The sequence below is a fragment of the Onychomys torridus genome, chromosome 16 (assembly GCF_903995425.1).
Source record: "Onychomys torridus chromosome 16, mOncTor1.1, whole genome shotgun sequence".
Lineage (NCBI taxonomy): Eukaryota > Metazoa > Chordata > Mammalia > Rodentia > Cricetidae > Onychomys > Onychomys torridus.
Genome location: NC_050458.1, coordinates 50,676,958 through 50,891,356, shown reverse-complemented (window position 1 = coordinate 50,891,356; position 214,399 = coordinate 50,676,958). Strand labels below are relative to the sequence as shown.

At 50.7% G+C, this 214,399-nt stretch overlaps 4 protein-coding genes across 5 annotated transcripts in view; 1 reads left to right on the top strand and 3 right to left on the bottom strand.

The window, feature by feature from the left end:
* Positions 1-15,497: 15,497 nt before the first annotated feature.
* On the top strand, positions 15,498-160,119 carry Celsr1 (cadherin EGF LAG seven-pass G-type receptor 1). Its single transcript, XM_036207840.1, has 35 exons — positions 15,498-19,544; positions 75,999-76,637; positions 93,349-93,571; positions 96,841-96,956; positions 97,869-97,957; positions 112,943-113,100; positions 114,458-114,621; positions 119,233-119,358; positions 120,232-120,398; positions 126,084-126,269; positions 127,127-127,240; positions 127,761-127,935; positions 128,676-128,817; positions 129,313-129,433; positions 131,355-131,538; positions 131,862-131,963; positions 132,821-132,915; positions 133,342-133,551; positions 134,416-134,599; positions 136,072-136,215; positions 138,182-138,386; positions 139,420-139,587; positions 141,701-141,827; positions 143,931-144,131; positions 151,558-151,732; positions 153,112-153,224; positions 153,619-153,698; positions 154,913-155,039; positions 155,674-155,799; positions 156,222-156,316; positions 156,571-156,674; positions 156,838-156,987; positions 157,383-157,616; positions 157,859-158,120; positions 158,308-160,119. The coding sequence occupies exons 1-35, from the start codon at positions 15,959-15,961 to the stop codon at positions 158,330-158,332; spliced, it is 9,117 nt and encodes a 3,038-aa protein (XP_036063733.1). The 5' UTR covers positions 15,498-15,958; the 3' UTR covers positions 158,333-160,119.
* Trmu (tRNA mitochondrial 2-thiouridylase) lies at positions 160,043-177,217 on the bottom strand. 2 transcript variants are annotated; one of them, XM_036207838.1, is made up of 11 exons: positions 177,062-177,217; positions 173,500-173,665; positions 171,229-171,335; positions 169,000-169,122; positions 166,594-166,766; positions 165,390-165,443; positions 165,249-165,315; positions 164,285-164,385; positions 162,772-162,916; positions 162,277-162,359; positions 160,043-162,139 (listed from the first exon to the last, which is right to left on the bottom strand). In XM_036207838.1, exons 1-11 carry the CDS (start codon positions 177,141-177,143, stop codon positions 161,987-161,989), a joined length of 1,254 nt encoding a protein of 417 aa, XP_036063731.1. In that variant the 5' UTR covers positions 177,144-177,217; the 3' UTR covers positions 160,043-161,986. The 2 variants fall into 2 exon arrangements, with proteins under 2 accessions (XP_036063731.1, XP_036063732.1); XM_036207839.1 differs by lacking the exons at positions 171,229-171,335; positions 173,500-173,665; positions 177,062-177,217 and having other exon boundaries at positions 166,594-166,707; positions 169,000-169,119.
* Positions 177,218-180,771: 3,554 nt separating this feature from the next.
* Positions 180,772-199,410, bottom strand: Gtse1 (G2 and S-phase expressed 1). Its single transcript, XM_036208984.1, has 11 exons — positions 199,371-199,410; positions 197,415-197,472; positions 196,680-197,307; positions 194,989-195,144; positions 193,139-193,265; positions 191,551-191,928; positions 186,039-186,111; positions 182,957-183,193; positions 181,918-182,140; positions 181,313-181,528; positions 180,772-180,855 (listed from the first exon to the last, which is right to left on the bottom strand). The coding sequence occupies exons 1-11, from the start codon at positions 199,393-199,395 to the stop codon at positions 180,772-180,774; spliced, it is 2,205 nt and encodes a 734-aa protein (XP_036064877.1). The 5' UTR covers positions 199,396-199,410.
* A 3,617-nt stretch (positions 199,411-203,027) lies between these two features.
* LOC118596727 (tetratricopeptide repeat protein 38-like) overlaps positions 203,028-214,399 on the bottom strand; it is a 23,184-nt gene continuing 11,812 nt past the window's right edge. Inside the window, exons 9-15 of the mRNA XM_036207608.1 lie at positions 213,586-213,645; positions 212,170-212,208; positions 208,620-208,701; positions 206,519-206,684; positions 205,752-205,911; positions 205,472-205,545; positions 203,028-203,118 (exon numbers count right to left, since the gene is read on the bottom strand). Of these exons, the coding sequence (XP_036063501.1) occupies positions 203,028-203,118; positions 205,472-205,545; positions 205,752-205,911; positions 206,519-206,684; positions 208,620-208,701; positions 212,170-212,208; positions 213,586-213,645 (672 nt within the window). The remainder of the gene's footprint in view (positions 203,119-205,471; positions 205,546-205,751; positions 205,912-206,518; positions 206,685-208,619; positions 208,702-212,169; positions 212,209-213,585; positions 213,646-214,399) is intronic.

Below are 214,399 nucleotides of genomic sequence, written 5' to 3'. Positions count from 1 at the left end.
AGAACAGGGGCTTTGGCTTGTGTCTCAGGGTCTTAGAGTACTTTGTTCCCACTGCCTTTGCATTCCTTCCTCACCCCTTAGGACATCCATGCTCTCTCACATGACCCTCCCTGCCTCCTTCCTTCACTCTTATCCTCTTTCTATGGTTTACACTAGGCAATTTCTCCAACTCCATCTTCCAAGTCACTAATTCTCTCTTCAGCTGTTTCCACGGTTTCAACACTTATATTAACGCTCAATTCTCAAGACTCTCAGGTTCTCTTTATTTTATTTTGAGCTAAGGATCGAACCCAGGGCCTTGTGCTTGCTAGGCAAGCGCTCTACCACTGAGCTAAATCCCTAACCCCCAGGTTCTCTTTAAAATGTAGTCTTTGTCTAATATTTTCCTTTTAAAATATCTTTTATTTCATCTTTTATAACTTCATCTATTTCAAATATTTGAAGATTCCTATGTGCAAATCTACTATTTCCATTGATTTTTCTACCATAGGTGGCTTGTTCTTGTGATTGGTGTTGATTTTATTATATTTTTGTTTTTTAAACATGATTCATTTTTAAATATTTATTTTAATTTTAATTAGTTAATTTTCTTCAACATAGGATCTTTCTGTGTAGCTCTGACTGGCCTGGAACTCACTCTGTGGACTAGGCTGGTCTCAGACTCACAGAGATCTGCCTGCTTCTGTCTCCTGAGTTCTGGGATTAAAGGTATACATCATATTTAGAACTAGTTTATTTTTTATTTTTTTGGTTTTTTTTTAATTTTTTTTATTTTTTTATTTTTTTTAGTTAGGGTCTTTATATGTAGTCCCAACTGTCTTGGAACTTGCTATATACACCAGGCTGACTTCAAATTTAACAGAGATCACCTGCCTCTGCCTCATGAGTGCTGGGATTAAAGGTGTGCACCACTATGCTTGGCCTACTTTATTTTATTTGTATGCGTGTGCTTGAGTGTTTACAGGTACCTGTAGGGGCTGGAAAAGGATGTTGGATCCCCTGAAATTGGAATTGCAGATGGTTGCATGTTACTACACGGGGGGGGGGGGGCTGGGAACCAAACTCAGGTCTTCTGGAAGAGCAGCGAGCACCCTTAACTACTAAGCCATCTCTGCAGCTGGTTTCCTTGTGTTTGGATTCCTGTGAGAGCAATCTTTGTTGGTAGAAGTCTGAGGCCTCCCTGGGGTCTCTCCAGGAAGGATTCGTGTTCGTGTTTATTTCTGCTGGTTATAAGGGAGTGCTTTCAATCTGGAGTCACTTTAATTTCTTGCGTTGGGAGTTGGGATTTCCCTGTCTCTGAGCAGTGAGTTTTGACTTTCGGGGCGGGGGGGGGGGGGGGGGGGGGACGACAGCGACAGAGAGCTGGCCTGTGATTGCACATTCCTGAGGGAAATTATTGTCCTTTTGAAGTATCTTTACCCAGGGTTTGGAAGCAGAGGCCTACATTTCCTGGAGGGCTCTCTCTATTGACAGGCAGGTTTGGGAACCACCAGGTCCCTAAGAAATGACACCCTCCCATTCCCCCCACACACACACTTTGAAGTTTTTGGGTTGACACAGGGGTTTTGTGTCCTCTCCCTAGCCCCCCACCACTCTGCTTTGCGCAAAGAACTGTTTGTCACTTGTCTCTGGATCTAGCTGTTTCTCTGGTTGTGTCTTCCTAGAAGGCAGGTTTTTGTCTGACAATGCTGCCTGTGTAGACATTTGCCTGTGTCAGGGGAGGGAGTACTCACAGGGGAGGGAGCACTGCGGATTCTCCTCACTGTCAAACGTCAATCAACTCAAGGCTTACTCTGGGCATGGTATCAATGCGTTCTTGGCTGCTGAGACAGCTCTCACCTTGCTTGGAGCAGATTTATCTTATTACATTTGTTTATTTGTTTTGTTTATGAGTGTGTGTGTGTGTGTGTGTGTGTGTGTGTGTGTGTGTGTGTGTGTGTGCGCGCGCACAATGATGCACATGTGAAGTCAGATGCCAGTTTGCTGGAATCAGTTCCCCCTTCACCATGGGTGTCCTGGGAGCTGACTCCTTTCCCTGCTGAGCCATCTTGCCAGCCCTGGAGCAGGTATTTAAAGTGAGCTCAGGATGTGAGTGTTTGTGGGTGGCCTGTGGAAGGGGGCTAGTCTATGCCTGCTTCTTCCTCAGTTCTGGGCTTTGGCCTGCCGGTGCGCTCTTGCTGGTCATCTTGTGGACTCGTCTGAGGGTGCTCAGGACCACAGGAGAAAGAACTGTAGGTGACTCACGATAGGGGGAGAGTCACAGATTCATTCCATCTGGATTGGACAACACCTGAAAACCAATAGCTTCATTCTCTGTTTTAGTGGGTGTGTCTGTGACCAAACGGAGCTCCTTGGAAGAAAGGTCTGTGTCCCACCCTTAGGGACAAGCCCAGGCTCTGCTTCTCCTGAGCACTCTAGCCCCACCCTATACAGTTCTTCCATCTCAGGTACATGCTTTCTCTGTTCATTTGTCTCAGCTTCTCAGAAATGGCTCCCCTAAGGCTTGGCTGCCTGGAGGCTCTGAGTTCCAGGTTGAGCCACGGCAACAAAGAAGTCCACACCAGCTGTGGCGCTCGGCATGTCTCATGTCCATCTTGTCCCCGTGCCTCCTACAGCTCACAGACCAGGTTACCTTGATGCCCTCTGTTTGAATGGCATGCTTCCAGAAGGTTCCAACAGAGGCAGCCTCAACCTATCTTCTGGCCTCTGCCTCACTGCCACAAGCACAGCTTCTCTGCCTTCCACACCTGGCCAGGGTTTGGTTCCATGAAGGTTGTTGTGGCCTGTGAGAGCCCCCATCCCAGGGGCAGACCTGTCTGTGGCCAGGTGTCCTCCACCCTGCTTTGGGTCCTAACTTTGCTCTAGGGAGCTGAGGAGTTCTCCTCAGCACCTCTAGGTGGCGTTTATGCCTTGGTGTCTGAAATCTGAGCTGGAATAGAGCCAAGAGTCCCTCACAGGGGATTCTTGTGTAGGGGATGTTTGGATTGCTCAACAGCTGACCGTGAGACAGAGGAGTACCCTGTGTTGTCTGGCTGGGCCCAGTGTCCAGAAGGATTTTGTCTGGTGAAGGAGGGAGGCAGGGGCCAGCTTAGAAAGACAAAATACAAGATTCAACTTGCCACGGCTGACTTTAAAAATGGAGGAAGGCACAGGGGTTGGTGGTGGTGTGGGGGGAGTAGTGCTGGAGAGATGGCTCAGTGGTTAAGAGCACTGACTGCTCTTCCAAAGGACCCAGGTTCAATTCCCAGCAACCACATGGCAGCTCACAACTGTCTGTAACTCCAGTTCTAGGGGACCCAACACCCTCACGCAGACATACGCACAGGCAAAACACCAATGCACATGAAAATAAAAATAAATAAATTTAAAAAAGGAAAAATGGAGGAAGGGGCCAAGAGCCAAGGAACACAGGTGGTTTCAGAAAGTTGGACAAGAAAAGGTGTTCCCTCTCAGGCTCCAGAAAGGTACATGGCACTCCTGACATCTGATGTCTGCATTGGCCGAGACCCATTGCAGACTACCTAACCCCAGGACTATTAAATAATCCAGGACTGCTGTGTTCAAGTCCCAGGAGTGTGAGATTTTGTTACACAGGATAGAAGAGATGGAGATGGAGGCCCAGAGAGAAGAGAGACTTGCTTGGTCCCACCATGAAAACGGTTTTAAAAATTATTTTTTATTTATATGTTTGTGTGTGTGCTTGTCTGTCTGTCTGTCTGTGTAAAAGGTGCATGCAGAAGGCCAGAAGAGGGTGGTAGATCTCCTAGAGCTAGAGTTAACAGGTGGCTGTGAGTTATCCAGTGTGGGGGTTGGGAACCAAACCCTGGTCCTCCACAAGAGCAAAAGTGCTCTTAACTGTTGAGCCATCTCTTCAGCCCTACACAGCCAAGTCTTTTGACTGCTACCCATGCCACTTTTCCCAGAGGGCAGGGACATCATAGGCTCCACCCACTCTTCCCAGAGGGCAGGGACATAGGCTCCACCCACTCTTCCCAGAGGGCAGGGACATAGGCTCCACAATCGCATTCACTGCTGGCTCTGGGAGGCCAGAGGATGGACTTTGAGTTGATTCTGTGGCCAAGAGAAGCCAATAGCCCCTCAGTCATGTAAAGAAGGCAGTCAAGGGGCTGGAGAGATGGCTCAGTGATTAAGAGCACTGACTACTCTTCTAGAGGACCCAGGTTCAATTCCCAGCAACAACATGGCAGCTCACAACTGTCTGTAATTCCAGTTCCAGGGGACCTGACACCCTCACGCAGACATACGCGCAGGCAAAACACCAATGCACATGAAAATAAAAATAATTTTTTTTTTAAAGCCAATTAAAGCAACTGCAACAGAAGTCAGAATGTAAGGGAACCAATCACTCCAACAGTAGCTTTCTGGGTTGCCCTCTCCCTCGCCATGCCATGATTGTTAGCTTGGATGTGCAGTTCTGGCTCCTCCAGCACTTAGAACATGTACCTTCTGTCCCCCAGAGGCTGGCTGGGGGCTCGAGCCTATTTGTAGTGTCCTAACCATCTTCTTCCCTTTTGATCAGGGCAGGGGCTGAGCGCCTCTTCCAAGCTGCAGATCTCAGCATGCTCAATAGCATTCCATCTCAGCCTGACTCATTGTTTGTGCCCTGCGGGACCATGGCCTCTGCCAGCAGTGCTGCTGGGTCCCCGGGGCTCCCCCCACTGTCAGCAAGCTCTGCAGACTCGGTGAGGCAGTCTTCGTGATAAGAGGGCCTCTTTAGCCTGCCTCTTCTCCCTGGGGAGAGCTGCATCGTGGAGCCCCTAAGCACTGGTGGTTCCTCAGGGCTGGCATTTCTTGCTGGGAAGCCATGCACAGCCAATCCCTGGGCAAGTTCTTTTCAAACTGGGGGGCTCTCTTTTTCAAGGGACTCTATTCATGCTGACAGCCAAGCAGCCTCTTGGACTTGGTCACATGTTCTGTCCCAGCATTTTGGAGAGGTTGGCCCTTGCCTGGACTTGGCAAATGTCCTCTTACCCTCTCCATGTGATCAAAGGCAGGAGGCCTGTGCTCTGTCTCTAACACATCATCCCCGTAGGGCAACTGGACTCTGGCACTAAGAGCTGTGAAAACGGGAGTGGAGAGATATGGGAAGGACATTCCATTGTGACAGACATACAAACAGCCAGACTGTTTTGGTCGCTGTTCGCTGGAGGTGACCTGTCACAAGGACTTGTCCTGCTCTACCATGCCTTAGTCTCCTGGAGGTGGCCATCAAAGTCCCAGGAAGGGACTCAACAGTAGCATCAAGAGAGTGGTCCTCAGCTTTGAGACCAGAGCAGTGTGTGTGTGTGTATGTGTGTGTATGTATGTGTGTGTATGTGTGTATGTGTGTATGTATGTGTGTATGTGTGTGTATGCATATGTGTGTATATATGTGTGTGTATGTGTGTGTATGTATGTGTGTGTATGTATGTGTGTGTATGTGTGTATGCATGTGTGTGTATATATGTGTGTGTATATATATGTGTGTGTGTGTATGTGTGTGTATATATATGTGTGTGTATGTGTGTGTATGTATGTGTGTGTATGTGTGTGTATGTATGTGTATGTATGTGTGTGTATGTGTGTGTGTATGTATGTGTGTGTATGTATGTGTGTGTATGTATGTATGTGTGTGTGTATGTATGTGTGTATGTGTGTGTATGTGTGTGTATGTGTGTGTATGTATGTGTGTATGTATGTGTATGTGTGTGTATGTGTGTGTATGTATGTGTGTGTATGTATGTGTGTGTATGTGTATGTATGTGTATGTATGTGTGTGTATGTATGTGTGTGTATGTGTGTATGCATGTGTGTGTATATATATGTGTGTGTGTGTATGTGTGTGTATATATATGTGTGTGTATGTGTGTGTATGTATGTGTGTGTATGTGTGTGTATGTATGTGCATGTATGTGTGTGTATGTGTGTATTGTTTGTGTATGTGTGTGTATGTGTGTGTGTATGTGTGTGTATGTGTGTGTATGTGTGTGTATGTATGTGTATGTGTGTGTATGTGTGTGTATGTATGTGTGTGTATGTATGTGTGTGTATGTATGTGTGTGTATGTGTATGTATGTGTATGTATGTGTGTGTATGTATGTGTGTGTATGTGTGTATGCATGTGTGTGTATATATGTGTGTGTATATATATGTGTGTGTGTATGTGTGTGTATATATATGTGTGTGTATGTGTGTGTATGTATGTGTGTGTATGTGTGTGTATGTATGTGTATGTATGTGTGTGTATGTGTGTATGTGTGTGTGTATGTGTGTGTATGTGTGTGTATGTATGTGTGTGTATGTATGTGTGTGTATGTGTGTGTATGTGTGTGTGTATGTATGTGTGTGTGTGTGTGTGTGTGTGTATTTTTAATTTTTATTTAGTACAAAGGCCTCTCTCATGCTAGGCAAGTGAACCACTACTGAGCTACATGCCTCAGTCCTCTTTTAAGTTTTATTGTTTTTGAGACAGGGTCTCACTCTCATATAAGCTGGCATTCAGCTCATGATCTTCCTGCCTCGGCCTCTCAAGCAGCTGGGGTCACAGACCTGTGCCACCAGGCGTGTGTTTGTGTTTGTGTCAGGGCAGTCAGTGTCTGAGTAGTCTAGAAGAGGGCGTGGGAGCCCCTGGATTAATAGGCAAGTGTGAGCCTCTGGAACTGAGCTTGGCTCTTCTTGGAAGAGCAGCAATTGCTCTTAACTGCTGAGCTATCTCTGCAACCTTCATTTTAATTTTTTAAGCTGCTGTAATTTCAGGGTTGGGGATGTAACTTGGGCAGTGGAATGCTTGCCTAGCATGCATGGCTATATCTCCAGTATAAACTAAGTGTGGTGGCAAATGGCTGTAGTCCCAGGACTCTTTAAAAGCAGGGGGAATCAAAAGTTTAAGTTTATCCTCAGCTACAGAGTAAGTGTGCAACCAGCCTGGGTTACATGAGACCTACACACACACACACACACACACACACACACACACACACACACACTATAATTCAGATATGGCTGTCAACTTCACCTTCTCCATACTTCCCCCATCCTCTGTAGAACCACTGAGAAAATTATTCCTGCCCATATCACCTATATTCCAGAAGTTTTACCAGTTGGGCCAAAGAAATCAATAAGAAAGGGCCACCACGTGCATGTGCCCAGCCATGTCTTCCCTGCAGAAGCAAGTAGGTATAGTCGAATTTTTTTTTGAACCACCAGTTCCCAAATGACACAGAGACTTCTTATTAATTCTGAAAATTTGACCTTAGATTAGCTTAGGCTTGTTCCCAACTAGTTCTTATAACTTAAATTAACCCCTTTATGTTAATCTATGTTTTGCCACATGGCTCATTACCTCTGCTCAGTACCATGCATCCACTTCCTCTGTGTCTGGCTGGTGAATCCCCACTCTTCTTTCCAGAGTTCCTATCTCTGCCCAGAAGTCCTGCCTAGCTTCTCCTGCCAAGCTATTTGCCATTCAGCTCTTTATTAAGCCAATCAGAAGGTACCTTGGCAGAGACACATCTTCACAGTGTACAAAAAGATTATCCCACATTTTCCCCTTTTTGTCTAAATAAAAAGGAAAGGTTTTAACTCTACATAGTAAAACTATATACAATAAGAACCATTATCAGGTAAGAATTACCTTCACAATGTTCAATCCATTTGTATTTGGCAAATTTGGAGAAAGTACTGTATTATCTACTTTATTTTGGTGAGTTCAAAGTTTTATACCTAAATCACTTTTTTTTTTGGTTTGTTTGTTTTTTGAGACAGGGTTTCTCTGTGTAGCTTTGGAGCCTGTCCTGGAATGGAACTCACTCTGTAGCCCAGGCTGGCCTCAAACTCATAGAGATCTACCTGCCTCTGCCTCCTGAGTGCTGAGATTAAAGGCATGTGCCACCACCATCTGGCTCAGCTAGCAGCTTTGAAGTTGTTCTGGATGCAGATTTTTTTTTTTATATTTTTAAGATTTATTTATTTATTATGTACACAGCATGTATGACTGCAGACCAGAAGAGGGCACCAGATCTCATTACAGATGGTTGTGAGCCACCATGTGGTTGCTGGGAATTGAACTCAGGACCTATGGAAGAACAGCCAGTGCTCTTAACCTCTGAGCCATCTCTCCAGCCCTCTGGATGCAGATTTTTGAAGAAACTGCAACAGAGGCATTCTGAGAGGCTAGATCACCTGGGCTACTTGTATTGTCTTCATTGACATCTGTCCCTTTGTTCTGAAAACACACAAACTTTTAAAGGTGACATAGATATAAGCATTAGCACAAGTACTAAATGTGCAGTGTGCACAAATCTGATAAAGATGATTCTCTGTTCTATGTTTGAGCAGGTAAAAGCCATCTGCCAACTTTTAAGTCCATTTGAACTACATAACCAAATTGTAATATAAATCTCAATCCTTGCCATATGAAAGGATGGCATGTAATAAGTCATGAGGACTCTGTAGCCCACAAGCTTTATAATCATATCTCATCCAGTCTCAGAGGGATCAGCATATACGTCACCTGTCTTGCAGTTTTTCTTGGTTTCTTCTTCTATGTCTGTAGCCAAGAGTTTCAGGAGGTTTCCCCCAGTCAAATCTGATCTTTATTGGTTTTGAAGAAATCCACAGCTTTTCATTTCCTGTCGAAGCAAAGGCATAGTCTCTCCCACAACACAACACATGTCCTGATTTCCATTCTGAAGTTAAGACATCCTTAAAATATATAGGATGATTTAATTTAGTATTTTTTCCTACAATCTAATGTCTCTCAGAAGCTGTTGCTTTTTTGTTCATTAGCATTTTAAAAATTTAAAATTAATAAAGCATATATAAGATGTGTTATAATATTTCTCATCCTTACATGCTCATTATTTTTATAATTACTTTATTCTCTTTACTCTTTATTATTTTTAAACTATTGTTTCTCTATGGCTGTCTTTACCCATTTTATTTTCTTTCTTCAGCACCTAAACACATTTTAAGATGTTTTCTTGGTTTGGATCTGGCTTTTTATGTGGCTTTCTGCCTGTGTGAGCCAAGCCATAAAGTGCCAGGCTACCCTCTGTCGGCTCTGCTTAGCATATGGCACTGGTGGCTGGCTGGCTCCGCCCCCCTCAGGTGGGTCCATCAGGCTACCCCACTGGTTCTGGGCCATAGCCATTGTTTGCCTTTCCAAGTAAGCCTAGCCTCATGCCCATGGGCACCTGCTAGGAGCCATGTTTATCCACCTGGGAAATTGATGGGCTGAACTGTAGGAGGCATTTCTCCCTAATCTCCCCCCACCTCCACCCCCACCCAGAGTATTGAATCAGCTGCTCACAGACCCTATGCTTGGATTTATGGGCCTCCATGTTGGACACCAAATGTAGTCAGATTTTCTTTGGACCACCAGCTCCCAAATAATGACACAGAGGCTTCTTATTAATTATGAAAACTTGGTCTTAGCTTAGGCTTGTTCCCAACTAGCTCTTTATTTATTTATTTATTTGTTTGTTTGTTTGTTTTTCCAGACAGGGTTTCTCTGTGTAGCTTTGGAGCCTGTCTTGGAACTCACTCTGTAGCCCAGGCTGGCCTCGAACTCACAGAGATCTGCCTGCCTCTGCCTCCAGAGTGCTGGGATTAAAGGCATGCACCACCACTGCCCGCCTCAACTAGCTCTTTTAAATCAACCCATTTATATTCATCTATGTTCTGCCATGTGGCTTGTTACCTCTGCTCAGTACTGTGTGTCCCACTTCCTCCATGTCTGGTGGGCGAATCCCCCTCCCTCCCTCCCTCCTTCCCTCCCTCCCTCCCTCCCTCCCAGAGTTCCTATCCTTTCCTGCCTAGTTATTGGCTGTTCATCTCTTTATTAAACCAATCAGGAGTTGCCTTGGCACATCTTCACAGTGAACAGAAAGATTATCTCCCAACAAGTAGGCTATCAGAGAACCCTCAGCAGGAGACCCTTGGGGGCCACTCCACCTCCTCTGCATCAGTGGGTAGGAAGGATGCCCGAGAATTGTCATCTGATACCTGTAGGACTTTTGCAGAGACAAGGCTGCCCCACTGAAGCACCAGTGGGTGCTAGTCACAGGGTTAGAGGGACGGGGGAAGGGCTATAACATCTGACTCAGTTACCTAGACTCTGATTGCCCTGTCCCCACCCAAGATGGTGAGGGACCCTGGATGTCTCACTCCACAAGCAAGGCCCACTGAGTTGTCCTCAAACTCCAGCCCAACTATGAGCATTTTTATGTTCTCCACAGTCCCCTAAGTCCAGCCACAAGTATCAAGGACAGTTGATGGTGTGGAGCTGGAGGCAGCTAACTCCCCCTCAGACCCCACCAGCCTGCCTTGCCTTGGGTCAGCTTTAGCATTCCTCTGTGTGCTTGTAAGGGACAAAGGAAAGTCCCCAGGGAAAGTCCCTGATCGAGTTGTAGTAATAAAGTAAAAAATGGGAAAATAAAGAAATTCAAAGATTTTCGTGTGCAATTTTGCACAGAAAACAGTATCTTGTTCTCTTTATGCCACACTCAAAAGGAAGGGAGAGTCAGGTGTTGTGTAATCCTAGTACTTTAAAACCAGAGGCAGGAAGATAGTGAATTTGAAGCTAGCATGGAAGGAAGAATAGGAAGGGGGAGGGAGGAAAAAAGGGAAGGAGGGAGGAAGAAAAGAGGGAAGGAACAGGAAGCTAAAAGAAAGGGAAAGAAGATTACTCCAAACAGTTAACATTAATTAATTATTAGCTAATTAATTAATTAGGGTAGAATCAATGCCCCAGTCCACTGATGACTGGCTAATTGGACCGTGAACACCCACACCACAGAGACTAAGCCTTCAGGGAAGGATGTAAGAGCGGATGTCGCAGTGAGGGACAAAGGCTTGGCACACAGGCAAGCATCAGGAGCTTACTATGAAGATTCTGGACTAGACGGATCCAGACAGGAGGTGGACCAGCAGGTCTGAGGGTGGAGGGGAATTAGGGTGTGGAAGATTGGACTTGATTTGAGGTTGCCTGGGGTGATGGAAATGTTATGGAATTGATGGTAAAAGTAGCTTAAGCTGGTGAATAAGTTCACACTCACCCAGTCATAAGCTTCGAGAAAGGTGAAGTTCTGCCCACATGAGGTCTTTTCTTTTTAAAATGTTAAGATTTTACTTACAGATCTTCTTGTACAGCGAGCTAAAAAGCGTTAGAATCATCATGTAAGTGGTAGCTGGAGACATCACCTCGCCCATCCTAGCTACCGTGGTATAGCAAGTCTTAAACCTCTCTTCACCCAAACAGGAGATGTGAACACCATCAAGCAAGACAGTGGTACCTCTGCCAGGTCAGCCTCACGGGTGTGTATTTGATGGGGCCAGGAGATAATAACAGCTGTAACACCAGGGACAAGAACACAGGAATGTTCGGTCCCAGGACATAAGCAGGGTGGTTGAGGCTCTGATTGCATACTGCCATCTTCTTTCTGCACTTTCCAATCCATTCCAGATGGCTTTCCTCTGTGTGGTTTCCCTCTGCTAAAGCAGCTGACCCTTCCAGGTGCTCTGGTACACTCCTTCCTCAGGCTAGCGACCGGCTCAGACAGCCTACAATACACTCAGAGCCTCAGTTTGCCACTGTCCACAGTAGAGCTGGGCACCATTGGGCAGCAGGCAGACCTTGAGGGGCTCAAGAATCCCTGGAGCAGGGGCTACATGTTCAGGGGATGCTTGAGGTGCAGGTCTTCGCTCTTTAGAGTGCACACTCCATCTGGAGTGTGGTTCTCAGTGCAGCAGCCTGGAGCCCAGAGGATATGGTCTTTGCCATCTCCATGTGCTCAGGTAGGTGGACACTTGTAGGAAATAGATGACTCCTTGGAATGTTCTGAGAGGTAGAGACATCACTCAGCCACTAGGGGCCAGTGCAGCCTGGAGATCGGTCCTTTGTAGGGTGTACTAACCATGAATATTAGGGAACCTAAGGAGGCAAAAGCTAGGGAAGGTGTGCAATAGGGGTGAGGAATACATTGTCTTCCCTCTCTACTCAGAGGGATTACAAGGAGGTTCTGGACATGAGATGAGTTGCCCTGTATTCACCCCATTTACAGTCAGTGGAGAGACGGCATTTCTGCTTAGGCTGTGATCTGTTTTGAAGCCTGGGCTAGCATCTCGGGGGGACACCTGAGAGACCCAGTCCCATCAGTCCTATGCAGGGACTCAGGGTAGCCACACCTGTGCTGAAGTAGAAATGGTGATGCTGATGTTGGGCTGGTTCTGGTACCCTGCTAGTAGGATTTTTTTTTTTCCCTTTTTTGTTGTGAGTTATCCCAGTCTCTCAGAGAAGCCAGGCCAGAAGACATGGGTGATTAGGATCTAAATTCCTTCCTTCTCCTGCCTCTATGAGCATTCTAATTAATTCAGGGCTCAGTTTTTGTTGCATGTTTCAACTTTCATGGTTTTCCATGAATCGAGCCCCACCAAACCATGAGAGTGCCAGTGCCTGGTGGGTGGTGGATGGACCCAGCTCTGTTCTCCCAAGAACAGAGGATTCTAAAAGCAGAGGAGTGGATCACACCACACCTGGACTCGCCCTGCAGGATGGTCTCTTGGGGAGGGAGGACAGTGTTTGCTGTTCAAAAGCTGGCTCAGAAATGTACCGTGTAAAGAACCGAGGTCAGGGTTCATGTGGGTCTCAATTCAAGCCCCTGACAGAAAGCACTTTGCACACACACTCAACTCTAGAAATTCATAGTTTCTGCTTTTTTTTTTTTTTTAAATTGTTTCTATTTTTTAAAAACACTTGAGTTCATACAAAATACCTTGGAGTGCTTGCAAAATAGAAACATCAGTTACAGCCCCCTGATCCCCTAAGAATGGTGGCAGCAATCTCACACACATCAATCATCACGAACAGGGGGCCTCATGTAGTCATCTCAAGGGGTCAGCTCAAGAATGGCATGGGCCCCTCCAAGGCTTCTCTTCAGCCTCCTGTGACACCAATACAAGGAGGCCCTAAGAGTCAAAGGAGGCCTCAGAGACCAAGGGCTTGTAATGTAAAGGAGATCACCTTGCTCAAAGCCACCTTGAAAACCAAAGACATTTGAGCAAGATAGTGGCCAGCTAGAAACCCAGGCTAGGGGACATCCTCCAGGCTGTCCCTGATGAGGCTACTTCCCACTTTATTCCACGTCCCTCTACAAAGCCCCAGGCATATGCCTTCTTTTCACTAAGTACCTGGTGGACTGGATCATGGCCTAGCACAGACTCAGTGGGAAATGGGATGAAAGCTTAAAGCTACAGCCTCCCTTTCCTTGGTCATGGACACATGATAAAGCGTGTACTCTAGCATGTAGCCATATGCCCAGGCCCTGATAGATGACATTCGTTTTCACAAGGAGTCTGGATATTTTATTAATAGTAGTAGTAGTAGTAGTAGTAGTAGTAGTAGTAGTAGTAATAATAATAATAATAATAATAATAATAATAATAATAATACTATTAGTGCTGGAACTAAAAGCCAAGGCCTAGAGCATGCTAGGCAAGCGCTCTACCTCCACCACTAAACCACACCCCACTTCTGTCCCTAGGATGCTACTGGACCACCCTGCAACCCCATCACAAGCCACAGCCTGTCTGTTTATCCCTCCCCTTTGCACATTTTCCCTGTGCACGCTGTGGACCTGAGTGTGCACAGGGAAAGAGTGGGCAGCACGTGCAGTTGATGGCACCATGAAACCAACTCTGCAGGACCTGCGGGTTCAGAAAAGGGGCACCCGCTGTGGGATGGAGGCTTGCTCCTGACCTGTCTGAGAACAAACTCTTGTCTATTGGCTTCTGCTGACAGCATTTCAATCCAGTTTGCCCTTGTGGTCTGGCCTGGTTGCTGGGACCAGGAAATGTTAACTTGCAGCTTGCAGGTGTCTGATTCCAGGAAAAGCACCCACACCCAACTTACTTGCTACATTTGAATTCCGTTTATTTAAACCCAACCCACCCTATTTAAAGCCCTATTGCAACATGCACTGTGGTGGCGGAGGCGGCGGCGGCGGTGGCGGTGGCGGTAGTGGTAGTGGTGGTGGTGGTGGTGGTGGTGGTGGTGGTGGTGGTGTTGGTGTGTGTGTGTGTGTGTGTGTGTGTGTGTGTATGTGTGTGTTCTCCAGCTTTCTCCCTCCCACATCAGGGAGCTCTTCTTCTTGAGGTTCCAGGACCTTGACTTTATCACCAGTCAAGTGCAAGTGCACACCCAGGAGTCGTCTCGGGTAGAGTGGTCCTGGCCTCTTTCCCGACTCTCCTCACACACATTTCTAGAACAGGGCTCCCAAGCTTTACAAGGGTCCAAAACAACTTTTTTTTTTTTTTTTTTTTTTGGTCAGTATTGTGCCCTCAATTGTTGCCAGTGGGAAAGAAAGGATCGTTTTCAGCACCTGGGGAAACCTGGAGGCACATCTATGATACATGTTATAAATGCTGACCGGAGATCCCTTTACTCATTTCTAAGGCCATTCTGTCCTCTGTTGCCACCATGCTGGGCCCTGACTGCATTGAAACCCCAACTCTGATGGTGACCAGGCAGCCTTCTGAGGCCTTCAACTGCTCCCAGGAGGAATCGTTCAAAGAAGGAGGCCTGCCCCAGTGTGTCCATAACTGGGGCTGATGTAGGCTAGGACCCCATTCAAGGCGGTGGGGAAAATGTTGCAAAGTTCCGCCTCTCCCGTCCCAAGCTCTGAGGCACCGCCTCCAAGGTGTGCTCCTTAGGAGTCGGGGCGTTGTCTAGCCTATCTAAAGCCACGCCCCACCCTTTCACGAAGGGCCTGAGTGATTGTCTCATCTTCTCAGGCTCTCAGGCCCCTTTCTCATGTTTTCCTCAAGCCCTCATAGAGCTAGCACCCCCGACACACACACCCGGTGGTTGCTTGTCCCCTGATGGGCAGTAGTGTGGTGACAGGTGGCGGCCTCCACCAAGGTTTAGCCCCCACAGCATGCGCTGTCACCTCCAAACCAGATTCTTTTTCTTTCCATTTAAAAGTTAAGCTTTAAAGTGGGACCCGAATCCGGTTAGTTGCCCATTAGATTTCAAAATCTAAGGAACTTTGCGCTGGAGTCAAGCTTTTTAGCCACCATGTGTCTCGACTCTAACAGTCCCCAGTCCCCTGCTACCGTCTGTGTCTTGCAACCCTGTGTTTACCCCTCAAGACGCCAGGGACGGCTATCTCGATGATCAGCCCTGCCAGGTGCGGTGAGAGGCTTTGGACCGCACCCGGCCCCGGGAGGAGCTATGCCAGCGCCTCAGTGGCAGACGCGGTCTGGGACCCTAGGGCAGTAGTTGAGCGCCAGTCTCCCAGGGCCCCGCCTCCCGCGGAGGCTGGGTGGGGAGGCCGCAAGGGAGGGGGCCGAACCCCAGCCCCCGCCCGGGCCGCGCCCCCATGTCTCCATGGAGATCATCCGGGCGCGCACCTCCCGGCTGGCTCCCCCCCCCCCTACCCAGCCTAGGGCTGAACAATGAGAGACTGGGAGGGGGCGGGGCGGGGCCGGGGGCGGGGAGAGCGCGGGCGGCGGGGGCGCAGGCGAAACACACCGCCCAGCCAGCAATCCGCCGCTTAGGTCTGCAGGCCGTGCGGTGATCGCAGCCCCCGTCCCGCCCCGGGCCCGCCCAGCTTCCCACGCCCGCCCAGCGGAGTCGGTGCTGGGGCCACCTGGAGCCGCCTGGAGCCAGCGCTGTTGCAGGTTGATGCGCGGCGCCCTCCCGGGACGCGCGGAGGAGCCATCTTGAAACCAACTTGGCAAACTTTCGCAAAGTGCTCTCGAAGTGGAAGCTGCGCGGGAGGCCGGGCGCGCGGCCCCCGGTGTCCTCGCCAGGGCCCCCGGGGAGGCAGAGCGCGGGCCGCCCCGAGGGCCCGGCGCCGGGCGCGCGGGAGCCGCCCCCCGGCTGTGCCGGGTGGATGCGGAGGTGCGCCGGGTGCATGGATTGTGCTCCGGCGCCCGGCTCGGGCTGCGGCTCCGGGCCATGGCGCCGTCACCGCCGCGCGTGCTGCCCGCGCTGGTATTGCTGGCCGCCGCCGCCCTGCCTGCTCTGGGGCTGGGAGCAGCCGCCTGGGAGCTGCGGGTGCCCGGCGGGGCCCGCGCCTTCGCCCTCGGACCGGGCTGGATCTACAGGTTGGATACGGCGCGCACATCTCGGGAGCTGCTGGACGTGAGCCGTGAGGGACTGGCGGCGGGTCGGCGGCGTGGCCCAAGCTTGGGGACTCGGGAATGTGCGCGCTTGTCAGGGAGGCTGCTGCCGCTGCAAGTCCGGTTGGTCACCCGCGACTCCCCGACGGCCCCGAGCCTGGTACTGAGGGCGCGCGCCTACGGTGCCCGCTGTGGGGTCCGGCTGCGGCGCCGCTCGGTCCGCGGTGCGGAGGTGCGCTCTCGAGCGGTCCGCTCCGTGCCCAGGCTCGGTGATGCGCTCTGCTTCCCGGCCCCAGGCGGCGGCGCAGCGTCGCTGTCTTCCGTGCTCGAGGCCATCACCACCTTCCCCGCCTGCAGCTGCCCGCCGCTGGCCGGGACCCGCTGCAGGCGCGGACCCATCTGTCTGCCGCCGGGAGGCTCAGCGGGCTTGCGCTTGGTGTGCGCCCTGGGCCGCGCGGCCGGCGCCGTCTGGGTAGAACTGGTAATAGAGGCGACCTCCGGGACGCCCTCAGAGTCGCCCTCGGTGTCGCCGTCGTCGCCTAGCCTGCCCCAGCCCCGGGCGGGGGCGGTGCGACGGTCCAGGCGGGGCGCGGGCAGCAGCACGAGCCCGCAGTTCCCGCTGCCCAGCTACCAGGTGTCAGTGCCTGAGAACGAGCCCGCGGGCACTGCGGTCATAGAACTGCGCGCGCACGACCCAGATGAAGGCGAAGCCGGACGCCTTAGTTACCAGATGGAGGCGCTGTTCGATGAGCGCTCCAATGGCTACTTCCTCATCGACGCGGCCACGGGCGCAGTGACCACAGCCCGCGCCCTGGACCGCGAGACCAAGGACACTCATGTACTTAAAGTTAGTGCTGTGGACCACGGCTCCCCGCGGCGCTCAGCTGCCACCTACCTCACTGTAACTGTCAGTGACACTAACGACCACAGCCCAGTCTTTGAGCAGTCTGAGTATCGAGAGCGAATTCGAGAGAACCTCGAGGTGGGCTATGAGGTGTTAACCATCCGTGCCACCGATGGGGATGCGCCTTCCAACGCCAATATGCGCTACCGCCTGCTGGAGGGTGCGGGTGGTGTCTTTGAGATAGACGCACGATCCGGTGTGGTGCGCACCCGGGCTGTGGTGGACCGGGAGGAGGCGGCTGAGTACCAGCTGCTGGTGGAGGCCAATGACCAGGGTCGAAATCCAGGCCCACTCAGTGCCTCAGCCACCGTCCACATAGTGGTAGAAGATGAGAATGATAATTACCCCCAGTTCAGTGAGAAGCGCTATGTGGTTCAAGTCCCAGAAGACATAGCTGTCAACACGGCTGTGCTTCGAGTCCAGGCCACTGACCGGGACCAGGGCCAGAATGCAGCTATACACTACAGCATCGTCAGTGGCAACCTGAAGGGTCAGTTCTACCTGCATTCACTTAGTGGAAGCCTGGATGTCATCAACCCCTTGGACTTTGAGGCCATCCGGGAGTATACCCTGCGAATTAAGGCACAGGATGGGGGCCGGCCTCCTCTCATTAATTCCTCAGGGCTGGTCTCAGTGCAGGTGTTAGATGTGAATGACAATGCTCCCATCTTTGTGAGTAGCCCTTTCCAGGCTGCGGTGCTGGAGAATGTGCCCCTGGGCCACTCGGTACTGCACATCCAAGCGGTGGATGCGGATGCAGGGGAGAATGCCAGGCTGCAGTATCGCCTGGTGGACACAGCGCCTATCTTGGGGGGCAGCAGTGTTGACCCTGAGAACCCTGCCTCTGCTCCAGACTTCCCCTTCCAGATCCATAACAGCTCCGGTTGGATTACTGTGTGTGCAGAGTTGGACCGTGAGGAAATAGAACACTATAGCTTTGGGGTAGAAGCTGTGGACCATGGCTCACCACCCATGAGCTCCTCCGCCAGTGTGTCCATCACAGTGCTGGATGTAAACGATAACGACCCAATGTTCACACAGCCTGTGTATGAGCTGCGTTTGAATGAGGACGCAGCAGTGGGGAGCAGTGTGCTGACCCTAAGAGCCCGAGACCGTGATGCCAACAGTGTGATCACCTACCAGCTGACAGGCGGCAACACCCGGAACCGCTTTGCACTCAGCAGCCAGAGTGGTGGTGGCCTCATCACCTTGGCCCTGCCCCTGGACTACAAGCAGGAACGGCAGTATGTGCTGGCTGTGACTGCATCCGATGGCACACGTTCACACACTGCACAGGTCTTTATCAATGTCACTGATGCCAATACCCACAGGCCAGTCTTCCAGAGCTCCCACTACACGGTTAGCGTTAGTGAAGACCGGCCCGTGGGCACCTCCATTGCCACCATCAGTGCCACAGATGAAGATACGGGCGAGAACGCCCGCATCACCTATGTGCTAGAGGATCCAGTACCACAGTTCCGAATTGACCCGGACACTGGCACCATCTATACCATGACAGAGCTTGACTATGAAGACCAGGCTGCCTACACACTGGCCATCACAGCTCAGGACAATGGCATTCCTCAGAAGTCAGACACCACCTCTCTGGAGATCCTTATCCTCGATGCCAACGACAATGTGCCCAGATTCCTGCGGGATTTCTACCAGGGTTCTGTTTTCGAGGACGCCCCCCCATCTACCAGTGTCCTCCAGGTCTCTGCTACTGACAGGGACTCGGGCCCTAATGGCCGCCTCCTATACACTTTCCAGGGTGGGGATGATGGTGATGGAGACTTCTACATCGAGCCTACGTCTGGTGTGATCCGTACCCAGCGCCGGCTGGACCGAGAGAATGTGGCCGTGTACAACCTTCACGCTCTAGCTGTAGATCGGGGGAACCCTAACCCGCTTAGTGCTTCAGTGGAAATCCAGGTGACTGTCTTGGACATCAACGACAACCCCCCAGTGTTTGAGAAGGATGAGTTAGAGCTGTTCGTGGAGGAGAACAGCCCTGTGGGTTCAGTGGTGGCAAGAATAAGGGCCAGCGACCCCGATGAAGGTCCCAACGCCCAGATTATGTATCAGATTGTGGAGGGCAATGTGCCTGAGGTCTTCCAGCTGGACCTACTGAGTGGCGACCTCCGTGCCCTGGTGGAGCTGGATTTTGAGGTCCGGAGGGACTATATGTTGGTGGTGCAGGCCACATCTGCTCCTTTAGTAAGCCGGGCGACTGTGCACATCCGTCTCCTGGACCAGAATGACAATCCACCCGAGCTGCCTGACTTCCAGATCCTCTTTAACAACTATGTCACCAATAAATCCAACAGCTTCCCCAGTGGTGTGATCGGCCGCATCCCAGCCCATGACCCTGACCTGTCCGACAGCCTCAACTACACCTTCCTTCAGGGCAATGAGCTGAGTCTGCTGCTGCTGGATCCTGCCACGGGAGAGCTGCAGCTCAGCAGGGACCTGGACAACAACAGGCCGCTGGAGGCCCTCATGGAGGTGTCCGTGTCAGGTGAGTGGTCTGTGGGGAGGAGCTGCTCCCTGGGGCCTCTTACAGAGCCCCGGGGACCCGCCAATGGCTGCCAGGGCATGCCTAGACTCATTTGGGCAGGGCCTGGGCAACCATCCTGGCATTTGCGGCTATGATTGGTTGCATGCTGGGGGTGTGCTCCCCTCCCAGACCCATGGAGGAGGAGGAGGAGGAGGAGGAGGCCCCTCATTGCTTCCATCAGCAGATTTTTCGGGGAGCAGGCCTGGGCTGCTTCAAGCTCAAGTGCAGGGCTTTCCTGTGCTTTTCCCAAACCATGCTGTTAAAACCCGGCCCCGGGGTTATCCAAGTTGTCTGGTAAGCCTGCTGCATGCATGGCTGTCTGGAAGGATCAAAGGTCACTCCCTGCTCCATGTGCCAATTAGTTCCCCGGGTGGGACCGTCGGAAATTGCTGGATGGTCCCTGAGTCACCCTGTAATATGGCTGGTGTTCCCTTGGTCTAGCTTTTCTGTCTCCTCTAGATAATAACAATCGGCTCATGTGTGCCGGCTGCCTCTGGGGTGGACTCTTTGAAAAGCACAGCCCTGTTTGATCTCGGCTCCTGTCCCTGGGCTCGGGCTTGTAATTTGGGAGTTTGTTCATAGGCTGTTCAACTTAGTGTGAGAACCAGCGAGCCTGCGGGGGAGGGGCGGGAGGAGAGGAAATGTCAGCTCAGCCATCACAGGCTTGGCACCAAAACCTGCTGTGTAACAGGGCCCGGGTGCTGGGAGACCCAGTGGGGGGGTGTTGAACACAGGCTAAGGGACAATGAAAGGGCCCCAGTGACTCTGGGAGGGGTTCGTGGATGTGGATGCTGGCTCAGGTAACTGACCAATCTACCCGGAAGGATGTGGCTCAGGTGTGTGGACCACTGATTCCATGTTTCACGTGGGCACTGAGTTATGGGATATGGTGTCTCCATGGGAACAGGGAAGAACTGAAGGTCAGTTCTCTACTTGTCTCATCTTAGTGTTGGCTGATACTCTTTTCTTCTTTTTTCGAGACAGGGTTTCTCTGTAGTTTTGATGCCTGTCCTGGATCTCGCTCTGTAGACCAGGTTGGCTTTGAACTCACAGAGATCCGTCTGGCTCTGCCTCCCAAGTGCTGGGATTAAAGGCCTGTGCCACCACTGCCCGGCTTGGCTGATGTTCTTATGTCCGAGGGGGCTGGGGGTGATCAGCTTCCCTTCCAATGGTCTCTTAATACTATCTGGGACATCAGGGCTTGGTTTTGAACCAGCATGGCTTGGTCACAGTCTGTCTGTTGGGGAGAAAGTGTAGAGACCACTACGGAATGTACTTATAGGTTATTAACCAGGGTTGTGGCAACTCCTGGCAGATTCTGGTTTCCTATGCAGCTATGTATCTTCTAGATAAAGCAGAGTAGAAAATTTGGCAAAATGGTCAGGCTTAGATTTGGGGAGAGTATAGAATGTTAATGGGGAGCAGGTCCATGCTGGGAACAGAGACATTTGTGTGTCTGTAGTGCCCCCCGTGTGAGCATCTGTGAGCCTCGAGGACAGGCTCCCATGGATCAACTCACAAGAAGCTAGTTCATAGTACACATGTGGGTACATAGTCTGACCACAGCTGTGGCCGTTCAGGGCTCCTACTGTGTGGTGACCATCGGTGATTTTTTTTCTGAGGTTGCTCTCTCCTATGAACCTGTGTGCCTCTCCACATCATGTGTGATAATGATTACATCTGGCTGTGCCTCTCAGCAGCTTACTAAAGTCTCATACCTCTGGCAACTGGAGGTTTACACACAGACACTGAGGCTCAGAGGTGTGAAGGCACACCTTCACAGTGGAGCAGGGGCTCTCATGATCAGCCTGAAGCCACCTCATCCTTCCCCCTTCCCTTTCTCACCTGAGCTGCTGAACTGACTTAATTCCGCTGTCATTCAGGTGCTCTGTTGGGATACGCATACTGCCATGCTGCGGCCCATAGACCATTTGGCTTGTTCCATTCTTCAAAGAAGAGACTCTCTGTGACCGCAAGGCCTGCAGGTCTCAACAGCAGGCCTGTGAAGAGACCTAACCAGGCCTCGGTTCCCCGGAGGCGACTCTTATATTTTATTAAGGAACAGTGTGGGAAAGCTGTTGATTCAGCCTCACTCAGCACTGTTTTCAGTGCCGAGTAATTGGCTCCACAGGATTTACAGCCATGCCCTAAAGCCTTTGAAGCGCTATTACTGCCCTGGAGTGCTAGATGTGAGGCCTGGCAGTGATTGGGTCTTGTGGGAGCCCTTCCTGGAAGGGCTGTGAGCCCTGAGTCAGGAGAGGAGACCCTTGGCTTGGGGAGGTGCCTGTGGGGGCAGGACCTAGAGGATGTGCAGGATGTTTCTGGATGTGCAGGGGAGGGAGACCTGGGTCTTGCATGGTCTTTTTGACTAGAAAATGATTGTTGATGGTTCTGTGGTGCTTCTCAAAGACAAAACAGTTTTTAAAAAATATTTGAGTCTGTATGTGATCATTCAAACAGCGAGCATTTTTGTATGCTGGTCTTTCTAGGTGTTTATTTTCTACGTGGATGCTTGGATGCCATTTTCTATACTGTGATGGGGACTTTTTCTTATGGGCACTAGGGAAACCTATGTTGGCCTTTCTCTAGTAACTAGCCGAGAAGCTCAAATACTGAGGACTTTCCCCTCATTGGTCTTTTAGTGATGCTGACATTCCATTCTATTCCATCATTTAGTTAGTTAGTGTGTGAATGTGTATGGGTGTAGGGTGCCATGGTGCCCATGTGAGTCCCAGGAATTGAACTCTGCTTGTCAGCCTTGGTGGCAAGCGTCTTTACCTGATGAATCTTCTCATAGGCCTCCAGCACTGACATTTCTAACACACCTGGAACGTGTAGGTGCCTGTAAGTTCAGGGACTCAACCTTGCCTTGGAGAACATGGCTATTGGCAGGAAAGCACAGTTCCTACCACTACTATTAATGTGTGTCACGGACTTGTGAATGTGGGAAAAGAAGCATTTGTGGGGTAAAAATGAGTGGCTGATGAGTCATGTCAGACATGTTAGAAAACATCAGAACTCAGCCAAATAATGAGGTTGGGTAACCTCACTATTTGCCCTAATGGGGAGTGCACAGTGCAGAGCCGTCTAGGCTTGATCGGCTTTTGAGAGTGTTTGCCCAGTTAAATACAGGATATCGAAGTGACTTTTCAATAGGAGATTACAAACAAGGAAATGAGCAGATGGTTGTACCAGGCATGGTCTGGACGCGCTGTGCTGTATTTCCCCTAAAACTCAATAGTTAGCAAAGAATCAGAGGAACTTAAACCAACCCGTTGGCAGAGCTGGCCTCACCTGTGGACACAAATCACCGGGAAGAGTTAGACACTTTGGGCAACCAGTTAACTGTTTGAGGGCTCTGATAACTTGGAATATTTATTTATTTGTTTGTTTGTTTGTTTGGGACTGAGTCTCTCTATGTCATCCTGGCTGTCCTGGAACTCATTATGTAGATCAGACTGGCCTTGAACTCACAGAGATCTACCTGCTTCTGCCTCCTGAGTGCTGGGACTAAAGGTTGGTGCCACCACGCCCAGCTAGTGTTTATTATTGAATACCTACTGTGTGCAAAATCTGGATGAGTCAGTGTAGCCCCAGACTGTCTAGAGATGGATGGAGATAGTAGACAGGCACAGAGGGCAGGGAGGACTGGAAGAATAATGGAGGAGAGGGACTGTCCTGTGTGGACCGGGCAGCAGATGCCTGGCAGGGAGACCTGGAATGTCAGGCTTCCTTCTGTCTGGAGAAGACTGACCATAAGGCACCATCAGCCTTTGTCTAGGGCGTTTAGAGCAACGGCTGTGCCATGTCCCACCTGATGCTGCTGGGGATATGACGGAGACTAGAGGGAGGAAGTTGGTCCCCTTGAGGGTGTGCCCATGGAGTGTGATTGACAGGGCAGGGATATGCCAGGCTAGGACATCAGATACCAGAAGACAAGAACGTCAATGGCAGTTGGCTGCTCTGTGTCGGGAACTTTCTCCCAGGCCTGTCAGGGCCTATTCTGTTCTCGAGCTGTGGCTTCATGATGACAATACTGTCATCTTTCCATCCCAGAGATAAGCAAGGGCAAGGCGCACAGGGCGCTTAGCCTGTGGCAGGCAGTAGGGGCTGGTAATACACAAGATGTGTATTCAGGACAGGGCCCAGCCTCTCTTTGGGAACCACAGCCTGAGTGGACTGGCAGCTGGAAAGGGCTGTGTGAGTTGGACCAGGAAGGGACTCACAGAGAAGAATGGAGGGGGTAACCAATGGCACATGGCGTCAGGGAGCTGAGGTTAGGGGTATGACTAAGGTGAGCCCAGTGCAGGTCCTTGTATTTCTGTAAGAGCTGGTGAATAGGTGGCACCATTTCTGGGGGTAAGGTATAGAAGGGGCTAAGTCTTGGGGGTGGGGGGGTGGGGGGTCGATGCCAAGGTGAGGTCAAGAAAGGATGACAGCATGCATAAGCTATCATGTAAATGTTTCCCTGTTGAGGGTCCTTGCTGTACCTTCAGGGGTTTTGGAGTTGGGGTGCCTGTCACTGCTGGGGAGTAGTGCTGTGTCTCTTTGGGTCATTGCATAAGGAGGAGGGGCCTGGAATGTGGCCCATCCACCGGGTACCTGGATCCATCTGGACACTTACCTCAGTACCAGGCAGGCAGATGGAACTCAGTGGAGTGACCTTATGGCCCTTGACAGCAGTCAGAGAAGGATATGGTGACATGCCTCGAAAGTGGTCCATGCTCCTGGTGACACCAGAACTCATTCAGGATCTGCTGTCACCATTGAAAAGACCACTTGGGTTTGGGCTGACACATTTCTATCAGAATCCTGTTGGGGAAGTGGATGGGTGGAAGGTGGGGGCCCCTGGCAACAATGTGTGTGCCTGGGGCGTGGTGTGTGGCCCTGTGCCATGGGCCTCTGTCCCTGCCAGCACTAGGATTCAAACAGGTAGATCTTATCGTGTGAGGCAGAGCATGTGGAAAATACTCATACGTTTGGCATGGTTCTTTCAGCTTGTAGCCTTGGGGGAAATAGTTTACTACGTTTTTTTTTTTCCCCCCTGTAACTTGAATACAGGTTCACATAAATGTCCAGAATTAAATTCTTGATTTAGTGTGGGGAGGGGGTAGAGTGAAAGGCCTTGGCTTCCTGCTGCCTTCCAACATGGTGACCTGTGCTTGAATGGGTAATAAGAGGCCACCCGAGGAGACATGGGGGGCTGGATCCTTCACTGCAAGCCTGAGAGACCAGGTGCTCAGCCAACCTCTGTGGATTGTTCTGGAATGAGCTAGCCATGCATCTGAAGGGGTTCCAGGGCAGAGCTCCTGCTAGGTCGGGGATCTGCAGGCCTCCACACAGGGAATGGAAAGCAAGGGTACCCCCAAATACATCTTCAGTTCTTCCTTGTGCTCAGGGGGACTTGGCCATGAAGGACAGGGCTATGCATCCCCTCCTGCCAGGAAACGGTAGTTAATTCTCACACATATACTTCTGGTAAGAACCTAGGGACACTTTGATCCACTTACCTTTGGGGATGTGACATTCCGAAGGTGCAAAAGTCCATACCATCCCCTTGTCACTGCTATAGGGTCTGATCTCTTGAAGACCCGGAGAAAGGCCAGGGGTCCTTGTGTATACACACACACACACACACACACACACACACACACACACACACACCCCAGGGTCCACTTTAGAACTTTAGATAGGGTCCACTTCAGCCATTCCAACACAGTTTTAATTCCTTCCAGTGGCAATGGGGGCGGGGGGGGGGGGCGCACATCCTACAGAATACAGAGGGTTTCTGGGAGACAGTCTCATTTGGAGGCTTGAATGTGTCTCCAGTACCTCAGAATCCCGTATAAGGGAAAGGAGTCATGCTGACTCAGCTCCTTAGACTGGTCAGCTGACATCAGGCGTCAAATGTGCACAGTATATGACATGTCACATTCCAGAGCTGTTGGAATAGGTGTATTGTCTTTGGGGGCATTGTGCCTGCATTTTCCTGGGGTGTTGCTGCTCATGAAAGTGCACTTTGGGTGAGCAGGTGAGCCCTGAGTGCCTGTGGCTTTTCCATCAGAGTGACGGCTTAGCTCCTTATTTTCTGGACATGGAGATAGCCTCATGCCCCCAGGTCACTATACAGATGGCGAATGTCAGAGGAGAGATAAAGCGTGACTCCCCTACGCCATACCAGCATTTTTCTCTGTCCCTGCATTGGTTTTTACTGGCTTTCTGTCAGCAGTGGGGTTGCTCTTTTAAGGTGTTTGGATGTTGCTGGTCCCCACCAAACACAGGAAGCAATGGATCCTGATTTGGGCATTAGGGAGGTCTCAGGAGAGGGCAGCTCCCTAGGATGGGAATACTGCCTTTCTTGGACCACATCCCTTTCATCTCCAATGTCCCACCATTTTACCTCCAGCCTGGATTCTGGAGCTGGGAGGGTGCAGTTGTGGAGACAGGTAGCATCTGTCATCTCCACCAAGACCTGGGCACAGGGAGCTGCCAGCCATGCGGAGGTGGGTGGAGGACAGGAGTTTAGGAGGTGGCTTAGAGATTGGTGTGTGGCTGCCTCTCCTTTGGGCCTTTGGGTCCACTTTGCCCCCTGGCTCATGTGGCATGTGGAGATCAGGGTCTGTCTTCCTGAGGTAGCTAGATCTCTGTACCTGAGTTTCTTCAGTGGAGCAGGACCGATAGGCACCATCTGTAGGGGTATGGTAAGGGCTGCTAAAGATGCTGTCTAAGATGTGATGGCATCAGGGACTGTGGGTGCCACACTGACTGGACTGGATGGGAAGGGGCTAAATTCCTTCCAGTGGCAATGGGGGGCTGGTGAGCAGTCTGTGGGGACTGCTCTCCCTTGCTGCTCCCCTCCCCCATCTTTGTGTCTGTCTGTCCTTCTTTCTGCTTCCAGCATGCCAGGACATCAGGGCACCACTTATAAGAGGCCTCACTGGCAGCCAGCAGAGACCTTGGGCAACTAGAATGTCCCTTGAGCAGAAGTAGTGGCCACGGAGCAAGGGAAATGGGCTTGGTTGGCACAGTTTTGAAGAAGGGTTGGTTCTGGGACCTCTATACACCTGTGTTAATTTGAACTGAAGAGTGTGGTCCAGCTGAGGATGGCCTTGGGATAGCTTTGCATAGCTGTCTGCTATCAGTGGTCCAGAATGCATGGAGTAAGAAATAAGTAAGACCCTGTGTCTCAGTCCGGGGCTGCACACTGCCAGCTCTCCCTTCACTGAACTGACATGGAGAAGTGTGTGTGTGTGTGTGTGTGTGTGTGTGTGTGTGTGTGTGTGTTTGCCTGTCTGTCTGTCTGTGTCTGTCTCTGTGTCTCATTGTGTGTCTGTGTCTATTTTTGTGTGATGGATGACATTCTATCTATACTGGAATATAACATCCCCTTTCACACTCAGGTATGGCCCCACGTACTGGGTGATCTTGTCTTCTGCTCAGGTGCCTGGTGGCTGCCTCTGCCTTCTTCACTCTGCACCCCTTTGGCTTGGTCTTGTCCTTGGCACAGTGCCACGTTCCTGCCCCCCCCCCCCCCAGCTTGTGAGAACTTTCCCTGCCCCTGGTTCTCTCCCTCCCTTCCCTGAGGCCTCATGGTCATGTGGCCAGTGCCTGTCTTTTGTAGAGGGGGTAGTCTTGGAAAGATCACAATGAGGGAGGCTGCAGAGCTGGGTGGCATGCATAGATGTAGCCCCACGGTATGAAGGGCAGAGCTGAGGGGCTAACACTAGAAAGGGGAGTGTTGGGGAATTGACTCTGTGTCTCTGTGAGGCACCAGGTACAGGGGTGCAAATGTCTTGGTGTGGGGCAGGCTTTCAGCCAGTGATGTTCCTTTTGAGGTTTGAGGAAGCATGCCGGAGTTCATGCTGAGCTGCACAACTGTCCTCTGAGGCTGCCTACCTCCAGACCGTGAGCGCCTCCTTTTTATATTTGTTTATTTATTTATTTGGGGGGTGCGTGTGCATGCTGTGGCATGTGCAGGTCAGTCAGAGGGTAACTTGTGGGAGTCAGTTGTCTCCTACTATGTGGGTCCCAGGAATTAAACTCAGATTTAGAACATCAGATTTGGTGGCAAGTGTCTTTACCTGCTGCTCCAGCCCCTCTTTCCATCTTCCTCCCTCCATTTGAGTTACCTTTCTTCCCTTTCCCTAAATCTCCCTCTCCCTCCCTCCTTCCACTCCTTCCCTCCTTGATTTGTCCAGGCTGGTCCAGAACTGACTATATAGTCCAGGCTGACCTCAAACTCCAAGCCATCCTCCTGCCTCAGCTGCACAAATGCTGGATCAGAGGTGTGAACTATTATGCCCAGCTTATCTTTCTTTCTTTCTTTCTTTTTTTTTTTTTGTTTGTTTGTTTTGTTTTTTGAGACAGGGTTTCTCTGTGTAGCTTTGCTCCTTTCCTGGAACTCACTTGGTAGACCAGGCTGGCCTTGAACTCACAGAGATCCGCCTGGCTCTGCCTCGAGAGTGCTGAGATTAAAGGCGTGCGCCACCACCGCCAGGCTCAGCTTATCTTTCTTTCTTTCTCTTTTTTAATAGTCTTTCCTCTGCCAGTTCTGTGTTTTTATTTAAAGACAGTTTCAGGATGTGGTTCATATCTAATCTAAATGACGCTTGGTTAAGGTAAACTAACAGCTTCTAACTCAAATAAACCCATAAGCGGTGTGATAGCGTTAGGAGATAAGGGTGCCCCTGCAGAGGCAGTGACCAAAAGCAGCGATCTGGTGGGGGCCTACGGTTCCTCTGAAGGAGACTGCTGCACCACTCACTCTGCTCTGGACATTGCTCTGTGAAGCCAGCCCTGTGTGGGGTCAGAAGCCAGACACTGCAGGCTTCTGGAGAAAGTGTCTCCTGGTGGGAGGACATGGAAGTGGGCCTTTAGGAGATGACTTCTGGGCTGTACCCTTCTCTTGGTCCCTTGCTGATACCTCTGGGTCTCCTAGGAGCTGATGGGTCCCCTCCCCCTTCCTGCCTTTCTCTAGGGTAAGAATTAGCAAAACAGAAGCCTTGCAGGTGGCCCACTGTGACTTGGGAGCCTGCCGCCTTCGCCTTCCTCCTGTATAGTATAGGTGCTAAGAATGCATCTCACATGAAAACTGTTATAAGGACTGGAAAGATGGTTCAGTGGTTAGGAATGCCTCCTGCTCTTCCAGAGGACCCCAGGTCACTTCCTGCCACCCTCATTGGGTAGTTCACAGTGCCAGTAACTCCAGCTCTAAGGGTATCCCCTGCCTCTGACCTTCAAGAACACCTGCGCTCATGTGAAAATACCACCACCCCCCTCCATAGACACACACGTACAATTAAAAATAATAAAAACAAATCTTAAAAACTGCTAAGAAACGTTTGCAAACTGGTAGGTGGTGAGGGATTGGCATGAGCACCAACTCAACAAGAAAGTAACTTGATTTTTAAAATGGATGGAAATTGTAATAGACATTTTTCTAGCGGGTATGGATGGTCAGAGACTGCCGGCCCCCCCCCCCCCCCCCGTACAGCCCTACACTATTGCTGGCACTCCCCACCTGAAGACCAAGTCCCAGGTTCCAGAATCCCTGGGAATGCATTCTAGTTGCTATTTAAAATATTTAGCAGTTTGGCTCAGTGTTCCTGGAGCATGAAGACCAAGGGGGCTTCTCGGGACACAGAGGGACCTGTAAGCTAAGCTTGATGCCTGAGTCCTCCTCCACCCTTGTCCTCCCCAGATGAGAATGAGTGTCCCACAGCATGAGCTCCCCATTGATAGTGTCTCCACAGACTTCCCACCCCCTAAATAACTCAGGAAATGATGGTGCTCTGGGTTCTGAGGGAATATTGTGCTTCCAGGTGTCCTTTGGGGCGGGGATGATGCTGGTTACATGGTGGAGAGCATGGGAATGGTGCATTTAGGACAGTAGTGTGCCCTCCCTGTGTCCCGAAGCCAAGTTAACCCTCTCTCCTAAGCATGGAAAATTCTGATGTGTGAGTGAAAGCACCTCCCATCTTCAAAGCACAGAGAATGGAAAAATATGAAAGTTTATTGTTCTCAGAAATTTCCTGTCTCTCTGGCCTGTGGTGACCAGAGGTCAGGGATACACGAATGTGTACAGGGCAGGAAATCCAGGGGGGAAAGTTATGGCCTGCTGCATGTGCTCCCCAGTGTGAACACTTGTGCATGGAAAGGTGACATCAGGAGCCAGGCTAGGGCAGGCAGTGACCAATTCTGTATTCTGGAAAGACCTTGTGCTGAAGGGAAAATGATCAGTGCTGGATGGAGTTGTCGGGGACAGCAAGCCAAGGTGGCCTCTTAGACAGGAAGCTGGTGGCTTTGGGTTGTCATAGCCATCTAGATCCCTGGTTTGGTCTGGGAGATCTATGTGTTTGTAGCAGGAATTTTTTTTGGGGGGGAGGAGGGTTATGGGCCTGGTCTGTTTTGAGCCAGAAGTGCATAGAATAGTGTGAGAATCAGGCTAAACTTTTCCATGGCTAGGCTTGTATCAGGCAGAGCCCTTCTGTCCTCTGCAGCCAGGGAACTGAGGCACCAAGACTGGGAAGGGTATCCCTGGGTGGGAACTGCCTTGGACAGATACCAGGGATCTATAGATGGCATGATGAAGCCTTGGAGGTAAGAATTAAGCTGTGTGTCTTGTCCAGTGGCCCATTGTTTGGGTTAGTACGGTCTGGGGCCACTGATACTGACACCAGCAGTTCCTAAAGGACTGACTGCATTCACTATCTGAATTTCTCTCTCTCTCTCTCTCTCTCTCTCTCTCTCTCTCTCTCTCTCTCAAAATCTCCTCTCTCTCGACTCACTTATTCTTACTTATGTGTCTGTGTGTACACTTACACATTTGTCTGTACACCGCGTGTATGCAGGTGCCCGCAGAGGCCAGAAGAGGGCATCAGATCAGATCCCCTACAGTTAGAGTTAAAGGTGGTTGTAAACAGCCTGATGTGGGTGCTGGGAATGAAACCTGTGTCCTCTAAAAGAGCAGCGAGTAGTCATAACTGCTGAGCTGTCTCTCCAGCCCCACTCCCACTCCCTAGAATTTCTGATTTCCTGAGGCAATCCAGTTTACCTCTAATTAAAAAAAAAAGATTTATTTATTGTGTATAAATGTTTGGCCATATGTACCAAGGGAGGTTCAGAAGAGGGCATCAGATCTCCTGGAACTGGAGTTACAGATGGTTATGAACCACCAGGTAGGTGCTGGGAACAGAAAGTGCCCTTGACCTCGGAACCACCTCTCTGGCCCTACCTCTCTGTATTTAACGGTAGCTCAGCTCAAAGCTCACAGAGCCGTCAAAAGTGGACAGTGTGGAGGCGGTCAGTACGTTCACAGGTTGCGCGGCCCCAGCTCTGATTGAATACCTGCTGTGGAGGCCTGTGTTTTCCCATAGTACATCCCTGAACTCAGGTGCATCTGTGTCCTCCCTTGTCTCTGGGATACATGTTGCCTATGTTACAGAGTGGACTCCTGGACCAGCACATATCCCTGTTACCTCTGTGTGTTTTATGGGCATCCTGCTATATTTCCTCTTTCATCCACCCAATCTTTCCCAGCCAGCCATTTAAGGACATGCCATTTCTGGGACTCCTGGAAGCCATCATCTCCCTGGAGTTGGGCACTCATGGCTGCTGCTCACTGTCTCTGTCCTCTCAGGCCAGACCATGTGAACGTGTGCTTTCCGAGAGCCTCATGCTGAATGCTAGATAGAATGAAAACCCCATTCTGCAATGTTTCCCACACTTCCCTTTTTTTGAAAAAACGAATTTTATCAACTAGATGCATCAGTCAAGGTCCAGTAGTGTGAATCAAAGCCACTGTAGCTACTTACTTCAAGAAGAGAGGGAGGGGTTCAGGACCCTCCTCACCCTTGGGCAGCCGCCCTGCAGGAGGCCTGTGGACTCCCTGTCTAGCTCCCAGCAGGCCCCAGGAATCTGTTGGAGCCACTGGACTATAGCCACAGCCTCAGTAGAATGACCTCGCTCTTCCTGAGGGGAAGCAGCGTCCAGAGGACCTTCAGGTGGACAGCCTGGCGGCTTGCAGATCTTTAGATCCCTGCAGAGAAGCACAAGGCAGGCCTAGCACCCAGGCCCCGTTGGGATCGGCAGTAAAACCCTAACTTTCCCACAACTAATACAGGAACGTAGGAAGGAAGAGCCTCCCATCCTTCTTACTGCCCAGGAGTGATGGTTATGAACACAGTGCATCTGAACAGATTTAGGTACTTGTTCGTATGGGTGTGTGTGTGTGTGTATTTTTTTATGTCATCTTATGTAAACTGTTTTGTGACTGGCTCTTTTCCCTACAAGTCTACCGTGAGATTTCAGTGACTAAGTCTCTGTCATTCCCTTTCAAATGATGAAATGGCATCTCTCCGGGCCAGTTTTTAACTGTTGGCTAGGATCCATGTCCTCTGTGATGGTAACTTCCTAGGGGTAGACCTGGGTGGGGGGCAATACTGATCGTTTTCCATCCCTGCTTTCATTTCTTCATCCTTCCTTCCCTCTCCCCTCCCCATGCCTCTCCTCTTTTTGAGTCAGGGTCTCATGTAGCCCAGGCTGGTGTCAAATTCACTAGGTAACTGAGGATGACTTTGAACTTCTGATCCTCCTGCCTCCACCTTCTGGAGTGCTGGGATTACAGGCCTGTGCCATCATGCCTGGTTTATGTGGTACTGGGGATTGAACCCAGGGCTCTGTGTGTGTTCGGCAAACTATCTGCCAACTGATCCACGTGCCCAGCCCTCTGGTCCTGCTATCTTAACCCATTGACTATGCCATGGAAGGTAGTTGATGTTGGGGACCTTTAGAGAGGGCCGACTCTTCTAGTTGGGCCCGACCCAAGGGCTGGCCCGTCCATACTGGCTGCTATGAGCTTAGAAATTACGTAGATAGTGCCTGCCTTCTGGAGGAGGCCCTGGTAGGATGTACAAAGCCTGGCCAACATCTGTGCCCTGAGTCTTCACTCTCCTTAAGGGCTGTATGTAGATGGAGCCCTGACCCATTCTCCTGCACCCCTCAGCTTCCATCCTGGGCCCGGGGCTCAGCCCTTCCAGACCTCTTGTTACCAGGAACCACAGACTACCTAGCTTTCTTGTGTTCTGTCTAAAGATGTAATGGAGTAATGGAGTTTGTGCTTGAGATGAACCTGTTTCTTATCTTAATGACCCACCCAGGACCATATGATTTGGGACAATCTACCAAGAAGCCATTTGACTCCATAAGCTCTGGGACCAGCAGCACATGGTCCTAGCTGCCCAGCCCCCTCCTGAGGGTCAGGTGAAGGCCAAGAGTGGGTAGGCAGAGACCTGGGGTTTCACTGTCTGGCCAGAGGATTGACTGGCAAGTGGAAAGGTTCTCTGTCCATCCTGTGCACCAGGAACGTGTCCTTGGATCTGTCCTAGGATCAGCCAGGGCTGCAGCTAAGTGGGTGCTGTCTAGAAGGGGCTACCAAGGCTGTTAGCGTGGGGCTTAGGACAGAGCCAGCACCCTGGGCAGATGTGGGGTTTGGAGGAGATGCCATGAGGCTCAGAGTAGGTCTGGATATCCACCCCCGAGTCTGAGGGCAGGATTGCTAGGGTACAGGCAACACCTACCTCCTGGATGAGGGGGAGCCTTGGGGTTTTCTTGCTGTAACTTGCGTGGGGATGACTCAGCGAGGTGGGTGAGGCGGGAAGTTCATTCAGAAACATCTCTTGCTGAGACGCTGAGGTATGAGGTGAGGCCTAGGATTCAGCTGACCTGGAGTAGAGATTCTTCCAGAGGTTTGGATGACCTTTGACATAGGGAGGAGGGATGGAGCCAGTCTGGCCTGAGGAGGAGCTGGGAACACCATTGTTTCTATCTTCCAGCAGGCACTGGGTGATGACCCACAGATACCGTTGTGGTATCATCAGGCCATGTCCACTATCACTCTGCCCCCATCTCCTCCACTCTAGATCAGACTGACAGGCAGCCAGAGAGGCACAGCCTTGGCTTCCCCAAAGGGAGAAGGACCTTGGGCCTCACTACTTATATGTTGGTGGCAGGCAGGCTGTGGTGGAGGTGAAGTCTGGAAGCCCTGGCCTCAGGAGCTTTCTGTGCCTTTGTCCTGAGCCCTGGGGGGACTCCCACCAGATGCCTGCCTACCCCTCCATCTGTCTTGGGTCTGAGGGTGGGCATCTTAGACATTCACTCCTCAAACTAAGCTGAACAGGGCCCATTGGGTAAAGGGAGACCCATGGGTCAAGACCCATTGTGGGTGATCCCAGCCTTGACATTTCCCCACAGGAGTCCAGAGAGGGATGTGAACAAATGAAGGAAAGAGCTGTGGCAGCTTACAAGTTACAAACAGTAGTTCACAGTTTACAGAGTCCTTGTGATCCAACCGCGCATTAATGAGCTTTCCTACAGGGTCACAGTGCAGCCAGGGTTCATTGGGAAGTTCTTTGTGCAGGTGAGGTTTGAATGCTCGTGTGGCACATCTACCATGGGTCTGGCCCCTCAGCAGGGCGGAGAATGATACTAATTACACCGCCCATGGGCAGTATCAGGTTGATCTTGCCTCTCAGATTCTGTGGTAGAGGATATCGTTCACATTCTCCAGCTGTAGCTTGAGGGGTGCTGGCTCACTCTACTTTGCTGTACATGATTTCTGTCACCATGTTTCCTTGGACACCTTGGTGTGGACAAGGATATGTAAGACTTGGGGCCCTAGGTAGGGGTAGGTGGGGATGGTTTTGAACCTGGGTTTATTTATTTATTTGTTTGTTTGTGTTTTTTTTTTAAAGATTTACTTAATTATTATGTATGCAGCATGTATGACTACAGGCCAGAAGAGGGCACCAGACCTCATTACAGATGGTTGTGAGCCACCATGTGGTTGCTGGGAATTGAACTCAGGACCTCTGGAAGAGCAGCCAGTGCTCTTAACCTCTGAGCCATCTCTCCAGCCTTTGTTTGTGTTTTTGAGACAGGGTTTCTCTATGTAACAGCCCTGGCTATCCTGGAACTCACTCTGCAGACCAGGTTGGCCTCGAACTCACAAGAGATCTACCTGCCTCTGCCTCCTGAATGCTGGGATTAAAGGCGTGTGCCACCAAGCCCCGTTGAGCCTGGGTTTTAAATCTCCATGTAGAGTCACAGATGCTCTTTCCGATGGGTGTCTGCTATCTAGGGGACAACTGTTATTCCCCTCAAGGGACTCACTCTTGTATTCTCTGTCCCTGTCACAGTGCTGAGTCCCAGATTACTCCCAGCCTTGTTGGCCTGAGTGGTGTGATTCTGAGACGTAGCTGTGGAGGTGCACAGACCTCAATTTGGATGAAACTCAAGGAGGTCACTCAGCCCCTCCCCCTTTTAAAAGTTTATTTCTTTCTATTTTATGTCTATATGTGTTTGTCTGCATTTATGTATATGCACGATGTGTGTGCAGTGCCCACAGAAGCCAGATGAGGGGCTGGACTGGGAAGTTTGTGGCTTTGAGGACCCTAAGCCCTGGATGAGTTGATGTTCCTCCAACAGTTGGCAGAACACAAGGAGAAAGTCAGAAGTGACTGTCTTAACATTTCTGTGGCCCTGGCAGAGGACACTCCTCTGTGCTGGGCTGGGCTGAACAGTAAACAGAGAGGCCAATAATTGTCTGAGAATTGTGCATGTATTGGGCATGATGCCTCATCTTGGAGCCACCATACCTAGGAGGTTCCCCTGCTGCCCTTGACCCTTCCAACCTGCTCTCAGCACCTCTCCCCATAAGGTCATCATTCCTGAGACCTTCTAAGGAGCCCTGTGTAGCCCAATCCCCTTACTTACCCTGGGCTTCTTGTGGGCTGGCTTCCCATGGTTCTCTATGCCGTAGGTGCCGAGCCCAAGTTTAAGGTGCAAGAAAGACAGCAATAGTGTCATCAGCCCAAGAGGGTGGGTTGCTCACATCATGCTATTTGGGAGAGTTAGGATACCTGGATAACGCTGATGGTTCCAGTTGGTATTTAAGAGCCTTGGGGCTGTGTGGGGTGTGGCAGGTGTCCTGGGCTGCTGGGAAGCAGGCTAGTGGACTGCAAGGCTTGCAGGTTCACTGGCCATTGCTTTGTCCCATGACCTGATTCAGGAGCCCCCAGCTGGGCTTTTCCGGCCCCTCCTTGCTCTAGCCTTCTGCACTGTACACTCTCAGGTGGAAACTGACCGAGGGGTGGGGGGGGGGGGGGGGGGGGGGTGCTGCAGGGCAGGCACAAGGTGGAGAGGCCTGGCACTTCCTGTTTGTCATTTTTTAGGGATCAATTATGACCCTGCAAGTTGTTCTTTGGAATATAAATAGTTTTGGTCTGCTCTGTTCATAAAGATAAGCATGTTCACGTTAGAAAACTCCACCAGCTCTGTAAGCAGGAAGCAAGAAATTCCCCAACTAGGCTCCAGGCCCAGAGACAGCTCTTGTGGCTGTTGATCTGTCTTAGGCATCAACTCCCCAGGCTTTATAGGCCTTGTTCTTGCTCACGGGATGAAGGAGACCTTCCTGGCTTCGGCTTCTGGGGTGGGTGGTATCCAGGGGTGCATATAATGTTGGCAACTCCTCTGTTGCTTTGGAACTCAGCCTCCTCCAAGCCCTGGCAGCAACAGGGGTTGCCATGGTGATGGGCCTCTCTGAGCCCATGGGAGGCACCTGGGGGGGGGGCCTCACATTGAAGAGCTGGTCTTTTGTCCAGGAACAGTGGGGCCCTGAAGGGCCGTTTGTATATCAAGCTCACTTTCATTACCTCCAAAGGGCAGCCCAGGAGAGGGGTGTTCTACCCCTCAGGAATGAGCCTGGTGGGTGTTTTGGAATGTTCGAACTGGGAGCTCTGGTCTTATATCATGACCTCAAGCCGGAAGAGTTTCATGTTTGTAATAGACTCTAGGGAGCTACCTGCAGGGCCCATAGGACAGAGCCAGCCTTCTGTGCCTGGCATCTTCTGTCCCCACCTGCCATGGAAAGGGGCTCATCCTCCTACCTCTGGCTCTCTCCTTGACCTGCGCCATAGTCTTCAGAGCACTGACTGTAGATGGGAAGGTGGCTTTGCCCAGGGAGGTGTGAGCACTCTCAGTCTGTGTACCTGAGTGGGTATCGGGCGAAAGAGTGTCCTTGGTCCCTTACCAAATGAGTCACGTGTGTTCAGTAAATGACCTACGGACTGCAGGTCCCTGGACCAAGCCCTGTCTTGTGGGGCATGCCATGTAGCATCTTCCCTTGTTATGCCTCTCTTCCCAGTTCCCTGAGGATGGTTCCCCATGTGCCCTCAGGACCACTTCCTTTCCCTTGCCCACTCCTCTGTCTGATCCTATAGCAGGTGTCTCCCTCAGAACTGTCGATGCCAGCTTGTTCTCTGGGGCAAGTGTTGTGGGCACTGTAGAATGATGAACAGTATCCCTACTTTGGCCTATGTGCAGTAGATGCCAGTAGCCATGATAACTCGAAATACCTCCATATGTTCCCAAAGGCCCATTTCCCCCCTACCTCTCCACATTGAGATGATTATTGCAGAAGTGAACTGGCACTCTGAAACAGAGCTCGCTCTCTCACCTGGTATAGCTCCTGGCACCTCCAAGGCACCCCAAGACAGATGGCCAGTGGTTTGGGTTGGGGCTGGGGGAATAGCCTGGAGTGATTGGTACCACCAGACAGTGTTGTAACTTGTGAGTCCTGGGCAGAGGGAGGCTGACTCGGTCTGACTCCACCTGGCTGTGTGCTTTAAAATGTCTGTTATATTTTCATCCACAGAAGAATGTGATAAGGGTCACCTTGCAGGTCCATGGACACACAGGGTCATTGGGACATCCACTGCAGGCCTGCACCCCTACCCCTCTGGCCAGCTTGGGTTCTTATCTGGAACTTGACTAGGATGGACAGTGGGGTGTCTTTGTGTACCCAAGCCTTCTCCCATTTATTAGAGTTGGGACAACAGGCATGCAATAGGATAAAAGGAGGTCATTTTTATCACATGCAACAGGGCAAGGAACTACTGAAGGGGCCTGCCCTCAGCCAGAACTATAGAAACTCTAGATCTGGTAGAGGGCACCGCCCTGTTCTTGAGCCTCCCAAGAAAGCGGAGTTCACCATTCACATCCGTCTCTGGCTGGGATGGAGGAAACAGCTGGATCCCACACAGCTGGCCGCCTGTTCTTCCACCTTCTAGTATCATCTCTGTCACCATCTCTGGATGAGAGTATCAGCATCTCAAAGACCTGTTCCACTTGCAGGGGTGCGGCAGTGGGGATGCTGCTACTTACAAACCACTGGACAGACTCATTTCTAAACAGACATTTCTAAGTTCACGCAAACTGAGCATCCTGCAGTCTTAAAGGGAAGCTATGGGAGGCCATGGATAGAGCTCTGATGCTCAGTGAGGTAGCCTCTAAGGATGCCCACATGAGTGGGGATGAAGAGGTGGGGAGCTTACTCGGAAGGGCCCGTGGGAAAGCTGGGGTTTGGCAAGAAGGTAAGGTTATTTCCTTGGGAGAGGGGTAGGGCTTGTGAGAAATGCCACACAGTGAGAAGGCTCCTGCAGGAGGCAGGGTGCTGGGCAGAGGATGTGTGAGCAAAGAGATGTCACAGCCACCAGTGTGGGCTGGTGTCCACTTGCATGGCTCCTCTGATTGATCCTTGGAGCACCCCCTCACAACTGACGTGGCATTTGTGAAAACAGAGCTGGCCTGCTCCCTGAAAGCATTGGTCAATGTCCAAGGTCAGTTTGCTATTCTGACTGTGGGGGCAGTTACAGTTAGGAGCAAGAGCTGGGTGCTAAGGTCTGGTCTGGCTGGTTGGAACCCAAGGCTTCCTGAGGTCAGGACTGCCACTTTCTTAAATGCCCATGGACCTCCTATGAGGTCCTTCCAGACCCTGTGTGTGCTGGCATGTAAGGCAGAGAGGATAGAGGATTCTGTTCCAACCTATGTTCTGCATACTGCCTTTCCTGGGGAGATGGATCCCCAGTGGAAAAAAAATGGGTGTCATCCACCACAGCATCAGGATTCAGGCTGGGTGACTGCACCTCACTTGTTGATGCTTGGTCTGCTAAGGTAGAATGGGGCCATCCAGGCCGGTCATAGACCCTGTACATCCCACACCCAGCAGCTATTTTACAGGCCTCATGAATGCCCAGGACTATTGTGCTGACTAGCATGGCCTCTTCTAATAGCTGGTGGGTCCCACGTGTGATTTTTGTTTGTTTGTTTGTTTGTTGTTTGTTTGTTTGTTTTTTTCTGAGACAGGATTTCTCTGTGTAACAGCCCTGACTGTCCTGGAACTGAGTTGTAGACCAGACTGGCCTTGAACTCACAGAGATCCACCTGCCTTTGCCTCCCCGGTGCTGGGATTAAAGGCGTGTGTTACCATCACCTGGCCCTATATGTGATTTTAAGTGAAGTGTAGAAGGACACCAGGGGGGCACGTCCCAGCAGCCTATGAGAGGCCCTGGTGGCAGCCAGAGCCCCCTGCTACTCAGGTGTTTGGGGGGGATTTGGTTGTAGGGCCTCCGCTTGTCTTCCCAGAGGATGCATTTTGCACACTGACAGGGAGCTGGTGACTGTGGCCTTCTGGGCAGTATAGTGGCCTCCAGTCTCTGTGAACTTCAGCAGACAATGAAGAAAGCTTGTCTGTGGCTTCTCCCCAGTGTTCTCTGTGGCTCCCTCTGAGCTCTCAGTCACAGCTTAGAGAAATCCCACCTTTGTTTTTATGAGTTTGGAAAAAATGTTTCCAGTACACAGGTGGTGCATTGGTATGCAGCAGCAAGGAGCCCTGAGCCTGCAGCCTGTTCTCTGGCAGGCAGTTAACCTTCCCTGGAGCCCTGCCGCACCCATTTCTGCTTGTCTCAGCTGCTGTGCCTCCTTAGGGGAACAGAGCCCTGAGTCAGTTCCAGAAGTTAAACATGGGATGGTCTAGAATCATCCTTCTTCAGATTTGGTATTAGCAGTAAATGGGTGGGGAGCTATGACAGGTGTCTGGAGGCGCTAGGCAAGGGCACAAAAGGAGAGACCTGGGGGCTTGGTAGGTGGGATACTAGGTGATTTCTGTTATGCTTCCGCCTGGTGCCTGGACCAAGGATGAGGTTGAGGAGTGGGTGTGAAAAACCAAGGGAATGAAGAAAAGGAGGAGAAGGGAGGGGCCTCTCAGTGCCATGCTTGGAGGCACCACGTTGGATGCCTGTCAGAGCCACCCAGATCCCGGCAGTTGTCAGTGATGGTTTCCAGGGGAGGGCGAGGATGGGTAGGCTAGTGATTTATGTTTAGAAATCCACAAAGATCTTGTTAATTCAAAAACCAAAGCCACCTTGTAGGCACCCAAACGAGTACAGGCACACAGGAGATAACAGCGTTTGTGGGCATCCTCACATTTTACAAGACATCGTCCAGTCTGATCATGTAAGTTTCATCCCAGGACTCAAGTGGTGGAGGCAGCAAGCCAACTCTTGGAAGTTGTCCTTACACACACACACACACACACACACACACACACACACACAAACACATAAATAAAACTTGAACAAGTGTGGCTGTGTTAGTGTTCTAACACAGCTCCACTTCCTGTCACACAGGTAAGATGTGGTCCTCAGTCAGTGCCCTCCTGCTGTGTGTATGCTTGTTTCCACATAGCGTTTAGTGATCGCGCTTGTGCTGTGGGCACATATGGAGGCCATTCTGAATAACAGATTGCCAGAAGGGAAGTGATAGGTGCAGTTTTGAACACTTCGAAATGAGGTGACGTTGGTCGAGTGGCCTTGGGAAGATTTGCACGGTTTTTTTTCAGAGTCAGCAGTGCACAGAACCCTCCAGATCTTCTTCACGGGAGATGAGAGGCTCCCTTGTCTTTTTCAGCCCTCTGGGGTAAGTGTCCGCTCTGTCTGATTTGCATGTCTCTCTTGAGTGGCTGTAAACAGTTTTTATTGGCTCTCATCCTCTTAACGCTGCTGTGAACTGCTTGTCTCTTTTCAGCCAGACACTTACCTTTTATTAGTTTACATTTCTCTTTGTAAGGTCTTGCTGTGTAACTCACTGCAATTTTTTTTTTTTAAATAATCACAGTTTTCTTTTAAGTAGACAGTATCTTTTGCCGTGTAGATCTAATACTGACTTTACTGTGGGAAGTCTGTCTTGTCTTTTCTATCTCTAACTGGAGCTCCGGGGGATCCCACACCCTCCACAGGCACCTGCACTCATATGCGTACAATTCCCCGTACACATACTGAACAATAAAATAGCAAATCTAATAAAAAAGAAAGAAGGAAGGAAAGAAAGGCAGAAGCACTCAGCAGTGACTGCTGCAAACTGTGTGGCCTCTGCCAAGAAAGGGAAAGCTGGAAGCCGAATCCCCGAATCCCCGGCACCAGCTCTCAGCCCTCAATGGCCGCACAGACAGTGAAAGTGTCTGGTAACTTGACACCCCTGACAGGTTGGATTCCCGAGTGCCTGCTGTTCCCAGGGAGGCAAGCTATAAGCCTGCCAGTTCTTAGATCCCATTTCCCTCCCATGGAATTGCTGTGCTGAGAACTCTCCACCCAAAGCCACCAGAAAAAAAAAAAAAAAAAAAAAAAAGCCCCTCCTTACCACTGAGTGAGAGAGAGGCTCTGGAGCTGACGGGCAGAACTGAGGGCAGCTTGCACGTTGGTAGTGAGACTTCCCAGGACAGTCTTCGAGATGCTGACAGAGTGCAGCAAGACTCAAGTCCCCAGTGGGGACCCACTCCTCAGGTGTAGCCATTTATCGCCAGTGAGTCTGAGGTCCCCTTATTCAACGTGTTTCTGATTTCAGAATTTTCCAGATTGGGGAGTATTCACACAGTTGAACCTCTCAGCATCCGAAATCCAAACTGCTTCACAATCCGTGGGGGTACTGACATCCACAATCTGAGACTTTGGGGGTGTTGACACTACATTCTGATGCTCAGGCTTTGGAACATTCTGGACTTTGGATGTTTGGATTAGGAACGTCCAACTTGTACTGCCTCTTTGGGAGCATACATTCTTTTACACAGTGACTTGTTTGTGACTTAAAGTTAGTGGAGCAAAAGTCAGAAAGGCTGGAGATGATGAAGCTGTGACTGGGGTCTGTCACAAACCTGAGACCCTTGGGTGATAATGAGGTAGTGGGGACTATTCCACAAGGGTTTGCAAAATGCAGTGGAGTTAGGACACTGTCTTTGATGAGGTGGCCTTGCCACCTTGATTCCCTGATTGACTGGTCTGTGTTTGTTTTTTTTTGGGTAGCTGATAAGAATGTAATGGTTGAGTCTGGAGAGATGGCTCAGTGGTTAAGAGCACTGGCTGCTCTTCCAGAGGACCCAGGTTCAATTCCCAGCACCCACATGGCAGCCCACAACTGTTTGTAATTCCAGTTCCAGTGGACCTGACACCTTCACACCGGTGCACATAAAATTAAATAAATTAAGAACGAATTCCTTCAGAATAAAGGAGCCACACAGAGAAGGTGTTGACTGCCCTTCTCTTCAAGCTCAGGAAGTTTAGGAGAAGGAACAGATCACAGAACAGCACAGTTCTTCCTGAGGAGTTAGTCTGTGAGTTGGGCAAGATCTCAACAGTGGTTTCTCCTTGGAGATGCTCAAATGTCAAAAGAAGTGATGTGATTTAAACTAATACTAAACTTATTTAAAGTAATATTAAAACTAATATTTGGGACTGGGGAGATGGCTCAGCAGACAATAGCGACTGCTCTTCCAGAGGACCTGGGTTCTATTCCAAGAGCCCACACGGTGGCAGACATACATGCAAGCCAAACACCCATACATGTAAAATAAAATACATTAAAAAAAAAATCAACCCCAAACTAACATTTGTCAGCACACACCTTTAATTCCACCCCTCAAGAGGCAGAGGCAGGTAGATCTTTATGAGTTCGGGGCCAACCAGGGCTACATAAGACCCTTTCCCAGAAAAAAAAAAAGTAAGTAAATAAAACAAAAAGCTAGCATTTTTAGGCCAGCCATTTGGCTCAGCAGGTAAAGGCACTGACCACCAAGCCTAACAACCTGAGTTTGATCCCTGGGGCCCACATGGTGGAAGGAGAGGACTGACTCCTACAAGTTGTCTACTGACCTCCATATATATGTAGTTGTATACACACACACACACACACACACACACACACACACACACACACACACGATAGATAGATAGATAGATAGATAGATAGATAGATAGATAGATAGACAGACAGACAGATGGAATGGAAACTAACATATTAGTTCCATCACAGGAGGATCTTAAACAATTTGACCGTAACTATGTTGCATGTAGACAAACTGGCCAATTCTCAGTGCCTGCTGGCCAGCATAGTTTGGTGGCCACAGGGCTGGTCCACCTATAGAATGTGAAGCTGTGGATTGCAGTAACTTAGTTTAGTAAATGGCCAGCCATTGGCCACCCGGCTGATTTCTGTTAGAGAGATCCCCGGGCTTTCATTCTGAGCGGCAGCTGAAGGGAGACCAGATAGCTGTTATAAAGTATACTTGCAGAAAAATGGCATCTGACAGAGGCCTGCTGAGTCATTGTTGTGAATGCTCTAGAAGATCAAAAAACACAGGTGTGGGCCAGCAACTGGCCTCTGTTCTTTTGTGACAAGTTATGGGTGTCATTTACGCCCCCTTTGGAAGCTCCTGGAGCCCCTGTCATTTTGCCACTGGCCTTTGTGCTGGCTCCCATTCAGAACTCGGGCCATCTGAATAAGCGCAGAGGCGCTGTCATTGTCCCCGGGGTTACCCATCAACCATTTATCGCCTGCACCCGGCTGCCTGTTTCCATGGTTACTGCCTCTGCTGTCAGTGGAATCTGAGGCTTGGGGGCAGGGGGCCATCGGCAGCTACATGTGAAAGGTCATCTGCAGCGGGGCGGTGGAGCAGCACCAGGCTTTGCTGGGTCCCTGGCCTGTGAGCCCAGCTTTTCAGAGACCACTTGGGTTGCGAAGGTTGTGTGGGCTGCTAGGAGAGATCATTGTGCCCTGACTATGAGTTGAGGGAGATGGATGTTCAGAGGCAAAGAGAGGCCATGGGGTGATTGCAATCACCCCTGAGGCTGGTGCGTTTGGAGGAGAAGATGGGGCATAGTTTGGGAGGTTTTTGTTGGTTGGTTGGTTGGTTGGTTGGTTGGTTGTTTTTAAGGACATTGATTTTTAGGCAATGGAGAGGTTTTAAGTCCTATATGTCTGAAGGATCCAGAGGGAGCTGGCTGAGCCAGCAGCTGCCAAGGTGGTTGGCACCTGATGCTTGCAATCTTAGAGGTGGAATGCTGTGAGTGACATGGAGTTAGTGGGAGTGGGTGAGGGTGGGCATGGGGGCTCCCTTGGTACTGTGCATCAGCAGTCACCACCGGGCACGATGAGGGTTTAGGGTGTGTTCTTTCTCTGGTGTGTTTCTTTGTATCCTAACAAACTGACTGTCCTTGGGACGAAGGCCTCTGTATGTATGCCAAGGTTTCTTGAGGATGCATGTGCAGACATTCACTTGCCGCTCTGTGGGTACATCATGTGTAGATTTGGATCAAATCACCGAACTGCCTTCTGCAAACGCTTCGCTAACTGACATTCTTGTTGCCGTCAGCTAAGCGTATCCATGCGTACCCTCTTCCCGTTTGCTCTTTACCTTGTCTGATGGCGAACAGTGAGTGTATTGCACTTCCCCACGTGTCTCTGCTTGCCTCAGGTGGGGCTGTTTTTCAGCCCTGTTTCCTCTGAGGTCAGCTGGCTCCCACCTGCCTTGCTTTTCCTTGGTGGTTTTGAGAGTTAACTACTGAACTGGGGGTGTCACCCTCCCCAGTGCACTGTGCTGTTCTTGAGATCTGTCTGTTGGCACCATGCCGACCGACTCCTTCCCTTAAGGGGTTAACTGAGAGTGGGGGTGGAGAGTAGCACTCCAGTTCTGTAAGTTCCATGCGAAGCCCCCACCCCCGCCTCTCCCTAAAATGCCACCTTTATCACAGACTGCATTCCACAGGCACTGAAGACATCTCACAGGGGTGTTTGTTTCTAGCCCACAGTGCCGTGATGCCTTAGCTGCCGCTCATACTCCAGTAGATTTGGGGAGCACTGGAACACATTTCCCTGGGCTCACCATGCCCTCTCCCTGCTGTTTTTCTCAGGCTAGTCCTGTGGCTGCTTTCCTATAAGGACTTATAAAGGTCTGTTGGATTCAGAAAGCACCCCCACCTGCTCCTCCCAGAACTTCTGTGAGAATAGCTTTGGATTTAGGAATTACTCAGGGTAGTGGGTTGAAGAGAGAGTGCCCAGCCTGAGACAGGCCCAGAACTTAAAAGAGACTTTTTTTTTTTTGGAAAAGGGATTTTTGCAGATATGTTTAAACTGAAGATCTGGAGGGAGGGAGTGATCATCCCAGAGTAGGGTGGACCCTAAGTCCAGTGGCCTCTGAAAGGAAGAGATGGGTGGGGACAGAGCTCAGTAGTGGAGCACTGGCTGTGCATGCTTGAGGACCTGTGTCTGCCCTGGAGATAGAGGAGAGAAGCCATATGAAAATGGGCTGAGATTAGGAATGCCCGGAAATGCCTTCCCACTAAGCTCTTATTAATTAAGACAATTCCCCAATTGAGTTATTCATGGCAGCTGCCAAATCGATTCGAAATGACATAGGTTTTATTCCTTCCCTTTGGTTATTCTCTTTCAGTTTCATTTTGTGGTCAAATGTTATTTATTTCTTTATTTATTTTTGCCTGTTAGGTCAGGTGTGGCCCATTCTCGTTTGATTATAAGCAGGGGTAGGATTCCCTGGTATAAAGTCCAAGAGTCCAGGCTTGCTCCCTCCCCCTGTCTTCTCCACTTTCTCTGAGACAGGGTCTTACTATGTAGCTCAGGTTAGCCTAGAACTCTGGACCCTTCTGCTATGGCCTTCCTAATGCTGGGACCGTAGACATGTGCTGTGACACAGCCTTGCAGCAGGCTTTCTTGGACTGCCAGCCCCAAATCATGACATGGAGACTTTTAATTATGAATGCTCAGCCTTACCGTAGGCTTGTTTCTAGCTAGCTTTTATAACTTAACCCCTTTCTATTAATCGATGTGCTGTCCCAAGGCTCATTTACCTCATCTATGTACTGTCCATCCTGCTTTCCTGTTTCTTACATGGCTGGCTGGTTGGCTGGCTCCCCTTTTCTCTCTGCCTGCCAGCCCTGCCTATACCTCCTCAGCCTAGCTATTGGCTGTTCAGCTTTCTATTAGACCAATCAGGTGCCTTAGGCAGACAAGGTAAAACAGCAACCCATCTTTACATAGTTAAACAAATATGCTGCAACACAAACAAATGCAACATATCTTTATATAGTTAAATAAATATTCTATTCCACAACACAGCCTGAGAGCTAACTGTTGCCCAGAGACTCTGTTGATAATAGTTGTCAGGAATGAATAAGATCATTTCTGGTACCTCCTGAGAAATTAAGTTATTTACACAGTCAATATTTCTTTAGCTTTTACTATTTGCCAGACTTTTTACTGAATCTCATGTTCGTTGTGGTTCTATTGGAAGCTGGAGCCAATGCAAGAAAAAAAATAGATGTAACTGTTGGAAAGAGGAATGGACAATGCTGTGTTTTGTTTTTGTTTTTTTCCCTTCTAGACAGGGTTTCTTAATGTAGCCCTGGATGTCCTGGAACTTATTCTATAGACCAAGCTGGCCTTGAACTAGATCCACCTGCTTCTGCCTCCCAAGTGCTGGGATTAAAGGCATGCACCACTACATCCAGCTAGAATGGACACTACTCTTATTCACAGATGATGTAATGTGTTACCAGTAGTTGGGGCTGGGCTGGGTGTTTCCAGGTTCTTCATGTCCTCTTCTAGAATAAAATAAGGGCTCATACAGACTGCAAAGTTTTGAGAATTCTAGGAAGCCCCAAGTGAGTGAAGTCCTGAGTGAATGCGTGTTGTTGACATGGGCACAATCCTGTGAAGGACCCCTTAGCCTCAGACCCATGGGAAAATGGCAAGGCCTTGCTTCTATCCCAGAGATTGAGGCTCGGAGGGATGGCAAAGCCTTGCTCTGGTCCATGTGTGGGGTGTTGGATGTGTTTGTAGAATGTACCCACCACGCCTTTATCCCCCCTACAGGTTTATGGCCTGAAGAATGCTCCCCTACAGAGACCCCCTCATACTGAGAGTAGCTAAACCTGTCTCCTTGACCCAGTTGTCTACATAATTTCTGCCTCCTCATTCATCTGTCTGCATTACCTCCCTGTTCAGCTCTATGTAGTGGGCACACTGAGCTGCTTGGGTGCTGCCATTTCTTCATCAGAGCCCAGTCCACTGAGGTCATTTTCTCTGTGTATGGTTGGTTGTCTTCATTCCCATGCTTACTCAGGTCAACTCCCTGGAGTCATGCCGGGACTCGGCAGAGAATCCTTCACAGGGAAAGCAGCAGTACAGGTCAGAAATCCACTGTCAAGATTAACAACACGCTGCGTGATTGAGGGCATTCCAGGGCTTACTTGGTTATTGCCTGGGGCTTCTTATGGGGAGTTTGGTTGCTGGGAATATAGTTTGGGTGGTTATCTATTTGATTGACAGACTAAGTGTCTCATGTCCCTTCCCATAATATATCTGAGTTTAAACATATGCACACCTAGTCATGCATAGCCATCAGATGGTAAATAAGAGCCTCTCTCTAAAAGTTCACTTTGAAGACACTGTTTGTCTGATTGTGCCTCACTCCAAACCATTGTTGGTCAGATCAGCCTTCTAACTCTAATTCCAGAAGTAAGCTGAGTAAGATAGGATAGAATCCAAGTTGGATGGTCGTTAAGAGAGAAGAATTGGGGCTGGAGAAATGGCTCAGCAGTTAAGAACACTGGCTGCTCCTCCAGACCCAGGTTCAATTCCCAGCACCTACATTGCAGCTCACAACTATCTGTAACTCCTGTTCCAGGGAATCTGACACCCTCACACAGACATATATGCAGGAAAAATACCAATGTGCACAAAATAAAGTAAATAATTTATTTTAAAAAGGGAGGGGGAGAACTTACTCCCTTGTTCCGAGTAGAGTGTGCTGTGCATGCAGAGTATGTGCAGGTGAGGGGCAAGAGCCATGTGTGAATGACCCCAAGCAAGCAGAGTCCACTATTCCCCATGCTTGTCTGCCTCTGCTACATACAAAGAAAATCCAAAAGCAAATAGCCAATTCAAGTAGTAAGTGTGTTGAACGGGATCACAGGATGCTTAGCTGCTGTCTAAAATGGGTTGTGGGGCCTGAAGAGATGGCTTGATGCTCCTGAAGAGGACCCATGTTTCGTTTCTCAGCCTCTAGGTCAGGTGGCTCACAACGGCCTGTAACTCTAGCTCCAAGAGATCCAACATCTCTGGCCTCTGAGGGCACTTTACCCTTGTGCATAGACACACAGACATATACACATAAGTAAAAATACATCTTGGGGTTGGGGATTTAGCTCAGTGGTAGAGCGCGTGCCTAGCAAGCTCAAGGCCCTGGGTTCGATCCTCAGCTCTGGCATACACACACACACACACACACACACACACACACACACACACACACACACACACATATATATCTTAAAAACATAAAATGAGATGTTTCCCTAAATGGAAAATGAAACAATGTATAATCACACACAAGAGCAAACATCTAAGAGTAAGTCCAGTAAAAGATTTGTCAAAGATAATGAAACTGTTACTGAGAGAATCAAGGTGGCCTGGGTAAGTGGGAGGGATGGGGAGGAGAGTTTGCTACATTCCTGCATTAGAAGATGCAGTCATGGGAATATGTCATTTCTCCCCAGCTCAGTATATACATTCACTGAAGTGCCAATCAAAACCCACAGCTTTTTAAAAGGACATTGAACAAATTGACAAACTTATCTAAGATTTATCTGTGTTAGTAAACTTGTCTGACAACAGGGAGGGCCACCATGAACAGTGAGGTGGAAATGGTTGGCTGGATGTCATGTTCGTTACGAAAACATTGCAGGTGTTGGAGAGATGGCTCAGCAGTTAAGAACACTCACTGCTCTTCTAGAGGACCTGAGGTTCTGTTCCCAGCACCCACATGAAGCTGGATAGCCATCTGTAACTACAGTTTCAGGGGATCTAACACTCTCTTCTGGCCTCTGTAGGTGTTGCATGCATGTGATACATGCAGACAAAACACTATACACATAAAATAAATTAAAAAAAAAAAATAAAGCTGCCAGGCAGTGGTGGCCCATGCCTTTAATCCCGACACTCCAGAGTCAAAAGCAGGCAGATCTCTATGAGTTTGAGGCCAGCCTGGTCTACAGAGCTAGTTCTAGGACAGCCAGGGATATACAGAGAAACCCTGTCTCAAAAACAAACAACAAACAAATAAACAAAAAGAAAGAGAAGAAAACCATTGTGATTATGAGAGGGGTCAAGGATGGTTAGAGATGAGTGGGATGGAAAAAGGCCCAGAGGCAGGCTTTGCATATTTAATGTAACAAAGTAGCAAAGTAATATAATAAGTAACAAAGAGAAACCCACTGGGTCTACCCTCCAGCGAGTGAGTTCTGAGTCTTTTCCAACCAGCTTCATCATGAATATTCTTTTTTTTGGAGTTTTCCTTCCTTTTCAGTTCACTTCCTGTCACTGAATCTAATTTATTCCTAAATTCTTCCATGGAGTTCTCGATTTTGGTTGTGTTATTCAGTTCTGAATTTCTCTCTTGGTGTGTTTCTCTTTCGGTGTGTTTCTCTCTTGGTGTGTCACCTGGGATTCGCTGTCCCGCCTTTTACTTCTTTGAACTTGTAGACATGACCATTCTTTGGTCTGTTTCCCATTGTCCCAGTGTGTCTATTGATCTGGTAAATTATGTTACCTTTTTTTTTTTTGTGAGCTCCTGTGAGTGCCACATGTTGATGTTGGATGTCTTCCGAAAGCTTTCTTCACCCTATTTTTTGAGACAGGGTCTCTCACTAAACCTGGAGCCCACAGACTTAGCTGGACTGGCTGGCTAGCAAGCTCCAGGGATCCTTGTCTCCACCTAGTGCTGAGATTATGGGATTATGGATGTGTGCTGCCACACTAGGCTTTTTAAAAGTGGGTTTATGGATTTGAACTCGGGTCTTCATGATTGCATGACAAGCATTTACTGACTGAGCCATCTCCCCAGCTCCCCTGGTTATTTTCTATGTGTCATTATATTTTTATAATTGTAGAGATCACATGGGGCCCAGGATGCTATTGTTTTCCACTGGAAAGAGTGCCAGGTATTCTAGTGAGTCAGGGTCATTGACATCTGAAGGAACTGACTGCTTGTCAATTTTCATTTTATGAGCATTGGTGTTTTGCCTGCATGTATGTCTGTGTGGAGGTGTTAGGTATCCCAGAACAGGAGTCCTAGACAGTTATGAGCTGCCTGTGGGTGCTGGGAATTGAACCCAGGTCCTCTGGAAAGCAGCCGGCACTCGTAACTGCTGAGCTGTCTCTCCAGGCCTACTTTGTGTTATCTTGATGAAGACCTAGATACAGCTGGCAAGAGGGACTCTCAGTTGAGGAACTGCCTCCACCAGATTGGCCTGTGGGGCACTGTTGTGATTGCTGAGTGATGTGGGAGGGCACAGCTCAGTGCAGCCAGTACTGTCTCTGGGCAAGTAGTCCTGGGATGTATAAGAAAGGGAGCTGGCTGGACACAGTGATGCACACCTTTAATCCTGGCACGTGGGAGGATCTCTGTGACTTTGAGGCCAGTCTGGCCTGCATAGTGAGTTCTAGGACAATCAGTTACATAGTGAGACCCTGTCTTAAAAAAAAAAGGTAGAAAGAAAGAAAGAAAAGAAGGAAGGAAGGAAGGAAGGAAGGAAGGAAGGAAGGAAGGAAGGAAGAAAGAAAGAAAGAAAGAAAGAAAGAAAGAAAGAAAGAAAGATGATGCATGCCTTTAATCCTAGCACTTGGGAGGCAGAGGCAGGCGGATCTCTGTGAGTTCAAGGCCATCCTGGTCTACAGAGTGAGCTCCAGGACAGTCTAAGAAAGAAAGAAAGAAAGGAAGGAAGGAAGGAAGGAAGGAAGGAAGGAAGGAAGGAAAGAAAGAAAGAAAGAAAGAAAGAAAGAAAGAAAGAAAGAAAGAAAGAACAAAAGAGCTAGAGCCTGGGAGCATGGGGGTTCCTCCAAGGTTTGCGCTTGCATTCTTGACTCGGTTTCTCTTGATGATGTACTGTCTTCTATAAGCCAAAGAAACTCTTTCTTCCTTGAGTTGCATTTGGTCAGTGTTTATCATAGCAACTGAAAGCAAACTAGCACTCTGCTATTCCTAGCAACCACCAACAAATGTAAGTTCCAGCATGGGACCGGAGAGATGGCTCAGCAGTTAGGAGCACTGGCTGCTCCTCCAGAGGCCTGGGTTTCAATCCCAGCAACCACATGACAGCTCACAACTGTCTGTAACTCCAGGATGCAACACCCTCACACAGACATACAGGTAGGCAAAACACCAATGCACATAAAATAAAAATAAATCAATTATTAAAAAAATAAGTTCTAGTGTGGACTCAGGCCAGGACACTTTTCAGTGCATGGCCCCAAGTGTGTACTCTTCTGTGGGTGACCGCCATTATTAAAGTCCCTCTGTCTACCCTCTTCCCTTTCCCCACAAACCATCATGGAGGTCAGCGGCAGATGTAACCGTCACCAGTCATGGCTTCCACAGAAATGTGGTCCTGCTTTTGAATAGAGGCTTCCTACAGACATGTTCTGAGGACAGGAGTGCAGTCGATTTGCCTGAGTCAGTGGAATGGTCAGGGGCCTGAGTACTTCCTCCAGCTCCCTTAGACTTATCTGCTGTGGCCGCTGCTGCAGTTGCTCAGGATTGCTGGGGCTCAGGAAATCGAGCTAGTCACTGGGCTGTGACCCCTCGCTCATTTTTAACAGGCATGAGTTAAAGGTGCCGGGATCCAAAGAGTCAAAGTTACAGCCCTGGTCTTGCCGGGTCTCAGAGAGCTGTGTTGCTGCTAACAGATGCCTGGGCGCTCACCACAGGGCACAAGGCGCCAGGAGAGCCACTGTCTCCTCTGCCTGGGGTTGCTATGGCAGCGAGCATGGCATGGCTGCTTTGCCTAGCGATCTCATGACTTGGCTGCTGGGCTGACGTGTCCCACGTTGAGATTAGTAACTAATTATCCTTCTGCCTGGGAGACCCCTCAGTAGATTGGCCTGCTTCAGGCACACGCTGCGCTGAAGCAAATCTAGATCTTTACTGCAGCGTCCCCAGGTGTCATCTTTGGGAAAGTATGAAAGAACTCCATACCAGAGCATTATTCTAGAGTGATCCCCAGGGCTGAGCCCCCCTCCTGGATGGAGCCTGTGGTCCCCCTGAAATGTCATTGGCAGGCTCAGGAACTGGGGCTGTGCCCACCGCCACCTCTTCCTCCTCATATCTGAGACAGGCTAGGAAAGAGATGAGTCACCCAGAGAAAAGAGTGTGAGCGTGGTCTCAGAGAGTGCAGCCTTTCCTTAGACTGGCAGACCCTGCACCCGCAGTGAAGTCTCTGGTGGTAAATACTTTTGGAGTTTCATATACCTGGGTCCTCATGCCAGAAGATGACTCCTGTTTCCTGCGACCAGTTTGTCATACTGTCCCTGAATGGGTGTCGGTAGGTAGCCCGCAGACTGTTTTATCTGAAGGAGCCACAGCACTTCCCACAGTGTGCATAGGAAAAGAATGAGGGTGGTACCCAGTGACCTTGTCTGCCTGAAAAAGAGATTTTGTTTAGACTGGTGGTTCTCAACCTGTGGGTCTAGACCCCTTCGCCAAACTGCTGTCTCCAAAAATATTTACATTACAGTTCATAACAGTAGCAAAATTACAGCTATGAAGTAGTAATGAAAATAATTTTATGGTTGGAGGTCACCGCAACATGAGGAACTAACTGTATTAAAAAGTCGCAGCATCTGTCTGGCAGTGGTAGCGCACGCCTTTAATCCCACCCAGCACTCGGGAGGCAGAGCCAGCCTGGTCTACAGAGTGAGATCCAGGACAGGCACCAAAAACTACACAGAGAAACCCTGTCTCAAAAAAACCAAACCAAACCAAACCAAACGAAACCAAACCAAATCGCAGCATTAGGAAGGTTGAGAACCACTAGGTTTAGACTGTGTGATGGTCAGTTTTTGTCAACTTGACACAAACTCAGGTCACCTGGGAAGGAGGACCCTCAGCTGAAGAATTACATACATTAAATTTGCCTGTGGGCCTGTCTGTGAGGCATGTTCTTAATTGCTAGTTGATATGGGGGGGCCCAGCCCATTGTGGGCCTGGGCTGTATAGGAAAGCAGGTTGGGCCATGCTGGGGGAGGAAGCCAGTAAGCAGCATACCTCCGTGGTCTCTGCTTCAGTTCCATGCTCTTTTAGAATCCTGCTTGAGTTCCTGTCCTGACTTCCTGTGATGATGGACTGTGCCTTCGAAGTGCCCATGTAAGCCAGATAACGCTTTTTCTCTTCCGAATGGTTTTCGATCGGTGTTTTATAAGAGCAGCAGAAAGCAAACTAAGACAAACTCGGTCTGGGGATTGAACCCACGGCCTTGTGCACACTAGGCAAACACTGCACCCATGAGCTCCCAGCTCTGGACTTCGTTTCCCACCCAGAAAAATGTTGAATGTTTCCAGTGTCCTTCTCATCTGCTTTTCAGTCCTTTGTTCAAGGACCAGGCACCCCTTTCTAATCTGGATAAAGATGCACTCAAGTGGGAACAGCACAGGCTGTTGGTTTAAAACAAAGGGCCACGTTTCTAAGGAAAATAATGCGTGATTTTTGTCCATGGTGGGAGTGAAGGCGGGCGGACCGAGGAGGAAATAGAAGCAGGCCCCTGCTGCTGAGGTAAAGCCACACAGGTTTCTCTCTCGCTTCTTTGTGTAAATGCCGCCCAGGTGCAGCCAAGACCAAGCATGGCTGACCAGGTTCAAAGACTCATTCCCTAATGAGACTGTAACTTCTGTTTTGAAACAGGGTTGGTAGGTGAATATGGGGAGCCACTGCTCTTCTGGGACTGCTAGGAGGGGGGACCTGAGGCCCCATGTGTCTGGAGCCAGGGGAGCTCCCTGAGGTGGCAGCTCGGCTCTGGCCATCGCTGGCCATCGCATCCTTATTGTCCTCTGCTTCCTCTCCACCTCCAAGGTGTCCAGACCACTGTCTTGGCAGCTTGTCCCCATGTGTGTTTGAACTCCGTCTTGGCCACACATTGCCGCACACCTGTCAACAAAGGGGAGGCCCAGAGAGCCTCCTTACCTGCGAATATTAAAAACAGAGGGACTTTCATTTCTTTTCCTTTTTGATAGCTTACAAAAAATTAAAATACATGTTTTTTTTTGTTTATTTTTTTGGCTAGGTATCTATAGCATTCCGGTTTTTTTTTTTTTTTTTTTTAATTTTAAATTTATTTTCAATTAGCGTTCAAAGTGTGACAAGTCTCCTTATGGCACGTTGATACCTACTGTGTTTTGGTTGGTTCAGACCTACTGTGTGTGTGTGTGTGGGGGGGCTGGGCCTCTTTCCCTGCCCACTGCCCCTTCCACCCCAGTAATCCTCTTTCCATTTTCCCATCTTAGCTTGTCTGCCACCCTCCACCCCTCCCTCTCCTTAAAGTGTCCTTTCCCTCTCATGGTTTCTTTTTTATTTTAGGGCCTGTGTCTGCACTTCTGTTGTGGATATGTACCACATTTTACCACATTCTCACTAGCCAGTCATCTGTTGATGGGCATCAAGGCTGGTTCTGTTTCTTTCTGTGGTGGTTTTTAAGTGGGAGTGATTTTGTAGCCAAGTGATAGTTGACAGTGGCTAGAGACATTCTTGTTGTCATCATGGGGAGGGTGTATTACCGGCATTTCATGTGTGGAAGCACGGGACACGGCTCAGCATCCTATGCTGCATAGGACAGATGCATGCATGAAGGGATTGGCCAATCTGAAATGTCCCTGGTGCAGAGGCTGGGAAGATGCCGAGAGTCCTGTGTTGCTGGTGAGTGTGTCCCCTGACTGCAGTGCAGGTGAGTGAGTGTGTCCCCTGACTGCAGTGCTGGTGAGTGAGTGTGTCCCCTGACTGCAGTGCTGGTGAGTGAGTGTGTCCCCTGACTGCAGTGCAGGTGAGTGAGTGTGTGCCCTGACTGCAGTGCAGGTGAGTGTGTCCCCTGACTCAAGTGCAGGTGAGTGAGTGTGTCCCCTGACTGCAGTGCAGGTGAGTGAGTGTGTCCCCTGACTGCAGTGCTGGTGAGTGAGTGTGTCCCCTGACTGCAGTGCTGGTGAGTGAGTGTGTCCCCTGACTGCAGTGCAGGTGAGTGAGTGTGTGCCCTGACTGCAGTGCAGGTGAGTGTGTCCCCTGACTCAAGTGCAGGTGAGTGAGTGTGTCCCCTGACTGCAGTGCTGGTGAGTGAGTGTGTCCCCTGACTGCAGTGTTGCTGGTGAGTGTGTCCCCTGACTGCAGTGCTGGTGAGTGAGTGTGTGCCCTGACTGCAGTGTTGGTGAGTGAGTGTGTCCCCTGACTGCAGTGCTGGTGAGTGAGTGTGTCCCCTGACTGCAGTGTTGCTGGTGAGTGTGTCCCCTGACTGCAGTGCTGGTGAGTGAGTGTGTGCCCTGACTGCAGTGTTGGTGAGTGAGTGTGTCCCCTGACTGCAGTGCTGGTGAGTGAGTGTGTGCCCTGACTGCAGTGCAGGTGAGTGAGTGTGTCCCCTGACTGCAGTGCAGGTGAGTGAGTGTGTCCCCTGACTGCAGTGCAGGTGAGTGAGTGTGTCCCCTGACTACAGTGCTGGTGAGTGAGTGTGTGCCCTGACTGCAGTGTTGGTGAGTGAGTGTGTGCCCTGACTGCAGTGCAGGTGAGTGAGTGTGTCCCCTGACTGCAGTGCAGGTGAGTGAGTGTGTCCCCTGACTTCAGTGCAGGTGAGTGTGTGTGTCCTGACTGCAGTGCAGGTGAGTGAGTATGTGCCCTGACTGCAGTGCAGGTTAGTGAGTGTGTCCCCTGACTTCAGTGCAGGTGAGTGTGTGTGTCCTGACTGCAGTGCAGGTGAGTGAGTGGTATATCCTGATTGCAGTGCTGGTGAGTGAGTGTGTGCCCTGACTGCAGTGCTGGTGAGTGAGTGGTATATCCTGACTGCAGTGCTGGTGATTGAGTGTGTGCCCTGACTGCAGTGCTGGTGAGTGAGTGTGTGCCCTGACTGCAGTGCAGGTTAGTGAGTGTGTCCCCTGACTGCAGTGCTGGTGAGTGTGTGTGCCCTGACTGCAGTGCAGGTTAGTGAGTGTGTCCCCTGACTGCAGTGCTGGTGAGTGAGTGGTATATCCTGACTGCAGTGCTGGTGAGTGAGTGGTATATCCTGACTGCAGTGCTGGTGAGTGAGTGGTATATCCTGACTGCAGTGCTGGTGAGTGAGTGTGTGTCCTGACTGCAGTGCTGGTGAGTGAGTGTGTCCCCTGACTTCAGTGCTGGAGATTAAAATTTACTGGGAGATAAAAATTCTTGGTGTGCAAGAGGCAATGGGTTTGGTAAGTGGTGCAGAGGACCCAGAGTCCTGGCATGTTATTAACCAACCACACGACATTGGACAAATTGCGTGACCTTCTGACCCTCTCGGTCCTAGTCTGTGACCAAAGGGAACTGAAGCCTGTGGTGGAGGGTCAGGACACAGTTCCTAGAGCAGGTGGCTGGCTGCTCCTGAAGCAGCAGTGACCCCAGAAGGCAGTTCTGTGCCTGGTGCAGTGGCTGCTGGAGGCACGTTTGTAGGGCTCTGAAAAGTGCAATAATGTAAGTGTAATATATAGTCTTGGTACTGGAGTACACAGGTGACTCTTTATTTTTTATTTTGTCTTCCATAACACAGAACATTGTGTACAGCCATGTTAGGCAGGAGCCCCAGGTAATGCCCCCAGACCTCTGTTTCCCCAATCTGACTGGAATCTCTCTGTGCTCCATCATGTCAGATCTAGCTGATGCGCAGGACCCAGTGAGTCAAGGCCTATGTTGGTTAGCTTTTTTGCCAACTTGACACAAACCAAAGTTATTAGGGAAGAGAGAACCTCAATTGAGAAAATGCCCCCATCAGATTGGCTTGCAGGCAAGTCCGTGGGGGGCATTTTCATGATTCATGATTGATGTGGGAGGGCCCAGCCCACTATGGGTCATGCCACCCCAAGCAAGTGTCCTGGCTTCTATCAAATGCAGGCTGAGAAAGCGTTGGAGAACAAGCCAGTACGCAGCATTCCTCCATGGCCTCTGCTTCAGTTCCTGTCCTGACTTCCCTCACTGGTGGACTGTGACCTGGGATGTGTACGCCAAATAGACCCTTTCCTCTCCAAGTTGCTTTTGGTAATGGCCTTCACACAGCAATAGGAAGAAAACCAGAACAGTACCCCTGGTGAGAGGCTAAAGCCTTGAATCACGGACTCTGAGGGGCCATGCTGGGGGATCCTGTACTTCTTGGCAGGGTCTTGCACAGGAATGCTCACTTGATTTGTAACCTGTGTGGTGGGTACCATTGCAGGGTGAGGCGGCTCAGACTCTGGGCCAGGGCTAGTTTCCACACGAGCTGGGCTGGGCAGCACTTTGGCTCATGGAGGTTCCCAGTTCTTGCAACGAGGAGTCCACAGAAAGGAATGAAGTGGATTTCCTGGCAGAGTCAAGACTGCCCCAGTATAGGCCCTGTCTCTTCTCAGAGTTGAGGACAGTCACGGGCCCCTGTACTCCTCGGGAGCCAAGCAGTTAGAAGGTGTTTTTGTACAAGTCTGGGTGCTCGAGCCTTGTCCTCTGGCTTATTAGCAAATGCTTGGCACTGCTAAACTAGACTCGCTCCACCTGGAGCAGAGGGTGGGAAAGTCTCGCTTGAGTTAATAGGTAAACATACCGTGGTCAGCAGGCGCGGTGCCCCTCATGCCACTGAGCTGGGAAGAAACGGTCTCAAGGTAATTACCGGCCAGCTTATTTGGCTGTGAAGATTGGAGGAACTGGGGACAGCAGCCATATGTTGGTTTACGATACAGAGCAACGAAAATACACTTATGCAGCCCCGAGATGGCACAAACAGAAAAGCCAAAAGTGCGTGCTCGCTTGGGAAGAACAAAGGGGCTGATGTTGCCCACCCCATCTATGCTTATGATCAGCACTGAGGTGGCCGGCCTGGCCGTTGGTGTGGGTGCTGTGGCCCTGATTAACCTACCCCTTCTTCTTGCCCCTTGGCCCTGGGTGATGGTTGCTAAAGGGCTTCTGGAAGGTTTGCAGAATGGAGCTGGGATGGGATGTTTGTTTCTTCTGTGACCCATGGCCAATCAATCCCATGTGGCATTGCCTGGCTTCTCAGGCCTGGGCAGAATCTTGACTCAGGTGTGAATGATTCAAGCCACCTTCCATGAAACAGTCTCAGGCGTGCACACAGGTACATACATACACCTTTCCAGGCACCCGGGTCTGTGGGTGGGCCATGCACCCGGCGACTCGGAGGCAGAATGCACAGACTTCTGAGTGGGACTGTCATTCCCACATTGTCCCCATGTCCCTGAAAGGCAGAGTAGAGAAGAAGGCATAGGTTTGCTGTGTATCTCTGGGTACCATCTAGAAGACAGCATGTGTTGTCACTAGCTTCTACTATCATCATGGACTTCCAGTCCCATCAGGAATTGGCTACAGATGGTTTTCACTTTCATAAAGCTGCTGCCCACCCCCTGGTGCCCTTTCATGCAACTAAAGGGAAGAGCAGACCTCTTCCACATCTCCCACATCCACACTGGGTATCCTCCCCCACACCCCGTCAGCTTCCCTATCCTCCCCTACCTCCTGCTAGCACACAGCTCTTCTCTCTTTCCTCTCCCCATGGGCACCTCCTACCAGGTGACTCTGTGGCCCATCTGCCCCCGGCAGGCTGAGGCTATCTTGAGGGCACCACTGTTAGGCTTCCTCTTGGCATCCTGACACCTCACCTGGCACACACAGTGTTGCAGATATTTGTTGAATTAATGAGTGACGACATTTTTAATTAGAGTTCCTTTGAGTTTAGGTTGCAGATTAGAATCTTTAAACACTTTATGCCAGATAGTTTTTAATTGTGAATGAGTGTACCTGGAGTCAGCTGCAGCAATTATGGAGGAGCTTCACCCACCGTTTTCAAGACCCTGGAGGGTGGGGGAGGGAGGGTTCTGAGAGGGAAATCCAATTTGTTTCTGCTAAGTCTTCCTTTAACCTCTTAATAAGAGGATATTGGGTATTAATCTCTCCCATCTGTTCAGACTCAGGCTGGAGGTGCCGCTGGAGGGGTTTGCCGCTGACGATGCCCTTGGGCCACCTTAGACTGTGGTGTGAGTGGGTGTATGTCTGGGTGTGAAGGCTAGAGACCATGTGCACAAGAGGCTGACCAAAGGAGCATACAGTAGGAGGGACCAGAGCCCGAAGGTACATGGGAGGGACAGGGAAGACCTCTTGGAAGAGAAGCCAGCAGATAAGGGTGAGAGATGGGAGCCTCTCAGAGACCTCCTCCACAGACCGCTCTGGTATGTGACTGTAGATAGGGTCAGAGCCCTGGAGCAATTAGACTTAATCACAGAGTGCCACTCAACCTTGTTAATGTCATAGCAAAACCCAGCAAATTTGATGCCCAGAGCTGGCTCCCAGAAGCAGCAGATGGCCCCCTCTGTCCCAGCCTGCATGTTCCTCTCCTCCAAGGTTGGTGCTGTAGCCCCAAGCTGCCCATATCTGGGATCACAGAGGGGCCCTAGGGCAGTGCCGCTTGTACCAACCCACATGGGTGAGCGTGGGAGAGGAGCCTTGGTCGCTGTCTTTGAGCCACACACGCTCTCCGTGGCAGGAGCAGCGTAGAGGCACTCAGAGTTAGGGTGAGGGGTGGAAGAGGACGCCCTGGCTGCCAGATTGTGCTTATGGCTTCACTGCAAAGCTCCCCCCACCCCGGCTCCTCAATTCCGGCTAATGAGCTGGGTGAAGCTGCTGAGTGATGTGGGCACTCTGCCCACCCCAGCCGCCAGCCCACACAGGGGGGTCCAAGTCCAAGCTTGGATCTTTGCGCTGGCTGACCTCAAAATAGGCCCATCTCATTAGTTTCATGAGGAAGGAGCCGGGTGGCAACAAAGACCAGAGAGAGGACCCAGAAACCCCTGTGACATGGAGCTTGTCTAGAGGCAGGACCAGTTTGAGGTGGGAAAGGGCTTTTGTTCCCATCTTTGAATACCAGAGACTAATTCCACCATCTGGAGGAGGAAAAAGAGGCCTGGAAGACGTACATTAAAATACTCAGCCATAGAAAGCCGGTCATGCCTCCCTAAAGACATAGTATGTTAGAACTCACATTTTCCCTTTCGCTTGAAGAGCCCTATTCACCAGGGTGGGGGTGGGGGTGGGGCAGCAACCTCTTATTTCTCCTACCGTCTGCCGTTAACAATCTATAACTAACTCATGTACACTCTTCCAATGCCATGCTGAATCAGTCTTTTGAAACTTAGGCCTGGAATTTTGTTAACAAATATTTAACTAGGGAGAAGGAAAAAAAAGAAAACCTGCAGTAGCAGGTTGTGAGTCAGACTCTGGGGCCAGCTTTTGATCTGATTCCCAGAAGAAAAGCCCACACGGACCCCCCCCCCCCTTCACCAGATTGAAGGAGGCTGTCTCTGGGAGTCACAGAGGAGGTGACCTGCATGCATGCCTTTAGTCATGGAGGAGGCTGTGTGGGTCCCCAGCATCTGATGATGTGACTGTGAGTGCCCACTCCTGTACCTCTCTCAGCCATGGTGACTTGGGAGCAGCAGGGAAGGATAGATGAAGGCTTTCAGGTGTGTCTTGGGCTGCTGGCTCTGACTAGGCAGAGGGGGAGTTAGGGCCTAAAAACCAGCCTCTCAGGGGTATTTGCATTTCAAAACAGAGCTCAGTAAAATTATTCTGGAAGTCACCGGAAGGATTCCTAAATGGTTCCTAAAGAGCTTGGAGCCAGGAGGGATGTCCGCTCCCTGTCCCTAGTCCTGTAGGATGATGGGGCCTGCCATGGCTGGGCAGAGCTCTAGGAAATGAGCCTCTCCGCTGCAGGTCTGATGGGAGCTTAGGGGTCTGGGAAGCCGGGCTGCATGCAAGCTGTGGTTGCTAGTACCCCATCCTCACCTTTGAAGCAGGTTCCTGGCAACTTCCTCTTGCCTCTTCCTTGTCTTCTGGGGTGAGGGGTGTGTAGGTGGGTCTAGGAACAAGGGTGCCCTGTGTTGGTATAACTGCTGGTGGTGAGGACTCACCTGGCTGTGGTACCTGATACTGTGGGTGCTGGTCACCTTGGATGTTGCTTTTTTGCTTGTAGATAGGTCCAGCCAAGGTCGGCAGAATCAAGGCTGCAGCTCCCTGCAATTACTATAGTTTACACTGATGTTTTTTTTCTCTAGAAAATGTTAGGGTAAGACAGCTAAAGAGCCACCAGGAGCTGGGCAGTGGTGGTGTACGCCTTTAATCCCAGCATTCAGGAGGCAGCGGCAGGTGGATCACTGTGAATTTGAGGCCAGCCTTGTCTACAGAGTGAGTTCCAGGACAGCCAGGGCTACACAAAGAAACCCTGTCTTGAAAAACCAACCAACCAACCACACACACACACAAATACACACACACACACACACACACACACACACACACACACACACACACACACACACAGAGCCGCCTGGAGCCTGACAGGCCTCACTGCACATGACAGGTGTCTTTTGGACAGCCGTGTTCCTCAAGTTTAGTCCCTGAGCCCCTCTCTGTGTCCCATGTCCCCATCCTCAAGGTAGCAGAACTGCTTTATGCCCTTCATTGGGCTGTTGGAGGATCAAATGTCATCACTGAAACACGGTAGTCCTTCCTCATGGGAGGGCAGAAAAGCCAACTAAGCCTCTAGGTTTGGCTGATGAGAAAACGGAGACAAGATGGCTCCGTTAGCTTGCCTGAGATCCTGGAGGAAGTGGGTGGCGCAGTGGGATTTCGAGCTGAGATCCCTTAGGCCACTGTTGGATACCTCAGGGTTGTTCTGGGCATCCCTGGGTGGTGGATAGCATGGCCTTTTTCCCTCCTCACCCTCATCCTCTCCTCTGGGCAGCTGGTGAGGTCTTGCACTTGCCTGCCCTGGCACTTTTATCTTCTAAACATGAATATAATTGTCCTTGAGCTCCTAAAATTCTTCTATTAATGAGACTAAAGTCCCAAAGAAGGGGGCGTGGCTCCCCTGCCACTTGCTTGTGTCTTCTGTCTTAGTACTGTTGCCATGGTGATGATTTTGATTTTCCTTTGCTGGTGGCCTGTCTGGGCTGGACAGCATTTTTTGCTTTCTGACTTTTGGTGGTCTCTCCCAAGAGGACATTGATCCATCGCTTTGCATCCTTCTCCCTAGACACAGAGCTCTGAAATCCAAAATCAGGTTTCTCAAAAAATTCATTCAGCTGCAAAACATGACCCAGACCACCGGATAAGACCAAATTTCCCGTCTGTGTAACATTCGCTCTTGCTGACTGTACCGCCTGCTGTTGTGGTAGGCAGAGCATGTTTTTGAGGTACTGGTTGCTATAACAGATACCTGAGAGAAAAGGTTTTTTTTCTTTTTAATTTTTTGGATGCATGGTTTCCGAGGCTTCAGTCAGTCATCTGGCTCCGTTGCCCTGAGCCTGAGGTGAAGCAGAAACATGACAGGGGAGCATGCGGCTGGAAAGGCTGCTTACCTTAGAGTGGCCAGGAAACAGAAGAGGAAGCTGGATCATGGTACATTCTTCAAAAACACACCCCAATGACCCTCCAGTCAGGTCCCTCCTCCCGTGGCTTCTCCCCTCCTCCCGTGGCTTCTCCCCTCCTCCCGTGGCTTCCCCCGCCTTCCAGTAGTTCATTCAGTATGAATCCATCAATGAGTTAATGTATTGACGAGGCCAGACCCGTCATGAACGAGTCACCTCATCACCTACTGGGCCTTCAGCACGCAAGCCGTGGACTCCAGAACTCCCCACAGATGTCAGATGAAATATTTGGGGCCTCTCTTGGTAGCTGTGTCCATGGTGGCAGGCTCAGGGGTGGAGAGACAGGTCCACGCTGCTGCCTACAGCAGCTTGAGGAGTTCCCCTAAATTTGGGGGGACCTGAACTCGGGCCATACCAGGATATGTGGTTTGATGTAGAGAAGAGAAGGATTTCAGGACTAGATGGTAGGAGGCAGAATTGGGGGCTTAATAAAGGCCTTTTAATACAGACTTTAAGCAGGAGAGTAAGAAAGAGAGGTGCTTAGAAAATAAGACACATCCAAGAGCGTGGGTGCGGGCTTCTCCAAGAGAGTCAGTTTGCTAAAAGACACTTTTAACACAGAGAGAGAGAGACACTCAGAGCAGCAAGAGTAAGACATACCCAGGTGTGGATATGGACTCCTCAGGAGATGCAATTAAGTGTCTTAGCATTGGCCATCTGTACCATTTGGGTGGCTCTCAAGTTACAGTTCAAAGGTTGCTAAGAACCTCCCCCTCCCCTTTTCTTTTTGATAAGTGATTATAGAGTGGCTCTAGAGAAATTATAATCCGATGAGAGAGAACCAGGAGCCACTAAGGCTGTGCAAGGCTGGGTTTCCGTGAGAAAACTGCAGATTGACAGCTGGGAGTGGGGAAAGGCTTTTAAGCAGTTAATTGTGCTGGCGTTCTTTCTCGCCAGGGTCTCCAGGGTGTGATGGGCTCATCTCTCAGGTCTTTCTATCCTCCATCAATCCGATGAGGAGCCTAGCTGGGTTAGTTAAAAGCCAGGACTGTTCCAAAGTCTCTCAGAGAGCCCTTGGTGAGTGCAAGCTGCTTCTCTGTAGGACAGAACCTGGCAGGGCTGAGGAGGGCGCCCCACAGGGGTGGGGTGGGGTGTTGGTTATAAGCTCTCTCTTTGTTGTTCATTGCCCTCTTGGGCTGGTGGCATGTCTGGGGCTGGAGAACATATGGCTGTCCGTTGGCAAGTGCTCAGGGCACCTTGTTGTGCTGGATGGCGTCATCTGGCTTAGGACCAGGCGCTCACTTAAGCCTTCATTGTTGGTTAATCTTCGCCTGGGGGAGCTTCACCCATTTCACGAGGAGGAGGTAGAAAGGTGGCTTGCTGGCTGTGGCAGGGAAGAGTGAAGCTGGATGGCTCCCCACTGGCTCAGCCAGTGTCACCTTTGGGGCCCAGCTGGCAGAGGGAGCCCCAGACAGTGCTGCCAGGAGATGTGGAGGCCTGGCCTAGCAGTATCCGGGGCGCTGAGCCAGGAGAAGCCCCCTCCAGCCCAGTTGCTTCCTATGCTCTGGGTGCTTGAGAGCCTTAGCTTAGAAGAGTCTAGATTGTGTTTCCCAGAGCAGGGTGGTTGCTGGGGACGATTCTGCCCCCATAGACATTGGACAATGGAGATGGGTTTGGTTGTGACAACGCAGTGGGGAGGCGTGGGTACTATCTACTGGGTAGAAGCCAGGTACACTTCGCAACGCAACATCCCACAGTGAGCCACCACCTACAGTTACCAGATCCCCGGTGTCAGCCCTGCCCTTTGAAGCCACCATTTGATGTCCTCTCAGGAGGCAGATTAGAGGACACAGCCTTTGGGTCCCGTTCAGCAGAAGAGTTGGTACACACTTTTTTCATGAGCACTGAGATCAAACAAGCTGGGGACAATACAAGGTCCCCAACTGAGTCACCATGTGATTCTAAGCGAAGTCCTAAAAGCCTTGGGAACGAGGCTTCTCTGTGGGCACTGAATGCACCTGCTTTTGGCTTTCTTGCACAATGTTTAGCAAGCTACATAAACAGACCGTGGTGGCTTTGGCTCTGTGTGAGCAGTAACTCGACATTCCTACGGCCAGTGCTTTTGGTAACCCCATGGTTAGCAGATGGCCCACCCAGTTCTTGAAAGAGAAGGTGGTTCTGCTGTTTACAATCAGTCTCTTTATCTCCCCTGACTTCATTCTCCATCTGGGTTTTAAGGAAGTCATTTAAGGGTGTTTTCCCCCTTTGGATAATCTCATACTAAAATAAAACAATTTGTATTAAGGATCATAATTGTAACTCCTTTTTTAAAAAAGCTTTTCAAAAATAGGTATGAAAGAGCTGGAGGGGTGACTTATAGCTTGAGTGCACATGGCTCCTGCAGAGGACTCAAGCCACCTATAACTTCAGGTCCAGAGGATCTGATGTCCACTTCTAGCCTCTGTGGGCACCTGCACTGATGCACACATATAATCAGATAACATACACACATAAATAAATAACACACAAGAGACAGGGATCCTCTGTATAGCCATGGCTGTTCTGGAACTTGTTCTGTAGACCAGGCTGGCCTTGGACTCAGAGATCCACCTGCCTCTGCCTCTCAGTACTGGGATTAAAAGCATGCACCACCATGCCCAGGTTTGTGCTGCATTTTTATAATCTAGTTGGAGACAGGAAAATCTGAAGTTTAGTGTCATCCTTAGCTACATAACAAGTTCAGAACCATGTTGGGCTGCATGAGATCCTGCCTCAAAAACAAGCAGGGATTGGAGAGATTGCTCAGTGGTTAAGGGCACTGGCTGCTCTTGCACCAAGACTCAAGGTAGGTTCAGTTTCTAGTAACTCCAGTTTCAGGTGATCCAGTGCCATTTTCTGGCCTCCATAGACACTATGTGCATGTGATACCCAGATATATATGCAGGTAAAAAACCTATACACATAAAATAAAAATAACCTAAACTATAAAACTTTTTAAAACTTAAAAAAAAAAATCCTGAATTGTATAAATTCACATGAGATCAAACAAACCATTTAAAGTGAGGACTGCAACAGCATGTGACATCGCTATGGTGTCCAACCTCTGTCCAGACCCAAAATGTAGACCCGTGGGTTTAACCACTCCCTATCTCCCTTCTCTTGCCTGCGTGGCATTGCCCATTCGGGTATTTCATGTGACCTTTTGTGTCTGGGACCTTCCATTTAGAAGAAGGTTTTGAGCTACTTCTTCCTTGTAGGAGGGTCAAGACCTTGTGCCTTTACACACTAGAGTCCTGCGTCACTGGATGGATCCACTATGTTTTTCCATTCATCTGATGATGGTCATTTTTGTCCATTATGTATGCGAGGTATCTTTGGGATGAGCGTTTGTCCACATGTTGGGTGTCTGAGTATTTTCAGTTTGTCTAAATCACACATTGGAGGGGAACTTGGGGTCCTATGTTAATTCTATGTTTGGCCTTTTGAGGAACCAACCCTCAATGCATTCATGAATGTTTGTTTGTTTGTTTGTTTTTTTTCCTCATTAAGAATGTTCCTTCTGGTATCTAAGCCTACAGCACTTGTAGCTAGGGTCAGGATGGCTACTATGGGGTAGGGAGCCTATGAGGATTTCAGGCATTAAGAATAATCATAACGAATCTGTGTGTGTGTGTGTGTGTGTGTGTGTGTGTACCTGGTATGCAGGTATATATGTGTTCATGTGCATGGGGAAGCCAGAGCATCACATCAGGTGTCTTTCTCAACTGCTCTCCACCTTAGTTTTTGAGGCAAGGTCTCTCACTGAACCTGGAATTCCCCAATTCTGCTAGGCTGATTGGTCACTGAGCCCCAGAAAACCTCTTGTACACTGCCACACCCGGCTTTTTACCCAGCTGCAGGAGATCTGAACTTAGGTCCTCCTGCTTGCACAAATATTTTATAGACTGAACCATCTCCCCTGCCTCAAGCTAAGTTTTTAATGGAATAAGTGATGGTTCAATTTTCCGAATTAGATGCTGCTTCCACCTTGGGATGGAGCCTCATTTTCTGTGTGAAATCAGGAAGAACATTCCTTCCTCCCTCTTCTTCTCTCCTCCCTCTCTTCTTCCTTCCTTCCCTTCCTTTTCCTCCTTTCCTCTTTCCCTTTCTCCATCCTTCTCTCTCTCACTTTTTAATGCGGCATCTCACTCTGTATCCCCAATTGAATTGGTACTCACTGTGAAGGCCAGGATGGCCCTGTATCCCTGATTGAATTGGTACTCACTATGAAGGCCAGGATGGCCCTGTATCCCGGATTGAATTGGTACCCATTGTGAAGGCCAGGATGGTTCTGTACTCACAGCATCCTCCTGCCGCCTCAGCAGGGATGATAGGTACAAGCTTCAAAGAGAGCATTTCTAAATCAGTGTTGTTGAAGGCCTGTGGCTTTACTGAAGATAGTCAGTGTGGGAGCTGAGTGGGGAGCTGTGGGTGTCTTTGTCTCGTTTCTCCTCATTTCCCCCTCCACTTGTTTCTCCATTTGTTTGCTCTTTACCGGTGGTAAACCTAACAATGCTTAAACTTTGCCACTTTAACCGTATTATGTTACATTTATGTGTGTGTGTGTGGAGGGCGGGGTTGGTGCACACATGCATGCACACACAGGAGGTCAGAAGACGACGTCTGGAGGTCAGTTCTCTTCCTCCTTTCACGTGGGTCCTGGGGATCCAACTGGGGTTGTCAGCCTTAGTGACAAGCCCCTTTGTCTGCTGAGTCATCCCTCCAGCCATGCTTCAACTGTTTTTGAAATGGTGGCTTGAGGACGTCAAGTTCACTGTCGCTGCTGTGCGGCTGGTACCATCGTCCGCCTCTAGAACGCTCATCTTCATCTTGTCAGGTAGATAGAAGCTGGCACTGTAAAACCGCCAGGCCACCACCAGCCCAGTGACCTCCATCCACTGCCTGTCTCTGAATTTGCCTCTTTTTTTGTTTGTTTGTTTTTTTTTGTTTTTTGAGACAGGGTTTCTCTGTGTAGCTTTGCGCCTTTCCTGGAACTCACTTGGTAGACCAGGTTGGCCTCAAACTCACAGAGATCCACCTGGCTCTGCCTCCCGAGTGCTGGGATTAAAGGCATGCGCCGCCGCCGCCGCCACCACCACCTGGCCTGAATTTGCCTCTTCAGGAACCTCTTTGCCAGTGGACTTTGGTTTTGACTGCCAAGCCTGACGATGACCCCAACTTCCTCTGGGTTCATGTGGCACAATGATTCTAATGCTGCGACCCTTTAATAACGTTCCTCATGTTGTGGTGACCCCCAACCATAAAATTATTCTCATTGCTACTTCATAACTATAATTTTTGCTGCTGTTAAGAATCATAATGTAAATATCTGATATGCAGGATATCTGATATGTGACCTCTGTGAAAGGGTCGTTCAAAACCCCAGCGGGTCGTGACCCACAGGTTGAGAATTGATGGTGTCAGGCCTCGCCTCTGCAGTCTCTCCATTTCTTGTGCTACCCGAAGTCGTCTTTTCTAGAACATGTAATGTCTTTCTTGAGCCCTCCAATACCAATGGCCTGGGATGTCCTTTCTCCTCGGGGGTCTTGTGAGAGGGTAATTCCTTGGTATTTTCGGTGTTAAGAGTTTCAAGAATAGAGGAAGTGCTAGGTGACTTTGTCTTGGAAACCAAATGAGCACAGAGAGAAGTGGGTGTTTCGTTTGGACGGGTGGATTTGAAACTCAGAAGTTTCAGGCACTCACCACAGTGCTCTTAGCTGACCAATTGATTCCAAGCCTGGCTAAATTCCTCCCAGGAGTGGGAGGAAGGAGCTGCTGCTGGTAGATCACAGGCCACACCCACTGGGGGGAGCCGTGTAGCCGGAGTGCTGGCTGGGGTTCTGGAAGTCATAGGTGGGAAGTCTCCTCACGTGTTGGATGTGGCCTCGTTGATGGCAACAGTGGCAGCAGAGAACACTCCATACACAAACTGGGCTGGAGTCTGCCTTCTATACCTGACTTCTCCAAGCACCAGTGAGCCCAGGTGCCATCATGCTTAACCCCTTGGCAGAGGTGCCAAGGCTTAGACCTGGAACAGCTGACCTGGTTCTCTGTGGAGCGAACCAGAGGTCAGGATGGGTGACGGCTTGTCAGCTCCTGAGCCTGGGCTGTCCCCAACCTGGGACCAGATTGTCTGTACATCATTTAACTTTCCTAAAAATCTTCTCTGGCACTAACATTCAGATGACTGCCCAGTAAAGAATGTGCTAACTAGTATTTTGTTGCCTATGTGTTCCCATTAGAGAGGCTCAGGTGTGTGAGGCCCATGCTGGCTGTCTGGCTGGGGCATGTCGTGTGCTCAGACCTTCCCAGACTTTGGGCTCTGGCTGTCCAGGGTAGGAGGCAGACCCTCGTGATGAAAGACTGAGGGTGCAGGAGATACACTGTGGGTTGGCAGCTGTCAGTCTCGCCTCTTGAACTCCACACCCAGTGCTTTGGGGGAGTGTGTCAACAAGGCTAGGGTTCTCGTGTCTCTGGGTGGATCAACTCATCACTATCCCTGAATTCTCAGGAATGGGACAGCCTACAGGGACTCCTGTCCCTGCCATATCTGCAAAAGGTGCAGAGGACTAGAATCAGACAGGCCATCCTGGATGTTCAGGAGTTGCCTCTGTCCCGTGGCGAGTCATTGTCCTTTCAGACCCTTATTATAAAACCGGTAGTAGAAGTAATCTCGGGACTGCCTTCCCCTGTGACCCAGAGGGTGTGGTCTCCCATTTAAGTAAGACAAAACGTCTCAGTGGATGTTCTGGAGGTGGGAGTTAGGGTTAGGAAGGAGGGGCATGCTGCCATGCTGGGGGGCCCTAGAATCTTGGGCAAGCAGATGTTTGCTGACCAGCTGCCTGGCAGGTGCTGGGGGGTAGGCTATAGGGAGGTCACTCACAGCAGGGAGATGCCAGATGGCCTGAGGGACACTGTGCTGAGGCCTGGCTGCCTCCTCTCAGGGGCACAGGTCGTGGGGGACCCAGGACTAGGGTGGGGGTGGAACCCGAAGACATTTTTTAAGTTAAAAAGAGTGTGTGGAGGGACTCCAATGTTCGAGTGGGGGTGCTTACCATGGCCAGGATTCTAAGGCCGGGATACAGACTTCCCTACAGAAGTGTGACCCAAAATAGATGGAAGGATCTGAGTAAGTGTGTGTGGAGACGGGAGGCGTCAGGCACTAGCAGTGTGTGTGTGTGTGTGTGTGTGTGTGTGTGTGTGTGTAGATTTGCTTCTGGCTGCCTAGGTTTTGGTGCAAATATTCAGTAGGACCAATAGAAGAGAGTGTGTGTGAAGACCTCTCCTCCAGCTCCAGGAGACAGCCATGGAAAAATAGGATGTGGGTTCCAAATAGGAAGAGACCCTAAGTGAGTGAGTGAATGGGGATGTGGGAGAGTCAGGAGAAACCACTGAAGACAGGACCCAGCAGGGGATGGGAAGGACACTGGCTTTGTCCTCTGGAACCCTGGCAACAGAGGTCCTGCAGCGACAGACCCCTGTGGTACCCTGTGCTTTGTCTACAAGGCTAACACTAGTCTTTCCAGAGCCGCCACTACAGGTGGCCTGCTCTGTCATGGCATCAGTGTGTGGAACCATTCCTGCTGGCCTGTGTCTCTATTCTGACGGTGGGGACACAGGGCACTGTTGCTCCTCACAAACAGAACAGAAGCAGTATTCTCACGCCACCGTGACCATGCCTGTCCATGCCCACCACCTAAGCATTGACTCCACCCTGAAAGCTCCTGTCAACTTGTTCTCTGACATTCAGCTTTTGTTTCCCAGGGAGAAGGAAAAAAAAATTTAAAAAAGATGCCCTGAGGGCAGGAGCCAAAAAACACCTGCTGTCTAGTCTCAATCTGGACCTAGATCCCTCCCCTCTTGACTCCTGTTCCCAGGGGCTTTGTGCCTGTGGAGTCCTGGAGAAACAGGAGTTGGGGACAGGAACATAGCGTCTGACTATAATCTGTTGACAGTTGATCAGGCATCAGGCTGTACCCCCTAACTGTGGAGGAGACCTAAAGTTCTTCCAAGCATTGAGAGCCCCTGCGGGCGGACACACCACAGCCTCCTTCCTGTTGTATGGGGCAGTGTAGGGATTCTGAAGTTGCATTGGGCTGCTTGAGGGTGCTGAATCAGCATCAGGCTGCTGCCAGGGTGTGTGTGTGTGTGTGTGTGTGTGTGTGTGTGTGTGTGTGTGTGTGTGTGTCTGCTTGAGGGTGCTGTAAAGCCTTTGGCAGCTGTGGTTGGATCCTGCCCCATTCTCACAGCCGTGGAGGACAGTCCTCAGCACTGGTCTGGAGAGCTGTATAAGCCCAGAGCTTTCCAGTCGAGTATCCTGACCCTGCACACCCGAACTGGCCACAGAAAAGCAAACAGGAGAAGACACGGAGAAGAAAGTTAGCTCTCTGCATCCATGCATTCAAAGGCTCAAGCAATGTCCACTACTCAAACCACCAGGGCCGGGGTCACAGACAACCTGAGACACTGCCACAGCCCAGAGGCTCTGTGCCTGAATGTCATCTGGGGACCTGGACAGGAAAAGAACTGTGGGTAAAAACCAAAGCGAACCTGTGGGCAGTGTGTGCTGTGGTTAGTAGGCATTGATATGGCCCGTGAATGATGACAGTTGGCCCACACTAATGCTGTGATGTGGTTAATGGGGAGAGCGGGCATGTGGTGTTCATGACCTCTGTCTTCAGACATTTTAAGCAAATCTAAAGCTGCTCTAAAATAGTTTATTTAAAGTCAACAGCATAGACAGAACCAGTGTCTGCTTGGCAGAGACTAGCCAGGTTGAGTTCTCTGGGCTCGTGAGCAAATGGGATCTTGTTTGATCTCATGTAAAAGCGGTTGTTTCCTCTCTTCTAATGTCATGTTATCTAGATCTGCCCTGTTGACTGGTATTTGTCCCCATCTTGTTTTCACTGTGTGGTTGGCCTGTCCTTCATTTCAGTGATGCCTTGGTAACAGGCATTTGGGTGTGTGTCCCAAAGGCAAGGTAAGCTACAGGTTGGCCCGGAAACCCAACCCAGACCACCGAAGCCACACACACCCCTGGCTCTGGGCTCTTGGAAGAAGTTAATAACACGGGCCGTGTTTTTAGCACATCAATACCAAAAGCTCTCCAGTTATGTTTGCCTTGTTCCTGAGTAAAGATAGGTATCCCCTAGGCTGTGGCTCCTTGTTCTGGTATGTTCCTCTCTGCTGTGGCTTCCTGGACTGCTCCTGTAAGGGCTGAGGCTTGGAGTCCCCACTGCACCCTGGGTCTGACTAACATAATACATTATGAGGAAGAAGGTCTGGGCTTAGCTTAAAATCATATGACCTTTAACATCCTAGGCCAGGACAAACAAATCCCTGTGTGGTTTAAAGAATGTTTTGTAACAGCTGCCACCAGGAAGTGAGCACTGTCCTACTCAGACTACTGTGACAAAACCAAATCAAACAGCCACAAAAACGTGGCTGGGTGGAAAGCCGTCTCTGGGTGTTTGTGCATATGTCAGGGCTGGGGGGGGTGGTGGAGGAACCAGCAGGTTCCCACTCTCTGCCCTCCCACTTTGTCCACACTTGTTTATCCAGAAGCTTCAGAGTGTGGGGAATGTTCTAGAAGTACCAGTGCACACAGTACTTTATAGAATACAACCTGAAAGTTCTTGGTCTAAGGACTCTCAGAGATAAACAGTGGGGATACGTGAGATTGTGGCCACTCCAGAACAGGAGCAAAAGTGGGGATGTGGAGATTCAGAGAGGTGTTCAGCATGGAGACCCTGGGGGGATGCTTAGCATGGAAGCATCCCAATGAGGGACAGGTGGGGTAGGAGGGCACGGAGAGTGGATGTTCCTCAATGAGGTGGTGAGGGGGCAGCCAGGGGCTGATGAATACAACACTCCAGGTAAAGAAAATCAGGACATATGCCAAGTGCCTGAGCAGACTGAGAGATTGCAAGATGACAGGAGGTGTCACTCTGGTGATGGGGAAGGGCTTCGGGCACAGATTGTGAAGTACCATAGGTGGGGTTTCAGGCATGGATTTTATTCCAGGTGTCATTAGCAGCCACAGGGAAATGGGGTGATGTAGCTGCATTTTAAGACATTCACTGTGACTGACAGGTGTGAGGATGATGGTGGAGAGAAACTGAGGCAGGCAGATCTGGAGATGTGTGAATTCTATATGTAGCCTATGTAATATCCCTGGGTTATAATCAGGCTTTAAATTTTTATAAAAAAATTGTTGAATACACTTAAATCATAATCTTAACCATTTAAAGAATACATCTTGGTGTCATTAATAATGTTCACATTCTATTAAAATGTTATTTTAGGTCTATGGATGTTTTGCCTGCATGCACATATGTGCACCACATGTGTGCCTGGTGTTCACAGGGCAGACAGAGGTGTAGATTCCCCTGGAAGTGTGGCATTATAGAAGCCACTATCGTGAGTCACTATATTGGTGCTGGGAACTGAATCCAGGTCTTCTTCAAGAGCAGTCAGTGCTTTTAAACACAGAGACATCTGTTTAGCCCCATCCCATTCTTCTTCGAGAGAAAATATGAAGGGGACTATGCAAGCATTTAGGCTTACTACAGCTTTTACGTGGAGATCTGGTCAACCTGAGGAGGCAGTGCTCCCTGTCTGCTGTGTGGGTCCCTGGGGATCAAACTCAAGACATCAGGCTTCATGGCTAGTGTCTTCCAGTCTTGTGGGTTGTCCCAAACCTCCAGCTTCAGAATGATTTTCTTCCCTGACTGAACCCCTGTACCTGTCTAATGCTCACTCCCCACTGCAGCCTCGCCCAGCCTGTCCTATGGTCTGTCTGCAGATTTCACTTCTCAGGGACCTCATGGGTGGGGTCACTCTGCAGCTCTGCGGATGTTAGTGTGGAAGGTGGCATGCCCTCCTTGCGTTTCAGCGGCATGAGTGCAACTTGCATGTTCCAGGTTCAGCCTCAGGGTCTCCTGAGGACCCAATGGAGCCTTGGGCCTGGCTGTGACCAACCAAGTAGCTTGTGACTTGTGGTATTGCTGAGAGAAGCTGGCCTCTCCTAGCACAGCTGTGCTCTTGGGCATAAACTTGGCCTCTCTCTATCTTGTTTTCCACATCTGGGAAATGGGGACAGGGCCAATGCAATTAGACCTCAGGCTCGCTGTGGTAACCAAAGTATCAGTTGTGACTTCAGAATGGTGATGCTTCTTCCCTGTAAGGACAAGTGACGTGTCTAATGGTCCCTCTGAGAAATAACTGTGGCTCCTGGTGCCAAGAGGAGCGGCATTAGGACCCTGCAGCTGCCATGGGTATTCCCTGCTGCCTCAGAGGCGCCTTGCTGTTGCTGTGCCTTGTCAGGACAAGGTGGCTTCTGGGCTTTGTCACTTGACAGCCACCTCCCAGTGATCTCCAGGCTGTCTCACCATTTGCCAGAACCAAGTGGAAAGAGGGGTCAGTTCCCTTCCTTCAGGCTTTTCTGCCTTCAGGGTGGGGCTCCTGCCTGAGCTGAGGGCTCTTAGGGAGCAAGAGAGGGTTTTTCACAGAAAGGGGCCTATGCCCAGGAAAACCAAGGCAGGGCTTATGGTGGGGCTACAGGAGGCAATATGGTAGGGTGGGTAAGGATCTCTGTGTTCCAGGCAGCCAAGATTCTAAAATACGCCAGGAAACATTCCACTTTGCAGATGTTTCTCAGGTTGGAGGTGTACCTAGGAGGCAAGGAAGAACCCACCTGGGTAGAGCCCTTCATTGATGTCCTGTGTCTGGGAGCCACCAGTTACCATGGGTGTCCTGGGGACCTGTCATGCTATACCTGTCTCCTGATTCTTGGCTAGAAGTTAATGTGCTTTGGTTCACAGCTAGAGTCTTCTCATTCGGTTCCAGAATCCTGTCAAGTACCTGTCATCAGGGTGTGTTTCTGGCGCTGGCCAAGGTTCAGTGTCTGTCATCTTGTGACCTTCTGTTTCCTGAGTTGGGAGGGGTTTACTGTGGCTCACAGTTTGAGGGGATATCAGTCCATCACAGTGGGGAAAGCCTGTTGGCATGAGGCACCAGTGTTGGCCAGTGAGCAGGAGGTGGCTGGTTACGTAGCATCTGTGGTCAGCAAGCAGAGATGAAAGCTGGTGTTCAGCTTGCTCTTCCCCTTCTATGCCTCCTGTTTTTAGGGTGAACCTTCCCTCTTTAGTTAATATAATCTAGGTAATCCTTCACACACATACCACGACTGACCCCCATGATTCTAGAGACTATCCAGTTGAAGTTAGAACTATCACAAGTTCATCCCTATCAATTTGACACCCAAAACATATCACTTTAAAGCCATAACCTTCAACTCCCGTCCCCCATAGGCTTATGACCATCACATACAAAATGCATTCAGTCCCACTTCAAAAGTCCCCACAGTCTTGGACAGCTCCAACAACAGTTCAAAAGTGGAAGTGCCGAGTCTCTTTTGAGTCCCTTAACTCAGACCTCCTGAACAGTCAAGAAACAAGTGAATGACTTCTAATATACAGTGGCACAGCCTAAACATTCCACTCAAAAGGTTGGGGGAATGGAGGCACAGCAAGAAGTGATCAGACCACAGCAAGACTGAAGCCCAGCAGGGAAAACGCCAAGTCCTGCAACTCCGTAAATAGCTTATAGGGCTTATGATGGAATCTTCTGGGCTTCAAAGGGCTAAGGTGGAGTCTCCAACTCCAGCTCAACATCTGCAACTCTGCTGTCCACAGCACACGTAACTCCCTCTCGGGCCAGCTCCGCTCCATGCCTGTAGCTCTCCTCAGTGGACATCCCACGGTTCTGTCATTTCTGACATCTGATGATGGGTCTCCATTGCTACTTCGGCCACCGTTTTCCTACATGACATCCTTAGAGCCTCCTTGTAGGGATTCCAGCTCTGTCACATGTCCCCTGGCCTCAGCCACTTTCTGGAGCCATGGCTCAAGTCCCTGTGACCTCTTCTGTCTTGCCCCTGTCATACCTGTAAAACCAGTACCTTGTGGACAATGCTGCAAAGTTTTGCTTCCAGTGTGCGGTTGAGTTTGGCTCCCTTGGACCATCGTTGCATTGGCCTTGGTGTGCTGACCAATTCAAAGGGATACAGTCTATTAATGGGGACGGGGGGAGGTATGGCAGTGGTTGGCGGGGGTCAAGTGGTCCTATTGCATTGGCAGTTATGAAGTGAATACAGATGAAGCTCTTAGTACCCTTTTAAGGCATGCTGGCCATGTAAAGATAGAAGTGGATAAGGCTAAGATAAATTAAGCCACAGCATGGCACATTGGGTACAGCAGTTGCCTGGCGGCACCAGTGTTGACTGGTGGTGTTTGAGCTGCCATGTAGGATAATGGGAAGAGTGTGGTGGGTAGAGGGACGGGGGTTAGGACAGGATGAGATGTCCAGGTTGCTGGGGTGGAATAGAGTAGATACAGTCAAGATCCTAGGTCTCACATGGCTGGAGTGAATATGTGAACTGGGGAGTCCTGGGTATTAAGGGGCTGAAGCATCACTGTATCTGGAGTGCCCTGTTCTGTGATTTGGGACCACTGAGGGTTTCTACAAGAAAAAGGCACACTAGGAGCTGTGATTTGGGATGGTGGGTGTGGCCAGTAGTGCCAGCAAGAGAATGGGGCTGAGGAAGGAGGAGGTCAAGATGGGGAGTGAGAATGGGGGTACCCAGGTTGGCGTTTCCTTTGCTGAGTATACCTAAGGCTGTTCTTTGGGTAGGGTTGTAGGAGCCTTTACTGTCTTGGGCATCATAATGACTCCAGGTCTCCTTGTGTCCCATAGATGGCATCCACAGTGTCACGGCTCTCTGCACTTTGCGTGTTACCATCATTACAGATGACATGTTGACCAACAGCATCACTGTCCGCCTGGAGAACATGTCACAGGAGAAGTTCCTGTCCCCACTGCTGTCCCTCTTTGTAGAAGGGGTGGCCACAGTCCTGTCCACCACCAAGGATGACATTTTCGTCTTCAACATCCAGAATGACACAGATGTCAGCTCCAACATCCTGAATGTGACCTTTTCGGCACTGCTCCCTGGTGGTGCCCGTGGCCGCTTCTTCCCATCAGAGGACCTGCAGGAGCAGATCTACCTGAACAGGACGCTGCTGACCACCATCTCTGCCCAGCGCGTGCTACCCTTTGATGACAACATCTGCCTGAGGGAGCCCTGCGAGAACTACATGAAGTGTGTGTCTGTGCTCAGGTTCGACAGCTCGGCACCCTTTATCAGCTCCACCACGGTGCTCTTCCGACCCATCCATCCTATCACTGGCCTGCGCTGCCGCTGCCCACCGGGCTTTACCGGGGACTACTGTGAAACTGAAATTGACCTTTGCTACTCCAGTCCATGTGGAGCCAATGGCCGGTGCCGGAGCCGGGAGGGTGGCTACACTTGTGAGTGTTTTGAGGACTTCACTGGTAAGTGTCTGGAGCATGTAGGGATGGGCTGGCAGGGGCTAACCTCTGCTTTGCACAGAGGCTCACAGTGTGTGTGTGAGGTGTGAGGGTTTCCTGTGGGTTCCAAGAGGCATGATGTTAGAAGACAGGTCCTGGGCACAAGTGTCAGCTCTACACATTAAAAGGTGACCTCAGGTGGCAGTTTCCTTAGCTAGCAAGGCAAGCTGCTTGCTGCCAGGCTCCCGGGCCTCATTCATCTTCCCTGGGGGACTGTACCACCCTCTTCATGAGGACTGTAGGAGGAGGCTCTAAGTGAGACCTGCTTTTGATACCCAAACGCGTCAGATACCATGTATGCAGCTAAGTGGGTTCTGTTGTTTTCAGACATGATCTGGCTCCAAAGCCTAGCCTGGGATGGAAACCATGGCAATCCCCCTGCCTCAGCTAGTTGTGGGTGGATTTAAAGTTAAAGCCCTCTTTAGTCCAGACTTCCAGTTTAACTGAATAGTACCGAACCGTGTAGGGTAGGAATCATGATCCTTTAACCCCCTGGGTCCTGAAAGAAGCTGTAAGTTTATGCATGCCTCACGCTGCAAAGACTGATTCACCTTCCTCCACCTCTGAAGATACTCTTAGCTCAGCATGTCCTGACCAGTCCTGAAGACCAGCCTCTTGGAACTCAGCCAATGGTCACTTTAAAAATAAAGAGGCGGCCACTGAGAGGGGTATAAAATGCCATGTGCACCCACAGATCTCCTTATGGTCTGTGGTCCCCTGTTATGTACAGTTACAGCCAGTTTGGAAAGCCAGGTCCCAGTAGGTTTGGTGGTAAACAGACCATCTTTCTGGAAGGCTTTCTGGGGACCAAGTGGGACTTGATTTGGACTGGAGGTGACTTGGAGTTCCTTCTGTCTGTACTTAAGGACTTTAGTATGATCTTTAGGGATCTTTTTAGGGATCTCTGTCCTATCATGTGGAAATCTTTATCTGCATATAGTACACATTTATTGTGCTTACCTTGAGGCTTGTAGGTATTAGCAGGTGTGTGTGGAGCAGGAAGAGAGAGAAGATGTGGGCAGTGAGCATAGAGAGAGGACAGTGAGTATCTGTGGTTCTGTGCATCTGAAGAGGAGGGGACGTCACTTGGAGAGCTTCACAGCCCATGAGATGAGCTGCCGGGTTGGCCCATCGGCATCTCAAGCTGGTTATTGTCTGGAAATGTGGAGGAGGGAGAAGGACATTTGGCTGCCCACCCCTGTTCTATTCCCCTCCCTGTCTGTGGCTGGCTGCCAACAGGATGCGGGCAGTTCTTCCTGCTGTCTGGCATGTGTTGATCCCAGATTCCTGCCTCTCAGGTGCCTGGTGGTGAGCAGGAAGGAAGGCAGAGGCCTGGGAGAGTCTCTAATTGTCGGTGTGCACTAGAAGTGCTGGGTAAAGTGCACGTGCACGTGCACGTGCACGTGTGTGTGTGTGTGTGTGTGTGTGTGTGTGTATGTATGTATGTGTCTCCCCTCCGCTGCCTCCCTGCTCTGAATTTAGCCAAGTCTATTCTTTGGCACCACCAGGGCATGGGGTGGTCATTCCCTCCCTTCCCTTCCTACCTCCCACCCAGGCTTCAGCGGGCATCTCTTTGGAGACGTTTTATGAAACCCAGCTAGCCACATGGTCAGCTCCCTCCTAACAGAGAAACACCGGGGTGAGCTGGCTCATTCCCCAGTCCCTCCCTGTCACCTGGCCCTGTGTGGAATGATTTGTAGACTCTTGCTTCAGAGCAGCTGAGGCCACCATTGCAGGGAGGCTTGATACCTTCCAGGGAGTGAACAACACCCATCTTCATCATGCTCATTCATGCCGCAGACACCTGCTATGGACATTTACAGAGTGCTTGCTGTATGCCAGACCAATGTTCAGTCTAATTTTACCCTATCTGTGTGGGCCAGTGATTCATCACTTGATGTATTCTCTTTAATATTTAGGACCCTTCCCACCTTTCCTTATCTGTAGGGTGGCATGTAACAGCTTCTCCATCAGGCTTCATCCCTGGGGCTACCATAATTGACCTGTTAGAGTTACTTAGGGTATGATGTTGGGGCAGGTATATAAGGCCACTGTGGATCTGTGGACCCTCAGCTCCTCTGCAATGATGGTTGAGCCATTGGATGCAGCCAACTGACTTCTGAAGCTCTCAGGTTTCCTCTTCATCAGCAAAGTCATTTCTAGAAGGATGATAAAGGGACAGTGGCCGCATCCATCATCTAGTGAGATGTGGTGATTGACATGAGGCTAATTTGATTCTCTTTGGGTACTGGAAAGCATCATGCTATTTCCCTTGAGATAAAACTAATTAAGACCGATTACTTCTCCTCGATTCTCTTCCTTCCCTCTCCTCCGTTTTGGCCTTTGAAGAACTCTCTTTTCTGCGTGGAGGTAATTGTGCTCATTTATTCCCGATGAAAGCCGCGCTGTCGTCACACGGCTTTAATTTCTTGCTCCCTGGTAAGCTGAGCTGGAGCTCTAGACCTCCTCATGGTGAGCTTGGAATTGGCCCAACTGTACTGGGAGCCCCTGGCTTCCTGTGTTGTGGGACAGGAGGTTCAGTGGGAGCCGGCAGAAGGAAGGCATCAATTAATATCAGGAAAAGCTCACCAAAGTCACCAGGGAACGTATTCCAGATAGCTCTCCTGAATTTCTGAATCCATCCTGGTTTCAGAGGTGTGCCTAGCCTAGGGCCCCTGGATCCCATGGTTTTTTATCAGGGGAAAGGTACTCCTGGCCCCTTATGGTGTGCCCCTGCACTGGGACCATGGTTGGGTTAGCAACTATCTCGTAGCTGGAAAGGAATGAGACAGGAAGACTTCAGATGTGGGTACTGGATGCATATTGGCTAGTCTCTAAATTTCTCTGCCCCACTGGTGAGATGGCCCAGTGGGTAAAGGCACTTGCTGCCAAGCCTAAGAACCTGAATCTGATCTCTGGGACCCATGTAGTGGAAGAAATGAACCATCTCCTATGAGTTTTCCTCTGACCTCCACACATACCCCCCAATAAACAGATAAAATTAACTTCTCAAGCCTATAAACAAATACAAACTTGTTTCCCTGCATGTCTGGCCTCTCACTCTTCATTTGGGGGATGATGTTTTGGTTTTTGCTAAATACTTTTGTGTGTGGCCATGAACCCCCCCCCCCCATGTTGCTCCTCTTAATTCAGTCTGTTCACACTCATCTCCCAGCTTCCACATCTGCAGTCTTCCTGTCTGAATGTTCTCCCTCCCTGTCCATCTATATATCCTACGCACCTTCTCATTAGGAACCTTTCAGTTTCTTCCTTGAACGTCCCAGGTGCCCTCTTTAGTGGCTGCTCCACTCTCCCACAGGCAGACCCCCTCATCCTCATGTCTGCCCTCAGCCTGCAGTGACTTGGAGCTTATTCCTGGTGAGCACTTCATGTCCTCTGGTAGAAAGTTGTTTCCCGCCCTGAGGCCTGCAGCCCTAGAACACCAACTGCCCCTTCCTTGCTTTCTACACTCAGGTCGTGCTGGCCTTCCAGTCCATGCTGGCCTCTCTCACCACAGACCCTTGTATCTCAAGTGGAAGTTGCGTTTCCCCCACCCCAGCCAACACCACCGCCAGGTTCCCTAAATTTCCCTTCCCACCCCCATGTGTCTCTCTGCTTAGTGACCTCCCCGCTGCTGCTGCTGCTGCTGCTGCTGCTGCTGCTGCTGCTGCTGCTGCGTATGATCTGTGGGGGCAGAGGCACGTGCAGATGGGACCCTGTAGGGAGAGCTGCTCCTCTACCACACGGCTGGAGACATGTCCTTGCACCTGCCATATGCCATATGCCATGGTTAGAGTAAAACTTTTGCTGTTTATGGTCCTTAGTGGGAAGAGACAGAATCCTATCTGTCCAGTGTCCCTTCCCTGTCACTAAGGTCCTTCCATCTTTGACTTTCAGGCCTGTGGCCAAGCTCCAAATTGAGTTGGGACCTACCTCTGCAGGCTCCTGGGCATTTCTAGGATGGCTCCACCTCTCATATCTCCCCTTCCCCGCCCTCCTCTCCTTTTTAGAGAGACCTGGGAATAACTACCTAGTCATCACAGATCAACATCTCCCCTGGGGTACATTCCTGAATGACAGCTTTGATGTCAGCAGGAGGGATAGTTCAGCTGCATCCAGATCTGGGAGGGGCGGGGTGGTCACTATGGCAGCTAAAGCTAGCCTTGGGTGTCCTTCCCAGAGGTGCTCACGGGTAGAACTTCTTTGTTAGGGTCAAGTTCATTCTTGACCCTAAGTTGATCTCTGTTCTTAGGGTGTCCCCCACCCCCACCTCTGGCTGCGTGTCCTCATTCAGCGTGTTTCAGCAAATCCAAGCAAAGGGTGCTTGCACAGCTGCAGAACACAAAGTCGCAGCCGCAGCCCTGGGCCATGAGCTCTCCTCTGCCCGCAACCATGGAGTAGTGCTGGGTGCTCCCTAGGAGGAGGCAGAGCTTGGGGAACTCTCAGTGGTATTCACTTTGAACTTTGTAACAACTCCCCCAGCACCCTCCCACTTGCTTTAAGAGCCTCCCCAGACTGCAGGATCCTCCAATACCCCCCTGAAGCTGAGGACGTTTTGTGTAGGTTCAGGGCCAGAGAAATACTTAATGCAAAAAACCCAGTCACCTGTCTGCTTGTGGGAACGTTAAATGCTGGCCTCCTCTGCCCCTGTTGTAAATATAGATGTTATCCAGTTCCATTACTGTTTGAGATAGAGTGCTGGTGTCCCGGTCACCATGGAGGAGACTAACATGCCAAGTACCCCTGTCAAATTCCATGCTGTGTGGTGCCTTGCTTCTGAGCTGTGTCCTGGTCCTGCAGAGCCACCTTCTTGGGCGCAGGGAGGAGGGTGCCCAGTGCACTGAAGTCTACAGGGTCTAGCTCATCTGCACTGGGTGTGGTTCCTAGCACTCTGACATTAGTCCTTAATGTGGGGGATAATTATCAGTTAAAGTGAGAATCCTTTCCTTGCCTGTAATTAAAATCTCAGAGCAGTGAACACTTTCAGACATCGGGGAGAAGACATTACGTTTTCTCCTCAACATTGCGCACTTACCTGCTGCTCTGGCTCTTTCCACAGAGTGGGTTGCAACACTCAGCGTTTCTCTCCTGTGCTGTCCCGAAGCTAGGTGTTACTGCATTTCTGGGTGACCTTGTTTTTCACCAAGTCTTGTCCTTAGGGATCCAGGTGTGGGCAGATCCAGCCTGAAAGCTCCTGTGAACTTTAACCCCCAAAGCCAGGGCTAGGACGAAAGGAAAACATGATGTCTCCCTAGGAGTCCGAAAGTGTTCGCTGCTCTAGTTGAGATTTTAAACTGATAATTATCCCACACACATCATGGGCACGTGTCAGGCATAGCTGAGGGGCCACCAGGATGGTCCCCCACTTGCCCCACATCCTCTTGTGGATGGTGTTAATGGAACTCAGGTTGAGCATCCCTAACCCAAATTTTAAAGTCCAGAATGTTCTAAAAATCCAAAACTTTGCATGCACCAACATGACGCCAGAGTGGAAAATTCCGCATCTGACCTCACGTGATGGGCTGCAATCAAAATGCAGGTGTGTTTAAAAATTTGTATAAAATGACCTCGAGGCTACATGTAAAAGATAAATGTGAGCCATAAATGAATTTTGTGTTTAGACTTGGTACCTATCCCCAAGATCTTGTTATGTATATGCAGATGTTCCAAAATTAAAAAAAAAAAAAAAAAAAAGAATATAAGAACTCCAAAATCTGATCCCAGGTATGCTTTTTTTTTTTTTTTTTTTGGAATTAAGGTCTTCTGGGGAGTAGAGGTAGATGCTTGAACTCATGATCCTCCTGCCTCCGTCTCCTGAGTGCTGGGATCATACTTGCCCTTCCAGGTATTTTGGATAAGGGATTAGCACAGGAGAGTTAAGACAGTTGTGCTTTATTCCTTTGTGGTTCTAAGGCCCTGGTCAAGGCGTGCACAAAGAGGTGCACCAGTCGAAGGCTCCAGAGGTCTGCACTTCCTGCCACTTCCCAACTTCTTAGCTCCTCGGTCTGCAGCTGCCTTGATTCAGCGTCTGCCTCCTCACAGTACGTGCTTCCTGCGCCTTGGTCTAAATTTCTTACCCAGGCATTAGCCATAGGACTAAAGCATCCCCAATCCGACATGACCACCTCTGAACTTGGCTTTACCTGCAAGAGCCTATCTCTAAATAAGGTCTTGCTCACTGGTGCCAGACTTAGGCAACACTAGTCTGTCACTGTAAGGACCAGAACTCACTCTGTCCCAGGGTCCCTCATGCTTCTTACTCCTCTGCTCGTCAAGTATCTGTCTGGGTCAGGGGTACTCCTGTTAAGAGGCAATCTCCCGAGCATGGCTTTCCTTGGGGATCCTAACCAGAAGCAAGAGTGGGCTGAGGGCTAGCAGTCAGCTTGCAGATGGCCAAGACATGAGCAAGTGAGAAAGGAGAGTTAATAGGGAAATGACTGGCCAGTCAGTGCTGAGAACTTAGTGGGCCCTGTACTTGGTGTCTCTGCCACTGGTGAGACGGGGCCTAGCTTCCTTCACCTTGGTTGCGGGTGTCTCTGTGTCACCCACTGTTTGCGCCAGAGGGCTGCAGGTCATCATAGATGGACTCAGCTTGAGGATGGGGAGGGTGGGTGTCAGGCTCTAAACTGAAGGTTGGGGCCAATCTGCCTCCTCTTGGAGACTCCAGTGGAGAGCCCCCTTTCCTTCCAGAGTCTGGAGTCACCTGTGTTGCCCTTTATAGCCCCTGCCCTAGCGTCCCACACCCTGACCTCCCAACCTGCCTCCCACAAGATTCTGTGATAGCGCTGTCTCTTCCACCGCCATCCAGGGTGACCTCCTCCCATGGCCCTCAGTGTGTCCCATCTTCAGGGTGCCTTTTGCAGTGTAGAAGCCCAGTTCTCAGGTGCTGGGTGCGATCTTCTCTGGGTCCATAATTTTGTGATTACTCCGTACTCTGGCCCCACCACCCCCTGGGCCGTCAGTTAAAACTTGCTAAGGGCATAAGAGAGCTAGCAGCCCCCGTGACCTGAGCTTGGTTGTTGGTCATTGTTCACCCCACCCCACCCCACTCCACCCCTGTTTTAATGCCACTGTGGAGCTCTGACCATCAAGCTTGGCTGGAGAAATTGAATCTCTGACCTGAGTGGTGACCCCAAAGGACTTTAGGGAATGCATCCCTCTTCCAGTCTCCGCCCCATCCATTTCCCCCATAGCATCAGACAAAGCCCCTCTGTCTTGCCTGGGACCACAGGGGCCAGAGCTAGAGCTAGGAAGGCATTGACTCCAAGCAAGAAGTTTGTGCATGACCTGTTCCAGGGAGGGTCTCCTCAGCACACCACTGTGTGGGGAGGGGTCCCATGCCGAGGGAGGTCTTCAGCGTCCTTGTTGGGGTTGGGTTCATGCTCAGGAAGACGGACACACACCAGGGTGTCCTCCTCAGGCCAAATGTGTGCGTACGTCCGTGGGTGCGTGCGTGCGTGTGTGTGTGTGTGTGTGTGTGTGTGTGTGTGTGTGTGTATCCATATCCATCTGTGTCTTGGGTAGTTCTGTCTGTGGAGGCCTTTGAGTTCCCAGTTGGCTACTGCACCCACCCTATGTAATTCAGGCTCCCAGCCAGACCCTCACAACCACAGGACAAAGGCCCCCTAGTCTCAAGGTCTTCCTTCTCTGCCCCCTCCTTCCTTCCTATCTCTGTCTGTCCCGCCCTTTCTTTCTGTCTTTCTCTCTCCTTCCCTCACTCTTCTGTCTCCACTGTCTCTTCCATAGCACCCTAACTGATATTAAAGATTGCACCCTAACTGATAACAACTCTTAAATATTGCACCCTAACTGATAACAACTCTTAAAGACTATGTTAAAGGGCCAATGAGACAGCACAGTGGGGCAAAGGCGCTTGTTCCACAGCCTGGCAATTGAGTTTGTATGCAAAGGTGGAAGGGGGGAGCCAACTCCAGTCTCCTCTGACCTCTGCATATTCACAGAAGCATTCTCTCTCTCTCTCTCTCTCTCTCTCTCTCTCTCTCTCTTTCTCTCTCTCTCTGTGTGTGTGTGTGTGTATGTGTGTGTGTGTATGCCACTCACACAAATGCACACACTATTTTTTTTTTAATTAAAAATTGTGTTAAAACAGTGGTTCTCTACCTTCCTAATGCCATGCACGACCCTTTAATACAGTTCGTCTCTGGTTGTGGTGACCCCCAACTGTAAAATTATTTCATTGCTACTTCATAACTGTAATTTTGCTACTGTTTTGATCATATAGTAACTATCTGATACTCAACTCCAAAAGGAGTCTCGACCCACCAGTTGAAAACTGCTGTGTTAAGAAGTTCATTTAAGAAGCAGAAGCAGGTTGGGAATTTAGCTCAATGGTAGAGCACTTGCCTAGTAAGCACAAGGCCCTGGGTTCGGTCCTCAGCTGGGAGTTGTGGGGGGGGAGAGCAGGCGGATCTCCAGGTTCAAGGCCTGTTCATTTAAATCTACAAAGAGCACATTGCTTGTGGTTGTTTGGGTCCTTCACCTCTGGGTCATAGAATTTTCCTATCTCAGTGTCTTTACCCTGAGCTCCTTTTGCTCAGTTCTAGGGATCAGGCTGTGGGCATGTCCTTTGGCAGCCATCCTGTGAGCCACACAAGGCAGATTATCTTCTGGTCTCCTCAGCCCACAGTGGCTTCAAGGCTATGGAGGTGGCTTTATTCTAGGGTCGAGTTCCAAATGCCATTGCCGTACAGAGCCCCTTTGGAGCTGCTCTGAACACAGAGGTTTGGTGGGACACCCCCATCCCCCTCAGGCTCTGCGGGCCTCAACCCTTAGCCAGGCAGGTGGCTTCTCAGGGAGTAGTGTGGGTGGGTGGAGATCTGGTTCCTTGCCACTGGAATGCGTTTTTATTTATATTTAAAAAAAAAAAAAAAAAGGGTGTGACTGGAGTTCTGAGAATTTGCTTCAAAGACAATGAAGTCATCAGAAAGAGACAGACCCTGGACAAGCCCCAGCACTGTGGCTTCTCCTGGCCTCAGGGGCTTCCTGCTCCCCCTCCCTTCTCACAGGAGCCATGGGGAGGGCCAGCAGGTGTCTGGGCCCTGTGCTGAGACCTTCTGGGTAGCCTGGCCAGCAGGGAGGGGCCGGGCCACCTGAGTTTGTGGCTCTTTGAGACTGGGCTTCAATCCCCAGGAGGTGAGAAAGTCAAACAAAGCTGGCAGCTCCCTAGGGGGAGGGGAGGAGGGACTGGAGCCTGGCAGTCTGCCTGGAGTGGGGAAGAAGAGGAGGGCCTGGGGCAGGGTGGGTGAGGAGTGGGAGCCTGGAGTGACAGTGGCCTGGAGGAGGAGTCAGGGCCTGGAGTGACAGCGGCCCTGGCCAAATGAGTTCTGTCCCAAAACCCAACCTCTCAAGCGCTAGACATGGCTCCCTGACTCGGTGACTGGACTCCCTGCCCCCAGGACAGCCAGCAAAGCAAGAGTCTTGGACTGGTTTTTGGCCAGTGAACCTCTGCCCTTGGCAGTCGAGCTTTGGGGTTTGATAGACGACCCGAGGCCCTTACCATCATCTCCCGACACCCTCCCACAATGGTTTTGAAGGCCGATCCTGGATGTTTACACACTCCAGACCCATCCCTGCAGACTCCATACAGACACTACTGATGCTAATGCGGGTTACCCTTGTGATCTGGCACATGCTCTGACCCTCCCTGGGACTCCCACACATTGAGGCCTGCCTAGAAGGGAGGCTGTCTGATGACAGCACTGATTGGTCTGCTGTCATGGTGGTCCTAGCATTTTCCAGCTCTCGATGTGGCCCTGGTACCAGCTAGAGAGAACGCATCAGGCTAGCCCTGTCTATCTGCTGGTCTTTCTGGTCTCCTTTGCAAAGCAGGCCTGCAGGATGCTCTCTCTCACACCTCTGCTGCTGGGCTGAGGACCTGTGCAGATTTTGTTTCTGGACTGGATGTTAGTTATTTTGCGCTCTTAACCCTGCGAGGAAACGTCCGAAACACGACAAATCCACAGAAGAGCTTTTATTAAGATAGGGGGAAAGAGACAGACGTGACAGGCCTGTGGGAAACACATGTGGACAAGAGAAAGGAGAGGAGAGAAAGAAAGGAGAGGAGAGAAAGGAGAGGAGAGACAGGTGCAAGAATGGTGCCGGCTTTATAAAGGGTGGACTGCGCATGCGTACAGGAACTCGTGTGGCTACTCCACGCATGCGTGTAGATTACATGGCTGTGTGCGCTTTACACAACCATGCAAAGCCACAGAGTCCTAGTCACTCAAGATGTTTTGACCCGGAAATGGCTATTTTGAACCGGAAATAACTAGGCGGGAGTGTCTAGGTCCGCCCGGCATGCCCAACCGGGTGGGCATGTTGTGACTTCATTATCACTGGAGCCTCATGTTACAGGCACTGGGTTAGTCTGAGTGACCATTGTGCAACCCCTGTGTGGAGTGGGGCTTTGCTGACATGATCATCTTTGCCACTTCATCTCCCCAGAAGCATGTGGAAGGAGGGGAGTGGAGGCTGCTGTGTGGCACCAGGAGAGGGCCTCAGCTGGTCTGTGGTAGGGACTGTTTTGCACGTGCGTGGGTACCGTGTATGCTTCTGTCTGCATGGGGCATGCTTGAGGCTGGAGGCTCTTCCTCAGATCTGCTTAGAATCTGTGGGCTTGGCAGGGATCCTAGGTCCAAATGCAGCCTCCATCCCAGCTCTGGGGTGTTGAGGGTTTGCTCTGTCTGAGCCCTGTAGCCTGACCCTGACACCCTCTCTCTACCTCACCCCTCACCGTTCCTAGCCTCCTCATCACTCTTGTATCTGCCTTAAGACTCTCAGCACATCTTTTTCTGTTTTCCTAAACTTTTGGTCTATTTAACTAAGAGACTCCACAGCTGCAGATGGTGGTTCTGTTCATTCTTGTAACCTCAGTGTCTCATGAATTGATGGATGATAGGTGTGTGGATGGGTAGATATTTGTATAGAGGGATGGGTAGATAGATGGTACATGGATAGGTGGCTGAAGGGATAGTGGATCAATAGATGGAGGAAGGACAGGTAGGTAAGTAGATGGTGGATAGGTTGATGCATAGAAGGCTACAGATTGCTGGATGAAGGAAGGATAGGTAGATGGAGATGGATGCCTGGTGATTGGGTAGAAAAAAGATGGGTGAGTGAGTGGAAAGACAGATGGTGTGTGGATGAATGACTGAATGGAAACATGGGTGGGCCAGTGTGCTTAGGGCTCAGTGACTTCTGATGGACATGTGACTTTCAATGGCCCGAGGGCCACTGCCAATCCCAGCATTTCCTATGGTAGAGAAGCTTCTGTACCCGTTACACAGTGGCTTGCATCTTCTCTGCTAGGACACAAGCTTCCTTTCTGGGCCTGAGTCCTGGTAGGGCTTCAGGCCACTCTGGGGCTCTGTGTGTTTAAGACCTGACTTGGGGTGATCCGTGCTCAGATTCCAGCCCCCTGCCCCCAGCCCCCACTACCTTCCATGCTGTGTTCTCCACCTATCCTGCTGATCCTCAATTCTGCCCGAACCTACCTCGAGCTTCCAAGAGTGCCTTTTGTGTGTTGGGTCTGAGCTTTACTCTTGGTGCCTCTGGAAATTCTAGTTTTTCTAGTTTAGAGCCCTTAAGTCTTTATTAAGGGAGAAAGGATTGTCTTTTTATTTAGTTAAAAACTTAAGTTGGCAAACCTTTACCTGCCCTGCCCTTCCAGGGAGTGTATCCCACCCTCTTCGAAGTCTTGAGGGTCTGAGCACTGTGGTCCTCGGAAGCTGGGCCATGCCTTCTGCATCCCTAGTCCCTGTGTGTGGTGACTGAAGTGGGTCTCACGGCCAGCAGCTCCCCAGCTCAGACCCCCCATTCCTTCTCTCAAACTGAACATGATTACCCTCTGCCCTGTGGCTTCCCTGAACCTGTGTCCTTTCATTTCCTAGGGCCTCCATTCTGAGCCAAAAGCCTTTTGAGCTGTCTTCCTACCTATGACAGGCAACCCATTTGCATCTTGTGATGCTGGGGCTTTTGCTTAGACTGAGGGTCAGTGACTCTGACAGTAGCAGCTTGAGTCTCTGGGCAGACAAGACATTACTCACCCACATCTGGGTAGGGCACTTGTTCAGTGATGGGACATGTATGAAATTCAGGGCTAGGCTGGCCTCAGCTCCGGGGTGTTTGTCTCCAGAACTGTCTCTAGTTTTCCATGTGGGTTTATGTGTCTGCAGCCTTAACCAGGCTGAAGCCAGTGTCCCTCGTGGCCAGGGACCTCGTGGCATGCTCCATGAATTATTGAGCTCAATGATCAGGTTGCCCAAGCTAACTTTACCCTGGTGGGGATGGAGGGGCTGCTTATGAAAGGGGGACGCCAGGCAGAGGTGGGGAGGCATGCTCCAAGGATTGAGAATGATTCAGCAGCATTTGACTCCAAGTAGAACACCTGGATGTTCGGGGAATGCCAGATACTGAACCGTGAAATCTTAGAAAAGGATAAAGTTAAATCATGACAGTAAGCCCTGAGAAGATTTATTTCATCAAAATGGCATTGCTAGGTAGGTGCGGTGGAAGGCTAAGGATGGAGCGCTCAGCAGATAAAGGCACCTGCCTCCAACCAAGCCTGACAACCTGAGTTTAACTCCAAGACCCATAGAAAAAACAAGCAAGCGCTGGGGGTGGTGGCAGTGGTGGTGGTGCACACCTTTAATCTCAGCACTCGGGAGGCAGAGGCAGGCAGATCTCTGAGTTCGAGACAAGCCTGGTCTGCAGAGCGAGATCCAGGACAGACACCTAAACTACACAGTGAAACCCCGTCTCGAAAAAAGCCAAAGAAAAAGAAAAAGCAAGCAAGGAAGGACTTGTGGGCTGGAGATGGCTCGGTGGTTAAGAGAGCTTGTTGCTCTTCCAGAGGTCCCTCCCGAGTTTAGTTCCTAACACCAGGGTCAGTAGCTCACTAAGGCCAGCAACTCTAGCTCCAGGCAAAATCTAACACCCTCTTCTGCCCTCCCTAGGTACATACATATGTACACACAAACACTTCTCCCTCTCCCTCACTCTTAGAAAAGACCGAAATGAAGCAGGTCTCTTTCAGTGGCTCTGTGAGAGAATTAAGGATGTAGGTCTCAGACTCTGACCTAAGCTTAGATGACTTGCAGAGTTAGAAACGATCCCAGCACAGGTCTCAAGTGTGCACACTGCTCGGTCAAGTTGGCTGCTCCAGGTTGGCGGTGCTGGGAGCATGGGCACACTGTAAATGAACACCCCCACCCCCCCCCCAGGGCAGCTGACTAACCACAGGCAGAGACACCACGTGGAGGGTAAGTGCGAGGAAAGGCCTTCGTGGGCCGACATGTAGCTTTGACACATTGGCTGGCCTGGCAGCTGTGACGGGTGTCCTCACAGGAGCATCACAACACACCCTGTGTTGGACCTAGAGTTGACTTGGAGGAAAGTATTAGAACCCAGAGATGAGGCTCCATTTCAAGCTGGAGGGATTCAGCTGAAGCCCAGCGACCATAGCTCACCGTGCCTTAAGAAAAGTAGTGTGTTTAACCCTACAGTTAATTCTTCTTTGTATGGATATCTACCCACACTGTTTGGCTCAGTGGATGAGTGATGTTGGCTTCATAACCTCATGGATTAAACTCAAATGTGAATCATTGCCTTGGATCTGGGGAGCCCTGGTGTTGCATGACTTCATCCCACAAGCACTCACCAGTACCTGCTGCATGCCCAGCTCTCCTCAGACGCCCCCTCACTATGGGCACCAGTCCAGCACCCTAACATGCAAGGCACCCACTATGTACCAGATGTTTTTAGACTTGGCCCTAAAACAGACCCTGTGACTGTACCCCTACCCATGCTCCCACATACTGATGCTATACATGGAGCTGGGAGAGATCTAGGGTCCTGGACCTGTCCAGAAAATAGTGAACCTTCCTAGGGGGTGAGCCACAGCCAGGGAAAGGCTTGGGGAGGGGACACAGTGAGGCCTCCAGAAACTGAGGGAAAGGAACTTCAAATCAGCCATCATTGGGTTTCATCATCAGTGCTGGACAGCTGCAAGACCCCTATAGTGATTCCTGGGATCCTGGGTGGAGGAGCAGTGTGGCTACACTAGCCCCAAGAATGTGGGGCAGATGAGCTGGGTCTGTGCTTGAGGGCCAGGGGCATGGTGGGGTGACATCTTTGTGGAGTAGTGGGGTACTAAACCAGTGGGGCCAGTCTGATCAGAGACCAGCACTGTGGGAAACTGGTGTCACGGGCAGAGCAAGTGGCTTTTGTCAGTCAGTGGAGCTGGTAGAAGTTGCATGTTTGGGCTGCTTGGGTGTAGGTGAAGGTTAGGGCAATGGGGGATGAGGGCCCAGGAGGTGAGAATGATGGAGAAGTGTTGAGGGAGGTGAGGGGTGTTGGTGGCTCGGAGACTCGAAGCTTACCTCCCTGGGCGGATGGCGGAACCCCTACCCTAGATGGGGGGACCCAAAGGGAAGTAGGTTGGAGGGAGGAGGTCTAAGCTTGGAGGTGCCAGGAGACGATGGGAGGAAGTTGGTGCTGGGTGGGATACGCTTGTTGGGAAGAATGAGAGAGGCTGCAGGCTGAAACTTGCGGGGGTGGGCGTGGGGGCTGTTGGCTGGGTGCCGAGATGTACCACCTTTTGCTTGGGAGGGGGAAAGTCAGGGGGACCATCCCCTGAGCAGTGAAACACAGCCTGGGAAGCCCCCCCCACAAGTCTCAGGGGAGCTTGCTGTTGCAGAGGCCACACTGGACAGACAGCAGTTCTGAGACAAACAGAGCTAGGATGTAGACTGACAGCTCCCCACATCCTGTCTTCACAGAACTCAGAATGTGGCCTCGCTGGGAAATCAGGTCTTTCTAGATGCAGCCAGACACTTGACGGGAAGCCATGCAGGACTTAGGGTGGACTCTTCCATTGTCAGGGTCTTTAGAAGATAAAGTATGTGGCGGGAGACTAGAGACCCCTGGGCCTCTTCTGGATCTTGGAGAGGAACTCCTGGGCTCTAGGAGAGGAAGAGAACCCCATGCTCAAGTGGCAGGACCGGGCTGCCACGTCACAGTCCCACGGCCAGGCGGGACTGGAGATAGCAGGGTCTTACGGGGCAAGGCTGGCTTTCCTTTCTGATGGGAAAGTTTAGATATTCCCTGGAGCCTGGAGCCTCCAAGATCTGCTACTCTCAGGCCCTTGCTGAGGGCAGGGTGATGGCAGGCCCCTTTTCTTCACGGTTTAGTGAGTATAGAGCCAGATTGTCTCCTGGGCAGCTTTGTTCACAGAAAAGTGCTGGGCTTGACTGCTTGTGGGCTAACCTGGACTATAGTAAAGCAACACTCCTGAGGGAGAGAATTTAAAGTGTCTGAGGGAAGAAGGATAGATCTTAAGATGAAACTGTACATCAGTGATGGGCACTCACAAGGGATACATAGATAGCTGTGAGCACTGACTGACAGGTGTGAGTGTGTGTGTGTGTGTGTGTGTGTGTGTGTGTGTGTGTGTGTGAGGGTACATACGTATATGGTCTATGAGGAGAGTGTGCAGCTACAGGTGTGAGCATGTGTGTGTGAGGTTGAGACTGAGTCTGAGACCATGGGTGTAAGGATGTATGTAATGGCATGTTCACAAACATGTGCTCATGGACATGCTTGTGAGGATATAATGGTTTGAATGTGTCATCTGGTGTGAGTGTGCAGGTGTGCACGCAAGCACGTGAACTCAAAACTTCCTGCAGAGCAGCCAAGCCCCGAGCCATGACAGGCAGGGACCTGGGATCCAGAAGTGTGGCTGGGAGATAGTGTCCACTGGATGGTCCTAAGATGAGCAAATACCAAACTGGCTGGTCCTCACTCACTTCTGCACAGTGGCAGCCTTTCTCTGTCCCTGTTTGTCTGGGCACCTCTTAGCCAGTGCAGAACCAACCAGTAGGTGGATGAGAACACACCTGGTACCAGAGGCATGGATCCTTCCATGGTTGTGAAGGTGTAGAGGGAGTTAGTGATCCCAGCCACCTTCTGTCTTAGTGGACTTGGGAGTCGGTGCGATTCAGCCCCAACACATTGATCAGAGGAGAACTCCCAGGGGATAGTTTAGCCCTATAACCCATCATCCTTGGGTCACCTCCAGAGCAGGGTGTTTCTGATATTTAGAGAGCAGCTTGGGTGGAGCAAGCTCTGTCGAAGATCCAGGTGTCACTGTGGCATCTGAGCCCCTGAGCCTGAGCCCTTTCCAACAGCAGTCAACTGTGTGGCTCAGGGGACGTCCATAGTCCACTGGCTCTCCCTTAGCCTCTGTGCTGGTTAGTTTATGTCACCCTGAAACAAACTAGAGTCACCTGGAAATCGAGGACTGTAATTGAGGAACTACCTCCATTAGCTTGGCCTGTCAAGGGCATGTCCTTGATTGATGATGTATATCGGAGGCCCAGCTGACTGTGGGTGGAACTATCCCTGGGTTGTATAAGAAAGCAAACTAAGCAAGCCCTGGAGAGCAAGCCAGCAAAGCAAGTATCACTCCTCCGAGGCCTCTGCTCCAGCTCCTGTCTCTGGGTTCCTGCCTTAAGTTCCTGCTCTGACTTCCCTCAACGATAGACACTAGCTGAAATAAACCATTTCCTCCCCAAGTTGCCTTTGGTGGGTGTTTACCATGAGGGAGAGGGAGAGCCGACCAGGACAGCCTGTATGTGACCTCCACTTTCTTCTCCAGGGGAGCATTGCCAGGTGAACGTGCGCTCAGGCCGCTGTGCCAGCGGAGTATGCAAGAACGGGGGCACCTGCGTGAACCTGCTCATCGGAGGCTTCCACTGTGTGTGCCCACCCGGCGAGTATGAGCACCCCTACTGTGAAGTCAGCACCAGGAGCTTCCCACCCCAGTCCTTTGTCACCTTCCGAGGCTTGCGACAACGCTTCCACTTCACTGTCTCTCTTTCGTAAGTGCAGCCCGTGCCTGTGAGCATCCCCTTGGGAAGGTGTCGTGGGGTCTGCCCATCTCAACTTTCTAGGCTCCGGATGGTTGAGGAGGCTTGTTTGGTGTTAGCTGCCGGACCAGCTGCTCAAGGGTAGGACCATTGCCGTGTCGATGAGAGAGGAGGTCATTTCTGCACAGTGACAGCAGAGCATCAGTGCCAGTGCTTTTGAGAGGGGACAGACTAACTCCCAGGCCTGGAAACTAACCTGGCTACTCAGGTCCTGCCCATCAGCCAGTGTGTGGGTGTTGCTGACCTCTCAGTAGCCAGTGGGGCAGGCCCAGGAATCAGACCTCCCGTGTGTGTGTGTGTGTGTGTGTGTGTGTGTGTGTGTGTGTGTGTGTGAGAGAGAGAGAGAGAGAGAGAGAGAGAGAGACAGAGAGACAGAGAGACAGAGACAGAGACAGAGACAAGGCAGGCTAATCAGACCTCAACTCCCTGACCCTGATCCTGATCTGCAACAGGCTGATTGTGTGCTGTCCATACCTTCTCCCCCAGAAGAATTGAGATGTTATTTTAAAATGTTTGAATCTATCATCTGGGACTGGGGAGATGGTTTAGCTGTGCAAGCATGAGAACTGAGTTCAAATCCCTGGCACCCATGTAGAAGGCCGGGCACAGTGGCACATACATGTGACCCCACAGCTGGGGAAGCAGAGGCAGGAGGACCCCAGGGACTTACTCTCCCACCAGTTTAGCTGAATGAGTGAGCTCTGGGTTCAGTAAGAGACCTTTTCTCAAAATACAATGTATGGAGAGTGACCAAAGACACCCGATGTCAGCCTCTGGCCTCTGCACACACATGTCAAACAGACATACAGGATACCAAATGAACTCACTGGATTCTAGGCAGCATGAGCCTGTGATGGTTGCTCAGCTCAAAGAAAATCTGGACTTTCCACTGAAGATTTCTGCTAAGTTCAAGTTAGTTGACTGGGGCGAGGTTTCCGCTGGGTGTTTTTGTGGGTGTCTGCAGCCACTCTCTGCAGCCCAGCTCACCAGACAGGAGTGTGGTATTCTCTGTCCTCTCCTGTGGGGGTTGCTCCACAGCCTCACTCTTCACTGAGCTGCCTGTGGAGGACCAGACCTCTTAGGAGGGACTGAGCAGGAGCCTGTCCCTGGGTTCTGCCCCAAGGATGAATTTCTCCAGTGATGTCCTCTAACCACAGACAAGTGACTTCTCCTTGTGACTCATCTCCTGCACAGTGGGCTACCAAGGTCCCTCCCATTGGTGCATGGTAGGGAGGTCTGAGGATGTGAGGTGATGCTGGCAACTGAGATTTTCCCCTCTACCCTCCACTTGCCTGATAAAATGAACAGTGTCTGCCTGTTGGCACAGTACATAGTGAGCCCTGTACAGCCAGGCTGGGATAATTGTTCTGGTTGCCTGCTTTTTTTGTTTGTTTGTTTGTTTTTTGTTTTTTTGATTTTTTTTTTTGTTTTTGTTTTTGGTTTTTTTCTTAGCTGAGGATCGAACCCAGGGGCTTGTGCTTGCTAGGCAAGTGCTCTACCGGTTGCCTGTTTGTTTCAAAACTCTGCTCTCTATCTAGTAAGGCTACCCCCTTACCGCACAAGCCTGCAGAGCAAGGGCCCTGCTGTGGGATCCCCTGTGACATTGTATCTGCAACAGAGGGCTCCCATGAATAGCCCCCTTCCACATCAGAGGAGTCTCGTGTCCCCTGGTGAATGTATCACAGCATGTAATGGGTGTGAGCTGGGGTTACATAACTCTGGAGCATAGTCATGGCTGCCTCCCACCTTGGTATGGCCAGCAGCTCACAGTTTCGTGCACTGTGGTGACTTTCAGTGGCCTTAAAACTCCAAGTCACAAAAAAAGATGACAGGAAGTTCCCCCAGAATGCTCCCAGAAGAGCCGCGGACCTCCAATCGCATAGTTGGCTAGGGCACACATGCTGGAAGCTGCCGAGGCTGAGGCCCATCTTACCACAGAGAGCTGCCCAGCCCGGCTGAGTTGCCTTTGTCTCAGGTGGCTTCTGTCAAGGCCCGTCTCTTCTTTCTAGTTTCTATTTGCCAAGCGCTGGGGCTCCCAAGTGGGCCCCGCTCCCAACAGCCTTTCATTCCCTTTGTTCTTGGCTCCTTCTCCTCTGGCCCCTCAAGCCTTGGATTCTATTTCTGTCTTTCCTCATTTTACTTGCGTTGTTCCCACCCTCCTCTCAGCCCGGGGGCCCCTGTCTCCATTTCTTGGTCTTTAGCAGTGGATGACGGTGCTTGCCAGGAGGCCGCCGTGTAAGAGGGGTTAACCCGGAAACAGAGAGTCCAGGATCAGGTGGTCCCATCAGTACAGGAGGCTTAGGACATGGCACCTGTTCATGCAGGGACATTGGTGCTAAGGGAGAGAACACCTTGGGGGGTCTCATCTGGTCCATAGCAGAAGATAAACTACATGTGTTCTGTCTCTAGACACGCTTCTAGTCGGTAAATGGGCTGTGTGTCATCCTTTTTTTTTTTTTTTTCCTGTGTAGTTTTGGTGCCTGTCCTGGATTTCACTCTGTAGACCAGGCTGGCCTCGAACTCACAGAGATCCACCTGCCTCTGCCTCCCAAGTGCTGGGATTAAAGGCGTGCGCCACTACCGCTCGGCTTGTCATCCTTTTTTAAACATGTTTTCTGTATGTCTCTCATGTGTGTATGTGTGTATGTGTGTGTGTGTGTGTGTGTGTGTGTGTGTGTGTGTGTTCACGTGTATGAGTGCACATGGAGGCCGAAAGTTGATATTGGGTGTCTTCTCCAATCACTCTGCACTGTATCTTTTGAAGCAGCGTCTCTGGCTAAGCCCAGCGCTCCCCATCTCCAGATAGTCTTGCTGACCCTGAGGATCCCCCATCTCTGCCTCCCAAGTGCTGGGATTACAGGTGGCTACCATACCTGCCTGGCTTTGGTGCATGGGTGCTGGGGAATCTAAACTCTGGTCTTCACACTTGCACCACCAACCTTGACCCACACAGTCCCATTCCCCCCCCTCTCCCCCCCCCCCCCCCCCCGCCCACCTGGAGATCTCTCACACTCTGCGGACCGTCATCACTGTGTTCCCTAAGGCTCCAAGCATGAATCAGGTTTGGTGGGCCATCGGCATCTCATGTGTTAGGAGTGTTGGGGCAGATGCCCTCCTGAACCATGGCCCTCTGGGCTCACCCCCTTGACTGGCTGTGTCACCCCTGTCCATCTTCATGGCCTTGGGGTCCTTCACTCATATGACATGCCGCTCACCCACAGGTTTGCCACCCAAGACAGGAATGCCCTCCTGCTCTACAATGGCCGCTTCAATGAGAAGCATGACTTCATCGCCCTGGAGATTGTGGAGGAGCAGCTGCAGCTCACGTTCTCCGCAGGTGGGGCCTCCTGTGGCCGTGGGGTGTCTCCCAGGCACTTTATGGATTAAGTTTGTCATTGTCCTCACAGCAGCTCCCAGCTGCTCCCCCTTCCAACCCGAATTCTGTGTCTAGGAATCTGGCCTCTAGAAGAAATCAGAGTGCAGGAAGACGATGTCATTGCGGTATTACTTGTAATGCTAACACCAGACAAAGCCTATTTCCTAAACCAGAACCAGTAAATGAAGTGCAGTGATGGGGATGGAGAGACAGATAGCTTAGCAGATAGCTCAACAGTTAAGGTCCTGCAGAGGACCTGGGTTCAGTTCCCAGCACCCATTGGGCAGCTCACAACTGTTCATAACTCCGGTTCCAGGTTATCCAGTGCCCTCTTCTGTCTTCTGCGTGTGCCTGGCACACATTCAGTACTCATAGATACAGGGAAGGAAAACACTCAGACGCATAAAAATCAAATAAATCTAAAAATAGTAATAAATAAACTGCAAGGTTGGGGATTTAGTTCAGTGGTAGAGTGCTTGCCTAGCAAGTGCAAGACCCTGGGTTCGATCCTCAGCTCAATAAATCAATCAATCAATAAATAAATCAATAAATACAGTGCAATGCACCTGTAAATTAATGTGATGGCTTATACCAAGCAGGCACAGATATGAGGAATTGAGAGTGGGGGTTGAGAGGGGCTAGCCTCTTTGGACTCAGGGTTCCTCTTTTTTCCCCCCATTTTGGGAATCTTGCCACCTTTCAGGTTGAAGCCCTTGATGTAGCAGGTGGGGCGGGGATGGCTGCCAGTGGTAGCTATGCCAAGGAAAAGGACACACAGCCAGTCTCTCTGAATAGCATGCCTACCCTGCAGCCTGGGTGCCTGATTGGAGGCCTCCTAACCTCTTTTCTCTGGATCTCCCTCTCGCTGTGCAGGTGAGACCATGACCACAGTGACACCGCAGGTCCCTGGGGGTGTGAGTGACGGGCGGTGGCATTCGGTGCTGGTGCAGTACTACAACAAGGTAGGAAAGTACCTCAGTGCCTCCTCACCTCCCATTCAGGCCAGCCACGGTGGCCCAGTGGCTTTTCCACTTCAGCCAGTATTTGTATGCTGCAATGCAAAATCAAGCACCGTTGAAAGGGAATGAAGGATATGGTCTCAATGGAGGGTTCTGTGAATGTAGCCAAGCCTTGAGCTGGAGCTGTGGGGACAGGCAGGGACTCGGCTACACTAAGACAGGACACAGAGAACTGGTTTGTCCATGGCTTCCTTCAGTTCTAGGCTGCTCAGACATAGCCCAGATGCAGAGTCTGCCCTGAGCCGTGACTAGAAGGTACATTCCCGGCTCTGAAAGTGGGAGCTCTCTCTCATGGAGCATAGTCTCTGCAGCCTTAATGGTGATGGAGATAGAGGGAAGAGTTGCCAGGGCCTGGGGCCAAAGGCTCCCTGGGGACCTTGGCGAACACTGAGCTGATCAGCAGTACTTGGATTGGGGTTTGGACTTCCCCAGGCCTATGCCCAGGGGTGGTCATGGTGTTGCACAGGGCACCGCTGCCAGAGAGAAGAGTCTCGGCAGTCCACGCTGTCCTCTTTCAGAGACTTTCATTCGATCATGAAGTGCTGGCCCTGTGCACTTTGGGGGCAGTTATTATCCATATAAGGGATGCTGCTGGCACATCCCCCGGTGGCCCCATGAGAAGCAGGAGGATGTGGGTCTCTCCCCTCTCCTTTCCTCCCAGAACTCACAGTTGGATTGGGTTTGTTTTCCTTTCTGTGATGTCTCTTTTTGTTTGTTTGTTTGTTTGTTTGTTTTTTGAGACAGGGTTTCTCTGTGTAGCTTTACACCTTTCCTTGAACTCGCTTTGGAGACCAGGCTGGCCTTGAACTCACAGAAATCCGTCTACCTCTGCCTCCCAAGTGCTGAGATTAAAGGCATGCGCCACCGTCCAGCTTCTGTGATGTCTTAATTCCTCATGTTCTCAGCTATTTCTTTGAGGGTGTCACCCCCATCCTCTCTCAATCCCCCCCACACACCATGTTCTGTGTTGTAAATCAGTGATTCCCACCCTGTTCTTACCCCAGAGAAAGTGCAGCCTACAACCATCCATCCTTGTTGTGGCTAAAGGATAGTGTGACCTCTGGGTACACAGGTAGGGGCTGAGCTCCCGTGATTGGGGCACTAGAAGCCTCTGGAGCTTGGGACTGCTTTTTTGTCCCTGTGGAGAAGGGCATGGTCACCTGAGATGCTCAGACACTTTGAGTGCTGTCTGTGATGTCTGGAGAGCTGGCCAGGTGATGACAGGTACAGGCGGCAGAGCTCACAGGAAGTGGAACACACTTGGCTCAAGGACAAAGTGTCTGGTTTTGTGTGCCCAAATGTATCCTTCCTTGGGTCCTGATAGTCACATCCTTCCTTCCTTCCTTCCTTCCTTCCTTCCTTCCTTCCTTCCTTCCTTCCTTCCTTCCTTTCTTTCTTTCTTTGGTTTTTCAAGACAGGGTTTCTCTGTGTAGCTTTGTGCCTTTCCTGGAATTCACTTTGTAGCCCAGGCTGGCCTCAGACTCACAGAGATCTGCCTGCCTCTGCCTCCCAAGTGCTGGGATTAAAGGCGTGCGCCCCCACTGCCCGGCTGTTCCTTCCTTCCTCCCCCTCCCCCCCTCTCTCTCTTTCTTTCTTTCTGCTTGTTTGGTTTTTTTTTTTTTTAAGGCTTTTAAATGTATTTATTTTATACCTATGTGTGTGTGTCTGAGTGTATGCAGTGTGTGCATGTACGTACCCTCGGATGCTAGACAAGTGTTGGATTCCCCGGAACTGGAGTTCACAGGCAGTTGGAGCTGCCCACTGTGGGTGCTGGGAACTGAACTAGGGTTGTCTGGAAGTACAGCAGCACTCTTAACCACTAAGCCATTCCTCCAGCCCCATCTTTTTTCGTTTTGCTTTTTGAGACAAGGTTTCCCGGTATAACTACTCTGGCTGTCCTGGAACTCACTCTGTAGACCAGGCTGGCCTCAAACTCAGAGAAATCCACCTGTCTCTGCCTCCGTAGTGCTGGGATTAAAGGCATGAGATTTTGAGTGGAAAGAATGACAAAACAAAGGGATGCCCTTGTGATCCTGCAAAGGGGTGATGGCCTTGCTGGCCTCTGCTCCCAGAAAGAATATCCATGAACATTTACCCTGTCACCTTGCTGCACCTTGATCCTGACTTCTCTTATGTGTTCTTCCTGGACCTTCATACCCTGGGTGGACACTCCCAGTAGCTTGTGCTTCCAGAATGTATAGGCCTGTCGGAATGAACCTGAGGTGTCAGGGAAGCTCAGTGTGTATGTCCTTTCTTACTTATGTCAGACAAACCTCCAGACTGCAAGCTTGCTGCTGAGGGAGGGGTGGGTGTAGGAGGCTGCACCAGCCTTGGTTTCCCCTTTAGAAGCCTCTGCATCTGTCTGCTGTGGTTGATTGGGACCCAGATCAGCACCCAGCATTGACCTCTCAGCCCCTCTGTGAATTCTCTGTCCTGTGAGCCAGCTCAGAGAAGCGCACCATTACAGAAGGCTACCCCAAATAGCCCAGAGAGGAAAGATGGCCCCCATGCCACAGGATCAGCAGGTAGAGGTGGATTACTGGAATCTGTGCTTCCCTTTGGAGGGCTGGGTCCTTTCAACAGCTCTCTCCACCTCCCAATGAACAAACAGAGCCCTGAGCACAGGATTAGGCCTTTTCTGGGCTGTTTCCTTCTCTTCCCAGAGGGTATTTTAGGGAGGAAACCAACCATTCTCCCCTATATCCTTAAGCCTCCGTGTGTGGGTTGAGTGGGCCACACAACAGGGCATATTAGCAGAGATTACAGTACGTGTCTGTGGATGGTCCTGATGTTTCTGTGTGATTCTGCCTCTGAGGTGGCTGCTTTTACCAGTCCAGGTGCAGGGACAGACATGCTTTGGATCTGTGGGGGCCTAGGAAGACCTGTCAGGCTGGGAATAATTTACAGACTGATTGGGGGCAGCAGCCTGAGCTCACAGTACTCCAGTCTCTAAGGAACAAAGGAGACTCTGAAAGTGACCTGTCAAGGCAAGTCACTCTCTTTGTTGGGTCTCTGTATCATGGCGTAGTCATCATTGTCATCATCAGTGACCTCTCTATTCCTAGCCTCTGGCAATAAAATATGGAGTGACCTCAGGCTACGGAGGATGGCTGTGAGAAGGTAGCCTGAGGAGAGGTGCAAGATGATGAGGGAGGGGTGAGCCACACTTGGAGAAACTCAAGCAGTGTCCTTAAGTTCAGTGGGTCCAGCAGTGAGGGCAAGTCCCTCCACAGACCTTTCTCTAACTGGCTGTGCTGGTCCTGAGTGCACTCCGCCTCCTTCGCTCACACCACCACCTAGGTTTGGTTATTTTTTGGTTATTAAGAAAATGCGCTTGGAGATTTGAGCATCCTTCTGACCCCGCAGTGAAGGTGTGGAATAGACTGCTGGCTCTGACCGTCCTGTCTGCCCTGCACGCCCTGAGTGCCAGCTTCCTTCAGGCACATCTTTGCTTGCTTTGTTCCTATCCTGGACATGTCAGGTCAGCCTGGCAAAGCATCTCTGCACAGAGACCACAGCGCTGGGAACCTTGTGGGACCTGCCCCGGCTATGCTGGCCCGTGGGGGGACTTCAGAGCTGCTAGGTTGGCTTCTTGTCAGGGTCCCCCGAGGAAACAGGTAGAACACACAAACAGGCTGATCCAGGAGGGACAAAGGGCGGGCCAGTGTGGGGCAGCAGGGAGGTGTACAGGCCTGAGATCAGGTAGGCTGTGCTGGCTCTGATGGAGAGCACCAGCTCTGATCTAGAATCCCAGTGTGCATGCCTCCGCGTGTGTGTGTGTGTGTGTGTGTGTGTGTGTGTGTGTGTGTGTGTGTGTGTGTGCGTTTTGGATTTTTTGAGACAGGGTCTCTCTATTACATAGCTCTAGCTGTCCTAGAACTTGCTATGTAAACCAGGCTGGCCTGGAACTCACAGAAATCTACCTGTCTCTGCTTCCCAAGTGCTGGGATTAAAGACATGCTTCACCACCCAGCCCAGCATGTATATCTCAGCCATCTGAATCAAGGCAGGTTTATGGTATACAGCTGCACAAGAAAGCAGGTTTCGCTAATCGAGGTAGAGGGTCTCTACAGGGAAGCAGTCCCAGACTGCAGTCACCCCTGAGGAGGAAGCCGTGGTCCATGGTTTCTACACACAATTGACATTCCCAGTTGAACCAAATGACTTTTCTGTCCCTCTGAGCCTCACCCAGGAAAGGCTTTGCCACTCCCATGGACTGAGGCATTGGGGTCCTTGATATGGCCATGCCCATGTAAAATAACACACATCACTCAGGACTCCATCTGCTCTCTACATGAGGAGCCATTTAGTGGGAATTCCTCACTGCCTTGGTTGGTGAATCAGGGGTGTCATATGAATTTGGCTGTTCGCACCTCAATTCTGAGACAACCTCCAGCCCATTGGGGAAGTGTGGATGTGCTAGTGAGGTTTGTGTGTCCAATGTGGGACAGTGTGGTCTCTTCTGTGGGTATGCTCAGGATGTGGGCAGGAAGTGGGGCCTGAGGTCTGAGAGAGTCTGCAGGGGAGTTTTCATGAAGGGATTAGGAGGTGAGATACCGACTGAGCTTCTCCACCTGGCACAGCTGGCATTTGGGGTTGATGACTCTTTGTTGGGAGAGGGGCCAGTTTGTGTCCCTGGCCACTACTCATGAGATGCCACAGGATCCATGCCCTAATGAAGACTCAGATGTCTCTAGTTACTGCTAGCCGTCACAAAGGATTGTCTCTTCTGGGCACTCGGCTAGGGATACGGGGTTAGCTGGGAGGCGCTTGCAATGGGTAAGGTGGGGACAGGAGTAGCTGAAGCCAGGCCAGGACACAGGTGGGTGGTAGCAGCAGGTAGCTTGTCTTCAAGACACTCGGCCTTCAGCCTCTTGCACAGAGACATCACTACGGTGACCATCTTTGTCACACTGGCCTCCTGCAGCTGACAGAGCTGGTGAAGTTCCTACCAGTCAGACTGGCTATCGGGTGCTTAGACCCTTCTTGTTCAAGGAATGCCCAGAATGGTGGTCCTCCTCCTCTTCCTCCTCCTCCTCTTCCTCCTCCTCCTCCTCCTCATCATTATTATCATCCAGGGGAATATTTTTTCATTTTCCCATCAATTCCATAGTAGCCTAGTAAGTTAAACACACCAATCCAAGTCCTCAGTAGCAAGTTATGGCATCTAGTTGGGTTTTTGTGCATCTTCTCTTTGAAACGTGGACTAAATCAGTGTTTCTTTCCCGGCCTGTGGTGCATAGTGTCTGCTTGCGAACACCCCATAATTAGCAATGTGTGATCAGGAAAACTATGTTAGCTGCAAGAAGAGAGGTGCTGTGCAGACATGATCTTGGTAAAAAAGAAAACAATACATTGCACAGGAACTATGAAATCTTGAGGCTGGAGAGATGGCTCAGCAGTTAAGAGCACTGGCTGCTCTTCCAGAGGACCTGGGTTCCATTCCCAGCACCCATATGACAGATCACAACTGTCTGTAACTCCAGTTTCTGGGTACCTGATACCCTCAGGCAGGAATGTATGCAGGCAAAACACCAATGCACATAAAATAAATAAATAAACCCTAAAAAAAAAAAAAAAGAGCACTTGGGTTTGGTCCCAGCGTGCACGGAGGCAGCCCACAAGCATCTGTCACTCCAGTTCCAGGGGATTCGTCATCATCTTCTTCTTCTTCTTCCAGACACTGCATGTTGAGTGGTGGACATGCACGTGCAGGCAAAACACCCATACACATAAAAAAAATCCAAAGGGCTTGCAAAAGAGTGTTTTCAAATGATAAATAATAAATCAAATTGACATGATTAATGTCAGTTTGGGTTGCTGTGTTTTCCTTGGCTGCATAAATCTGAGAAGAGGTTTAGAGAAAGGGCTGCTGTATGTGTTCAGGCTGGTTGTGTTCCTATTATGAGAAAAGGGGGTTCTATCAGAAATGTACCGTTCTTCTCAGAACTGACACCTCTCTGACCTTGGGCTGACCTCTGGATGTGGATCTTCTTAGGAATTGCCTGGCCCTGGCTGGGTTCACTCTGGCTTGTTCATGTGGTTCCAAACCTCTTATCTATGCTGCATGTGAAACCCCAAGTTCCAGAAGAAGTGTGACCCCGCCTCCATTCCCCACTAGATAGGTGAGGGTTTCTACTATTCCAGAAAACCCAAAGGTCCTTGCTTAGACACATGGGCAAGTCTTTCCTAGGACCTCCAGGTTCTTCTCCTCTTTTTTTTTTTTTTTTGAGAGAGAACATCTCACCGTGTAGCTCTGACTATCCTGGAACTCACTATGTAGACCAGGCTGGTCTCAAAATCACAGTGATCGGCCTGCCTCTGCCTCTCAAGTGCTGGGATTAAAGGTGTGTACCACCACACCCAGCAAGGGACCTCCAGGGTCTTAGAGGTAAGAAATCTCAAGGCATCCTTAGGACACATGTTGCCAGTGGCATGGTAGTGGCTCTTTCTGCAAACAGCAAGCATGGTGGGTATGTTTGTGAACAAGGGTATGAATTTAGGTGGATCTATGATCCTTTGAAGTCCTTCTCTGGGTCATCTTGTACATACCCGAGTTACAGGTAGAGCCTCAACCATCTGGGTCAGTGGCAAATGAACCATTTTTGGTCTTATTCTTTTACATATATTTTTTCAACAAATCTGCAGATTTGAAGACTATGCAAGATAAAGAAGCCCCATTTTCATGAAGTTCATTGAGCCTTGCACAGTACCTAAAACCATTCTGACCAAGGGTGCAGCAACGTGAACTTGCTTTCTTTGCCCTCCCACTGCACGAGGCCCTCTCGCCAACAAAGGGGGTGGTGGGGTTTCATATGAGCCTATGGGAGTGCACCTTGGGGGTTGGGTTACCATAAAAGCTCTCATTGTCCGCAGGCCTGAGCCTGGAGTGTGAATCAGTTGTTTCTTTCCGGCGGTGTTTCCTGCCAGTGCAGTGAGCTCCTGTCTGGCCTACACGGGTATTCCATAAATATCGAGTAGCGACACTTCCATACAGGCACATTCCGCCAGCTCTCGGTGGGTCACCGGGTGATGTCTGAGACCCCGGTTATCTGTCCCCCATCTCCGCCTTTGGAATGTTAAATGCTTCCCTTGAAGCCAAGCTCAGTAGGTAACAGAAGCCAACCCAAGGGGTACAGAGTGGCCAGTGAGCCCTGTGGGAGAGGTGGCTGGGGTGGCCCGCTATGGAGCTGCCATGGTAGTAGTGGGGTGTGCAGCAGCAGGTACAAGGACACACCCTGTCCTCTGACAGGTGGCAGAGCTGGGAGATAAGGTGCCTGGCTTCCTTTCCTAAACACAGGATGGTCAGATGGTAGCGAGTCACCTGCATGGAAATGTCACAGCTCCCAATCTCGCCCTGGGGCCTTTGTGTTCCATTGCTCTGTTATGGAAAGTCCTCTAGGAGCTAGGCCGCTTGTCGTAGGGTGTGTCCTGTCCAGTGGAATGGTTGCTGTTTCCTGTACCCCACATCTGTCTCAGCCTCTTCCAGTGTTCTCACTCTGTGCAACCCGAGGTGCTGTTTGCTGCAGCAAGCCTGCCCCCCCTCTTCTTCGCCCTAGTCCTGGGACCATGGACACTCACATCTTGCCTGGTACTAGGGTATATAAGTCTACAATAGTCCTCGTGGTTCTGGGAGGAGACGGGGAAACTGGGGCACGGAACTGCAGTGGGGGAGGGGACTGAGCCATTCCTGTGTCTTTCATTTATTTATTTTTTATTTTTTTCAAGATTGATTTATTATGTGTACAGTGTTCTGCCTGCATGCATGCCTACAGGCCAGAAGAGGGCACCAGATCTCATTACAGATGGTTGTGAGCCACCATGTGGTTGCTGGGAATGGAACTCAGGACCTCTGGAAGAGCAGCCAGTGCTCTTAACCGCCGAGCCATCTCTCCAGCTCTTCTTTCATTTATTGATGTATCAGTGTCTCTCAAATGTGTCATCCTCACCCTAGCACACACCCTCCTGCTGTGACCGCCCCTTTCTTCCACAGTCCCTCTGCTTTTCCTAGCAAGCTCATGCTTTCTCCCCCCCAATTCAGCACCAGCCTTCATCATGAAGGTTTGAACTTGTTGCCCTCAGGGTCTATCGGTGAGGAGGATGGTTGTACTCTGAGGGAGGTCAAGGAAAAGGAGCTGGAATGTAGGGTCTCTCTGTAGTGTCCCAGATGGGGGGTGGGGATCAGAAAAAGGCCTATCAGGTCCTAGCTAGGGTAGGGCCAGGCTTTGTAAGAATAACTTGTAAGAATGTGTTAAGATTCTGTCCGTGGTACACAAAGTGTAAGGTCTGCTGGTGAGTGTGTGCATGTGAGCGTGCGTGCGTCAACACTGGTGATCACCTGTGTGAGTGTGAGTGTATCCATGAGTATGATTAAACGTGAGTGTGCCTGGGCAGATGAGCCTGGTTGGAGGTGCATTGAGAATAATGCAGTGTGTAGTGTGGTATGAGTGTGCAAAGTGCACGCTTCCTGTAAGCACTGGCCTGTGCTCTCTCATCTCCAGAGCACTTCCTGGTCACCTAGGCTGCCTCCTTGTATAGCCTCAGCTTAGTGGGTCTTGTGTCAGATACCTGGGATATGCACTGGTAAAGGAGAGCTCAGGGGACGCTTCCCAGGTGCACCCTTGACCCGCCTCCCAGGTCTCTGTGACCAGGACAACTAGACTTCTGCCTTTGTCTTTAATGTGAGACACAAGAGAAGCAAACACAACTTTGTTACTGGGAGATAGTCTCAAGCACATGCTAGGGGCCTCAATGGCTAGAGAAGGCAGACTGGAGCGTGCCTGTGCAAACCTGTGCACGGGAGACACAGCAGGGTGGGGACTCGGGGCTGCTGTTGGAGAAATGTCCACACCACATTTCGGCTCCTGCAAAAAACATTCCTGGGCTCCAGCCACCTGTGAATTCTTTGATATGAATGTCGGTTGGTCATTTCTGACACTGAGTGTGAATCCATTCACCTCCTGGGTCTTACCCTAGTGCATCTGGTTTCAGAGGCACCCCACTCTGCCCGCCCCCATGTTGAAACCAAACCCCCATCGGCCTCCCCACGAGGAATTGTCTGTAGCAGGTTAAAAGACTGCAGAAATGTGAGCGCTTCGGAGGACCAAAGGCTTTTGTGTGCACACAAAAGCTCTCTGCAGATACTTTAGGCATCTAAGTGGAAGCCATCAGGGAGGGGCCATACTCGGGGAAGAAAATACGCCAGGGGAAAATGACAAGGGGCAGGCCTGGTAACGCTTTGGCATCAGGAATCCAGATCTGCGTGGATTGGTAGAGCTGGCCCTTTGGGGCCTCACTTTGAAGTGCACTGTAGCCCTTGGGTTTCTTAAGTGGAGATGGGAGTTACTGTGGTGGCTCCACCCACTGGCATTTCCACCTGTCCCAGGGGTGGGTGGTGGTGTGGGTGGAGGGTTTCCTGCTCAAAGCAGCCTGTGTGGCCAGTGGGGGACACTAAGGCTGTAGACTCCACACATGTAGATACTGGTGATGGTAGACGAAGCTGCAGGCATCATGCATTGCTCTGCAGTGTGGGCATCCCCTCTGGTCTGTGTGTGTGGCACCACTTTTGTCCATGTATCCTGGCCTGGCCACTGCTAAGCTTTCCATCCTGAAGATGATGCCTAAGGTTCAGGGGGCCCGAAGGAGGTACCTCAGACTTGGGGGTCTTCCTGGCCTGGCTGTCTGCTCCCCACAGCATCTCACACAAAAACAGGGAATCTCTGAGCCCGCCGCTTGTCCCTTTGATCACATGCTCCTTTTCTTTTGTGTAACTATGTGGCAGGTTTCTAAAGGTTCACTTTAAAAATGTTAGAAGGCGACTCACTTTGTCCTGTTCTTTGTCCCTCCTCTCCTGAGCTGAGGCCCGCGAAAGCCGGTCTCAGAGCAAGCTGCTCATGGTGCCATCACTGTCTGCAGTGACTGTCCCACCGACTTTCCTACCCTTCCCTGTGTCAGCTCCTCACTGGGACATGCTTCTCTCTCTCTCTCCTTCCTTCCTCCCTCCCTTCTTCCTTCCTCCCTCCCTCCCTCCCTCCCTCCTTCCTTCCTTCCTTCCTTCCTCCCTCCCTCCCTCCCTCCCTCCCTCCCTCCCTCCCTCCCTCCTTCCTTCTCTCTCTCTCTCTTCTTCTTTCTTCTTCTTTCTTCTTTCTTTCTTTCTTTCTTTCTTTCTTTCTTTCTTTCTTTTTCTGAGATGGTTTCTCTGTGTAGTCCTGGCTGTCCTGGAACTCACTCTGCAGACCAGGCTGGCCTTGAACTCACAGAGATCCACCTGCCTCTGCCTTCCCAGTGCTGGGATTAAAGGTGTGCGCCACCACCACCTGACTTTCTTTCTTTCTTTCTTTTTTTAATTTTAAATTTTATTTTTGAGACAGGGTCTCATGTAACCCAGGCTAGCCTCAAATTTTCTGTGTAGCTAACAATGATCTTAACTTCCCAAGGCCTGGGATTACAGATACACATCTGTATACATCACCATGCCTAGATTTATGGGGTGCTAGGGATTGAACCCAGGCTTTATATATGCTAGGCAAGCACTACATCCTCAGGCTCCATTACCTTTTTATTTGTTTGTTGTTGTTGTTGTTGTGTGTGTGCAAGCCATGGTGTGTGTGTGTGTGTGTGGCTAGAGGACAAATGTGAGAACCTCATTCTTTCCTCCATGGGGGCTCAGGGATCACACTCATGTCCTCACTTGAGAGCAGGTGCCATTATCTACTGAGTGTAGATATTCAAACCCCCCTTTAGGAAAAAAAAAAAGAATGTCTTTTTGGTGTGGTGAGGCTGGGGAGGGAACCCAGGTGCTCTTGCATGCTAGGTGAGGTTCTGCCACTGAGCCCAGTCCCATGTCTGTCTTTGTCCAAAGCAGCCAGCCAACCTCTCCATCAGTGCACCTGCTGCTGTGCCCATTCTGATTCAAACGGCCCCTGTAGCTCCTAGGGCCTTACCCACAGCTGCCATCTCCCAGGCTGTCTTACCGCCCACCGCAGCTGCACAGGGACTAGTGAAGGAAGCAGGGGGCTTTCCCAGAGGTGGTCCTGAGGGAGCACAGTGGACAGCTGGGGAGCACTGCATGAAATGTACACGGCCCAAAGAAACACCTTTCAGAACACTCACAGTGCAGCACAGCAGCGTGCTGTCTCACCTAGAATGTTCTCCTAATCTCACAGTGGTACCCTGTTGCTCTCAGCAGTCACCCCCAAAGTCTCCCCAGGCTCCACAGCTGCCAGCCAGTGTCTTTATGATATGGGTGTTCTGGGCACCTGGGCTGCATGGCAGCCATCATATGGTATAAGTTTTCAGTGCCATGCCCAGGGCTCATCAAAGCTGTGGTGGATAGCAGTACCCCAGTCCCTCATATCATGGAATGGGCCGGTGTTTATCCCTCTCCCTCTCTTGAGGGGCATTTGGGTTGCTGCTCTTGTCATTGGGGAATTGTGAGGAGTACTATTGTGAACATGTGTGAACATGCTTTTTTTTTTGGTCTTAGCTCTCTGTATTTCCTTGGGCATGTCCCTGGGAGTGGCATGGTGGGCCCTGTATTGGCCAACATTTGGCTGTGATGAAATCCCTGCATGCATCCTGGTCACTTCTTGTACTATTTTTCTCCCCACCCTCTTTATGTGAGACAGGGTCTCTTTACGTAGGCCTGGCTGTCCTAGAACTCATTATGTAAACCAGGCTATCCTCAAACTCACAGAGATCGCTTGCCTCTGCTTCCTCAGGGCTGGGGTTAAAGGTGGCACCACCACGCCCGGTTTTGCGTGTCCCTGAGCTCCCCTCCCCCAGTGGGCCATGAGCCCCTTGTTGGGCAGGCAGGAACCGAGACCGAGACCACTCACTGAGCTTGCTGGCTTCTGGCTGCTCCAGCCCCAGCCCCAGCCTCTGCAGGTGCTCCCTGCCCCTGCCTTGTCTCTTTCCTCCTGACCCTGTTTAACACAAGTGCTAGGTCCTCTGTCTACAAACTCCCTTACTTTCATCTGCAAGGTCAGGGTACCTATTTTGGGATGATGACTAGCACCCAACACCCCAGGGCCTTGCTACCAGCTCTGATCCCTCAGAATGGAGCTGGGTGTCAGCATGTCACCAGTGGTTGCTCCTTATCAGCAGGAGCCACTCTGGATACAAACCTGGGCGTTCCCTCCCCCTCCTCCCCATCCCCACATCCCGTTTTCCACCCCAGTGTTCCCTTCCTCCCTGTCTGTGCTTGAATCCCATGGTGCTGAGCTGTTGATTACAAACCGGAGTGTACAGCAATCACAATTTTGTAAATAGCAGCTCAGTTTCATTAAAGCCTCTGTGTGTAAAGGCTGTTTACATCCACCCTCTGAAAACCTCACACCCATTCCCAAAAATGTAAATTACACGCTATGGAGATGATACAGGGTTCGAACAGCCTGGGGATGGTCCTTCTTTCTCAGCATGGTACCTAACACTTAAGCACCCCTAATGGGCACCTCACCAATCTCCCGAAGCAGACTGCTGCTCCCAAGTGAGAAACCAGATGATTTTCTGTAACTGTCTAACTACTACTTAACACAGAGGTGGACTCTCTAAGGAAATAGATAATCAGAGAGTGACCTAAGATAATTGACTCCCCTCAGAGTTCACAAAGAAATGTTTGTGGGAGACTCATGTAGAGTTGACATTACAATTCTTCTATCATCAACAGGTTAGATGGTTTGTGTGTGTGTGTGTGTGTGTGTGTGTGTGTGTGTGTGTGTGCATGCACGCATATATCTATGTAGATGTGTGTGTGCATGTGTGTGTGTGTGTGTATGTTCACACATTTGTATTTTGAGGGCTCATGTATGTATTCAGGTGCACTTGCGTTTTGTGGAGGTCAGAGGTCATCAATGGATATCTCCCTCGGTTGCTCCCCACACTAATTTTTTGCACTGAACTTGGATCAGCTCGGCTGGCTGGCCAACTTTGGGGATCCGCTTGTCTCTGCCTCCTCAGTACTAGAATTATAGGCATGCACGGCCATGCTGAGCTTTTATGTAGGTCCTGGGTTCTGAACACAGGCCCTCACTTGGATGGCAAACACAATACCCAGTGGGTATTTTAATCTTAAATCTTACCTTATCCCCAGAGAAAATACTGCCCTGAACTTGTTCAGGGCAGATGGTTGGAGGAGGTGGAGTGGAGGGCTCATGTTGGATGGCTACATGCCAAGTCACCTGCTGTACAGCTCCAGGGTGTGTGGCCTGAGCAGACGGACCCTGGTTCACACACCCCCAGACACTTGGTTGAGCTCCTGTTGCCAGTGGCTCCATGTGCTGCCTCCCAGCCCTGTGGACCCGTTAAACGGGTGTCTCCTTCCTGTGGGAATATTGAGGCTTAATGTTGAACGAGCTGCACGGTCATTCCCTGTTAAAAGGCATTAAGGATGACTTAATTATAGTTTGGTTTTACAGCTATTTCCAGTAGTATAAAGTAACATAAGGTTGCCATGTTAATGCAACCAGACGCAGCAGTTTTATAGAAAGGGGCAGCCCTGGGCCCACAGATTTTTTTTCTTTTAAGATGTGGTCTTGCTATGTTGCCCAGGCTGGCCCTGAACTCCCAAACTTTTCTTTTGAGATGTGGTCTTGCTATGTTGCCCAGGCTGGCCCTGAACTCCCAAACTTTTCTTTTGAGATGTGGTCTTGCTATGTTGCCCAGGCTGGCCCTGAACTCCCAAACTTTTCTTTTGAGATGTGGTCTTGCTATGTTGCCCAGGCTGGCCCTGAACTCCCAAACTTAAATGATCCTCCTGGCTCAGCCTCTTGAGTTCTGGGACTATAGGTGTGCCAACATACCTGTCTGGGCCTATTGTTTTGGGGTGATTGAGGAGGGTTGTTGCTGCCAGGCTGTCTGTGAGGAAGGAGGAATCTTGTGTGTGTGTGCCATTTGGAAGGTCTAGTGACACCACCCTGGGATTATGCTCACAGCAGCTGGGGACACAGGCTTTGGTACCCTGAAGTGCACGTCAGAAAGGAAATCCAGTTGCCCATCAGCCTGCCAGCCCTCTGGCTGTTTGCTTGTTTCTACATCTCTGAGGCCCTCATACCTTTTGTCTATCATGGACAGTGCAGTTGGCTTCTCTTCTACTCCAGGAAGGATTTCAGGGGTTATATGGGTGGACACTTGGTGTCCTGAGAGACTATGAGGGCCACCAGGAAAAGAAGCCGTCCCTAGGGGCCTTGAGGGGGTGGGAGCCCAGGCTGGTACTTGAGGTCAGCAGAGATGCCAAAGCCAAGAAGCTCCAGGTCTGGCCTGGAAGCTTAGAAGAGGCAACTTCAGGCCAGTGAAGGAATAAAGATAATTTGAGGGTGACGTCAGCACAGGCATTCCATACTTCAGGACTCGGTATGGTCAGGCGCCATCTTGGATGCCTGGAAAACAGGTCTCCATATTTGGGTCAGGAAGCGGCAATCTGAACACAGGGTCGTGGTGGCCAGGAGTCAGTGAGGGACAAAAAGAGGGTTCTGTATAATGACATGGAAGTGTCTGGAGGCCACTATAAGGAAGGGCCAGCAACTGTGGGGCTGAAGATGTAGTTCAATGATTGAGTGGTTGCCTATAGCCCTGGACTTTCATCCCTAGCACTACCAGAATAAATTATTTATAAGCCAGCTTTCTAGGGAGGATCCTGCATGCCCCTTCCTGGGTGTTGGCTATAGCTGTGGACCCCAGTCATCTGGTCTCAGGCTCCTATATTCTACCTTGGATTTGCCTTAACTGATGCCACAGCCTTATTCCCAACAAGTTCTCATCCTGCGGTTCTGAGAAGGACCTGTGTTCTAGGAAGATTCCCTGCATCCCGGGTCACAGGATGGGAGTTAGGGTACCTCACCTTTCATCACATTCCACCTCTGCAGGTAGTGTGCAGAGCTGGGTCACCCGCCCAGGGCATGCTGACAGATTTTATTCTTTCTGCCCCTACAGCCCAACATCGGCCACCTGGGCCTGCCCCATGGGCCGTCCGGAGAGAAGGTAGCTGTGGTAACCGTGGATGACTGTGACGCAGCTGTGGCCGTGCACTTTGGAAGTTACGTTGGGAACTACAGCTGTGCTGCCCAGGGCACTCAGAGTGGCTCCAAGAAGTGAGACACCTGGAGGGGAAATACAGTGGGGGGGGTCCCCAACCACTCAGGCCCTCCTCTAAACACAAGTCACATGTGTCGGGGCAATGAGAAGGTCCTTGGTATCCTCTGTCTACACTGGTGTCAGACTGTCTCCCTGTGGGATAGCATCCTCTCTCTCAGACCTTAGAACCCTCAAGACTAAGTCCCCAGATGGCATACCAATAATCCTAGCACTTGGGAGGCAGAGGCACATGAATTGAGATTCTACGTAGCCTGGTCTACTTATGAATTCAAGGCCAGCCTGGGCTAAGCAGTGAGCCACCATTCAGAAGAAGTCAGTCTGAGCAACTGGTCATTGTGGCCTTTTCTCCCCAGGGTGCCAATCCCTGTGAGGCGGAAGTGGCTGGGTGTCCTTGCTGGTTTTGGGTCTCCCAGGGATTCTTTTAACTCAGGGCAAAGAAATTCTAACAGCCACGTGCAGGGCCAGCCTCCCTTTTTTTTCTTTTGATTGCACCAGCCTCAGAAGGTGAGAAGCTACTCCTGCCTGTCTAGATGATAGGGTGTAGGTGGACTATAAGAACATTGGGTTTTAGGGCTGGAGAGATGGCTCAGCGGTTAAAAGCATTAGCTGTTCTTTCAGAGGTCCCAAGTTCAAATTCTCAGCACCCACATGGCAGCTCACCACTGTCTATAACTGTAGTCCCATGGGATCTGGTACCCTCTTCTGGTGTGCAAGTTTACATGCAGACAAAACACCCATAGACATAAATAGATAAATCTTCTGTTTGGTTTTTATTTTGAGATGTTGTCTTTCTATGTAGCCCAGGCTGTCCTCCAACTTCCAATTCTCTAGCCTCCGCATCCTTGGGGCCAGATTACAGGTTTCTGACACTACCCTTGGCCCTGAGTCTTTATCCCCGTTGAAGGTCATGTTCAGGTGAGCATGATGAAGGTCACATGTCTTCACTTAACTTTCTTTACTGTCTTGGTGAACTGTGCCACCTTGGGCCTAGAGCCCTACCTGGGACCTCAGCTGCCCCCTGTTGGAGCTGGAGTTCTGTTCTAATTACACCTTTCTCCCTAGAAAGCCAAGGAACTATGGGATGCTTCCCTCCTCTGCAGAGTGGGACTCAGTAGGTGGGCCTCAGTTACCCCCAAACACCCGTTTTTCGGGAAGTGATGCAGGCGTAAGGAAGCTGAGGCCCAGCGAAGCTGTGAGGAGCCACTAGTGACCCTGGGCAGGGTTGACTTTGTCCTGACCCCCGGTTATCTGCCTTGGGCTGGTACCTGCTCTGTGATTGAAGCCTTAGCTGTAAGTTACGATGTTATGGCAATGACATACCTGATATCACAGGAAGCGGCTTTGCCTTCCCAGATCACTGGATCTGACTGGACCTCTGCTCCTGGGTGGTGTCCCCAACCTGCCAGAAGACTTCCCCGTGCATAGCCGACAGTTTGTAGGATGCATGCGAAACCTGTCTGTCGATGGCAGGATTGTGGACATGGCTGCATTCATTGCCAACAATGGCACCAGGGCAGGTATTCACGGCCCCTGGGTGTGTAGGACTAGCATGGTGCCCACTGGACTTTTGGTACCAGGGCAGGTATGCATGGCCCCAGGGTGTGTAGGACTAGCATGGTGCCCACTGGACATTTGTGATCATACCAGGGACATAAGGGCTGCTTTACCTCCCAGAGAGTTCTTGAAACATACCTACCTGTGAGTGAAGACCTCTTAGGAATGGTACAGAGCTTGGCTTGGAGGGCATGACCATAGTGCCTGCAGTTTGCTGTGTTCCCAACATTGGGTACATCGCTTACCTGGACACACAATCCTAAGATCTTGAACTTGTCACCAGATGGTCAGATCAGACTCTGGGATGGCATGGAATCCCTGAGTCTCAGATACAACTTTGGGGTCCGCTTGTCTCTGCCTCCTCAGTACTAGAATTATAGGCATGCACGGCCATGCTGAGCTTTTATGTAGGTCCTGGGTTCTGAACACAGGCCCTCACTTGGATGGCAAACACAATACCCAGTGGGTATTTTAATCTTAAATCTTACCTTATCCCCAGAGAAAATACTGCCATGAACTTGTTCAGGGCAGATGGTTGGAGGAGGTGGAGTGGAGGGCTCATGTTGGATGGCTACATGCCAAGTCACCTGCTGTACAGCTCCAGGGTGTGTGGCCTGAGCAGACGGACCCTGGTTCACACACCCCCAGACACTGGTTGAGCTCCTGTTGCCAGTGGCTCCATGTGCTGCCTCCCAGCCCTGTGGACCCGTTAAACGGGTGTCTCCTTCCTGTGGGAATATTGAGGCTTAATGTTGAACGAGCTGCACGGTCATTCCCTGTTAAAAGGCATTAAGGATGACTTAATTATAGTTTGGTTTTACAGCTATTTCCAGTAGTATAAAGTAACATAAGGTTGCCATGTTAATGCAACCAGACGCAGCAGTTTTATAGAAAGGGGCAGCCCTGGGCCCACAGATTTTTTTTTCTTTTAAGATGTGGTCTTGCTATGTTGCCCAGGCTGGCCCTGAACTCCCAAACTTTTCTTTTGAGATGTGGTCTTGCTATGTTGCCCAGGCTGGCCCTGAACTCCCAAACTTTTCTTTTGAGATGTGGTCTTGCTATGTTGCCCAGGCTGGCCCTGAACTCCCAAACTTTTCTTTTGAGATGTGGTCTTGCTATGTTGCCCAGGCTGGCCCTGAACTCCCAAACTTAAATGATCCTCCTGGCTCAGCCTCTTGAGTTCTGGGACTATAGGTGTGCCAACATACCTGTCTGGGCCTATTGTTTTGGGGTGATTGAGGAGGGTTGTTGCTGCCAGGCTGTCTGTGAGGAAGGAGGAATCTTGTGTGTGTGTGCCATTTGGAAGGTCTAGTGACACCACCCTGGGATTATGCTCACAGCAGCTGGGGACACAGGCTTTGGTACCCTGAAGTGCACGTCAGAAAGGAAATCCAGTTGCCCATCAGCCTGCCAGCCCTCTGGCTGTTTGCTTGTTTCTACATCTCTGAGGCCCTCATACCTTTTGTCTATCATGGACAGTGCAGTTGGCTTCTCTTCTACTCCAGGAAGGATTTCAGGGGTTATATGGGTGGACACTTGGTGTCCTGAGAGACTATGAGGGCCACCAGGAAAAGAAGCCGTCCCTAGGGGCCTTGAGGGGGTGGGAGCCCAGGCTGGTACTTGAGGTCAGCAGAGATGCCAAAGCCAAGAAGCTCCAGGTCTGGCCTGGAAGCTTAGAAGAGGCAACTTCAGGCCAGTGAAGGAATAAAGATAATTTGAGGGTGACGTCAGCACAGGCATTCCGTACTTCAGGACTCGGTATGGTCAGGCGCCATCTTGGATGCCTGGGAAAACAGGTCTCCATATTTGGGTCAGGAAGCGGCAATCTGAACACAGGGTCGTGGTGGCCAGGAGTCAGTGAGGGACAAAAAGAGGGTTCTGTATAATGACATGGAAGTGTCTGGAGGCCACTATAAGGAAGGGCCAGCAACTGTGGGGCTGAAGATGTAGTTCAATGATTGAGTGGTTGCCTATAGCCCTGGACTTTCATCCCTAGCACTACCAGAATAAATTATTTATAAGCCAGCTTTCTAGGGAGGATCCTGCATGCCCCTTCCTGGGTGTTGGCTATAGCTGTGGACCCCAGTCATCTGGTCTCAGGCTCCTATATTCTACCTTGGATTTGCCTTAACTGATGCCACAGCCTTATTCCCAACAAGTTCTCATCCTGCGGTTCTGAGAAGGACCTGTGTTCTAGGAAGATTCCCTGCATCCCGGGTCACAGGATGGGAGTTAGGGTACCTCACCTTTCATCACATTCCACCTCTGCAGGTAGTGTGCAGAGCTGGGTCACCCGCCCAGGGCATGCTGACAGATTTTATTCTTTCTGCCCCTACAGCCCAACATCGGCCACCTGGGCCTGCCCCATGGGCCGTCCGGAGAGAAGGTAGCTGTGGTAACCGTGGATGACTGTGACGCAGCTGTGGCCGTGCACTTTGGAAGTTACGTTGGGAACTACAGCTGTGCTGCCCAGGGCACTCAGAGTGGCTCCAAGAAGTGAGACACCTGGAGGGGAAATACAGTGGGGGGGGTCCCCAACCACTCAGGCCCTCCTCTAAACACAAGTCACATGTGTCGGGGCAATGAGAAGGTCCTTGGTATCCTCTGTCTACACTGGTGTCAGACTGTCTCCCTGTGGGATAGCATCCTCTCTCTCAGACCTTAGAACCCTCAAGACTAAGTCCCCAGATGGCATACCAATAATCCTAGCACTTGGGAGGCAGAGGCACATGAATTGAGATTCTACGTAGCCTGGTCTACTTATGAATTCAAGGCCAGCCTGGGCTAAGCAGTGAGCCACCATTCAGAAGAAGTCAGTCTGAGCAACTGGTCATTGTGGCCTTTTCTCCCCGGGGTGCCAATCCCCGTGAGGCGGAAGTGGCTGGGTGTCCTTGCTGGTTTTGGGTCTCCCAGGGATTCTTTTAACTCAGGGCAAAGAAATTCTAACAGCCACGTGCAGGGCCAGCCTCCCTTTTTTTTCTTTTGATTGCACCAGCCTCAGAAGGTGAGAAGCTACTCCTGCCTGTCTAGATGATAGGGTGTAGGTGGACTATAAGAACATTGGGTTTTAGGGCTGGAGAGATGGCTCAGCGGTTAAAAGCATTAGCTGTTCTTTCAGAGGTCCCAAGTTCAAATTCTCAGCACCCACATGGCAGCTCACCACTGTCTATAACTGTAGTCCCATGGGATCTGGTACCCTCTTCTGGTGTGCAAGTTTACATGCAGACAAAACACCCATAGACATAAATAGATAAATCTTCTGTTTGGTTTTATTTTGAGATGTTGTCTTTCTATGTAGCCCAGGCTGTCCTCCAACTTCCAATTCTCTAGCCTCCGCATCCTTGGGGCCAGATTACAGGTTTCTGACACTACCCTTGGCCCTGAGTCTTTATCCCCGTTGAAGGTCATGTTCAGGTGAGCATGATGAAGGTCACATGTCTTCACTTAACTTTCTTTACTGTCTTGGTGAACTGTGCCACCTTGGGCCTAGAGCCCTACCTGGGACCTCAGCTGCCCCCTGTTGGAGCTGGAGTTCTGTTCTAATTACACTTTCTCCCTAGAAAGCCAAGGAACTATGGGATGCTTCCCTCCTCTGCAGAGTGGGACTCAGTAGGTGGGCCTCAGTTACCCCCAAACACCCGTTTTTCGGGAAGTGATGCAGGCGTAAGGAAGCTGAGGCCCAGCGAAGCTGTGAGGAGCCACTAGTGACCCTGGGCAGGGTTGACTTTGTCCTGACCCCCGGTTATCTGCCTTGGGCTGGTACCTGCTCTGTGATTGAAGCCTTAGCTGTAAGTTACGATGTTATGGCAATGACATACCTGATATCACAGGAAGCGGCTTTGCCTTCCCAGGTCACTGGATCTGACTGGACCTCTGCTCCTGGGTGGTGTCCCCAACCTGCCAGAAGACTTCCCCGTGCATAGCCGACAGTTTGTAGGATGCATGCGAAACCTGTCTGTCGATGGCAGGATTGTGGACATGGCTGCATTCATTGCCAACAATGGCACCAGGGCAGGTATTCACGGCCCCTGGGTGTGTAGGACTAGCATGGTGCCCACTGGACTTTTGGTACCAGGGCAGGTATGCATGGCCCCAGGGTGTGTAGGACTAGCATGGTGCCCACTGGACATTTGTGATCATACCAGGGACATAAGGGCTGCTTTACCTCCCAGAGAGTTCTTGAAACATACCTACCTGTGAGTGAAGACCTCTTAGGAATGGGTACAGAGCTTGGCTTGGAGGGCATGACCATAGTGCCTGCAGTTTGCTGTGTTCCCAACATTGGGTACATCGCTTACCTGGACACACAATCCTAAGATCTTGAACTTGTCACCAGATGGTCAGATCAGACTCTGGGATGGCATGGAATCCCTGAGTCTCAGATATGGGTGGGGCAGAGAATTCCACACACCCAGGTCTGGGGTTCTCCCCATGGCCAGCAGATTCCAGGCTGGCTGTCTCTAGCTGATTTCGCTCATGAGTGGGTCAGGGCGGGGAATGGTGCAGCCCCTTAAGAGGAGTTGCCTTGTGGTCTTCAACTCAAGGCCAGACTATATATACCCTCTGGCCCGCAGGCTGTGCTTCTCAGCAGAACTTCTGCGATGGGACCTCATGCCAGAACGGGGGCACCTGTGTGAACAGGTGGAACACATACCTGTGTGAATGTCCACTCCGCTTCGGTGGGAAGAACTGTGAACAAGGTAAGCATCTGTGCCTTCCCCCCAAACTACAGCGGTGTAGCTGGGAGGGGACACTGGCAATAAGCAGTCTGAAGGAGGCTGGGATAGAGGTCCAGGACCTGGGGCCAGCTCTGAAGGATGTAAAGGCAGGTGACCATGAGGGTCAGAAGAGCAAGGTGACTAAGGGGACACACCGGAGCCTCATGGAGTTCTCGGGTGCCTCTTCTGGCAGCTGCTGCTGCTGGGGTCTGGTGAGGAGCATGGAAGATAACCTCCCGCTCATCTCCCAGAGATGCTTCAGGGTTCGAGGGGAATCTTAACGTCTTTCCTTGCTGTGATAAAGTACTCTGACAAAAGCAATTTAAGGGATAAAGAGTTTATTTGGCTCACAGTTCCAGATCATAATAAGTCCCTCATGATGGGGGTGTCACAGCAGCAGAGCTTGGGAGAGAACTGGTAACACATCACACTGTCACCATAGTCAAGAGCAATGCATGCTGGTGCCCAGCTTGCTTTCTTCACTCTACAAGCCATGATCCCCTGCCCAGGGAATGGTGCCACCCACCCAACCGAAACCTGAACCTACTCCATGTCCCAGGCACCACAGGATCACCCCTTGACTGTCGTCCATTCATCTTGGGGTGTTCTTTGCCTCACTCTGGATGTGTCTGGCAATCCTCAGGGGCTTCTTTGTCCAGTGAGCTGTACAGAAGCCATGGTGGGCATCTGCACAGTCCGTTGCTGGGTTATTAGGGTAGTTACTAAGCACAGATACAAGTCTGAGGCTGGCATTTGGGTTAAAGTGGAAGACCCCTTCCTCACCTGGCTGGTAGCTGAGAAGATGCTCTCTGCCTGATTTCGGGAGGTGCCTGAGGTCCTGGTCTGTATCTGCAGTTATGCCACACCCACAGCGCTTCAGTGGCGAGAGCGTTGTGTCATGGAGTGACCTAGACATCACCATCTCTGTGCCTTGGTACCTGGGGCTCATGTTCCGGACCCGGAAGGAGGATGGCGTGCTGATGGAGGCCACAGCTGGCACATCTTCCAGGCTCCATCTCCAGGTGAGTGTGTCTGTGAGCTACACGGGCACCTGCAGAGCAGATAGGTGCCCTCAGGAAGAAAACCAGACAGAGGGGCTTCCCAGGATGCCTATAAAGGGCATCTGCCACTCACCTACCTCCTCCTATGCCTGCCCTATGGTGGACGGAGAGAACACAGAAGGGAAACATGGGTGACTCAGGCATCAGTGCCCTTGTGTCATTTAGGAGAGGGGAAGTGCAGAGATCATATAGAGCTAATGGCTCCTGTGGAGTTCCTTTCCAGAACCCGCTTCCTTTGACCATAGCCACAGAGTGGAGCGTGTAACCGTGGAGCTGCCGGCTCTGTGTAACTTGCCCTAGACGGCAGCTCTGGTCTGTCCTGCCTGGAATTCGACCTTTTTTCTGGGTAGATTCACAGCCTTTGAGAGCTGGGGGCAAAGGTCTGTGTCAGATGCAGTGAGTGATTCTCCATCAGTTCAGACTGCAGCCCCTCACCCCTATATTAAACCTGCATGCTGCCCTGCTCCAGGCCCCTGCCTAGGGGGCTCTTGGGGACCCACCGCATCATGCCACATGTGTGTGTTTGCTTCATTTTTTCCTGTTTACTATTTGGCTTGTTTGAAACCTTAGGTCAGAGTACTCGAACATTTTTAGAAGTGATGTTCAGGCACTCTATTCACACGTTTGAGCATCTCTTGCTTCACAGGCAGTTTCTGATAGGTTGTTGGAGCCAGAGGTACCAAGGAGGATCACCCGGTGCTTCCTTATTGAGCTAGCCTTGCCTTGCCACCTCTTTCTTCACTGGCGGTGCAGTAGAGAGAGCCCTTATCCTATGCTCACCATGAGGTTTTGAGGTGGTTAGAATGAGCCTAGTCTGGGAATCACTGCTTGGCCAGGAGATCCCACCAAGCCTGCAACTCATCTTCTGCCTTTGTGTCTCTGACAGTTCCTGTTCACACTGACCAAACAGACTCACTTGTACAAACCATGGCCCATGATTTCTGGGCGGGGTCGGAATTCTCCATCTTTAGCTCTCCTTGGATTTAACACCCTCCTGATGTGCAAAAATCCCAGAGAATCAATCATCACTTAGGGGAATCATGCCCAAGCAGGGACTTAGTCTGGAGGAATAATTAACTGGGTGTTTCTTTCTTTCTTCTAGGCTTTTCCAAAGTATGTATATGTAAGCACATGCATGTGTGCCTATGTCTCTTTGTGTGCTTGTGTCTGCCTATGTATGTGAATGTGTCTGGGCATATGTGTATGTGTGCATCTGTGTATACATCTGTGCATGTCATTACGCACGTGTCTGTGTTTGCATGTGTTCATGACTGTATATGTTTGTATGCACATTTGTGTACATGTCTCTGAGTGCACGTGTGTCCATATGTGTATGTATGTTTGTGCATGTGTGCCCATACGTGTGTGTGTTTATGCATGAGTGCATGCATGTCTCTGTATGTGTCTGTGTGTGAATGCATTTAATGGCCCTAGTACCCATGAACTGCCTTCCCATAGGCCATCCTCTTTCCCCTTTCTTCCTCCTTCCCTTCAGCACAGTCTCTGCTACATATCAGTTTCTTCTTTTCCTGAGGAGTCCAGCCACATCGACAGGTGAAACACATAGCTCTTCTGTCCCAAGATTACAGTTCTGGAGGTGGTGGCTGCTGGGACTGGTACTCATGGCCGCTGCTGTCCCCATGTCCTCAAAGGGCCATGGCTTGTTTCTTCTACTTCCTGGGCCCTGTCAGGCAGTTTGGGTGGATCGGAGATGGTCAGGGAGAGGTGGACTCTAAGGAGTGTCTGCACCAAGCTCCCATTCTGCATGAGGGGAAACTGAGGCTAGAGGCTATGTAATCTAGGCCCCATGGGTCCTGGGTCAGGCAGAGGACCCTCTCCAGCTCCCTGGAGCAGGGCTCTGCTCAGAAAATGGGAGGAGACAGGAACACCAGAGCCCTCCCCTCTCCCAGGTCTCTGCCAGAGGTCACAGGGCCCTTTGATAGATTCCTTGCCCTGGCAGGAGGGTGGGGCCCTCAGCCCAGACAGAAGCCTGCCTCTGGCCCCTGCCTGCCCACTCACCTGGGGTCATGGCTCTAGCGCCCCGCTGGGTTGGGGGGTGTTGGCGTGTGCGTCAAGGGTAATTGTGGCTGTCATTATTCCTGTCTCATTAGCTGTAATTTCACAAGTTTACCCGCTGCCCCAGAAGCTCACTTTGAGCTGAACTTGGAAGCACCCGTTCTGCCTGGGGATGGCATTTCTCTGTGGGAGTTTCTCTGTCGGAACACATTAAATTGGCTGTTTCGATTCAGGTGATGATGGGCGCTCACAGGCTGTCATTAGTGTACCTGTAGGAAAAAAAGGGCTGCGTTCAGCAGGGTTAGGCCTGGCTGAGGAGTTACATTTGGTAGCTCATCCACAAATTCAGGGACTGCAGCCAGGAAGACTGGGTGCACCAAAGATGGCCTTGAGGGGTCCTGTAGACCTCAGGGGTAACCCGAGACCACTTCAGTATGATTCCCAGAGGCTGGTCTACTAGGCATCCCAGGAATTTTCTGGTTATGTTTTGTGTGACATGTTCAACTTGTAGCCTCCTGACACTCCTGTTTGAGTGTCCCCACCCACCCCATGACAGTCCAAAGCCCAGACAATTTGGATAATTGCTCTCAGGCACCCCAAATCCTCCTGCATTGTCAAGCGGAACAGTCACACAGCTGTTGGCATCTGTCTTCAATCGGGGAACAGTCCAAGATGGGCGGCAGCTCCTGTCTCTGTCCTGGGGTTTGTTCACGGCTTCTCCTTTGGCTGTAGGCACATGGCAATTTCATTTTCATTGTTGATCTATCACTTCGGGGTTTTGCCAGGAAGGCCAGTGAGAGAGAGAGAACAGCCCGGGAGACCCCTGTGAGCCAAAGGAAGCAATATGTAAAAAGGTGAAAATGACCTCCCGAAATCAGCTGTTGGCAAAGTCAAGAGGCGGCAGTCATGATGATAGTTCTTTTCATCAGGGCTTCCTCTGGAGGCTGGGGAGTACTCTGAGTTAGCCAGCGTGGGGCACTGTGTGCTAGAACCTTTTGATAATTGTTCCTAACATGGTTGGAGGCCACACAACTTGGGCCCAGTGAGCTGAGTCCTTGGAAATGTGTCGAGACTTGCTTTCAAGCCTGGATGCAGCCAGGATTCGTCAACATTCTGTGTGTACTGGAGGAGAACGTTTAGTCTGCAGTTGTCAGGCAAGGAGCTGCAAAGAGACCCTCTCGTGTCAAGACAGTGGCGTTAATTGTGTTTAAACAGACCGTGTTGGGCTGGCAGCGTAGCTCGGTGGGTAGATTGCCTGCCTAGCGTATGTCTACAAGGCCCTTGGTTGGATTCCCAGCACTACGTAAACAGTCCTGTAATCCCAGCACTTAGGAAGTGGAGGCCAAAGGATCAGAAACTAAAAGGTCATCCTGGGCTTACATAGGTAGCTGGAGGCCAGTATGGGCTGTGTGAGGGCCTGTCTCAGAAAACCAAAACCAAACCTCTAAAAATACTATGCCATTTCCAGGTTTATGCCTAGTATTGTGTCAATCTGTATCTGGACTTCAGTGCTTGGCTGTTTTGCTTCCTGGTGACACCGACGCTGGTGTCATTGAGAGAGTCCTTTTCTTTCTAGTGATGATGCTTCCTTCAAGTGCTCTGTCTACAAATACGGCCACACTCGCCCTTCTGTCATAGTGTCTCTGTCCATCCTCTTATTTCTGTTTCTGTTTCTCAACACAAAGTTCCTCTGTGTAGCCTTGGCTGTCCTGGAACTCGATCTGTAGTCCAGGCTGGTCTCGAACTCAGAGATCCGCCTGCCTCTGTCTCCTGAGTGCTGGGATTAAAGGCGTGCGCCACCACTGCCCAGCTGTGTCCATCTTTTTACTTTCAACATTTTCTATGTCTTTACATTACAGGTGTGTCACGGTCAGTGGCTTTTATTTTGATGGGCATTATCTCTAACTGTGAACATCTTACGTAAGCCCTGTTTTCTGTTTTTTTCTCCCTTGTATTGAAATGTGGTGGCTTGACCCTTCTGGAGTGTTACACAGACAGCCAGAAACAGGAGTCTGCTGGTCCCCGAGTCTGTCTTTGGCTCTCATGACTGCTTACAAGCCTGGTTATGACGCTTCTGTCATCCCTATGGGTCTGTTCTATCCTTCTCTGTGTTTTTAGACATGCTACTGTGTCCTCATACTTCGGGATATTTTTATCGAGTGCTAGGCATCGCACTGAAAATCTTGAGAGAACGGGTGTCCTTGTCATCCTGTTTGTTGTTGGCAGCAGCCAGGGGAACGAGTTGCCCCAGAATATGTTAGTACAGTCACAGAGAGTCAAAGCCAGGCAAGAACCAGTCTGTTTCTTGTTGACTCCAAGTATCTAACCCTTCAGCATCCCAGCACTAAGCCTTGAAGATGCCTGCCCATCCAGCTCGGTTGGGATCAGAATTCTCATCTTTCTCCCAGGGGCCTGCCCGGCCCTCTCCAGCTCTTGCTGCAGCTGAATCTTCAGCACCAGCTGGTGGCCCCGGGGGAAGCAACCCCAAGTAGAGCTGCGGCTTCCTTCTCCCTGGCCTCAGCCCTGCAACTCTGCTCTGTCACTCAGACCTTCACCCAGGTGTCCTAACTCAGGAGGAGGAGGACGGTCCAACTCACCCAGTTCTCTGTCAAGTCAAAATAATAATAATAATAATAATAATAATAATAATAACAACAACAACAACAACAACCTGGGCATTGCTCCAGCTGCATTAATTTAAATTTTTGACATTTATGTATTTCTTTCTTTAATTATATGTGTGCATGTATGTGACATAGTGTGCCTATGGAACCTGGAGGATGACTTGTGGAAGTCAGCTCTCTCTATCCATCTTGCGAGTCTCAGGCATCTAACTCAGGTCATGGGCTTGGCAGCAAGTGCCCTTATCCCCTAAGCCATCTTGCCAGCCCCCAGCTGCATTTCTTTCTTTTTTTTTCCGTTCTTTTCTTTTCTTTTTCAATTTTTTTTCTCTTGTCATGGCTGGCCTGGAACTCATTGTGTAGACCAAGATGGTCTCAAACACATGAAGATCCACTTGCCCTGCCTCTACCCCTCTGCTTCTGGGCCCTACCCCTTTCCCTGCCCTTTCCCCTGCCCCTGCCTCTCAAGTGCTGGGGTTAAAAGCATGCACCACTGCAGCTGGCCTTAACTGCATTCATTTAAAACGCTGCTCTAGGCTAGGTGCAATACTCTTGATTTTCATTCATGTCTTTAAATAAGATTAGATCTTGACAAACTAAAATTGTACCAATTTTGTGTGTGTGGGTGGGTGGGGTTAGGGAGCAAAGCCCAGACTTTGGCCAGGCAAGTGCTCTACCTCTGAGCTACATTCCCAGCCAAATCTGTGTCTGTCTGTCTTTTCTTTTTCCTCTCTCTTTTGAGATAGTCTCACTACATAGCCCAGGCTGGCCTGAAACTTGCTATTTAGAATAAGCTGTCTCCAAACTCAGGATCATGCCTGCTGTTCCACCAAGTCCTGGGATCACAGGTGGGCACCACCATGCCTAGCTCCTAATTTTTAATTTTAATTTTTCACTCTGGTACGATGTCCTAAGTCTGTCTGCATGGCTATGTTATTAGATGTCTGCAGAATGCTTTCCATGTCACTGTAACTGCACCAGTCAGTAAGTGTGGCTCTCTGCCCTACAGATTCTCAACAGCTACATCCAGTTTGAGGTCTCCCATGGTCCCTCCGACGTGGCATCCATGCAGCTGTCCAAGTCCCGTGTAAGCGATGGAGAATGGCATCACCTGCTAATAGAACTGAGGAGTGCCAAGGAGGGCAAGGACATCAAATACCTGGCAGTCATGACCCTGGACTACGGGATGGACCAGGTGAGTATGCACCTGTACCCTCCTGAGAACAGTTCCTTCATCAGCCCATGAGAGAGCACAATGATGCTCCATATGCTAGCACTGCAGGGACCTTGCAGGTTTGGAGAAGCACTGGTGGACCTCCCTGGCTTTGTATCTTCTAGTCCATGTATGCTGAGGACATGTCTGGAGTCTGGAGTTGGGCTCTGCCCACCTGGGCCTCCCATCATGGTGGTTTGGGTACCTTTGCAGAGCATGCTCTTGGCGAAGTTGCTTTGAGTAGCATCTCATTGTTCAGCCCTGTGCCTCTGCCCAAGTATTTCCTGGAAAAGAGAAATAGTGAATTAAGCTGGAAAAGACCAGGGCCCCGAGGGTCTGGAAGACACAGATACACATTGGTCCCAGCTGTATGGCAGCTGTCTCCAGACAGCACCCTCAGAATGCTCACTACACCAGACTGGTTTCTGTGCTGTGGTTTCTGCCAGAGAACATGGCACATGTCAGAAGATACTACATACTGAGAGAGTACCTAGTGATTCACAAGGGCCTTGGAGTCTAGCTTGCCTTGCACCACATTCTAAGAGTACACAGCTGTTGAGTTTAGATGTCCCTGTTTACCCAACTCATTCCCCCACCATGGCATTTTTGGTGCTATGCCCATCATGGGGTAGGAGAGTTGCCCATGTCTTCCCCATGGACCACCTGGATCCTATGCCCTATGTGCCACATACAGTCTGCCTGCTGTCCTTCAGAAGTCCAAGTGTTCCTTTGGAGGCTCTAGGGAGGTGGTTCAGGTCCCCCTGCCTTAGTCTTGAACACGTTCCTCCCATTGGAAAGGTGTACCCAGAAACTGCCCCCCCCCCCATCCTTTCCATTAGAGCACAGTGCAGATTGGGAACCAGCTTCCTGGGTTGAAGATGCGGACTATTGTCATTGGAGGTGTGTCCGAGGACAAGTTGTCTGTGCGCCGTGGTTTCCGAGGCTGTATGCAGGTATGGTGGGCATGGGCACTGCATCTTTGCTAGCTAGGATGGCTCAGGCCTCCATCACTACAGTTGGTATGGCTCTTCAGTTAGTCTTTGGCAAAGAAATGATCCACCTAGTAGGCACCCTTGACTTTAACTCATGCTTCCTGCTCACTCCCACCTCCCCTCCTAGCTCCCCTTATGCCAGGGATCCAACCCCAAAAACCCCAGCCTTCAGCCTCTTGCTTCTGCCATTGCTGGTCCAGCTTCACATCTACACAGGTCTCTCACGCTAGCAAGGGAGCAGCTAAGCCCTGTCCCACTCACAGCCCCCCCGGCCCCCCGCAGTGGACACCAACCACACATGCCTTTGCCGCTGGCCATGCTGTGTGACCCAGCATTGCCCACGTCTCTGGCCTCCAGGCTGTGGGGATAAGAAGAATTGTTTGGATTGGGAGAGAATCTGGGGGCTCTCTTAACTTCTCTTTACCTTCTGGGGTATACACTCCAGAGACTGAGTCCAGCTGCCCCCACTTTTTAAATGCAGGGCGTGAGGATGGGGGAGACATCTACCAACATTGCCACCCTGAACATGAATGACGCCCTCAAGGTCAGGGTTAAGGATGGCTGTGACATGGAGGACCCATGTGCTTCAAGCCCCTGCCCTCCACACAGCCACTGCCGTGACACCTGGGACAGCTACTCCTGCGTCTGTGACAGAGGTGGGGCCCTCACTTCACACCATCGTGGAGGAGCCTTTGCTGGCTACAGTGTCTCTAGGGAAACTGATTTTGGGCTGGCCACTTCCCAGGTCAAACCAGTGAGACTACAGAGCCCTGAGCTGTTTTATGAGAAGTGGCCTCTGTGCCATGCATAGTGACTCAAACCTACAGTATCAGCGCCTGGGAGGAAATATCAGCCGCTGCAGGAAAACTGCAAGTTTGAAGTCAGCGTAGGCTGTATAGTGAGTTCTGGGCCAGCCTGAGCTGTATGGTGAATTCCAGGCCAGCCTGGGCTACAAAGGTAGACCTTCTTTGGGTCTCCCGACTCCCCTCAGAAAGTCTTTCTACTTGAAAAAGCCTTGCTTTTTCTTTCTCAGCCTAGGGAACATTCGGAACTTTAATCTCAAAGTACAGTTAGAATATTCAGTGTACAGTGACATATTTGAAAAAGTGACACATTTCACTGGCCACCTTTGAGTTCGGTGGGCGGAGAAGCATCGAAGGTGGTCATTGATAGCCCCTATCTCCCAGGCGTCTGGAATACCCAGGAGCTACACCCCTACACCTAGCCCTCCCCTGGCCTAGGCTAGTTACTTTCCATGTTTTCCCAGTCTGACTCCTGTGGCCTGGAGGGGAGGCTGCTGCTCCCTCCTGCTGAGTGGCAGGAACTGTCAGCTTCAGGATGCATGGGATGCAGAGAAGCCTTGGTGTAGAGGTCATGCTGGCCCTGTCCCCCACAGGCTACTTTGGAAGAAAGTGTGTGGACGCATGTCTCCTGAACCCCTGCAAGCATGTCGCGGCCTGCGTGCGCTCCCCCAACAGTCCTCGAGGTTACTCATGCGAATGCGGGCCTGGCCACTATGGGCAGTACTGTGAGAACAAGTAAGGGATCCGTGACACTGCCCCGTGGCCCTCTTGGCTTCTGTCCCCACCTTCCCGGAGAGGTACAAACAGATGCCATCCCCACTGTGCCTTTATTCCACACTCACCTGAGGCCCTCACTGGGCTCCTCCGGTGCATCTTTAAGATAGATAGAAGCACAGAGAAAAACATTTTAAACAGTATGTTTGGGGGCTGGAGAGATGGCTCAGAGGTTAAGAGCACTTGCTGCTCTTCCAGAGGTCCTGAGTTCAATTCCCAGCAACCACATGGTGGCTCACAACCATCTGTAATGGGATCTGGTTCCCTCTTCTGGCCTGCAGGAATACATGCAGGCAGAACACTATATGCATAATAAATAAAATAAATCTTTAAAAACAAAACAAAAAACAGTATGTTTGTAGACAGAGCCTGGCTGGGTATGTGGCCCCCTGAAGGCAGGGATGAAGGCACAAAACTCTGGAGTGTCCTTCATCTGTCATCTTATTTCTCCATCAGAGTCGACCTTCCATGCCCCAAAGGCTGGTGGGGGAACCCGGTGTGTGGTCCTTGTCACTGTGCTGTCAGTCAAGGCTTTGATCCAGACTGCAACAAGACCAACGGCCAATGCCAGTGCAAGGTGAGGAGCCATCAGCCTGTCCCCACCTACCTTAGACAAACCAGTGAGACTACAGGGCCCTGAGCTGTTTTATGAGAAGTGTCCAGATGGACAGATAGATGCACCTGTGTGTGTGTGTGTGTGTGTGTGTGTGTGTGTGTGTGTGTGTGTGTGTGTACTTTTATATACACACATTCACCTATATTCACATGCACCCCTATATAAGCACAAATGTTGCGTGCATTTCTACCTGTACACAGTCACACATACATATATACACCCATACATGCATTCATTTAAATGTTGTGCCGGGCAGTGGTAGTGCATGCCTTTAATCTGGATACTGAGAAGGCAGAGGCTGATGGACCTCTGAGTTCAAGGCCAGCCTGGTCTAAAGAAAGAGAGCTAGGACAGCCGGGGCTACACAGAGAAACCCTGTCTTGAAAACCAAAATAAACAAACATATATTGGGTTACTCACCTGTGCTCTGTGCACACTCCAGGGCTTCTTCCATCTAAACTGGTTCCGACTGTCCCACTGTGGGATCTAGAAGTCACTGTGGTCTTTCTTCAGCCTCAGATCCAGTGAGTAATACCAGATCAAGCCATTTCTGTGCAGGTTGTCACATCTTTAGCATCAGCCTTGGTTTTCCTAGTCGACTGCCGTCCTGGCCTTTTACCAAGCTGGCACTCAGTGACGTGATGACAGAGTTTTTAAAATCTGGAGGGCAGGGGATATGGCTCGGAAGGTAGAGCTCACACACTCGCCCTTGCACAGACCCTAGATTTGATCCCTGGCACCCCCCGCCACCCACCCACACACATACACAAACCATACCCTGTCTTGGTATCCAGACCTAATGTGTGTGCAGCATGGGACGCCTGGTCTCACAGCTTCTGAAGATGCTCCCGTGTGCTTCGCTGCAGCTGTGGGAAGCCCCGCCCCAACTGCAGGGGCCTCCAGAGTTGCCACTGGAAGATTGCCATTGGGTTTGAGGGGGTAGCAGTAGTCACTCAGTAAGGGACATGCTGTGAAGGAGACAGGGTGAGAACCCAGGGAAGGACACTGTCACCAGGGTCTGTGATGCTTTGTCCCTGAGATGCTTCTCCAGTGTCAGTCTTGTGACAGTGATACAGGCCTTGTATGCGCTGAGTGTCAAGTTGAAATGAGTGTGAACGGATGTGGCTCAGGCCTGGCCTTGCGTGCTTCGATGGGCAATTGCATCTGTGGGTGGCAGGAGGAAGGAAGAGCCATGAATACAGCATTATGGGGGGATGCCTACAGCTTTTTCTCATCAGCACTTAAAGTGGGCAGGCAAGGTGGCTCAGCTTTAGAGGCACTTGTGCACTGGTCTGAGTTCAATCCTCTGATTCCATAGGCTGCAGGCAAGGACAACTGTACAGTGGTCCTCTGACTTCCCAACACACCACTGTACTCACACACACACACACACACACACACACACACACACACACACACACACACACACTAAACGTATTTTTAAGTTAAAGAGTTTAGTTAGGTGTGGTACTAGACACCTGTAATTCCAGCACACAGGAGGCTGAGGCAGAAGGATTGTGAGTTCAAAGCCAGCCTGGGCTGTGAAGGGTGTCCCTGTCTGGCAGTAAAAAAAAAAAAGAAAGAAGAACAAAACATTAAGGCTTTGGAATAGTTTTGAATAGAGATCTTGTCAAACATGCACAAAGCCCTGAGCTCCATCCCAGTACTTACAGGAAGTGTAAGAAAAGGGTTTTATTACATAGATTTATTTAGTGTGCGTGTGTCATGGTGCACATGGGGAGGTCAGAGGACAACTCTGGAGACAGTTCTCTCCCTCCACCTTTATGTAGGTTCTGGGGGTTGAACTCAGCCGGCCCAGGCTTGGGTGGCCAGCACCGTTACCCACTGAGCCGTCTCACTGGGCCACCTCTGACTTTTACAGGAGAATTACTACAAGCCCTCAGCCCAGGATGCCTGTCTTCCCTGTGACTGCTTCCCCCACGGCTCCCACAGCCGCGCCTGCGACATGGACACCGGGCAGTGTGCCTGCAAGCCTGGTGTTATCGGCCGCCAATGCAACCGCTGTGATAACCCCTTCGCTGAGGTCACCTCACTCGGCTGTGAAGGTCTGTTGTTGTCCCCTGACCCCTTTCTGGTCACACTGTGGAATAGACCGCCATGTTTAACATGTGTATGCTAGCATGTGCATGTGTGTGTCTGCACATCCCTTGGGCTTGGAGATTCCTGGCAGCCTTTTTTCTGAGTTCTCTTGGCCTTCTAGAAACCTGGTCTTTGTGAGGCCCTAGATCAGAGCCTGTTCTAATGTGCCTGTTGACTAGAAGGTGCTGGGGGTCACTCTTGTTGGGAGCCCTTGGTGGGTGGAACATAGGACGGGGGCATTTGTGTAGACAGCTGAGCTGGGCCGAATGATTCCTTCCTCTGTCCTCAGTGATCTACAATGGGTGTCCCAGAGCATTTGAGGCTGGCATCTGGTGGCCACAGACGAAGTTTGGGCAGCCAGCAGCGGTGCCATGCCCCAAAGGATCCGTGGGTAAGTCCTGTGCCTGGGTTGTCCTTGGGATAGGAAACCAGTCTGAGGCAGGCTTTTATTCTGGGCAGGTGGCCTGGGCATCTGAGCTTTTGAATGTCCACGTTGAATGAATGTCTTGGGCTACAGAGATAGCTCCTTGGTTAAGAGCCCTGGCTTCTCTTCTAGAGGACCTGAGTTCAATTCCCAGAACCCAGGTAGTGGCCCGTACCATCTGTAACTCCAGTTCCAGGGGATCTAGCCCTCTCTTCTGGCCTCCCTGGCACTGGCCATGCAGGAGGTGCTGATGCACAGACATATATGCAGACAAAACACACATACACATTTAATTTGAGTTTAAGGTATGTCATTAAGGAATGTGTTGGGAGAAATGACAGTTTTCCCTCAGTAGCAAGAGGCAGAACATGAAAGGGGCATAGCGGATGAAAATGACCCGTGACTCACCTCCTTCCACCTGGATACTGGCCTTTGCTACTCTCTGCCTAGGGCCTTGACAAGTCACCTTGTTGTTTATGACATTTTCTCTGTAAAATGGCAAGGAGTAGTGTCCATGCTGTCTCCAATAAGACCTGTGTGGGAATCTTCGGCACTGGCTCACTGTCTCACAGACTTGCCCATACCCACGTGGTTGTTTGTATTGCTGGGAACCCAGAGGGTCTGGCTTTAACTGTCAGGGCAGCTTAGAGTTTTCATCATGGAAGATGAAAGCATGTGTTGGCCCTGTCCCGTGGCTGTGACCTTGACTGGCAGAGCCCCCACCTGGATCCTCATCTGTGCTCCGTGCAAGAGTTGGCCGAGGACATCGTGTTGAGGTGTTCCTAGGTGTCTACCCACAGTCTGAGCATGCTTCTGTTCCCAAGGCAACGCAGTGCGGCACTGCAGCGGGGAGAAGGGCTGGCTCCCCCCAGAGCTCTTCAACTGCACCTCAGGCTCCTTTGTGGATCTCAAGGCCATGGTAGGTCACAGCCTTGGGGGGAGGTGCCTCTTGGGTATGTGCTAGAGGGGGGTTGCATTTGGGTCAGGTATGGCTCCCCGAGGCCATGAATCTGTAAGCAGATGGAGAAGGGGCAATCCTGGCGCTTCAGAGGCCAGGGGCCAGGCCCACTCCCTTTTACTCAGGTGAGTCAGGCTGGCTTCCAGTAAGTGGGTCTTCTGCCTCTGGGTTCTGGTTCTGTAGACACAGAGTTGCCATTGTCACCAAACTCAGACACGGCTCCCAGCGGGCCTGTCCTTTTCTTGCTGCCGTGGTCCACTCGGGGTCCTCACGGGTCTGGGATCTTTGAAGTGCTGTCGAGGATACTACCAAGTAGAGAATTTGGCGGGAAAGGCCGCAACAAATGGAAATCTGCTTGCAAAGATTGCCATTTCCCTTTTGTGCCAGAATGAGAAGCTGAGCCGAAACGAGACCAGAATGGATGGAGACAGGCCCCTGAGGCTGGCGAAGGCACTGAGGAACGCCACACAGCACAACGGTACGCTCTTTGGCAACGACGTGCGCACGGCCTACCAGCTGTTGGCCCGCATCCTGCTGCATGAGAGCCACCAGCAGGGCTTTGACTTGGCAGCCACTCGTGAAGCTGATTTCCACGAGGTGAGAGGAGGGCGACCTTCGTGCAGCGGGAGTTGTGGGGTCAGGAGCCCGGCTCAGCTGGTGAAGCGTGGCATGGGATCTTGTCAAGGCCCCCTTCGTTTCAGGTGTGAGAAAGCCTCGTCAGTGCTGTGACAAGGCAAGGGAGGACCATAGCCTCAGGGACAGCAGCAATGCTGACAGTTAGGGACCACTGAGTAGGCCCAGTGTTGTAAGTGGCGTGTATCTTAGCACATTTTGCTACCACTTGACAGATCAGGAAACTGAGGCACGTGGAGCTCAGGGTATGCCCAAAGGCACAGTTTAAGAATGGCAGAGCCTAGTGATAGGCTCTTCAGCCTCCTACTGATGCCTCCTTCCAAGGCCCTCTGCTCCAGGTCCTCTAAGCCCCACATCCCATACCATGCTGAACGCCGTTTCACGTACACCCTGGTGGGATGGATATAGATGGGGAACATCACCCCATAACTACGTCCGCATCTGGCCTCACCACACTTCCATCCTCAGCGTAGTACACTGCAGTCCCTTCCCTGGTTTACCTGTGGTCTAAAATGAAGCGGGCATCTCTGCCTGTCTTCCTCCTTAGTGTCTGGGGATGTCCCCTGCCCCCACCCCCACCCAGGAGCAGGGCACGCCCCTGGTAGAGTCTCTGATGTTACTTTGTAGCCCTGCTTCCCTGGCATGGGCCTCAACAGGACACCCTCCTGGCAGTTCTGTCCTCCAGTGTTGACTTGTAGCCTTGCTCTCCTGGCCCAGCTCAGTCCTGGTCAGCTCATGGCTGTCTGGGAGATGGTTTGCTCCATCTCAGGACCAGGCATCTGAGGACAGAAGACTGAATACCATCTATCTGTCTGTTTGTCTGCCCAGGATGTTGTCCACACAGGCAGTGCCCTCCTGGCCCCGGCTACACAGGCTGCGTGGGAACAGATCCAGCGGAGTGAGGGGGGCGCCGCGCAGCTGCTGAGGCACTTCGAGGCGTACTTCAGCAATGTGGCACGGAACGTGAAAAGGACCTATCTGAGGCCCTTCATCATCGTCACCGCCAACATGAGTACGGACAGACCTGTGGGAGGGACCTGTGGAAGGCAAAAAATCCCAGAGACTTTGGTCATTCTGTCCAGAAGCTGACCCCTGACAGTGAAGTGGGTGGGGTTACAGCCTCCGCCCAGGCACTCTAGAAAAGTGAGCCAGCAGCTCTGGCCTCTAGTTTCTTGTCTATTAAAACGGGAGAAGTTTCCCAACTCGAAAGACATCCACAATCGCCGATGTCATTCCTGAGGCCAAAGACTTCTGTGGATGTTACCCTAGGGTCTTTGGAGTCTAGCTGACCTTCCAGATGTCTGGGTTTGGGATTCCCCACAGTGCAGCCTATCTGGGGACAATATGCCTCTGTCCCTGTTCACCACAGATGAAAGTACATGCATGAAAGGGACATATGGGGAATGGAGGTGAAGGGTTTCCCACCCTGGGCCAGATCCTAAGCAGTCAGTGCTACCAGCACACACCCATGGCCCATGTTACCTCAAATGCTAGTACACACTGCTCTGGGCTTGGGAGTTAACTGTCCTGATTCCTTCAAGCAGAGAAAGCCCCGGGTTGACAAAATCAGTTCCCAACCTGTCCAGACAAAGCTGGCAAGATGTCCCCAAGTCCCGGGGATCTCCATCCCACAGAGAGAGTTCCTCTAACTAGGGATGGGGCTGACAACATTGCTGATGTTGACCCTCTGAGATGCCCTACCCCACACCATAAGCTTTTCTTCTGCCCCTCACTCCTCCTGCAGTGACTCAAGGGGGTACTGTCCTAGCAGTGAGTTTTTTCTTGAGGAATTCTTTTGTTCTTTTGAGACAGGGTCTCACTATGCCTCTCAGGCCATCCTGAAACTCACTCTGTAGACCAGGTTGTCCTGGAACTCACAAATCCAACTGCCTCTGCCTCCTGTGTGCTGGGTTTAAAGGTGTGCGCCACTATGCTCAGCTTTTAGCAGGGAGTCTTACACAGGGCCGGATGGTATGAGGAGACCCCTGGCACATACAGGCATGACTCTACCTCTCTGTCAGAGTGGTGGTCAGCACCAGCTGAGGGATAGCTCGAGTATGTGTCATGTCAGGGGCCTGTAGGTGTTTCTACAAGACAGGGAGCAGACAGACAGGGTGAGCCCGGGCTGCAGAGCTTGCTCAGTCAACTGTTTCAGCAACTCTGCCTCTGTCTCCACCACCTGGAAAGGCTGCAGGGATGGCACAGCCTGTGGAACAGAGAGGGACAGTACCTCTGGCAGCCATGTTGTGGCTTGTCTTGCCCCTCATATTCCACCCCACCAGAGCCATGCAAGACAGTGCCAGGTACCACCATAAAGGGCCAGATGGCCACACTCTGCCTTGTGTCGCCCTCGGGTGTCCCGTTGAGTGACTTTGAGTAGGTTCCCTAGAGAAAGTGGCTCCTATTAAAACCACAGTTATCATTTCCAAACTGGGGGTTCAGGAAAGCTCTAACATTTGGGGGTGAGTAAAGGAATTGTCTCAGTTCTTGCAGTTGACATCTTCGACAAGTTTAACTTCACCGGTGCCCAGGTGCCGAGGTTTGAGGACATTCGGGAAGAGTTTCCAAGGGAGTTGGCGTCCTCCGTGTCCTTCCCAGCTGACACCTTCAAACCACCCGAGAAAAAAGGTGAAGTCACCTAGAAGCCCCTTGTTGCCTTGGGTGTCTCCGTCCTTTCGGGAGGGAGTGACGCTCTAAGAGCAAGTCATGGAGCAAGCAGGTCTGAGTGATGTTCAGGCATCTTCAATAAACACTGTGAGAGATTCGCATGGATGTAGGACCGAGCTCAGAACAGGCCCTGTCTTTCAAGCTGTTCAGTTGCATATGGTTACATGTTTTGTTCACAGCTAACCACGGAAGTGATTGTGTTGTGTGTGAGCTTAAGAGCATTAGCTGAGTGTCTCTTGCACGCAAGTGCGTGTATATTCTATTTATGCCTGGGTGTGTATGTTCCTGATGTGCATATGTGTGGTACTCTGTGTCTATACATGTATATATTGTGTATATATTCAGTATGTTTATGTGCATGTTAATATGTTAATATATGTGTGTATAGCCAGTATGTGTATACACACATATACTAATGTTCATATATGTGTATGTTCGGAATGTTTGTATTTTTGTATATGTTAGTATACATATGTGTGTGTATTCAGTATGTTTATTTATACACATATTAATATGCATATATATGTACACAAGTTTGTATTCCAGGTGTGTATGTGTATATTCTGTGTGCATATGTTTATATCCTGTGTGTACATATATTCCATGTGCATGCGTGTATGCATGTGAACATTCTGTATATGCACAAGTACATATATGTATTGCCTACATTGTGCACAGGTCCACTGTTCTTATGTGTGTGTACATGTGTCTGTCCCTTAGCAATGTTACCTAGAAGAGGACTCTGTCTCTGTGACACCATCACCTATCTGCTTCTGAGGCATGGCTCAGGGAAACTCAGTTTGCCATGGAACACTCCCATGGAAAGAATCCCATGCTGTCCTGTCCCTAATTCCACATAGCCTTGCGAGTGGCATTTTATTGATTATGCCAAGTCTGAAAGCTGCTAAAACACTAGGGTTGGCTGGCACAGTACCACACTCCCCAGTGCTTAGGCAGCATATTGTCTGATAGGTCAGCTGTTAGGACAGAGCCGGACTCAGGCAGGGAGCAGGCCCTCCCTTCCACACCTAACCCAGGGAACATGACAACATCTCTCTCCCTGTCCTCTCCCTCACCAAGCCCAGGTGCTGGGACAGCCAGACCCACACCAGAATCACCCCCATCATAGCTGCTACAGCAAGACACTGTAGGCTTGGGCACCCCAAATATGTGCTTATGTGTGGGGTCTGTACATGGCCTCTCTCATGTCCAGTTGAAAGCATGTCCGCATTTAGCATGAAGTTAGAAAGCACAGAGCACAGAACCCATGTGTGTGCAAAAGGCTCCTGTCTCCCTTAGCAGTTCCTAGCACTGCTCCGAGTGGATCCAAAGAGTAAGACCCCAGCCACCCACCACATGACGTTATTGCCACTTTAAACACCCCGTCCGGAGGCGTCTGCTACATTCCCAGTGTAGCTCAGCCTCTCCAGCCCTTCCTCTTGTTGATAGGAAACTAGCCACTGGTCACTAACCATGCCAACCCCAGTGGCCACTGTGCTGCTTCCTGTCTGTAAATTTGGACAGTCTGTGAACACGTCTTCATATCCGTGTGCAGTTCTTCTAACTCATGCCCAAAGGTAGAACTACTGGGCCGTGGGCTACTAATGCGTGGCCTTTGAGGAGACTCCATGTTAGTTCCCATCAGCTGATTTTTATTATTTATTTATTTATTTATTTATTTATTTGTTTATTTATTTATTTATTTATTTGGTTTTCCAAGATATAACAGTCCTGCTGTCCTCGAACTTGCTCTGTAGATCAGGCTGGCCTTAAACTCACAGAGATCCGCCTGACTCTGCCTCCCAAGTGCTGGGATTAAAGGCGTGCACTACCACCGCCCCGCTCCATCTGCCAATTTTAAGAGTGTAGAAACTTTGGTGGCCTAGGAGCCTGCCCTGAGCCTTCACACTCTGTTTTCATATTGCAGAAGGCCCCATGGTGAGGCTGGCCAGCCGGAGGCCGGCACCACAGACAGCACAACCGGAACCCAGGGCTGAGAGAGAAACCTCATTCAGCAGACAGAGGAGACACCCCGATGAACCCGGCCAGTTTGCCGTTGCCCTGGTCATCATCTACCGGACCCTGGGTCAGCTGCTGCCTGAACACTATGACCCTGACCACCGCAGCCTCCGGTGAGACCTGGGTGCAGGGACCTTGGGGGGACCCATTTCCTCAGCACCTCGAGTCCTCCATGAGTCAAAGTCCTAATCACCCACTGTTACCCCCCCAATAACATTACGCCATGACCCTGGCCTGCAGTGACTGCCAAGGAGAGGTCCTGTGCCTGCCATGGTGCTGTGCCCTGGGATGGTGCATGCCCTTTGCCTCAGTTTATCCTTGCATTTATGCCCACATGTTCCTTTGTTTACACAACCGTGTGCCTCTGGGAGCTCTCTTTTGTCCCCTACACCACACTCACAGGCTGTCATGGGTGATAGATACCCTACCTATAGGTGCATCTGCCCTCTGCTGGCCCAGTTCCAAGGGCCACCCAGCCAGTGTGCTGGACAGTGCCTGTTGCCCCTGAACAGAAGGCTGCACACAGGCCCTGTTTCTCAGCTGCTGTGGCTTGTGGGAGCTTCCTTTTCTCCCATTCCTTGTTTTTGCTTCATGCTTAGAGATGGGTAACTGGGTTCCCAGGCTCCAGATTCCTTGTGTGGCCATGCTACTGCTCCTAGTATTACCACATGTCATGGCATCTGACATCTTACAGAGACACACCTGCTCTGCAAAGATCCTAAAGCCCCTTCCCACTGGGGGTGACAAGTCTCCCTGTACTGTTTGTTTGTTTGTTTGTTTGTTTGTTTCAAGACAGGGTTTCTCTGTGTAACTAGCTGCCCTGGAACTCACTTTGTACACCAGGCTGGCCTTGAACTCACAGAGGCCTGCCTCCACCTCCCAAGTGCTGGGATTAAAGGCATGCAACACACACACACACACACACACACACACACACACACACACACACACACACACGCCCGGCTCCTCTCCCTGTACTCTTGAGAATACCGGCAGCCCAGACTCCCGAGGGTGCTGCTATGATCTGTGTCCACGGCCTGTGTTTCAGTTGGTCGTTTGACCAAGTCCTCATAGTGTCTGGACTCAGGTTCTCACAGAATGTGAATTAATCATATTTATCCCTGTAATTGTCCCTCTCTGCCACAGACTGCCTAACCGGCCTGTCATCAACACCCCAGTAGTGAGTGCTATGGTGTACAGTGAGGGGACCCCACTCCCCAGCTCTCTGCAGAGGCCCGTCCTGGTGGAGTTTGCCCTGTTGGAGACTGAGGAGCGGAGCAAGCCTGTCTGTGTCTTCTGGAACCACTCCCTTGAGTAAGTGGGTTGCCTGCAAGCAACCTCTTCTGTGGGAGCCCTGTGTTGGATGGGAGGACCTTGCTGAGTTCAGAAGGTTCATTTGGCAGAAGGAAGGCTATGTTTTCTGGTCTCTTACTCCCCTTCCAGGGCTTAACAAGATAGGAGGCTTCCCCCATTTTGCCTCTTAAGAGTGTCAGTGTGTGCCCACATGTGTGTGCGCATACACACGTGCGAGCACATACATAAATCCATGTGCATGTTGAGGAATTACTCATATTCTCATGGAAAAATATAGACTTACACATACTCCACAAGAATGTGCACACATAATATAGACATGATCCATGTGCAACAATACATAGATCTGGGCATGCATACACATGCAGGAATACATAGGGCATGTACACAGGGCACACATAATACTCAGACAGAAACAGGCATGCACACACAAGGCTCCCTCAAGGAGGCCGTGGCCGAGATGGGCTGCTCACCTATAGAACACCTGCGATATGATAGTCCACACAAGAACCATTTCTCTGCCAGGCAAGGCCACTTGCAGGATATGGGACTCAGAAATGGACACGTGCAGGGAAGTGGTGGTGTTGGTCCCAGGCTGTCCCCTGCCAGCAGGGTTTGTTTGGCCTGATTCTAGAGCCATCAGAGATAACTCCAAGAATGACTAGATTCATGATGTATCGCACTTGCAATCAAGGAAGGGAGGTGGTTGATTTTAAAAGACCTAAGATGCTATTTCCCTCTACCTGTGACACTAGATTCCATCTGTGGCTGAAGCCAATGGGATCATCACATTTGTCTTTTTAGCGGCAGGAGTCATGGGAGATGCCAGGCCTTCACTTCCTTGCCTCGCTCTTTGGCCTTATTGTGGTCACCCTTCCATAGAGGGTCTCAGGGTGGAGTGAGGAAGCTCTGGAATAGCCCTGGTCTCTAGGCTTGGCACACGGTCCAAAATGAAAAGCATCAGTGCTTTTCTTCATCACGGGGAGCCAAAACCCAAGCCCTCTTGGCATGCCTAAAGCTGGGCCTGGATGTTGTACATCTGTAAGCTCCTCCCACGGGGACATTTCCCACCTCAAGGGCCCCCAGGATTGAACAGAGAGCTGTGCTACCACGTGAGTCTGTGCTGGGTGTCCAAGCACATGCTCGGGCAAGAGCATCCGTCTTCTCCTGTCTCGGTACTTTCCAAAGGCCATTTTACAAGTGAGCTCATTGAGGCTGGGGCATAATAGATCTTTGGCTCACAAAGGGGAGAGTGAAGGGAAGCGTTGGTGTCTGGTGTATGGGCCCCACGGCGGCCAGGCATGGGCTGTCTGTCCCTGGCTATTTGTTTGAATAATGGCAATTAGCAGGGGCTCTAGTGATCTGCCCCCTGCTTTATGTCGCTGCCATTATCCCCTGAACTGAGCGCTCCTGGCAAAGCGCGGCAACCGTCACACCCCATTTTACAGATGAGTAAACTGAGGATCAGAGGGATTATAGGACTTTCCCAGAGCCACAGAGGGCAGGGCCCTCGTTAACAACGTGTTATTTGGGGCTTTCCATCAGTGAAACCGAAACACTAATTGGACCCTGGCTTCCAGGCAGCTCCTGTAAAACATTGTGCAACGTGAACATGAAAGTGGACAATGGAGAGATGTTGTTTGCTGAGGCCATTGAGGCTCCCAGTATGGCTAGTGAACAAAGGGGCTGCCTCAGCCTTAGCTGCTGCCTCTGGACACAGAGTCTGTTCTCTTTGGAGTTTTCTGTATCTGGCATATAACCTTTGAACTTGAGAGGCTCTCCTGTGAGCCCAGACCAGCTACGAAATGGTAAAGGAAAGCTTTTACACAGTGCCAAGTGGCTGTGAGGGCTGTGTCCCTGGTGACAGTGTGGTCATGGCCCTCATCTTCAGTGAGGTGAAGAAGGGGAACGGTTTGGCCTAGGAGCTGACAGCGAGGTTGTGAGACTCGGCACCCATGGGTGGATGGATGTTCTCTGCTCTTGGCCATTCCTTCCCCAACCAGATGTAGCGATGTCAGGACGGCCTCAGAGACCCTGGGGCTGGGTGAAGACAGCTCCTGGGCTACCTCTGTGGTAGATGGAACAGACTCACCCCTTTCTCTCTTCTGCACAGCATCGGTGGGACTGGAGGGTGGTCAGCGAAGGGCTGTGAGCTACTGTCGAGGAACCGGACCCACGTCACATGCCAGTGTAGCCACTCAGCCAGCTGCGCAGTGCTCATGGACATTTCCAGGCGTGAGGTGGGCATTTCACCACTACCCACCCCCTCAGCAAGCCTGGGGACTAATCCGTATGGCAACTGGAATGGCCTAGTCCCTAACCCATCCCCCCAAGGCCCTCACATCATTGTGGGTTGAGCAAACCAAATGTGCCCATTGGAAAGTTGTGTTCTACCAAGTGTTTGAAGAGGTCTGTGTGGAAACCTTGAAGGGGTTTTAGGGGCCAGTGAGATGTCTCAGTAGCTAAAGGTGCCTGATGACCTGAGTTCCACCCCCAGGGCCCACCCACATTGTGGAAGGAGAGAACCAGCTCCTGCCAACTGTCTTCTGACCTCCACATAGCATTGCGGCATGCATTTGTGCACATGCACGCAAACGTACATACATAAATGTAATTTTTTTAAAAGGGGAAGTTAAAATTTTTAAAAGGGAAACTGGACATGGCCTGTAACCCCAACACTCAGGAGTTTAAGCAGAAGATTGCTGTGAGTTCAAGGTCTACCAGCTACAGAGTGAGACCCTGTCTAAACAAACAAGTAAACAACGTTTTCAAAGAGCCCAGGCTATAAAGGTACTGGCTGTAAAGGTGTTAGATGGTGTCTTACAGTTTCTATTGTGGTGATGAAACACCACAGCCATATGAACCTGGGGAGGAAAGGGTTTATTTGGCTTAGAGTTCCATATCACAGTCCATCATCAAAGGAAGTCAGGACAGGAACTCTAGGCAGGAATCTGGAGGCAGGAGCTGAAGCAGAGGCCATGGAGGAGTGCTGCTTACTGACTTGCTCAGCCTGCTTTCTTACAGAACCCAGGACCAGCAGCCCAGGGGTGGCACCACCCACTGTGGGCTGGGTCCTTCTGCATAAACCATTAATCAAGAAAATGCCCAACAGACTTGCCTACAGGCATCTTATGGAGGCATTTACTGAATTAAGATTTTCCTCTTCCCAGATCTGTCTAGGTTTTTGTCAACTTGACAGAAATCAACTAGCACAGTGGTAAAACCTATCCTCAGGCTCAGAAGTTTCTAGAATGTTACCTCCTCTCAGAGCAGGGTCCCCAGCCATGCTGGATTGGGCTGCTTCTGCACCCACTTTGAATGTCTGTCAGGCCACACACTGTCCCTAGAGAACAAAGGTGTGAGGAGAGGAAGCCACTGACAGGAGGTGATGATACCTTTGGTATCTTAAGCAGCTTGAGAATGTGAGCTGGCCATTGTGGGGTGATTGATGCCTGGGGTAGTAGGCTCTGAGCAGCCATGGTACACAGCTCTGTCACTGCCGCCTGGAAGGAGTACCCCAAATGCCAAAACTCTCTAGTCACACTAAGCATATGCCTGGAGACTCAGAATGGTCGATCTCATATATGATTTACGTTAGGCACCCTCAGTTGCCACAGGCTGTACGCTGAGGGCGAAAGGAACCAGCTGCAGGATTCTATGGCCAGAGATGACCGTCTAGGCCCCAGGTTACTAGAGAGAGCTGAAGTTCCAGCCTGTCTAGTCAGGATACCGAGGGAGCTTAGACTCTCCCAGCTTCATTCATCCGTGCCTACCTTGTGCTCATTCTCCTCGTGGGTTCCGTCTGAGGACCACGTGAAATAATGCAGCCATGAAGAGGTGACAAGCTCCTACCGTGTATTAAGTAGCTGCGGAAGGTGCTATGTCACAAGTTATCCAGTCTCCTCATAAAGTGTCTGCTGTGACTGTCGGCTGAGTTGGGTGGGGGTGGGCAGTGCTCCTGGAGATGGGTTTGCACAAACTGAGTCCTCTTGGCAGGTCTCCAGCTTAGGACTTGGAGTGTCTGTCTCCGTCACTCCATGAGGAAGTGGTCTCATTATGTAGATTAGCCTCGAACTCACAGAAATCTGCCTCTTGAGGACTGAGATTAAATGTGTAGGCCACACTGGCTAAGGTATATAACACATGGGCGGGTAGCATTAGTACATCCCCGGGTTGGTAGCTGTTACCACCACTCATCCATCCCCAGAGTTCGCTCAGAATCCCAAACTAGTCGTCTGGTCCCCTGCCAGCCTGTGATATCTGACGCCCATCACTGTGTTCTGTCTGTGTTGTTCAAACAACAGAGCCCACTCCTCACTTCTCTTTAACCAACCCACCTGCAGCATGGGGAGGTTCTACCCCTGAAGATCATCACCTATGCCGCCCTGTCCTTGTCCCTGGTGGCCCTCCTGGTGGCCTTCGTCCTGCTCTCCCTTGTCCGGACACTGCGCTCCAACCTGCACAGCATTCACAAGAACCTCATTGGGGCGCTGTTCTTCTCTCAGCTCATCTTCATGGTTGGGATCAACCAGACTGAGAACCCGGTGAGACACCCTACCCCTCACCCCCAAGCCTGCCACAGGAGCTAAGGGATGTCACTCAGGCACGCTGTCACCTGGGTGTGCCCCCAGTCGTCCTGGAGCAGTGGAGGATTCCTACCTGCCTTGTGAGGGCACTGTGTCAGGGAATCTCTGGGGAAGCCGAGGCTTTATGACCTGTGGAGACCTCCAAGGGCACCCATGGAGTCAAAGGCCACACATACAGTGAGTCTCACCCTCTTGACATAGGCATTAGTGATTTCATAGGTGGTGTTCTGGTTCTGGTTCTTGCTGTGAGAAAACACCCTGACAAAAAGCAACTTAAGGGAGATAGGGTTTATTTGGTTCATGATTGCAGGTCATAGTCAGTCATTGTGAGGAAGCCTAAGGCAGGAACTCAAGACTGCTAGTCCCTTCACATCCAAGAGCAGAGAGAGAATAAATGCAAGCATGTCTAGTACTCAGCCATCTTTCTCTACTCTTATATAATCCAAGGCCCCCTGCCTAGAGAATGATGCCACCCACTGTGGGCTAGGTCTTCTCCCATCTGTTAATACTCAAGAAAATCCACCCCCCCCAGACAGGCCCACAATTCTACCTGACCTTGACAGTCTCCCGTTGAGACTGTTTTCCTAGGTGAGTCTAACTTGTGTCAAGTTGACAATTAGAATTAACAATCAAGGCGCTGTAGTCATGTGCTAAATCCCAGAGTGCCGTGGGCTACAGTAGCTTTAGTGGATAGTGGTGCACAGGTTCCCCAACCTCCATTGTCTCCACATCCACGACAGCCCCGGGCTTTGCTCGAGGAGCAACCAATGCATAGAGCAAGGAAGTGGTTTCTGGGGATGTATAGGACCAAAGAAGAGGAAGGAACCTGCTGAGAAGACAGGTGGGAAGAGGAGGAGGGGGAGAGGAAAGACGGGGACCTCCAGTTGATATGATTACATGGGTAGGTTTGCTGAAATATTGCCTTGGATCCTGGAGAACTGTATGAGCCTAAGAGGTGTTGCAGAACCTCACAGGGGTCCTAGATGCTCATGGCAGTCATGTATTCCAGATGCTCTAGAGGTCCCCAGGGTAGAGTGGTGTCCAGACTGGAGAGCCTCCTGATGTTAGTGTTCATGTCTCCAGATGTTAGCATGCAGAAGCCCAAGTGTTGTGGAGGAAAGACATGGAAAGCAATGGGAATCCTTACCTGCACCTATACAGCTGGACCAGTGGCCAGCCATCTATGGCCAGCGTGCTTGCACTAGCAAGGCCTGTCCAGGCACAGCTACCTGGAACATACTCTTCTCTGACATGGGTGATTGGTGGAATTGGCCACTGATGTAAAGATAGCCCACAGGAGGGACATTTATAAGAGGCACCAAGATTGACAAGTCATGAGATGTGACAGAGTGCCAGCTTAGACAAATCCAAGGATCTCTGATTATGAGACTGAAGACAGATGGTTGTACCAGGGACAGAGGGCAGCTATGGAATAACCACAGGGGTCTACACACTGGGACAGTAGATGCCTGCTGTTCTATGTACCTGGTAAAACAAACTCAGAATATACCTATAGACACAAATTTAAGAAAAATTTCTAGGAATCTTACTGAAGGAAAAGTGTTAAAGGAAATACCATGTCTGACCTTGCAGACTGGGCAAGATGGCGCAGTGGGTGATGGTCCCTGCTGCCAAGCCTGACGACCTGAGTTCAATCTGCAGGATCCCCATGGCGGAAGGAGAGAGTACACTCCCATCAGCTGTCTTTTTACTTCCACACATGTACCCATGGCATGCATGCTCTACACACATATGTATGCTCAAAATAAGTAAATGTGATTTAAAATAATAATTCACAGGGTATAGTAAAATCAAAGAGTTGAAATCATGTTGCTGATGTTAGAATAAAGGTAGTGGGGGCTGGAGAGATGGCTTGGAGGTTAAGAGCCTTTCCAGGGGACCTGGGTTCCATTCTCAACAACCATCTGTACCTCCAGTTCCAGGGGTCCAACACCCTCTTCTGGCCTCCATGGGCACTGCACACACATGGTGCACATACACACAGACAAAACACCCATATACATAAAAATCAACATCTTTTTTAAAGGAAGCCTGAAATCCAGGGAGCTAAGGGTCTTTAGCAAAAGGACACTGAGACCTTGAGGAGGTTTGGAAAGGGAAGAATAAGGCAGAAACCAAGTGGAGAAGAAGGGGATAAGAAGATTAAATAGTCATAAGGTGTTATTTGAAGGGAAAATTCTCTCCTGGGGAAAAAGCACAAATCACAGACACTGGGGCTGAGAAAGGCAGGAAGGCAGCTTGAACAGTTTGGGGCAACACAGTTGAACTGTGGCTGAGTGGTTGCGTTCTCATCTCAGATAAGGAAGCCTGGCACTGGGGATGCAGCAGCATCTGTATGGAGATAACAGAACCCAGCTGGGTTTATCTTAGGACAGACGTGAAGATGATTTAGTAGCATGTAAACCTATAAATGTCATTCTCATCACCACATATAAGGAATGATCCACGTTTCCTCTCGCTGTTTGGACGCAGGGGCTAATGTAGCCCAAGTGGACTTGAGTCAGCTGAGGCCCAGCATGAACCTGAAGTCCAGACTCTCTGGCTCCCACCTCTGGAGTGTTTGGGATTGTAGGCTCTTGTGCCTGCCTGCACTCCCTGATTTTGGCAGGGTTGCGGATTGAACAAACCCAGGGTCTCTGGTATGAGGCCCTCTAACCACTAAGCTACATCCCTAACACTACATTTAAGGAGAAAATATTTTTCTTAATGCAGAAAAAGATAAATATTTTTATGCTCTTCCATGAAAGAAGGGGATGGGAGAAAACCCCATTTGAACAAACCAGAAGAGGGAGCTCCTTATCCTAGGACAAGGACCACCACACAAACACTCTAGCCCAGCAGTGGAGGGAGCCAGTAGGAGGCCTTAGCTGTGGTTCCAAATGCAGGAACCTACCTTACTCCAATCTTTTATTCACTAAGGTGTGGGAGCAAGGTCCCGATGGGCCACATGTAGAAAGAATGAAAACTCTCGACATGTTGGATTCCACAGAAAATTCCAAAACACCCTACGGATAAAATCCTGGGGACAGTTCAGGAAGGTCAGCAGCCTGAGTGTAAGGACAGCTGCACTCCTGTGCACTGGCCGGAGCATCTGAATGTGAGGAGCGGAGGAGGGGAAGGGTGCGGGCATCTGCGTGAGAGCCTGTGAAGGAATGGAGAGCTGGCTCTGACTGAGCTTCATGGAGCGGGACTGGGGAGCTTTTATAGTCCATTGGTGGTGGTGACTCTGAGAGGGACAGACGCGTCCAGAGATGATGTCTCAGGAAAAAAGGGAGCAGCCCTGAGGAGGTAGCCCAGGTCCACACTACTGCTGACATTAGTGATGACTTGATGGAAGGCAAAATTGTGGGACACAGTGGGGTTGTGACCTTGGGTGGCCCCAGCTAACCAGCTGTGGTTTACCATATATCCACGTGAGACTTTTAAAATAAGTGAGGTCCAGCCCACTTGTTGGGAATTTGGGGAGGGAGGGTGATTGCAGGTCAGCTCTGCTACTGTGAGGACTTTGTTGGAAACTCACTTACAGGGTCCACCCATTCACCTCCTGGAGCTGAGAGGCGGATGTGTAAGGAAAGACGGTCTTGACAAATGGAGTCACCCACAGGGCCACTCAGGTGGAGGTGATAGAGTTAGAGTAGGAGGTACTTGGCCCTTGGTGCCACCTCCCTGTAGACCCCAAGGAGGCCTCTGCCATGTAAACTTTTTTTTTTTTTTTTTGGTTTTTTGAGACAGGGTTTCTCTGTGTAGCTTTGCGCCTTTCCTGGAACTCACTTGGTAGCCCAGGCTGGCCTTGAACTCACAGAGATCTGCCTGCCTCTGCCTCCCGAGTGCTGGGATTAAAGGCGTGCGCCACCAACGCCAGGTGCCATGTAGACTTTTAACTACCAGAGATGACTTGCTACAGGGCACCCTGTGTGTATGTTGTTTCCCACCTCTAACTGAACGGTGACTGACAGCCTAGAGCGTTACAAGGTCAGCAGACCTTTACTTGTGCATGCAGTGACCCAGACTTTCAGGGGCTACCCTGACTTAGATGCCATCAGGCTTGCAGCAGCCTCCGGTGCAGGGTGGTACCCTATGTGGTACTGATGCTGCAGTTAGCTGTGCCTTCAGCCTCACCCTGGTCCCCCAGGGGAGGGTACTACGGCTGTGTTCCTTTCTACATGGGCTTGTCTTGAGTCCCGTCCTGAGTGTGTCGTAGTGTCCCTGGGTTGCTTGATAGTAATGTGAGGCAAGCCCTGTGTGACTAAGGGTTGGGCTGTACTATTTAGAAAAGGGTGAAGAGGGAATGATGCACACTTAGTATAGGTGTAATTCTTTTTACCATAAATGTCGCCATCTTTGGATGCAGAGCCCTTGGATATAAAAATGCAAGTACACATTCAGTCTACCAGGATTCAGGAATACCTCCCCCCCTCTACCTGTTGGCTGGTTGTGAGCTGGGTCAGGGAAGGGGGTTGTGTGAGACTACCCAGTGCCACCCACTGGAAGGTGTCCAGGAAAGATTCAGGAATAGGCCCATTCCATGAAACAATCCATCAGTACCAGGGTGTGTGTGTGTGGGGGGGTGTCACTTGACAAAATGCCATCTTCTGTGTGCAGGCTCTATCATGCCCTGAAGTGCCATGGCAACCAGCCAGAGCTCTGTGCTGCAACATAGGCCTGGTAGCTGAGGCCCAGAACAGAGGCCAGGGTGGGAAGGGGGAAGAGTTGGGTAGTTTTAAGGGGTCTGGGGTGGAAGAGGGTAGATGCAGCTGCCGGGAATGGGAGATGAGTAGGTAGCAGCTGGACGCAGCTACCCAGGGTGCAAAACACAAAGCCCAGGCAGGGAGACTTGATCTCCAACCCAGGCTCTGAGATAGAAGCAGGAAGAAGGCTGCAAAGCTGGAGTTCCCTGGCAAGCACAGACACCTTCCCGAGTGGCCAGAACCCTCAGGAGAAAGGGCAGACCCTGTTACCTCCTAGGCACGCTTTTCCAGGCTGTCCTCGACCTAGTCCCATTGATGAACTTGGTGGCTTTCCTGCAGGGTCACAGAAGCATGGGGCTGGATTAAGAACAAGGACCAAACCTCCCTGCCACTTCCTGAGCCAGACATTATCCCTCACAGGCATGGATGGACTCAGGAGGCCCACCCTCCTCTGCATGCATAGCCTGGGTGCAGGCTCAGGAAGCTGAGCTTCATTTTGGATCCTGTAACTGTGCTTCCCCAAGGTAGAGGAAAGTACCGTCAGCTGCAGGCCACTCCCTGAAACTCAGTATGGCCTGTGGAGCCTTGAGAGGCCACCACTCATTTCTGACTCAGCATCTGCCTGAAATGAAAGCTTTCTGGGCACCAGTGAGCACAGACCAGGCTAATGCATCCTGGGAGGAAGGTGTGCAGTGGCCGGGGCTTGGCATGGTGCCTGGGTTTTATCTAAACTCACAGTCCTATCTCTGGGCGAGGCTGTTTATCTCTCAGAAGCCTGACAGGCTGAAATGATTTAGTGTGTGTTTGTTCTTTTCTGGAAAAGCAAGTATGTTTAGTGTAGACGTGTGAACACACAAGCCCGCCAGGTCCTACTGTAAGTTTCTAGACCTTTTTTCAAACGGTGTTTTTTGTTTGTTTGAGGGTTTACTTTTGCACCACATAAAGCAACAGCTAGCCAACCTTCTCACCCTCGCCCTCCAACTGAACCCGCTGCACTTCCCACTCAGGAAATGGCACGTGGTGTGGGTTGATCCAGCTCAGGCTTGCCCCCTGAGGCTGGCATTCTGATGCCAGCAGAGGGCATGGCCCAGCTGGGGCACTGTTTGGTCTTCGGCTTTGCAGCGTAGGTGACAAGTGTTGATGTTTTCGTCCTGTCTGGGTGTCATTTCCGGAGAGCACGTGGCCCTTGGAGGGTGTCCCGGCAGCAGGTGGTCCTGTCATGGCACCCTCCAGCCTCTGTTCGGCTGACCTCCCTCAAAGTGCAGTGACCTGGTATTCGAACATAGCCATATCTAGTAGGAGGTTGAGTGGTGGCTCCCCTCCTACTGTGTGAATCTGTGGGGGTGGGGGTCTTCCCAGAGAAGACACTGAGGCCCAGATGACAGTCAAGGGCAGAGCACAGGACTGACTGTACCTGCCAGTGTGCGCCCTGTGGTCAGCGGTGGGCTTTGATAAGGGTGTGACCAGCTATGGGGCTCAATGGCGATTTCCGTCAGGGTGGAATCCTGCTATCTGGCCCAGCTCGGGGAGGGTCCATTGTGGCTGTGGTTAGGAATGTGGCTCAAGGTAGGGCTAGCTTGTCCAGGTGGACCACTCGAATAGGGCCAGATTCTTCTACTTCTCTCTCCCTCTCCCCTTATTTTCTACCCTGTCTGTCTTAACTTCCTATTGGGAACCTACAGTCACCTTCCAGCCCGCTGGCCTGGAAGCCCCAGCTAGGGCAGGTCCTCCCAAAAGGCCCACAAGCAGCTGGCCTGGGCTACATCTTCCAAGTAGCCCATTGTGGAACACCTGGGGCTGGCTTTATATGGCTGAACTTAGGGAGCCTAGTGTCCCTTGTCCCCTTCTCTGTCTTCTTCCTGGTACTGCTGGGTCTCCTGAACCCAGGCAGGAGAAGCTGGCTTCCGCAGCTGGCTACCTACCCAAGGAGAGGCATGCCAGCCCTCAGCCAGCCCACACGCTGAGTTTTCGTTTGTAGCACTGGGTCTTCGGCCCGACACATAGCCCTGTCCAGTTAAGAACAGACAGGTGGGTCTTAGATCAGCAGAAAAACTTCAAGACATCGTTGCTACTGGACAGAGAGGATCCTGAAGGAAGTGGCCCCCACCCCACCCCCAGCTGTACTTACTGGCTGTAGAAACCATGTGGCAACAATTCCGGGAACACAGGCCGAGGTCCCGGCCTGGGAGCCTTCAGCCTGAGCAGATGCGACTCCATAGTGTTTTCATAAAGTGTTTTATGTATTTAAAGATTAGAAGCAGCTCGCAAAAGCACATTATTTCCAGATTCTCAGAAAGACTAGTGCTTGTGCCTTGTTCCTGTCGCAGCCACTCTTGGTAGTGACCCCAGGCTGAAGAGGGGTCCTCGGGTAGGTCCCCCATGCCTTCTTCTGTCATCTACATCAGGAGAGATGCAGTGGTCGTCATGCTTAGCCACTCCTGCTGTATCACACAGGAGGAGAGGAGCTTCCCTGCCCTTTGGAGACACTAGAGACCCTGACATTGCAGAATAGCCTGATGTGGTCACTCCTGACAATTTGGCTTCTGCTTTAGGAGGGGATCACCCCTAGGCTTGAAATACCCATCTGCAGTTTTATAGGGTGCTTGCCAGCCTGCCCCCGCTTAGCAGTTCCCGGGCCTTGGAGCTGCCCACTGAGCCTGCTCTCCTCCACCCAGTTTCTCTGCACGGTGGTTGCCATCCTCCTGCATTACGTCTCCATGAGCACCTTTGCCTGGACCCTGGTGGAGAACTTGCATGTCTACCGCATGCTGACGGAAGTGCGCAACATCGACACGGGACCCATGAGGTTCTACCACGTGGTGGGCTGGGGCATCCCTGCCATTGTCACAGGTAAGGACACACAGGGCAGCTCAGCCAGGGTGACCTGCGTGAAAATACAGATTTTCCTCAAGCTATCTGTCCTCCTTTTCTCCTGGCCCTGTGCATTTAAGCTGTGTATAGAAGGGTAGTCCCGGCCATGCAAAGATGGGTCTCTCTGGTCAGGTGTGAGCTGCTGGCCCAGGGTACTTTGGGGTTCTTTGTGCAGTGCCTAACTGGAAGACGTTCTGCTCCGATCACAGGATGAGTGGGTGTGAATGAGTAAAGAAATGATTAAGTCACAAAGGGTGGGCCAGGGGGTGCACAGGTGGACAGACAGACATGACTGTGTCCATCACCAGTATAACAACCAATACAATGACTGAATGACTTCCATCTGATGACTGCTTTATGCATACTCCTCAGCCTGCCTTTTCTTTCTTTTTCTTTGGTTTTCTGAGACAGGATTGCTCTGTGTAGCCCTGGCTATCCTGGGACACTCTCTGTAGACTGGGCTAACACCTTGAACGCAGAGATCTGCCTGCCTCTGCCTCCCAAGACCTGGGATTAAAGGCATGTGCCATCATGCCGGACCTATACTTTACAATAACTATAGAAAGCCAACATTTGCCTCCCATTGAGGAAGATCCACATTTCCATTCTCAACAGGAGGCCTGAACCCCCTTCCTGGCAGACTCTGGTGGGCATTTCAGGGATCTGGACACAATCCCCAGACCCCTAGGGTTCTCATGTAACAACTCATCCCTACTCCAAGGGACCCTGAGTGACTTTCATACTTTCAGACACGTAGGCTGGGTGGTAGTGGGAGGGGACGGGTACCTCTTGTTGCCTGTTGGAGGTGTCATCTCTTTCAAGGTCTGGTATCATTATGGGAACACTGACATGAGGGACACCTAGAAAATGATGTATGTTCCTCAATGTAGATGCCATCTTGAGGTGTCAGTGGGAGACCTCCCCAATGGCCTGCTGAGTTCCGAATGGGAAATACCACTGCTTCCAAGGGGCTTTGCTCTCTCGATCCAGGCAGTTCACAGTTCTGGCTTACGCTGATTTATTTTTACAAACATGTATCTTTTAAAAGATCATAAGATTATACCCGATGGCCCTTAAGCAGATGAAGTTATTAGCTACAGGCAGTGGCTGCCTTCTGACTGCAGGGAGTAGCCAGCCCCTAACTCAGTTTAAGGAGTTTAGATACATTTCCCTCTGGCTCCTCGGCCTCTGATGAGGGTGGTTTGGGGTCTCTGATGAGGGTGGTTTGGGGTCTCTGATGAGGGTGGTTTGGGGTCTCTGGGTGGCCCTGCCTGCCTGGCTTCAGCTCTCCTCCTGGGCAGGTGGGTGACCAGCCAGGTTGTGGCCCTCACTCTTCTCTGTCTCTCCAATATGCACAGGACTGGCTGTTGGCTTGGACCCTCAGGGCTACGGGAACCCTGACTTCTGCTGGCTGTCTCTTCAGGACAGCCTGATCTGGAGCTTTGCTGGGCCTGTCGGAATGGTTATAATCGTGAGTGTTATGAGTCTCCAGACATGCCACTCAGGACACACGAGCCCAGGTGCTCCAGGGTGGGCTGGCTGTGGTCAGCAGTTCCTCAGGGTGGCCAGGGTTGGCAGGAAGGACATGCCTCACAGTAATAGTCAGCAGAGTTCCCAGGCTGTTCTGGGACCCCATCTTTAGACCCCCAGGCTCTGGAGCCTATTTCATGCCCACTGGAAGCCTAGAGTGGCAGGCTAAGACCTGGCCACAGCATGGCCTGGCTTAACTCATCTGGGGCCAAGGCCTCTCACCCCGCCACACCTCTAGATATGTTTGAAAATATGCAGACGTGTTTGGCTGGTGAGGATCACCTTGGAGACATCAGAAGAGCCCACTGCCTGAAGCTGCTATTCTTGTTTCCTAGATCAACACGGTCATCTCTGTCCTGTCTGCAAAGGTTTCCTGCCAAAGAAAACGCCATTACTACGGGAGAAAGGGGGTTGTGTAAGTTGCAGCTGAGTCCAGTGGGTGGGTTGCAACACTAACCAACCCCCCCAGGCCTTCCAGCCGGGCCCTGAGAGCCCCCAAAGACAGGGAGTACATGTGGATGGCGTCTCCTATGAAAGTGCCCATCACCCAGCTGTCTGGGCTGTTAGTCACATACCCACCCCAGGGAGTAAAGGCAGAGGATGAGGGGGGGCAAGTACTGGACCTCCAGGGATAAGGCTGGCACGGATGTGGAAGACACCATGGTCATGGCGGTGGGTAGCCCAGCAGGAAGGCAGAGAGAGTGGGTTCAGGTCCTGAGATAGACCAGGCCATAGGAGCTGGAGGAAGAGGAGGGACTTGGATAGGAGAGGGTCCTGAATTCACAACAAGTCACATGTTCAGTGTTGGGTGACATCTGTCAGGCAGGAATGGAGCTTTCTGTTTGGTTGTGGTGATGGTGCCAGGGCCTTATGAGTGTAGGAAAACCCCTGATGTAGCCCAGGAGGGATGTGCTGAGTTTTAGTGGTGTGTGTGTTTATGACCATTATACCCCTTAGAGCATGGTATGCACGAAGCAGGGTGAGGAGAGTGACCATAGGAGACACAGGAGGGTGCCAGCCCCCCAGCCTGAGGAAGGGAGCGGAGTCGGACTGACATGGAGAGAGAGTGAATAGAGTCCGGGCCCAGAGGCTGTATACAGCTTCCTACCTGAGTCCACTTTATCTCCAGGTCCCACTGTGACCCTAAGTCACACGGCCACAAAGCTCTCCCACGACTCTCCAAAAGGGTTGTGCAGTGGTCATGTGCTTTGACTAATGGGGTGACCGAGTGGGGGAGGTGCTTGCCTGAGTCCCATGGTGGTAGAGGCTGGCATACGAGTTCTCTGTCTCAGTCGGTCTCTCTGGCCTTAGCCACTCTGCTCTGCGCCCCTTTTGTGCGTTCACATTTCACAGAAGCTAGCATGGCCTTGCACAGCAGCCATTGGAGCCGAGTAACCTTAAGGAACGTTGCAAACAGTGGCTCATGCCGGTGGTCGAGGCTCATACTTTGTTTGAATTATCTTCTCATGCCAACACCTCTACCCACATAACATCTGTCTGCCTTGTCCCTGCTGGAAGCTAGGGTTGGGGTGGGGTTGTAGGTGGATGGGTGGACAGACACACATAGGATGAAGGTCTGAATGAACCCGAGAGAGGGAAGGACCTGTCCTCAACGCTCCCCTCCCACAGCTCCCTGCTGAGGACCGCCTTCCTGCAGCTGCTGCTCGTCAGCGCCACCTGGCTGCTGGGACTGCTGGCTGTGAACAGTGACACTCTGAGCTTCCACTACCTCTTTGCTGCCTTCAGCTGCTTGCAGGTAGGGGTCACCCTCACTGTCACCTGCTGGGGCCACACTGTGACCTCTGTCCTGGGGCATCTGCATGGAGAAGGGGGCGGGGAGCCTCAGCACTTGCACTTACAGAGGAGGAAACCTGTGTTCTCTACTTGTCCCAGCCCTTCCCAGGAGGAAGCCTGTGTTCTCTACTTGTCCCAGCCCTTCCCAGTCCTGCCTCCAGGCCCTGAGTCTACTAGGACATTGCCGTGGCTTGGGCAGGACAAAGCTTGTCGTCTACCCCCTACACACACACACACACACACACACACACACACACACACACACACACTGCTGCAGGCTGGCCCAAAGCCTGTTGGTGTTCTCAGGAAACAGGAGTAGTCTTTTGTGTTTCAGACCATGTGCTGCCTAGTGAGTTTATGGCATAATGTTGGGGGCCCTTGATGGCTCAATAAGGCTGTGGACTGTTGCCCTGTCTAGATACCTTAGTTGCTGAGGCTCCCCTATGGAGAAACCAGTAGCCCAGGCCTTGGGCCATCTCCTGGATCGTATCAGCCAGGCTGCCCTGAACTAGGCTTTCCTGAGTGGACAGCCAAGTGCCTGGTGCAGCAGCATCAGGACCCCCAAGAGTCACACTGACCCATCCCCGCTTCTCCAGGGCATCTTTGTCCTCCTGTTCCACTGCGTGACCCACCGGGAGGTACGGAAGCACCTGCGGGCAGTGCTGGCCGGGAAGAAGCTGCATCTGGATGACTCAGCCACCACAAGGGCCACCCTGCTAACGGTAGGAGGTGCCAGAGACCCCTCCAGGCCTGGGAGCCGGTGATGCTGTTCATGGCAGGGTTGGGAGCTGTGAGGACCAAACAAACTCCGCTCGGCTCTGGGGACTTCATCTCGGAGCTGTCCAGACGCCGCAGGCCAGAACTGTCCTGGCAGTGTCTCTATAGTCCCACTTGCAAGGTCTTTGGAAGATAGAATGGTCAGGACAAGTTAGGACAACCAGAAGCAGTGTCCATAGCGAGTGAGGTGTTCCCACTGCGTGGGCCAGGGAATAGTCTCCCCTTTGCCATGAGGTTCAAGTGTGTAGCCCTGTCTCCCTGCCCCATGCTGGCAGGGCCAGTCAGAGTGCTACCATGGAGGCTGCTTCGGGGCAGTACCAACCTCTGGGGCTTCTGCTCACTGATGGTCTCCCACCCCTCTCCCTAGCGCTCCCTCAACTGTAACAACACATACAGCGAAGGACCAGACATGCTCCGCACGGCCCTGGGCGAGTCCACAGCTTCTCTGGACAGTACCACCAGGTCAGGCCTCTGTACCCACTGTTTTCTTGGGGTAAACAACACCCTGGCTGTGAGCCCTGTTGTTCTGTCTGCCCTCCATATGCCGGCAAGGCTGTTGTATCAGTTACTGCTGTTGATAAGCACAAGTGGGGTGGGTTTAGAGGATCTTCCAGAGCCTCATGTGGCTTCCGATAGTATGTGCTCTGTGACACTGACAGCCCTTCGCTGTCACTCGGAGGACAGTGCTGAATCTACCCCACTTCTACCCTGTCTAGGGATGAAGGGGTCCAGAAGCTCAGTGTGTCTTCTGGACCAGCACGTGGTAGCCATGGAGAACCGGATACATCCTTCATCCCTAGGAACTCCAAGAAACCCCATGGTATGGTTTCCCCTGCAGGCACCAGAGCCCCTGCCCCTTTCTTGCCCCCCCCCCCCCACCCCTGAGGTACTGGACTGCATATGCCCTGGAAGAGCATTGGCGGCCTCATGCTCAGTTGTAGTCAGGCAGGGCCTGAGCTCCCCACTCTACTCTGCCCCTGCAGGCCCTGACTCTGACTCTGACAGTGAACTGTCCCTGGATGAACACAGTAGTTCCTACGCCTCTTCACACTCATCAGATAGTGAGGACGATGGTGGAGATGCTGAAGACAAATGGACTCCGGCTGGGGGCCCCGTCCACAGCACCCCAAAAGGTGAGCAGTAGAGACACAGCAGGCCAGAGTAGACTTGCAACAGTGGGCTATGGGCACACCCCAAGCTCAGATTGGAACAGAAACCCCAGGAAGTTGCCCATACCATCTGCCTGGCAGAGGCAGGAATTTGGGGTCTTCCACAGACTATCATTGTGGAGGGCTGGCTGGACAAGGCAGGCAAAGAGCAGCCAGCATGTGGCTCCCAATGTTGGGTACAGCAGTAGAGATCACACACTAGGGTCCCCAACATCAAGATGTGGTCTCAGGTCTCCTTCTTTAGCATATGACCCTGCTAGTCCAGCAAGCCAGAATGAGGTCAGGGCAACTCTTGGGGTCTAGCAGACCTGGGGGTATTACAGGGGGTGTGGCAAATCTAACTGTCATTCTTACTTCAGCAGATATTCTGGCCAACCATGTCCCAGCTGGCTGGCCCGATGAAAGCCTGGCTGGGAGCGACAGTGAGGAGCTGGACACTGAGCCCCACCTGAAGGTGGAGACCAAGGTCAGCGTGGAGCTACACCAGCAGGCACAGAGCAATCACTGTGGTGACCGGCCTCCTGACCTGGAAAGTGGGCTCCTGGTCAAGCCAGTGGCTGTGCTCAGCAGCCAGCCCCAGGAGCAGCGGAAAGGTACCTCGGGAGGGACCTGTGTCCCTGGAGCAAACCCTCATGCAGCACATGGGACAGGGGCAGCAGCAGTCCCCCTGTTCAGCAGGTTGAAGGGGTTCCTGTGGCGAATATGGGTTTAGGCCTGGGTAAGTCGGCGAGAACCAAGCCAGGTGCATTCACTTGCTCAACACCATCCACCCCCAACTGAGCCGCCGCACCTACGTCTGCCTGGACTGACTGGGTGCTCTCCTCCCTCCTCCTAGGCATCCTAAAAAACAAAGTCACCTACCCGCCACCATTGCCAGAGCAGCCACTGAAGTGTCGGCTTCGAGAGAAGCTGGCCGACTGTGAGCAGAGCGCCTCGTCCTCCCGCACATCCTCCCTGGGTTCTGGAGATGGTGTCCCTGCCACTGACTGTGTGATTACCATCAAGACTCCAAGGAGGGAGCCGGGCCGCGAACATCTCAACGGGGTGGCCATGAATGTGTGCACAGGGAGTGCCCAGGCCCATGGCTCTGACTCAGAGTAAGTGGCCGCGGATTCCACAGCGTTGGGGGGGGGTGCACTAGCTTCCCCCATCCAGGGCCCCCAAGAGCCCCCAGGCTTCCCCTCCCACCTGAATGGGAGTGTCTGCCCCTAAACGACTTTGGATTCCATCTGATTGCCGCCATCACTGACCCTCCACACGCCTGGTAATTCTTCCCACACACAGAGGCAGTAACGAAACTTCAATTTGAATCATCAGGAAACCATGAGGCCGTCAGCTCGACAGACTGCCAGTCAAGCCCTCGGACCTGGAAGCCTGGGACTGCTGCCTGGGAGGCAGGCTGGCCCTCGGTATGAGGGTCCCTGCAATGGCAGCCGGCTCTACACAGAATGTCCCCATGGGAAGCCCTTGGCCTTCTCAGCTCAGGGCCCATCAGACTCTGTGACAAGTGCCAAAGCCACAAGAATGTCTCAAGAGGGAGAGATGGACTTCAGGCTGGCATGGCTCCGTCCCCAGACTGCAGACAGAACCCAGACTGTGCTGCTGCTGACCTGGCCACAAGAAGCCTCCACAGAAGCCATAGAGAGCCTGAGCTGGACTTGGTGAATTACTGTGCCAGGCCCTTTGGCTCGCCAGGGCTCAGATACCAGACACAGGCAAGGCCCAGCTGTCCCCACGGGCATCTCCTTGCAGTACAAAGGCATAGTGCCTCAGTCTCTGCAAAGGTACCCTGTTGCTGTTTAAAACTGTAAATACTTAGTAAATCTGTCCTGGACTTGGAGAAGATGGGTACCTGTGTATATTTTACAATGTCCTGACTTTGCTGACACTGGAGAGCCATGAAATGGCATCCTAAGGAAGCTTGCACAGTTGTACTTGCATCTGGAATGTCAACACAGCTGGTCCCACAGTGCCCGGGTGGGGAGGACATGGGCTCTGAAGTTGATACAGCCATCACCATCACCTGCAGCTGCTTCCAGCCAGCAAGCCAGGGAGTGTGGGTGTCCTGCCGGCCTTTGGAACACACAGCTGTGTGCGCTCAGCTCCCGGGATCCAGGACGGGCTGGCCTGTAAAGTGTGGCTGCCGCAGCCGGACTTCACACAGGGTGAAATCCCGAGCACTCGGCCACCCCCACACCCCTGTGCCAGGTCCACCCCTGGCACGTCTCTGGAGCTTCCCAGTCAGCCCACAACTGCAGGGGGAGAATTTCTTTGTCCCGCTCCCCACAGGATCTGAGTGCTCATGTTCCTGATTCAGAGGGACCCCTGAGGTCTTCCAAGATGTCACATTCCCTCCTGCCAATGTACTATTCTTTCAAATTGCAGGGCTCTCTGGGCAGGCAGGGGCTCCACCCCCAAAATCTGACCAATTACATCATTTTGCTTTAAGTGGCCAATTGTGCAGAGAAACAAAGCCACAGCCCTACTTATCAATGGTTACCAAATTCTTTTTGGAAACTCACACCAAGAACTGCTGTGACCAGCCCACCGCAAGCCACCATGCGGCCAAGCCCAAGGGACCGGGGCCCAGGGTTATTTGGATGGACACGTCTACTTCAGCATTTCACCGCTGTTCAAATCGGGCAGAGGTGAGGCGTACAGCTGCTCTCACATGGGAGACAGTAAACAAGGCCGTCAAATACAAGGACTTTCACAGCACGCTGCGCTCCCCTGAGAGGAAAGTCTATGGGACATGGCCTGAGGCCACTCACTGCTGTGAGGGTGAAGGGTGGCCCCCAAGTGGCCTCTGCGGACGGCCAGCATACAAAGAATGACCTGGCACCGGGAAGCTTTAGTCTCCAGGAGTTGGAGCACTGTGATCGCTTGCTCACAATCCCACAACCCCATGCCACCCAGAAGGTCTGGAGTTTTTAATTTGAGCACAACTGTCACCAAACAAAGCAAGCAGTCAGTTTTAAACTGTTGTTATGACCTAAGACTTTACAGAGTCAACACTGGAGGTTTTTAACAGGTGTATTTATTACTGTTCAGCACTGGATGACCACACAGGTGAGACGCATCTAGAATAAATTAAAATTGTTGGATTTGTACCCATGTTGTGCTGGGTGTTTCCTGTCCCCACTGACCCTGCTCCCTAAAGTGACATGGGAGGGACTCCTGAAGACAGCCTCAGGTCTCTAGTGGGATGCGGGTGGCAGACAGGCCCATGGAGTATTGTCATAGTTTTCCATTCATGTGCAGGCCTGCCATGACATGGATGGACTCGCCCAAGTTTTCCAATTCTTCAGTCTGTGTCTCTATCAAATTTGGGAATTTAAGAATTTAGAAAGATTTGTTCTGTGTGTATGGATGTCTCTGCCAGTGCTCTTCACCACTGAGCCATCATCTTTCCAGACAGGGAACATCTAAAAAAGGTGTGTGTGTGGGGGGGGGGGGGGCAGTGTGTTTGTGTACAGAGACCAGAAAAGGGCATCCAGTGTCTTCTATCACTTGCCCCCCATGAGGCAGAGTCTCTTCCTGAATCTGGGGTTTGTGGTTTGTTTTTCAGCTAAACTGGAAGCCAGCAAGCCCCACTAGTCCTGTCTCCTTTCAGAGATGGGGTTACAGGCATGTGCAGGCCACACAGCTTATGTGGGTGCTGAGTCGAAGCTCTGGTCCTCAGGACTGCACAGCCAGCACTTCTAACCACTGAGCCATCCTACCTTGTTGCAGTCTCCAGTTCGGGAACTTCACTGTCCTTTCAGTCTGGTTTTCTGCATCTGCCTCCTCCTGGCACTGTAGTGACTTGTCAGACCCTCTGCTGCTGCTCTGATGCCCCACTGGTCCCCAACCTCTCTTGTTCTGCAGATCTGAGCAGACATGGTAGTCATGGTGCTGCTCATTCTCTCCTGACCCATGCTGCTCTCTGGTAAGCTTCGGACAGTTCAGTGTGATCTTCAGTCTCACAGTCTGGTTCCTCCTTGTACCGACTGCTCTGCATCCCCTCATCTCCTAGACAGTGGACTGGTGTTCTACCCTCTGGTGCTGCACACGTCTAATGACTTTGAGATTCCACCAGTCATCTTTCTCTTGGCTTTGAGAACTCCAGTGGCATCTTGAGTTCCTTGAGCCTGGGCCTGGTTGGCTCCAGGCACTGTTTCCTGACAGTGCTGTATCTAACCCTCACCCCTTAGGGCCTTTATCTTGATTCCTGTCCAAAAAGGTGAGTTTCCCAGACTTTAACCCCTGTATTATCTCACACAGCTGCTCAGTGGTGCTACCCTTGGGGAAACTGGGAGCAGAGAAGTAGTGGGCACCTTTCCCTATGGCCCACAGGTCCCGACCCCAGCCCAGGCCTGTAACCCATGCACACCTCCCCACTAAAGGCTGTCTTCCAATGTATTATTTCCTCACACATGCTTGTGCACTTCAACCCAGTGCCAAGCTTACAGGAAAACACTGGCTTCCACCTGGTGTGGGCACTGCCAGGGAAAGGGTTAGCTCACACACATTTTCAGACAAGGAGAGGCCTCAGATAACTCAGCCTTCCTTTTGGAGAGAGCTCAGGCCCTAGGGAGGGGACAGGGCTCCATGCCTGCTGCGCCACACGGAGGCTCCCCATGCCTGCTGTTCAGGCTCCGTGTAAGGAAGACAGCCACAGCAGCCCACTCAGGCCTCCAGCAAGCCCCAGACACAGTGGTCAGACTATTGGACAGTTTTATTTAACGCTGATCCTGTGCAGCCTCCATGCACTACACTGTGGCAGAGCGGCTCCATCAGGGCCCTCGAGGCAGACCCACAGCCAGCCAATGCTTCTGGTATACTGGAGCCCCGGCACAGACACTCCCTCCTCAGGTGGCTCTGCAGCCAGCCAGCCAGACCACTGATTCTGGCAGCACCTAGCCCATCACTGACCGTCTGCCCCAGACTTCTCTAATGCTTCCTCCCAACAGCTTGGCCTTTGTCAGGATGTAGGGTGCAGGCCTGGGCTGTCACTGGAGACCTCGGGAGTCACTCTGGTTCTATTCTTGCCCTTCTGGAGTGTGTAGGCAGACGGCCCTAACCGCAGGATTTTCCCACTGCCGAGACACTCACCCCCCTTGTAGAACACAGCAAACTGGAAAGAAAGAGAGGCAGGGAAGAATTACAGTGTGTGTGTGCGTCTCAGACCCCAGGGCAGAGCTGGCCAAGCTCCTGACCTAATGAGGACAGCAATGTTGAGGCCCCTATTCCACATCCCTCTGCCCCACTCACCTGTCCCAGGGCAAGGCCCCGCAGAGCCTTCACAGCTGTGACCCACACAGTGCCATCCTGGTTGAGTGTCAGCACACAGGGCACTGTGGGGAGAGTTGAGATGGGTGTGGGTCTGCTTTCTAGGCCAACTGTAGCCCTGGGGAGAAATGGCAGCCTGTGGGTGCAGGCATGCCCAACATCCTTCCTGCTGGAGAGGGACCCGACAGTGCCCAAAGAGCTCAAAGCAGCCCTGGCTCTGACAGGACACCTCAGACTAGCATATGCTGTAACTTCATCCCTCATACTAGGACCCAACATCCAGCACTTGACAAAATGATATTCCTGTACATTAGTCCCTTTCTGTGGCAGGCACAGGATAAGGAGTTTTGAAGCTACCTAACACCAATGATGGGGACTTCCTGGTGCACTCAAAGGAGTACTGCACATGTACACAGACTCTCTGGTTTAATCTCACCCCAGGGAGCTTAGCAACAAGAGCCCCTTCCAGCCAGTCACCTAGTGCCATCTGGTGGCGGAATCGGAAATGGCACTCCATCATCTTGTCTCTGACCAAGGCAGCAGGTGGTTCCTCAGCAATCCAGTGTACACGGTTGGTCCTAAGCAGGTCCCTGTACAAAGCTGGGTGGTCTACCTGGGGAGCCTGCAGAGGAGAATACAAATGTTGTGATCCTTTGAGGGGAACAGCCCTCACCCCAAATCTCTCAGCAGGCATCATTAATAAGAACAATCCTAACAGCACAGCCGTAACTGATTATAAGCCAGCCCACATGGAGAATCCAGTTCAGCAGCTGAAGGGTTTGTTTACCCTGGTTTCAGCTGAGAAAGAAAGGAACAAGAGAGAGTGGTCGGTCACGGGGCAGTAGCAGGGGCAAGTGTGAGATTCCCCCCACTTTTTGTTACCCCCCACCCCATCGTGTTCTGAAGACTGCATCTATCCTCTTGGAAGGGCCATGGATCCCACCACCAGCAACAACTGGCTGGGGAGAGCAGGGGCTGAAGGGAGCAGGTCCCCAACCCCCTGGGTGGCTGCAGAATTGTGAGGCTGGCCCGGCCCGAGTAGTTCTCACACGCAGGACTGGTTCTGAAGTTCCTGTTCCCATCACCAACAGTCTGCACAAAAGAACCCTGGTGCTGCCAAGGGCAGCCAAGTCTCCCCTGGGGCAGAACTAGGAGCACCAAGTCCTGAGACTCTGGGTGCTAAGACACTAAGTTCGCCCGGGCCCTTGAGCCAGTGACCTTTCTGGCTTTTCGCAGTAGGCCCATCTGAGCTTATGCTAAAGATTCCTTAATTCAAGCCTGAGTAAGTGTTTCCCATGCTGCTCTTCTAGAAGACTTCTGTGATAAAGTCTGTGGCCTAGGAGCCTGTGGGTCCTCCAGCATCTCTGACCGCACCGGCTGGCTGGCAGCTCAGCCTGCCCAAGCAGGGTTCCCACCCTTGCACTCCTGAGAGCTGGATTCAGTGAGCCTGTCAGGGTTGGGGGCTGCCATGTATGCACAGGCAGGATGCCAGCAGCACCTACTCCTCTGTCCCCACCCAATTCAAAACCCCAAATATCTCTTGATGCCATCAAGCCCCTCAAAGCTTGCCCTCTTGGAGAATTTCTGCTCCAGCACCTAGGACAGACAAGAATGGGCCAGGGTACCATGTGACCAAGGAAATGGCTTGGTCCTGGCTCAGCCTGGTTCTAGCCTACCTCAGCCCACAAGGACTTCTAGGACCCCCATGGAGGGTAAGTGGGAGGGCTGAACAGGCACTATGACAACCTCCTCTCCATTAGATTACTTTTCCAGTTATCTAATCTGAGTCTCATCCTCCTTTGCAAAACGGGCAGTTTTTCTAGGAATGGTTGCAATGATGGCCGCATGGCCAACACACAACAAGAGTCTAAGGATATTTTATATGAAGACCCAGGAGCTATGGAGGACAGATCTGCTGCTCCAGGCCCATGGGCACTCCAGTACTGCCTGTGTGTTGGCACACTAGACAGTGAAGGCCAATCTCACTCACCACAAGCACGTCACCCTTGATGCCATCCTTCTCCACCACGTACCAGGGCTCTTTCAAGCCGCTGATCTTAGCTCTCTGGCCCAAAGTATACAGGAACCAACCTATGAAACAGTGTTCCAGAGGACACATCTCAGCCCTCATAAATGGGAGGTTATGGATTGCTCCAGGGCATGCTGACTTTAAACTGTGATGCTCTGGGCTCGAAGGGCTCTTAGCCCTAACCACACACCCGTGCACATTCCACCTAAGGTCAGGACTTGGGGGCTAGGACAGTGACTAGGATGATAGTGACTAGGATGGTACTGAGCTGGGCACAAACGCCAAGTCCTTCATCTGGTGGCTATGACCCGCATGGGGACACAGCTCTCAAAGGTTATGTGCCTACTGAGCACGTTCCTTGCCTCTGCACCATACATCCACCGCGTCACCAGCTTTACCTCTTCAGGAATGCACATGTCCTGCAGAGACAGTCTGGCAGACTCACTGCACCCTGGGCAGTCCAAAGCCATGAGTCTCCAAACTGCTGGCTGCGAGGGACAGCAGCACTGCCCCCACATGAGCACTGTGAGCACGTGGGACTGGCTCTGTCCTCACACCCAGCACAGTGCAGGTATGGTGGACCTCCTCTGTGATTATGTGAATAGCACCCATATGGTCCTCAGTCACCTGGCTACGAGGTCAGCTACATTCTTTCTCCCATGGCATTCCTGCAGTCTCCCCTGAACTCCCATGGCAATCAACAACATACTTTTAGGAATGTGAAACACACACACACAGAGTCCAGCTCTGAATGCCGGGGTTAAATACAAGACAGAGCATCACAGCACACACAGAGTTCCTGTCAGAGTGACTGCTCATGGCACATGTACCCACCCCAACCTATCCCTCAAGTCCTCCATGAGCCCTTCATGGAATGGACAGGAGCTAGCCCTGGCCTTTGGTTCCCAGAGCTGACAGGACTCACCTTTATGTGTTCCCAGAACTGTATTATCCTCGATAGAAACAAACTTTCCAGGCCGAGGCTGCAAATACTGGAAGACAAGTTTCATCACTACTGGAGACCCAGGCCCAGCGCAGACAGCCACTCATGTCAGAGGACACTCACCTGAAGAATGAAATGCTCGAAGTTTCTTTTGCCAATGAAGCAGATGCCCATGCTCTGTAACGAGAGGGAGGACAGCGTGATGTGAGCAGAAGCCAGGGGGCAAAGCAGGGCACAGAGAGCCACTGGACTAGGGGGCAGCAGCAGCACTGCCAGGCAGAGAGCAGGCTGTGGTGCAGGAAGCCCCAGAACTCAGCACAGACACTAACAGAACTTGAGGGCCTAGGGAATGTCTTGTCTTTCCAAGTTTGGCCCCAAAGTAGATGTAAACACACTGCTGGAAAATCCATATGAGCAATCCAGAAGAGCAAACTAGACTGTTCACTGCTGGAGAGCCAGAGCCCAAGGCAGCAGCAGGCAGCAGCAGGGTCAAGGCAACTCAAGGCAGCAGGTGAGTCAGGGAGGAGATGGCTGCAGCTGGCTGAGCCCAGCTGAGACGAGGCAAGAAGCTGGTCTCCCCGGGACTGCACTGGGCAAGCAGCTCTGCCATCAGTCCTCAGCGTGTGTCCCCATGTCCCCATAGCACAGGGCAAGAGAGCAGGGATCTGCCCATGTGTGGTTTTGTTTTTTTTTTTTTTTTTTGAATATTTCTTTTTTGGAGGGGGGAGCTGAGGACCGAACCCAGGGCCTTGCGCTTGCTAGGCAAGCACGCTACCACTGAGCTAAATCCCCAACCCCAGGCTTTTTGATAAAAGGCACAGCCACGCGTGTTCCCAGAAGACTGGCATAAATAGCAGCTACAGGTGAAGCTGTACCAACCTCTAATCAAACCTGGACTACCGGGGCTTCTCACAGGACCCCAGCTCTCCCTCCACAGGGGTGAGTGAGCCGGTTTCCGAGATGCAGTGTATGACTGTCCTTGTACAGGGAGCTCTGAGAGGTGGAGAGGGACTGTCTGCTTGGATAGGCAGCACTGTGTACAGATGGCCGCAGACTCCTGTCGCATGGGATGGACCAGCATGGCTGCTCCCTGCCCACATTCACCTGGCTGACGAAGCCAGCTGGCATGTCTGCTGAGAAAGCAGTCGGCCACAGCAGGCATAGGAGTTGCGGGGAGGAGGAGGAGGAGGTGCTCCTCATCTGCAACTGTGCTCTGTGGCTTGGCCTGATGGGGTCCTAGCAAAGGCACCCAGAGCCCAGCCCTGCCTGTGCCATGACAACATGGGTGGAAACATTCACGACTCAATGCCAAGCTGCTCACCCCTACCTCCTTCTTCTGAAGCACATGATGCAGTCTATTCTCTGCAGCGATTTTCCTTACAAAATCTTTTGTTAATTCCCCCAGGGGGAAGATGGTTCTTCTCAGGGCATCCTGGGAAACCTGGCTGAGAAAGAAGGTCTGGTCTTTAAAGCTGTCAGCTGCTTGGAGAAGTTTTACGGCTGCCAAGAGTAAAGAACAAAAGTCATTGCAGGGACACAGATGATAACTCTTTCTTCTCATGCCCTTCTGTGTGAGCAGTTCCCCCAGTCTGCCCGAAGCAAACCCATCTCAAAAGACTACGGGGAAAAATACCAGCATGGCTAATGCACAGAAAATGCTGGCCCCTGGTTTATCTATAAGGAATGACACAGGAAAGGTAGATTTATCCCTGCTTGTGATTTTGATTGTAAGACTTTCAAACATGAAACACCATATGAAAAAAAAAAAAAAAAAGAAAAAAGGGAAGTGAGAAGCAATGGTCCTAAAATAAATCTAGTCACACCTGGGAGCCTGGACCAGACAGCTCACTCAGAACTATGCTGGAGTAGTGTCAGCAGTGTTACCTGCCCATCAACTGCAGGCGTGTGAAGTGTGCAAAGAAACACATAGGGCTCTGGCCTTCAGCCCAGCCACAGGGTGGAAACAGTTTTGCTATAGGGTCCAAACTGACATCTGTTGCCAGCCCTGCTGTGGCTTCTCTGACTTTCCAGGTAACTGTAAGGAACTCTTAGTGCGTGTACACAGCCGTGAGTGATGTTGGCCCTGGTGTCTTTGGATTGAGAAGGTGGACAGATAAATTTTCCTGAGAAGACAGTTCCTACTCAGGTCTGTGGGCTGGTGGGGCTGATGGGGAGATTGCTTCTCCCATTCTTCCTCACTCATAGCGCTAGGAGACACCCCAGAATGAAATGTGGAGCACTTCACACACACCAGCTCAGTTTTGTGTGTGCGCACATGCATTTGAGAGCTTGTCCATGCAAGTACACGAGTGTGGAAGTCAGGTGTCTCCCATTTTCCTGTCTTTTGAGATGGTCTCTCACTGTCTCACTGGTTCGGAACTCACCAACTAGATTAGACTGTCTAGCCTATCTCTGCCTCCCCAGTGCTGGGATTACTAACATGCCACCAGGCCTGCGGTTTTCACATAGGTCCTGGGACTCGAACTGAGGTCTTTACCAGCGAAGCTATTTCCTCAGACCCACTGCACACTTCCTCATACACCAGCCAGCAGTAAGCATCATACTGCCTGTAGGTTTCCACCCTCTGGCTCTCACATCCCCCTGTAAAGGAGAACTTCCCTCATCTTTACAGTAAGGACTAAGGTCTGGCCCATGACAAGGCAGGTGCTGAAAAGCTGTGCTACAGACTGAGCTGCCTGCCATTTCTGTCCTCTTACTTGGTCAAAAACAATGCAATTGACTGAAAATAAGGCTAGAATTCAATCTCTGTCAAAGCCAAATTCTCTCAAACATTATTTGTGTGCATTTTCTCTTGGTTCTGAGTTATTTTGTCCTGGATTCTTTTTGACTGTTTTTTGTGCCTCCCAAGTGCTGGGATTACAGGTGTGTCCCCACATCTACCTTCTGAGTTAATTTAAAACACAATGAAAACCTGTGATTTTGAAACAGGAAGCTGGCAATGCTAACAAAAATGCCATGGAGGAAAGAGCAGGACGGAGGTGACGTCTGGTGACGCCTACTGGAGTTCAGAGCTCTCTGTTTCCGGGATCCCTACCCTCCTATTTTACCAGACACTGCACCATGTTCCCATGAAACCAGCTGGTTACAAGGTCAGGTCCACAACTACAGCCATTCCCTGAGCCCAAGACCTCTTCTGCCTCCACTTGGATGATCCCCCTAGGACTCAGACCAAAGCCACAAAAAAGCTTCGGTTTGCCTAAAACACACACTGGAAACCAAGGCATCATTCAACTACCACAGTCAAGTCACTCAACACAGTGCTGAACTATCTTAGGAGGGTCAGAACAAGTAAGGAACAAAGGTGAGCATGTCCTTGACACAGGAGATGCAGCCATTCCAGATGGGAAGTCACTCTCCATCTGCTTGGGACCCTGTTAAGACCACTCCAATTATTACTGTCAAATATTCTCCCAAATATTTTTGGAAGTTCAACTTATCAACATGTAATAACCTAGACAAGTTTCCTGATCGCCTTCCTCAGCTCTCACCCTGGCTCCTGACCAGGGCATGACAACGCTCAACCACAGGCCCTGTGGAAGCGACCCTGTGGCTACCTGTGTCTTTGCAAATCTGAACCTAAATGAACCAGCTCATTAGTCAGGAGCACAGAGGATCGGGTGGGTGGCTGTGTGCTCAGACCCCACCCCCGCCATCCTTCTGAGTGCTCCTGTGCTCACAGAGATTATAGCTCTGGCCACACACATCAACTTACGATTTCTGACTTCAAATCGGTTTCTGAACAGCCCATCTGGTCTCTTAGTGTGCTTCTGCTCGAAGACCTCCTCATCCTCCAGTGAGGTCCTTGCATAGTGGCCAGTGGCAACAGCATCTGCTCCTGGAGGGTTTTCAACACACAGGGATCCAGTGTGAAACTCACATCTACTGGCACTGTGCTGCAGTTTCTGTCACTTGGGAGGAGGAGTCCTTAATTAAGAAAATGTCTCCATCAGACTGGACTTTCTCCATTAGACCTTCCTTTCTTCTTTCTTTCCTTCCTTCCTTCCTTTCGAGTCAAGGTCTCTACATAGTGCTGACTGTCCTGGAACTCACCATGTAGACCAGGTTAGCCCTCTGTCTCCTGAATGCTAGGTCCAATGGTGTGTGCCACCAGCTTGTGGGCATTTTCTTGATAAATGTGGGTAGCACTACACCAGGAAGACGGCCCTGTGTTGTAGAAGAAAGCAGGCTGAGCAAGCCATGGGGAGCAGCCAGTGAGCAGCATTTCTCCAGGGCCTCTGCTTGAGTTCCTGCCTTGGCTTCCCCTGATGACGGCCTGTGATTAGGACATGTAAGCCAGATGAACCTTTCCTCCCGAAGTTGCTTTTGGTCATAATTTTTATCACGGCAACAGAAGGTAAAGTAGGACACCAGCCTAGATAGAGCAGCATGCAGAACCAGCCCCACCCTGAAACCTGCACAACCGTAGACCCACCTTGACCACAGAGACCTGTGGGACAGCCCACTGAGCAGGCTCCCTTCAACTCCTAGTGTGAGCTAATAGAACCTTGCGTCTTTAAAGAGCCTTCAACAGTCAGAGTCAATCCACTCACTCACTCACTCTAGCTCACACACAAGTGTGTTGTTTCTTACAACACCAAGGAAAAACTGAAAACCAAAACATTCAGCAGCAGGAGTCCTGAATCCTGATGCTGCAGCCCTGACTGATAAGAGACCACACCCATGGCAGTGGTAAGCAGAGGAAAGTGACTTCATACTGTGCCCATGACTTAATGTCCAAGAGAAAATGGACAACCTCAGTCAAATTCCTTTGATATTAGTGTGAAATCGTAGATAATCAACTCCTCTTTTTCCACTGGCAGTAAGTTTTGGTAAGTGTGTATTATTTTATCATACAAAAGGACCACTCAACAGACTTCATCTCTTCTGTCCCCATGCTACCTTGCCACCATGAGAAGGTCAGGTGTTGGTCCTGCAGGAAACTGACCTGGAAGTCACAGCGAAGCAGATTCCGACCTGAGCAGCTGGACTGTGGGGCTCACATAGGAAGCCTCGAGACAATTAGCAATGCATGCAAAACCACTCAACTAAGACCTTCGGGGACACAACATGACATCTTCTCATGTTCTTAGGGACCACCACCTATGCTGCAAGAAGTGTGGAGCTCTTTTAAGAGAAGCCCTACTACCTCAGAAGCCTAGATTTCAGGTGTTTGACCATCAGGTGGGTTCTAGTGCAGGTCTCAAACACAGAACAGAATAGGGATCCAGAGAGGCAGGAGATGCTGCAACACGAACCAGGTAAGATGTGACACAGATCACATGGAGGACCACCACACTAGTTCACAGCTTGACTGAACCTCAGCACAAAAGCACTTAAGAGGCTAGGTGTCCTTTGGGCTCCCATGGGCCACACCCGGGACAGGCTGGCCTATTGGCCTGCCCATGTGCCTCCCTCCCTCCCTCCCCCCTCCCTCCCTTCCTTTCTCCCTCCCTCCCTCCCTTCTTCCCTTCACTGAGACAGGGTTTCACTATATAGGCTAGAAGGGCTTAGAATTTGCTATGAAGCTTGCCCGACCTTAAACTCCCAACAATCTTGCCTCAGCCTTCCTAGTACTAGGATTACAAGTGTGTGCTATCACTTTCTGCTTGGCAGACACTTGAGAGCTCTGCCATCTCCAGCGTTCCCATGTTCCAGCTGACACAGGTGCCCCGCAGGTTCCCACGCCTGCTGTTTCTGTTCCCTTCACTGATGTGCTTTCCTGAGTCACTACTGACTTAGATCTGATCCTACTTCCTGAGAGTCCTCTGCTCAGAGTACTGAAGTGTGTGAAGCCAGCTGCCTGCCACGATGGAGGGTACCCTCTATTGTTCACACTGAACTAGAGTTCTTTCTTCTTCAGTGAGTATTTCCTTCTGAAAACAAAACTCTACATGGAAAGCTATGATTCCAACAAGCAGATGAAGAAATCCCAATTCCTTACCAAGATTGTCCACGGCATAATGATAGAAGCAACTGAACTTGATATGCTTATTGCAGATGATGTCAGGGTTGGGAGTCCTTCCTTTCTCATACTCATTCAAAAAGTCACTAGAATAAAGGAAAACACCCTCAGATTTAAGGGATACAACCCTTAAAAAACAAATTAGTGGCTGGGTGGTGGTGGCGCACGCCTGTAATCCCAGCACTTGGGAGGCAGAGGCAGGTGGATCTCCGAGAGTTCAAGGCCAGCCTGGTCTACAGAGTGAGATCCAGAACAGGCTCCAAAAGCTACAGAGAAACCCTGTCTCGAAAAAACAAAAAACAAACAAACAAACCAAAAAAAAAAAAAAAAAAAACCAAACAAACAAAAAACAAATTAGTTACTTATTTAATGTGGAATTTCACTTTATTGTCCCCAAACTGTACTCTCCTCCCACGAGAACTTCTTTATCAAACCATATATGATCCTACCTATGTCAAGCGGCTTCACAAAACTCACATGTTTGAATGAGAACAGCCCCATTGGCTCAGATGTTTGAACACTTGGTCCCCAGTTGGTGGTGCTGTTTGGGCAGGCTTAGGAGGTGTGACCCCATAGAGGAAGTGTGTCACTGGGGGGCAGGCTTTGAGGTTTTAAAAGCCATGTGCCATTCCCAGTTCACTCTCTGCTGCTGTGCCTGCTGCCATGTCTGCTGCCTGCTGCCATGGTAGACCTTCATCCCTCTGAAACTGTTAGCACAAATAAACTCTTCTATCAGTTGGCTTGGTCACAGTGTTTTGTCACAGCAACAGAAAATACCCAAAACACTTGTAAATGGACCAAGCACTGTTCTAGAACTTTGTATGACTTCAGCTCATTCCTACAATGCTCCTGGCAGGTATGAGCATTATCCTTCATTTAAAGATAAGAAAACTGAGACTTTGAAAAATCAAATAAATCGTCAAAGGTCTTCTAAGTGGCAGAGTTGAGACAGGCCTGTTTAGGCAAGGGCAACCCACAGTGAACATGGACTATTGGCTCTGAGATGTGCAAGGGCTTCCAGACACTGAGCATTGTCAGGGTTCACCAAAGACTAGTCCTGGGTGTCTTTCTCTGCAGGAGTAAGTGGCTAGCCAAACTTCACACATTCCTGAGACAGATGAGGTGCATGTCCCCCTTTACTGGCACTCTTGTACCCACATTACAGCCTCTATCCTCTTCCACGAGGCTGTCCAACCATACTCTATGCCATACCATTATCCCTCCTCTCAAACCAGGGAATTTCCTACAGGATGCTCACCACCATCAGCACCTCTGGTAAAGATTCTATCACCCAACTAGATAGTCAATTCCAAAATAGGGCCACAATGTACATACTTTGTATTCTTAGATGTAGCACATTGCTTTAGCATATAGTAAACAGTAATTACTGTGTTTGGGCTGGGCAGTGGTGGCACACACCTTTAATGCCAGCACTTTAGAGGCAGAGGCAGGTGGTGTCTTGAAAAACCAATAAATAAACAAATAAATATTACTGTGTTTGATATGATGAAAGTTTTGCTTGTTGTTTGTTAGAAGGCAAGGACAGTACCTTACAAAACTCCCTTCAACCAACCTCTTGTCTTACTTGGCTTTCTATTACTATGATAAAGACCACAGCCAAAAGCAACTTGGGAAGGAAAGGGTTTATTTTGGTTTATATGTCCTGATCACGGTCTATCTTTAAGGGAAGTCAGGGCAGGAACCTGGAAGCAGAAACTGATGCAGAGGCCATGGAGGAGTGCTGCTTACTGGCTTCCACCCCATGGTTTGCTCAGCCTGCTTTCTTATAAAGCCCAAGACCACTTGCCCTTTAGTGGGCTGTATCTACCCACATCTATTGTTAATTAAAAAAAAAAAAAAAAATGCCCCGCAGACTTGCCTATATTTTCTCAGTTGCAAGTCCCTCTTCTCACATGACCCTGGCTTTTGTCATGTTGATAAAAAGCTAACCAGAACACTCACATAACCACTAATGCACTGTACATGGGTATTGACACTCACTCATCTCCCAGCACCTTCTGGGGAGACCTCAGCCTTCACTCCTCATGCCATGGTTCAGAAAAGCATTAAAGAAACTCTGGCAGGTGGGAAACCTCTCTAGAAAGAGTGTGAGGGTGCTATGGGGCAGGCCTCTGGTGCTCCAACTGGAGCACAGTCTTGGCCACCTCTGTGGAGAAGCCCTGTTTTCATCCTTCCTTGGAAGAGATTCACAGTACAATAAACCCTGCATGTGCAGGGGCCTGCACTCACCTGAACACATCATTCCAATACTCCTTCACATAGGACACCTGGTGGAAAGGGATGTCTAAGACCTGACAAACTTTATACGCATCTTCACAGTCCTTGTCAGCAGCACAAACGCCGTGTTCATCCAGCGAGTCCCAGTTCTTCATAAACACCCCTGTCACTTGGTAACCTGGACAGAGAAAGTAGGGTAAAAAGCAGGGACTTCTGTACTCCGTGCAGTTCTGACACACCATCCCCCTCCAGCCCTGATGCCTCTGTATGTTTTGAATGGCAGTCCAAGCCTGTCCATGTGGCCTGGGGCCTGGTTCTTTGTTCTCTTAGTGCTCTTTGTTCTGTTAAGGCCTCCACACTGTGGTACACTGTGCATTGAAATTGTTTGTGATCCCAAAGTGAATAGAATGAACTTTCTCCCATGTTGTGTCTCTACCTACATATCAATACAATGCTTAACACACAGCAGGGGCATATCAGATATATGCTGAATGGCTGAACAGTGAGCAGAAACTCAGATTCCAATGCAAATGCCAGCTATCATTCAGCTAGATGCCATAGCACAACTATGATTCCAGTATTTGGGAGGCTAGGGCAGAAAGATAGTGAGTTTGAAGCTAGTCCCAAGCTACATATCAAGATTTTGTTGGAAAAAAAAAAAAAAATCACGGCTGGAGAGATAGCTCCAGGGTTAAGAGCACTTGCTGGGGTTGGGGATTTAGCTCAGTAGTAGAGTGCTTGCCTAGCAAGTGCAAGGCCCAGGGTTTGGTCCTCAGCTCCAGAAAAAAAGTGTAAGTCCAGTTTCAGAAGCTCCGATGCCTCCTTCTGGCTTGCCTTAATACCTACCAGGCTCACACATGGTGCACAGACATACATGCAGGCAAAACATCCACACACATAAAATTAAAAATATTTTTAACTAATCACTATTCAGTTGTTTTTAAAGTAAACTCATTTTAAAAGTTACCCAGTTACCAACTAGGACTTTTACATTCTAAGTCATCAAATATAAAGACAATTAAATTATTTGATATTTTACCAGGCTGAGGGTGGAGCTCAGGGGGAAAGCTCAGGCTTAGCATGCATGAAGCCCTGGGTTCAATCCTCGATACCAAACTTGAAAATTAAGGTGCTGGATATTCCATAAGGGCTCTACTATCCACATTTTTTTTTTTTTTTTTTTTTTGAGACAGGGTTTCTCTGTGTAGCTTTGCGCCTTTCCTGGATCTCGCTCTGTAGACCAGGCTGGCCTCGAACTCTCAAAGATCTGCCTGCCTCTGCCTCCCGAGTGCTGGGATTAAAGGCGTGTGCCACCACCACTCGGCCCACATATTTTATGATCCATCTTCTTCTCTACTGTGATAAACATCCAACCAAATATCACACAGGACAGTACTGGCTCACCAGCATCTCAGAAAACTCACAGATGCTCGACCTGCATCAAAACCCTGTTTCTCTTGAGCAAGCTGAATGTAAGGAAAGACAGAGCAGTTGTATAAAAGCCTCAGATAGCACATCCCCCACCCCCAAAAAATTCCAGGGATTTTGCTGACAAATCTTTGACAAATGAAATGCCATGCTCATTAAGGTCATACACTTCCCAATATGGGATGAGGCCCTCTTTTGCATCTGGAAGCACCTGACTCTGCTTTACCACTGAGATTAACCATGCTGGGCTCAGCGCTCGAACTAATCTTGCATTTAATTTACTAAAGCAGAAGACTCCTCAAGGGCAGAGGTGGCAATAATCCAATCCTATATCCCCAGAGCCAGTACAATGCCCAGTTCACAAGGAGAGTTTAAAACCCACAAGCTTGTAGAATGAACAGACTCAACACAGAACTTTAGAACCTCACTATTCCCACGCCATATCTGCTTGGTCAACTATCTCACAAAGAGACATGACCCACATACAGGGGGGCAGGCACTCCAGGGTGGGTCAGCTTTCTAGGGAGTGCATGACAGAACATCACCTCCAAGAGCCCTCAATGCCAAAATGAGAGGATAATGCTTTTCCCCCTGATATGTCCATCTTCTTCCATGAAAAAAATCCAAGGAAAGATAAAAACAAGAGATGTTGCAGCCTGGAGGGAGAGAGCCTATGTTTTTGGATAGATTTCTATTGTTATGATAAATAGCATGACCAAAAGCAACTTGGAGAGGAAAGGGTTTATTCTGCCCTAAACGTCATAGTCCATCATCAAGGGAGACGAAGGCAGGAACTCAGGTCAGCAACCTAGAGGCAGAAACTGAAGTAGAGGCCACGCAAGAACACTGCTTACTGGCTAGTTCCCCATGGTTTACTCAGCCTGCTTTCTTATACAACCCAGGACCACCTGCCCAGGGGTAGCATTATTCATAATGAGCCCTCCTACATCAATAATTAATCAAGAAAATGCCCCCACAGTCTAGCCTATAGGCCGCTGTGGTGGAGGCATTTTCTGAGTTCCCTCTTCCCAGAGGACCCCAGCATGTATCAGGTTGACATAAATATTAGCCAACAAGGCTTATCTTCCTTAAGTAGTAAAATAATAAATCTGGGAGAACACAGAACCACTGCATCTCCCAAAGCATCGAGTCTACAGTCCTCATTGGAAACCTTCAAAGACCCACAGCTGCCAACTCAACATGACCCCAAATTCCCCAATACCCTGTCAACTTCAATACCTTCATCCTACCCCGGCCAGACCGCCTCCTCTGACTCCTGCCTGTGTTACTGGCTCTGCCTCAGCAGCCAGCCCTTTGTAGTGAACTCCTACTGAGCTTCAGTCTCAAGCACCTCTGCCTCTAGGCGTAGCTTCCTTCCCCCTTTCCCACACAGTACACACGTGTATGCTGTGCCCATCCTCTCTGGTATCTCTTTATTATACCTCTGATGGCAGCTGTGATTATAAAATTACTGCTCCAGCTTTCCAAACTATCTCACATTGCATGGCTAACACTTTCAATACAGACTATGTCATTTCATCTCTCCAGCCACCCCAAATTTGGGGTCTCCCCATTTTACAGAGGGGTGCTTAATTAACTGGCCCAAATTCAGGCTCCTTGCCCACGCCTCAGGGAAGGTGATCTCCATAAACACTGTCACGTGAATGCAGAATGAGGTTGAAATAAGGTGGGGCCACACAGCGGGAGGAATTTAGATGGGTAGTTGGTATCAGATCCAGACCCTAAGGTCCTGTAGTGCTACGTTTAGAAGTCAGGAAGAGCCGGGCGGTGGTGGCGCACGTCTTTAATCCCAGCACTCGGGAGGCAGAGGCAGGCGGATCTCTGTGAGTTCGAGGCCAGCCTGGTCTACAGAGTAAGTTCCAGGAAAGGCGCAAAGCTACACAGAGAAACCCTGTCTCGAAAATCCAAAAAGAAAAACAAAAAACAAAAACAAACAACAAAAAGTCAGGAAGAAATGGTGGCCATTTAGAGGAAAGTTTGTTATCCAACGAAGGGGAAACACATGAGTGATTTAGTCTGCAAGCAGCCGGCCATCCTCAAGTGGAGGCCCGCGGAGTCTGCTGAGGCCAGGCCTAAGGCCTGGATGAGCCCAGTTCCAGTCCCCAGTGAGGAACCCTGGCCTCACCTCTCCGCCGCAACAGCAGCGCAGCCACCGCGCTGTCCACCCCGCCAGACAGGGCGCACACGACGTGCCGCAGCGCCGACATCTGCCTACACGGCAACTCCTACCAGCAGCCTTCTGGGCGCGTCTACGCTACGCCGGAAGTCCCGCCCTCCGGGGCCTCCTCACTCTTTCACCCGGCCGGAAACGTGCTCCGCCCACCCAGCGTTCTGCCGGCCTTCTGGTTCCGTGCGGCCGATTGCCGGAGATGTGCTTGGCGGGTTGTGTCCCGGAGAAGTCAGAACTAGGCGGGTCGGGTTTCCCAGCCATTACCCGCTGCTCCTGCTCCTTCTTTTCTTCTGTTTCTAACTGTGCTCCCCGGTTAGCTGCACCAGGAACAGCCTGAGCTCTGGCTTGAGATCCCAAAGGCGTCCTGGGTGCACAAGGGCGAGGACACCGTGGTGTGTCTGCAGCATGGTTACCGGCTAGAGGAGCTGGACTGTCATCACGTTCCTACTGTATTCTAGACAAACTAGATGTCCTGAGAGTTGGCAGCGGCTCCTCCTGGAGCTGCTGCAGGTCGGGAGGGTGCAGAAGCCAGTGGACAGCATAGAGTGGGCTGTTACTCAGTAAGGTTTTCCTAGCTGCTCGGTCAGCGTGGAGTGGGCGATGGGAGCATGGTTAGGAGGCTTAGGGAGCTGGGAAGGGTGGGCCACAGAGGGTAGGAGCGTTTGGAGTCGAACCTGGCGCTGTGGCCATCCATGGAAATACAGAGACAGGCGGATCTCTGAGTTTGAGGCCAGCCTAGTCTACAGCTGGAGAGTTCCAGGACAGCCAAGGCTACACAGAAAAACCCTATCTCAGGGGCGGGGCGGGGGGAGGAAGGAATGTCTCATGGGCTATTCTTGGAGGATGAACAGCACTATTCGGGGTCAGCTCTGATAAATTGACCTTTGCGACCTCGGGCTGGAGCTGTGGCTCTTTCTGAATTCAGTGTGGGGAACCTGGGACCTGACAGGTGATGAGTGGCTGCTGGAAAAAGCTAGATAAATGTACTGGACCTAAAAACTGAAGAGGAGGGCAGGGTATGAGCAAGGAAAGCCAAGTAGGAGACTTGGGCAGACAAGAGGGCAGGGGGCCATGTCTGTGGAGTGTTCTAGCTGAGGATAACACACACTGATCAGCCTAGAGGACTGGGACCTTCCTCCTTGAATGTGGGCATTTAATATAGCAAGTCTCACTTTTCCTGCCAGAGCCTGTGATAGGGCCAACCACAAAGTAGCAGAAACCTGACAAACTTACAACTTATGTTGTCCTATTTAGAATTTTTTGTCAACTTAACCCAAGCTAGAGTCATCTTGGAAGAGGGAACATCAGTTGAGAAAATGCCTCCATTAGATTGACCCTTAGGCAAGTCTGTGGGATTTTCTTTTATTTTGGGGTGTGAGCCTAGCCTTTAACAGCTGAACCATCTCTCCAGCCTGTGGGATTTTCTTAAGAATTTATTTTTTATTTTATGTATATGAATGCTATCGGCACACCTTTATGCCAGAAGAGGGCATCAGATCCCATTATAGATGGTTGTGAGCCACCATGCAGTTGCTGGGATTTGAACTCAAGATCTCTGAAAGAGCAGCCAGTGCTCTTAGCCGATAAACCATCTCTCCAGCCCCTCCAGTTTCTTGATTAATAACTGATATGGGAGAGCCTAGACCACTGTGAGCAGGGCCAGCCTGTGCAGGTGATCTTGGGTTGTAAAAGAAGGCAAACCAAGCAAGCCATGGGCAGCAAGCCAGTAAGCAGCATTCCTCTGTGGCCTTTGCTTCAGTTCCTGTTTTGAGTTCCTACTCTAACTTCCCTTCAGGTTAGACTATGTTCAGGATGTGCAAACCAAATAAATAAAACCTTTCTTCCCCAAGATGCTTTTGGTCAAAGTTCTATTACACTAAAAAGCACACTAGACATGTCTTTTTTATTAGACACATGGTATTTAGCTAACCTATAGCTCTACAAGTCTTGAGTGTGACGCATGGGCCTGCTGTGGCAAAGGTGACATGGTAAAGTGCTGTGTGGCAACAATACAAAAGGCATGTGGGGCTCAGAAACACTGCCCCACAAAGTCATTTAAAAAAAAAAAAAAAAAAAGGTAAAAATCACAGGGAGGCCTCTGCCATCTGGCACCTGGGAGGGTGAAGGTTTAGTTATCAGCCTGTGTACTTCACGCCAGCCCCTCAGCCAAAGTCTCCAACCAGTGTCACAGACCTGACCCTTTGAGCAAGGACTTAGGGAATTAGAGCATCTTCAGAGGGGAAAGGAGAGGGATTATAACACACGCCACCAAACACCAGGTAGACAGTGAAGAGCCCAGCTACATAAGGGAAAGGTACATGGGCTGAGCCAGACAGACCTAAGGGCTAAGTACAAACACTGAGTGGACACCACCAAGGTAGCTCGGTTATTACCATGGGTTAATGTCTTTTCCCCACCAAACACCCTACTTCACCCTGAGGGAAATGCAATCCAGTCCCCTCTGAAAACTCAATAAATACTTGCTTGATGAATTCAATTCCACATTTCCCTGAATTCAATTCCACATTTCCCTTTTCCCGTTTAGGAGGAGGAGTGGATCTGGGAAGATGAAGGCACTTTATAGTGCTAAAGCTCAGGACTCCAGAACTTACTGCCTACTGGGAAAGAATCTGCCATTTTTTCAGGGAACGCAGCATGCCAGGCCTACCTGTTCTAAGATCTAGGTTAGATGGGCAGACGGAAGCACTAGTGTGATACCCTCTTACTTTGTCACTGCTGCTCCCATAACCATAGTCCAGCTGGTAGCTTTGTACTCACCACATAACCAGAGAATGAGAAACCCACCTAGACTTCCCTTTCTCTCAACTGTGGACAATGAGAGGCCCTGGACTGAAGCAGAGACATGAGTGGAGTCCACATAATGCTTTCTGCTGTCATCCATAGATCAGTGGCTTCCAGGCAGCTAGTCTTTGGCAAGTGAGGCTTCAAGCAAGGGACTGGCTCTCCAGTGGTGACCTTCTTCCCAGTGTCCAGCATCGTCTGGTTGGTGTGTCCTCAGAGGTGCCCCAGGGAAGAGAGCTGCAGCTCAGCCCCTGACTATCATGGAGCGGCCCCTCCTTCACAGCCCAGCTCCCTTTATTCTCTGTACTCTAGCAGTCCAGTGCAGCCTGTGAAAGGTGTGGTCCTTAGACCACTGCATCAGAATTAGTCCACTGTATTAACAATGCAAGATGACAGGCCGGTGTACCTGGGGTGGGCCACAGACTGATATTTATACTAGTTTTATTACACTACATTTTATAAAATCAAGGTTGGATAATGAAAGTCCCCCATGGTGTCTGGAGAGATGAAAACAGCTCCCCACATCCAAGTATCAAATGCGAAAATCAAGCGTACTTTAATACATTTTACTTTATAATTTAAATCTAGACTATTTAACCTTTCAAACAAATTTAAGTTTACAGACTATTTTACATACAAAAGAATCAAAACAAAGTTTTTAGAGCCATGTTCAAGTCCAGAGAAAAGGCAAGGAGCAGGGCGGCCACAGAGGTGGGGACCCCACCTGGGCACCGCTCCAGACACCAGCAGTATAATAAATAGGCTCCCCAGCAATCAAATACAATTCCTTCCCAAATATGCTTCTCGGAGTCTAAAGCCACAGCAGAAGTAAACAGACTAAAGGGCAGAGGGTTGGGCTCCGCTCAGAACTTGAGAAGGGGTGAGTCCACATTTTCTTTGTCAGCGTCAGGGCTCAGCTGGATCAGCGGGGAGCCCAGGTCGATCAGCTGGAAGAGGACAGAGACATCAAGGTGAACACCAAGGTGAACATCAAGGTGAACACAGCCATGTGGGCGGCCGTGGCACAGACACCAGCAGCTGCAGTGGCTGAGCCAATCAATCCCACCTGGAGCCCAGGGACAGCAAAACAACTCGGCACAGCAGAGAGGCCAAGGAGACTCAGCACCACGTCAAAGACTCTTAGAAGAACCCTCAAACCCAAGCCCCCTGTGACTCCCTGGCGGAGCGGGCGGGGACGTGTGGTGTCCGGGACGTGTGGTATCGGGGACGTGACTGCTCCTGGTCTAGCAAGCCGCCCGATGGCAATGGGTGACTGTAGAGAAGCCAAGCCTGCCCAGCGTGAGTGTGAGACACAAAGCCTGTGAGCCCCAAGGGCACCGTGCAGGACCCAGGTCTGACAGCACCCTGGGCTGAAGTCGGCATGAATCCCCTGCCGCTTCTCACCTGCCCAAGCTTAGCCTTTGGAGGTTTCCCCACACCATTTCTGTCCATGTCTGGAGTATTCATTACAAGGTCGATCAGGGGCCAGCTGCTGGGTCCCAAAGCCATGTTAGACTCGGGGGTGTTGCTGAAGTCAATGAGAGGGCGCTCCTCCAGGTCTTTGCCCCCTGCTTCAGGAGTGATGGTGAGCTGGTCCAGCTTGATGTCCAGGAGAAGACCCTAGGCAGGGCACGGAGAGAGGGAAAGTCCAGTACCACGCTGGTGCCCAGCAACCACCCTGGGAAGCCAGGCTTTGCTTGTGACCTGGGACTCACAGCCTGGAGCCCAGGGAAAGGCTGGAGTAGGCCCTGAGTGGGGGTAAGTTCCCTCTGGGCAGTGCACCCCTACCCACAGCTAGGAGGGAGCTTCAGCCTGCTCCCATTGCTGCCCTCTGACCCCCAACCAACTCCTCAGTCAAACATTTCTTTAATCCCTAGTCCTGAGCCCTGCTCTGAGTCTCCTGGAACCATAGGCCCAGCCACAGGGTGAAGGAGGAAGGGAACCATGAGTCCCCGTCCATGACTCTCCGTGCACCTCAGAGGCATGTAACTGCAACCACCTCCATGTACCTCGCTGGGGGCCCTGTCTTCATGAGGCTCTGCTTCGCCCTGAGCTGCCCCTGTGCTGGAGCCTTGGGGAGGGGGAAAGTCACTCTTCTCTGGAGAAAAGTCAAGTGCGTGAGGCACGGAGGACGGAGGGGAAGGGCTCTCATCTGCGGACAGGCCTTGGCCCTGCCCACCACTGGCACTGCCGCTGCTCTCCTGGGTCGGCTTCTCCTGGGTTGGCTCCGCTCTGGCGGGGGAGGGGGAGAGACTTGTAAGATCTTTCTAAAACACCTTTCACCAGCCGTGGCCTGACAGCAGCAGTCTGAAGCAGCACCTGGCCCTGGGGCCAGTGGCCTAACCCTGAGGAGAACTCAACAGTCAGACCCCGGTCTCTGTGCGAGAGGACCAAAGATTTCCAAGGCTCCTTGTACTTCTCCAGTTCTAAGCATCTAGCTCACCTTGTGTCCACGTCAGCCCCTTCCTTTAGAGCTACTAAATTACATAGGTGGGACTCCACCTCTGCCCACAGGCTGTGGCTAGCCCTCCAGGCCCAAGTGAGCCAAGTGCCTGCCTGCCTGAGTACCTCACCCCACGGCTCCCTTCGGAGGCCTGATCCTGCACACTGACCAGGTTGGGCCCCTAGTCTCGCATGCCTTTCACACTACAGCATGCCTCGCACTAACGGGTACATCTGGTACGATGCCGCCGTGCTCCCCTCTAGCCCAGACCTCTCTGCACCTAGCATGCCCCTGAGCATCTGAATGAACCGTGGACACGGAAGAGCAGCAATATCCACAAACCAGAACAGAACACCTTCTCTGTCATAGTTTATGGGCTTCACAACAACCTGAGGAGAGCGCTTTCTGGATTATACTTAAAACGCACACACACACACACACACACACACACACACACACACACACACACACACACACACACTGAGCCTTGAGCCTCACAGAGCTGCTTTTCCTAGTTCTCCTAACTGCTTCCTGCACCGTCCCAGCACAGGGGACCTTGAGGTCTGGGGACCTAGGGGCAAAAGCTCACGAACCCGTCTCTTTACCTGACTGTAGATCTTCTCCTGGGCTCAGAAGAAAGCCGCCGGGCAGGCACACACAGTGGGGATGCCAGAGCCCTGGGCATGGACTGAGGTGTCATTAATGGAAGGCCAGAGAGGCGCCGACTGGCAGGTGTGGGCAATGCTGACATCCGCCTTGTGCTCACAGGAGTCCTCATACTGCTGGGCAGCCCTTGTGAAGTGGGCCCCGATGAACGTCGCACAGGAGTGCTGCTGAGGACCCTGGAGAAGACATGGAAATCTTGAACACAGACACCGAGGTTGAATGTGTAGCCAGGGAGCCTGAGTGGGCTCTTCTTGAGAAGGGACTCCAGCATGGGCAGGACTCGAGGTGCTAGCAGCCCCCGTGAGACCTTGGATGAGTTCCAGGTTCCTCTGCAAGCCTCAGGAAACCAGAACATCCTTGAATATGGCTGTGTTCATAGTACCATCTATGGAAGAGTCAGAGGGACTTAAAGAGATACTCATGCCAGCAGATTTTTCTCTACAAAGACATCTGGGCTTCCATCAAACTCTGGCTAAGAGGTGACCTGATGGTGGTTTCCCACACTTGGTCAGTCATACCTAGGCTTAACATCCTCCAGTCAAAGGTAAGAACCAAGTCAGAGAACTGAGTGATTCCTGGCAGTTCCCATGCCTTAACCACCATCTGTCCCAAATGTTACTTTGTTGTTGTTCTTCTCCCCCCCCCCCCCCACCAAGACAGGGTTTCTCTGTGTAGCTTTGGAGCCTGTCCTGGAACTCACTCTGTACACCAGGCTGGCCTTGAACTCACAGAGATCCGCCTGGCTCTGCCTTCTGAGTGCTGGGATTAAAGGCGTGCACCACCACAGGGCTGTTGTTGTTCTTAAACTAGAGACTGAGTCATGTCAATTGTTACCAGCTAAATGTTTGCATCCCCCAAATTCATGTTGAGAGTCCAGCCCACCAGGTTGATGGCATAGGCGACAGGTCCTCTGGGAGGTGATTAGGTCAGAAGGCCGAGCCCCAATCAATAGGATTAATGCCATTTTAAAGAAGGCCAGGATGCCATGCTTGTCCTTCCATGTGAAGACATGATGAGCCAAGCAATGGACCACAGACACTCCATCTGCAGATGCCCTGATCTGGAGGTCCAGGCTTCAGAACTGTCACATACTCATTTAGATCCCAAGATGCCCAGCATGGCGGCACAAGCCAATAATAACATCGGGGAAGGAGGCAGGAAGATTGGGTGTGAGGTTAACCCAACAGACACAGGGAGACACCCCACTCCACGCCCCCCCCCCCCGATTCATAACTAAACAAAAACCAGGTGTTGGTATACTTGTTACAAGAGCCCCAGAGTTTAAGACATTGTGCTTAAGCAGCTCTAGGGCATACTACTAACATAAAGCCCCGGCAGGCCTAGGACATACTACTAACATAGAGCCCCGGCAGGCCTAGGGAGCTGCCCACCAATTCTACCAGCCGTCAAAGACACCACCTGTGTTCTTCAAAGAGTCTGGAAACAAACTTTGAATAGCATGAGCTGAAAGACGGGCTCCCTACACAGAGCACATCCAGGCATGAGGGGTGCTCTCAGATCAAGCTCCCACCTGTGGCCAAGCCCACTGCCCTACGCTTTTGGCTACTGTAGACATGCTAGCTCTGCCACCAGCTCCAGAGAAGACCGAAATGCCCACAATTTTTCTTTTTCTAGGTAGCTGAGCCATGGAGGCAGGAGAGGTGGGAAGTGGCTACCCAGCACTAGAGTTGGTTTTTTTACACTGCATGGGAGGAAGGCACCTGGGCATGGTTATAGCAACCCCCAGCCCCTGAAGTGTCCTTCCACGGTCACCCTGAGGATGTGAAAGTTTCAAGTTGCCCAAGACTGGCTGCTGCCATCAGCTGGACCATGTCATAACCAGTGGTTATGGGTGGTAAAGGATATAACAAAAGGGGTAGTAGGGGGTCAGGGGTGCCATTTTAGGAGTTCCTGTAGGTCCTCAGGAACCTGCATGTGAGTGGACTTCTTCTCAGTGTTTCTTGTAACTGCCCTGTTGGGCCAGAGAGCACTCAAGGGACAGATATGTGTGGTGATATTTTATTTGTATGTTAATAAATAAAGTTTGCCGGGTGGTGGTGGTGCACGCCTTTAATCCCAGCACTCGGGAGACAGAGCCAGGCAGATCTCTGTGAGTTCAAGGCCAGCCTGGTCTACAAAGCGAGTTCCAGGAAAGGCGCAAAGCTACAGAGAAACCCTGTCTCGAAAAACCAAAAAATAAATAATGCCTGGAGATCAGAGAAAATAGCAAGCCATTAACACAAAAGTCAGGCAGTGATAGTGCACGCCCTTAATCCAATCACTTCGCAGGCAGGGTCTCAGTGTGTTCAAGGCCATACTAGGGAACAGAGCCAAGCGTGGTGCCACAGGCCTTTAATCCCAGAACCAACCATAGAGACCTGGAGGTCTATATAGACAGGCAGTGACAAGGAAGTGAGGTAGCTGGGCTAAGAGCCAATGGGAAGGCAGAACAGCAAGGCAATAAAGGCATAGGTAGACAGGAAGTAGCTCACTTTTGGGAGCTGCAGAGCTGGAGAGGTAAGGTTGGTTAGTGGCTCTCACTATTTCCCTGATCTCTAAGGCTTTCACCCCTATATTTGGCTCCATGTTTTTTTATTTAATAAGACCATTTAGAAATTCGTCTAGAGATGAGGAAACATATTCCAGGTATTTATAGACTCAGTCAGACCTGGACTGGAACCCAGGTCTGAGCAACTGCACCATCCCATGGTCCCTAACTGTGACTTGGGGTCTCTGGAGATACATGGATGCTGGACTCTGCCCCTTTGCCCCACACCATCCCTGACCCACTCAGTGAGAAGCCTTGGGGAGTCTGGGCAGAGGTAAACCTAAAGCAGCACTAAAGGGGTTTCTGTGATCCAGCCTGGTCTGCACCCAGCTGCGATTTTCGGCATCATGCACACAGTGAGTGTGACAGAAAGCCTTCTGCTCGGAAGCTGGACCTGCAGCCCAGGCGGCAGGAGCCTGCAGACACACCAGTGGTCTCAAAAGTAAGGAAGGAGGCAAACTGCTGTCGGTTACCTGCTAGCTGGTGTCCAGGACTGCAGCTGATGTGTCCTCGAGAACTTCGGGGTCACACCATCAGCTGACTCGCCTAAGAACAAGAGAGAAAGCTGGTCAGAAGAGAGCCATGTGGAAAGGCTGGCATGTGCCCTTACCACCTGGGCACTCTCCTTTAGATGCCCCCATTTTCCCAACTGTCCATGTAAAGTACAGACAGAAGGTCAGAGAAGACACACAAGGAAATCCTCTTAAGACCCCAACTGAGGCATGGGTTGGGTCTGATGCTGAGAACCCTCTGGACCATTACACCAGTCCCTTTCCCCAGCTGGCCTGGGCCTGAGTTCCCAGCCTCCTGTGACTGTCAGGCTGCTCCCTGAACTCCCAGGCATGAGGATGTCGTGTGGATGGAGTCCCAGGCAAGCCAGTAAAGCCAATGTACCTTCATGTCCCTGAGCTGTGGCATCCCTGGCTCAGAGACACATCACGTACACCTTCTACAAGTGACAAGTGTCTCCAAATGGATGCCTCAGCTGGTATTTGACACTTATCAGTCAGAATTCAGTGTGGGCTCATCAGAAACTAAGCAAAGTCCAGCATAATCCAGATGGCCTGTCACACCATGGTCCCGCTACCATGATTCTAGATGAAACACAAACTTGCCTCTCATGATCCTGAGAGTCAGTCTGGGACACCAAAGTCTCAGGAGCAGGACCTCCATGTGTTACCTGGCTGTCTTAGAAGCTATGGACAAAGAAGCCATCACCAGAATCCTTGGCCCTAGCCACAAAAGGGGACCATCTTAGCAGGCCACCACCAATGACTACAGTACTGCCCTCCTCTGTACCCCAGCAGCTCAGCAGCACCCCTCTGTCATGAACCACTCTAATTCTCTCACCTCACTCCTCCTCCAGTCCTGCCCCTGGCCCCCACGCTTCAAATCCACAGCAAAGAGCTGCCTGTGCCTGCTCCACCTCCCACCCTGTTTAAAACTACTCCTGGCAAGGGGACTCAGGAAAATTTCACAATGAGGGGTGCAATCCTAGGGAGAATGCAGACGTCCCCTGCCACCATGGTCCCAGTTGGTCTGGAAGCTTTGGGCTTCCCCTTCTAAGTCACACACTGCTTTCTCTGCTGCTATTTCATTTGCAAAAGCTTCTGATGTCATGAGAGTTTCTGCCTTATTCCCCTGGGCTCTGTGTAGTTGTGTGTCAACTTGACATAAGCTAGAGTCGTCTGAGAGGAGGGAGCTTCAATTGAGAAAACGCCTGTAATGCACAGCCCATCGTGGGTGGTGCCATCCCTCGGCTGGTGGTCCTGGGTTCTATAGGAAAGAAGGCTAAAAAAAAAAAGAATCCGGACGCCTTTAATCCCAGTGCTCGGGAGGCAGAGGCAGGTGGATCTCTGTGAGTTCGAGGCCAGCCTGGTCTACAGAGTGAGATCCAGGAAAGGCGCCAAAACTACACAGAGAAACCCTGTCTCGAAAAAAAGAAAGCAGGCTGAGTAAAGCATAAGGAACAAGCCAGAAAACAGCACCCCTCCATGGCCTCTACATCAGCACCTAGCATCAAGTTCCTGCCCTACTTGAGTTCCTGCCTTCACTGCCTTTGATGACCTGTTATATGGACTTGTGAGCAGAAATAACACCCCTCCCCCCAACTTGCTTTTGGCCACAGTGTCTCATCACAACAACAGTAACCCCAAGGCTCGAGACCACTACCACTGACTGTACTTCTGATCCTTCTGCACCCTTCTGTCACGGACCTCAGCCAGTCGCCTCACTCCTCCTAACAGCTGCACACAGCAGGGCCACATGTCCTCTACTTAGCCTTTGATATGGGAAAGAAATAAACCTTTCTTCCTTAAATAAAACCAGTTTAGGCTTGTAGTAGGATCTATTCCAGCTGCATTGTTACAACTCTGTCTTCCCTCTCCTCTAGGAACTCAAGGCCTTTCTGCCACAGGACTTGACAACATCTTTTCCCTCTGCCTGGAATGTTCTCTTTGGGTTATCTAGTGGCTGCTCCTTATTGGGCTTCTGATCTCAGCTCAGCATTGTTGTTTGGAGCAATTATTCTGGCCAAAAGGACCATGCCATCTGTGATTGTTAATCTTTGTTGTCAACTTGACTCATGTGGGAGAGGGAAGCTCAACTGAGGAATAGCTTCCATCAGACTGCTCTATGGGGCATTTTCTCCATTGCTAATGGATGTTGTAAAGGGCCCAGCACTGTAAGTGGTACCATCCTTGGGCAGACAGGCCTGAAAGGAACACTCCTCTGTGGTCTTTGCCTGAGTTCCTGCTCTGACTTCCCTCAGTGATGGACTGGGATGTGGGAGTGTCAACCAAATAACCCGGCTCGGCCCTGGTGTTTATCATAGCAACAGAAGTGTCTCCAATGTTCTTCTCCTGCTGTGAAGCTCCTTGACCAAGGCGACTTAGAGAAAAGCACTTACTGGGAGCTTCCTGTTTCAAAGAGTCCATGGCCATCATGGCGGGAAGCATTGCAGCAGGAAGTCAAGCATGGTGCTGGAGCAGTAGCTGAGAGATTATATCTGAACCATGAAATTAAGGCAGAGAGAGAGCTAACTGGGAATGGAATGGGTTTCTGAAACCTCAAAGCTCACCCTCCAGTGACACCTCTTCCAATAAGGCCACACTCCCTAATCCTTCCCAAACAGTTCTACCAACTGGGAACCAAGTATTCAAATAGATGTGCCTATGGCAGCCATCCTCATTCAACAACCACACCTAAGCACTCATTGACTATGTCAGCAGACTGTCTTGTTCCACTGCACTGAAGATCTGAAAGGACACTTCCTTGATAGGAGCCAAGTCTTCTATTAAATGTAAACTTGAGCTGCAGAGATGGCTCAGCAGTTAAAAGCACTAGCTGCTCTTCCAGAGGACCCAGGTTTGATTCCCAGCACCCACATGGCAGCTCGCTGTTGTCTATAATTCTACTTCCTGGGGGTCTAAAACTCCTCTTCTGGACTCTACACAAGGCATGCTGCACACAAGGTATACACATTTACACTTAGACAAACAATCCCACACATAAAGATACTGAGCAGAAGGCCACATTCTGGGTTTGTTTTGTTTGGAGACAGGGTCTCACTCTGTAGCCCATGCTAGCCTAAACTTGTCATCTCCCGCCTGAGCCTCCACACTGGGATCACAGGCAGAAGCCACTACGTCTGACTTTTTTCACTTTCCTTCTCCTGTTTCTTCTCCTTCCTCCTCCTCTTCCTTCTGTGTTTTTTGTTTCTGTTTTGTTTTTGAGGAACTTCCTATATAGACCAGGCTAGCCCTGAATTCAGAGCTCCACCTTCTCTGCCTCCCCCATTTCTGCTGAACTTTCCATTAGTAAATGTAAATGACAAATGGGGGGCCGAGACCAGCCAGCTACAAGCCAACAGAGCGTCTGCAAGCGCCCCATCTGATAACAGGTTCTGGTGGAGCCACTGCCTGACCTCCATAGGCCAAGCAAGGAGAAAGACTCCCACGCTGACCACCTGTCAAACCTTACTGCTCCGTGCTCAGGGCTTCCTTTGCTCTCTGGAGACTGAAAGGCTCCACCCACCCCACCAGGGACAACCCTTCCCAATGCTTTCCTTCTGTTGCTGATTCTCTCTTTCTATCTGTTTGTCTGTTTGTTTGTTTTACTCTGAGCTCCAGGTGTGTCATGGTCGACGAACACCCATAGGTAATAAAATTTTTTCAAAATTCTTTTGATGAAGAGATTTCTGTTTATATTTGTGTGTGGAGGTAGGGATTGAATCCAGGGCTTCAAAAATTAGGCAAGGAGTCTGTCACTGAGCTACAGCTCAAACTTTAAGATGTGCTTTAATGGGAAAGGCAATACAGAACATTTTGGGGTTTTGTTTGTTTGTTTGTTTTGGTTTTTCAAGACAGAGTTTCTTTGTGTAGTCCTGGCTGACCTTGAACTCCCAGAGACCAGCCTGCTTCTGCCTCGAGAGTGCTGGAATTAAAGGCGTGCACCACCATCACCTGGCCACTTTGTTTAATACTGTCTCACTGTGTAGTCATGGGAGGCCCAGAACTCATTATGTAACAGAAGCTGGTCTAGACAAAACAGGGCAGGACACTCTCAGTGGCTGGAGCAGACAATGGCTTGAGTTGGGACGACTAAGGGAGGAGAACGTGAGAGCCAGAGAACTGGAGAAAAGTCACACGAAGACAAAGAACTCTGGAAAACTCTGTAGAATCTCCTCAATAGGCAGCAACCTGGCAGTAGCATACCATGCAGTGTGAGAAGCCTGAGGTCAAGAGGAGCAACTGTTCTGGAATATTAGTTGAAGGTGTGTTACATTTGTTTATGCTGCGGAACATTTGTTTTAATGATGCAAAGATGTGTTGCATTCTTTTATGTTGCATTTGTTTAGCTCTGTGAAGCTGTGTTACTGTGCCTCTCTAATACACCTGATGGTCTAATAAAGAACTGACCGGCCGATAGCGAGGCAGGAGAAAGGATGGGAGGGACTGGCAGGCAGAGAGGAGAGATAGAGGGAGAACGAGGGTGGAGGAGGAGTGAGGAAAAAGGAGAAGAGAATTCCGGGGGACGGCTACTCAGCCACACAGCCAGACACAGAGTAAGAAGGAAAGAAAAGATATACAGAAATAGAGAAAGGTAAAAGCACTGAGGCAAAAGGTAGATGGTTTTTTGGGTTTTGTTTTGTTTTGTTTTTTGTAAGATGGAATAATTTAAGTTAAGAAAAGCTGGCTAGAAATAAGTCAAGCTAAGGCTAGGCAATCATAAGAATGAATAAGTCTCTCTGTGTGTGTCTTTATTGGGGTGCTGAGTGGCAGGCCCCCCAAAAAGCAAAGAGTTAAAAAAAAATCACAAGCAACTAGTGGGGAACAGGGCTGGGAAAGAGCCCATTCCACTCATCTTGAGTGGATGGAAAAAACTAACAGGATGCTTAGAAGAGAGCTACCTGGGCAAACCCTACACCAGTGATGGGGCTAGACCATTCCAGACAACACCCTTCTAGACCATCAGTCAGAGGTTAAAAAGGCCAGCATGGAGCAGGCTAGTCTGCACATTCACTGGTTACCAAGCTCAGCCCCTTAAGGAAAACACAACCCAGATGGTTAAAATCAAAGACCCACAGATGCAGAACCACCAATACCATCCCAACAGACCCACAAAGCTCTAATCCACCCAGGCGACAAATTAAAAGCCACAGCTCCAGACGTAATGACACTGAAGACAACAGGGAGCAAGAAGCAGCCCAGGAGTGATGTCGACCCTCAAGAAGATGGACACACCAAGTAGGCAGCTGTGGCTCACCACAAGAAGAATGGACACACCAAGTGGGCAGCTGTGGCTCACCACAAGAAGAATGGACACACCAAGTGCGCAGCTGTGGCTCACCACAAGAAGAATGGACACACCAAGTGGGCAGGACAGTACGCCTTAGACAGAATGTCAGAGCTCAGTGAAAACAGCGCCAGCTACACTGGTTACCTCCCCAAATCTTAAAAACCACCAAACGTATCTAGGACTTACCAACAGAAAACTGGGGGACTTTAAATGGGTTTGGAGGGGTAGATGCAGCCTCTGGCTTGCGGTTCAGATTCGAGTCCCGCCGTTTTACACTGCCAGTTTTATTCAACTGAGACGATGCCAGGGTGTCAGGGTCCAGTCTCGGTCCTCTCTGTTCTGGAGTCTGGGGTGTTTGGCTGACAGGATTCAGGAAGGAGGCCTTGGGCTGCTCTGCCATTGTCTGGGCAGCATTAGCCCTTCTGGCTTGTCTGAAAGATCCCCTGGCAGGGGCTGTTGGCGGAGCCTGGTGCAGAGTGGCGGGGCCTATTTTGCCCGGTTTGCTGGTGTTGGGCAGAGGCCGAGAGCTGCTAGCGGGAATGTTTGAAAGATCGCTGGACTTCGCTGCAAAAGGAGATAATCGAGGCTGCTCACTCAAGCCACACTGTTTCCAGACACTTTAACACACCACGCGCGCGCGCGCGCGCGCACGCGCACACACACACACACACACACACACACACACACACACACACACAAGGTTTGACACCTCTAGACTACCTACCTAACATCAGGGATGCCCATTAAGTGACCATCGAAGTCAGGATCAGCAGGACACCTAACCTGAGCTGAGTGCTGTCCAATGCTCAGCAGTTACTAAAATGTGTGTCCATTCACAAGGTTAAGCTCTCCTTTCTTCAATCCTTCCTGAGCATACAACGTTGACAGTCTAGTCACATGTCCTGCCCCACCCTCACGGTAGACGGGAACTCAAGGTGGGAAAACTTAGAACTAGGAGGTTTGGAAACAGAGCAGGGTATGTGGATAGCAAGGGTGTCATCTCAACTAGGAATGGACCCACTGTGTGAGTTAACACAGTGAAGGCTCAAAGTGAAACTTTAGGGAATAATGCTGTAGCCACGTGCATACTGTGTGTTGGCCCAACCAAGGCCCTTCCCACAATTTCCAGAATCTGACCCTATGACTCTACCATATACAACACATGGGGTCAAAGTCCTGTAGAGCAAGATCCACCCCACAACAACTGGACAGCAGCAAGTACTTTCCTGATCATGGGCTCATGGCCACAGAAGGGCCCAGAAATTCAGAGGAACTTTGCAAGGTCAATAATATCACTTGATTTAAAGGTAAGGAAACAAGACTTCTGTTAACCACTGAGTAGCAGTCAGGACTCTAGGTCAGGCTGATTCTAGAGCTCAGACTTCTCACATCTGTTCTCACATCTCACCATGCTGGCTACAATGGACATGGCCAGACTCCACAGGCAAACTCCAGAGACACATGCATTCCCTGGCCCCTATACCACTTCACCACTAGATGGCAGCCTTGTCTCGGCAGGCTGAACCCAAGGGCACATGCCCCGGATGACCCAGGCTGGGCAGGCCTGTCTTAGCACCTGTGGTCCAATGATGTGGATTTATGAGTTTGTGTGCCTCCAATCAAAACCATTACCTCCTTACTGAAGGAAGTATTCAGGGGCAGAGGAACAATGAGTCTCTTCCTGCCTAGCCCTCAGCCCTGAGCCTTCCACAGGCTTCTGGGAGGCCAGTACATATGGTGCCCCAGGGTTCACCTGACTAGTTGACCTGCTCACCTTTGCTTCCTGCTGGAGACACACAGGCACCAGACATGATGCTTGAAGCAGACCCTGAGGCAGAGGATTTCCTTGTGAGACTGCCAGTACAGCCTGGTGGTTTTAACAAGGTCTTCTTCAGGCCCAACTGAGAGAAAAGTTGAAAAAAAAAAAAAAAAAAATCAGCAAGGATTTTGTTACCTCCATACACACACTTAACTCTGCAAAGGTAGGATTTAAAATAATCTTTAGAGACTAGAGAGATGGCTCAGCAGGAAATAGCACTTGTTGCTGTAGCAGAGGACCTGGGTTCCATTCTCAGCACCCTCATGGTGGATCACAACCATCTATCACTCCAGTTTCAGGGGATCTGAGCCCCTCTTCTGACCTCTTTGGGTCCTGGGAACACACATGGTACATAAACATACACTCAGGCAAAACACTCATGCACATAAAATAAAATTTAAAAGTCTTTAAAAATATATATATATAATCTTCAGTAACAATTACCTTTACAGAAAAGAGTTAAGTAGCACAGTTATCCCTCCGTCTCCGAGGAGCACAGCTTTGAGGACCCTGTGGATGCTAACCTACAAGGGTCCTCCAAATGTAATAGTGTGATAGTTGCCTGGCACCTACACAGACCCACCCAGACTTTAAATCACCTCAGGATGACTCTAATTTTGATGTAGGGCTGGGGAAGCCATGCACTCTCTCAGACAACACTGACCAGGAAAAGCAGTGTGTGCAGTACAGAGGAACTTCCCTTGAACAGTTTCAATCTGACTGGATGAATCCACAGAGGAGGAGCCCATGGACCTGGAAGGGTGACTGTGTCTAGAACGTGATGTCAAACCTCTGCTAAGGAATGAGCAGGAGAACTAGCAGCCATCAAGACTGTGGGGTTCAGCCTAGACCCCAAAGCAGCTGCTGTAGGCGTAGCTTTTGGCAACTCTAATAAATGATTTTTTTGTTTGTTTGTTTGTTTGTTTGTTTTGTTTTTCGAGACAGGGTTTCTCCATGTAGTTTTGGTGCCTGTCCTGGATCTCACTCTGTAGACCAGGCTGGCCTCAAACTCACAGAGATCCACCTGGCTCTGCCTCCTGAGTGCTGGGATTAGAGGTGTGCACCACCACTGCTCGGCATGATTTCTAATAGGTAGCTCAGAGACCAGAAAGGTGACAACCTCTATGTGAGCTCAGACTATAAAACATAATACCTCAAGTCTCCCTTAAAGGCTATGAGGGATCAGTGAAAACCAGTTACTGGGAACCAAGTGCTAGACTCTTATCAACCCTCACAGCCCAAGTGACAAGGCCAGTTCACAGTGAACACTGTCAGACCTCTCTTTTTGCAACCTAGCCACCTCTTGTGGATTGTTTCCAACTTTCCTTAACTGGTGTGTGTGCACACATGCACAGGAAGACCGGAGGACAACTCCACTTTTATTTAGTTTGGATACAGGGTGTCACTGAGTAGCCCTAGTTGGCCTAGAACCCACTATGAAGATCAGCTGCAGAGAACCACCTGCTTCTGCCTCCAAGTGCTAGGATTAAAGGCATGCACCACTGCCAGGCCCAGACACCTTTTTCTGGGTCTCTCGCTGGCCTGGCACTCACCAAGTAGGCTAGGCTGGCTGACCAGCAAGCAAGCCCAAGCGATCCAACTGTCTGTCTGCCCAGGGCTGAGATTACAAGTGCACACCACCACACGAGGCTTTTAAATGCGAGTCCTAGGATCTAACTTATGTCCACGCAAGCACTCATCAAATGAACTATCACCCCACCAACGTCATCTAATCAAAATACACAAAACTGGCACCTTGTTCCCATGCAGGAAAAGTGGGCAGCCCTGCAGCCCCAGCCACTCACCTTGCTAGGAACAGGGAGGGATCGCTTGCCTGGGCGGCTCCCTCTACTGGCTGCATCTGGAGCAGTGCTGGGTTTGTCCAGGAGTACATCACTCTGGGATCCCTTTTCATTCAGCAGTTGCATTCTCTGAAGACCAGCCGGCACCTCTTTTCTGAGCTGAAAATGGTAATGGGAAAGGTGAGGGCTCCATGGTCTAATAAAGCCCAGAGCTGGCGCCATTTCTCCCAAACCCTGCCACTCCCAACTCCTCCACTAGCGTGAGGGAAACAACACAGAATGACAGACTTGGCTTCCCCACTAAAGCCATGTCAGAGGGGCGCAGGTGGTGTGCAGAAACATCTCTAAGGCTGCTCTTATCAGGCCCTCACTTAAGAGTGTCAGTGAGGGAGTCCAGTATGGTGGCATATGCCTTTAATCCTAGCACCTGAGGCTGAGGCAGGTGATCTTCATTGAGTTCAATAAGGCCAGCCTGGTCTACATAGTGAATTCCACAAGAGCCAGAGCTACACAGTGAGTCCCTGTCTTGGAAACAGACAAACAACAGCCCCAGTGAAGAGGCTGGCTCAGTCGCACATGTTCTACATGCTATGTGGAAAGGTTTCTTCACTGTGTGGTCACCCTCTACCACAGTAACAGCTCAGCCGCAGTGAGGCTTTCTGGCTGAGTGCTGAAAGCCACATTCTCTGGCCTGCAAGTCAAAGACCAAATCCCTGACATATTCAGGGACAAGGGCATCAGGGAGCTGCTCCACGTGCACATAAGCAGCCAGGGTGTCAGGAAGGCACAAGCAGTAGCTTCCGTGTGACAGTGTGACAGTAATAATGCTTTCCTTTTAGCTCTCATGAGGCATAAAACCCATGGCCTTCAAGACATACTCAGTGACACTGCAACTTTTACTAAAAAACTATCCTGTTATTTGGGTGTGCCCCTGTTTTATTTATCTGTTCATCGGTTCATAGGCATCTGGGTTGGCATCATGAATGATGCTGCTGGGAATACCTGTGTTAGCTGATGAACCCTGCCTGGTACCCTGCATGGGCTGTGACCACACCCCTGCCCTACCACCATGCATGAATCACACTCATGTCCTGCTCCACATCCACATGTGCTGCTAGCAGATCCCACCCAGAGCATCCTGGCCTCTGCGGGGAGCAGATGTAGTCAGGAGAGGGCCTACAGTTGGGGAAAAGGGATGTGTAGGGCTTCACCTTCCGACCACCCTCTTTACAATGAAGCTGGCGCAGGACATCACGCCAGGTGCCACCCTAGCATACCTTTAGCCCGTGTCTCTTCTCAGAAGCCCCCTCTCCTGAGCAAGAGCGGGCAAACCTGGAGGCAGCTGGCTCTGCAGCCTGCCTTTCTGCCTACCCCAACCCAGCCGCTAGGACCCTGAGTTCTCCACGGCTGCTCAACTGCCACCTCCCTGACAGCCCACTCATGCAATGCCTGGAAAGAAATTAAGTCACAGCCACAGAGAACAACCAGAGCCCAACTTGGGGGACGTCATCAAAGGGGCCTACACTGGGCAGCTTCCCATCACTATCCCTGTCACTGTCCAGATCCTGGCTCTACTCCTGGGTGTTCCCATCCTTAAGCAGCAGGCCCTCCCATGAGGCTTCCACAGCAGGGCATGGGCTAAGGAGAGGCAGGGAGCCCGTGTACCCCAGGCTGTTGCTATGCGCTCTATCTACCTTCTCCGTGGCCAGATGAGGATGTCGTCCTCTCACAGGCAAAGATCGGGGTGGCTGTAGCTTGCTGGAGATCCTCCTCTGAGGCCCAGGCTGATTTGGAGGTTGGGAGGTCTTTGACTCCCCTGGCAGTGGCTGAGAGGAGCAGGACAGACCCTGGTCACTCTGGGTCTGAACAGGACCAGCTGGGACAGGGGAGCCGAGCAGGGCTGGAGAAGCCGGCAGCTGGGGCTCCCCCAAGAGAGGCTGCGCCCCTGAAGATGGCAGGCAGAATGTCTCTCTTTTCAGTGACATGGGGCTTTTTTCCTTCTTCTGCTCTTTTTCAAAGAGGCTGATTTTTAACTGTGAGTTCTGCACAAATCTTTCCACGCCCTGGTTCACAGGCTGTTTGGGCTTGGCAGCCTGGGCCACCTCTCTTCGGCTGTGGCTTTCAATCTGTAAGGCCAATAAGTGGGCTTCTTTGTACACCTCTACAAACTTCTCCCCAGTGAGAGGGCTCCAGGTACAAGGGCTGCCAGGGGCTGCAGCAAGCGTCTGCTCGGGAACCTGGCCGCTGAAGTCTAAGCTGGCAGCGATGCATCTTTCTTTATGTCCAACTGGCCCAAAAAAGACTTCATCGTCTTCATTTGCACTGTGTTTAAAGAAAAGGATGATCAGTGGGGAGTTACACCGGCATCCAGATGAAGGGCTTTAAGGAATGTGTCTGCCCGGGGAAGGGAAGAAAACTCTTTTGTTTACCTTGAAGAAGACAAGGAAAGATCGAAGTCAAATTTTTCATCTTCCAAAAGAAGAATGTCTAGGGGGTGGAGGGAAAAGTCCACTGTTATTTTAGGGCTAGGATAGAGCAGGAAAAACGTTATCAGTGTCTGTTGGTTTCACAGCTGCTACCTACAAGGTTTCACCTCAGAAAAGTCATTCATGGTTGCTTTAACTGAATCCCGTTTCATGGGGAACTCAAGTCCACCTTATTCTCCATTTTCACTCTCAAGTTCCAGGAGCCATCCTGAGTGTGCTGATCCAACCCGAAAGCACAGAACCTCGCTTTTGTGACAATCTACACACATCCAAGATCGTCCCAAGGGTTTCCGAGAGGGCTACGTCCCCTTCGGGTACAGGATGTTTTCTAAAGACCACCTACTTCAGCTCCCCTGGAATTAAATTACAAAACACCTCTCCAGCATCCACGATGAGTTCAAGGGTGAGACAAACCCACAATAGAGACTCAGTAAGCACCTGTGGACCACCACTGCTCCTTGGATCCCTTCCCGGGTCACTGTCCTCCACCCAGTCCATATTCCCAGCATAGCCTTGGTCGGCCCAGATGTTTATTTGATCAGCTCCCTCTAACAGACCAGCAACTTCCCAACTGTATTTAAGGTCTGCGCCACTACAGGGAACCTATGTGTGGTACTGTAACTCAAAGCACACACCTATGGCTGAGGGAGGTCGTAGGCTCCAAACAAACTCCACTGCTGTTGGTTTTACTGAACAGACATGGCTGGAAAGTCGCCTTCTAAACATTTATGTTTATGCCCTTAGATTACTGTGCTGCCAGCCTTGGTCAGGGACATGTCCTGTCATGGGCATCAGTTGCTGTACAAAGCAGTCTCATTAGGGGTCAAAGTAAAGAACACACATAGCCTGACAGGACACGGAGGCTCAGTGCTCAGCCCTAAAAGGAAGAAAATAGTTGTAAACCTACACCAGCCCTCCAAGACTCAGGAAGGAAAGTTACTGTTCACCAAGTCTGATGACTTGAGTTCAAAGCCCTAGGACCCACAAGACAAATGGAGAGCTCTTTCCTGCAAGCTGTTTTCTGACCCTCCACAGGGGCATGTGCACCATAGCCCCTGCGTCCAAAAATTAATACATGTACAGAATTTTTTCATTCTCTTTTTTTTTCATTGTTTTTTGTTTTTGTTGTTTTGGTTTTTTTTTAGTTTTGTTTTGGTTTTGGTTTTGGTTTTGGTTTTTTTCAGACAGAGTTTCTCTGTTGTAGCTCTGGCTGTTCTGGAACTTGCTCTGTAGACCTGGCTGGACTCAAACTCAAAGACCCACCTAAGTCATGCACCACCACCATCACCCAGCAAGAATTTCTTTTCAAAGAAAGAATCTGCTGGCATTCATGAAGCAGAAGCAGGTAGATCTCTGTGTGTTCAAAGACAACCAGGTCTACAAAGTGAGTTCCAGACTACAAAGTAAGATCCTGTCTCAAAAAAACAAAAATAAAGGAGGGTGGAGGAAGAAGAGAAAAGAATGGAAAAGCCAGAGGAAAGGGTGGAGGGTTGTGGTGCTCTGGCCTCTGTGCATGAGGAAGCTGTTACCAATTTGATATCACAGCAACTGTGATTGCCCACAGGAGACTCTCACAAGACTGAGCCCAGTACTGCTCTTCTGGAAGTTGGGGGAGGGCCCGCGGACTCAAGAGTCACAGGAGGTCCCTCTGAAAATACGTCAGTGGTTTGCAATTGCTGGGGTGTGGGGGTGGGGCCTTTCCTTTGGCGGTGAAGGTGTTAAGTTGCTAATGTCCTTGTAAGTAACTCCAGTTAAATCCATTAGCTTACCAAGCCAGACTTGTTCATTTCTTTGGTCTGTTGTAGTCTTTTAATCTATTTGGGGTGACTAGAAATACTCTCCACCAACAGTCACCCAGCATGCCTGAACTCCACAGTCGCAGGAACAGCAAGGACCTACCTTCCCGCTTACTAACAGCGTCCATCTTCACCTCTCTCGCCTGGCTGGCCCAAGGCACTTCGCGGCCGTCTCCACTTTCCACAAAGTTCGCTGCAGGAAGCAAGGGGACCAGAGGGTGAGCTTGCTCCCAGCTTGCTCCCTGTCTCCCAGAGACAGCGCGCCCCGAGACGGAGTAACGGATTCCGGACTCTGAGCTGCAGAGTAGGCCCGGCAGACCGTTCATCTCGGCCTCTGCGGCGCGAAGCCCGATTCCCCCACTCTCTTCCACCCGGTGCCCACGCCTTACCCCTAGATTTTCGCTTGGAGGGCCAAAAATCCCAGCTGATACTCGGCTACGGGTTTAAATGCAGCGCCGGCTTTCGCCGGCTGCCGATTGGCCGGTTTGAACAGGGAGATGCCCTCGGTGCACCTTGGGAATTGTAGTCAGAGTGCTGATGTGCGAGACCAATGCGCACTCACAGGGACTTCACGCCACCGATTGGCTCCGCTCGGCGCCGGATCCTCCCACCGGAAGTTCCCGTAAATCTCCTCTATATGCGCACTACGAATGTATTTGCTTTCTAACTGTGGCTGCGCTAAGCAAAGGGGCTGAGGCGGTGAGGGTGGGATATGGAGAATGGTCAGGCAGCTAGGAAGGAGTTCGTCCTGACCGCTACTCTCTTCAGTGATTGTCTTGGCACCCCTGATTTCTCTTGCGTCCCGGGACTCTCTCCGCAGCCTGAGGCCTCGCTCCTGTACTCTGATGTGCTGGCCCTCTCTGCAACCCCCATGCCCGATCCCCCAGATCCTCTGATCTTGGGCTCCTTGTTTCATTAAACTGGAGAAGAGTGACGAGGACGGAGCCAGCCAAAGCACTTCCTAGCGGACATTACCAAGAGCCTTTGGATAGCAATTAACAGAAAGCTGGCTTCAAGGTCTGTCGGTCAAGGAAGTGTAGGGGAAGCCTGGATAGAGGAAGACTCATGCATTTATTTTTCATTTTATTTTTTATTTATTCTATTTAATTTTTATTTATTTATTTATTTATTTATTTATTTATTTATTTATTGCACACCAGTAGGCAAGCTGGCTTTGTTGGGCCCAAGCTTTCCCACCTGCCAGGGATGGTGACCAGTTCCGAGTGACCTGCATGATATCTGGAAGTGTAGGGGAAGCCTGGATAGAGGAAGACTCAAGGAGACCATCAAGTTTGGTTGTGTCCTCTGCATTTATTTTTCATTTTATTTTTTATTTATTCTATTTAATTTTTATTTATTTATTTATTTATTTATTTATTTATTTATTTATTGCACACCAGTAGGCAAGCTGGCTTTGTTGGGCCCAAGCTTTCCCACCTGCCAGGGATGGTGACCAGTTCCGAGTGACCTGCATGATATCTGGAATTGTAAGAGCCAGGCTCTCCTGACTCATACCCAAAAGGATGGGCAGAACCACAGTGGCAGATGATCTAGGTACAGTCCGAGCCCCAAGAGTTCTTGGCCCCACTCCTGTGCCCTCTAAAGTGTTAGGTCCCAGCGTCTGTCTGCAAGTCCACCAACACGTCACTTTGTATCATATCAAGTCATAGTAGATGATCAGTAAAGCATACACCTAAATTAATAATTCACTATTTGCAATTTCTTCAGGCTTTAACAATACACTTTATTCCTTTTTGTTGATGTGTGAATATGCAAAAGATTGCAGATGCCTCCTCCAGTGGCCAGAAGAGGGTGTCAGATCCCCTGAGAGGAGTTACAGGCAGTTGATGGCTGCCACATGGGTGCTGGGAACTGAACTCTTGTCCTCTAGAAGAGCAACAAGTGATCTTAACTGTGGGGCCATCTCTTCACACACAGACACACACACTTTGTTTTAAATCAGTGCTCTGTCCTTTGTAGATTCATTCCCTCCTTTATTAAAGCCTATACACTAGTTTTTACAGGCAGCTATTCAGTGATACAGAGCTTACACTTCCTGACCAGAGAGAAATCAGAGCAGAAAGTGGTGTAATAGCAAGGGCAGGTGCTGAGGGCTGTCAGGCAAAGAGAAGGCTTTGTCGCCAGCCCACAGCCAGGGTGAAAGGCTTCCTGAAAGAGGGAGGGAGGCTTCTGCTTCCTGGGTAAATCATTATTAATTGAAATCAGGTAATAAAAATAACATGAGGAGCCTCCTCCCTTGGCACCTGTTGCAGCAAGACAGTACCTCGTAAAATCTTACAGCAATTATACATGTTCTTGACTTGCTGCCCCATCCACTGAAAATAAAAGGAGAAGCCCGTCTCCCAAGGATCCAACACAAACCTGGCACCTAGGAGATAGATGCTCAGAGGTGCCCATAGGAGCGGGTAGTCATAGAAACCAATTAAATGATTTTAATGCCCAGAATTTGTCCAGGCCTGGGCAGACTGAGCAAAGCTTGGGGAGGAGGATTTGGAGACCTCCATGTCCCCTGGGAGACCTGCCCATCAGTCCATATTGAGTGGAAACTGAAGGGACCTGAGGAACATCTTTGCATTTGCACCTGCCCTTCTGGAGGACAGCATCAAGCCTGCACCAGCCCCTCCAAGAGGATGTCCCTGTCACAGCAGCAGCAGGAGATGGGTTGAAGTCTTGTGGCAGCCATGTCAGGGTTCTGGTTATTTGCCACAGCAGAGCAGCTCTGGGCTCAGGTCTCAGACCTACTCATGCTAGCAGAATCAGAGGTCTGCCAAGGAAGCCACACCCCTCAAGATTCACTCCCATGTGCTGTGGATATTGCTCTGTACAAATAAAATGCTGTTTGGCCAGTGGCTAGGCAGGAAGTATAGGCGGGACAAGAGAGAAGAGGATTCTGGGAAGTAGAGGTTGGAGAGAGACACCTCCAGCTGCTGCCATGAGAAGTGACATGTAAAGACACTGGTAAGCCACAAGCCATGTGGCAAAGTATAGACTAACAGAAATGGGTTAATTTAAGATAGAAAAAGTAGATAACAAGAAGCCTGCCACAGCCATACAGTTTGTAAGCAATATAAGTTTCTGTGTGCTTTCTTGGTTGGGTCTGAGCGACTGTGGGTCTGGCGGGTAAGAGAGATTTGTCCTGACTGGGCCAGGCAGGAAAACTCTAACTACACCCATGTGCAGTTTAAGAGAAGCTCCAGTTGGCACCACCAAATCCCCCCAGGGAGACAGAAGCCATCCTCGCCCTCATCTTTGGGGCTGACAACCAAAGCCAATGAAGCAGAGTCCCCTCCCCCACTCAAAAGGAAAATCTTCTGCTAGCTGGGCCCCCAGGCAGCTCAGTGCCATCCTCCCCAGGGAAATGTGACAGCAGGATCTGAGTAGAATATAAGAAAAAGTAATGAAAAGCTTTCGCTAGTACCAGGTATATGTGGGAGGCATTTCTGCACCTCTCACCTGAGCTGGCCACAGCTCTGCTCTGCCTGCCAGCCTCAGAACAAGAAAATAAAGTCTAAGGCATTTGCAAATAATAGCACTGCTTGGGTTCCAGAGGCTTACAAATGCATGTTGGCCCTGAGAGGATTTCTGAATATCATTCAAAATAATTTGTGCCCCATATTTCTACCAAACTACTGATTTGGAGGATTCTGCTCAGGACTGAACCTTATCCTCTATTTCCTAACCCTAACCCAACCATATAAGTCAACCTAATGCCAGGAGGTCAAGGACTTGGCCTGGGTCACTACATAAGATGGACAGTAGCTGCCTTGTGGATGAGCCTCTCAGTCAGGGGTGAGTTGGGTTTCAAGGCATCACGCTCCAACAGAAGGCTCCTGTGGAAACACACAGAGTTTTTGTTATAGAACATTCTAGACGAAGTGGGAGCATGACTGGCAGGAACAAATGGATACAGTCAGCTGGGGAGAAAACACTAGAGATAAGGACTCCAGTGTGGGACTATCACTGAGGCTTTGCCTGTTGTGGGGAAGCCATGGCTGAAGTCCTCAGAGACAGGCTCCTGTCACAGTCTAAGGCTGAGGACCAGAGGGACAGGTGACATGGTGTCTGGCAGGAAGCCACATGTGAGACTGGTCCAGGAAAAGCAAGTGAAAGAATAGGTAAGTGTAGGGAAGCCTTGATTTAAAGAAAGGAAGATGGGATCAATCAGAGGTAAAGCCCCTGCTGGCTGAATCTTGATACCCTGGACACCCTGGTCATCAGCATGACTTAGTGGGTAGGACCCTTACAGTGGGATAAGTGTCCCAGTGAGAAACTTAGGAGCCTGCTCTCGAAGTGCTCAGGGAAGGAAGACATAGCAAGAAGCTTTGAAGCCAGGAAGAGGAGCACACTAGAAACTGACCCCTGCTGGACCCTGATCCAGGACATTTCAGCTTTCAGAACTACAAGATGAGATGAGTCTGGTGGGTGAACAAGCCATCATGTCTGTGTTTGGGTCGTTTTGGTAACACGCCAAGGAGATTAAGATAGAGATAAGTTAACAATGGTGGGTCCGTGGGAGGGAGGGAGATTAAGGGGCTGGGGCTAGGTACACAGGTCAGGGACAACACCACAGCCAGGGTAGAACTGTATCTGCCTACTGCCTGCTTCTATAACAAAATATCCGAGGCTGGGCACATTGTAAAATTAAAGGTTTCACTTGGCAAGGTTTCAGAGACTGGAAGTACAAGACCTAGGCCCTTTTCTGGCTACAGATAAGGCTGTTTGTGGGTTAACAAGGAAGAGAGGCAGAAAGGCAAAGGGCAGTATGCAGAACAGGCCAAGCAACCCGAGGGACTGTGCTCTATGACATTCTCCTGTGGAGAGTACTAATTAGGGATCCTTGAGAACTACTTGAATATCTTCTGAAGATGGGGCCCCAGAACCCCAACCCAGGAGTTCTCATCTCTCAACTCTCTTCTCCTTCTTAACACTTCCAAACTGGGGAACACAAGTCTACCACATGGAACCTGGGGCGCCATACACAAACCATCCCAAACCACAGCAGAGGGCTTTTGCCTGTGAAGTGGCTGCAAAGGGAGGTGGGCACGTGGAAGGAATGCCCCACCCCTGCAGTGTCTTCTCCCAGGCAGCTTGCCACCTCTCTCCCCTGTACTACCTCACCTCTCCTGGGCAGGACCAGATGCATGGCATCTACTCCAGTGTGGGCCACACTGCACCCTAGAATCTGCCTCAGCTGAACCCTCAGCCTGCGCCTCTGTGCACACAGCCCACATCCCTCTTCTGTGACGACAGGCCCCACCTCTTACCAACAGCAGGTTCCCCAGGGGGCTCAGCCCCTAGAGCATCATGTGTGGCTTTTGCATGTGGACATGGATGACATAAACAGGACATGTGTCCATGGCATTTCTGAGTTCAGAGTAGTTCAAATGTTCCCAGCCATCACCTGCACTGCTGCGATCTGGCTCAATGGCCAGGGCACCTGCCTAGACTTCTTCTCACAGGAAAGGGACCCAGGGGCCCTCTCCTTGGCAGGGTGGGGGGTGAGGCAGAGAGAGGAAGGATAATGGTTAGGGCTGTAGGAGTTCCTTTACTGGGTGTCCCAGACACCACTAGCTTCTAGGTCTATGGCTTTCTCTCCTAACCAGGCCCACTGGCTAAGTGCACTGGGCATTTAATCTCCCTCCACACCTCTACAGGACACCCATATGCTCCCCATCCCCTCACCAGATCCACCCTCATCCTCTGCTCCTGAACACAGTTATGTGACTGTTCAGATGAATTGGTGATGAACTGGTTTTCTCCTAGGATCCACACATCCACCTACTCAGTACTGCATCCCACACCCAGCCCAGGAAGTTTATAAATTGCTGAGAGCTGAGGCCTAAAAGAGCAGACATAAAAAAAAAAAAAAAAAAAAAAAAAGAAAGGCAGGGTGTCCCAGGCAGAGGGCCCAGTGCATGCAAGGACCTAAGAGCAGGTGTACTGGCTGTCTGTGTAGTTCAGCATGGCTAAACTGGAAAGTAGGCTGGGGTGGCTGGGCAAAAGGGTGGCACTGGCTGTCTCCTTTGTCAAGTTCAGCCTGCTAATGAAAGAGAACAAAACCCCAGGTTGCCGCCTGCTTTCTGAACCCCTAAATCAGAAGCACACATGCCAAGGCAGGTGCATGCATAGGGAGATCATGGGGGATCAGACCATGCCTGGAAGTAGGGAGGGCAAAGTGCTCACCGGGCCACATTCTTATGGGCGCTGGAGGTGCAGTTGATGGCCGCATGAATCAGCAGCTGGTTGAAGATGTCTCTCTATGAAGTCAGTTAGGCAAGTTAAGCACCTGCAATGGGGACCAGGAATGGACCCCCAACCCAAAGGAACCACAGAGATGAACACCACCCTCAACAGCATACCCTGGTGTCAGTGTGAAACAAGGGTACTCCTACCCCATGCGGACCCACAACACATGAGACACCTGGTACTCTGACCTCTGGTGCCCTGTTTACAGATGGCTCACCTGAGCATTGCTGCCCCCAATCTGGACAATTCGGTAGCGGATTGGCAGGAGAAGTTCTAGGACTCGGTCAGGGTTCCCGTTCTCAGCCTCCACAAAGGCCTGGCACAGGGGCAGCCCCACATCTTGTGCCAACTGGTGCTGGAAATTCTCCCCAGGGGACCTGTCACCAAGACCAAAGTTAAGCATCCGCCTCTACAAAGGCTCACCTGGGCCAGAGACACAAAAGTTAGGCCCTTCCCCAGCTGCCTGATGGCATCTGATGGGAGCAGTTAGCATCTGCCAAATGTAGGGAGAGGACAGGGCTCCCTGTTTCCAGCCTTAGTTGCCCATCTGGAAAGTGGTGTAATGCACAGCCCTTGTGAAGAGATCAGACTGCAGACATTGTAGGCAAAACCTGGACACCAACAGCCAGCACTACCATGGTTACCAATGAATGTGTCTGTGGAAACCTGTCCCCCAGGCCGCCCTTGTCAGTCCGGAAGACACCATTTCCAACAGATAAAGAACTGAGGCTCAGAGCAAAGAGGATACCAGCTGGACCCCTGGAAGTCAGACCCCTATGAAATACATGCCTGCATGGCCCGCCCACCCAGGGGATATACCACCTAGAAGCATGGGTATCTCCAAAGCCTTCCTTGCTCACCAGCAAGACCTCACTCTAAGGTTTCCCCAAGAAGGCAGGGTGACCCCTAGCAGGCCTTGGCCCAAACCTTGCAATCCTTCACCCTCTCAGTTGTCAGGCTTCTCGGTCTCAGGGCCTCACATACTTGCTGGCCTCCTGCAGGGTGGTCAGCAGCTCCTCTGTGGTCTGGAGGTCCTGTGCACCCAGGGAGGCCATCAGGAAGTGAGCGTCATTGAACAGAAGGTTGTGGTCTTGGGTATGCTTCTTAGTCACTGGTAGGACAGCCTGCCACCGCTGGCCAAGGGGCACCCCTGGGGACAAAAAGAGGAGCCAAGGGCTTGGTGTGAGACAGCAGACATGTTCTGCACCCACGTCCCTCAGAAGCCCATTCAATTCTGTTCCTGTGAATGGTCGAAAGGTGAGTGGAGCCACCAAGGCCTATGCTGTCCTTATTTTCCTAGAAAGTGTGATGATATTGTGTCCAGCAATATACTGTACACCCTAATAAACTTTTGTGGGGTCAGAGAACAGAACAACCACTAGACAGACATAGAGGCCAGAAAATGGTGGCCCACACACCTTCAATCCTAGCATTCTGGAGGCAGAGTTCCATCTGGATCTCTGTGAGATCAAAGCCACTCTGGAAACAGCCAGGCATGGTGACACACGCCTTTAATCCCAGGAAGTGATGGCAGGGAGCAGAAAGGTGTATAATGTGTGAGGACCAGAAACTAGAGCTTCTCCAAACATTTAGCTTTTAGCAGCAGTTCAGCTGAGATCCATTCAGATGAGGAAACAGAGGCTTCCAGTTTGAGGAAACAAGATCGGGTGAGGAATTGGGGAGGTGAGGTTACCTGTAGCTTGATCTATTTGTCTGATCTTTCAGCGATCACCCGAATACCTGGCTCCAGGTTTGTTTTTATTAATGAGACCTTTTAAGATTCATGCTACACCCATGAGGTAAATGCAAATTTGAGAAACTGTCACAAGTTATCCAACTATCCTTAGCCTCCTTTCAGACTCCCAAAAAACATGTTTTAAAATTTTCCAATGTAATCCCAAGTCTAGTGCCTGTGGAGAGATGGCTCAGTGGTTAAGAGCACTGGCTGAGTTGGGTTCCCAATACCTGCAAGGTGGCTGACAGTGTTTTATAACTCCATTTCCAGGGAACTCAGCGCCCTCTTCTGACCTCCATAGGCACCAGGCACACAAACAGCCCACCGACATACATGCAGACAAAATACTCACATACAAAAATAAATAATATATTTTTTTAAGTCTAGTACCTGATACACAATGGGTACTTAATAAAGCCAGTGGCATCAGTAAGTAACACCCTTCTCCTAAGTTTGAATTTTCTGGCTCTAGAAGTCCTTACCCCGGCCCCAGGCTCCAGCCTCCACCTCCTTTTCTTCTCTCTCAGTCCAGGAATGCTAGAGTCAGCTTTCTTCTCTAGGGCATCTCCAGCCACCCAGAGAGCCCTGGACATCTATTTCTCAGCCTTTCAAATTGAACAGTGAGGGCCAGGCAGCGGTGATGTAGGCCTTTAATCTCCTCACTTGGGAGGCAGAGGCAGGTGGATCTCTATGAGTTTGAGGTCAGCATGGTCTACAATATGGTTCTAGGACAGCCAGAGCTACACAGACAAACTCTGTCTCAAACCACCACCCTTCCCCCTCCCCTCCAAAACCATTGAACAGTGATGCTATCCTCACAGCAGTGAGGATGTAAGAGGCATTTCCCAGCCTGCCAACCACTCAGTACCCCTACCTCATGCTTCACACTGGGATTCTGGAGCTCTAGCCTTCCTTAGTGTCTCTCTCTGTGGGAGCATTATCTGGTCCTCCAGCCATGGGCAGGAAGCCAGCCCTATCAGGACAACTTGGAAGCCTAGGGTGACAGGCTGAGAAGCTTCTGCAACGTCAGAGTTGGGAAATTATCACCACTTGTGATCTAGGAAAAGAGGCATCAGCCAGTAGCCAGGTGGCACCTGTGCCCCAAAGGCCTATCAGGCAGGCTATGAGAATGGCAAGGTTCTGAGTCTAAGGCCACTACACCAAGGAGCAGTGGAGAATAGAATAAAGGGCAGCTGAGGCCCAGTGAGTTGTCTTAGACTGTCATGGAGACAGCTGCGTAAGCTCGCATGCAAAGCTACAGCCAGGCTTATTCATCCGAAGGCAACCACCCTCAGGACTAGGAATCACACTTTCTTTCTTTGTATAGGGAAAGGGAAGAGACTCAGCTACCTTCCATCTGAAGACGGTAGAGCATGGAACAGCAGTTTACCACATTCAACATGGTATCTTTGGCCTGCATCCTAGGAAGGATCTGGAAGACAAGGATCATGGGAGGCCAGGCTCAGAGGGTCAGCAAACAAAAGCTATAAGCATCATCCTTACCATCCCAACCATCAAGAACATCATCCTCATCATTTCTCACCCCTTGGACTAAGATCAAGTATAAGACCACAGCCTCTACCAAAAGATTATGTAATGTGGGGGCCAGAATGTATGAGGCAGGCACACACACACACACACACACACACACACACACACACACACACACGAGTCCACTGTACTGCTCCTGGATTTGTGCTGGGCCTCTGGCAGAAGACACCTATCTTGCTCGGTCATATTTCTTGGTTCAACTTAGCTTATTAAGAGAAATGTCTACACCTCAGAGAACACAGTGCACATCACCTCCATTTCTTTCTAAGAAATAAGGAATCCTCTGAGGTACCATTGTTTGGCAGGCATTTATCTGGTAATCAGGTCCCCATATCATGAGCACACTGTACCAAAATACTATTGCTAAGTCCTCACTTGCCAATTTTTCCTTTCAAAGCATGCCCGAGGGCTGAAAAGGAGAGGACCAGCGTGAGAGGAACAAGCAGAGGCCATAACAGACTGCTCAGTCTTCTCTCAGAGATTAGGCCTCAGTTTCAGTTTCCTGAGACTGAACAAGCAGTTTCAGAGGGACCCACAAACAAAGGGCAATTAATCAACACCCCCAACAGCAAGGATGAGGAGGCCTAGTACAAGGAGTACCAGGCAAGGCCAGGCCTGAGCCACCACAGTCAGCAAGCTCAAGGTGATAACCAAATAAGGACAAAGCCTGGGACTTGTCCAGGCATGCCCAAAAATGAAAAACTGTAGCCATGACCAGCCCTTGACTAGTCCTGGCCAATTAGAATGTACTAATATGATTGCTACTTGCTTCGGCCAATCATATCTAAAGTGGCCTAACCGCCCTAGGAACGCCCCTTGGCTATGCTTACAAGGAGCTCTGTGAGCTCCTTCAGGGTCATCAGCATCTTGCCTTTGTGTAGAATGGCAGGTCCCAGTATGCTGGAATCTTTCTCAAGATAATAAACACTCTTGCTGACTGCATACATGGACGGTGGTCTTTGTGGGACTTACACAGGACCCTACCAAAAGGAGAATTTGAGTTTGGGGAGATGGCAAGGTTTGTGAGGTGGCAGGTAGCATGGGGCCCAATGAGGTCAATAGCTAGTACTGCAGTGCTACACAATTTATCATCATCATCATCATCATCATCATCATCATTTTATGTTTATGAGTGTGTTGTCAGCATATAAATCTGTGTACCACATGTGTGCCTGATGCCCACAGAGGCCAGAAGTGGGCATCTGGTCTCCTGAAACTGGAGTTACAGATAATTGTAAGCTACTATGTGGTTGCTGGGAATTGAATCTGGGTCCTCTGGAACAACAGTTGGTATGCTTAAACATTGGCCCATCTCTCTAGACCCACAACTTTTCTTTTTTCTTCCTTTTTTAATGGAACACTGGTGGGTTGAACCTAGGATCCCAAGCATGCTGAGCAAGTGCTCTAACAATGATATCCTCAGACTTCTTTTTGAAACTTTTCATTCTGAGGCAGTCTCACTGAGTTATCCAGGCCAGCCTTGAACTCACTTGATAGACCAGAAAGACCTTAAACTTGCAATCCTCCTTCCCCAGCCTCCTGGGTGGCTAGGATTGCAGGTCTGTTCCACCATGACTAGATTATTTTTTGTAACATAGATTTTAAAACAGTAAAAACAGACAGGGGTCTGGAGCAATGGCTCAATGGTTAAGAGCACTGGCTGCTCTTCCAGAGGATCTGGGTTCATTTCCCAGCACTCACATGTGTGGTAGTTTGAATAGGTATGGCCGCATAGAATCATGTGTTTGAATGATTAACCCATAGGGGAGTTCACTGTTAGGAGGTACAGCCTTGTTGGAGGAAGTGCATCACTGTTGGGGCAGGCATTGAGGTCTTACATGCTCAAGCTAGGCCTAATGGGGCAGTCGTCTCCTGTCTTCAGATCGAGATGTAGAACTCTCAGCTACCTCTACAGCACCATGTCTGCCTGCATGCTGCCATGTTTCCCCGCCATGGCAAAAATGAACTAAACATCTGAACCTGTAAATCAGTCCCAATTGGATGTATTCCTTTAGAAGTGTTGCCATGGTCATGGAGTCTCTTCACAGCAACAGAAACCCAAACTAAGACAACATGGTAGCTCACAAACCATCAATAACTCCAGGTTTAGGGGATCTGGCCCTCACTTCAGATCCCTGTGCACATATATACATGCAGATAAAACATATAAAATAAACAAATTCTTTAAAAAATTGAAACACATTCACATGTACATACAAGTGCCCATATGGCTCAGTAAAGGCACTTGTTAGCTAAGCCTGATTTGATGCCTGGAACTCACACAAACTGACTTCTGCAAGTTGTTCTCTGACTTTCATAGACAAGGCATGGCATGCATACACATACAAAATGAATAAATGTGATTTTTTTTTTTAACAGATAGAGTCTCACTATGTGGCTCTGGCTGTTCTAGAATTCACTATGCAGACCAGGCTGTCCTCAAAGTCACAGAGATTACTGTGCCTCTGACTCCTGAGTGCTGGGATCAAGGCATGTGCCACTCGGCCTGGCTCTGCTGTTTTTTAAAAGTTAAAAAACAGGTGGTGGTTGTGTATGCCTTTAATCCCAGCACTCAGAAGACAGAGGCAGGTGGATATCTGTGAGTTCAAGGGAAGCCTGGTCTACAAATCAAGTTCCAGGAAAGGTACAAAGCTCCACAGAGAAACCCTGTCATGGACAATCAAAAAAAAAAAAAAATTAAAAGTAAGTAAACAAGCCGGGCGGTGGTGGCCCATGCTTTAATCCCTGCACTCAGGAGACAGAGGCAGGCAGATCTCTGTGAGTTCAAGGCCAGCCTGGTCTATAAAGTGAGTTCCAGGAAAGGCACAAAACTAAACAGAGAAACCATGTCTCGGAAAAAATAAAAAAAAATAAAAAATAAAAAAATGAACAAGCCAGGCAGTGGTGGCACACACCTGTAATCCCAGCACTTCAGAGGCAGAGGCAGGTAGATCTCTGTGAGTTCGAGGCCAGCCTGGTCTACAGTGTGATCCAGAACAGGCTAGAAAGCTACAAAGAGGAACCAGGCCTCAAAAGAAGAAGAAAGAAGAGGAAGAGGAGGAGGAGGAGGAGGAGGAGGAGGAGGGGGAGGAGGAGGGGGAGAACCCATCTAAAAGGACAGTGATAGTCAAAGACTTCCTTAAACACGTCAGTCTCCAAACACCATGGGTGAACATCAGCAGAGACTCCTGGTACAGAGTCAGGACACGGCTCTGACAATAGCTATCCCACGAAGTCTGGGCCCTTCTCCCACCATTTGCTCTGGCTGGGACACGCAAACAGGCCTAGAGGCCACAAGAGACAAAAGCCAACTGCAGCAACAAACCATAGACGACGTGAGTGCACTTACATGGCTGTCATAGATGGTTAGTGCAGCCTCATAGTCTCCCTGCAAAGGAGAAATTGCTGTGGTTAACATCTGGAGAAGTCAAAACACAATGCTTGGAAATATACTAGGAATAGCTGACCAAGGACCCCACTAAGAGAGATGGGCAGGGCTCAATGGCAGCTCAGTGTGGAGAAGGGAGAAGGTTAAACCAACCCTTGGTCATGAGGGCCTCACCTTGCATACATGCTTCTCTCTGGGCATCTTAGGAGCCTCCAGGTCTTTCTCTACAGTAACAGTGCTGCAAGAAGCACCCTGACAAACAACCACTGCCCATCTCCATCATCTGTCCCCGCCCCCTCTCCTGGAATTATTTCTGGTCCCATAGGTCCAATCTGAGACCCTCCCTGTATCCCAAATGTAAAGAAGCAGTTGGTTCCAAACCACCTGTGATGGTGTAAAGGGTCCCCCATAGGCTCAGATGTTTGAATACTTGGTCCCCAGTTGGTGGCACTGTATGTGCAGGCTTTGGAGGTATGGCCTTGCTGGAGGAAGTGTATCACTAAGGTTAGGCTTTGAGAGCTTAAGGCCTCACCCTATTCTCAGTCCATGCTGCTTTGTGCCTGAATGATGTGAGCTCTCAGCATCCAGTTCCTGCACCCGTGTTTGCAGCTTGCTGCAAGCTTCCTCGCCATGACGGAGGCTCCACTGCCTCTGAAACCTTTAGCCAACTAAACCCTTCCCTCTACTACGAGTCGCCTTGGTCACAGTGTTGTCGTATCACAGCAACAGGAAAGTAACTAGTAAGCCACAGGAGTCCCAGTTCCCAAGGGTGGAAAATGTCTTGGAGGAGCTCAGCCTGCAAAGCTCTCAGAACATGAATGCAGTATTGTTTCAGATATCATCTCTGCTGGACAGTTTTATGTTAACTTGACACAAGCAGAGTCATCTGAGGAACCTCAATTGAGAAAGTATCTCCATAAGACTGGGCTCTAAGCAAGCCTGTAGGGTGTTTTCTTAATTGATGGGGGATGGACGTTTTGTATGGTGCTATCCCTGGGCTTGTGGTCCAGGATTCTTTAAGAAAGCAGGCTGGGCAAGCCATGATGAGCAAGCCATGATGAGCAAGCCATGATGAGCAAGCCAGTAAGCAGCACCCCTCCATGGCCTCTACACCAGCTTCTGTCTCCAGGTTCCTTCCTGCCCTGTCTGAGTTCCTGCCCTGGCTTCCTTTGGTGAAGGACAACTTAAGCCAAATAAACCTGTTCCTCCCCAACTTCCTTTTGGTCATGGCATTTCATCACAGCAATAGAAACCTAAGACACCATCTTTTGTACCAACACACAAAAGTGCTGCATGGAAGTCAGACACACAGCAGGGGCTAGGGCTTTTCTCTGAACATCTGCAGTGAGTGAGATAACCAAAGAGAAAGCATCCTACCTTTTCAATAAAGTACAGGGCCCAGTGCCAATAATTATGGGAAGCGAGCATATCAGAGTCCTGCAGAAGGAAGGAGAGAAAGTCTGAGTACCTGTGGGCTGGCACTAAGAATTCAGTTGGTATCAACATGAACCCCTGAGTTCAGTCCCCAACATGGAATAAACTGGGTATGGTGGACCACACCTGTGATCGCAGCACACATTGTGATCCCAGGAAGTAGAAACAGAGGATTTGAAGTTCCAGTTTGGGCTGGGGAGATGCTCACTTGGTACAATGTTTGCTATGTAAGCATTGAAGAGCTGAGTTTGACTCCTCACACCAATGGTATATGCCTGTAATCACAGGGGAAGCCTGGAGGTTTCTAGCCAGACTGTCTGGCCTAATCAGTAAGCTCCAGGGAAATCCCAGGAAAAAGTGGCCTCCATGGCTTTAGGATTCTGGTACCCCCTAGAATATTTCAGACTCAGGAGTCTGGGCATCTTTAGATGGTCTATGTTCATAAACCTCCCTGTAAGCCAGCTACACCTAGACCCATGCCTGGAGATGCTGGGAATTGGCCTGGCTGTCAATCACAGTGCTACCCCATGGAATAGCGCAAGAGGGATGCTGGTGTCCACGGAATCATGCCTGGTCTCTGAAGTATTTAACATCTACTACTCAGTGGCAGGTTCTGGGAAGGACTTGTTTCCTCAGCTGGTGGTGCCCTTGGAGCCTGCTGTGGCACAGAAGTGGCCAGGTCAGGTACCAGAGGCAAGTCCAGAGAAAACAGATACACATGGAGGAAGGACCACCAGAGCAGGTGGGGAAGGAAGAA

Coding starts and splice junctions, on each gene's coding strand:
- Celsr1 (XM_036207840.1), top strand. CDS start 15,959: ATGGCGCCGTCACCGCCGCGCGTGCTGCCCGCGCTGGTATTGCTGGCC. Junction 19,545..75,998: donor CATGGAGGTGTCCGTGTCAG/GTGAGTGGTCTG, acceptor TGTGTCCCATAG/ATGGCATCCACAGTGTCACG. Junction 126,270..127,126: donor TGGACTACGGGATGGACCAG/GTGAGTATGCAC, acceptor CCTTTCCATTAG/AGCACAGTGCAGATTGGGAA.
- Trmu (XM_036207838.1), bottom strand. CDS start 177,143: ATGTCGGCGCTGCGGCACGTCGTGTGCGCCCTGTCTGGCGGGGTGGAC. Junction 169,123..171,228: donor TTATGCCGTGGACAATCTTG/GTAAGGAATTGG, acceptor AAAACCCTCCAG/GAGCAGATGCTGTTGCCACT. Junction 162,140..162,276: donor GGGGCCTTGCCCTGGGACAG/GTGAGTGGGGCA, acceptor CTTTCTTTCCAG/TTTGCTGTGTTCTACAAGGG.
- Gtse1 (XM_036208984.1), bottom strand. CDS start 199,395: ATGGACGCTGTTAGTAAGCGGGAAG. Junction 186,112..191,550: donor AGTCCCCCAGTTTTCTGTTG/GTAAGTCCTAGA, acceptor TCTTGTTCTTAG/GCGAGTCAGCTGATGGTGTG. Junction 181,529..181,917: donor AAGACAGGGCCCCCAGCGAG/GTACATGGAGGT, acceptor TGCCCTGCCTAG/GGTCTTCTCCTGGACATCAA.